General features: G+C 50.0%; 8 protein-coding genes and 2 long non-coding RNA genes across 22 annotated transcripts; 2 read left to right on the top strand and 8 right to left on the bottom strand.

Moving 5' to 3' along the window:
• Positions 1-10821: 10821 nt before the first annotated feature.
• Positions 10822-18126, bottom strand: Susd2 (sushi domain containing 2). Its single transcript, NM_001414913.1, has 15 exons — positions 18020-18126; positions 16626-16833; positions 16275-16426; positions 15577-15744; positions 14918-15092; positions 14592-14793; positions 14324-14409; positions 13965-14233; positions 13714-13872; positions 13452-13610; positions 12527-12775; positions 12151-12423; positions 11870-12046; positions 11648-11753; positions 10822-11500 (listed from the first exon to the last, which is right to left on the bottom strand). The coding sequence occupies exons 1-15, from the start codon at positions 18087-18089 to the stop codon at positions 11476-11478; spliced, it is 2478 nt and encodes an 825-aa protein (NP_001401842.1). The 5' UTR covers positions 18090-18126; the 3' UTR covers positions 10822-11475.
• A 2158-nt stretch (positions 18127-20284) lies between these two features.
• Cabin1 (calcineurin binding protein 1) lies at positions 20285-142336 on the bottom strand. 5 transcript variants are annotated; one of them, NM_053575.2, is made up of 37 exons: positions 142040-142293; positions 132054-132127; positions 131512-131604; positions 130974-131087; positions 130055-130189; positions 127961-128141; positions 126787-126916; positions 125077-125226; positions 123608-123894; positions 122319-122487; positions 120410-120546; positions 119469-119686; positions 117247-117325; positions 116548-116735; positions 115467-115619; positions 114266-114460; positions 111723-111965; positions 110335-110491; positions 108061-108176; positions 101077-101238; positions 98628-98834; positions 98375-98520; positions 94724-94985; positions 91153-91413; positions 89342-89493; positions 87343-87521; positions 73290-73472; positions 67765-68096; positions 58671-58784; positions 32754-32917; positions 31942-32038; positions 30906-31580; positions 29648-29722; positions 27089-27344; positions 22030-22194; positions 20996-21222; positions 20285-20814 (listed from the first exon to the last, which is right to left on the bottom strand). In NM_053575.2, exons 2-37 carry the CDS (start codon positions 132054-132056, stop codon positions 20671-20673), a joined length of 6549 nt encoding a protein of 2182 aa, NP_446027.2. In that variant the 5' UTR covers positions 132057-132127; positions 142040-142293; the 3' UTR covers positions 20285-20670. The 5 variants fall into 5 exon arrangements, 4 of the variants coding, with proteins under 4 accessions (NP_446027.2, XP_038955058.1, XP_063135650.1 ...); XM_039099130.2 differs by having other exon boundaries at positions 20286-20814; positions 87430-87521; positions 142040-142331; XM_063279580.1 differs by lacking the exons at positions 20285-20814; positions 20996-21222; positions 22030-22194; ... (4 more) ...; positions 32754-32917; positions 58671-58784 and having other exon boundaries at positions 68014-68096; positions 87430-87535; positions 142040-142335.
• LOC102556116 (uncharacterized) lies at positions 40999-44905 on the top strand. The gene is made up of 2 exons (XR_362109.3): positions 40999-42542; positions 42993-44905. It is a non-coding gene; the product is annotated as an uncharacterized LOC102556116 (long non-coding RNA).
• Positions 142337-148964: 6628 nt separating the features above from the next.
• Ddt (D-dopachrome tautomerase) lies at positions 148965-152061 on the bottom strand. Of its 2 annotated transcripts, NM_024131.2 has the most exons (3): positions 151257-151436; positions 150777-150952; positions 148965-149218 (listed from the first exon to the last, which is right to left on the bottom strand). In NM_024131.2, exons 1-3 carry the CDS (start codon positions 151362-151364, stop codon positions 149146-149148), a joined length of 357 nt encoding a protein of 118 aa, NP_077045.1. In that variant the 5' UTR covers positions 151365-151436; the 3' UTR covers positions 148965-149145. The 2 variants fall into 2 exon arrangements, with proteins under 2 accessions (NP_077045.1, XP_063135059.1); XM_063278989.1 differs by having other exon boundaries at positions 148965-150952; positions 151257-152061.
• Positions 152062-153111: 1050 nt separating this feature from the next.
• Gstt3 (glutathione S-transferase, theta 3) lies at positions 153112-161468 on the bottom strand. Of its 3 annotated transcripts, XM_063279467.1 has the most exons (6): positions 160231-161468; positions 156869-156956; positions 155761-155911; positions 154871-155047; positions 154530-154537; positions 153112-154087 (listed from the first exon to the last, which is right to left on the bottom strand). In XM_063279467.1, exons 1-6 carry the CDS (start codon positions 160511-160513, stop codon positions 153970-153972), a joined length of 825 nt encoding a protein of 274 aa, XP_063135537.1. In that variant the 5' UTR covers positions 160514-161468; the 3' UTR covers positions 153112-153969. The 3 variants fall into 3 exon arrangements, with proteins under 3 accessions (XP_063135537.1, NP_001385971.1, XP_063135536.1); NM_001399042.1 differs by lacking the exon at positions 154530-154537 and having other exon boundaries at positions 160231-160468; XM_063279466.1 differs by lacking the exons at positions 154530-154537; positions 160231-161468 and adding an exon at positions 157038-158954.
• Positions 155043-157347, top strand: LOC134483890 (uncharacterized). Its single transcript, XR_010061054.1, has 2 exons — positions 155043-155431; positions 155543-157347. It is a non-coding gene; the product is annotated as an uncharacterized LOC134483890 (long non-coding RNA).
• A 597-nt stretch (positions 161469-162065) lies between the features above and the next one.
• Positions 162066-179018, bottom strand: Gstt1 (glutathione S-transferase theta 1). 6 transcript variants are annotated; one of them, NM_053293.2, is made up of 5 exons: positions 178828-178969; positions 177251-177338; positions 172320-172470; positions 164339-164515; positions 162066-162456 (listed from the first exon to the last, which is right to left on the bottom strand). In NM_053293.2, exons 1-5 carry the CDS (start codon positions 178937-178939, stop codon positions 162262-162264), a joined length of 723 nt encoding a protein of 240 aa, NP_445745.1. In that variant the 5' UTR covers positions 178940-178969; the 3' UTR covers positions 162066-162261. The 6 variants fall into 6 exon arrangements, with proteins under 6 accessions (NP_445745.1, XP_038954370.1, XP_038954369.1 ...); XM_039098442.2 differs by adding an exon at positions 164807-164898 and having other exon boundaries at positions 162072-164515; positions 178828-179018; XM_039098441.2 differs by lacking the exon at positions 177251-177338 and adding an exon at positions 177339-177455 and having other exon boundaries at positions 162072-162456; positions 178828-178991.
• Positions 179019-193355: 14337 nt separating this feature from the next.
• On the bottom strand, positions 193356-200473 carry Gstt4 (glutathione S-transferase, theta 4). Its single transcript, NM_001109675.1, has 5 exons — positions 200262-200473; positions 199075-199162; positions 196187-196337; positions 194956-195132; positions 193356-193652 (listed from the first exon to the last, which is right to left on the bottom strand). Exons 1-5 carry the CDS (start codon positions 200371-200373, stop codon positions 193458-193460), a joined length of 723 nt encoding a protein of 240 aa, NP_001103145.1. The 5' UTR covers positions 200374-200473; the 3' UTR covers positions 193356-193457.
• Positions 200474-209752: 9279 nt separating this feature from the next.
• On the bottom strand, positions 209753-210092 carry Rps28-ps4 (ribosomal protein S28, pseudogene 4). The gene has a single exon (XM_039099259.2). It carries the CDS (start codon positions 210042-210044, stop codon positions 209835-209837), a length of 210 nt encoding a protein of 69 aa, XP_038955187.1. The 5' UTR covers positions 210045-210092; the 3' UTR covers positions 209753-209834.
• A 2269-nt stretch (positions 210093-212361) lies between these two features.
• Gstt2 (glutathione S-transferase theta 2) lies at positions 212362-216033 on the bottom strand. The gene is made up of 5 exons (NM_012796.2): positions 215788-216033; positions 215406-215493; positions 213642-213792; positions 213380-213553; positions 212362-213083 (listed from the first exon to the last, which is right to left on the bottom strand). The coding sequence occupies exons 1-5, from the start codon at positions 215897-215899 to the stop codon at positions 212874-212876; spliced, it is 735 nt and encodes a 244-aa protein (NP_036928.1). The 5' UTR covers positions 215900-216033; the 3' UTR covers positions 212362-212873.
• Positions 216034-229530: the final 13497 nt, after the last annotated feature.

The raw sequence follows: 229530 nt of genomic DNA, 5'->3' as shown, positions 1-229530 counted from the left end.
GTCTGGGTTGCTCTTAACTCCAATTAGCCAGTCCACGTTGCCATTAAGATTCTTACCCACAGCAGCTTCTCTATTCACCACCTCCTCTCTCTCCCTCATGGTTTTGCTCTGACCTCAAACTCTCGAAACCCTAAACCCAGTCTATGTCTCTTGTGTCCAGCTATTGGCTGTTGGTATCTCATTCGCCAGTCAGGGATAACTCGGGAGGCAAGGTCACATAGCATCACCTGGTCTATGTGCAAATTGTCTCAACTCTGGGGCAACCAGGTCTTGGGGGCCTGCACTGAGCGTTACAATACATAGCAACAGACCAACACAACAGCCTACACAACCAGTACCAGGTTAGCTAGGCTTTAGAGTAAGACCTTTCTCAAAAAGCCAAGAAATAAAAAAGAAATAAAATACGAAGGCCAGGGGTGCAGTTCTTGCCCAGTGCAGTAAGACTTGGGTTCTATTTCCAGTACAGAGACAAAAATAAATTTAAATTATTTGTAATTATTATCTATTATCAATAATTTATTATTAGAAACAATTACATTACTAATATTTTTATTATTTTACTGTCTTATTATTTAATTGTGTATTGTCAATAATTTGCTAATTTTTATAAACAACTACCTTATTAATATTTATATTTTTTAATTATTTGATTATTTTGTTATTATTTAATTATTATTTTAGAATTAGGACCAGTGAGACAGCTCAGACAGCAACCAAGCCTGACAAACCAATTTCAGTCCCCAGGATTCATAGGACAGAAGGAGAGAGCTGGTTCCCACAAGTTGTCCTCTGACCACCCCCACCCCTCCATCTACACATCATTCCACACAAGTGCCTCCATCCCGGAATAAGTAAATGTAACAAAAAAAAATTTTCAAAAACTAAACATCCCAACTAAACCCTTTATTTTATATAATTGATATATGCTACCACAAAGGATGCCCTAGTTTAAGAAGTAAACACACACACACACACAAAGAATAAAATAAATGGAAAAATGAAATTATTGCCAACCATCGTTACACACCTCTAATCCCAGCACTCAGCCCTGGGGCAGGCAGAGAGCTCTCTGTGTTGGAGGCCAGTCAGTGCTACATAGTAGGATCTTGTCTCAAAAAAACAACTAACATTTTTTAAAACTTCTTTTTTTTTTTTTTTTGGCTCTTTTTTTCGGAGCTGGGGACCAAACCCAGGGCCTTGCGCTTCCTAGGTAAGCGCTCTACCACTGAGCTAAATCCCCAGCCCCTTAAAACTTCTTTATATATGCGATTACATTGTTGCTATCTTCATGCACACCAGAAGAGGGCATCAGATCCCATTACAGATGGTTGTGAGCCACCATGTGGTTGCTGGGATTTGAACTCAGGACCTCTGAAGAGCAGTCAGTGCTCTTAACCGCTGAGCCATCCTTCCAGCCTTGTAAACTTTAAAAAAAAAATCTTAAGTATAACTGTGCATTTAGTAAGAAAACTGATAAACTCAAAGTTAAAATTTTTAATGTAGGTGGCACACACCTTTGATCCCTTTAAGCACTCATGAGGAAGAGGCAGGGGGATGTCTTTGAGTTCAAAGCCAGTCTGGTTTATGGAGGGAGTTCCAGAGCATCCAGGGCTACACCCAGAGACTGTGTCTGAAAAAAATAAAAGTTAAAAAAAATTGTTTAATTTTAAAAGATACTATGGGAAAAAAATCTTACATGACCAGTGGAAAACTAAAAAAAAAAAAAAAAATTCAATACATAACATGATGTGGGAGCGATTTCTTTAATATTTAAATATTTATAACTAAAGGGTAAGGTCCACTAGAAATCCTCACAGGGACTTAACTCGCTAGCGTGTTAAAAATATTCCCAGGGATGTGACTCACTTGTCCACAGTAAGAGTCCTTCAAATGGCCTGTTGAAAAAACTCTCAAAGTTACTCAACCGAACCCATTAATAACACCACCCACCAAACCGATGCTGAGATCCGGGAAGGATAAAGTAAACAATTCAGGGGGAAAAGGCTTCCTAGGTGACCTCTTGTAAACAAAGAGTGGGGATTCTGCAGCAGCCGCCTCTCACAGGCTCTTGTGGAAACTAGAGGAAACGTTTCCTCCACCCCTATGGTCAGGCTAGCACAAACTTTGAGAAGAAAACCTGACAAAACTCTTAGAAGGCAGCTGAGGAGTGGGTCTAAGGCAGCTGAGGAGCGGGTCTAAGGCAGCCGAGGAGTGGGTCTCAGCTAAACCCAAGGACTCAGAGCAGAGACACCCACAAGCCCCCATCGCCAAGAGCACAGAAAGTTTTTACAAGCAGTTGTGAGTCAGCACAAAAACAGACCCGCGGCCTCAGTGTGGAAAAGCTCTTGATAAAACTTGGCAGCATTCACTCACGATAAAAATCTGGAAAGAGGAAACTCCGTCAGTTTCATAGAATGTGGCTTTTAAAAAACCCGCAGTACAGAGAAGTTGACACATCAATGTCTAGTAAACATCTTGTAATAAAAGTTAATGCATCAGTGCTTGTAAAAAAAAAAAAAAAAAAGATCTGTAGTGGGGCTGGAAAGGTGGCTCAGTGAAGAGCACTGGCTGATCTTCCAGAGGTCCTGAGTTCGAATCCCATACGGGGGCTCACAGCCATCTGTAATTAGATCCCATTCCTCCTTCTGGTGTGCATGAAAACAGCATACTCATATACATTACATAAATAAATCTTTATAAAAAAATCTATAGTAGGCACCATACTTGGAGACAAGACCAAAAAAAGTTGTCCCTTTTGATATCAGGACAAAGATAAAAGTCATTTTTATCTCTTCCTTTCAGTAGTAGGGTAAGGGAAGCCCTGCTCTGTCTGTCTGTCTGTCTGCCTGCCTGCCTTGCGCGCGCGCGCGCACACACACACACACACACACACACACACACACACACACACACACACACGGAGGCCTATAGATCAAAAGGGAGAAATATGGAGCTGGGGTATGTTTAGTGGTAGAACGAGAGTTCCTGAATCCCATGTCCCAGTACTGGGAAAAAGCAAGGAAAACCAAAAGGGACGGGACAGTGTTATCTGAATACCATGCGTGAGGACTGCACATCCATCAAGCCAGTGTAGTGTTGGTACGAAAGAAACAGACTGACCAACAAAGCAAACAGGGATGGACGCCAGACCTCTGACAGAGGGGACCCACCGTGCAGGGGAGAAGGAGGTCCTTCAATAGTGCTATGGAGTCATTTGGAGTCATTTGGACAGGCACCGTTGCCGTTGGATCCCCCCCACCCCCACCTGAACAATCTATTCCAGATGGCTCGCAAATCTAATTACGAAATTTTAAGCCATCCCGTGACTTTCAAATAGTGAAATGTTTCAGAAAGGGGCTGCGGAAATGCCAAGTTTATGAGAAGAAAAATTTCGTAAATCAGACTGCCTTAACGGCATGAGCTGGGAGAAAAGTCAGGAATTAAATGCCAGCCTGGGATTCAGAGCAAAGTCCCTGGAAGAGGAAACAGAAAGAGGAAGGGAGGAGGGGGGGGGGAAGAAGGGAGGAGAGAGGGAGGGAGGGAAGGAGGGAGGGAGGGAGGGAGGGAGGGAGGGAGGGAGGAAGCGGTGTGCAAGCCTGTTTCCCCAGCCTTGGGAGTAGCACCAACTGGCTCATTTCAAGGTCATCTTCAGCTACATAGTTGAGGGCCAGCAGTAGCTACATGGGAGCCCTTCTAAAAGATGTACTTGGAAGGTTTCAGGTCGTGATGCTTTGGGCTGTAGTGGCGAGCATAGTTAAAATGCTAGGGGAAGCCCGTGCTTTCTCAAGGCCGGGTGCAGAAGCAAACAAACAAACAAACAAAAAAACAGCACAAAGGATTAGATGGAATCTAATTAACTAATTATATAATTGCAATCTTTGATTCTTCAAATCTTACTTTTTTTTTTTTTTTTTTTTTTTTGGTTCTTCTTTTCGGAGCTGGGGACCGAACCCAGGGCCTTGCGCTTCCTAGGCAAGCGCTCTACCACTGAGCTAAATCCCCAACCCCCAAATCTTAATTTTAATAAGGGTTCTTAAGGGCTGGAGAGATAGCTCAGCGGTTGAGAGCACTGACTGCTCTTCCAGAGGTCCTGAGTTCAATTCCCAGCAACCACATGGTGGCTCACAACCATCTGTAATGGGATCCGATGCCCTCTTCTGGTGTGCCTGAAAACAGCTACAGTGTACTCTAAATATAATAATAATAATAATAATAATAATAATAATAATAATAATAATAATAGTTCTTAAGTGCTTTAACCTCCCTTTTAGCCCACTATCCAGAAGTAGTGGAAAAGAAAGGTTATTAAGGGGCTGGGGATTTAGCTCAGTGGTAGAGCGCTTGCCTAGCAAGCGCAAGGCCCTGGGTTCGGTCCCCAGCTCCGAAAAAAAAGAAAAAAAAAAAAAAAAAAGAAAGGTTATTAAGCTATGGAGAGTGAACTTGTTTAAAAACAGTTTTTTGGAGCAAATCCAATCTGTGTTGTCAGACTGTGTACCAGCAGTCCGGCTCGGTCCAGGATCAGGGTAGCAAACATGAGTCAGCGACCTTGGCGTGACCCAGCAGAAAGAACCCGGGTCTCAGCAGAGTCAGCACAAATCGGCAGGAGCAACCAGGACCAGCAGGGACAGCGGGAGAAGTTCCCCCGCCATGCCTGCCTCTCGCAACGACGTGAAGATCAGCGAAGACAGAGACCACCAAGTATAGAAAAGCTGGCTAAGCAAGACGCTGTTGCTGTCTGTTGAGTCCTATTTATAGCCTTCCAAACATCACGTGTCAAATGACACGTGTCAGTCATCACGTGTCAAATGTCACGTGTCAATCATCACATGTCCTCCCATGGGTCTTGGCCTCAGGAAAGCACCATATAAATCTCTCTTAGCAAAGTCTGAATCAGCTGAAGTCACTCTGCCCATCAGCCAACTCTGTAGAAGCCATGTGTGTTGGTTAGGAGACAATAACAGGAAAACAGTTCGTTTTTTTTTTTTTTTTTCTTTTTTTTTCGGAGCTGGGGACCGAACCCAGGGCCTTGTGCTTGCTAGGCAAGTGCTCTACCACTGAGCTAAATCCCCAACCCCTCTTTTTTTTTTTTTAACCATATATTCTGGAGTCAAACTTGGCTTATTGGTAAGTGACCCCACCTATTGCTCCTTCTCGCTGCCCCCTAGGTTTTTTGGTTTTGTGTTTTTTGTTTGTTTGTTTAAGATGTATTTATTTTATGTATATGAGCACACTGTAGCTGTCTTCAGACACACCAGACCCCATTACAGAAGGTTGCAAGCCACCATGTGGTTGCTGAGAGTTGAACACAGGACCTCTTGAAGAGCAGTTGGTGCTCTTAACCGCTGAGCCATCTTGCCGGTTGTTTTGGTTTTTAGCATGTGTGTGTGCTTATGTGTTTAGGTCAGAGGATAACATGCAGGAATTGGTTCTCTTTTGTATCACCTAGGTCCTGGAAATCAAACTCAGGTTTTAACTTCCTTTACCCACTGAACTATTAGCCTTTAAGGTGTCTTTTTAAAGACACATTAGGGGGTTGGAGATTTAGCACAGTGGTAGATAGAGCACTTGCCTAGCAAGCACAAGGCCCTGGGTTCGGACCCCAGCTCCGAAAAAAAGAAAAAAAAAAATAAAGACACATTAGGCCAGGTGTGATTCCAAACACCCTATATTCCCAACCACTACAGAAACTGACACAGGAGAAAAACTTGACCTTGACAGTCCCAGGCAATGTGACCAGACCTGATCTCAAAAATAAGTAAAGGGGAAAAAAAAAATGAAGGGGCCAGGGGTGTGTCTCTGAGTGCTTGCCTGGCTTGTCAAAGGCTCTGGATTTGATCTCTGGCATAGCAAAAGAGAGACAGAAAGGAAGAGGAGAGAGGAAGAAGGAGAAAAGGGAGGGAGGAAGCCTGGCTTGGTGGCTCGCACTAGCCAGGTAGGACAACGTAGGCTAATACAGGAGGATCCAGAGTTCAAAGCCAACCTTGGCTACAGAGAACTTGTCTCAGAAATAAACAAGCCCATAAACGACAGGCCCCCATAAGCTGGGCATGGTGGTGAGTGCCTATAATTGTAGCCCTTGGTGGTCTGAGGTAGAAGGACCCCTGAGTTTGAAGCTAGTTTGGTTAGTAAATTCAAGGCCAGACGGGGGTACATAGTTTCTAAAACATGAACCAAAAGGGAAGGAAAAGAGAGAGAGAGAGAGAGAGAGAGAGAGAGAGAGAGAGAGAGAGAGAGAGAGGAGAGAGACAGAACAGGGGGAAGGAGGGAAAGTTAGGAAGCCAGGAGCTATTCCAGTGGTGAACCCCAAAACTCCATCCACACTTAGTTATTGGAGAAGCAGATCCTGCAGTCGAGTGACGGGAGCTCCAGCTGTCTCTAAATCTGTCTCCTGCTTCCATTTTGGCGCTTGAGATCTGAGTAGCTGGAAGTGGGAAAGGAAAGAATGTGACATAGGGCAGGGACTCCAGAGCTGGCTGGAACACCCTGTGCAGACTGGATCCGGGAAGGATGCACTGAATCCGGCATCTGCTCTTGTTGCCATGGTGATGACGGTTTCCTTCAGGACCGGTCCTAGAATACCGCACCTCAAGTTTCTACAGAGTTAAAGGCCAAGGCAGGGGAATGTGGGGCACTTGCAGGCAGAGGCTATGCTAACCCCAATAAGCTGGTCCCACAGATCAGCAGGGAGCAGGAGTCCCAAGTGACCCTCTTTTTAAGAGGTTCTCTTGGGCTCACCCCAATCAAAGGCAGAGGAAACAACAGGCAGCCTAGGTGGCTGGGGAATTTTTTGTTTTGTTTTGTTTCTGTTTTCATTTGGCAAAGAGCAAAACCAATGATAGGGTTGGTGGTCTCAGGTGTGTTCGTGCATTTGCGTGCATGCGTGCGTGAGTGCATGTGTGTTTGTGTGTGTCTATGTGTGTCCATGCATGTGCGTGTGTGTGTGTGCAACATTAGAATAGGACCTCAGCTAGGCTCTGCAGCTGCCGCTGTGTTCAGTAAAAAACTTCCCAACTGGAGGCTGCTTTAGCCTCGGCATTTAGTTTCAAAGCGAAAAAAAAAAAATGCAAGGTCGAGTTTTCATGGCTCTCTTTCTGGTGTCTAGTACATTTTTAAAGCCTGGTGTGGCTGTGGACAGCTTTAATTTCACAACCTAGGAAGTGGAGGCAAGTGGATCTCTATGAGTTCGAGGCCCAGCATAGTTTGCATAGCAAGCTTTAGGCTAGCTGAGGCTACGTACATAGTTAGAGCACCTCAAAAATATTTATTTTTCAGTCTCACTATGTCGTTCAGGACAGAAATCAACTTCCCAAGTGTTGGGACTAGAGGCAGGGACCACTACATTCTAACTTATCTTCAGAGGGATCCTCTGATGCTATAAATATCTGCTCCAGGGCTGGAGAGATGGCTCAGTGGTTAAGAGCCCCGACTGTTCTTCCAGAGGTCCTGAGTTCAATTCCCAGCAACCACATGGTGGCTCACAACCATCTGTAAAGAGATCTGATGCCCTTTTCTGGTGTGTCTGAAGACAGCTACAGTGTACTTATATATAATAAATGAATAAATTTTTTTTGGGGGTTCTTTTTTTTCGGAGCTGGGGACCGAACCCAGGGCCTTGCCCTTCCTAGGTAAGCGCTCTGCCACGGAGCTAAATCCCCAGCCCCTGAATAAATCTTTTAAAAAAAAAATCTGGGGGTTGGGGATTTAGCTCAGTGGTAGAGTGCTTGCCTAGCAAGCGCAAGGCCCTGGGTTCGGTCCCCAGCTCCGAAAAAAAAGAAAAAAAAAATCTGCTCCAAATGCTAATTATGGCTGGATCACAAAAAAGTTTATTTCTTGTTTTTGGAGTTCTACAGGGTGGCTGAACAGGTTAGAATGAGAGTAGTGTCCTTGTTCGGACCTGGTTGGGACACAGGTTGGCAAGGCTTCCAAAGTTATCCTTGGGGTGACAAGAACAGGAGAAAGAACAATGGTGCCAATGGATTTCATGGGCTTGGACAGGAAGTGATCACCCCAGCTGCAAGGGAGGCTGGGAAATGTAGTCCAGTACATGGGTCTGTGAGTGTGGGCTGCTGAGACAGGAACATGCATGGCTTAGCCTCCTGATCCTACCTGATGCTCGTTCTCAAAAACCCAGAAGGAGCCAGGCACCTCCTGCCTCCTCCTGACTTCCCAGTGCCACGTATGCCACACAAGCCACCCTTTTGCCCTTGTGGCACTGAACATGAGGACAGCGCCTCTCATGCCTCTCGAGCAAACCCAGTAGAAGCCCTACTCCCCACTCTTGGCCATTGATGGAACTTTTCAGCGAGAACCATTTCGATAGCTTCGGAAGGATCCCACACTCTCCCGTTCTGTTTGCTCCCAATTGAACTTAGCCAGTGAGAGGCCCTGGTTCATCAAGTTCCCAGGTCTGGGAGAGAGAAGACAGGTACTTTCCTCCCGTGGCCAGAGTCGACTGTCACACCGTTACTTCTGTGACTCTCGCTGGGTATAGCCACATGGCCTTACCGTTCTGGCTTCTGTTGGTTCCTGGTCCCAAGAGCACACATCTGTCTGTCTGTCTAGCATTGATGCTAGACCTGCAAGTGCTTCACTGTCTCCTATTTCCTCTCCCTGGGTCTCCCAACACCGGTTTCCAAGCCTGTGCATTACTGTCTAACCCTGGTACAAGAACTAGAGGGCAAGCCACTGGGTTCTGATATTTGGATATTCCATCACTCCAACCAGAGGTCCACAAATTCCCAGCGTAGCCTCCTGCAAACCTGCCCTAGAGAGGTACCCCTCTAAGGTTAAGGCTTTTTGATGTCTCTGAGGGACTTGGCTTGCTCTGGTACCTTCTACCTTCATACTGGTGGGGTAGCACCTGGCTTTTCTGGACTCCTAGGAAAATCCCCTCAGGTGGTGTCCAGCCTGTCCTTGGCACTAAAAATAGCAGCCATTCAGGGCTAGGCTCACAGCCAGAGCACCCATTTCTGTACTTTAGATGGGAAGGGTAGGAACAGGTCTAGGGCACATCCTGGATTGTAGTAGGAACAACTGCAGGTCAAAAGAGGCCATGCCTTCACAATGAAGTCTGGATGCCCCAGCCCCGGCAAGCACGTTGTCTTGAGTCTCCCCCATTCCCCGCCCTATACCCGCACCCTCACTGCTCCCCAGAAAGACCTACAGGTTCTCAGGCTGTTCCTTTAACTGAATCGACCCTGAGCAACCTGTCCTCTTGCTTAAGAGACAAGGGCCTCACCGTGGGGCATAGGTTAGCCCCAAACTTATAAGCTAGAGCAACCCTCCTACTTCAGTCTTCTGAGTAGCTGAAACTAGAGGCCTTCGGCCACGCTCCGCTTGGAACTCCTGTGGTCCTGGTCTATAGACTCCCTGGGCTATCCTGACAGACCTGCAGCTGCTCGACCAGGCCCTGTCTAAGAAGCTAGCTTTCCACTCACTGCCAAGCATCTGGTCTGGCTTAACTCTGCTCAGGGACACTCTGGGGACTCAAGCAGTGAGAGACAAACCCTGCTTTACCTCATTTGAGAGGAAAGTATCAGACAAACAGCCAAGACAGAAACCCTCAACCCTCCTCAGCTGCAAACCCTCAGCTCTCCTGAGCTGCAAACCTACAGAAAAAGAAGAAACGGGGAAGCTATGGGAGATGGGGAAGTCGGAAGCTATGAGGCCTTCCCCTCCTTTAGAGTTCTGGGTGGCTCCATCCTTCAAGCCCCTAGTTCCCAGTGGTTTACACATAATGTGCCCCATCATGCAGTTCTTTCTGGAAACCCCCAGAGGGGTCTGTCCCTGCCGTTCAGCTCCTCTACTTCTTGCTAAGACTCTGTCCAAGGGTAAAGTTAAGTAAGAGAAGTTTGGATTCATTCAGCTGGACAAACCCTTTCTGAGACTTGAGTCTAGGAGATTTGAGGTGTGGGGTACGCAATCCCCACCACTAGGATCTGCTGCCACCAGGATTCACTGTTCCGCCCCCGTGTGGCTGCTCCTGGAATTGCAGAACACAATAAGTCCCCCAGAAACTTCCCTATCGGATTCAGTAGGTGGAGCCCTGCCACACGTTCTGTCTGAGATACAAGGTGCAATTCTGACCCTACCTCTGCCCAGGCCCTTTCCTTCACAGCCCTCATCCTGAGGACTTTTCACAAAGGAGAACTTTGGGGCCCCGCTTGTCTTTCTGCTGTTAAAAGAGTCTAAGTCCCTAGCTCCGAAAAAAAGAACCAAAAAAAAAAAAAAAAAAAAAAAAAAGAGAGTCTAAGTGAGGTTGGGGATTTAGCTCAGTGGTAGAGCGCTTGCCTAGGAAGCACAAGGCCCTGGGTTCGGTCCCCAGCTCCGAAAAAAAAAAAAAAAAAAAAGAGAGAGTCTAAGTGAGCAAATTAATCAATGAGGCTTAGTTCGGTGCCAATCTGAGAAGTGGCGGCATCTGGGCAGGGTTTGGAGCCCAAGCCGGGCTTGTACAAGGTATCTTTTTCTCAGGGAAGACCAGAGTGGGATATTGCCTTTCCTACAGCAGCACAGCAGTTCATAAACAACCAGTGTCACAGGGTCTGGGAGGGAGGAGGGACTAGCCAGACGGCATTGGTCTCTTTCATCTTGTGAGCTGCCAACACGTGACGGGCCCCAACCTGCTGAGCTTTTTGAAGACAGGAATCAGCCTTCTCATTGGGCCCCACCATTCTCCTTAATCCGTGAAAAATCACGGGAAAGACTATGCCCTGTGAGGCAGGAGTAGAGGAAGCAGGCGCGGCTCAGACTCTGGTGCTATCAGTGAGTGACCTCCCAGACAGTTATGGAACAGTGGGGAAACACAAACAGACAGGAACCAGGAAAGGTGTAACACGAGCTTGTTTCCTGGTACAGGCATGGAAGGGTGTTCCTGAGTACACTAGAGAAGAGGTAAGAGTAGAAGCCTGGTCTACAACGGATGTCTCTTCTCTGCTGGACAGTTCTCTTTCTCCCTGCTCAAGCCCTAAGGCCACTTCTCCGCTGTGCGACTGGGCCAACCGGAGCTCTCAAGTTGGGCCATGGGGCCCGGAATCAAGGCAGCTTAGCTCTGGGGACCCCCGACAGGAGGACAGGCACCAGGTTTCCATTTATCTGGCTCTGGGGAGTGAGCGATTGAAATGTGAGCTTCCAACGCAGGAACTTCTTTCTTCTGGGCTTGGGACATAGGTACTCCAGTTCTAGGACGGGACAAGGAGGCCATCCCTCAAGTCAGAGGAATTAGAGCCATCACCACTAGATGAATAAAGTGCAGCTTACTGAGAGAGGAGTGTTGGGGGCGGGGTTCAGGAGTTAAGACTATCTGGTATCGAGTCTCAGTCAGAAGGACAGGCTAGGCACAGGTATTGGGTCCGTAGTGTTAAAGGCACAGATATTAGATGTGGCATTCATAGGACTAGGGTACTTTGCGCTTCTCCCGGGAGGCTGGGTCTTGGCGAGCGACGTAGCCCGATGCTGTCGGTCAAGGGTGCTGTGGTGTCAGGGCTGCGAGCTCCACAAGTTCCTACAACAGAGATAGGTTTAAAGTGGCACAGGAGTCCCGCCAACCGCTTCTGGGTCCTAAGAAAGCGAAGGAGGGGCAGAGGTGTGTGTCGGGACGGGGGCGGGGGGGGGGGAGTTGGGTGATGTCCTCACACAAGTAGGGTCTTACCTGTTGCTTTTCCTGCGACGATGCAGCAACATAAAGACGATGGAGATCAGCGCCACTATGGCCAGGCCTCCGAAGATGATACTCAGCAGTACGGTGTAGTTCCGCCCTGACAGAGACGAGAGTAGAGCGGTGACAGAGGCGGGGGAGGACACAGGTGCGCAGAGGCAAGGTGGGGGTGGGGGGACCGTGGGCGGAGCGGTGGGCAGGGGCGGGGCGGCTCACCTGGCTGACACTCCGGGGTAGGCGAAGACCATGTGCCATCAGCGCGGCAGGTGCTACTCTCTGGCCCTGCCAAGCTGTAGCCACTGTTGCAGCCGAATCGGACGGTGGATCCTTCCAGGTACTTCAAGCCTTCCTTGTGCCCATTCACAGGCGGGGGTAGCCAGCCACAGGATACCACTGGGATACCGGCAGAGCACAGAGCACAGGCCTGAACTGCTGGCCACTGAACGAGGCTAGACCATCTGAGAGGTTTGCCCTTTAAGCCCCTTCCCAGCCCCTACCTGGCTGCAGGCTCTTCAGGCGATGCTGGTGCAGCTGGTGGGCAATCCTGGTGGCATTGCCCACACTTGGGTCCCCTGTGCTTATCACGTCAAGAACGCAGAAGTGGTCGCTCTCACAGAGTCTGGCCAAGTCTTCTGCCTGGCTGGGACTGAGTGTGGTCTCATCGGGGAAGAGTGGTTTGAAGTTGGGGTCATGCTTGGGTCCGTTCAGGAACTGGTTGACCAGAGGCCGAGAGTCATAGGTAAACAGGGAAGAGGCGTTGGAAATAGCCCCTGAGGAGACAGGTGTCAGTCTTGTGTGGGCACAGTTCCCTGCCACAGCCAAGTTTCTCTCCTTGATCCACTGTCACCCTGGGCAAACCCTTCTGTCACTCACAGTTGGCTCCAAACTGGAATAACTGCTGAGCAGTGGCATTCGGGGGCAGGACATGCCCATTGCGCAGGGTGAAGTCATCCTCAGGGTTATCGTTGAGTGTTCCCAGGAGACCACGGGTATGGCTCAGAAACTTCTCAGGAAGCAGGATGCTCACACTCAGGAAAGGACCTTGTACGCCAACCTCGAGGCCAGCCCCCGATGACAACATGATTGATACCTTATCCTGAGAGGCCACTGACAGAAACATGCCTGACCACAAGTAAAGACGGCTTAGGGTTACTCTCTTGGGCCCTGTGTTCCGCCCCCCTCAACCCTTGACACAGCCCTGAGGTAGGGTAGAGGGTACACGTAAGGAACTAGGAGGATGCACCTGTCTGCTGACTGAGATGTGTTAGCACTCCCAACTCACGTCTACAGTCTATATGCACCCAGACTCTCCGTCTCCTCCATGCTGAGTTAATCCCTGACGAGGTTCCAGCAGCCTGGCCCTTCCTGAAGGTCTTTGTATACGATACTCTCACTCATCCCCTCCAGGAGCCATTTTTTTTTTCTCAGCTCTGAAGCAACACAGCCCAGTGCCGACGGAGTTTGGAAGCTGTGCTGTGGCTCCTGGCTGCCACTTTCCATCACTGTGGTCTTTGGGTTTCTGTGGGCTCTGTGGAGGACTAGCTGCTAGCTCTTGGCCTTTCAGGACTCTGTGTAGGCCTTATGGTCCCGCGGATATGAGACCAGACCTCAGGCTGAGCAACCACCCTCGCTGGCCTAAAACAGTCACAAACAGGGTACAGATTCCCCAACCTGGCCACGTGGGTCTTGGCTTTGCCTTTGTGTTTGAGCCAGATGCTACCACAGCCTACGGCCAGAACTAGGGACAGCGTGAAAGTCACAGGGAACCTGCTGACCATACCTGGCTGTACCCACTTACCCTTCAGGTCCATCCAATTTTGTTCAGTGAAACTGAGGAGTTTTTGATTCAGCAATACTTCCAAGACCTGGGAGCCGTCAGCTACCCTCACCTCTATCACATCGGACTTATCTTCTTGGACAGCCACTGCGGTCAGCCCTGTGCCACGGGCCTGGGTGCCTAGGTGGTGGGTTCAGCATGGGGTTCTTTTGGCTCTCGCCTACTGCCCTGGATGACCTAACAGTTCCACCCCCAAAGTAGAGGCCGTGGGGTTCTGCCTCACCATTGGGCATTCTCCCAGGCTGGGCCCGTCCCTGCACTCTCAGATCTTTCACGGCGGCGGCCGTCTCCAACGTCTCCAACAACACATACTCGCCGTTCCCGCTGAACGAGAAGCTGGTGCCATCGAAGGTGACAAAATGGGGGTCCCCGAAGGCGGAGGCTGAGGCGAAAGCCAAGGATCATCAGGTAGATTCCTTTGGCTTTTCCCACCCAGGCATGACTCTGTGGTCAGAAACCCAAGCCAGCACCTACCCAGGCGTGGGGGTCTGTAGCTGCGGCAGTCACTGGAGGGCCGTCGTTTCATATACCGGGGACACTCAGGAGCCCAGAGGCAGCAGTAATAGAAGCTGATGACGTCATAGAGCCAGTGAGACATGCCGGGCACACGGGGAGGAGAGCGGTATGGGGGCGCGCCCCAGTCATGGCCTCGGTCAGGGGTACTGCCACTGGTGGAGTCTGAGGTCAGGAGCTGCGTACCTGAAGCTGTGTAGCAGCATTGCTGTCCTGAGCCGTACATGGGGCTAGGGGAGAAGTAGGACAGGCCAGGGACGCTGTTGGCTGCAGCTGCCCCCAAGCCCTGCCCACCTCTTATCCCTGGTCGGGTAGCTCACCTCGCTTGCACGGAACGCACACAATGCACAGCCCCTGGGTGGTAGGTGCACACGCTGCCATGTTCAATGTCACAACCATAGTCAGTCTGCAGAACATCCAGGGGGCTGTCACCTGGGCTCTGCATTCCCTCCCTCCCCAGGAACCAACCCCAAGGAGATCTTTCAACCCCCCCATCCCGGGGTGGCCTTGTCTAACTCAGTCAGGGAGGCTGGCCCCCCTCCTGTCCCCCTCCCGCTCTCTGGGGCCCTAATGGGTCCAGGGGCTTACGAAGAATCGGCCAGAGTCAGCCCTGGCCTGAGCCAGTGTGCACGGGCAGTCTGGCAGTTCTGTCAGGAAGTTGGGTAGTTGGTCTTCTAACGCCTCCCAGGTCAGGCATTGTTCACGGGCCCAGGCTACAGAGTCTGCCCGGAAGTCATCACCCAGATGCCAAGCCAGGGCATGATCATTGGTCCAGAGGGCCAGCACATCCCTGCAGCAGAAATGGTGCCAGCTAAGGGGCGGGCTGCTAAGCACCCGACCCTCACCCCGAGGGGCTGCTTCAACAAGCTCTGTAGTTTGCAGGCAGATGGTGCATCCTCTGCTGGGGCCCTTACTGTTCTCCTGCGTAGTTCTTGCTGCCAATGATCCTCAGAGCACCCACTCTCCACCTCTGGTACTGAGGTGGTGCAGGTTTGGGGGTGAAAGTAAAGAAGCCAGTATTGGGGATGTTTGTAGCCAAAGGGTATAGATAGGACCACTTCGCAGTCCAGTTCCCAGTGTAGGGCGTCCCTAGAGGAAGAGAAGACCGCGGTCAGCCCTTCAAGGACCCCCTTCCTTCCCTCAGCCTCTCACTGATAGCCTGAGGGGAATGAACGCTATCCATGTTCCCTGTGGGCTGCCAGGTTCTGATGCTTCAGCAGGGTGCCTGGCTTGCGTGGCCAGTGGAGACACGCTTGAATCACTCACTGGCCCTGGTCTGTGTCCAGCTCAGAGGAGATGGGGGTTGAGGTAGCTGCTTCTGTCTTCTCTACATACCATCTACTCAAAGGTCACAGCATCCAGCACTCCCGCTGTCTGTGGGGCCCACCATGCATGCTGGAAGTCATTGCTGTTTTCGTCTAGCTGCAAAACCCACCTTGATCTACACCACCAGCCTTAAGTCCCTTCTTCCTTCCCACGCCCCTCCCTCCCTCCCCACCTGAGACGCCTCTTCTCATCTCTGAGCGCCCGGACGTTCACAAACGCCTCCGTCAAGCCCCTTGGCAGGCCCCACCTGTCTCCTCATAGCCCCACAGCTCAATGGTGACGGTCCGCGTGGGCAGCGCTGAGGTATTCCAGGTGAGGCTGAGGTTTCCCCCGGTGTCTGAAGTACCATAGTATTGCCAATGGGTCTCGTTTACTAGCTGGCTCTTCTCAGACTCAGAGACTTTGTAGGGGTGAGCTGCAGAGAGGGGAGCCCATAAGGGATGAGTGAAGGCTTAATGGTACACAAGAGACCCGGAGGGTTCTGAAGAGCCTCCAAGAGATAAACACTAACAGCAGCTAGGTGATGGTCTTCCTCACGATCTCCTGGCAGGAAGATACCATAACCAGGAGAGATGAGGCTTGCAGAACTGAGGACCCAGGCTAGATCACGTCTCTCATCTGGCCCTTCCCCAGGCCCTTGCTAAGGGACCATCAGGGGGCTGGGTTTGGACCAGCCTTCTGAGGACCCTCCATGGCTCCAACTCCTCATGGGCTGGGGCTCTGTTCTAGATGCCAGAGAGTGGAGAGATGGGTGACAGCAACCCTTGCCCAAGGGACTGGTTCAGCCAGAGGGACGGGTAGGCAGACTGGGTCTAGTATCAGTGTGCATGGATTAGTGTTGGGGAAAGTCCCGTGGCCTTGGGTTGCGGATGGGAACCAGGGCCCAGGGAGGGCGGAGTCTACGAACTTAACAGCCTAGACTGGCTTGACAGAGCGAGGGCTCACCAGCTAGCCAAGTGCCTGCGTGGGGAAAGGAGAGGCCATTGTCCATTGAGATGGTGAAGGGAATATGGCCGCTTTCGTAGAGCAAGGGTGATATACAGTGCACTTGCTTCAAGTCGTCCACATAGCCAAGGGTCTGGATACTCTCCTTAAACCTGAGGGAGAGAGATAGTAGAGGCAGCCTGGGGCAAAAGCTAGGGAGACCTACACTGCTCCTCAGGAAACGAGTTAGGCTAGGTGCGCCCGGATTCTCCTGCCTGCCCTCAGCCCCAGGGCTCTACCTCCAGCTCCCACTCCATGCATGAGACTGAGCGTGTAGGAGCCCTAATGACCCAGCGGCTCAGGTGTCCCCACCTGCAAATGACACTGGTAATAGAATCAGTCCACTTTAAATGTTGCACCACGAAGTCTTTACCGCCCATCATGGAGCCCGAGGAGGGTGAAATCTCTAGACAGTAGTTCAGAAAGTCTTTACAACAGGTGCCAAGGCCTGAGCAGGTTGGATGACAGGAACAGATTTCATCCTGTACCCCACAGCGCAGGGAGCAGCTCCCCGGGGTACCTGGAAAAGAAAGCCCGGTGTACTGGGGTCAGCTGCCCTACAAAAAGGACCCCTTTCCCCAGGAGAAGCATCCATGGCGCTGACCAGGAATTGCTCTGGCTACCAAATGACACATGGGCTGGGCTCCGTTTTAGCACAGGTAATGGAGTCCTCCCAGCTACAAAAAGGGTCCTTTTGCTTTCTGAGGCCAGAGCACATAGTCACCAAGAGTCCTACTGAAAGGCCCAGGAGGGAATGGTTTCTGGGTTGAACTTGTCCATCTCTTCCTGGGGGTGGGTCAAGCTGAATCCCAGAGAGCCCCACCCTCTGAGAAGGCAGCCAGGACACTCCCTTTTTAGGGGGCAGGAGGGACATTCCAATGAGAATTCTGGTGCAGAGTAGTGCACCATACGGAGCTGTGGATATCCTGCCTAGGCCCAGCTGATCAGCCCACTTCCTCTGTGGGCGGTGGAGACCTGTGGCAGGGCTGTATTTCAGCCCCAGAACTGAACGGTCGAGACCTGGGTGGGGTACAAGTCTCCAGGCCAGACCACAACTCCAATTGGTCCCTTCCTCAGATCTTTGATAGATATGCTACAGGAGACAGGCTGCGGACCAAGCTACTAGGCCACTTCTCTAAGCTTCTACTCCAGGAGCAGCAATAACTATTTATCTATCGGCTAAGGTTTAATGACTACAAGGGGTGTGGGAAGAGGCTTCAAGATGCTGTGAGATAAAATACCAGAAGGGTGGTGGCACTTCCCTGCAAGGGATGATAGGTCGAAGCAGGAGACTATAGGCTGGTTGACTCCCAGCTCAGCTCAGTCAAAGACCATAGCTCTGAGCTCATCCTTCTTGCTAGACTTTCTTGGTTGAGCTGATAGGGACCAGCGCAGGTACAGATGAGAGGCAGAGGTCCTCTGTGTGATTGCACCCTTCACCGAGGTTTGGGGCGCATGCTCTTTGGTCTTCCCGGATTCCCTCCCAGGCCATTATGTGAGTGCACGATGAGTTTGATTCAGGCCTCCCATCTCTCCCAGAAGTGTCTAGATCCAGGAGCCTCCCAATTTCTTCCCAGTACCCCCCAGTACAGTCACAGATGGACTACCAGATGGGCAGACGCTGAGCCCGGAGAGGTATCTGCTTAGGGCCTGGCTGATCAGGCAAATGAACAGGGGAGGGGTCAGAAGAGCAAAGTGAGGCATACCTGCTGTAAGCCCGGGGCCTGGGATTGTCGAGAGCAGCATCAAAATCCAGGGCAGCACAGCCAGCTTCATGATGTGCCCTGCGTTTGCAACCAGCGGGCAGCACAGTGGCTCAGAGATTGCCGGACAGGCTTTCTCCCTGCGGGCCAGGCCCCGCCTCCTGGCCCCGCCCAGCGTTCTGCGGCACCGCTCCTCCCCTCCCCTCCCCTCCCCTCCCCACCCCCTCTCAAAGTCCACAGGTGCCCATAGAGCCCAGCCGAGCCTGATGTGCCTACTTAGCACATTCTTGTCCCATCATCACAGCCTTGGGACCCTGTGTGAGAACGAGGGGCTGGAGCATCCAGATGCTAAGACCTTTGGCACATGACACGCCGGATGGCAAGACAGCTCAGACCCCGGGGTCATAGTCCAGTCTTGTGTAGGAGGTTTCTGCTGGGTGGGTGACGCAGTCCTGGTCCCCTCAGGACAGACCTGGACCTCTGCTTCTCCTAGGGAGGTGTTGCTAATACATACTCAGCCTGACAGACGGAGGTGGAGCAAGAGTTAATCTGTTTGGAGTGTAAGTGTGGACTTGAGACCGGGGCATTTCTGATTAGTAGCCAGCTTCTACCTAGACAGAGGAGCCCAGAGCTGAGGCCAGCCTAGCTCCAGTGTTGTCAGTCCGGGAGCTAACGAATCCTGATGAGGGTTCCCTCTCCGAGCTTCTGCACAGGAGAAAGGAGACTGGTGGAGACCAACTAGTGGTGGCTTCCAGGTGACCTTGATACCAGGGTGGCTCATGAAGGCCCCAAACCTGGGACTCCTACTCAGGGCTTGTCACCTGGGCTAGACACCAGGACAGGGAAGCTGTAGTTTTTCAGTGTAGACACACTGGCTAGCCTCACGGGGGGCGGGGGGGTGTGTTGAGGAGCTCGGGAGATTGGCTTGTGAACTGAAGCCATCTGATCTGTGATCCTCCCCTGGCCCTGGGTCTCAGCCAGCCCATTGTTCGATGGGCCTAGTCCCCTCTAGCTTAGTGTGATTACCAAGAACTAGTCAGGGGTGGAGGTCACCGTGTCTCCCATGAGTGTCTGAGGAAATCTGAGGCGTAGGAATGGGAACCAAGCCACTCCCTGTCCCTATACCTGCCACCCCATAGGCATATTTGGTTACCACCTTCCAGAAGAGAACCTGCTAACCTAAGCCACAAGGGGCTCTGGATGAGTGCTTTTTGTGTACACTGAGGTTCTGTGGTGGGAGAAGCCTATGCTAACATCCCAGGCCCAGGATTGAGGGCACTCCCTAACCTGACAGGAAGGGGTAAGCAGAGGTGTATGGCTAAGTGACTGCTATCCTGTGTCTTGGCTGTCCAGATGGCTGGCCTGGTGAGGACTCATCGTGGGTAGCCATGTTTCTCATCCATGGCCCTATATTAGGTTAATACTTTCTTCTCGATTGAGGGCTGTGCCCAGTCCATGAAGGCACAAAGGGGTATGGGCTTAAGGCTTGTCTCCATTCTGGTTTAGAGTTTGCAAGGAGAGACAGATGGTTGACAGTCACGGTATGGGGTGCTGGAACTTAAGTATCTCCAAGATAAGTGGTGTGGAGCCCAGGGAAGGCTTCTTCTGTTGTGACTAGGTTTTAGTCAAGGGTTGTGGCACGTGCCTGCAACCTCACTCAGGATGCTGAGGGCGGGGCTACATAGCAAGATCTTCTAGGTTTCCCCTGAGAGCTCACGTTTTTGTTTTGCTGCATGTGTGCGGCACCAGCGAAAGCTCTCCTGGAGCTGGAGTTAGGAACTGCACAGGTGGGCTGCCGCTTATGTGCTGGGGATTGGATTCAGGTCCTCTGGCAGAGCATGGAGAGCTCTTCAGGACTGGGCCATCTCTCCAGCCTCCAAAGCTTGCCTTAAAGCCAGCGGCCCGCCTGTGTTCTGCCCTGGACACCACACTTGGATAGCTGGTCCTGTCAGGGGGGAACTGTGATGAAGTAAAGCCTCCCTCCTGGGCTGCTCTTTCCCATGGTGTTCTTGGCTAATTCCTTGGTGTCTCAGGCTCTGCCTTCTCTGTGACTTCCCACTTAAGAGTATGGGAGCTCTAGGAGGCCCAATGTCTTCTCAGACACAGGTCCATCCTTACCCAGTGGAGCCCAGGGGATTCTGAAGAATGCCCCGGGGCAGGGGCAGGGGCAGGGGCAGGGGCAGGGGCAGGGGCAGGGGCAGGGGCAGGGGCAGGGGCAGGGGCCCCTTGCATCAGTGCATGTCCCCCAGGATAAGCAAAGAGACAGAGACCATTTTCCATCTTTATTAGAAAAAGAAGCAACAATGACAAAAAAGGGTGTGGGGAGAGCTAGGCTCCTGATGTCTCCTCGGCACTGGACTGTGGGCCTGGTCAGTACACACGGGCTTGTAGAGAAAGTCAGTATCTCATTAAAAAAAGAAGCGGCGGCGGCGGCAGCATCCCGGCTGTGCAGACCACAGCAGTGCATGTGCCTAAGACAGGCCGTACCGTCCTCTGGACCAGCACGCTCTGGACAGCCTGAGCCAGGGCAGGGTGCTGCAAAGAGGGGGCTGGGCAGGCTTAGGAGACCACAGGGAACCATACCTCAATAGGCTTCTGGCCTTGCCCAGGGTCTGGACCAAAGGGACCCCAGGCCCTGCCTCTGGGTGAACCCGTCATACGTCCATAAAGTCATCGTCCTCGTCTGTCTCACTCTCCAATGAGGACTCCTGGCTGGATGTCTCCAGAACCTCCAGGGCTGGCTGGCACAGGCTCTCCTTCCTCACATTGGCGGCAGATTGGGCAGACAGGATGGCAGACTGCACACAGAGCAGGACACGGTCAGGAGTGACTGGCTTTACTCTGAACCTCTTGACATTAACCCAAACTCTCTCCCAGGGCCCATAGTAACTTGGGCCCTTCTCCCAGTAACTCAAGCCCCTTTCCAGACCCCCATCATGAGCCCCTACACCAGGCCCCCCGCCTGGTGCCCACGGTCACCTTCAGCTTCTGCTTGGTCTCCTCTGAGATGCTGCCTTTGGGGGAGAGCAGGGTGGGGGTAGGTGGTGTGACGGTGATCTCAGGGGGGAACTTGGTGGTGGCCGAGGGGATCACCAGCTTTGGCATGTTGGGCAGGAGGCGGGACTTGGCTCTGCTGGACTCAGTTTTGCCTTGATGGCTCTCAGGTGTCTGGGTACTTCCACTGCTGGGGACCTTGGTGCTGGTGGCTGTTGAGAGACCTCAGAGCCTGAGTTTCCTTACTTAGCCTCCTTAGTCTGCCTCTCTTTGCTAAGGACTCAGTTCTTCTATAGGAAGTCGAAGGGCCCACATCACGGGTGCCTTTCTGGCCTTCTACCTGTGTAGACAGTCAGGGCCCTAGGCTCGCCTCTGGTGCAGACCCTGGAATGCTAGGCTTGTACTTGCAGCTAGGAGCAGCCTAGGCTCACAGAGGCATCGGCCGACTCTAGTGGCTCTTGTGGGATTCCTCAGGGTCCCCAGCACCAAGACAACACAACTGCTATATCCTCTGAAGTATTCCAGTCCACTTCCACTCCAGGAGGAGTAAGGGCCTGTGTCTCTTGGAGCCTGGAGGCAGTCAGGGCCAAGGCAGACTGCAGATCTGGAACCTGGCAGCCTCCAGGGAGCTGCGTGAACTGGGAGCAGCCCAGCTGTCCTGGCATGGCTCCACATTCTTCTAGCCTCATCTCTTTAAAAGGAGCGGGAGCTTACCCAGAACCCTGACTGGTCTCTGGGCTGGCGCCATGTCCTTCCACCTTGATGGTCTGTGGGAGACCTGGCCAAGAGGTCTGAAGGGCCTCACTGGCAGGGCGGAGAGGGAATAAAGGAGGGCACGTCTGTGTTCTTGTCTCAGTGCCCACAGGGACACCTCAGTGACAGGGCCCGGGGTTGTCCTTATTTTCCCATGTGCTGCTCTATACGTCCCTGTCCATCCTCTGTGGGGAAGTCCACCCATGGCTGCCATCTGTGTACGGCCTAGTGGGAGCTGGCGCTGGGCTGCTCCTGGCTGGCCTTACCTTGGCTGAAGGTGGGCTCGGCACCTGTCTGGCAAGCAGCCTCCACTGGCCAGCAGTGCTGCTCGGCCAGGGGACCAGTGGCAGCCATTTTCATCTGGTGACTGTGCCGTGGTTCTTGGGATAGAAAGCTGGGACCCTCTGTCACTCCTGACACCTCTTCTCCATCTATAGAGACACAGCCAATTATAGGTAACATTCCCATTCCATGGAGCAAGTCCCCCTTCCCCATGTTTCTGTGCCAGGCCTTGTAGGCCCTGACTATGCCCTAGGACCTGTGACAGGGGAATGTGGCCGACAATGGGACAAGGTGGTACTCTATCTCCACAGGAGTCAGGCACCAGCAAAGCACTGGCAGGTAATTTCAAGAAACGTGCCATACCTTGGGGTGTGTGTGTGTGTGTGTGTGTGTGTGTGTGTGTGTGGTGTGTGTGTGTGTGGTGTGTGTGTGGTGTGTGTGTGTGTGTGTGTGCGCGTGTGCATGCGTGTGCACAGGGGCCTGACATAGTCAGGGCCACAATCGGAGCCCTCCTTGGTCTCCATGGGTTGGTGCCATGTCCTTCTGTCCTGAATGACAATCTGTGGGAAACCCGGCTAAGAGGCCTTGAGGGGTCTGACTGGCAGAGCACCTGGTAGAATAAGCCTGAGAGTAAGAAAGACGATGTCTGTTCTAAGCTGCTCGCAGAGACACAGCTCTTGAACTTAGGTAAGATACTTCGGCTGTCAGAAGAGGGCTTATGTGCAAGGGTACCCATCCTGCATCTGGGTCATAGGAGTGGAGATCACAACCAGAGTAAAAGCCACCAAAGCAGGCAGAGAACACGAGGGAACCATATCTTCCTGCTGGGCACAGGCAGGGGCGTGGAACTGGTCAGGCCTGGTTGGATGGAACTGAGGACAACAGCTGGCCCCGCCTTACCAGTTAGGATCTCTCTCCCAGCTCCCTCAGTTCACGGTGGTCTTGCCAACTCTTTCCTGCTCATTCATGGACACAGCCTGAGCAGCTCTCACCCTTCCTCAGGGGAAAGGGAGGGCCTGGGGGCCACGGAAATGCCCCACCTAAGCCTCTGCAGAGTCAAGGTCTCCTCTTTTCTGTCTCTTTATCTAAAGAGAGTTCTTGGTATGTATCTCAGGGTAAAAATCCACGGGCTTGTCCAGTTCCAGCCTCCGGAGGAAGGTATGTCCCACCACACCCAACTTGGAGAAGTCCATACCTCACCTGACCTGAGCCACTCCCTCTCTTGTCTTCACTGCCTGGCTGTCTGGGTCATAGACAAACACTGGCTAGCAGCATGGAGCACCTCAGGACTGTCCTGCCGCATTCCTGGCACTACCTCCTGACTGCAGGGTAGAAACCTAGGTATACGCTAACCGTGCTGCCTTCCCTGGGTCCTGACTACGGCCGTTCCCATCCACGGTGGGAGCACTTCACCTCATGTAGCTGGCTGGACAGGGGTTCCCTGAGCAGCAGAGGTGGGGTTAGGACATACAGGTCGGGGGACAGACGTCTGGCTTTCAGTTGGGGGTGGACACAAGCATGGCTGTGACTAGCCAGAGGCTAGCCTAGACTTGAGACCCTACTTAAAAAGCCAAAATCATGGGGCTGGGGATTTAGCTCAGTGGTAGAGCGCTTACCTAGGAAGCGCAAGGCCCTGGGTTCGGTCCCCAGCTCCAAAAAAAAAAAAAAAAAAAAAAAAAAAAAAGCCAAAATCAAACTAACCTTCCCAAAGGCGCCATCTTTCTAGATGGCACAGATCAGCAGGGCCGACTTCCCTGAGGTGGGCCGAGGTGCACTGTGGGTAGGATGGGTGCGGGCTGCCCTCAGTGTCCCCGTCCAACCCTGGAGCAGCAGCCCAGGTGGCTGAAGACCCCTTGTTTGCCATTCAGTCTTCAACTGTAGCAGCAAACACTGCTGGGAATTTAGTTCTATTTCCAGATACCCAAAGTGGAGAAAGATATTTTAAAAAACAAAACTGGCCAGATGATGGTGGCCTTTAATCCCACCACTTGGGAGGCAGAGGCAGGCAGAAGTGAGTTCAGGATAGCCAGGGCTACCACTCCACTGAGAAACCTCATCTCAGAACCAAAACAACAAAAACTGGTCATGGGCTCACACAGGCCTGCTTCAGGACCACACGGAGCCCAGGCTTTCCTCCTAGACGCTACCAGGAGGAAGGACACTACTGAGAGTCCTGCCAAGACTCCAACATAGGGGAAGGCACTAAGTAGGCCACCTCTTCCCCTCACTAGGGCTGTGCTGGCCACTCAGGATGCCATTAGGAAAACGGTCCTGCTCTCTGGCACCAGGTCTGTGTGGGTTGTCCCGGGAGCCTGGGCGCTTGGCTCAGACTTCCTCTGGACTCTCAGAACCTGGACCAAGCTGTCATTATGGCCCCTCCATACTGTTTGGGGCAACTCCTTTCTACCTGTTGTGCTATTTTTCTTCACATGACAGCTTCAGGAGAAAGTGACTCTCCTTCATTAAGGTGATGAGGACTGGGCACAGGCTGGGGCTACACGGGGAGACAGCAGCAGGCAGGCTAAGCCGGGGTGAGATCAGTCCTCTGGGGCAGCATGGGTGGGGCAGCAGCTTCCCTCTGGCTCTCCCACATGCACCCTGGGAGGGTGTCGTGCAGGCACCTGTGCTCCCAGGCGGCTTAGCCTTCGCCTACCCCCACGACCTAACTTTTTGCTATTAAAGTCCTCCACATATGCCCGTCAAGGGTTCTGTAAGCAGGCTGTACCATCAACAGAACAGCCAACCTAGCCACACCGCTACACTAGCCTACCACAGCTGGGCGATCTCGGAACTGGTGAGGCATTCTTTCCATGAGGGTTCGACTAGTTCCAGAGATGCAGGATATGGGCCCTACAGACCTGGCTGTTCCAAATTGGTCCCAACATCACCTCGGAAAACTCTGGTGATCATGGAAAATCCCCATAAACGTGCTGATATGAGTGGAAGGCAGGCTGGTCAGGGGATGAGTGTGCCTGGGCCTCCCTGTCAGGTCCAAGTTCTTGCTAAGGGCTGTCCCTATCCATAATCATTAGAGTACTACTGGGGGATAGACACAAAGAAGTAGGTACTCTTCCCCAGAGCTAATCTCCAAAAAATAGGATGTGAATTGTAGGCTTTTGCTTGCTTGGAGGCAGCCGGCCAGCCAGCTTTCAAAAGTGGTTTAGCTGCTTACCTGTTGTGCCCACTCAAATAACTGACATCAACAGAACCAAGGGAAGAGGCTCCACTATGAAAGAGAGGTTGTTACCCACTCGGGTGATCAGCTAAGGACTTTATTCAACTGCACAGGAGACCATGAACTAGGAACATCCTCATAACACTGGGCCTGGAATCCCAGTCCTCAAGATTCAAAAGGTCATGGGGCACAAGGTATGGCCTTGGGTCAGGACCCAGGGTAGGCAACTTGGTGGGTGTCATGGCACTGTGGGTATGACAAGTTGAAGGCAGAACCCGGTCAATGGATTTGTTTAGAAAATGCAGAAAGGGATGGAGGTGCAGGTTGGCTCAATCAGGTGGGAACCTCATTCCTTTCTACCCTGCAAATGGGAGGAGGTGTTGGGAACGCTGCGGGAGAACCCGGACATGCTCGCTCTATGCTGCCAGCCATTGTTAGTCTATGACCTAGATAAGCAGAGGGTAGGATAACCTGAGGCAGGGGCCTGTGACCCACACCACTAATAGCCATTAACAGGGCTCCCTGACCCCTGTGCTCTGAGCATGTCCACTAACATGAGCCCAAGCCCTATGGTGTGAGCAGACGTGATCAGGACAGCGGGGGGTCAGGGGTGGGAGACGGGGGGGGGGGGGGGTGGCACCTTGAGCTTTGTGCATGCTCACCTGAGCCCAAACTGCTTTAGCTGCCCTGTCCTGTGGCCTTCAGAGGTCCCTCACCATTCCCTGCTACAATCCTCAAGGTAACCTGAGGGGATCATCTGATAAAAAACCCCAAGCTTGTCACTGAGCTTCTGGAAGGAGCTGAGAGGGGCTCTCCCACCCCAGCCTCCAGCATGGCGAGGGGCTAGCTGTCCTACTGTGCAGATGAAATGGGAGATGGCATAGTCAAGGTCCCATGACTGAAGGTGGCAGTTCCCAATGTGACTGGGAGGACAGGCAAGCCCTAATGGACAGACGGCTCCGGTTTGGGCAGGTGATCATACAACTATGGAGTATAGGACACAGACCAGGACCTGACCCAGGGTGAGAGAAATAAGGGTGGGAAGACTGGTCTTTGCTGGAGGAGTGAGTTGGTTAGGGAACACCTTTGCTAGTTCAGTCTCTGCAGCCTGACCACGGTACCACGGCCCTAAGAGTCAACAGGGAGCAGGCCTGGGGGTGGGCAGAGCCGGGCACAGTCAACCACAAAGTCGGAGAAGTAGCTGCAGCAGTGAGGAGCACAGAGCCTCACCCACATCCTCCCCTGTGTGCTGGCCTGATGCCTTTTTCCTCCTGCCTGCCATGACGGCCACCCTGGTGACTGGTGGCTCCTGATTTCCAGAAGGAATGAGGGTTCCCACCTGACTGAGCTAGCCTGTGCAACTCCATCCTATCCTGCATTTTTTTCACAAATCCACTGACCTGGTTCTGCCTTCAACTTGCCATGCCCGCAGTAGGAACGTGTCTGGTCCTGGGCGCTCACTACCTGGGGACTCGAAGACTGCCCAGGTCAGAGCCTTCCACCGCAGCCTGGCCTACACTAGCTAGCTTCCTCCCTACCACGGATAAAGCCAACCTTCCTATTTGGGGTACTGTTGGGGCAGAAGCTAGGACAACAGCAAACCCTTCAGTGGTGGTACATGTTCCCTCTCCTCACAATTCCAAGTGCGGGCAGGACAGACACTGGGGGCAAGAACCACCAATGCTGCTAGTAACTGTGACCTGGACTAGCAGCCAATAGCCCTAGAGTTACTCTGGGGCTGCTGGAGGACACCCCACATGCTTCTTTGCCAATTCTGCAGGGGAAGGATTTGTGGTAGAGGGGCCTTGGCTCTGGGGAATCTGACAGTCAAGATCCCAGGTTTCCAGGCAGAGGGAGATGGTACTTACCAGGACTCAGAGGGGCCCTGCTGGGCACAGCCTCTGGCCTGTGTGGCTGGGGAATTCCAGGGTCTGGGGTAGAGGCTGATGCTGAGGGAGGGCAGGTGATGGCAGCAGCCAACCCAGGCTTGAGGTGGGAGTCACTGGGCCGCTGGAGAGCGTCAGGTGCTGTGGTGTCAGGTGCTGAGGGGGCCACTGTTGCAGGGAAGAAATTCTCTCGGCTGTCCTTGGGGTGCTTGGGGGTAGTGGGTGCATCTCCTGAGGCCTGTGAAGACAAAGGCAAAGTGAGGAAGGTCAATGAGGTACTGCACTGCCCCATGCCAGTCCAGTTCAGCCCTGTAGGACACTTCATCTGGACTCTGGCCGCCGACATCCTGTCTTACATCATTCCGAGCTCTCGGGCACAGCCAACAAGAAGCACACACATTTTACCTGAACACAACTGACACACAGCCGACAGTCCAGCTCCTCCCTCTCTTGGAGACATCCACCCATACTAGCAGGGCCTCAATGAAGACCTCTGGCTTGTTTCTGTCCCCTCCCCAGTGCCAGCCTGGGAGGAACCTATTCGCTTATGTCTCTATATATGATGTAGGGCCCAACCCTGGGGCTGTAGGAATGGTGAACCTGGGACAGGGACTTTCTATTCCCCAAACCTGAGACTTTCAGTGAGGAAGAACACGAAACCCACCTTGATACTTGAGGGAGCCTAAAGGTACCTTGTCCTAGAAGAGGTGAAGCATGTGGGACGATGCAGTAAGTAGCTGTCTGAGATGCCCCAAGGGAGGAAAAGTGGAGCTGTATGTGGTGGTGAGAGGACCCAGGGTAAGGAACCCCAGGGGCACACCATCCCAGTGCGGCCTGGGGAGGGAGTGGCAGGCTGAGGACCACTTGGCTTTGTATCCCAGGTGACCAGGGACCAGGCCTGACACTGCCTAGCACCAGGCAGCCTGAAATGTAGGGATCCTAGTCTAGCTTTGTCTCCTCCACTTCCTTGCCGGGTTCTTTAAAGGGCCACTGGCAGCAGCCTCTGCCCACTGACCCCAGTGTACTGACATGTACAGGTCTTGGCTGCAAGCAGTTCTCTTGAGACTCTCTCCTGTCCTCAATTCCTTGCTAACACAGCACCAGTAAAGGCATGGTGCTTGCTATTTCCTGTATGGGTTTGTCACTTAAGTCCCTTCAAAGTCTGATGTCAGCTGTACCCAGAGGTACACACTTATAATCCCAGCATTCAGGAAGCTGAGGCAGGAGGCTTGCCATAAGTTACAGGCCAGCCTGAACTACGTAGTAGTAGTCTGTCTAGCTATATACAAGAAGTCTGGGGCAATAATCAAGTGATGATGTCTGCTGGCTGCTTGATCCATCTTACCAAGGACTCTGATCCTCCTATAGGAGGCTGCCCACAGCCCACATGCTCAAAGGTGAATCCCTGGACTTCCTTTGATCAGTGTCTAGGCAGTGTTGATGACCTCATGCTCTATTCCACCAAGAGGAAGCCTGTCTGGACCCCTAAGACAGACACCTGCCAGCTGCTGGTGCTCCTAGGACAAGTACCCCAAAACACTTGGGCTACCCCTAGCATGAGAAGCCAGACCAGCAATGACATGGACAATGACTCATGACCACTAACAAAAAGGCTGTTTTGGGGCTGGGGATTTAGCTCAGTGGTAGAGCACTTACCTAGGAAGCACAAGGCCCTGGGTTCGGTCCCCAGCTCCAAAAAAAAAAAAAAAAAAAAAAAAAAAAAAAAAAAAAAAAAAAAAAAAGGCTGTTTTGCCTTTTCTGAGCAGGCTCAGGGAGAGTATGGCTTTTCATCCTGCTGCCTGCTGGGCCCGCCTCCCTCTGCCCAACTCTTGGCATGATAAAACATAGGAAACCCCTTCTTCCCGTGGTTTTTTTTTTTTTTTTTTATTTTTGAGAAGACCTCTCTATGTAGACCAGGCTGGCCTCAAACTAACAGAGATCCACTTGCCTTTGCCTTCTGAGTACCAGGCGTAAAGGAGGTGTGCACCGCCTCATCTGATCATCAGCTCTACCTTATGGGGGCTTCTCTTAGCCTACCCCAGCAAGGCCTGGCTCTTACAGCTACCCAACATGGCAGCCTTTCCCACCATCTTGGAATTCTGACATCTTCACCTATCAGCACCTGGATACCCTGGCTTGGAATGAGCCCTGGTCCCCATCATATTCAGTGACCCCATGTCACTGCCTGCCTCCACCCCGTGTTCCTGGCTGTTTGATACTACTTAGATCAGTTCTCTACGAGCCACGAAGGTGAGGCCCCTTCCTAGCTGAAACCAGATGACTAAATGCTGTCCTTCCTACCTATGAAGGTCCCACATGTATGTCTTGAGTCCTGTCAGGGTACTGACCCGTTTTCCAGAAGCCTAGGTACTTCCCGCTCCTCCGCCCTGGGCCCACGATGACCACAGCATCTGGGCAGACTTTCAGGGCAGACTTGCTTCTGGGACAGCAACCCAAGCCTTGGTGTGGGACAGGATCAGCATGAGCAGCTGGCGGACACTGGGGAGCCGCTGGGGTGTGTGGGTGTGCAGGACAGCTTACCTGTCTCTGGGCAGCAGCCCCGAGGTGGACCTGACAGAACTTCACAGCCTGCTCCAGTGCAGTCTCCTCGTCCACCTGAACAGAGAGATGGCCAAATTAGGGAAACTGGGCCACAGTACCTGACCTGCTCTGTATTACCAGCCTAAGAAGGTCACTCCTATGTGGACTGTCCTCAGTGAGGACCACACCTAGCACCCGAGACTGTCATCCAGGTGGGGATGCAGGCCAAAGGTCCAGGTACCAACTGCTTGTGTCAGGACTGGTCCCAGTCAACCCTCAGGCTACTTCAAGTTATTTTTTTCCATGGTCAGTTATTTATGTCCTTAAGGGCTGAGAACAGAGGCCTTGGGCTCCAGTGAAACTTTCCAATTCATCTAAGAGCTGGGCTTGGTGGTCCATGCTTTTAATGTCGGCACTAGGGACTCAGAGGCAGACTAAGTGTCTCAGGCCAGCCTGAGCCACACGGCAAGACCCTATCGGCTCAGCTGCTTAAGTGGCTGTCATAGGCTGGGTTCTGATCTATCTTTTGGGGGAGTTGTTGATAACAGGGGGAGGTGCCTTCTGAAACGCCAGGTAGGATGGCACACTAAGTGTTCAGCACGGACTGAGAGCCTAACACATGTGGCAGTCACAGGGTAATCCTGAACGAGCAGGTGTGACTTAAAGGAGAGATGGGAACAGGCAATGTGGGAAACGACTTGGGCCCCCTACAAGAAAAGCAGCAGCACCACACTGTTCTAGGAAGTCAGAGGAGTCATAATGCTCATCTCAGAGGTGCTAGGAAGAACTGACCACGCTGGACAGTCACTCCATTTGTACTGCTCACAAGTTCTGCAGATTCTTCCTATGGAGAAAAGTGCATCTGTCTGTGGGGTGGGGATCAGACTTTCGGGCTGCCATGATCAGACTCCTGGCTCTGCTCCTTAGGCTGGGTACCACAGCCCCCCACTTCAGGAAGCAGCCCCTCACAGTGCTCCGACGAGGGCTTCCACACTCCTGTGCTGGACCCTAGTTTCATCTTTCTTAGAGGATAAATTCATTGTACACCTCATTATTTTCTGTGTCTAAACTTATTGCCTGTTCATCAGAGAAAATCTCAAAAATAAAAAACACAACCTCAATCTTCCCTCCAAAAAAGAAAAATCAAAAGAGCAGAAAACCACCCCCCAAAGTGCCAGCGTTAAAGCAGTGGGCGCAACCCTAGCGCCCACACCTCAGGGTGGGGCTGCAGCCCAGGATCCGTGCGCGAGCCGCCCACCTGCTTGATGAGCATGTAAGTCTCCGACATGATCTTCTCGATGCGGCTCAGGTCATAGGCCATGGCCTTCTGGCCCTGCTGCCACACACGGTAGGCGTCCAAAAGGAGCGTCTTGCCAGACTCTGTGTCCTGCAGGAGTTTCCTCTTTCGATTAGGCCTTGGCGGTGCCTCCTCGGGGTGCCCCGCTGCCCTGGCCCCCATGGTAGTGGGAGCAGCTGTGGTGGGGGTTACTGGGGATGGTACAAGTGGGGCAGGCTGCTGCCGGGTGCTGATGCTCAGCTCCTCCAGGGAAAGCTCAGCAGAGCGGCTCTCGGGACCCCGGTCCCTTGGGGGGCGGCCTGGCAACAGACGTGGCGTCGGTTCCAAGTCTGGGTGGCGAGCAGCAGTCTCGCCGGTGTCCATGGGTTCTGTGGGCCCCACCGGGGGACGCTCTTTGTCTTTCGGCTCCCCACCCTGCTCTGTGTTGTCCCTTGTGTCTGTGGCCACTGGCAATTGGTGGAGAGGGCCCACTTTGCCCCCTGGCTCAGGCCCTGGTCCTGAGCCATCAGCTAGAGGTAGCTTCTTGGGGTGTGGGAGGCTTTCCTGGCCATCCTCGGGACTGGCTTTGTGTGAGACATCGGTGGTCATCCTGGCTCCAGAGAGGCCACAGGCCTTGGATCCTGGGTGCTCTAACCCCTACAAGGGAAGCAGACAAGTTACTGTGCTCTGCCTGTGTCAGAGCCTCGGTGGGTCCCTCTACCCAATGCCACTCTAGCCATGCCACATAGCAGCCGACAAGCAGGGCTACGGTCACGTTCCTCTGGCAGCTCCACTCCCTCACACACAAGCAGGTGGGGGCAGGCTGGGCAATGGAACTCATGCACACTGCTTCTGGGATGGTACAGCCTGGCTTTCCAGGAGCATTGTGATGTGAACCTTCTGGGGAGCTGACGTGGAGAGGACTTGTGCAGGCCATTACTTGTGGCTGCCGCAGAGACCTGACACCCTGGCCCTTGTGCACGAGGCCTGGGGTGAGGGCTGTGACAGGCTAACGTACCTCTGCAAGCTCACTCAGTGTGTCCTCCAGCACCTTCACAGTGAGGATGAAGGCGCGCTGTGCCAGCACCTGGCGGTCAGCATCTCGCAGATATTTCCTGCGGTCATACAGAGGGACAGAAATGGTGGGACAGTGTCAGAAGCCATACTGTGCAGCCGAGTGAGGAGTCAGCACCTTACTTCCACCCAAAGCCCCGTGACTATGTGCCCACCTAGTTAGGTCTGTTCCCCTAAAGTGCTTTCTGGACCACATACTTCATATTTAGTGAGTCTCTGACTGTGGTCCCAGTGGCTGCCCTGAGCCCTCTGAAGTACAGGTCAGACAGAGGTCAGGGCTATGGTGGGCTAAGTGATGGCTCAGGGGAGGCTTGGGGGCTAAGTTCCTCTCCCTCAGGCTGGGATGCTTACGCTTCACAGCCAGGCCAGGCTAGCCCTGTGTCAGCTGCATCTCCAGGTATAGCATCCCCAACCTCTACACTTGACAGTTGTAGCAGACACTCTGTTCGGTGTCCCAGCCTTCTGGCCAAGAAACTATGCTGCCTGTAGAGGCCCACGGCCTCTGCTGCCTGCCTCCTGCTTCCCTGGGGCCAGGGCTACTTTCAGACTTTCAGGATGTCTACTCCCTACACCCACGCTAGTTAGTGCCTCTGAGCGTCCAGGCTGGGCAGGAGGGATGGCGGGCTTGTGTTCCAGATGCCAGGATAAAAGATGCCCCTCAGGAGAGACAGAAGGCTGGGGCTTCTGGACCAACAGACCTCCGAGCCAGGGGCGAGCAATGGGGACAGGCCTGGCTGTGTGTGGTGGCTCACTCACTTGCCCTGGTCTGGTGTCCGCTGCAGCATGGAGGACACCTTCAACAGGGTGCTGTGGTCCCGGAGCTGGGCTAGAACCTTGAGTAGCAGCACGATGGAGCGGTTCATGTGCCAGGCGAAGCTGCCGGGCCGGTCAATCTCATCCACGGGGATCCGCCAGATGCCCTGTGGGATGGCGGTCAAGGACAGGCTAAGGGAGGCGGCCGCCTCTGGAGCCTTAGGACACCCTGCCTCAAGTCCCCTCAAGCCTGCCACTGTGCACAGGGCCTAGCCAGGGCTTCTCAGCCTCTTCGTGTCAGCCGGAGGAGGACAGGTGCAGCAGCCTCTGCTGTTCCCTTTTCATCCATGGCAGAGGACAGGCCATGTAAGGTTCTAACCATTTTCCACAGACAGAGTCACACCAGCCCCTTCTTTTCATGTGGATGTATCCTTTCCTGGACCTGTTTCCTATGGTGGCTTTCACAGTGGCTCTGCGCAGCCACCGTGCAGAGATGCAGGAAAGACTCCCAGGGGAGGCAATAGGGAACCAGAGGACTGGCCACTCTAGCAGCTGCTGCTGGAGGACCAGCCCCTGCAGACCCACTTCCCTCAACTCCTGTCCCAGATGATCCAGGAAATCAACTGCAGCCCCCAAGATACCCAGGCCCCCAACACCTGTTATATCAGTTTGCTTTGGTAGTCTCTCCTCCCCTCTCCCTTCGTCCGTATCTAACCACAAGGCATTGCCCCTTACCCTGCCCCCACTCACCACCAGTGCCCTGGTAGGACCCTGTGTCAAGCCTGGCACTGACGCCCACTGGCATGTTGAGGTTTGGTCTTTTGCTATGCTAAATACTGGTTGCTCCCAGACACCACACACAGACCCAGGTGACCCTGCTCCCCAAGTTATCCCTGATTGGCGAATAAAGATGCAGACAGCCAAGCTGGGCAGAAGAGACATAGGTGAGGTTTAGGGTTCCCAGGCTTGGGGGTCATCGAGGTGGGAAAAAGGGAGGAGAGAGAAGCCTCCATTGGGTAAGATTCTTAAAATAATGGCCACATGGGCTGACTATGGGGTTAAGAGCAATCCAGACAAAACACGGCAAATTATCTAATGGGATTACTGGCTGGGAAATGGACACAACAGTAGAGAGGATAGACAGACACCTGCCCAGCTCTCGTGCTGATTAAGGCTTATTATGAAGGTTATGTGTATTAAAGACGGAGCAGAAACCCTGGATTGGGATTAAATATTTTCAACAACATTGGGGCCCATCAGGATGTAGGGGTAACAAGGATGCTGGAGGGAAGGAGTGGTGTGTGAACACTCAGGGGACTTGTCTGACACAGGACCTTGGTGGCCTGGGAGAAGCTGGCAAATAACAGTGGGGCCCTGTAGTCAACCCCTTGAGAAGCTCCAGCTAGCACAGGCCGGATCTTGACAGGCGGGGTTTCTGGGTGTCGAATGCCAGTCACAGGGATTACAGTAGCCTCCACAGGGGCCCTCTCTTCATGGCTTCTCGCTGTCTATTAGTGGTCTATGTACAGCAGTATAAACCCATGCTCTAGAGGGTCAGAGGGATGGGGCAGGACGGAGGCAGGGCATCTTTAACCTTGAGCTGATAAGGGAGGCCTTGAGAAGCTTAACACCCTTAGGCCTTGGCCCCATAGCCTCCACCCTGGCCTTCAGGGAGGGGCCACCTAACAGGCTAGAGGGTAAAAACACCCATACCCAGGAGAACAAACACGATTATATATAATATATATATATTCCTCACATGTATGTCTATAACAGCTTTATAAAAAGCCACTCTGTGTGTGTGTGTGTGTGTGTGTGTGTGTGTGTGTGTGTGTGTGTGTGTGTAGGACCCCAGGGTACCTCTCTGCTCCTAGGACTAAGGATAGCCTAACATAGACTACAGTGGCCATGAACATATTCATGGCCCAGCACTGAGGCTAGGGAAGGGTTCTGTTTCTTGAGGAGGCATAGTCCAGACATTATACATGGAGTTCTCCCACAACTGTGAGGAAAAGACCCCTGTGGGTCTTCTGAGGGAAGCCTCCACACCTGTCCCAACCCCCACAGCTGGCTGCAGCAGCTCTTCCGTATGGATGGACGGTAGGGAGAGATGCCTTGGCTCACCCCGAGACCTGGGCGTGCCCAGATGCTCTCCTTGATCTCCAGACCGCACCCCCCACCCCTTGGAGAGGCCTAGAATCAACTTAGCTTCAGAGATGTCTCCGCACTTTGAGTGCAGAGCCCTAGATGACCCAGGTTAGTCAGAGGATACTTTTCTCCAGACCTGAGAATGGTACAAGGGCTGCCCAGCTTCTCAGACATGAATTCAGAGTCAGGAGTGGTGGCTCACACCCTCAGTCCCAGTGCTCAGGAGGCAAAGGCAGGCAGAGTTTTGTGAGTCGGAGGCCAGCCTGGTCAGCAGAGCAATCAGAGCTACACAGAGAAATCGTCTCAGAAAACCAACTCCTTTCAGCCCCACCATTTACATTTGCTCTTCTGAACTGCACTGAGTGGTGCTATGATTAGAATGGGGAGGACTCTCCTCTAGGAGCAGACAGAGGCGGGGAAGGGGCACTGCTCCCCAGTGTTCACTACAGCCTCTAAGCCAGTAAGTAGTCCTGGAGTGCAGACACAGGCAGGCTGAGGAAGAACAGAGAAAGGGTCCTCAGCTAAAGGTAGTTGGGTTCCAATGCCCATCTACTCTGGATACTAGCATGCCAGCTCTCATATCAGTTAGACAAACTGGAGTTAACCAACACTGGTGATGGCTAGTGTCAACTCTGGTTACAATTCGTAGAACGATATTTTCTACATGGCACAGGGCTGCCCGCCAGGAACTGAACCAACATCAACTGGTACCAGGGCCTTGGGTGTGCTACACAAGTGTTGTTAAACCACTGAGGTATATGCCTAGCCCTTGTATGAGACAGGTGGCCACACGCACGCGCGCGCGCGCACACACACACACACACATACACACACACACACACACCACACACACACACCACATACACACACACCACACACACACCACACACACACCACACACACACACACACACACACACACACACACACACACACACACACACGGGTTTTGAACTCTTGATCAACCTGGATTAATTATTTAGGTGTGTACCAAGCCAGGCACTGTTGGTGTGTTTTAAATTTCTACCTTACCTGACTGCTCTCTAACTTCTGGAGTCCTTTGGATTCTATGCACGTGGGCCTGTTTGTCCTTTCGCATCCTCTGCCCAGCCAACTTTCCCAGTGTTTTCCAGGCCCAAGTGTGACATATGGTCCCTCTCCTCTGAGGCTCCCTGGCTTGCCGCTCTGTGACTCGATAGAGACAACTTGAGGCTAGCCTTACAGACGATGGCTTTGGAGCTGGCAGGGGTCCTGGCCAGGGTCGGTCTGCTTTAGCTCTAGCTCTGAGGGGCCTGACACAAACTTGGCAAAGTAGGTGGGGCATCCATCTTGAAAGCTTTCCGCCTCCCATTTCACTGGGTACAGGTTCTTTGTGCCAAGGAATCCTAACTGCCCTGCCTCCTGAAATCTCCATGTTCTACTGTGTGGGGCAGGTAAGAGACAACTGCATTCACAGCAAACGAAGCTCTTCCAAGCTCCAAGCATGCATGATGCCCCACGGGAGCTGGGAGCTTTCTGAGATAAACGGACTCTGCCTAAAAAGTCACCAGTGCCAGGGCAATGTGGTGATTCTGACCAGTTGCACAGCCCACCTAGCCACGAGAAGGCTGTCACACCATGAAAAACTGAGCTGAGGAGGTGCTCCCTGCAATAACTGGTGTCTGGCCACATGTAGGGTGGGTTGGGGAGGCAGAAGGTACTTGGCGGATGTTAAGGCACAGGAGGCCAGGGCTCCCGTGAAGGGTCACACTCCCTAAGCTAAGAATTGATGGTATGTAGCATGCAGTCACCTCCCCAGGCAAGGGGAGGAGGAGGAGGAGGAGGAAGAAGAGGAGGAGGAAGAAGAGGAGGAGGAAGAGAGGAAGAGGAGGAGGCAGCCCCTCTGGGGGCTATCAAAGGCCCGGCAGGCAGGGTAAGGCACATGACTGCAGTGGAATCACCTTTAGTACCAGGGGAAGGAGAAAACAACACAGGCCATAAGTTCTTAAACACACCTACTTCCCTACAGGAAAGCTCTGTTAGCAGAGGTCTCTGTTCTCAGCATCTGGGTCTCATTCCCCTGCACTGTGCATCTCACCCCCTTTTATAACGGTACTCATTTCACAACGAATGAGGCAGGGTCCAGGGAAAGCAGAAGGAAGTGCGGGCACCCTGACAAGTATTCCAATGAGCCCTTAGGGCCCTGCTCCAGCTTCGTCCGGCCTTCTCCGGAGACAGCCGTGCTGCCCCACACACTTGCTGGGCAAGTTCTGCTTCCTTCACCCCTCATGCGCATTCCCACGTCCCACAGGACTCTTGAACTTACTGGGTACCATCTCCTCTCTGTTTCCTGAACGGAGTCCTTCCCTTCCAAGGGCATGCAGCTAGCAGGTAAACTCCTAGCAGGAGCCCTTGGGAATAGTGCTTTGCCGCTCAGCACGGGGCTGTATGCAGATGGAGAGAAACCTGGGTAGGAGGCAGGGGTAGGGGTGTCCTGTGGCCACCAAGCTGGCCTTTGGAGATAGCAGTACTGAGAAAGGACATTCACGAGCCAGCAGGGCAGAAAACAAGCCAACTGTGCCTTCTGTCTGAGCTGAGCAGAATCTGGCTTCCGTGTTTACAGCTCCAGGATGGACTGGGCACAGTCCTCTCCAAAGGAGGCAAACTAGAACTCGTCCTTCTGACTGCCCCCACCAAGCCCACCTCCAGAGAAGGAGTCAGGCGCTTTCTCAGGATGAACCAGGCAGACTTCTGTTCTGTTCTGTCTCCTTCACCACAGCCCGCAGGGGAGAAGGTGTGGGCTGGGCAGAGGCTGCACAGCACCCGACCCCAAACCTAGACGAGAAAGGCATGGACCTCCGGCAGGTGACAGGGAGAAGCCAGAGTGTGGAGTGAGCTAGGGATAGCATGGAAGGCATGAGCGGCAGGCTCCTTTATGAAGGGAGGCAGACGGGGTGAGCCTGCAGGGGAGCCATGTCCTGGGCTGAGGGACAGCCCGGAGCAGAAGCTCACGTCTGAGAGCGTCTGAGAGCAGGCAGCCGAGTGGGAGTTAGAGCATCAGGAGCTACAGGAGTTCCCTGAGAACTGTGCTTTCACATCCCTGCAGGCACACACAGCCTTTAATCAGCCTCACGGTTCCTGGGTTGTGGCACTCTGGTGGTCAGTGTGGCTGGGGATAGTGCATGGCCAGAGGACTGTGCTGTAGGCATTCGGGCCTTCCCAGCAGCCTCAGCGTACTTCCAAATACCACACTGTACTCAGGTTTCTCCTACATGCCAAGCACTTCCCTGCCAGCCTCTCAGCCCATCTCCGCTCCTCAGAGTGGTTCTGGGCTCCTTAAGGACAGATGAAGTCACTGAAACACACACTAACAACTGAATGATTTATGGGGTCCCAGGCTGTGGGCTGAAGGCTGGACACAAGTCCCAACCCTGCCCACAGCTGCTGAGTCCTCTGACTGCTATGGGGCAGCAGGGACGGATTCTTTCAGGAGCAACACCTCACAGGAGCATGGGTCTGGGTACATGGGACTGGGGCACGGTCGCTGCTCTGAGGGTTTCCGAAGCCTTTCTCGGGAGTAGAGAGAGCGTACGTAAGTGGAGGTAGTGTGTAAGCCTGTGGTAGCACTCACAGATGCTCATCTACTCACAATGGACTGGAGAGCAGTGTGGGAGGGGAGGCTTGGCCTGGAGGCTGCTGAGGCTTGGCCTTCCACTCATGGCAATCTTGGTGTGTGGAACCACAGAGGGAGCAAGCAGCAGTGGCTCCTGTTGGCATGGAGCACTCTGCCTGGGTAAGGCTATGCCTGTGCTCCCACCTCCTAACGTCCCCACCATTCTGTGGTTAGGGGGAGTGGTTCCTGAGGAGACCCAGACTCCTCTTTTCCCTTCTTCTCATAGCCTGTATATACCGGCTGTGGGCCTTAGTGTACATGGAGGAGCTCATCCACGTGTTCTCCTGGACCTCAGTACCTGACCTGATGTCTGTGGGACAGTCTCTTTACTCAGCCCAGAGCCAACTGCCCCTGTGGCTATCCTGAGATTTCTATCTTTCTGTCACAGATCCTCCTAGAACCCCTTCCTTCTCTAAGGCACGGACGGAGTGCCTAGAAGGCCTGGAAAAGCCAGAAAGGAAAGAAGTTGGGGGAAGGAACTGGCTTAGACAAGAGCTATGAGTGGTGGTGGTGGGGTGCTCAGAGTTTCATTCTGTTGGTACGCTGGCAGAGATACCCCAAGATACCCAGTTCTTTTTTCCCAGAGTGCAACCGAGTGTAGATGACCCGCTCAGGATGTCCAGTGAGAGTGGACTAGGAAGCAGGGTCTTAGCCTCCTCCCCTGAAAGCCTCTCCTCATGGCCTCACCTCTAACACTCCCAAAGGACGGAGCTGGCAGGGTTCTGAACCACATGCTTCCTATTCAGCTGAGAACCGGCACAGTCCTGGCACACAGCACGCATGGCCTGCATGACTGGTGTCTCTCCATTAGCAGCACAGGCATCTCCCAGAGTTAAAGTGCTGCAGGCCTACTGCAGGAGACGGCCTTCAGCCTTGGTCCTGCCAGGCTCAGCTGCCCTCTCCAGCTGCTCCACACACAGGTCTGAGATGTGACACTTGTTCTGATTTGCCATTCTCAGGCTCACACCCAGGAGGGCTCCAGGCCAGGCACGAGGGCAGAGGAGCGAAGATCTCATCTGGGGCACCAAGAAAGGTTGTAAGGGAGCCACCTGGGTGGGTACCACACAAAGGTACTGATAAGGAAAAAGCAATTGAGGAGACGGCAGTGTAGACAGCACTTGAGGAGACCAGGGACACTCGGCCTGAGGGAGCAGTTGGGCTACTAGGCAGATGGTAGGGAAATTTCCCCTCTCCACCTTCCCAGGCTCCCCAGTCAAGGGGTCTGAGTTTGCCTGGGGCCTTCAGGGGCTCTACCTGGCCAGCCGAGGCACTCAGACTGCCTCTAGCTCCTGACCTCAGACAAGGGCTGCAGCCTTGGACACAACCGTTGTCCTGGCACTGCCCCGACACTGAGCTGTCATAGGTGGGAGGGCGAAGGGCAGGCAGGGCGCCACTTCTGAGGAGCCTATGATGTGTGAGGTAAAGTCTAGCAGGTGGAGGCTCCTAAAGCCCGGGCAGCATCCCATCGATCATGGGCCCTACCTGCAAACTCAGCAGAAGATGAATGTTCTGCCTCAGAAGTCAAGAACGCTGACTCCAACCCTCTTAAAGAAGGGATGTGGGGTAGCATCCCAGCCATCCAGGTACAAGTGTTAAAAGGAGGCTGGTGTGTGAAATAAGAGGCCAGAGACTTTGAGGCCATGGTACCTTGGCAAAGCCAGAGGAGGCTGTGCCTCCGCTGAGAAGACAGAAATGAGAGAGAGGGAGCCGCGGAGGGAGGCGGGGCAGCTTATTTGGAGCCAGCTCTACAACCTGGGGTGTCCTGAGCCCGAAGGCGCTTTCCCATGTCATCAGGAACATCTCCTTGACAACAGCCACAGAATCCTTTGCCCCACAGCACATGGGCTACAGGTTGACATCTGAGCTAAAGTTTTCAGGGTCATTATTTAGAATGTTGGATTGGAAAAAGTAACAGGCGGGAGGAGAAAGCAGGTGGATCCTGGGGTGGGGCCTGGGGCCTCCTCAGCTGGGGGATGGCCATGAAACAGTGGGTGAGCCAGGCTTTCTAGAATAGCATGCTTTTAACCCTGTTCACTGAAAACAGTACTATCAGTGAGAGAGAGAGAGAGAGAGACAGACAGACAGACAGAGACAGAGAGACAGACAGACAGGCAGGCAGACAGACAGACAGACAGACAGACAGACAGACAGAGACAGAGAGCGCCTATCCCTCTCCTTGTGGCCCTTCTGGGTATGGGCACAATGGTGAACAGGGGAGAGTAAGACTCTTATCACACAGGCAGAAGACACACGGTGTAGGAACAGGCTGCTGCTAAGAGTGAGCTGCTAATAGGGCCTCAGCAGGGTAGAGCTCAGCAACTCCCCTCCTTCTACCCCAGAAAAGCACAAAAGCTGTACAGACTCCAACCCAGAAGCAAAATTCACAACAAACTCACTCCAAGCGGGGGGGGGGGGGTCCATGCAAGGGACAAGCACAGTGGGAGTGGGGGTGTCACAGCATCCTCCAGTCTTGGGGTGACACCTATCGCCCACTAACACACAAAGCACTCACACAAGACTACCTGGAGATGCTCCCAATGTCACACAGCTCCTGGGGCTGACTACATCTCTCAGGGCAAACAAATTGTAGGTGGCTGCCTAGCTTCTCCCACATCAGATTTCACGCTCTTGTTCTGAAGAGACTAGCTCCTTTGTGAGCCTGCAAGCAGCAGGAAGCTGAGGCTACAGCCCAACTCTTCACCAGCTCTGTACCTATTCCACCCCGCCTGACCCCAGGCCGAGAGCATCAAGGATGCTGCCAGTCAGGTGGGTAGCGCCCATGGCCTCATGTACAACAGCTCCCTCTGGCACCTCCTCCTGCTCAGGAGATTTGGTGCTGGAATCCAGGACTGCTTTCTAGGTAGGTAGCTACTCCTCCTTTTGATGCCCTGAGGAGAGAGGGGCCTGCACGCAGCACTTCTGCTCCATGCTAAAGATGGAGGGGAGCTGGGAGCCCTTCCCTCTCCTGCAAGCCCCAAACCACCATACACCGAAGTTTCTTCGGTGAGCACCTCAGAACCATATGGAAGGCAATCTGTGGTCTCAGGACAGTGCAGCGGCTATCAGGAACACCCCCCGGTTCTCCCTCACAAGGTCCTGGCTGTCCAAGCAGAGCTACAGAGGGCAAGGGATTCCCCCTGCCATTACAGGTAATGAGTCCTCAGCAGACTCAGGCAGGGGCTGGGGAAGCCTGCAATTTGCCTGCAGCTGGCGTCTGCTGTTTCCAGTCTTTTCTGCCAAATGAGACATATCATGCACTAGGTCCCCTCCCCTCCCCCCTCCTGGGAAAAGCAGAACCGACAAACAACTGAGCTTGGGGGAGCCTGGGAGCCAGCCCTGCCCCCATGTGCGTGAGGAACTAGCAGTGCCCCACGCCCAGCCCATACGACCCTTACCCCAAACCCTACCCCTCCTCCTACTCTTGAGTGCCCAGTGGCTAGGACCCCGGGCCCCATGTTCCAAGCCGGACCGCACTTGCAAAGCGCTGGCACCATCTTCCCGCCCCCGCACAACAGCTATTTTTAGCTAGGGAAGCACCGCGCCCGGGCGCCGCTGCCCATCCCGCCCGGCAGCCCGCTCACCATCCCCGAGAGCGAGAGCGGCACCGCGCAGCTTTTCGTCAGCGCCTTCTGCCGCGAAGTTGTTGCAGCTTTCGTTTTCGCAGGCGCACACCCACGCCTGGGCTCCGGCCCGGGGCTTGGTCGGGCTGGGCTGTCCTGGGTTTGCTGGGCGGGCGCAGTACAGACTTCACCAGCGCCAGCCGCCCCCGCGTGCCACTACCTAGGCCGGTCTGGCCTCCCACCTGAGGTTCGGTAGAAAGCCAGCCCAGTCCCGGCACGGGGGGCACCGCACCCACCGTCGGCGACTTCCTCTGTAGAGGCGCTGGGGAAACCGCGGCCCTCGGGCTTCCTGCTGCGCCCGGGGCGGGGGCAGCTGCCCGAGCCCACCCGGGGGGAACTTAGTGCAGAAAAGCAGAGAGCCAGGCAGGCAGAGGTGAGGTGGTCGTGCAGCCCTGGTCCCAATCCCTACCCTCGGCCGCGGGCAAGTTCCTACCCGCCGGCTCCCCGGTGGCATCTGTGCAGGAGAGCTAGTGCGGGCGCCAGGCCATGGCCGCGGAGGCTTGCTCCTCACTCGCGGCGGGCCGGGGCGGGGCAGGCAAGAGCCGGACGGTCCCCCGGCAGTCGCTTGGCAGCATAACTGACTTTTGCCGGCCAATCCTGGCGGGGTCCTCGGCCTAGCCACCAGGGGTTCAGTGACGCCAGGCTGCCCACCCGCTAAGGGGTATCTAGTACACAGCCCTTGCTTGGCACAGGAAACTGTGGGACGGGGAGGTGAGTTTGGGAGGCAGGATGGCAGTGGCCAACGGCAGCATGCGTGGGCAATCTTCCATCTGCAGCGGGTCTCCAATGTGAACAACACCCTTCCCCCCTCTGTGCCACACAGTGCCTTGTGGAGGGAAGAATCATGAGTTGTAGGAGGGCCACACTAGAGCTGTCAGTCGGGACTAGAACGAAGACTTCTGGAGTAACATTCTCAAAGAAAACACAACAAAGAAGCATGGGCTCCAGTGAGTGCTCCGGAGGGAAGCCATCTATTTCCTCACAAGGTGTGCAGCGAGGCCAGGTAAATGAAGACCCTCCCAACCTCTGCATTTAAAGAACAGGTATCCACTCCTGTGAGCAGCTTTGCAGAGTCCAGGGAAAGGTAGTAAGTGTTCTACAGAGGAAGGCTCAGAAGGCAAACAGTGCTCTGGGCACAGAACGGCATCCACAGCATTGTTCTACCTAGGGCATCTTCCACCTCAGGAGGCGCACTCTACAGGAGCCAGCTACCCTCCCGTTCCTGACTGCTCTTCCTGCCCAGGTGGACGAGAACACTGAGGAAGGGACAGAAGAAGCTGCCTCCACACATTTCCTGTCCCACGCCAGGGCTCTGAGCCCTCCCCACACTCCTGAAGGCCTCATCCATCCAGTCAGTCACGACACTTAGCCTACTCCTTGAGCTGCCTTCGTGTCCTTTGCCTTTCTCTAGCTTCAACCCACCAGCATCCCAAACAAGCATGGGTCCAGCCCTCTTCCTCTCAACCTAGAGAATAAACCAGTTTTCTACCCTTGCAAGATGACTTTCCTGCTCAGCTATGGGCTTACTGCTGGGGACATGGAAGAAACGACCTGGGCTCCCAGAAGTTCACTTGCAGGCACGCACGCACACGCACGCACACACACACACACCCCTTCTTCAGACTCTGAGAAGGACAGAGGCTTCAAATGCATGCTTCCCACGACAGCATCTCAACTTACTATATCCTCCCCGCATCCCCACTGCGACTGCTCTTTGACAGACAACACAGTGGGCACAGGGTCAGGGAGTTAGAGCACTGGTAACCCTGGGACCTAGCACACAGACCTGGCCAGCCCAATTCAGATCATTCCTTGAAGTTGTCTCCAATTACTGCAGCAGACATCATAGCCAGGTGCCAAAATGCTACTTGTATCTCATATAATCATGACGTCACTTCATACCTTTGCCACTTCCTGAAAGATCAAGTCAGACCAAAGGAGGATGAGAACATGCGCTCATCACCTTCAACCGGGCCAGGAAGAAGCTGTGTTACCAGTGTTGTGCACCACTGTCTGGAAGGCAGTATCCAGGAGGCCTGCAGGCTCACCAGCAACACCTACTCTCCAGAGCATGCCTACCCTGCCTCAGACTGGGCTCCTGGGGAAGGCCCGGTACCGACTGTCACAGCACCAGAGAAGCCTACCTACCATACATAAGAACTTGCAGAGTCAGGGTATAGGGTATGAGTTGCTAAGTCCTGAACAAGCAAATTTTCAAGAAGGACGTCCCTGGGAGAGCATCTATTCCCAGCTGGGCTCTAGAGGTCTCGGCATACACACCCAACCTTGTTAGGTAGGGTCTCACTATAGTCCAGGCTGGCCCTGGACTCACGGCGACCTGTCTGCTTCAGCCCCTGACTGACTGCTGGGATTATAGACGTGAGCTGCTACCTATCTTGCACTGGCCTCTTAAACCGTTTTTACACCATGTGATGTCCTGCACTCCAACCCCTGGCTCGTACCAACCAACTCTCTCCAGAGGCATCGTCAACTCTAGCTGACCAGCAACAGCAAAGACCCAGCGCGACATTTCTCACAGGGTGAGAATCACCCTTGTTCCCTCACCAGATGGATGCTTCTGAGTACATGCTGGAGCGTCAACCCCACTGACAGAGGTTGGCGGGCCTTGAGAATGCTCTGGGCTTCAGAGCTTTGAGCTTCCTGGTACCTGTTAATAGCCTAAGCAGTAGAAGCCTGTGGGTCCCAGTCGCTCATAAAGCACATGAATGTTGAAAAGTGTGGACCTCTATCACTACTCTGGAGACAGAGCCACTCATCCACCTCAGGGCATCCTGAACGCCTGGAGTTGGGGCTCTGGCGGCTCTCTGGCAGCCATCTTGACCCATCTCTACAGGTCTCCTGGGGAGTGCAGACTTAGCCTCTAGCACACCTGGCTGATGGCCCAGGTAGACATTCCTGGCTCAAGTGGGGGTGGGCCTGCGGTCTTGTGAAGCTGGGCTGTGCCTGAGGCACCCAGGGGACCATGTGGCTCCAGTGGTCTCTCACAGCTCTTCCTCTCAGGGGCTGAGCCCTTGTAGACTTTCAAGTCTTTGTTGGTTCCTTCTTGCCAAGGCTCTTACTTCAGTTCCAAAGTGGAAACTCTGTCTCCCCCTGAGCTGGACTGGAACAAGAATGCCCCGTAAGAGTCCTGACTTCCAACCTTGTGACCACTCACCTGCCTCACTATTGTGGGCAGTGGCTCTGTGTAACACTGCATCTGGCAACTTTCCTACTACACACGTGGCAGCCAGTTTTCTTCAAGGTCCAGACAAAGTGAAGTAGGCCTCCCTTCACCAGGTAGAGCCCCTAGGTTCCCCCAAAGCATGAAGTCTCTTGAGCTAGAACTTCTGGTCCTGAGAAGCTGATCCTGTGTTGTACATCACTATCAACACTGCTGAGGGAGCACAGAGGTGAAGAAGCCTGAAAAGACAGGAGCTTCTGCAGGCTGCTGTGTGAGGGCTCTGCTCAGAGACTCCTATCCCTGGAACTGGAACCGCGTGCACCTCAGTGGACAGCTACTCAAGTCCACTCAAGTGTGCGTGTCCTGGTGTGTGTGAGTGTGTGTGTGTGTGTGTGTGTGTGCGTGCGTGCGTGTGTGCGTGCACCTCCTGTGCACAGGGCCACTATTCCCACCAGCACTTTTGTTTCTTAAATGGAAAAGACAATCCTCTACCTCAGGAGAGAAAAGATTGAAACTGAGCCAGTCCCCAGGGCTCCTATGAACCATGGAATGGGTCATGTCAGCTTAGCTTCACTGGCATCTTCAGCCAGAATACATAAAGATAATGACAAGGATGGGGTAGGAACATGGTTGCAGTGGGGAAGAGGCAGACAGGTCTACTAGGGGGGGTAGTAGGCACTGGAGATTTCTCTACACAACAGGACCACAAAGAGGCAGTGAAGATGGCTGGTGTCTCTGAGGGCAAGTGTAGTTACCGTGGCAGGCCACATGTGGCAGAGGGCATCACAGCTGCGTAGTGGGTAATCTTCGTAGAAAGGAAGGGTTGCTGGAGGTCAGAGGAATAAACCAGGCAGTGCAGACCAGCAGCCCCTGCAGTAGCCTGGGTGAGCCCCCTGCCTAGGAACCTGGGGTTAGCCTACTATCTGGTCTGACCACAATGGCAGCATCCGGGTCAGATGGGCCCATTTTGCTTTACCCTTGCCTCTCCTGCCCTACGAGTGATCCTCACTCCCACAATGCTGTCCTTTCTCAACAGGATGTGGACTACTTAGAGTCCCTGAGAGCCTACACTTACAATGGGCTCCTCCATGTCCCCACGTCAGGCTGGACAGGAGCCCACTACAATAACCCTCTCTTTGGAGGACTAAGCTGCTTCCATTTCATTTCAGGAGGGGAGACCAGATCCTAGGAAGCTTTCTCTGGAAGGCACACTGGAAAAACAAACAAAAAACCAGGATAATCTATACATCTACTGGTCCCTGGTCCCCGAGGAATGGCTTTTATATAGCTTGAGGATTCTAGCTGACCTAAGGGGGTGTTTGTGGGAGGGAGTCATGAAGAAACAAGAGTGAAGGGCAGTCTCTGAGATCAGATGGCAGCTCAGGCTTTATGTGGTGGTCTGTCAGGCAGCTACAAACATCTGGTGCTCTGGTACACAGACAGATGGGAACAGCTAGGCTTTAGGCTTGATCACAAGATAGGGCTGAGAGAGAACTGGCACCTTCGTGGGAATTCTAGCTGCCAAGAAGGCTTATACCCACTGTTTCTTCCGACTCCATGACGGACATAGAAAGGAACCCTTTGCATCCTGGGAAATGTAAGAAACACCCCATAGAGCTCCATATACACAGAGTCATCCCCTAAACCAGAATGTTGATAAATCCAGATGCAGATCCTAGACCTAGTTCTCCTCTCTGACAGCCCTGGGCCTCTCACCCATGGTATGAAAAAACCCGATAAGGTTTTCTACCCACCAGGAATGGGGCCCCCTATGCAGAGCAGAGGCCCTCTGATGGCAAAATACGACCTATGTCTAACCTTGAACCAGCACTGTGGTGGTCTACTGCTCTCTTTATTGGTGCCTCCTATGTGAGGGACTCACACCACACTATTTTCCTTTGGTCTTTTGTTTGTTTCCCCCATGAAATGCTTCTTTCAAGTTCAAGTTCAGTTCAGACTTCCAGACGTGCTCCTCATCACCTGGTGGATTCAGACTGGTGGACAGTCGTCTCTAAGACCCACACCACCACACGAGTGCCACACTTGGGCACCGTGGCGGTCTGAATATGCTTGGCCCACCAAGTGGCACTATTAAGAGGTGTGGCCTTGCTGGAGAAAGTGCATCACTGTAGAGGTGGGCTTGGAGATCCTATGTTTACACTCTGACCTGGGTGGAAAGGAAACATCAAACTGGCAGCCTTCAGATCAAGATGTAGAACTCTCAGCTCCTCCAGCACCATGCCTGCCTGGATGCTGCAGTGCTTCCTGCCATGATGATAGTGGACTGAACCTCTGAACCTGTGAGCCAGCCCCAATTAAGGGTTGTCCTTTATAAGAGTTGCCTTGGTCATGGAGTCTCTTCACAGCAGTGGAAACACTGAGACAGGCAGGAGTAGGGGAGTGGGTGGGAGAGCACCCTCACAGAGGCAAAGGGGAGAGGGGGTAGGATGGGGGGTTTGTGGAGGGGTAATCGGGAAGGGGTGAAATTAATAAAATGATTTTAAAAAAGAAAGAAAGAAAAAAGGACAGGCATGGGCTCAAATGTAAGGAATATAACAGTGGCCTCCGTGCCGAGGGGAGCATGCTCAGACTGCATACCACACACAGGAATCCTGTCTTTTATAAAGGGCTCCTCACTCATGGCCACTGGAAGCCAACCTTGTCTTCCTAAGGTACCCAAGCACTTTGTACTGGTTGCCCAAGGCAGTTACTGCCTGTTATTGCTGAAGCATGGCCTGCAGTGGAAGATCCTCTCTGGCTAGGAAGATTCTACTTCAGAAATTCAGCCCCATGCCAACCCTAACGGCTGGTCTTTCCTGGAGCCCAGAACTGGCCTTCATTTGCTTCAGAATTTCAAGAGCCTCGATCTGAGTCACAATGATTAGGTGTGCCTATTCAGAGAGTGACTAGTGTTCCTTGCCAGTGACACACTGGGTCTATCAAAGGTCCATGAGGTCCCATCTTTGTTGAACCAATATAAGATGTTTATACTTAGCACTTTAAAAAAGGGCTGTCATTTTGTTTTGCTTTTTTAAACAGGGTTTTGCTAAGTAGCTTGCTGGCTGGCTTCAAACTCATGATCCTTTGACCCAACCTCCCGGATACTGAAATTACAAGCAGGCACTAGTATTCCAGGCTCAGTCAGAATCTGTTTCTGGATTGATAAGATAGCACAGTTGGTCGAGACAATTGCTGCTACGCCTGACAAGTTAACTTGAGTTCAATCCCCAGGAACCATATGGTAGAAGGGACCTGCAAGTTATCCTTGACTTCCTGGGGCACATGCACTTAGTACCTATGTTGACACATACATACATGTGCTCAATCACACGTGTGCACCCCCTCACTTTGAATCAAGCAAACTTTCCTGATCTGTTCTAACCTCTCTCACTCATTCCACTATCAGTTATCCTTGTCACCCTGTCCCTTCCCCACCATGCCCTCCTGAACACAATGCCGTTGTTACTCAGCAGTTTCCTGCTCTGTGTGCTTTACCCTCACCCTGATGTAATGGTGCTCCACCGTGCAGAGGAAGAAACTGAGCCCACGGGCACTAACTGGCTTGCTCACAGCTACGCAGACCCCAGTGTGGGAAGGAGCCAGGTATGGAGAGGGGCGTCCTCTTGAGAGCAGAGGGGGTAAGACATACACCACTAAGACCTGTGTGTGTGAGAGTCTTTGGCCTACCCCTCTCAGGCAGCTCTTGGCCCCAAGCACCTGTCACCATGATAATCCATAGTGTTAAAAGTCAAACTTTCCAAATAGGAAAGGTGGGTGTGAGGGTTGGGAAAGGAAGGGGAGGGAGAAAAGAAAGGGGAGAGATTAAAACCACCCGAGGAAGGAGGCTTGGCCCTGAGCTCAGAAGGGACTCTGGGCAGTGAGTGCTGGGTGCATGGTGTATGTGAAGTTTACAGCCCTTTGGGCTCTGCTGAGACGCTGGTAGGGCACAGCTGAGCAGGTGGAGCGTGGCCCTTCCTGCTGTGCTGGAGAAGTGGCCACCGCATCTGTTTTTCATTGGCTATGTGAAATAGGTTTCTTTTGGAAAAGGAGATGGAAAACCACTGACCTTATCCAATTGGTCCACCTTTGGAGATGGAAAAACAGAGGTCAAAGGGGCTGGAGACAGCAAGTCTGAAGTGGGGCAAGCAGAGTCCTTCCCAGTGTGCACACACTGAGGCCACTTGGTTTAGGTGCTTGCCTTTCCAGCCCATCTGGTTATGTGTAAGGCCACCAACACAGGCTCTTGGCTGGAAACTGGAGCACAGCAAAGGAGAGAAGCCCTGAAAGAGCTCAGGGCTACCTTAGGTTCTCCGCTGCCATGGGCATTGGTCACAAGCTCACTGTGGCAGCCTGTAACTCGCTGTAGGACATCCTCTTCCATGGGAACAGTAGCAACAGGTGGGACTGCGGTCCCCTCGGCAAGCCACAGCATGCCCAATTCCCTGAGGCTGAATAAGAGAGGCTAGCACCGACACATCTTTTACTCTCGAAAGGGCAAATTCTTAAAGTGACTTCCCCTTCTTTTCTGCAGAACCTGAGTTCCCAGTTCCTGCTTCTCAACAACCGTGGAGCTCTCCAAGTTTCTTTTCTTGCCGAGGCCATCGACTCTGCCTTGCTCTACTCCAGTTTGAGAGCTTTGCTCAGGAGCTATGGACACACCTAGAAGTAGATCTCTCCTGCTACTGCCCTTGGCTGGCCCACTGCTGCCCAGCACATTGGGGCTTAAGCCAATGTCCTGATGGTACAGCCTAAGTGGACACCATCATGCACAGGCAGAGAGACATGGCAGGGCCAATTACTCAAAGAACAAGTCTTTGGAAAATCATCTACAGCAGGAAAGGAAGTCTGTGCTGGAATGTTCTCTGGGAAAATGTCAACCAGTATGCTCTTGACTGAACACTCATTCCCAGCGGAGTGTTGGGGAGCGGAGGGGATCTGGACCGAGCTGACTGGACGTACCCATCTCGGGAGAAGACAGCAGTGGTCCTGAGCAGCTGAACAGAAACTGGCATGGAGGCTAGCCCACAGGAGCAGCCCTGGGCTTGACCCCTTGCCCCTCTGCTCACTGGCTGTAGGACCTTAGACAATGCTGCAGCGTCTGCAGGGACTTTGCATCCTCTCTCAGGCCTGCCCCGAGACCCAGGACATGAACTGACAGTTCACCCCCTCTTCTGCCCATGCATTCTGGCCTTGGCGCAATACTCAGTACCTCTAGGCAGCAACTGCCTCTGGTGGTCAGAAAAGAACGCATAGGAAGACATCCTCGAAGCTGCTTACACTTGATTTCTGTTGCCTTAAATTAGATCCATGACTGCAGCAGCCTGGCTTGACAAGACGTAACCTCACAACCTGGGCCTGAGCGCTCTGTGTAATGGCCCTGCCACTGTCTAATCCCGGCTTCCCCACAGTGTGCTTCCCCTTGCAGGCTAGGAGACTCACAGCTCCTCTTCACTTGGTGCCCAAGAAGAGGTCCAGCCTGACCCTGGGCTAACCCAGTCAGCAGCCCCGGGTATGAGAAGGACAGGGAGGTTGGTACAGGCTCTGGGTCCAGGATAACCCTTTAAGATTCTCAAGAACAGGACCTCTTCTCCCTGGAGAACTTCAAGTGTTCCTTTTGTTTACTCTGCTTGAGCAATTGGCCCATGGATCATCTCGGCAATGCTAAAAATAGCAGGATTGCAGCAATCCCAACTACAGCCAAGAAACTCACATTTCCTCAATCGAAATGTTCCCTGCTCTCCTCAGATTCCCACTGTGATGTGACTGGCTGCTCTTCTGCCCCGATGGCAGTGAAGTTCCTGCTATACACCTTGGGCCCAGCTCATGATGAAGCAGCAGCTGAATCAGGCTAAGTGACCTGTAGGAGTGACAGCCGCCGGGAAAGGGGTGAGGAATAGAGAAGCCCGCCAGTGGGTTTTCTCACCAGCCAGAGATTATGCCGACTGTCTTCAGTGACAAGCTGTCACGGGGAGGAGAAGAAGCCACAACCAATGTCAGACAATGTCTTTTGAGAACCAGAGATTCTTGTTTCGGATGAGGTAACTCTGGGTTGGTGTAACAGACAGCATTCTCCTAGTCATGGACTCCCACGGCCATCTTCCCTGAGGACTGCTTTTGCCTCCTCAGTGGGGTCCTGACATCTGTCCTCTGGAGCAAGCCTGCTGTGCCCTAGAGCCCACTCTTTTGCCTTCCTGTATTCTCTCTCTCTCTTTATTTCCCTGCCCCTTATCCTATCAGTCTGTGTCTGGAACCATCCACTGACTTCTATAGAAAATCTAAATCCCAGATTTGGGTATGAATACGCCCTCCCTGTCTGTGACAAGGGGCTGTGGAGACTCCATGGGCTGTTGAAAGCAAAGGCCCGAGGAGTGGCAAGTGGTGCCCGGGTCCAGTGTGTTCCACCTCACCTTCTATCGAGGAAGCACTGCTTTGGTGGCTTCCAGTGCAGCTAGGCCAACTGGGGAGTGGCCTGTGGCAAACCAAAACTAAGGTCCTGAGCTCTATCTTCCACAGGAGAAGCCAGGCTTCTATAAGCCCTGTGGGCAGATGAGAGAAAGGGGCTCCTGTTGTCACAGCCTGCAGCACGTTACAGGTGCCCACCATTTCCTAGCAGTGGGTATCGGGTCCACAGAGGGTAAGTGCCCTCAGGGACACCACCCTGTACTAAGGCCCAGCCAGCACAATAACTAGTAGGGTGTGAGTAACAGTTACAGTCTGGGCTCTAACTAGCAGTCTGGAGCAGCCTCCTCCTCTTCTTCCCTAGCCTTGGGAGTGCTGGCCCTAGATGAGCCTAGATGGAAATGCTACCACAAAGCCCTGCCACAGCTCAACAGCCAGGTCCTTGGGACAAAGCCAGATTCAGAGCAACTCAATGCTAGCCTAGTTGCGGGCCCTGACTAGCCTTACTTCCTACAGTCAGATAGCCTATGTCCTTCTGCATTCCTGCTCGAAGCAGCTGGGCCAAGCCCAGTGAAGGTACAAGCAGCTCACTGGCTCTCTTCACTTGGGTGAGGCTACCAATCTCTCTAACCATGGGATAGTGTTGGATAAACCAAGGCTCAGAGCCCCCCTTCTACACAGACCGGCCGTGGGACCTGGGCCAAGCCACATTGCCTATCGGCATCCCTGGAAACGTGTAGATTGTCTAGTGATCTGAACCCTGGCTGACTAGGTGGCAGGCTTGGGATCTGGCACATGGCATGTTTACAGCAGGTCGACGTGCTTCTTGAAGTGGGGGCATAGTAACTAGCAGAGTGTGAGTAACAGTTACAGTTGTTTCTGGAGGGAAGAGGATACTGTGGGACTGTCCGGAGGAAGCTCTCAGCTATTACACACCAGGGAGTCCCTGCCTGTCCTGACCTTCCCTGGCTCTGAGCAGTATACACGGTAAAGGAATCTCACTGCTGAAGCTTTCAGGGCTTCTTTACATTGGGCTTCACTGTTGGCTACCCAAACCAGCCTGGCCCTGAGTCTGCTGTTGCGAATAAGGGTTATGCTTAGCCTCAGCAAAGATGATGCCTCTTTGAAAGCCAAGGAGCAATGAGTATACATGGCAACACTGGACCTGGAGCTATCAACAGGAAATGCAGCCGGGCACAGCTGGACTCCTGGGCACCTGGGTCTCGGGCTACTCCCCAGCTACTCATCTCAAGGAATTCTCAAAGACAGGGGACCGCTGAGATCACACGTAGTCACTAGGCAGTGAGCCAGGGGGAGATGCAACCGTACTCTAGGAGTGTGACAGTAATGTTCTTTTAGGTTTGCTGGGCTCCAGACTGTTCCCTGCCTGGCTCTGCTGCCATCTACCCAGTGAGCAGCTCTGTGGAAGGAGAGCACTGCCTGAAGAGTGGCACCTATTCTATGGATGGGGAAGAGGGCTCCCCAAGGCCACAGACCATCTGGTGGAAGTCTGAGTAGACCAGGTACAAGTGATCCCTGCCAAGAATGGTCAGGCGGGGTTCTTAGAGAGGCCCTTTTTTCCCTCTCAACCACAGCAGGGCCTTTGAGGCACTAGGCACTAAGGTTAGGGAAAACACACAACACTGACACTATCGAAACAAAGCCGGCTCACAATGCCCATCCCTTCCATTGGCTTAAGCCTCAGGACAAAAGACCCACCTGGGCCTCTATGGTGGCCGGCTAGGAGGAGTGAGTGAGTGAGCCCAGAGCCTCAGCAGATAAAAGGAACTAGCCTTGGGTGTGGGAAGGGGCTCAGCTTCCCCAGTCGCCTACAAGCAGATGGAAACAATATGTTTGTCACCACACCCTATAGATGGGCCCATCTATGACAGCTGGGAAGGGCAAGTAATTCTGTGGGAAAGAATCTGACCCAGTGCTGGGCCATTTGGCAGTACAGGAAAGTATCAGATGTAAAGGGATCGCTCCCGGGCCTCCAGGCACTTGTCCTGGAGATGCTTGCACAGGTGCACAGGTTAGGGTGCAAAGCTGCGTGATGTACAATGGTACACAGCGTGCCTCTGCGACAGCTTACGCCACACAGTGGAGCATGGGGTAGCTGCAGCCAGGAGAGAGAGCAAGAGCTGCGGCTATGGGTGGCAACTCTCAGTCCAGGCCACACAGCAAGGAACTGGTGTGCACGGGCCAGTTACAAGTATGTTTTAGTCTGGTCTTCTGGAGCCAAAGTGGGCCTTAAGCTGCTAGAAGACCTCAGGCACGTGGGAGTCAGAGTGTCCACTGTCCCCACTTCACTCTTGTCCTGCGTGTAAAGTTCTAACTGTTGGGGACACTCACGAATGTACCTGTGGGGTCATCCTGTTCCAGGGACGCCTGGGGCCTGTGTGAAGCCACAGGGTAGAATGGCCAGGAGTTGAGCTTACGTGTACCCGAAATCTAAGTTTTTTTCTCATTGCCTTGGGCGGGAACATGTCTGCTGCCCACCTGCAGTACCCTTTGCTTCTTTCAGATAGGCTAGAAACTGGGTTAAAACAGTGGGGAAAAACCCAGTCTGCTAAAATAAGCAAACATTTTTGGGGATGATGAAAGAACCATCCCTGCCTCTGTTACTATGGGAACACTTCAGAATGAGCTACAAGATAGGGAGGGATGCTCGCCCTGGACAGAACAGCTTGGTTTCAGCCCACGCAAGGCCTGCCTGCCTGCCCGCTCGCCCGCCCAGAGGTGAACATGCTTGTACAGAAAGTGCAGGGAGCATCTGGGCACCCAAAACTAACACCCTAGCTCCTGTGGTATGGGCAAGCACCGAGCACCACTATTACCTGATCTGGCATGTGCTTTCCAGAACCCCTTTCCAGGCAAAGACAGCCCCTGTGCCACCTCTACTTAGACAGACTAGAGTGTTCTTCTGGATATAAAAGGGCAGGGCAACAAGGGGCTTCAGCTAGGCATTGGCCTCCTGCTGCAGAAGCTCCAACCCAGGAGCTCCAATCTGTTCCCGCCTCAGCCTCGTGGAAGAGACTCCCTCTCCCTATTAAAAATATTGTGGGAGTAGGTACACGAGAGTGTGCGCGTGTGTGTGCATGTGTGCGTGTGTATAGGTGTGCACATGCTCTAAAGCACATGTGGAGGTCAGGGCACAATTTTCAGGAACTGGTTCTCTCTTTTGCTTTACTGAGAAAACCAAGGCTGGTTAGCTGGGGCTGAAGAGTGATTAAAAAGAGACCAGAATCACTGAGGCGACATCTTCTGGGAAATACCCCTCAAGGTCAGAAGCTGCAGTTTACAGCCAGCTGAACCGAATGATACTGGCTTTTGTAGCATGAGACCTGCAGGGTTAAGGAGTCATGGAAAGCAGCTGAGGTTTGGCACTGCGAGATGCCAGCCAAGGACACGGTTTGAGACAAAGTATCCCTACGTAGCCCCAGCGCAGGCAATGCGAATGCGTCAGTCTTCCAAGTGCGGGTCACTGGCACGCATCACGCCTGGGATCCTACTTACTTTCAAGTCAGGTAACAGAGCTCCACTTTATGAATGAGTAACCAGAGAGCTCAAAACACTACATACCTTGCTTGCTTCTAACTCAACTGCAGAAAAATAGGTTTGTAAAAGGGCCTACTAATTAATATTACAGTGTTCTTCTAGATCAATACAGAAGAACTGGTAGTCCAGTAGAACAATGAACATTGAACAGAAACTATTAAAAGTTAAAACTGTCAGACCAGAGACAAAGATGGGTGGTCAGTGAGGATGTGTGAGGTCCGAGGTTCAATGCCCAGCACTACAGAGAAAACAACCTGGACAAATAAAGAATCCCACTCACAGGGAATGAGGCGGGGAGAGGGTCCCCCAATCCCACTCCCTGTACTAAAATGCACACATTCACTCAGGAAGCTGAAGTGAGAGAATCATGAGTTTGAGGCCAGACTAAATATGTATCAACCCTGCTCCCCAACCTGCACCCCAAACTTAGAACCATTAGGATGGCTACGAAGACAGCACTGGCTGTGTAAGCCTAGCAAACCTGAGCTTGGTTCCTAGGACCCAACACAATGGCAGAAACAAAGAACTGGCTCCACAGTCTGTCCTGACTCACAGTCACAGCTATGGCACATGTCCCCACACGTGTCCCCACCCACACGTGTCCCCACACACCCACAAATACTTTAAAACTAAAAGGTCCAAAATGTTAACAACATTGATGAACTGATGAAGTCTTGAGAAAAAAAGCATGTGTGTAAAGGTGTGGGTGTGGGCAGATCTCAGAGTGTGTAAAGGTGTGGGTGTAGGCAGAGCTCAGAGTGTGTAAAGGTGTGAGTGTGGGCAGATCTCAGAGTGTGTAAGTGTGGGGTGTGGGCAGATCTCAGAGTGTGTAAAGGTGTGGGTGTGGGCAGATCTCAGAGTGTGTAAAGGTGTGGGTGAGGGCAGAGCTCAGAGTGTGTAAGTGTGGGGTGTGGGCAGAGCTCAGAATGTGTAAGTGTGGGGTGTGGGCAGAGCTCAGAGTGTGTAAAGGTGTGGGTGTGGGCAGAGCTCAGAGTGTGTAAGTGTGGGGTGTGGGCAGAGCTCAGAGTGTGTAAGTGTGGGGTGTGGGCAGATTTCAGAGTGTGTAAAAGTGTGGGTGTGGGCAGAGCTCAGAGTGTGTAAGTGTGGGGTGTGGGCAGAGCTCAGAGTGTGTAAGTGTGGGGTGTGGGCAGATCTCAGAGTGTGTAAGTGTGGGATGTGGGCAGATCTCAGAGTGTGTAAAGGTGTGGGTGTGGGCACAGAGCTCAGAGTGTGTAAGGGTGGGTGTGGGCAGAGCTCAGAGTGTGTAAGTGTGGGGTGTGGGCAGAGCTCAGAGTGTGTAAGTGTGGGGTGTGGGCAGAGCTCGGAGTGTGTAAGTGTGGGGTGTGGGCAGAGCTCAGAGTGTGTAAAAGTGTGGGTGTGGGCAGAGCTCAGAGTGTGTAAAGGTGTGGGTGTGGGCAGAGCTTGGAGTGTGTAAGTGTGGGGTGTGGGCAGAGCTTGGAGTGTGTAAGTGTGGGGTGTGGGCAGAGCTCAGAGTGTGTAAAGGTGTGGGTGTGGGCAGAGCTCAGAGTGTGAAAGTGTGGGGTGTGGGCAGAGCTCAGAGTGTGTAAGTGTGGGGTGTGGGCAGAGCTCAGAGTGTGTAAGTGTGGGGTGTGGGCAGATCTCAGAGTGTGTAAGTGTGGGGTGTGGGCAGATCTCAGAGTGTGTAAAGGTGTGGGGTGTGGGCAGAGCTCGGAGTGTGTAAAGGTGTGGGTGTGGGCAGAGCTCAGAGTGTGTAAGTGTGGGGTGTGGGCAGAGCTCAGAGTGTGTAAGTGTGGGGTGTGGGCAGAGCTTGGAGTGTGTAAGTGTGGGGTGTGGGCAGAGCTTGGAGTGTGTAAGTGTGGGGTGTGGGCAGAGCTCGGAGTGTGTAAGTGTGTGGTGTGGGCAGAGCTCAGAGTGCGTAAGTGTGGGGTGTGGGCAGAGCTCAGAGTGCGTAAGTGTGGGGTGTGGGCAGAGCTCAGAGTGTGTAAGTGTGGGGTGTGGGCAGAGCTCAGAGTGTGTAAGTGTGGGGTGTGGGCAGAGCTCAGAGTGTGTAAGTGTGGGGGTGTGGGCAGAGCTCAGAGTGTGTAAGTGTGGGGTGTGGGCAGAGCTCGGAGTGTGTAAGTGTGCCTAGGCAAGGCCCTGGTTGTCGTCATCATTACCACAGTGAATGGTAAATAGGAAGAACGCTCTATAATACAGAGATGCTACTGGGGAGAAAACAGATTAGCACTAGAGAGCAAACCTCAGGGCGGCACTGTAGGGCTGTATGTGCTTCTATTCCTGTGTACAGCAGGCACACTGGCTTATGAAAGTCTTCTGGAAGGACATACACAGAGCAGAGAAGCACCCTGGTGTGGAGCAGTATGGGCTATGTGGGCTCCCTCTTCACAGTTAGTCCCATGTAGCCTGACTTCCAGTGACACCTACTACCTACCTATAAACAATACAGAGCTCCAAGTATGTACAGTGTCCTAGACTCCAGTGCCCAGGCAGGAATTTTAGTTGGGGTACACACCCCAAACTTACAGCCTGGGAGAAAGGATGAGCCATGGGACTGGCCCTCATACACTTGGCTAGCTCTCAGTGAGGGCCCCGGCAGGTTTGCACCTTAAAGAGATGGCTCTGCCACGATCCTCCTGCCAGTCAGTATCTTTGTAGGCAAACCCTGTCCTTACATTTCTCTTGGAGTAGCAAGAAATCAGGGTAAATAAAAAGGAAACCAAAGCTAGGAGGGTCATGTGACATGCCAAGGCCACCCAGGTGGGAGCCAGCCAGGTTCAGGGGTGCGACAGACAGAGAAGAACTAGACTGAGGTGGAGAGGAGAGATGGCCCACTGTCCCTGGGTAGGGCAGAACGAACACATGTGGAAAGGGAGAGCTGGCAGCTGCTGAGGAAGGCAAATGCTTTTAGGAGGCAGACAAGAGCAGCCCTTGAAGGTGGATGATGTCTCAACCATGAAGGCTCTCTCCCCTCACACCGAATGGCAAGGATAGGTGGAAGGCTCTGAAGACCCAGCCTTGGAAAAACTTAGTTTTCAAGCAGGAGAGTTAGCCTTAGTGAGAAGCTTCTTGGTGCACAAGATCATCTGAGGAGATGGGCCTGTTCCAGAGTTCAAAGCCTGAAGCCCTCTGGTTGCCCATATGGGCCCTGAACACCCAGGGCTCTAGAGGACACACAGCGCTCAGCCATGCCTCTCCCCAGTGCCACAGGAAGTACTGACTTGCTATTAGTCACTCAGTAGTCACAGCCCCTTATCGGTTTTGAATTCTTGTCAGTATGCCCGTCTGCCCTCTGAGGGTGATGCAAACACCTGACCAGGGTGCGTCTCTAGTGAGACGCAGTGGCAGCCAGCAGCCTCAGAAATCAACAAGGCAAGTACTCACGTTGAAGAAATTGGTCTTGTTCCTCTCGCAGAAGAGCCCCTGTGCCGGCATGTGCTGCAGTTGTTGCCATGGGATACTGCTGCCTAGCAACACATCACGGGCCCACTGGAGGTTCTGGGGAAACAAGAAGTAGGTTGGAAGTGAGTGTGTGGGCTGCGCAGGGTGCCCATGGGAAGGCAGGTGGTCCCTTCTTCATGGCTGCACTGGCAAAAATTGTGATGAACAGTAGCCCTGCAGACATTGATCCTACTGCTCCAGGAGGCAGGCTCTGGACGAGAGCTCTGAGTACTGCGCTTTGCAAGTGATTTTTCTTGTTGTTGTTGATCACAGCTGACTTAGGGATGGGGCATCAGATTACATAAGGCAGTGGGCATAGAGACCCCTCACCTTGCCCAACCCTGAAAATGTGCCATGTAGACTCAGTGCCCACATTTCCTGGAAACCCCTATTAGCCCTGAATGCAAACCATACTCATTTACCAGGAATCCTTCTTACTATACACTGTGGTAGAGCGGCCTCAGTGGCCTGGGCTTCAGTCACAGTGCTTGGGCCCATGCTCTCTTGGCAATGGTCTTGTTGCTACCTGTTGCAGCCTCCTGAAAGGTAGAGGTAGGTGAAGGTGCCTTCAGGCCCGTGGCTCCTTCACCCTTCCTTCCCTTGCATAGCTCATACTGTCCCCCATTCCCCAGGGCCCCCACTGCCATTACCTCTGCTTAACAGAGGCAGGACAGGCCCAGCACGTTTAAAGGGAAAGAATAAACCCCAACAGCAGCCTAGCTCGCCCATCAAAACTGTCAGGGGATACAGGAGCCTAGGAATGAAGCTCGAGGCACACACAGCAATGCTCAGTCATGAAGCTGGGTCCTAGTGACAGCTCAGTCAGGTTCTTCTCAGGGCAATGCTTAGGCTGGATGGTTAGTCCCTACGCCTGGTCCAACTAGTCACAGTTAGACATTCACAGAGAACGATATGGAGCACAGGACAGGAAAGCACTTGTGGAGTCTCAGGGGAATTTTGTTTCTGGGCAGTACTGGGGATTGAACACAGGGCTTACACACAGCAGGTAAGCACTCTACCCCTAAGGTGTAGCCCAGCCCTTTCTCTACCCCTGCCCTTTCTCTACCCCTGAGGTGTAGCCCAGCCCTTTCTCTACAAGAGCTATAGCTCAGACCCTTTCCCCTCCTGCCCTAACTTTGAGATGCTCATTAAGCTATCCAGGCTGGCTTAAACTCTTGGTCCTCTTGCTGATACCGGCCAAGCAGGCCCTGTTATTACAAGCATGGGTTACCATTCCTGCCTCTTTTTATTTTTTTTATTTTTTTAATCAGTAATGTATTTTTGCAGGGCTGGGAGTCAAACCCAGGACCATGGTCATAAAGGCTGGCATTCTAATCCTGAACCATATCCACCACTACCCCTGCCCCCACCCCACCACCTGTAATTCTATTCTCCTGTACTCTACCTGACTTACAGGAGCTGGGCACAAAGGAGACCTGTGAGCTAGTTTGAGGTCAGTGAAGTGGGTGAAGCCTGGGCTATGGCTTGCAGCAGACTGATTGTTCTAGGCCTGGGGATGAACTATCTATGGCAGGAGCCCAGCTTGACCCCCTGGGAAGCAGAGAAGCACTCTGTACACAGCCTGTGGAGACTCCCCCTGAGGTGAGTTAACCCCAGGGGATCCAGGACGTGGACAGCTCTGTGCTGCACAGGCTTGGAAAAGGTTACCACAGCACCGTGACGTTGAGGGACTTGTTGGCAGGGTCCTGATGGCCTGAGGAAGTAGTGACAGTCTGGGGTGGGAAGGACACAGACCGCGGCTCAGGAAGTGTCTTCACAGCAGCCACCATCTCCTTAGGAAGACCAAGGTGAGAAGAAGACATACTTGTGGCTGGGGATGGAAGAGAGCAGTGCTGGGACAGGGAGGGGAGGAGGTGGCTGCCTTGCTAGGGCTGCTTGCCTGTGGCTGTCAGATGAGGATCCACACTCCTTCCTGACTCATAAAGGGGCAGCAAGAGACATTTCCCAATGCCCGCAAAGAATGCAAAAAACACTGGCTGCCAAACCTAACTTGGACTGGGCTCCGTGCTCGGTGGAAAGCACATTCTCCAGTTGTTGAGGTTGCCAAAGACAGGCATGAACTCAGACTGATGGCTAAGCACAAAATGTGCAGAGGCTCCTGGGAGCTCTCGGCTAATCTACACCTGAGGCCCAGATGGGAGCGCAAAGGGCTGTCAGGGGATTTGGCTGGTGCCACCCCAGTGTGTGGGACAAGGGCTGGAGACTGGTGGACTCTTGTTGGGCCTCTTTCTTTCCTGCAGTTCTAGTGTGGTACTCTCAAGGTGAGAGTGGGTGGTAATGTCAGTAGGGTGAGTGCAGCATCCTAACTCCTCCTGAGGTACAGAATTCCCACTTGACACCAAGAAAACCGAGGCCAAGGAAGTTTGCAAGCTTGCCCAAGCTCCCAGACCCAGGAAGAGGCAGCTGTCTGTGAGAAGAACGAAAGGCAGGTAAGTGGGTTCTGGGCTTTCAGAAAACGGAGGGCACTGGGCCTCAGTCAACTCAACAGTCTGAGATGCAAAGGCAGAAGAAACAGAAACGAGGGAGGGAGGCTCCTCACGTGCCCAGAACAAAGAACTGGGAGGCTCTGGTACAGTCTGAAATAAGAAGGAGCTGAGGTGGCTGCCTCAGCTACTCCCAAGACCAGTGCTAGTCAAGTCAGACAGTCTTATACTCGTGGACTGACCTCAACTGCCGAGTTTGTCTGCTAGCTCGTTCCAAACTCCTATCACTCCAATACTATACACAGCAGGCTGGCTGCCTCCGTTACCAGAACTCTTAGACTCCCCCTCTTGCACAGGAGGGGTGGGCAGCCTACACCCCTACCTGTACCTTCTAACCTGCACACACAGTGGGAGCTCAGTAGTCCTTGATGACTGGAGAAGGAAGCAGAGTCACCTGCAGGGCTCAGATGGCCAAGGCTGTAAGGGAGCCCTGGCCTCAGACACCACACACCACTGCTGTGTGGACGACCTAGATGATGTCCCGTGTCTCTGTCTCTTTCACTGGTCCCACAGAAAAAGTCTGGCTCATAGAGGCCAATGCCCATGATATTAGCCTATAGGTAAAGAGAGGCGGCAGAGCTGTGGAAGTCACACTTGAACTGTACATAGTGTCCTGCCGTCAGCCTGTGTGACAGTTCCCAGGAGGGCAGCGATGACCCTCAGCTGGGCTCAACCCTCACCTGACTGTACCTTAGGTGTTGGCTTAGAAGTAACTCATGAGTTACAGGACACACGATAAAGTCAGCTGGTAGAGATCTCACTGGAGAACGCCCTCTGCAGCCTGAGGTAAACCTGCTCGGCCTCCTCGGCATCGGACCACTAGCGGAGTCCTTGAAGGACCAGGCTCCATGGGTAGGGGAGGCGCCAGAGCTGGAATGGCGGCCTCCAGCTGGTGAGGGATGCTGGAGGTAGGGACAGTCACGAAGCTAGGGCACATCTGTCTGGAGTCACCCAGTAATAAAGGATCTCTCCCTCTAGATCAGTGGAGCGCAACCTTCCTAACGCTGTGACCCTTTAATACAGTTCCTCATGTCGCGGTGACTGCCAACCATAAAATTATTCCCTGCTACTTCATAACCATAATTTTGCTCCTTTGTTATGAATTGTAAGGCAAATATCTGACGTGTGACTCCCAAAGGGGTCACAACCCACAGGCTGAGAATCCCGGCTCTATTTCCACCAAGAACTTCCCAGGACTGAGGTTGCAAGACAAGAATGCAGCCAAATCCTAGACCTGGCAGACTTAAAACGAATTTTGACCTTTTTAATCATTATAAAAGTGATAATCATCTCCATGTTTAGAAAAAGAATTGGTGAAATAAAGTGTGCCCCATTCACCCGAGAAAACGTGGTATGGTCATTAAAGTTGTGGTAATTAAGGCACCTGTGTGCATGAGCGCAGAAGCAGAACTGAAACAATGCTATGTGCAAAGGCAACAGGCATCACCCACGTCAGAGGACGGCAGGGGAGACACAATCCTCCCACTACTCCTGGGGAAATTCTTCAATGGAGGAGATGTTCTCCTGGACTCAGTGCCCTGTGGGGTCACCAAGCAAAGCCCCTTAGAGGCTGAGCCCAGGTCAGAGGTCACCAGCCTCTCGGGAATGATATGGACAGCACTGCCTGACTCCTCCTTCATGGTCTGTTCTTACTTTCCATTCAGGCCCCTTCAAGGAGTCGAACTTGGATCCTAAGTCCCCAAAGGGCAACTGCTACTGCCTGTCTCTCCCAACCTAAGGCCGCACAATGCCCCCCTCTCCCACACCCCATTACAATGGCTTTAACCTCACTTGCAACAATGCCCCGAAAACTTCTGTTGCCTGACTGGGCCTAGGGCTCCCAGCCAGCCTGTGATTATATCCTCTTCAGCTCTCCTCCCTGCCATCAACTTCTGCCAGGCCCAGTCTGACCTCAGTAGGGTGTGCAACTGTACCACCCACCTGGAAGCCTTTACTGTTGGCTTCCTCAGGGGTCTCAGGGCTCCAGGGCTTGATTCACACCTTTGGCTGAAAGGTTTTCTTTCTCTGACCTTTCTGTCTAAATAGTCATGCTACCCTTTCCACTCCTGCATCCAGTTGATTTCCTCCCTGACTTCACTAGCTGCTACAGTGTTCTATTTTCCAAGCTTTCAGAATCTTGTTTGTAACAGATGCTGTTGTTCAAAGCCCTTTAGACTTGCATGCCTCTATCCCTTTGAGCGAGTAAGAACTGGAAAAACAGCAGCCTTCCCCTGGCAATGTCTCTCACCTCCTCTGGCCCCAAAGGTTCAAAGGACCCTTCCAAGCAGAAGGGAGGCAGCCTTCAGTGCACAATCAGGAGTCCAACATTGAGCATGGAGGGTTGAAATCTCTGCACTAGGGAGGCTGAGGCAGAAGGCTGCTCACAAGTTTGAGGCTAGCCTGAGCTACAGGCTTTTTATCTATTAAGAACTTATGTAATAAATTCTAGGCCATACTGAGCTAAAGGGTGAGACCCTGTTCTCCAGTCCAAATTACCCCAAAAGATTTCCATGTCGAAAAAACAATCAATCTGTGCCCTCCCTCCTCCCTCCTCCCCAATGAACACAAGCTAATGTTATTTAGGAAGAAAACCCACAGTTGAGAAAATGCCTTCATTAATTGCCTGTAAGTATGTCTGTGGGGACATTTCCTAATCTGCTGCTGTGGGAGGGCCCAGCTCACTGTGCAGTGTTATCACTAGGCACAGGGTCCTCCATGGCTTCGTCAGTTCCTGTTCTGACTTGGCTCAGAGATGGATTGTGGCCTGAGAGTTGTAGGCCGAAATAAACCCCAGTAAGACAGAAATTAATACCAGAGATAGAGTTGCTGTGGCAGACCTGGCCATGTTTCGGGGAGGATTAAGGAAGAGTCTGAACTTAGGGCTAGAAAAGTTGTGTGCTCGGAGCTCTGTGGGCTGCACTGTGGGCTTTTGGAACACGATGCTGAGATACAACCCAGGCTTGTGAAGGTTTTCAAGGAAGCAAAGACTCACAGCTACACTCTGTGTGACGTTTCTGTATTAAGGGTATGTGTTTCTGATCAGTGGAGCTGATAACCTGGCTATAGTTAACAGGAGACAGGACCACTAAAGAGAAACCCTTGCTGTGCTGGAACAATTGATACTGGTTGGCTAGGGCTGAAGAACCAGCTGTGATCCAGAACAGACCAGTAGCACTGAGGTAAAGATTTTTGGAAAACATGTCCTTAGGCGCAAACAATTCCTTATGGTCAAGCACACAGAAGCTATAGTTCAGAGGGGAGCCATGGCTGCACTGTTAATGCTTATGATTCCTAGGCGGTTCTGGTTCTGAAGTCATGATGGAATTCATGAAGAGAGGCTGGGAGAAGCCATTGGTGAGGGTGCACCCCAGCCGCAGTGTGGACCCCAGTGAGCCCTTGTGGCTGTCTGCACAAGCTCCCTAGCTGAGGTCTGAGGGTGTGTGTGTAAGGCAGAAGGACTTGGGCTCTCTGCCCACCATGGAGCTCAACATATGCTTACCCTCATCTTCCCCTTTTAGCAAAATCAGTCTTGGGTGGGAGGACAGCCGCACATAGGCATCAGGGATGCCTCAGGGGAAGACCTATCCCTTGGCAACTCAGTTGCAGGGTGTGGCCACATGGGCAGGAGGTACAGAAATGCAAATAAGAGAGAAGGGTCTGGCTAACAAGAAAGGACAGCCATTGTCCACCCACCCCCATTATCACAATAATTCTGTGTATCCCCACCATCTCCTTCAACAAAACAGCCCTGAGCCTCCAAGAGTGCCTGGGCCTGTACCTCCTTCAGAACACACAGTGAGATAAGGACTGCACCCGGTGGGACAGGAGAAAGACCAAAGGGGTCAGCAGCAGTTAACCACCCAACCCAGGGAAGCTCTGCCAGTTGGATCCCAAAAGAGACAGACACCTGACAGTCCAGTAGGCCACCAAGCCACAAAACAGCAGCAGGAAAAAAGTCACTGCTAAGCCTATAAGTAAGATTTGAAAAAAAAAAAGCGTCGCTGTCAAATACACACATTGGAGAAGTGTTTGTCACCAAACAGCTATGTGTGGAAAGAGGTCAGTGCTTGCCAGCCAATGTCTCTGACAGTCAGCTACAGTGAGTTGCAGTCCGTCAGAGGAACTGGCAGGGCTGGCACCTAAGACTCACCCTCTGATAGAGGCTAAGCCCTCAGCAAAGGGAGGTATTAATTCAAACACTCGGTAGGGCCTGGTGCTAATCTGTCACTCAGATTGCAGATGGCAACTGGGTTTAGCAAAGGCCTTCGAGGACAGCCTAGGAAAGGCAGCCCAGGTGCCTGGTCAGGGCTCAGAGCTTACCTGGCCTCCCAGAAACACTCACTGGCTTCCTACAGTGCTGTCTCTACAGGAAGTCAACACCGAGAACAGTGTCCACCCACAAGAGATCTCTTAGAGTCATGGCTAGCATTCCGCTTCCACAAACCAAGAAACCCAATCTAGAACTGGCTAAGAAAAGAGCCAGCGGACACTCATGGGCATGGCTGGGTTTGCTGGGTCCATCTGCATGATCCACCACAGAGACCAAACGACCCAGGGACAGTCATGGGAAAAGTACAAGTGGGAAGATCACACAGAGCAGGACACACTTAGCAGTGGAGAACAATGGAGCTAACTGCGTGCGTCCTGGGCAAACCACGGGCCTCACGCATACTTCGTTCCAACACTCAGCCCTGGTAAACTGAAGCCCAGGTCCCCAGACACAAAGTAATAAGGCCACAGCCACAGCCCCCAATTACATCATCGGTGCACAGAGTCAGTAGCAGTGTCAGGCCTGAGAAGGTTGTTGAGTTTAGAGTGTGGAATTAGGGTTTTCTCCTCCACTCTTCTATGTCTTTTCTCCTCCCTTATCCCTCTGGTTCTCTCTGACTTCACACTCAAACTCTGTGACTAAGGATAGTCTTGATCTTATAACACTTCCGCAACTACCTCTCCATGGTGGGGAGGGCAGGAGTGCAACCCTGCTTGCATTTACTTAATTCTGACATTAACACAACTCTGAAATATCTATTTAACAACTCTCATCCAACGAAGGGGGCAACTTTATTCAACAATGTCTGGGCATGCTAAACACCCTGCACGCCAGCACCCTTGGGATGCAGAGAAAGCCTTTAGCAGGGCATAAATGCTTGCTGGGCCTGTGTAACGACTTACAATCTCCTCCTCCCACCTGCACCTCTTCCTCCCTGCTTCCCCGGGTAACAATCCATACCGACCATTTGCACCCACATCTGCCTCAGCCTTTGCTGGGAAGGCATGAGAACAAGAGCCATCTGAGCTGAGCACGGCTGGCCGGACTGAACACTGACGATCCCTCACAGGGACTTGACAGGCTCTGTCCCCAAGCTCTGAAGCTCTCCAGAGGAAAGGGTTAGCAGGAGTGACTAAAGCAGTGAAGATGTGCAGCTCACTTCTTGAGCAGTGAAGACATGTGCTGGTTGGAATTTAAGAACCCCTAGAACCCTGTGTACAGAAGTCTGGTGCACAGGGGTGAGGTCCACTGCTCAAAGTAGGCCAGGCCGTGAGTGAGCCCAGCTTTTCTGAATAGGGGTCAGCAGCAATGGCCAAGGGCAGCCAGGCAAGCCAGTCTACTGTTGTTTGATTTACAGAGACTGACAATGCTGAACTTCTCCCTCCCCCAGGGCTGCTGAGGCTAATTTCACCCACTGAGCTCTTAGAAAATTGTCTAAGCTACATGAACACGTGAGTCACTGCAGGGACGAGGAATAACCAGTGCCAAGCCAGGGTCTGTTTCTCCAGACAACTACCCTACTTGGTTCTTCAAACATCTAGAGTGTGGTGGGGCCCAGAACAGGGGCGGCAGTGAATCAGGAGTCACAGAAAGGCAGGCCTCACAGCTAGGTCTTATAAACCACCCTGCTCGAAAGGTCCTGCTAGCTCTTCCTGGCCCTCACCACCCAGCCCTCTCCTGGGCTGCTGGCACTGGCTGGCCACTGCTCTGCAACCTGCTAGCCTCTCTGTCATGCTGGTCACAACAGAGCTGCTCTGCTTGCTCATGTGTGCATTTTTAACCTGCCACCCCCTTGGAGGAACAGGCACCAGGGGCAGGGGACCTCGCCCTGCCACCTCTTGAATGAGAAATGACTTAGGGAAAAGAAGGTCACTCTGATCCTTCCACCAATGCTAAAAGCCAGAAGAAAGGGTCTGACTGGAAAGCCCCTGGGAGCAGTGACAACTAGGGCACAGCTGTTGCTTTCCAAAAGGGCTGAGGGAGGCTGCAGCACCCAACATCTGGGAAGCAGGGGCTTCAAAGACGGATCCGGCAACTGTAGCCATGAGTCCAGAGCGGGTGACAGCAAAGAGGGAAAGCTGGACCACAGTTTGGAGTGGCTCTGGCTTTGAGGCTCTGCTCCCCATCCCTCCCAAATGAGTTACCCAAGCCCTGACCCCAAAGTTCCAAGCTGTTTTGGTTCTGCTTGTCAGCCTTTCAGTACACCTGTCTGGATGAAGTGGCCATCATCATACCCAACATCCCTCTTCAGGGCCCTTCTCACCCGGTGAGTCTTGCTGTAGGTGTAGAGAAAGGCCAGCCGGTAGAGACTCTTGTAGTGCTGTGGGAAGCGACTCAAGCACAGGCAGAAGGAGGCGATGCACTGCTCTGTGAGGAACTGGCGCTGTTCCTCAGCACCTGCTGGCAGCCCCTGAGGGAAAGCCACTGGCTCCCCTAGGGGGTCACTCCTCTTCTTCCCATCCCACGGAGGGGGCGTGGACACTGCGGGCTTGCTGGGGATGTAAGCAGAGGCCGAGGAATCTGCCACAGGCTTCTGGACGCTTGGTTCTACAACCCGGAAGGCCTCTGTGCTCTCCAAAGACTCCTCCGTTTTTCCTACAATTGAGAGGAGGAAGAGAAGCTACTTGGTTTTGAGCTCTTTTTATGCAACCGTCTATCACAAATAATGGAAGAGCTCAGTAAGGTGACAGGGGACAGCTAGGCTGATACCCATGCTTGATGGGCAATGAACCCAGCGATGGGAGACACAGAGCCCCATAGCTCTGGCTCTACCCCTACTGGCTGTGGCCACACAGGCTCCTGCCCCAAGAAACAGGAGGTGCTGCTGGCTTCCAGCAGGGGTCCCAGAGGTGACAGAGAGAAGGAGCTCCAAGCTGGGCTCTGGCTCTGACCCAGTGAGTGGTGACACAGGTGCTATTAGGCATGGTCTAGGTACACGAGAAAGCAGCCCACACAGGGGAGGAGACATCACCACTGCTAGTCAAGCAGCCAGGAAAAGGCTTGGCAAGTGAAATACCTGTTCTACTGGCAGCAAGCTCCTCGGCCTACGGTCTACCCAACACTCCTCTCTGAGCTGCTGCAGGTGTGCTGTGTGGTAGGTACGGTCCCTGCTTGACAAGTCCAACACCTGAGGTCAATCCTGCCCCTCTGTTAGCATGGCAGACCCAGGATCAGCCTCAAGATGGCAGAGCTGAATGGCCTCACACCACCCCTTCTGAGGTACAGCCTAGTTGGCTGCCCGTGGAGGAGGCTCTCTGGCCCAGGGCGCAGAGATCGGTGGCTTCTGGCCCACTGCCTTGAGGTATCCTGACTTTGGCATATCCTGCACAGCCTGTCTGAAGGCGTCAGTCTGACCTATTCTGAAGACAGTCTCAGCAGCCCTCCTGCTAACACGAGGAAGGCCTGGCAAGAACTGAAACCTAATATGGCAGAATCAAGAGGACAAGGACCAAGGCTCCAGGTTATCTCCATACAAGTACCAGCAGACCTAGGCAGACCTCAGGTATGTGGCAGGGCTGGCCGCTGTTGTTCTTTTGTGTCAAGGAATGAAGTGAGCAGCCAGCTCCCTGCTATCCCAGCTCCCAGAACACCTCCTCTCCACTGCCACTTCAGTTGGACACACACACACACACACACACACACACACACACACACACACACACTGACCTCTGCTTCCCCCCCCCGCACCCCCCACTCACTCACTCGCCCGCCCACAGACCTCAGCACGCCACTCAGTGTTTCTTCTCTTGGGTCTCCCTACCTCAGGTAGAGGAATGGCACAAACTGTTTCCCTCCCTGGAGCCCAGAGCTTAATAGGGCCCATTCTAGAACTTAGTAGGGCTGTTCTAGCTCCTACTGTACCCTGTTTTGCTCTGCAGTGCTAGGGATAAGGCCAGGGTATCACCCCAGCTCCCCCAGTATCTGCAGTGGACTGGGTGACTGTCAGAAGTCCTGAGGGTCTCTGCTGCCATGATACCGTGCTGTCAGCTCCTCTCTGTGGGCTTAGGATGCTATCTGGACCCCTAATTTAGAGCTGGCACCCACCTTGCAGGATTACCATCGTCTTGCCCATGAGCACGTGAGGTCTCTGTGTTCCGAACAAGGCTCAACACAAGCAGTGGGACAATGGCTATGGTCCCAGCTGGGGCTCCGGGAATCGGATGATGATCCAGCCCTTGGCCTGGGTCAGGGGTCAGGGGTCAGGGGGCAGAGATGACACTCAATGCTCAGACATACAGCCTCAGGAACACAGTTTTCATGGAAAGCAGGCAGAGTGAAGGATTTAGTCCAGTTCAGTATACACAGCGGAAGGACCAAAGAAAATGGCAATCTCTGGCAGTTACAATTCAGTTGCTCAGAGTTCTGAGTGGCCCAAGAGTCTAGGAAAGATGAGTTGAGCTGCCTCACCCAAACATCCACTCCCTCTGCTAGCTGGGCCTCACAGACCATGCAATTTTCCACTTTCTTGTAGAAGAAAAGGGGTCAGAAATGGCTGTAAGTCCACATGATGCTTCCGGCCAGGATGTCAAGGAATAGCCCAGTACCAGACGCATGAAGATGGTATGATACGGTACTCCCACCCAAAGGTGAGAGAAACATACACTGCCAGGCAGCCCAAACTGGGTCTTTATGGCAAGAACTGGTTTAGAATGCTGCCAGTGCACGTACCAAGGCTAGCAAAGCCTGAGTGTTCTAAGAAGCATGTCAGCCCGCCATGGTGAACTGGCTCTGTCTAGTGGTTTCCTGGGAAGGGTGGAAGGGACACTGCTGAACACCAGCACAGACCTGTCAACCACAGACAATGTCACTAGTGACCAGAAAGTACAGGTCATGTGTGGCCATGGTGCAGCAGGTCTTAGTGTTCACTGTGTGGGCTACACTTTGGGTTTTACATACTACAGAGGGAGTTTGTGTTTAAGTACTGTCTCCCCGCCCCCTCTCATTTTACTATTTCTGCCTACATAATATGAGCATATACTTTGAAGATCTGACTCGTGCAGAGGAGAGCTCCAGAAACATGAAACAGCCCGAGTGTAAATGTCTCTTGAACACCGGACCATCTGCACTTGGGTGACATTGTAGGGAGGAAGGTTCGGGGCTAGGCAGGATCGGGAAAGCAGACCCTGCTCCCTTCAGTATCCACCGCCTGCAGTGGACCTGGACCTATCATAGTCTGCTCTTCAGTGGGCACCCAATGCATGAACAAGGGCCCGGAGTCCGTGGTACGTATGGATGGGAGGGAGCAGCAGGTTGGTGGTAGGGCTGCCCAGAAGAATGCAAGGTCAAGAGATGCGTTAGATTTCAGTGGGCGCTGGCCTGCGGCTCTGGCTGTCTCAGGGAGGCTGAGAGCTAGTTGTGGGCTAAGAGGACAGCACAGAGGCCGAGAACACACCTAAGGCAGGCTGGGAGTGAGGAGAGACAGGGACAGAACATGCCACTTCAAGCCCGCCAACCACTTAACAGCCTCTGGCTCTGACCTACCATTCCTTACCGTGGCCAGCAATGCACCGTATGTCCCTTTCCCCCAGATCAGTTCTGAGTAAAAGAGACAGGATGGTAGCACACTCCTTAGTAGGTCCTACCGCGCACAGGATGCAAAGAGGCCGGATGGGAAATGTACCCCCTAAGTCGTTTGAACGCTTGCTTCACAGCCACTTCAGGAAGGTGTGTGCCCAGAGGGAGGACGCTGGGTAGACCGAGCTTTTGAAGTGATAGCTGGGTCCCTGTTCTGGCTTTAGTTTACACCTTCTTGACTATCTGCTAAGACATACCAAGTCTCGCTCGCCACAGCTTCCGCTGCAGAGCCCACCCCCTCAAACTGTGTGAACCAAAATAAATTCTTCTTCCCTTAAGTTACACCTGTCAGGCTCCTGTGCCACCGCAAGGAGGGAGTCACTGACACGGAAGTCTACAGGGACATGCTAACAGCACAGAGGGCCACAGAACATCAGCAGAGTCTCCGTGTCTAAGAGTAAAACTAGCAGTGCTGTGCTAGAGTGTGCGAGGCACGTTACGTGCTCCTCTCTATTCTAAGTTTCCTAACGTGCATTTATTTCCATTACAGAATACAGCCAACAGGAAGGGGGACAGCACAATGACTGCCAAGAAAGTGGGGCAGGGCTGCACTTCTTCTTCTTTCTGGTTCTCAGAGACAAAATGTGCTCTGTGTTCATTCTGCTATCAAACCTGTGACCCTCCCGCCTCAGCCTGCTGAGCTCCAGTTAGAGATGCATCACCACATTGCGGCTTTAGCCTTACCCCCACCCCCTTGCTACTTTTTAAGACAGAGTCCTACTGTGTAGTCCTGGCTGCCTCCCAAGTGTGGGGATTAAAGCCATGCACTATCACACCCAGCTTTAACCTGTCTCTTGATGGTGACCAGGCACAGGTAAATCTATCTGATAAGAGTCCTATAAGGACAGCCAGGGACAAAGAACTAGAAGAGTCCTATCCTCCTCTAATGGCCTTGGCCCACCACCACAGTTACAAGTGAGCCTCTAACTTGCATAGAAACCTGCTGAGGTTAGGGCCCAGGCCCCAGAGGATGCAGGCTACCGGCCACCCAGCCCACCCAGAAAGCAACAGAGAGCAGTGACTAAGGCTGACCTCCTCACCCTTTCTCAGCCTCAGAAAAGGCCTCAAGGCTTTCCTTCTCAGGTGTCTTAGAAGGCAGTGTCTGGTCTGGGACATCTGAATATGGGACTGGGTTTTCTGGCAAATACATGGCATTACCAAGAACGGGAAAGCTCTTGGGAAGACTAATGAGGAAGGGACTTGCTGTACAAGCATGAGGGCCTGAATCCAGATTGCCTAAAGCCATGTAACGCTGGACACAGTAGCGCACACACGTGTATCCCAGAGCTCCTGTGGCAAGATAGGAGGTGGACACAGGAGAATCCATGAAACTCACAGGCCAGCCAGCCTGAGGCACAGCAGCAAACAACAAACAAGGTTGAAGGTGCAGACCTGGCTGTGCTCTGACCTCCACGTGTGTGCCAAGCACATGCACACCAGCGCACACACACACACACACACACACACACACACACCAGAAAAGGTGCAGACCTGGCTGTGCTCTGACCTCCACGTGTGTGCCAAGCACATGCACACCAGCACACACACACACACACACACACACACACACACACACACACCAGAAAAGGAAGCTTTGAGAATCTATGGCTAAGTAGCCACAGTTTAGGAGTGGCAGCAGGGACACCGCAGCCCGCCTATAATCATACTGCTAACTTAGAAGCAAGGCTCTGTAGATTGCCACACAGGAGAGCCAAGGGATCCCAAGGGAGCTGGGCATATCCCAGGCTTAGATCAGTGCTCTCTGCCCAAAAAAGGCAGATTTCCCAAGAAGTCTGATATGATTCAGACTAAAAAGAAAACATACTTGTGACATTCAGAATCCCATGACTTTTTCTGAAAACCATTCATTCACCAAGGCAGGGCAGGCGTACTACACTGACATTGTGAACATGGCCTTCCCAACAGGGAAATGTGTCATCACTGTATGACAAGTGTCGCAGAGCATCTTCAAAAGCTGCCTTATTTAATCCTCACAATTCCTGGGGTTTGGCGCTGGGACACTCCTATCCTCCAGTGTGAACAGAGGCCTAGAGGGGTGAGTGACTTTCCCACTCGCATGCTGGGTGAAGAAGCAGAGGCCATGAAGATGGAGGCCAGGCTGGGCCTGAGCTTTTCCAGAACTCAGAGCTCAGTTCTTCCTGGACTGCCCCAGGTGATCAAAGCAGGCCCAATTTAGCAAGTTAGGCGTCTTACCTCTTTCCTCTGTGGGCCCTGGAAGGTCTTTACCACTTGGTCCTGCTTGAGCACTGAGCCCAGAGATCCTCTTCTCTGGAAGGAGCTTTCGAGAACCGTCCAGCAAACTTGTGGGCTCATTAAAGAAGTCCTGTGTTGAGCTGGAGTCTGACAGTGCCACAGCTGTGCTGTCCTGGCTTCGGTCTGAAGGAAGGAGGAGGAAAAGGCAGGAGCATGAACTCACACCACTTCTAGCATAGAGATCTACTAGGGCTAGATTCCCACAGAGCCCAGGACTGCCCTGCAGCCGAGCATCCTCTGCGTATCACTCTAACTCTGCTGAGCCCAACCGTCTGAGAGGCCCTGAGCCCCTCACAAAAGGCACCAAACTCTACGGCCAACCTTCCTGAGTTTCTCCAAACAGTAGTCTGGCAAACTCAGCAACTGGCTCCTGTGGGAAAAGCCCGATGTCCTTTGTATACTGTAGGGATAGTCCTACTATGGCTAATTTCAGCTACCAATATGCTTCTGGGAGGTATGGAGTTGAGAAGAGACAGACTGGTCACCACTGTGTAGTGCTGCCATAGAGACTTAAGAGAAGGCCCAGAGGCCAAAAAACAAAACAAAAAAACCAGCAAATATTTTCAAGCAGATGTATGTTCTAGAACAAAGAGTCTAGATTCCTTTGAGTCTTGGACACAAGGCAGTTTGTATCACTCCCTGGCTGTTCCTCTCAGGTCTCCACAGGCACTCTAGGAGAACGACCAGAGGCAGGGCTGGGAGGAAGCTCAAAGAACACAGGCCTAGGGAGGAGGTGCAGCTTAAAGGACATGAAGCTCATCTGGAGCCTCATTCCTAAGGGACAAAACCTCCAGTTTCAGGGCACAGGCAGCAAATCGTGCTGCCTCCAGGATACAGGGTAAGGAAAAGGGGAGAGTTTTTGATATAAGAAAAAGCAGGGAACCCACCACTAGGGAGGGACAGGGTCACTAAGAAAGCTGTACCCCTGAGATGCAGGGACATAGATTAAGTCTGAGGCTTAATCAACAGAGGGAAGCCTCTGCCCCAGGACAGCCAGCAATTACCCACTAGCAAAACAAGCAGAGCAGAATCTGCTGCAGGAGAGAGGAGTGAGCAGGGAGAGCCTGCAGACGCCTAAAGCAGAGAAGAGAACTAGAGAGCTGAGCAAAGTGTCATCTGGAGAAAACATGGAGCCATCATAGCAACCGCAGACCGTAACCGAGCTCAGAGCCCCAAAGGCAGCACACGTGTATCTCTTCCAGGAACAAATATTATTCACTTCAGTCAGTTTCTTTGGTCCTACATGTGATATCTGGTATTCACTATAAAATTATAAGAAATATATACATGTGTTAAGAAACTAAGGGGCTGGAGAGATGGCTCATCGTTCAGAACACTGACTGTTCTGCCAGAGGACCCCGGTTCAAAATCCCAGCAACCACGTGGTGGTTGAAAACCATCTGTAATGGGATCTGATGCCCTCTTCTGCTGTGTGTGAAGACAGCTACAGTATACTCATGTATAATAAATAAATCTAAAAAAAAGAAAAAAGAAAAAAAAGAAAAAGAAGAAACAAACAAAAACCCATACTGTAAAGAGGCAAAATAACAGAACTAGAATTGGAGGTGTTCATTGACTATTTAAAATAGTAACAATTAATTAATGCGATGTACAGCTATAATTAGGATGTTACAGCTATAGTGGAAAACTTGCATACTACCCACGAACAGATGGCAAATTTAAGAGTGAGCTGGAAATTATACAGAAGAGTCAAATGCAGTTTCTAGAAATAAAAAAACAATAACCAGAAATGAGATAATGCTTTTGGCCAGGCTTCCCAGCAGACTTGACACAACTAGGTTGAAGGATCAAAACTTAAACTAGAGGGCTGAGAAGATGGCTCAGGGGTTAAGAAAGAGCACTGGTTGTTCTTATATAGGACCTGAGTTTGGTTCCTGTCACCCACACAGTGGCTCAAAACCACTAGATCCAGGAGATCTAGCACCCTTTCTGGTCTCTGGGCATCAGCCACTCACATACTGTACATATTTATACATGCAAGCAAAATACACATACGGAAAAAAAATAAACTTAATTCCTGGCATCACAAACAAAACTTAAAACTGATGGAATATAAACAATCCAAATTAGAGGGGTGGGGTGGCAAAGCAGAAGAGAGCACATACATAAGCGCTCTAACCCCTCACCCAGAGTCACAGAAATGAAAGAGTAGCATTTGTCCAGCATATGCAAAGCCCTGGGTTTGCCCCCAGCACTACAAAATTTAAAACACAGACTTTTCCAAAAATAATGAAGCACACTGAGTCACCGAGAACCTCAGAGAGCACAGAGGAAGGATTGTTTACACACGACAGAGGGATCACACATGAACAGACTGTAGCCGGGGATTCAGAAAAAGGAAGACCCACGGGGCTGGAGGGACGAGCAGAGGTTAAGGGCACTTGCTGCTCTAGCAGAGCCTCTGGACCCGATCACCAACACTTGCATGGTGTCTCACAACAATCTACAACTCTAGGGCCACGGGCCCAACACCGAAGGCCAGGCAGAACACTCACACACATTAAATAAACAAATCTTTTAAAAGGTTAAGAAAGTAAAGCAACAACAGACTTCTGACCAGAAAGCATGTACGCATGTACCAGATAATATCTTTGTGTCAGGGCAGGGGGAAAAATCCAGACTTTTGAATCAGTAACGATAATTTCCTACAAGGTAGGAAGTAAACAAAGACCTTTCTGAGATACAGAGAATCCGAGTAAATTTATTATCAATATATGAGTCAGGAGATGTTAAAATAGAACAAATACGAACCCAGAGAGAAAGCTGGACCCGTATAATAGAAATGTCTCTAGAAATGTCGAACGTGATGATGAACAAACAAGGCCGTCTACAGGCGTGCTGTTGCTAGCACTCATGCTAGTGTAAGGCCAGCACCGATGACTTAGAGACTTGATGTCAAAAACCTGAAGGGACAGCAGAGCACGTAGCCTTGTAAAACACGCAAAGGTAAAATGAACAGACACCAAGGACACCGGGAGGCCCCCAGTGCCGTGAAGAAGTGCAGTGTCTTCATAAGGTTGGTGATGATTAATGATGTCATTGCTAGCCCGGACGCGATCAGTGAGCAAGTGAGAATGTAGTGTGGGCATCTGAGGGTGAAACAGGGATCTAGAGAGCCAAGTTCAAACTCTCCCTGCGTCACTGACCAGGGCAGACACAGCCTACTGTGGCCCTCCCAGTCTTCCTTCAGAACCTTAGGAATCAAACACTGGTGACCAGATCAGCAGGTAATCAGGGGCTTGTATGAGCTGCTTAGTGGGCAAATGAAAAACAAGGTGGAATTATTTCCACAAAGTGGAAAGCCCAGAGTCTGGCAGGCAGGCAGACCGTCAGTGCTGGAGTCCTGCTCCTCCGCTCCCAAGCCTGGAAAGTCTAAAGACTGCGCCACATTTATTTGCACTTTGGTTCCCCTGTGTGTAAAACTAAGGAACAGTGTTTCCTTCCCCAAACTGTCATTATGACTGCATAGGCCATTAAACACACGGTGTCGGTGCAGTACCTGGTGCACATAAAAATGTCAACCCAATTATCCATACAGAACCCATACAGAAGACTAGGTGTGATTTACCAATCATGCCTCACATTAGCCATCAGAAATTTGATTCTGAATGGAGTTTGCTGAGTTACACCGCAGTGGGTACAGATGTCCATTCTTAACCAGTGCACGAACACCCACCCCGAGCCGAGAGGCATGCATAGGACATTGAGAATCAGCTCTGACTTCCAGCAGCTGTTCTGCTGCTCTGACGAGACAGAGGTGTCAACATGCAGCACAGGGCAGACGGCTGTCAAGCCCACAGCCCAGTAAGTCCTAAGCGTGGCTAGCCAGATGTAATAAGATCAGAGGATTTGGGTCACAGATCAGATCCAAGCTGGAACTGTCTTACTTGACAAAGGGCTCTTCCCTTACTCTCAGGGTCAGGCTGTAAGACTTCCCAAGTCCTGAATGAGGGGTGAAGGCCAGGCCTATACTCAGAAGAAACTCCAAACCTGAGTCTCCACCATAACGGAATCACTGCTCCCTCTGCAAGCCCATTGCTGTCTCTGTAGAAAGAGAATACTGACAGATGGTGACCACGGCACTTCTAGTAATTATAAAGAAAGGAGTTCCACGCATATACAGGAAGCCAGAGGACAGCTCTGTGCTCGGCTATCTCTTTCCGTCTTGACAGGGCTCCAGACGGCACTCCGGTAAAGGGCTTTATCCTGTTAGCCCTTGTTGAAGAACTTTGAACTTACAGGTCTCAGGCCCACATTCCAATCTCACGGCTGCCACTGCCATGCTAGACAAACATGGCTGATAGGTCTACTGCTTTAGGCTCCCATTTCACGTTTTTAACACGTTTTAGTGTCCTTATTCCTGAGCCTGGGATCTCCACAGGCTCTATCACATATCACAAGCTAATGACTGCACATAGCTAATGGCCTATCCCATCCTACAGCATTCACTCCGGCCCAGACAGGAACGTGATTAGCTTGGGCAACACCAGGGAGGCCTGAAAGCCCCTAGAAGATGCAGGCCATGCCCTTGCTGTTACCATCCCCACGAGATCCAGGCCAGGGCCAGCTCATCTCAGGCAACAGGAAACATGCTGAGGTGACTGCAACCCGGGGAGCATTTCCAACACTGAGCTTCAGGAAGCCAGCCTTACCAGGATGACCTCACCCACTGGCAGGCTGCCCCACTCGCTCACTGGCTCTCAAGCTGCTAGGCTCTGGGCCTAAAAGAATTACCAGTTTGGTGGAATCCCAGCTGTGATCATTATAAAAACAGAGGATTGACTTGAACAAATGGGTATTTACTCCTAATGAGTTAATACCCTCGCAATGCTTCAACATGAGGGGACCTTGGTTCCACCAGCAACACAGGGAAGATAGCCAGACTATAACGGGAATGCTGTGGGCAAGAAGAGATGATAGAATGGAGGGTTGTGCTCCACTGAAAAGCAACACCCAGCAGAGAGAACATTCTCTTCAGCCTCTTACAATAACAAGACAGCCAACAGCAGCCATAGGGGAGGGACCGAGGCTGGACAGGCCTGTGGATGCACTCGAGGGCTCCTCCCCAACCTCTCACTTGCATGAGAAGCTCTATGAAGCTGGCAGAGCAGAGGCTGCCACTGGTCCTGAGGATGCTGTGGTAGCTCCAGTTCTCTCCTCAGGGAGGACCACAGTCCTGTGGCGACACCTAAAGGTCACAGTGCTAGGAGGAGGTTAGAGGTTGTACACAACAAAGACTGGGAGGCTGGGGCAGCTGGGGGCAGCAGGGCGCTCTGGCAAGGCTGCTGCCTACTCTGTGATTGGAGGGTCTCACAGGCATTAGAAACAGAAGACGACAAGGGCCGGGTTGTAGGTCAGTCAGCAGGACTTTGCTGGCATGCATAAAGCCCTAGGCTCAATTCTCAGCAGCACATAAGCCAGGTGTACACCTCTAACTCCCACACCCACTAGGAGAGGCAGGAGGATCATGAGCTTGAGTCGTGCTTGGCTAGAGAGAGGGTAAGCATCTTCTCCCGTCCTGCTTCTTTCAAGACTAACAGAATGGAAGAGTGTTGCTGTTTTTAATTATGTGTAGCTGTGCCTGTGCACCTGGGTATAGGTGCCCTCAGAGGCCAGAGGGGTTGAATCCTGAGGCTGGAGTTACAGGAGCTTGTGAGTCACGGGACATGGGTGCTGAGCACTGAACTAAGTCCTCTGGAAGAAAGGCATCTTCTCCAGCCCAAGACTAGACACTTTAAGCTACATGTCTTTCTTTTCTTTTTTTTTTTTTTTTTTTTTTTTTTTTTTCGGAGCTGGGGACCGAACCCAGGGCCTTGCGCTTCCTAGGTAAGCGCTCTACCACTGAGCTAAATCCCCAGCCCCCATGTCTTTCTTTTCATTGTGTATATATGAACTCATGCATGCATGCATGCACACACACACACACACACACACACACACACACACACACACACACCACAGTGTGTACATGGAAGTCCGAGAGATAACTAGTTCTGTCACGAAGGTCCCTCGGGTGTGGTGTATGTGTCTTTTCCTGATGAGCCATCCGTCTTGCTGCCCCTCCCTCCTCTCTTTCTCTTCCTTGAGGAAAGAGAACGTTACTTCACAGCCCTGAAACTTGGGGTCTTCCTACTTCAGGCTCTTGATTTCTGGGACCACACCTAGCAGAGGTGAATTTCTTCAAATAAGATATGTTAATAGGATGCAGCAAAGTTCAGGATTCCATTTTTCTCTGTCCCTTCAGGTCTGGTGAGTATGAAACAATGGTGAGTGATTTAAGATAACCCTGATTATAAACTTCGAGAAGACACATATGGTTCCAAATCAAGAACCCAACTGGTGGTTGGGGATTTGGCTCAGTGGTAGAGCGCTTGCATAGCAACCGCAAGGCCCTGGGTTCGGTCCCCAGCTCCGAAAAAAAAGAAAAAAAAAAAAAAAGAAAAAGAAAGAACCCAACTGGTCAGAAGGAAGCCAAGTTTCACTTCTTTCTCAGTAAAGGGGTAAAGATGAATGAAAAGCTCTTAGTAGGTGTCTGGAAGCCTAGCACAGTGGTACACACCCATAACCCCAGCCAGCACTCAGGAGGCTGAGGCAGGGGCCAGCCTAAACCACCTGTCAGGATCGGATTTTAACATAAAAAAGTAGGCTGCTGTAGCGTGCACACACGCAGAGCCCTCCCATCTCCTCTCCCAGGGAGCCACATCTGCCAGGTACAGCTGGCTGAGGACCTTGGGGAGGCAAACAGACAAAGGTAAGAGGGAAAGTCTGCCAGGAGCATTACAGCATGTGTTAAGAGTATCCCAGCTAATAAGGAGATGGCTCAGGGGCCATCAGGTGAAATCAGACAAACAACGGAGCCTGGCTACTCTCCCACAGCATAAGGCCAGCCTGAGGCTCTTAGAGTAACGAGCAAAAATGAGTGAAGCCTGGGGCAGCCTCTCCTCCTCCTCCTCCTCCTCCTCCCCCCCTCCTCTTCTTCCTCTTCCTCCTCTTCTTCCTCCTCTTCCTCCCCCTCCTCCCCCTCCCCCTCCTCCTCTTCTTCCTCCTCCTCTTCCTCCCCCTCCCCCTCCCCCTCTTCCTCCTCCCCCTCCTCCTCTTCCTCCTTCTCCTCTCCCTCCTCCTCCTCCTCCTCCTCTTCCTCCTCAGGAAGCCTTGCCCTTGAGGCTCACCAGTGGGGCTGAAGGAAAAAGGATGACCACACTGTTTCCTCCTGATTCCCAGAAGGCCCTCTGCAGAGAAGTCTTCTTAGCTCGCCAGGCATATAGCCAAGCAAGGGCCAGTGTACTGAGGAAGGCCAGAATTTGAGGAGACTTCTGGGAGAGCAGGGCCATCAGATTCCTTTAGGGCGGTGCTCCCATGCATCACTCTGTAACTTGGGGAGGACTCACCTTCCCTGGACAGAACTACACCTGCTTCATGGAGAGCTGAACTCAGCTTTATCCCCACTCACACAGCATCCAGCCTGGCACACTGATAAAAGTAGGGAGTGTGTGGCAGACACATGGGGCTAGGGCATTGGCGAGAGCACAGAGCTAAGAACTGAGCTTCAGTCCTACCTCTTCCACACAGCTGCCACGGGGTACTGCAGACCTTACCTGGGATCCTGTAGCTGAGGGTCCAAAGAGGCCGACACTGACACTCCAGAGGGCCTCGGCAGGACGAGGGTGGGTGTTTGGCTAATGTTACTAAAGCAAAGACTACTCTCCTGGTTGCTTGCAGAGAGCCACAAAGAGAGAGGCAAAGGCAGGTAGTGTTCAGCCATCTGCTCTATCTCTGAGGGGGTCCTGGGACAGAAACTGCAGGTTGCCCTAGACAGAGCAAGAAATCTACAGAAATCCTTTATGATCAACTTAGCAAGAGACTGACACGTGAATGGGACCCCTAAGGACAGGACACACATCCCACATTAGCCCTGAGTCTCAGAAGCTAGGAGTGTGTGTATTTTCCTGGCGGTCAGCAGGAAAGAGGATCAGCACAACAAGCAGGCAGCAGCCTGGGCCTGACTTTTCATTTCAATGTTCTTTTAAAATCTTGCGTACATGGCAACTTTTCATAGTAACGAGTACTTGGGGCAAGACTACAAAGATCTGGTTCTCCAGCCTGCCTGCTCTGAGCACCAAGTGGGGACAAAGAGCAGCTGCCAGTCACCTGTGGCTGGCACCTCTACCTCTCTACCTCCAGGGTAGGAGTCAAAGGACTAAGAGCCCACTACAGAGTGGGAAGGGGCTGGCTTGGTGACAGAATGGCAGCCTGTCCCAACCGCTCTGAAAGGAGGTTCTCTTTTGAGTCTTTCTTCACCCAGGATTAATTGTGCTCAACACGACAGGATGCCCGGTCTGACAGAGCTTCCTCCTGAGATGCGGGCTTCCAGGATCTCCCTCAATGTGTCTGTGACACTTGCTCCAGCAGATAACTTACAACAGCTCCTGTTTACTCGCTCAGGTTAGCCAATGAAGATGCAGAAAAAGACTGGCCATCACCTCACTGATTGCAGGGGCTCTCACTAGTCACCCTAAAGAGATCAGAATGTCTGCCAACCAGAAAACTAGTTTCTAAAACCACCAACTCAAGTAGAACAAATGTTCTGAGAAGTTTCCAAGAAGGCAAAAATCCTCTCCAGCTGGTCTTTGTCAGCTAGCTACCAGGAAATGATGGGTCCACCAGGAATGGGACTCATGGGTCCACCAGGAATGGGGCTGGCCACGGGAAACACAGGTGCCAGTGGCAGGCTGAAGAGACTGCAGAGGCACCGATGGTAGACACCAGAAGCACAGACACCTTGAGACAGAAGAAAGCAGCAGGGGGGAGCAGGGCATCACACTATGGGGACACAGGCTGCGTTCCCACCCTGTCAGCCAGCTTTCCTGAGTCAGTGAAGCAATGCCAGACACTTCAAGCTCCACCTTGCTCAGAGGGTGGTGGTGCTGTGAGTCTGAGGGTCACTGGGAGTCAGTCCCTTTCACCCTGTAGCTCAGGTCAGGAGATATACTGGCCAGAGAGAATTCAACCTGCTCTGAACTCAATCGCCAAGAACAGATGACACCAGGACGGCTGGCAGCCAACAGCTATCCAATGCATTTTCCGGGAAGGCTCCTCCAATAAAGGCCAAGGAGAATCTGTGTCTGGAGCCAAGCAGAGTATCTGTGGCCCTGTCACTCTGCTGCTCTCCTGAGCTCTCCTCCCACAGCAGCCCTTTGGGCCCACTCCAACACACTGCAGAGCTCTCCAACTCTTTGCCCCCCCCCCCCAAAATCCCTTCGGCATTCTGTAGGCTGATAGCAGTCATCCCACCCACAAACCCAAAGAACCACCCAGCATCTCAAGACACCACCCGGGGGCATGCAGGTCCAACCACAGCAGGGTCAGGACACTCTCAGCTGGACTTTCCCATGGTGCCCTCCTCCATGCCTAGCACACAGCAGGAGCTGTTTAACTGCCGCCATCAGCACTGGCCTGAGAGAGGGTCTCGGAGAGGTTAAGAGTAAGAGTGGAGCAGGAAGATGTCAGCTGACTACCCGGAACAGCAAGGGCTCCCCTGGCAGTCCCTCCCACTTTGGGCAGGTCTATCTACAGGAATACGGAGATCCCACGAAAACCGACCTGCCCGTCTCCCTGGGAGAGCAGGGTGAAGACCAGGCTCAGGAAGGACCAACTGAAGAGTCACTTGCAACCCCTGGCCCTCAGTAGTCAGGGCAGTGTGAAGTACATAGAGCCACTCAGAGTTTTGGCTATCATGACAATCTGCAGTTTTCACACTTGTCCTCACAAGGGGAATTTGGTGTCTTTAGAGTCTGTTGCCTTTCTGTTGCTGTTCTAAGAACAAATGAACAAAGCAAAGGGGGTACAGGCCTGAACTGCCTGCCAGGCAGGGAGGCAGGAGGACAGGGGAGAGGCTACCACTGCCTCTGCGTCAGGCCAGAACTGGGAAACGGGCAGTTGGCAGAAGCCAAGCACAGCACATCAAACACACATTTTTGAAATCACAGGACCAGCAGACATGAAGGTGCTCCTGGTCACAGGGGAAGCAGGGAGCCGGACTGAGGGCTGAGCATGCGTCTGCACTGTTCCCTGAAGCGAGCCGTGACAGGTGCAAGCAGAGAGACAAAGCCTGGAGAACAGAGTGTGGTCAGGGTTAGGGGCAGCACGGGCAATATTGGTGGAGGCCGTGTAGGGTGGGCAGGTGAGCATGGAGACGAGCAGCACACAACAGTGACAGGATGGTGGGTGAGGATGGATGGCCGTGGAGAGGGCATGCTACCCTAGCTTCCCTTCAATGTACCCCTCGACAGCCAGGGCCTGAGTTCCCTGGTAGCTCTGTCCATGCTGGTAATGGGGCAGAGTGGGCATCCCTTGCAGCCACCAATACCAGCGCCCAAGGCTCCAGCTGTTTTTGTCCTGTCTGCCAACACGGACCACAGAACTTGGCTAAACGTGGCCTTTTACCCCTAACCAGGCCAAGCCTCTAGGACATGCACTCTCACACCTCCAGTGCTGACCCTTGGTTCACCCACTCCTCAGCTATGCAACTGACTTGGGGCTCCCTCCTCTAAACTGACAGGGCTGGTGTGTGCACCTGGCACAGCACCGCCAGCAGACCTGGATAGATCTGTCAGAGTCCCAGACAGCCCGCAGGGCAAGCCCTCCGGCTTCTGAGGCCCTTCCTGACTTTGACACTCTCAAGTGACATGGAGCGAGACAGGTGGACAAACAGTGGGGCTCTCCATCCAATAAATAATGCTATAGACACATCCTGAAAGTCAATTAACCAGATCAAATGAGGGCAAAAGCCACTTAGGAAGGGCCCTATACCACGCACCTGTCATTGAGGAGCCTCCAACCAGGACAACACAGAACTATCATCTGTCCTGGGAGAGACTTTGATCTCTCTCTCTCTCTCTCTCTCTCTCTCTCTCTCTCTCTCTCTCTCTCTCTCTCTCTCTCTCTGCTCCACCCCAACAAGCAGGAAGCCTGACTGCTCTCGGCTTCGTTTTCTTTAGGGAATAAGCCCACTGCCAAGCCTGACGGCTGTGAAGATGGAGACATACTGCCGTCCTGCAGGCACCTGCTGGACCCGGCCTGGCACAGCATACAGTGCTGTGTGGAGAAGCCTGATGGCTCACACATGTACACATATGCACACACCTGTACCAACTAGCACGGAGGGCAGAACAAGAGCATCTGCCATTTGATGTGCACACACAACAATGACTAGGAGCCCCTGAAGGTGACAGAATACATGACATGTACTTCTCATGCCATTTTGCCCAGAGACAGGGAGTGTCAATACGAAGTATATGGGCCAATTCCAGGAGATACACTGGAAGGAGCTGATTGAGTTGGGACAACAGCGCCTCTGCTGGATACTGCACCTCAACTCCCCCTCCCTTCCCATCTGTTTGGTCAGTCTAAGGTGGCCTTGTGACTTGGGTAAGAAGAGCTGGATATGATGACTGGCTCCTGCGGCCTCAAAGCTTTCACCAAGTGTGATAGGTAGCCTGCAGGAAGTGTTCACCCTCAGTGCATGCAGCATGTTGCAAGACGGGACAGGTCAGGCAGTGGAGCTGGGTCTCACCTTAGGAGGAACGATTGTCAAATGGCTATCAAATGGCAAGCTGCCTATAGCCACATGGCGATGCACATCGTTTGTGGCCATATTCTGGCCAGAAAGTTGGGGTAAAACCCAAGAATAATGACATCCCCCAGGACCTGGCCGTCCACTCTATGGGGTTCTAGTTCACGGATGACCTGCAGAACTGCATCTAGAAGTGGCCAGGCAGTGCAAAATCAATCAAGGCCCTTGTCTGAGGGCTAAGCATGTAATGGGTGCAGTTGGTTTGGAATTCCGTCTCTCCACCACAGGGCCTGTACTGCCCCTGCCCTTCCATCTGACCTCCACTCCCTAGTCCAAGTGTTATCAGGCTAGAAGCACCCTAGCTGCACTGGGAGGGTGCCTCTGACTTAAGAGGAGGTATTAATCCCCCGTCTTGGGTCGGCTCGTGAAGCAGGAGTAGCAAGAAGTAGCGTGGCTTCAGACTCCTGGCAAATGCCTTACCTTGCAACCTGCTTGTTTCTGCCTAAAGTGTGGCCCTTTCCTAGGAACCAGAAACGGATGAAAAGGTTACCACATCTGAAGAGTACAACTAATGTTAGGGCTCTTTTCATTTTCTGTTACAGATATGTCTTTAGGGCCGCAGAGGGTGAAGAGGCTAGGGGATTTTAAAGTGCTATGCTTTCCATGTATTGGGGCTGGACAACAGTGAGGTGTGGAAGCCCAGGGGCTCCACAGATAACAGGAGTCATTTTGGAACTGCTGAAAGCATATCTGAACTTTCTCGCTCTGCGAACTTCAGAACAACCATTAGGTTAGCACCGTACACTTGCCATGCCCAGCACCCAGTTCCTGAACCAGCAGCAGTTCCCTAATCGCTCTAGGGTCACATGTGCTGCGTGGCTTAGCAAGTCCATCAGTGCCGAGTGATGCCATGGGCTCCTCTGAGGCACTCCTGCCTCCCTCCGTCCTGCTTCTAAAAGCATAATCAATCCTGTGGGCGGACAGCCAAGCCCATGGTACCTGCAGTCTAAGCTGGCTGGGCTGCTGGTTCAGGTCCTCCCCAGTCCAAGAGCATGGCAGACAGATGCAACATGGTGTGGGGCTGAATCAGCACCAAGGGAATCTAGCAGAAACTGGCAGAGCAAGGGTCTACTTCTACTGTGCTTTCCTAGTTCTTCAAAAGCCAGTGGCTGGCACAGGGTGGTTCTTGCGAATATGAGTTAATTAAGATGGGGAAGAGACTCTTACATAGAGGGATCTGCTGAGCTGCAGATGGAGGAGCAGGGGTCAGCTCCTCTCTGGAGAGCCATAAACACATCACAGACACAGCCCACTGGGAGGTGGTGAGGCACAGGACATGCACAGATCCTCAGTCTCTTTTCCAACATGTATGCTGTAGGCCCAAACCAAACCTAGATGGATGGATGCTCAAGTGTTCTGTTCTCTCAGGAGATCACCAGCCCCAGAGGAGCAGAGGAAGCCCTAGCCACTGTGTCATCCTTTGCGAAGCTTTTCTGAAATGGATCTCAACACAGCAAGCTTAGGACAGACACCCATGCTCGCCAGGAAACTGTACAGCAGGCAGACCTCCATGGAGCCAAGGCGGCACAAGCCCTGCCCCTCAGCTCTCTACCAGACCTCAGAGTGAGAGCTACCATGGCACCTAGAGAATGCATCCTTCCCTAAGAACCACCTGACATGGGAACAGCCCTGGTGCCAATCCTAGAGCACCCAGGAGTGTCCCATCACCATCCTTGAAGGCGGAGCAGCAGCTCAGATGAGATGAGTGACGTGGAGTGACGGTGCCTTTTGCCTTCCAGCATGACCACCACCTCTCTAGGGTTCCTGCTCAACAGCCCTGGATCCATCAGGCTGCTTATCCTGAGTGCCCTGTCCCCGAGCCCTCAGCTTGTTACTGCACAGGTGGGAACATGGAGAGATCACGCTACAGGCCAGCATGCAAGCCTCCTGATGTAATAATGTTAGTAAGGAATGTGACTGAAGAGTCGCCACCTGCCTCCTCCCACATGAAACAGCCTCTGGAGGCCCAAGAGCAACAGAGCCATGACAGTGCGCTGCCGACAGACAGCCCACATGGAGCGGACAGTGACAAGAATCACTCCAGGCAGCCTGTGGGCACACCCATTTTGCAGGTAGGAAAATGCAAGCTCAAAAGGAAGCTGCCTCCACCAGACCTGCCCTTTCCCTGCCTCCCAAGTGGGCGAGTAGGCAGATGGCGACCTGAGCATGTCTTGGAAGCACAAGCACTGTGAATCCATGAGGTAAATGAACAGCCGCAACATTGCCCGTGTCACCCCAGACCCAGCACCCCCCTCGCAAAACAGAGCGACGAATGAAGTCGCTCAAGCACCCCCCACGCTGGTGCCGCCCTTGGCACAGTAGGGAGAACAGGGACTATACCGTCCGGCGTCGCCTGCTGACGGGGTTTTTTACATTTGACGTAATCGTGGTCAATCGGAGTGGCTGTGTAAGGTGGGGATGTCAGACCTGGGCCAGAGGAGGAGGGAAGGGAGGCTCCGGGGCCCGGCAGTGTCCCAGCTGAAGAGTGGGAGTCCTCATCCACCAGGCAGGCCTTCTCCCTGTGGGGACAGAGCTACACATCAATGTTCACACTATGAGGAAGCAAATGTTCCTATGGGTCAGCACCCTTCCCAGGGCTGCTGTCCACACACCTTGAGTGGTCCCTGACTCATGTGGCTAATGCACTAGGGAGGAAGGGCTTCCCCCATATCACCCTCATAGCCTCCAGCCTCTAAATGGATGCTGCCCAACCTTTCTGGCCAGGGCTAACAGCATCTGGTTCAGGCCCAGGAAACCCTGCAGGGGAGGTAGCAAGCATGTCTTCAGCATGCACACCAAGTCAGAGTCTTTCTGCAAGACAGCTCAACACAGGCGATCCTTGACACATGGGCATCCACATAAAACTCAGGCTACCCATACTATGCAGCAAAAGGTATGGGGCAGGGACAAGGCGCTAACTAAACAGGTCAGCACAGTCGGTGTCACTGCCAAAGAGTAAGCAACTAAAAACACCTTCACTGCTTCTTTGGTGAAGTTTGAGAGAGGAAACACAAACACAAAACGGGAAAGTCACCCTGCCAACCCCCACAACTACCAGGAGAGACAGAGCAGAGACAGCCCTGCTACTTGAGTTAGGGGCTGAGAAAGCAGGGAAGTTGGGCAAGGAAGCATGCTTGCACTCTGGCCCGTCAGCATTTGAAATGAAAAGGGACACTGAGCTACACTTTGCTCAGTTCAAACCCACAAAGGCAAGCGCCCTGCACCGAGGGCCCCTCCAGAGCAGCTGTGCCTTGCTTGGGTTCTGTTTTGTTTGTTTTTAGTTAAGGAACCTGGAGGGGTAGCACAGCGGCAAAACCCTTGCCTAGCATGCACGGGCTCCTGAGCTCAATCTTTTAGTACCACAAAAGCAAAATAAACCTGCAATTGCATGTGTGCAAATAACTACACACACACACACACACACACACACACACACACACACACACACACACACACACACAAACCTATTTGAGAAATTAAACTAAATGAAGACCAATTCTGGTGAGGTCTGTCACAATGTAAGTCTCAGTATGACTGTCTGATGTCCTTATTACAATGTGTTCAGATATTATTTATATGTCACATATTTCAGAGCAAAACGATGATCAGGAAACTTCCCTGTACCCTGGAAAGCGGCTGAGCACACTGTACCAACCTAAGTCACCTCTCACACAGCAGAGACTACACTGTGTGTGCAGAGTTGAGCACTGCTTGTTGGAGGCACGGTTTACATGACTAGCTTCAGCCATGAACAGACAGTTCTCAGGGACAGGGCCTGGGAACAGCTTTCTCTGCTGGGTTCCCCATAATCCTCAGCCAGGTGGGGCCTCGGAGATGGGAGGGGCTTAATCCAGCATCAGGGCAGAAAGAACAAAAAAAAAGTATCTGGGACCCAAAGACAGCTATGTCAGGAGAAAAGTAATCAGTCCCCAAGCAACTGAGGAGATCCTGAGGACAGAGGCCAGTTCTCCCTGGCATTGAAGGAGGAGCCTCGTTGGTACTCCAGAGCAGTGTCACTGGGCCTCAGAAGTCATCCAGTTGAGTCTTGGGTAAGAGGAAACAGGACAACTTAATCTGTCGGGATGTTCTGCACAGGACAAGGCTTTGTCCCACTGGAGCAGGAGGGCGAGGCTGGCTTCTCGCCAGGACTCACCCCTGAAGGTAGGCAGCTGCACCAGCCAATGCCAGAGTCGAGGGTGGTAGCAGACACCCTCCCACAAACCCAGTACAAGTAGCTCAGCTCCACAGAGTTCTGAGTTCCCCTTCATCCAGTGGCCCTCCTCCAAACACTATCTAACAGTGAAATGAGCCACCCGGGTCCCTGCAAGCCGGTACTCACTTTTCTGAAGCTTTAGGTGTATTCTTCTCCTCGCCCCTGGCAAAAGGTCCTTCTGCTGCTTCCTTCATAAAGCTGACCAGGACCTCTGCGCTAACCCCAGAGTCAGGTTTGCCCAGGAGCTTCAGGATGGACGCATGGAGCCGGAAGTACACCTAGAACAACACCTCTGGCATAATAAAACAGCCTTCTCCAATCTAAGGCCTGTTTCTCAGGTGAAGCAGCCATACTGGAAGCAGGCTGCTGCCCTGGGAGACAAGCTACCACACACTGCCTGTCCTTTTTAGCTTTAATACCCCCAGCACAAATCAGCACTGAAAATTAAAGTGGATACTGTCAGCATCCTAAGTGAGCACATGATGGTGGGATAATGAGAGTGACAGGCAGTGGGCACCGCTCAAGGTCTGCTGTAGCCCAGACTAGACTTGATCTGCTATTTAGCTGAGGGTGTCTGGACCTTTTGACCCATCTCGACTTCCCAAGTGCAGTGTTTTTTGTTTGCTCACAAGATGGGCAAGTCTTAAAAGGAGGGCTTTAGAATGGCCAGAGAAGCAACGGCTCACCGTGCCATTCTCTAGAGTAACTGGGTGCCGCCCGCGGTCAAACTGGAGACGGTCTACAAGGCCACCTTTACACGTCAGCCGCCGAAGCACTCCTGAGAGAGCTCCCTGATGTGAGACTAGGGTGCACGCTTCCTCACACCACAGGCCAAGCCCACAAGAGGCTTCTCAGGTAAGCAAGTGCTCTGAGCAACCGGGAAGAACGGAGCCAGCAGCCAAGTTTACCACACTTTCTGCTACACTGTGCCCAAGGAAAGTGCGAGCTACGGAGCCTACAACTGTGTTCCTACCAACACAGTGACAGGAAGAACACCTAGACCTTCACGAATGCAGCTGGACTCTTAGTCCAGATTACGAAGTAGGAGACACCAGGGTCACTGGGGACTTGCATGTCTTATATTCTTGGGAATTTTATGACTCTCTTAAAACAAACAAATACATTTGGGGGGGGGACCCAAAACTTGTGCCCTAGAAGCAGGAAAATAACAAGAAACAGATTCTGCCTAAATTCAAGCGCTTACTAGCCATATGGGACGGCTGAGGGTCAGTGCTTGAGGCCTCTGAAAAGATAAAGCGATCATGCTCAGGGTCTTGGGAAGCTGTGAACTCTGGGCTGAGCCAAGCAGCCCTGGGTTTCCACGCCTGTTCCTTGTTTGCTCACTTCTAAGAGTGCTGATCAGGACTGCTATGCACAACAGTACATTCTTCATCAACCCTATTCTAGAAATCATAAACGTGAATCCTGCAATAAATAAAACACTGCTCTAGTGAACAGCAGAGGAAAAACCAGAACAGAACACAACATTCGCTATCAAGAGAAGCCCGCTTTTGCCCTGGCCTAACCCACTAAGCTGGGAGACCCAGGCCCAGGCTGAGGCCTCACTCAGCCTTAGATACCTATCTGCACCTAGGTACAAGAGTGACCACCCTTCTACTGACAGGCAACAGGTCTGAATGGCTGTGCAGCTCCGGATGCTGCACTCTAGTATCAGTGAGAACAGGTAGGCTGCAGGAGGAAGGCTGCTCCCTCGGAGAAATGAAAACAGAATGCCCATTCTCTCCAGAAAGACAAGGCACTCTTAGAAAGGGAGGCCAGGCTGCTTTCACCGAGGTGAGCAGGAAGCCGCTGAGCAGACGTGTTACCAGCGGGGCTACAGGGGTCCCTGGGACTGTGAGCTCTAGCCTAGGGAGACAGCACGGCTGGGCAGACCCTCCAACCGACCCCCACATCCTACCCTGGACCTGCGGGGTTACCTCCAGGGCTTCCATGGCCAGCTCGGGCGGGTTGTGGTAGTGAATCTTCTTAGGGTAGCGGGCGGCCTCCTCGTGTAAGTAGTGGCCCGCCTGGCGGTAGTGCAGCAGGTACACGGTCGGCGGCTGCTGCTGCTTCTCGGCCACTTTGCCCAGCATGTAGTGAATGAGCCACTCCTCCTCATCGCCATCACCCTCGCAGTGGGCTGCAGACGTGAAACAGTGCCTGGCTGTCTCCAGCATGCTGTCTCGCCGATCCTCCATCTACAACAAGATCACAAGCCCGCAGACCGGCCTTAGGTGCAATGTCTGCACCTACCTAGGGATCATGGTTTCCTTGGGTGAAGCAGCTGACTTGTCCACAGACTTACATTCCTCTCAGTGACCCTGAGGCCCAGAACTGTTGTCACCACTTCACAGTTGCAGACGAGATGCAGAGCTTGGGAGTCCCTTAGAGGCACACAAGGTATGAAGCCTGACTTAGATTCCAGCCATTTCTCATTAATGCAAAGGTCCTTTCTTTTAGCTTCCTTCTGTAGCACCACCCTCACAGATGAGTTTATGAGGTGCCTACTGATCTCTTTCTAGGGTTCCCAACTATAACCTGCGCAGCTGTGGTAAGAACTGGTGTCCCTCAGCCACAGGTTACAGCTGGAAGGAGGTTAAGGAGGAAGAAGGCTGATACACTATGCCTCATTGGTCTCCGGCGTCCATTACCATAGAATGCTCCACAGCAGGGCGGGAGCCCCTTGCTCCCACGCTCTCAGTGGGGTGTGCAAGCAGAGGGATTCCATCACACTGCATCTAAAATGAGGCTCTGCGGCCAGTGTTTCCGGGAAGGGCAGCTGGTTATGTGTAGTTCTGCTTGCACTGCTTAATAGCTGTGGCCCTGCCAATGACCCCAGTTTTGTTAAGTTCGGCAGGAACAATATGCCACTCAGGAAGAGGAGAGACCGCGTGTCCAGAAGCTTGGCTATGTAACTCCATTCTGGCTTGTCATCTTCTGAACAGAATGGAGTCCCTTACTCATGGCTCTTCAGTCTGTATACAGGGTGCCTGCTGGGGCTGGCATCGACTGACAACTCCCAGGGCTGCGTGGGAGAAGGCATTGGTCGTTCTCATTGGTCTGTGCATGAAGCACAGAACGAATGTCAAGGCACTTGGTTAGGAAGTTCTGGTCCCCAGTTCTTTCCCTGTGCCTTAAACCCAACACCATAGGGGATATTTCTACTCCCGCACGCCACCTCTGGCGAGGGCAAAAGCTAAGACCACGGCAGCTCAGATACAGAAATCAGGTGCATCAGCCTGGTCCTCAGACGTGCTAAGTAAACACTGCTCACGCAGCCAGGGGACTGCATCCTAGGACGCCGCCTCCCGGAGGTGGGAAGGGCCCAGGGCACACAGTGCAGCCATGCAGAGCACTGTGCACACCAGATATTGAGACCAAACCTCTCCCTTCCTCCAGGACGGGACATCAAGACTGCCCTCTACCTGCAGGAACTGGACAAAGTTCTGCAGAAGGTGCAGAGGCGGTTCCTCTTGGCTCTCAGAACAAGTACGCTCTGGAAGGTACAAGTGAGAAATCTCACAGGGAGGGACACTAGGGAGGGATCACCTCACATCACTGTGTCGACCTGGAGCATCACTGCATCCATAATGTTACGAGGCCACCTAAAGGGTCGAGTTCTACAGCACTAAGGAGTTTCTGTATGCTCGGCTACAGCAGAGTTGAGTTCATATATAAAAGGATTGTATTTGAGCCGTAGAGCCTGACTGAGTAGAGACCAACAGCACAGGCTGAGGGAAAAGGGAAGCCAGACATTGCATTTAGTACAACAGTATCTAGGATAAAAGAAATAGACTAATAGGCAAGTCCTCCTAGATTTCTCTAAATGTACAGTCTAGAAAGATATAAACAGAATAACAACTTCTTAGAGAGGCATGCAGGTGGTTCTCCACTCTGTTCTTGTCAGGGTGAGGCCCTGTGCAACACTTGATGTCTGCTTCTCTTAGCAGTGGGCTGGGACCTCTAAGGCCATTTCTCACATATATCCTCTGCTTCTGGTGTCAAATGCATCCCTATGATGTCACATCTAAACTACTGGAGGAAAAAAAATAGATTTAAAAACTGATAAAGGAAAACATAATGACCACCCAGGAGCTTGCAAGAGCACGGCTTCTGTCTGCAGGCCGATGGTTTGTCCTTTAACAAGCTCCACACCCACACGAGAGATCCAGCCAGATATGGGAGCCACTATTCTCACGTATCTGTGGTGTTCACACGGTCTGCACACCGAAGGAAGGAAAACGTTGGGACCAAATTGCTGAGAGTCTGGAAGCCAGAGACGAGCTCCTAAACTGAGGGCCATGCTGCCCAAGCACAGAGGAGAAAGCAACAGTACTATGTGGGAGGGTGCCCAGGGGACAGGCGGGACCTCCTCATAGCTCTGGGAAAGCAGCTCACTAAACTTAATGCTACAGGTGGAACTCACACAACTCAGGAAGCTGAGCTCTCCACGAGTCAACTCGAGCTCTGTTCACCAAACAACGGTCAAATTCTCCTTACACAAGAGTCAGGAGGCATTTTCACTACTAATATTTCCATAAGGCCCAATGACATCTTTTATTCACTATTTATTACAGTAACTCAGTCCTCATTAAGTAGGTTCATCCATGACTCTCTCGGGGCTGAGGTCCTCGAACGGTAGCCTTGTGCTCATGGTAGTGTTAGGGCTGTGACTCAGACTATAAGACTGGCAACCTCTGGTGAAGGCTATGCTGCACTCTTCAGCATCCTTTCCAGCATCATCTGAGGAGTTCAGAGGGCCAGAGCCAGTGTCTTACTCTGCAGGCTCCTGGAGGCAGCGTCATCTCCCCCTGGAGGAGACAGTGCTTTCAGAGGAGGGCGGAGCCTCAACGGTGTTGGCAGTGCCGTCACCTTGCCTGGGGTCTTCATCTCAGATGACCGATCAGCGCAGAACCTGAAACCACGGACTGTCTACCTTCAACACCGTCTTCCTCAGAGGCCTTTCTGAGCTACAGCACCTTACTGACCTGCTGGCCTGAGTGGCACGGGGATTAGCTCTGCAGCAGTCTGTGCTCACCAGGCCAGACACTGACTGGGTCTGATCTCCAGCACCCTTCCCTCCCTGCTAAGACATCCGCAAACATGTCAGCGTGACTCCTTCACCCACTGCTGCAGGTCAGACCTGTACCCTGCTCTAGAGGAATGCCACACACAGCGACTGAAAACCCTAACGCCAGGGGTTACATGGCCCTCAAGTCCTTCTTTGGAAACAGGGAAGAGGTGCCTGCCTCAGATGGCCTACATCCCTTCTCTACTACTCAACGCCATTCAAACTGATGACCAGTCAGTCAGGTCAGAGGTGTAGACTGAAATAATTGTCAATGGACTAGGTGCCCAAAGACCAAGAAACAAAGATATTAATTACCGCAGGAAACAGCTCGCACGTACCAGAGAGCTGGGGGGGGGGGGTAAGAAGGAAGACAGGCAGGGACCTTGGACAGCCCACCCCGACAGAGAATGGCAGGCCCTCTGCGGCACCCTCCTTACCTGCTGCACAACCTCAGGAGGCAGCTCGGCTCGCCACTGCTTCAGCTGACGGGACGCGAATGAGTGCAAGGCATAGGACATGGTGCCATACTCAATCCACAAGGACAAGTTAGAGCTGTCAATCTCAAGGGCCCTCCGGAAGCAGTTCAGAACAGGTGTGGCATGTCTCCAGATGGGTCCATCACTCTTCAGCTCATTTGAGTTCAGCTTGTCCTGAATTCGGCTGGCCCGGGCCAGAGCCATGCCTGCCCAGGAATCAAACCTAGGGCAGTGAAAGAGCGCCAGCTGCAAACACCACGGTCCCGGAGGGAGGCAGACACTGCAGCCGGACGGTCAGGCGGTCAGTGCTGCAGAAGCTCTGCTTCCACAGAATGACTCAAAACCCAGGGTGGCTATGGCGCACAGCCAGGACCATGACTTAGAACAGCACTGTCGCAGCCTTGATCCCGCATCACTACATACATGAGGACGAGGTCTATGTGCTAAGAGACAAAATGTTTCTTCTATGTCCTTAGCATTTTTCAAGCATTCAGTGACTGCTCTAACAGACAGGCTTTGGAGTTTATTCCCCGCATTAAAAGGTCGCCCATGGCATTGCTCTGGTATGAAGGATCAGGACACTCCACGAGGCTTTACAACGGGGACCCAGCTAAGGCAACAAAGAGACTTCAATGTCCTTTCTGTCTCTTGAGTCTCTTTGCTCACCAAGCAAGAGCTCAGGAACAGAGAACTGTGGGGCCCTAGGTACCCCGTTTATTCCTATTGTTTCTGGGACCCTCATCTCTCAACTCAGAGCCCAGTGACAAAATCATGAACAAGATGGCAGGTGACGACTGGGCCCTGATGGTTCTGAGACCACCTGAAAGAAGCTGAGGCAGAAACACAAGATTCCAGGAAATGTTAAGGAGCTATGGAGACAGCACACCAGGACCAAGAGCTCCCAGAGCTCCTGGAGAGCTCTTTTCTCAGTGTGCGTCAGAAAAGAGAAAACGCGGCCCCTCCTACCCACCCTCAGTCAGCTAGTGTGCGGAACTGTCTGACCACCCCAGGAGACGGCAGGCAGAAGAGGCCGGGGAAGCCCAGGGCTGCTTTCCCTGCCCTCCAATGAGCACGGATGACACTGTAAGAGAGGAGCAGGAGAGACACCAAACATGCCATGGTGCAGAGGACAGCAGGCACGGGAGAGGTTTCCCAGAGCAGCCTTTCTCCTCAGGGGCCTGGGGCCTGAAGCCACCAGTTCTTCCCAGCCCTGCTCAGGTTGCTCTGGAGAGGGGAACTGGGGAAGAAGGGCTTAAGGGGAAGATTCTTCTTTATCAAGGTCAATTCACAACAGGGACTTCTTTTCAACATCCAACAATTCTGGGAGGAGCTGCCCTCACCTCAAGGAAAGGAAACGTGACTGTGCCTATGTGGCGGGTGGCTGAGACCACGTCCTCCACACGGAGTAGCCAGAGAGAAAATCATCACTGTGAGCGCTAAGCAGGCTGCAGATACTCAGGATTGAGGAGCACTAGCTGCTCTCCCAAGAGCCTGGCCTTGGTTCCCAGCACCCACACAGCAACCCAGAGCCACCGGGAACTCCACTTCCAGGGATCTCATTCTCTCTCTCTTTTGGCCTCCAGGTGTACCAGGCACACACAAGACGCACAGACATACGTAAGGCAAAGCACCCATATACATTAAAAACAAACAAAAACCCACAGGGGAAAACCTACTGAGAGTGACCCCTCCTGAGCTAAGTGTCTCATCCAGGTACATCACCACACAACCCATATCCTAGGAGTGTAGGCCTGCAGGCTGCCTCTGGCTCAGTAACAATGTGACCCCAGGAGGAAGAGGTACCCACAGTCCACATTCTGGGCTCTTACTTGTGCAGAGCAGGTTCAGGCCTGGTACTGGGCTCAGAGCTGTTTGCTGAGCAGAACTAGGTCTTAGCCCACCTCCACCCCAATGCCTATCTAACCTGGTCCACTTGTAGTCCAGCAAAAGCAGGAAAGCTCAGCGAGATGCTCACAGGGACCTCTAACAGTGCAGTCAGACCCTACTGCCACCAGCCATCTATTATGGGCTTCACCCCTTCAAAAGGCTTCAAGGAGAAGAAGAAAGAAGGAGAGAAAAACAAACCTTAGATTTTAGCTAGTACCAAGGACCAGATGGAGCCCAAGCCTCCACTGGTATCTGCCTGTGAAGCTCAGAATAAAGAAGGCTCTGGAATGAGACCTAGCACCAAGGTGACAAAACCCTTTCTATGTTAGGGCCCGTCCTCAGAGAAGAGATCTCCGCAACCAGTGGGATGGATCTAATAGGCTAACATCCTCTAAGAGGTGACAGCAGTTCTTCTCAACAGTAACAAAATTATAGTTATGAAATAGTAATAAAATAAATGGTTGGGGGTCACCACATTAGGAACTGGATTAAAGGGTCCCAGCATTAGGAAGTTGAGAACCCCTGGACTAGATGGAGATCTCGTTGAGCCTTCAGGACTCTTACTCCACTGGCTGTGGACCAGGCGCCTACCATGCCACAGTGGCAGGTTTCAGAACTCCCCCTTTCCTAATGGGGAAGCAGGTGATCAATCCATAATGTCATACAGCACAAGCTCAGCCAGGTAAGTGTTGGTCTGTGCTAGCCAACTCATGGAGCGACCCCAAAGACAACCAGGGCTTTGAGCACGGCCCCCTCCCAGGAGGAAAACAAGCTGAACAAAAGGGGGCCTCCGAGGACCTTTCACACGGGTGACATCTTACAAACTGGATCTGTATTCGGAGGCCAGCCCCTCTTCCCTTGACTCAGGTAGGATTGTAGAAAAGTTAGTTCTGCCGTTTCCTGAGGCAGGACAGTTCTGCGTTCACCCCTGGAAGGACAGCACCACGGCAGCCCTGAGTAGTTCTGGAGCGTTTGCCTGTAGTTAAACCTTCAGACACGGGCTGGCCACAGGGGCGACCTTATCCTGACCACACTCAAAGGCTACTTTCCCAAACCGCCCCTTTAGTCAAGTGTGCCGAGTTTTGGAAGCACAGCAGAGCTGTGTGATGAGACATCACAGCAAGGGACATAACCTCTGGCTCTAGCTTTTCTAGGACGCCTCTTCCGATATGCACTTTACTTTACGTGGTTTGCAGATATGTATGTATGTATGTATGTATGCATGCATGTATGTATGTGTGTGTATGTATGTATGTATGCATGTATGCATGTATGTATGTATGTGCAGCATGTATGTGCCTGGGGCCCATGTTAGATCCTACGAAGGAAATTACAGTGGCCATGTGAGGTCTCTTAACCACTGAGCCACAAGTACTCCCTCTTAACTCCCAAAGCAATTAAAGAGCCTATGGTATTTACCCAAAACACACATTGGTTGCCCTGGTGCCTGCTACCAGAAAAAGAAACAACACAAACCCAACAATATGGTCCTTGCGCTGTACATCAGAGCCCAAAAGGTCATCTTCTACTTTTACTGACACCAACACGCCTCCCTGTGGACTTCGGAAGAAGCCTTCTCCCTCACTCAAGAATGCTAAACCATTTTGTCATTTTCCCCTCATCTTGCTACAGACACGGAGACTGAAACTGGCTCACTGGAGAACTGACTGGCTAGCTGGGCTCAGGAGGCCTCCTGCAGCAGCATGGCTCCCAGCACACACCCACCTGTTAGGGCAGATGCAAATGTCATGCATGTAGAACTTGATGGCTTTGGACTGCTCTTTGTTTTTGAAGTGATAGTCAGCCAGGAGGTAGTAGAGCTCATTCAGCACTGGAGGGGCGGGGTCTGCCCCGTCAGGAAGGCAGGGCACCTGGCACGAGAGAGGCAAGCTTAGGAGAAGAGGTGGAGTCAAGGGTGCCAGCTCGTCAGACAGCAGTGCGTGAGGGGAGCCACCATCCCATGTTCCCTGAGGCCCACCTCCGCTGAGGTTCCCTCAATGTAGGCAGAGACTTTGTCCATGCTCAGGGCGGGCTTCTCTGTGCGCGGCACAATGGTGGCGATTCTTTTCAACAGGTTTGCCAAGTCCGCGGAGACGGTGCTGGTCTTGTAGCTGTCAAACTCAGGGAGGGTCTTGGGCTTGAAGTACTCAAACATGAACAGGGCGTCCTCCCAGGTGAGGTCCACCTTGAAAACAGACAGGGGCAGACTCAGAGCACATGCCGGGTTAAGAAACAAGGAAACGGTCCTCTACAGTGCGATGAGGTCACAGTGTGCTGGAGAAGACAAAGCACCTTCCCTAGTCTGCTTCTTAAACCTGCACAGAGGGCAAGGGCCTCCATTCCAGCTGCCTGAAATGACAGTCTTTTGGTTTTGGGTTGGCATAACATAATCTATCTTAGAATTAATTTCCAGAGGCTCAAAGCTCCCTGAAAGACATCACATTATTAATGCTAAGGCTATAACTCTAATCATGTATTATGTACACGACACATACAGAAATATTTAACTTTCTTAATGAAGGAGAGTAAATGATAAAGGCAAGTCTATGCTAAATAGTTTTTAATATTGACTGTTAGTCAAGAATTTTTTTTTCCTTTTTTTTTCCGGAGCTGGGGACCGAACCCAGGGCCTTGGCTTGCTAGGCAAGCGCTCTACCACTGAGCTAAATCCCCAACCCCAAGAATTTATTTCTTTAAATCTAGTTTACTTGTTATTGGTGTGTTGTATGTATATAGCACGCGTGTGCAGGTGTCACACAGGCCAGAGAGGGCACCGGATCCCTGGAAGGGTCACAGGGAGCAGACACCTGTCATGAATGCTGGAGACAAACTCAGGTCCCCTGCGAGCAGCAAGTGCTCTGAACTGTTAGGCCATCCAATACCTCAACACATGGATCTCCTGCAGTCCAGGCTGACTGAACTCATGCTGAAGTTCTACTGATTCCATGTCCACCTCCTGAGGGTGCACTCTACAGCACCTGACTCTGTGAGTCACTAGTACAGAACCTAGGGCTTCATCAATGCTGGCCAGGCAATCTACACGACGAACGACACTGCTAGCCTAAGAAATGACTGTTAGGATCCTGCCTGGCTGGACCTCGTCTCTAGAAAAGCAAATGTTGGAAACTGAAGGTTATAATCTGTGGAACTATGCAACTTGGTCAGGTGTGGGGGGGGCAGGAAGGGGGGTTTGGGTGGTGTGTGCGTGTATGTGTGTATGTGTGTGTATGTGTGTGTGTGTGGTGTGTATGTGTGTGTGTGTGTTGTGTGTAGTGTGTATGTGTGTGTATGTTTGTGTGTGTGTGTGGTGTGTATGTGTGTATGTATGTGTGGTGTGCGTGGATGATGTGGGGGGGTGGGTGGTGTGTGTGTGTGTGGTATGGGTGGGTGGTATGTGTGTATTGTATGTGTGTTGTGTCTGTGTGGTATGTGTGTGTGTGTGTGAATATGTGTGTGTGTGGTGTGCATGTGTGTGTGTGGTGTGTGTGTAGTGTCTATGTGTGTGTGTGTGTGTGTGTGGTGTGCGTGGATGATGTGGGGGTGTGGGGGGGTATGGGTAGGTGGTATGTGTGTATTGTATGTGTGTTGTGTGTGTGTGGTATGTATGTGTGTGTGCATGTGTGTGTGTGAATATGTGTGTGTGTGGTGTGCATGTGTGTGTGTGTGGTGTGTGTGTAGTGTCTATGTGTATGTGTGTGTGTGTGTGTGGTGTGCGTGGATGATGTGGGGGGGTGTGTGGGGGGTATGGGTAGGTGGTATGTGTGTACTGTATGTGTGTTGTGTCAGTGTGGTTATGTATATGTGTGTGTGTGCGTGTGCGTGTGGTGTGTGTATGTGTGTATGGGTGGTATGGGCGGTGTGTATTTTGTGTGTTGTGTGTGTGTGGTATGTATGTGTGTGTGAGTGGTATGTGTGGGGTGGTGTGAACAGTGTGGGGTGTGCGTGTGGGGTGTGTGTGGTGTGTGGGTGGTTTGGGTGGTGTGCATATATGTGGTAGTGTGTCCATCATAACTGGGAAGCTGAGGCTGGCCCCACACCCTGAGGCCACAGTGCCTGTGCCACCCTAAGAGCCTACACTTTAGAGTATAGAATAGCTAAGACTGGAGAACTGCTCATGATATTAGTCATGACATAATATACCCGATGGGACTCTGCAAAAAAACAACTCAAGAAGAAAAGTATCTATGGAATTATGCAAGTAATCCAAACTACAAAAAAAACGTAGGAACAACTGTCATGCCATGCTACATTTTGAATCAATTCTGGATTACAACTTCTAAGAAAAGCCCTTTCCTCTGTTCAACCTTCAGACCTTATCTGCTCCAGGCTGAGGTGGGACTGTACAGTGCAACAGATCTGATGTCCTCTCAGAAGCTCCTGCTTCCCAAAGCTGCCCCTGCCCGGCCTGGGCACAGGCTCACCCTCACCTGCTGGGCTGAGTGCTCCTCCAGGTACCTGGCCTTGCTCTTCTTGCTGGGGAAGCTGTAGAGGCAGTAGAAACACTGCTCCAAGGCGGTCTCCAGCTCCTCCTTGTAGGGGTGAGTGTCCTCAGAGGCAGACGCAGCAAGCTCCTTTTGGAGAACGTGCACCTATGACAAGTGGAACGAGATGCCTGAGAAAACACATACACAGGCTCAGCCTGCCTGTCACGGCAGGACCCTGGGGAGACGCCACTTCATCCACTCTTTTACCCTGAGGAGGCAACGTCTGAGGTCCTGGTGTGGCTAGATTTCACAAGACCCACTTCCTAGAAAGGACATGATATCCCTGCAGAACTGCTCTGGCTGGATCTGGCGGTAGGATCCTTTGAAGCGTGTGACCCGCCGGACTTTGGCGCCTCTAGCCAGCGTTTGCACCACCACACGATGCTTCAGGTAACATCTTCATCCATTTACTAAGTGTGCATTCACTGAGAAGCAGCTTTTCTTAGGCACGGTTTGACACAGAACTTACTTTAGGAAAGTTCAGGTTCCAATGGAGGAAATGGTGCTAAATACTTACAAACAAACCACTCTAAGTCCCACTGGGGCTGAGGAAAATCTCCCGACAAACCATTACTGAGAACCAGAGGAGATATGAACAATATAGCAAACGAGTTATATCTCTGGATATGAAACATCATGCCTATTTTATACCCAGTGTATATTAATAAATATACACTCTTCTCAAGCATTCGTGGTTTTGACAAAACTAATGAAAAGTAAATCTATTTACTTATTTATACACTGCTTACCTTATTTACACACTTGCTTGCTTACTTATGTACACACTTGTTTACTTATTTACATACCTACTTACTTGCTTATTTACACACTTGTTTACTTGTTTACACACTTGCTTACACACTTGTTTACTTGTTTATATACTTGTTTACATACTTGTTTACTTGCTTGTTTACACACTTGTTTACACACATGTTTGCTTACTTATTTACACACTCATTTATTTACCTATTTATGTACTTACTTACGTTTGTAGCAAGCACTTTACCTACTGAGCTACTTCCCAAGCTCTGAGCTCTCCATCCCCTCTCCCCTCCCCAAGTCTCTGTGTGCCCTGGAACTAGCTCTGGAGACCAGGCTGGCCTCTACCTCACGGAGACCTGCTTGTCTCTGCCTCCCGAGTGGTAGGATTTAAAGTGTACATTTTTTTTTTAATTTCAAAGGAGGGAAAAAGCATAAACAAGCTTAGCAATGAAAAATGGAGAAATTACTAGACACTTAACAACAGAACACCTTTATTCTAAAATGTATGACTTGAGGGGAAAAATCCATAATCAATAAATAATCAGAGTTAGCAATAGCTAAAATGTACAGATAGAAAGACCAGATTTGGTGTCAGAGGCGGGAAATGACAAACTACTGCCCGTGGGTCAAGTCTAGAGTGTGTCCGTCTTTGTAGGAATTAAGAATGGTGCACTGCAAGTTAGGGGGAGAGGGAAGAGTGGGCTGGACAGGGGTAAGAGTTGAACATGACCATCTTCAACGAACTAATAAAAATGTTATAATAGGAGAACAGCATTTATACTTTAAATCCCTAAAGTAAATCAAGAGAAGGAAAACTATTTTGTAGTTAGACACATACCTGAAGCTACCTTCCTGGGAAACTTGAAAAAGAGAGAGCAAAGCTCACAGTCTACCTATGTTAGTTCAAGTTACCGTAAGTCCAGACAACTCAGAGAAACCCTGATTCAAATAAAACTTTCGGTCCCCAGCTCCGAAAAAAAAGAACCAAAAAAAAAAAAAAAAAAAAAAAAAAAAACTACAAGGCTGGTCATCCCTCAGGACAGTGCTTGCCTAATATGTTCATCTCTAATATCATTACAAAATCAAAACTATCTCATAATACCAAAAAAGAAAGAAAGGGAAATTCAACTTTAAGCTCCACAAATCCTGCTGACTGTGCACTATTTCGAGTCTGAGGAGTTGCCCACAAACTCTCTCTTCTTTCCAGAATCCTGTGACCAGGTGCTGCCGAGAGAGAGAGAGAGAGAGAGAGAGAGAGAGAGAGAGAGAGAGAGAGAGAGAGAGAGAGAAACACGAACACACTAAGTCCACAACTCATTACAATTAAATCAAGTAGTAAGTTGAGAGGCTATGTCTGACAGAAATTTCTTTTTAAAATGTTACAATATGTCTGCAAAACAAGATAGAAAAATTAATTTAAGTATCTACTTGCAATAGAAAGTTGTTTAAAGATCCCCAGGGCTGGAAGTGTAGGACATCAGCAGACTACATGCTTGGCACATAGAAGGCCTTCTTGGGTCCCCAGAACAAAAACATCGTCTTCAAACAAAATGCACAGAACTGAAATAAGAGGTGGAAACATATAAGACTGAGATAAATGGAGAGATAGACTATTCTTGACTAAAGGATTCAATGTGGCCACTTCTCTCCCACATTAATCAATAAGACCACTGATTCCAATCAAAATTCCAAGGAGGGTGCAATTTCTCAAAATTTTATCTTACAATGTTATGAAAGGAGAAGCTAAGAACATCCAAAAGAATAGGATGGGAAAGGTAAGGACGTGAATGCTAACAGTTAGCAGACGTCTGTGGCACCGGCAAAGGCACAGACAAGCTGCTTACGTCAGTGAAGACAGTGCCTAGGGATATCCTGTGGACCCACGGGAGGGGAAGGAGCCTCGGGTTCAGTAGGAGAATTCTTTAATGAAGAGCTCAAACCATAGAGAATGTGAGACTGGACCTGCCGTTTCTTATAAACAAACTAACTTCCAAATGGAATGAAGAATGTGTGTAACAAGAAGCCAGGAGAAATGTTACAATCGTGAATCGTGTGTGTGAGTGTGTGTGTGTGTGTGTTGTGTGCGAGTGTCTGTGTGTGTGTGTGTGTTGTGTGCGAGTGTCTGTGTGTGTGTGAAGGTAGGTGAAGGTGTGTGTGAGTATGTGTATCTGTGAGTGTGAATGTGTTTGAGTGTGTCTGTGTGTGTGTGTCTATGTGTGTATCTATGTGTGTGTATCTGTGTGAGTATGTATCTGTGAGTGTGTGTGTGTGAGTGTGTGTATCTGTGAGTGTGAGTGTGTGTGAGTGTGTGTATCTGTGTGAGTGTGTGTCTGTGTGTATCTGTGAGTGTGAGTGTGTGTCTGTGTGTGTGTATCTATGTGTGTGTATGTGAATGTGTGTATCTGTGTGTGTATGTTTGCATGTGTGTGTGTATCTGTGTGTGTGAGTGTATGTGTGAGTGTGTGTGTAAGTGTGAGTGTATATGTATCTGTGTGTGTGTATATCTGTGTGTGTGTGTGTTGTTTATCGACAGGCTCTCATGTGTCTGAGGTGACTGAACTCCTGATCATCCTGCCTCACCAACCACTACCCAAGTGCTGGGATTCTAGGTATGTGCTTTGATTTCTCTTTGTTTTTCCTTCACAACTTCCTTTTCTTCCTTCCTTCCTTCCTCCCTCTGTTGTTTACATTTATTTATTTGCTTTATGGAGGAGCAGGCACTTGCATACCATGACACACGTGTAGAGGAATTCAGTTCTCTCCTTCCATCATGCAGGTTCTAGGGAGCAAACTCAGGCCATAGGGTTTGACAGCAAGTGCCTCCCCCCAGGTCCCTGGAAAGACTGCTTAAATGGGGACATGAGAGCAATAAAGGAAAAGTGTGGTGACTGGATATTACAATGTTTACATTCTGGCTGGATGTACAGGTCATGCCTATACTCCTAGGACTCAGACGGTTGAATCAGGGGAGTCAGGGGTTTAATGTAGGCTACATAGTGAGACCCTGTCCCAAAAGACAAAACAAGAACATCAAAATCCAGCAGATGAGGCATCACACTAAGTTAAAACAGAAACAAACAGCTGCACAGGAATGGGGTGCTTGGTACATGTACCCAAATACACCTGTCCCCAAAGGACTGAAAATCTGTAAAGAACCAACGTGGGGGGATGGTGCAGAGAATGTAAGTTAATTCACAGGAAAACTTACAAATTTTATGAGCGGCCAAATTATGAAAGAAGAAACCAAGGATCAAGGAACATAAAAAGAGTTAAAAGCAGTCCCGAGAAGAGGAAAAGCCCCAGTGAAGGTGTACTTTAACATGGGCATGGCCTGTTGAAGGTGCCAAGGCCAACTGACCCATGGGACATTGACAAAGCCATTACCCACATGGGCCAGGCTCGAGAGTAATAGCAAAGCTTTCTCTTGCGCATCCTCGTCCCAGGTGCTCAGCCTGAGACTGATGGCCTACAGAGGCCTACTACTGGCTAATCCCACGGCCGAGGTGCTGCGCTAATGAACAGGCTGAAGTTCCAGGCTGGTGGCAGGTGGTAGAGGGAACGGTTAAGAGAATTCTAATCTGATCCCACTTCACTTGACTTTCTCTATTTCCTCATGGTCCCTCTCCAGAATTCCAGAACCTGAGCTGCACAGGATGTGGTGAATAAAGCACTCCACCTCGATAATAACTGTGAAGCATTACAAAGAGCTAAGATCCACAGAAGCCCTCTTGGATCGCCACCACTGTTTAAGTCTGTAAAGTATAAGGGCTGACAAATGGCTGGGGATAGCACAGCACAGAAAGTGCTCACTGTACAGGCATGAAGAGGACTCCAGGGCTGGAGAGATGGCTCAGCGGTTAAGAGCACCCGACTGCTCTTCTAGAGGTCATGAGTTCAATTCCCAGCAACCGCATGGTGGCTCACAACCATCTATAAAGAGATCCGATGCCCTCTTCTGGTGTATCTGAAGACAGCTACAGTGTACTTATATATAATAAATAAATGAATCTTTAAAAAAAAAAAAAAAAAAAGAAGAGGACTCCAGTTTGACCCCCAGAACTCACATTTAACAGGCAGGGTGTAGTGGGGTGGGTGCTTGTTAATCCCAGCACTGAGGAGACAGGAAGAGGTGGATCCCGGAGCTCAATCCTCCAGCGTAAAGAGGCGGTGCATGAGGAAGGACACGCCTGATGCACTTACACAGTATGCTGGCTAGTTTTGTGTCTCCTTGACACATGCTAGAGTCATCACAAAGGAAGGAGGCTCAATTAACAAGATGTCTCCATAAAATCCAGGTGTAGGACATTTTCTTAGTGATTAATGTAGGAGGGCTCAGCCCATTGTGGAAGAGGCCAACCCTGGGCAGGTAGTTCTGGGCTCTATAAAAAAGCAGGTTGAGCAAGCCATGAGGAGCAAGCCAGTAAGCAGCGCCCCTCCATGGCCTCTGCATCAGCTCCTGCCTCCAGGTTCCTGCCCTGACTCCCTTTAGTGATGAAAGTATAAGCCTTTATTTACATAAACCCTTGCCTTTTTGACTTGCTTTTTGGTCATGGTGTTATCACAGCACTGGTAACTCTAAGACACGTGGGCTCTGGGGATCTCAACTCTGGTCCTCACCCTTCTACAGCAACCACTGAGCTGTCTTGCCAGCTTCTCTTCATGAGAGAGCTTCCTGCAGACTTCCTAGAAGCAGACAATGGCTGCATGCTGGCAGAACAATGAAAGCAGACTGACTCCTGGATACAGGCTTGGCCGACTATCAACCCTGTGCACAGCAAAGCAGTGTACACACTCAGTCGCCTTCAACTGTGAGGGCTGAGCTAGGTTGTCAACCTGACTAGATCTAGAATCAACCAAAACCCAAACTTATGGGCAGGCCTGTGATGAATATTCTTTTTTTTTTTTTAATTATTTCTTTTTTTTTTTTTTAAGGATTTATTTATTATATAAGTACACTGTAGCTGTCTTCAGACACACCAGAAGAGGGCGTCAGATCTCATTACAGATGGTTGTGAGCCACCATGTGGTTGCTGGGATTTGAAATCAGGACCTCTGGAAGAGCAGTCAGTGCTCTTAACCGCTGAGCCATCTCTCCAGCCCCTGAATATTCTTGATTATCTGAGGTGGACACACCCTAAATCTAAGCTGTATGTTCTGGAGGCAGCCCATAGAAAAGGACGTGGAAGAAGGAAGCTTTGCCCTCACTCTAGCTGGCAAGTTTATCTGTCCTGTTGGAGCAGCTGGTAGTAAAAGTCTAATTTCTGGGTCTGAAGAGATGGCTCAGTGGTTAGAGCACTGACTGCTCTTCCAGAGGTCCTGAGTTCAACTCCCAGCAACCACATGGTGGCTCACAGCCATCTGTAATGGGATCTGACGCCCTCTTCTGGTGTGTCTGACGACAGCTACAGTGTACTAATATACATAAAATAAATAATTTTTTTTTTTTAAAAAAAGCAGACTTTTCAGGATTCCAACACAAACTGAAACAAGCAGCCCTCCAGGACTCCTCCTGGACTCTACCCCATTTTGGGACTGCAAAGACATCCAACGTCATGGACTAAACAACTACTGGATTCTCAGCCTCTCTGCTGTGAGACAGATGGACTACCCAAACTATGTTCTGTAAGTCAGTCTAATAAACCTTCTTTAATATCAGTTCCATCAGATCTGCTCCCCTAGAGAGCCCTGACTCACAGAAACCTGTATTTATTTTGTGTCAGGTGCTACATTCATCAGCGATGAACCAAGTGAACAAAAATACCCACGCTCTAAACTTCACACCAGTGGAGAAAAGTCAAGTAACAAACACAGGGCCCCGAGAAAGTAGGAAAAACTGGGTAAAGATGAGGCAAACTAGAGAATTGCTAGGAATTGAACTCAGGACCTCTGGAAGAGCAGTCAGTGCTCTTAACCGCTGAGCCATCTCTCCAGCCCACCTTTCTTCCTTTAAAGACGATTCTCTGGTATTTTCACAGTAACAGAAAGAAAAAAGGTCACAGGAACCTAGTCCAGATTGTCTGCCGTAAGTTTCAGTAATTACAGCTGTGCATTAGTCAAAGACTCAGTGTGGGAACCCCTTCAGGCAGACACACACAAAGCCAAAGGAGTCCCTGGCTTTTCCAGCCCCCCCCCCCCCTTATGCTGGCAGGCCCAGGGCTCACTCACATAGAATCGCAGCAGCGCTCCATCTGAATTGCAGCACCAGGACCTCCTGCCCAGGTACTCATGTGCTGTGTTGAGCAGCATGAGGGAAGATGGGAGCATGGGCATCTCCGAGATCCCTGGGGAAAGGCAAGAGTTAGTGCACGGCAGCCGGAGGAGGGCGGCGACATCGCTTCTTCAGGGACCCTTCTGTCTCTCGTATATGACCACAGAATTTTTTTTCTCTTTCCTTTTTCTGTCTTCTAAGTAATTACCTAGCTGGCTTTCATCAGCAATCTAAATGTATCAAAAATCAACTGAAATCGTACATTTTTCTAAATGTAAATGAAAACTTCACTGAAAATAATGAAACAATCCTGAGAGCCAATACTGGCTTCCAGTGCACATTTCTCAAAACACCTCCTGTGCTTTTCAACGAGGGAGTTACAGTCACACTCCTCTCACAACTCTGAAAGACTCCTCACTCAGGCTCCCCTGACTACTGCATTATTACTAGTTCCCCAAGAGTCTCAGGGTCCTTGGAACTCTGGGCGAGTAGAGACCATTAGCACTTTATTTGGGTGCTCTTTTTGGGGGGAAGGGCAGAACATATTTAAACAGACGACACCAGAAGGCATTACACACAGCTATACACAGCTTAAATCTCTTACCAGACCGTCCCAAACAAGAAAGCAAGTCCCTCCCCTGCCAAACCCCTTCAACGAATAAAGGCTGAAGCCTCTCTAGCCTTTGTGCCCTCTTCAGTCTCCATTTGTCTTTTCTTCTTTAAACAGGTTTTGTTTTTATTTTTGTGTGTGTGTTTGTGTCTGCAGTGTGTGTTGGTCCCTGTGACAGTCAAATGGTCTGCATCTAGAGTTATAGGCGGCTGTGAATTACCTGACACTCTTACAAGTCATGAATTTTGTCCTATATAAAACTTTCCTAACTCTTCCTTAAAACTAGATTTAACACCCCCACCCCCATGTCTACAGAGGTCAAAGAGGCAGCTGAGCTGCCCACCACCACCGAGCTTTCCCTTAAGGCGAGACTTGCTGTATCCAGTGGTCAGTTCCTTCAGTGTCTAAGTCAGCTGCAGGACTTCCTTTCTCTGGGGCCAATACTCCCATGAGCGACATCCAGTAAGGTGACACGGCAGGACAGCTCTAAAGAACCACAGTCACTCCAGAGCGCCCGCCGGCCTAGCCAGGGCCTGTTGGGCTAACATCACAGGTTACCGGCTTCTTCTCCTGATCCTGCTGCTTTTCATGTCCGTCAGTGTCCACTTGGAGTAACTCAGCTCTTACGGTACCTCACTACTCAGGCAGGAGTGAACTCAATCCTGTGCCAAGTCCTGGGAGTTAAGGGTGGTCATGGAAGGGTGGAGGTACCCCCCTTACCCCGTCTTCCTCTGAGGAGGTTTTGGAGGGGCTTCTCCAGTAGCCAGCTCTCTATAAACGACAGGATATTGGGGTTTTGTCCAGAACCTGGTCAGCTGCCATCCCTGTCTTCTCAGGACAGGAAACGGTAGAGAGGCACAGCACCATGCCTGCCTGTCTCGTCCTGGGCGTAGTGCTCCAGCTGAGGGCTCTAACTAGCTCTTCTTGCTTACTTACTTGCCCACAGCTTGCCTGCTTCTCCTCTTGAGAGAGGCTCTCTTTATGTAGCATCACCTGCCCTGGTGCTAACTAGACTAGGCTGGCCTTGAACTCCTCACAGAGATCCACCTGCCTCTACCTCCCCAGAGCCAAGAGTAGGTATATACACCACCATTTCCAGCACTCGTGGCTTTTAGAAACCTCTTTGGTATGGGTAATTTTCATTTTTATAAGAAAAATAACAAATATTTATGGTTATATATATTTTACTACTCAAGTCTTTTGTGAAAACAACTAAGTACAAATATGTCAAGAGTTCTACAATTTAGCACAAATATGTCCAGAGTTCTACAGACATTCATTACTAGACATTTATTTTATTTTATTTTTTTTTGGAGCTGGGGACCGAACCCAGGGCCTTGCGCTTCCTAGGTAAGCGCTCTACCACTGAGCTAAATCCCCAGCCCCATTACTAGACATTTATACTTAAACAAAAATCACTGAGTAACACAAAGGGTCTTCATGAGGAATGGGTACCCCGAGGCATGCCTGTAGCATGACGTCTAAGAAGTAAATACCGCAGTGCTCCAGGCTGAACAAGCCAGGTGGCCCCTAGCATACACCTATTCACACTGCCCTGTGTGGGGCCACAGCCCCACAGGGGATAGGAAATGCCATCCCTCCAAGCCTACAGCCAGCGCACCTTCTTCCGTTGGGTTCTGGAGCTGCTGCTGGTGGCACAGAGACCGGAAAGTGTCTTCCTCCTGCCAGATGATCCTGTGGAGGATGATCCAGGGCAGCACGGAGGAGACATAGGGCTCCTTGGGCTCCTCCTGCACAGCCATGCTGCAGTCGATGACCTGGCAAAGGGCACCGGCATATCACAATATGGCAGCCTCCCAGGCCTCTTGAGATGACCTACACTGCAGTGCCTTCTGGGGGAGGTGGGACATGCTGTCTGCCTACCCCTACAGCTCTAACATGGGAACACTGACCTACAGTATCCCAGTTTGTTATCAGACGAACTCCCAGAATGACCAGTGGCAATCCATGCCACATGCAGCTACTGACCGTGGCGAGGGGAACTAACACCCTGGGGAAAGCAGGCATGGAGAAGCTACTGAGCTGTGTGGGTATAGACAGACGCTAAAAGCAGAAGTGGCAACAGGGTTTCATGCACAAGGTGATCAGACAGAAGCCCTTAAGGCTTCCAGGTAAATGACTGTGTGTGCCCGATACCCAGAGAGGACAGGGCATAAGGGCACAGGACACACTCACAGGCAAGGATCCCAGAGGTGGCCCAGAAAGGCTTCAGCTAAGAAAACAGAAGAGGAAAAGCTGGAGATCAGTGCACCTTGGCACACTACCCAGACAGTATATGCAGGGTTTAGGTAAGGGAGGAGACATTCGTATAAGTTGCTTCTGTGGCAGGATGGTGACTGGGCTAAAAAAGTAGAAGGTACAGGAAGGGCCACTATAGCACTTCCACAGGTCATCAAGGAAACGGCAGGAACCTAGACTAGGGCAGAACAAAATGGAGGGGTAAAACCTAGAGTAGGGAAGATGTGGTTCGGTAGGACTTAGTCATGGCCAGAGTGTGGGTTTAGAAGACAGCAGAGGGCACTCGATGAAGATTACGTGCCTCGAAACTGGCCTGGGAAACATGGGCACTGTGGCTGACCTCAGGACTGAAGTACTACCCCTGAACCCCACGCTCCAGGGTAGCGTGTGGAGTAGGAAGCCTGGCAGGGAAGCAGACCTGGACTCCAGTGCTCACTCTGCCTCTTGGCACAGTAAATGCAGACAGAACCTTCGCCCTAAGCCTACTTTGCCCCTCTGGGACAGGATGTCTGGGGATCCTGTTGTACCAGCTGTGACATCAACTCTAACCTCTACGCAAAGCAGCCCCAGGTCTGCATCTGTGGACAGCTGCTGCCTCCTCAAACTCCACAGTCCAGGCCAGAGGAGCCACATGTCCCTCTATGTCCCTCTAGGGTACACAGCTCAGTGGGTGTCTGTGAACCTCAGAAGGGTGTCAGAGACACACCCGCTGAGACAGCACAGGACAAAGAGGAACCAGCAGGAAGTTACCTGAATGAGGTTGTTGGTGAGCCGGACAAGGCCCGTGGGAGAGGAGGACTCCTTCAGGATGCTGCCCCTGCTGTCTGATGACAGTGCCTGCTCCATGCCTAGCAGCAGCTGCGTCACTGTGGCCGCCCACTCCTCCTTGGCCGCAGAGTCACTCGAGTTCAGCATCTGCTGGACAGCTTCATTGAGGGCCACGTCAGAGCATTCAAAGCACTGCCTGTGCTCCTCCAGCCGGAGCAGAGAGTCCTGCGCACAAGAAGCAAAACGAAAGGTGTGCTGTCCACTTCACACAGCGCACGGGGCCTCGGGGCTGAGGCTGGGAGGAGCAAAGAGTGGGGAGCAGCGGCCACATCAGCAGCTTCCACACAGCCTTGAGGCACCTGCAAGAGCACACTCTGACTTGGGTACAGTGGCAATGACAGGCCACCCGCCAGGGAGCTGTCAGAAAATTCTTTTACTCTTGTGCCAAATTTTCCCATCTTTAAACCTGGGCCTCTGAGACCTGACCTCTCAATTAGGGCTGAGACCGAGTGACTAATTCCCTCTGCTCCCAACCTGACCCTGACCCCAAATCATAAATTACTTTATTGCTACTTCCTAACGGTGAAGGTCTGATATGCAGAGTATCTGACATGCAACCCGTGAGAAAGGGTCTCTGACCTCCAAAGGCATCTTGAGGGTTGAGAACCACCGCTCTAACAGAACATAAGGCTCGGGGCCAGAAAGAACGAAAAGGACACGGCTAGCTGCCAACGAGTGTTGAAGTCAAATTACCACTCGGTGGGCAATGCTACCATATGCCTAAACAAATAAAACACCATAAAAAAGAGATGAGAAGTACATCAAGAAACTGGGTGCAAAATAGACAGGCAAAGATCAGCAGGGCTCTTACAAACCAACACTGCACAGTTGAAAAGTACAACTAACAACTCAAAGTAGTAACATCCGAAACGAACTGACCGAGAGGGACTATCTGCTATACTGAGGAATATAAAATTTGCTAAATTGGGATCTCATTCTGGTATCCCATCCCCTCACCATGAGAAGGATTCCAAATTTGATCCCCACCCTAGCAATGTCAAAACAGCCAGTAAAACTATGCACCCATACAACATGGCCGCTGCTGTGGGTGAGTTAGGGTGAGAATCCCTTCATCCCTGTGGGGCACATCATGGATTCCTCCTCCCCTCCAGAGCCTTCCTGACCACTGCCAGGCATTCCAAGAAGGCCCTCCTCTGTGTGGAGAACCTGAGCCGATGAGCACTGCTCCAGCCTAGGAAAGGTCTAAGCACAAGACACAAACGCACAGTGAGGAAAACCACATTTATCTGCAAGTGTGAACAGATCCTGACAACGGAAAAACTGAGAGCACTGAATATAAAAACAAAACAAAAATAAAGCCACAATTTAATAACAGCAAATGACATATTGAAAAAAAATCCAATGAGAAAAAAATATCTTTAATTATTAAAAAAAATCTTTCCAGGGTTGGGGATTTGGCTCAGTGGTAGAGCACTTGCCTAGCAAGCACAAGGCCCTGGGTTCGGTCCCCAGCTCCGAAAAAAAGAAAAGGAAAAAAAATCTTTCCACTCAGTAAGAAAGCAGGCAGCAATAACTGGAAATCACTTACTCCTAGAAGCAGAAGCTCCACAGGGTATGGCCCAGTCCTCGGAACATCCCGTAACACAGGGCAACACTCCTCCCAAGAAAACCCCTCTGGCCATATCTACTGACAGGAACAAGGTAGCAGGAACAAGCTAACATCTGAGCATGAGGGCCATCCTACAAAGTACAGAGGGCCAGCGCCTAGGCGCCAAAGCTCCCTCCTACTCCTCTCCACTCTGCTTAAACCATCTCTCTCCTCCCCTCCTAGGGCTGAGAAGAAACATTTGTTCTCACAGCTACACCTCTTAGGCAGTTCCCGGTTCAAGAAAGCTAATGATTAAAACACCAGAAAAGGCTGGGATATTACTGTGCTCCTTCCCACCCAAAAGGAGAAAGACCCATAGATTAATTTATAGGCTGTGTTAGCATAACCTATAAAAGTCCAGGCTGGCCATGTCTGTGTCTATCGGACTCAGGACAGGGGAGTAGTTACAATGACAGAGCACTCCACAGTGGCAGCAGCAGCAGCAACAGGAGGGCACACATGGCTGCACACGCAACGCTTGTGTTCTTCGGCATGCAGTAAGGGTGCACATTTTTCTTGACTCTACACTGTATGCGATCAATTTATACATACTCACAATTAATCTAAAATGCAATAAAGCAGAGAGGAACAAACAAATAGACAGATGGAGGATATCTTAGCCATTCTTTCCTCCTCTGTCTGCCAAAAGTTCAGTCAAGTGTGGGCTCCCCTTGACCACACACCTTATAAAATCCAAACTCTCAGGCTCTAACATTAGCCCGATCTTGACCATCTCTTTGGTCTGGCATCATTTTAGAGGGTTGGCTAAGCTCCCACTTTTCCCTTTGGGGTTCGTGTTTTCCTACACAAGTAAAGGCAATATAAACATGGACGGGACCCAAGCGTAAGCACGTACCTGCAGCAGAAGCAGCTGGGCCGGCCTCTCGGGAATGGAAGTCATAAACTCCAGGTGTTTGGCTCGGTCAAAGCCACTGGTGCACAGAGTGGGCCGGAGCAGCTGCACCACAGCCTTGTAGTCGCCCGCCTCAAACAGCCGCTGAATCTCCTCCAGGGACTGGCACCTTTCCAGAGACTTCAGGTTCTTATCAATCTGGACAGGGTCCAAAAGTGCTGTCTGATGGCAAATCTCCCACCTCCTCCCTGAACTTAGCCAAGGTCTGAGTCATCCCATCCAAGCAGGAAAGACAAGCTAATACTCCAGCACTCCATTTCATCCAGACTACAGTAGGCTCCCTCACTTAAAACACATCAGTGTCCACACAATGCACATATGCCTTCAAAAATAGCTACATGAATGCCAAGGTCTATAAGGTCTTTAAAAGCACACACTGCCACTACAGAAGCAGAAGGGTTCTCTGACAGTGCTGAAAGCCTCCTGGTCAGTTCAGCAAACCAGACTTGAGCAACCACAGACTGCCAGGGCACCAGAGGGTTGGCATGCATTACTGACCCTCAGGGCCCTTTCCCCACAAGAGGCCCAATGCACCCTGGCACACAGGCAGCGGAGAACCTGGTCTTTCCCCAGAACAATGGTAGAGGAATCTAACAGCGACTTTGAGCCATGTGAACACATCACAGATGAGGAGCTGCAGCAGGGGGGGAAACACGGTGAGAAGAGCAAGCACAGGGAGAAGGGGACCATCAGAAGCTGCCGGGCACACACTGTGGACTGTTCCTCCACAGCCAGGTCAGCACAGGGGAGAAGGAGGAGGAGGAGGAGGAGGGGGAGGGGGAGGAAGAGGAAGAAGAGGAAGAGGAGGAGGAGGAGGAGGAGGGGGAGGGGGAGGAAGAGGAAGAAGAGGAAGAGGAGGAGGAGGAGGAGGAGGAGGAGGAGGGAGACAGAGACAGAGACAGAGACAGAGAGAGAGACAGAGAGAGAGAGAGAGAGAGAGAGAGGGAGAGAGGGAAAGGAACAAGGACTTCTACACCCTGCTTGCTCGAAGCTCCCACACTTGGTGGTGGACACATCCCTTCCAGGACCTTCTGCTCAGCACCTGGGCATTTCTTATTCCACAGGAGCAGATCAGGTCCGGTCTGATAGATCAACTCAGAGTAAGTCTTCCACCAAGAAAACACCATTATAAGCTTCCACTCACTTCCTCCAGAGAAACAATGGAGTCATTGTGCAGGTTGGGCAGCCGGATGACAATGTCCCTTTGCTCAGCCCCTGCCTGGGCTTGGAGAGCCGTGGAGCTCTGGAGTATCTCTGTGCAGATATCATAGTTCTCCAAAGCTTGCTCCATATCGCCCTGGTCAGAAGGAACAAGAAACGGGGCCTAGAGTAGAGAACTAATAGTGTTACGCCAGGTCCCATACATTCCTGATCTCACTCGATGCACACACCCTTAAGCTGGTTTTTGGTGTTTGCTTAAAGACAGGGTCTCATAGTCCAGGTTGATCTGATACTAACTAGTACAGGCTGGCCTTGAACTCCATCCCTCTAACTGCTGGGATTACAGACATATGCCACAAAGCTAGGTTTTTAACTCAGTATTGCTATCCTCTTACCCCGCCCCAAAAAAGGGCTTTAAAGAAAAGTGGGGCTAAACAATATTTGTTGAGTGATCTATACCTCAATTCTGTGAAACACAGAATCACCAACCCATGTCACAGGTGAAGACACCAATGCCAGCTCAGCACAGGTGTCATACAGACCCAGACTTAAAACCAAGGCCTGTCCTAAGTGTAGACCCGAAATCCTTCACATAAGTGTGTTGCTTCCCTCAGACTGAGCTGCTGCGCTGCTGAGCTCTGGCTGCCTTTGACACAGTCTACCAGTGCACCAATCGCTGGCACTGAGGGCTACTAGGGAACTGCCAAGCCACTCTGGCCTTCCCAGCTAGGCTAAGGAGAGGCCTCCTCGAACCCTCAAAAACAGATGCTCCTTTTGGAGAGCTCTGTCCCATTCCTGATACTTGCCTGAGCTTTTTTGGGAAAACAGGAAGGGGCAATCGAGGCAATCATGAGTAGGGGTTGCTAGGGAACAAAGAACCCCTCCCAAAGCCCTGTGGTAGGCACTGAGGTGCTTTCCAGAGTGGCAGTGACGTTTGGGCTGCTGACATGCTGGCAGTTCCCCTCCATACCTCATGGTCTCAGTCCAAGCCCACTAGAGCTATGGATGTATATTTCCTCAATATGGCCAATTCTCTGCCCTCCCTGTCACTGCATGGGACTAACCTGTAGTGCCAAGAAACGTGCCTTCAGCCAGTAAACACGGACCACAAACTCCAGCCAGCCGTCCTCAAACAGATCCCGCTGAGATGACGCAAATGACAGCTGCAGGAGGTCACCCAGGCAGTGGGTTCCTGGGAAGTCTGGCCCAAACCTGCCTGTCACCACACCAGCAGGGCAGTTCCGGGGAGACACTGAAAACCACCAGAGCAATGTGAGGCCCCGTGTACATCAATCATCCCATACCCTCCTGCCCCAGAAGGCACCTCAGCCCTCCCTGAAGGGTCCATGACTAGGCACTCTGAGTCGTCAGAGACTTAGAGCCGGTGAGCAGCAAGACAGAGAGTAGCCAGTTGGGTAGAGGTACAGAGACCACAAGCGCTGCGACTGAGTTCCCTGACTGAGCTCTGAGCTTATCTGCGCTCTGCAAGTTGGAATGCACAAGGAGGTCTGAGAGGACTGCGGAGACACACAGCACTGAGCAGTCACTCCCAAGGCGGCACACTACCTCCTCACGTCCCAGCTAACAGCTCCAGCAGATGCGTGTGACACCTGCCTCTGCTGTCACCTCACAAGCACTGGGAGATGTACCAGAGACACTTGAAAGCCACCTGAGGTGCCCGCACTGCATGACTGAGCACCCCCACTTCCCTCAGCCTTCTGGGGTTCACAAAATCACCACACCAAGATCCAGATGCCTCTTACCCGTGGAGCTTCTGCCTTTGGTCAGAAGCCACTGGTCCAGTTGGAGCTCCATGCAGGAAAGAGACATCAGCATCATGTCCTGTAGGACAAGAAGCACAGGTAGGGATAAACTCACAAAGATTTGCCAAATGATGAGGTAACCATCTAAATGTCACTTTTCTTTTAGGACAGGGTCTCATGTATCCCAGGTCTGGCCTTTGAATGACTCTGCTGCCGTGGCTGACCTTGAGCTTTAGTATCTCTTGTTTTTACCTCCTGAGCCCCGAGGTTACAGGTGTGGGCCACGATATTCACCCATCTCCTCCAGGGCTGAGGGGTGAACCCAGAGCTTTGTGCAGGCTTCGCAAACTTTCTACTCACTAAGCTACACCATCAGCTCTAATATTTACTTCTTACAAACCTGTTTAAAATGTACTTACGTATTTTTCCTTTTTTAAAAAAGATTATTAGTTTATTTTATGTGAGTACACTGTAGCTGTCTTCAGACACACCAGAAGAGGGCATCAGATCTCATTACAGATGGTTGTGAGCCACCATGTGGGTGCTGGGATTTGAACTCAGGACCTCTGGAAGAGCAGTCAGTGCTCTTAACCACTGAGCCATCTCTCCAGTTGTTTGTGCTAGACTGTGTGTATGTGCATGTGTGTGGTGTGTGTACGTGTTCGTAGTACAAGTGGAGGGGATCAGAGGACTCTGTAGAGTTCCCCCACCTCTACGTGGGTTCCAGGTAGGCAGGGAGTACAGCAAGCTCTTGCACCCACTGAGCCGTCTTCTGCCACTCCTGAAGTTACTTTCGGTGAAAACACAATCCTTCCTTCCACCTGTGTGTTAGTTATAAACAACAAGCAATGGGCACTTGCCAGGATGTCTAGATAAAACAAGGGATGGCTCTACCTAGCAAGGAAGCAACCTGTCACCTCACTTCTGCACCACCCCAGACACAGGATATCCACCTTTAAACACTAAAAGTACCAGCCATGTGATGTGCCATCCCCAGAGCGCTAAGGAAGCTAAGACTGGGGGACAGCGCCCTGCCAGCAAGGCATAGCTAGGAAAAGGTCCGCTATTTCAGGATTCCAAATGCTGGCTCCCACTGATTCACATTGTTCCCGGAGGGAACAAGGCCGGGGAAGGCCACTTGGTGCTACTTGAGGTCTGCTCAGCGAGGCAGCAACGGCTCTACAGGCATCAACTCCAGCCGGACTCTCAGCCAGAAGATGACCTGGACTGGGCCCTGTGGCAGTCTGGATGAGACTACCACAGGCTCACAAGTTTGAATACTTGATCCCCAACTGGTCAAACTGTGAAGAATCAGAATGTACGGCCTTATGGGGGAAGGTGTGTCACTGGGGCAGGCCCGAGTTCCCGGCTATTTGTGGAGATGTAAGTTCTTAGTTGCTGTTTCAGTACCTTGCCTGCCTGCCCGTTGCCACACTTCCTACCACGATGGTGATGTCCTCCTGTCCCTCTGCAATTGCAGACCCCAAAGAAACCTCCTTCCTATTGACTTGCCTTGGTCATGGTGTCTTATCACAGCAACAATAAACACCTAAAGCAGACCTGACGGCTCTCGTTTTCCCACCTCAGCATCTGGCACTCTACCTTCACGATAAGAAATGGGTCTGATAGCCTACGTTTGTTTGAGCTCTAAAACACCACAGCAGCAGCCTGGGATATAGCGTGCAATGGACAGGGCTGAGTAAGGCTCCATTACTCCCCTAAATGCCCAGCTTAGCTTTTCCTGTTTTCTCAGCTGACAGATATGTGAACAGGGCTGGAGATACAGTTCAGGGGTGCACAGTCCCCCCAATACCATGCATGCACACAAATTAGCAATAGATCCTAGCTTTTCAAATATAGTCAAAGGTTCCTTTTCTTTTCCCTACAAGCTCCCCCAACGCTAGAAGTCCGCCCCATGGCTGCTGCTTCCTCCTCATGTCCAAACGTCTTGTCAGCTGTGTTCAAGACTCTCAACCTCGTTGCACTGCTAGTAATAGAACCCATGACCACCATGGCCCAGCTGGCAACAGCCTCCTCCAATCCGCTCTACTCACTATAATCCCCAGAATATTCCACTCAGTCATCAGGGCTCTGTGGGGCACAAGATAGGCCCTGTGGTTCCCTGCCTCCAACTATACAATGGCCTGGGTTCTAAGCTCGTCCCTGGGCCAGTGGGAGCTCCCTGTCACTGGCTCCCGTACACTGGCCTTGCGAGGCCCCACCTTGATGTGCTTGTTGCTGCAGTCCCTCAGCAATGGGTTGGGCAGGCTGGTACTGTGCCTCCTCCAGCTGTGGTAGACGCTAAGTACGACCTCCGCCAGGCCTGGGGGCCACTTCAGCAGGAACTTGTGGCCCATGCTCTTCAGGTAGCGCATCATGAGCTCCAGGACGCCCCCATTGGTCAGGTTCTCCATCAGGAACGCATGCACATCCTGCTTCTCTGTCCACACAAGGAAAACAACCTCACCAAGCGAACAGGCCCTCCCATGTCCTGTTCCTCTTCTCTTCGGAAGAGGACAGCGTGTGTCCTGCCTCCCTACTCAATCTAGGTGAAGAGAAGGCCATACAGAAGTGTTGATACCAGGCTACCAGGGTTCAATGCCGGCTCCAACACTTGTCAGTGCTGAGCAAGCCTCTCAAAGCTCGCATGTGTAAGATCAACAGCGAAAGGGCTGGCCAGGGCTGCATGTGCAGTGAATGAGATCGTACGCACGAACAGTTGTTGGGACACGGAATAAACAGAACCCATGTTAACACATTAAATTTACAAAGGCCAGCCTCTCAATCCAGTGTTCACAGCAGCACAGCACCTGGATCCCTCAGCTCACCACAGGCAGTTCCTTCACCAATTTTTTAAAATGATTGATTGATTGATTGATGATTTAATGTATGTGAGTACACTGTTGCTTTCTTCAGACACTCCAGAAGAGGGCATCAGATCCCATGACAGATGGTTGTGAGCCACCATGTGGTTGCTGGGATTTGAACTCAGGACCTCTGGGAGAGCAGTCAGTGCTCTAACCACTGACCCATCCCTCCAGCCCCCTCCGCTTTATTTTTAAAGACTTCCACCATCTGGGGTTATGAAACACCCCAGAACCAATTTGCAGACTGACAGAAGGAAGACTGTCCAGCAGTGACTGACCACACTGTCCATTCCTACCAGATTCCATGAATGTGGCTGAATCGAAGGACAGTCGATGAGGTCCCACGTTCGAGAAGCTCTCCAGTTTGGCTTCTGACTGAACTTCATAGTTGTTAAATGGATCATCTTCCTCCTCAGGGTCCAGTTTTCTTAACCTACATGAAACAAGCATGCTAAAATCACGAAAGCCATACCATACCGCTCACTGTGACAGAGCATCCCAGCTCCTCCTAGGAGAGCAACCACATCAAGCCAAGATAACTGAAACAGATGGGTGAGAGCATCCACAGCCAGAACCCCCAAGAGCTGCTCTTCTCTCCAGATTTCTGTGACTGATCGGTACCCACACCTGTTCATTTACAGCACCAACAGACGGCTGCGGGGCCAGACAGACAGACAGCATAAAGACAGGGAGTGGGCAGACCATAAGCAGGCACTCAGACACAAACGACCAAACAGGGATCACCACCGACAGAGTCACGGGGACTCTGCGCTGGAGAGCAGACTCAGAGGGAATGCTCTTCAGGCTGACAACAGGGAAGGGCTCACACGAGCAGACGCTCGAGACCAGGTCCTAAGGAGAACACAGATGTGCTGTGGGGACTCAGGGCTGCAGTGCGGGCACACACCACACCCATCCATCTAAGCTCCTCACATTGCAGCCACCACCCTACAGAGTCTTCTAAGGACCATGTTTTGGCCACCCCTGTAGCTTCCTCAGCTAGTACCTCTCTAGTATAACATTCAGGGCACCTATTTACTGCACATACACTCCGGCAAGACTCCAGAAAGCAAGCTATTATATTGTTATAGGAACACCCAAAGTAACGAACACTCAAACTTCACAGGAACTGACTCAAATAAAGCAAACACAGCTCCACATATACAAGGCAGGAGACGAGAGCCAGAGTATGAGAGCTGGGCTAAGAGGAAGACAGGATCACTCGGCTACATCACACTCTTTCCCTCTTCCAAAAACCAACTTTCCTGTACTGCACCTCAGGTGAAACTGGCAGACAGCACCACCTCTCTACCTTGGTCCTGCCTTAGCTGTGCACCACAAACAGCCCTGGCTCTAAGAGCTGTACCCTCATGGGAGGGAGGCTGGGAAGGAAACGACAAGTGGCGAAGTGCATTGCTATTAAATGGATGTGTACTTCTGCTACAGCTTGCACTGTACAGCTGCTCCTCTTGCACTGTCAGAGTCCCTACTGATATAAACTGTCACTGGTCAAAATGACAACCAAGACTTGAGATCTCTGGACGGAGTACTGATGAAACCCTCCTCAGGTAACAATGGAGGAAGACACAGGGGTGAGAGAGGAAGTCCTGGCAAGCCACGAGCATGCCCCCAGATGCTGTGAGGGGATGATGGACCAGAGCACATTACTTGCCCCTTCACTCTACCGGGAATGAAATGCGGAGCACCAGGAAGCAGGCCCGCTGGCACAGTAAGTCCTAGAAAGGCTCAGGATAGAGCGAGCGCCCGGGGCTTCTGAAGAAAAGCAAGGCCAAAGCAGGAGTGATAAAAACCTGGGATTCTTTGAGGAACATGGAGAACTGATCAAATGAAGGGGCAGGCTCTCCCTCCATCTTCTCAGAGTGCCATGGAGCCATGGCAACGTAAAGCCAGGCAGGCACAGGCCCACTGAAAGGCAGGTGGCTTCCTTCCAGGGGCTTCCACGAGCATCCCAGCGGCCCTGGATACCCCGAGAACACGTGGGTGTCCTGACTACGCTGCCCCAGCCCCTCTCTTTCATCCTGGGAGGACTCAGGAAGCAGCCAGTCAGTCACCAGGGGATAAACAGGCAGCTCCTGTACTCAGGAGCCGGGAAACCCACTCTGTATTCAAGCAAAGGTCCAGGGGAAGAAGGGGGCACCCGAGGGCAGGGGCAAACAGGCTGAAAAGTCACCAAGTGCCCAGTACCTGGACGGCAGGAACTTTACCAGAAGCCCCTGGAAATCCACCTTCTCTTCTTTTTTGCACTTGGTGTTGCGGACACGGGCAGACCTCCGCTTTGCTGTCTCCCCACTTTCCTCTAAAGTCTTCTTACGCTTCACCCCTTTTTTAGATTTATCTCCTCCGGAAACATCACCTTCACAAAGAATGACAAACTATTACACAATGGCGGGAGAGGACCCACTGGTCCCCTCTTTTACGATCCACCAACACCAGCATCTTCTCTAACAGTTCAACAACACGAAGTCCTGAGTCCCTAATGGTCGGTCATGCTCTTCCTGAGCCCAAAAGACCGCAGGTCAGGGCTCAGAACACTCGTACTAACAAGCTGTGAGAGCCTGCGGCCTGCAGGCAGTCTCCTGGGATGGGTGAATGAGTGGCACTACCCCCCCAATGCCCAATGAGGGGATTAGCTCGAGACCCATGAATTACACAGAGAACAAAGGAATGTCATGCAGCTGAGAGGACCAGCCAACCACGCTGCAGTCACTCTCTCCTGCCAGTGTTCTTTTGTACAGCGGCAGAAAAATCAGAAAACTGCATGGGAACTCCTGGAAAAAAAAAACTTTACAATTCCAGTGCTAATTAAAATGCACTACTGCACATGGTAATAATTTATGTTAATGTTTTCTATGGTCCAAGAACTAGGAATGCATCCACCTAGCAAGAAAGCAGGACCAACACCAAGGACAGCAAGGGGACGAGGTACCTTTTTTCTTTTGAGACAGGGTTTCTCTGTGTAGCCTATCCTAGAACTCACTCTATAGACAGGTTGGCCTAGAACTCGCTGAGATCTGAGTGCCTCTGCCTCCTGAGTGCTGATTAAAGGTGTGTGGCAGCACCACCAACACATGGCTGGGGGAGAGGCAGGTCCATGTCCTGGGGCCAGGATACAGTTTTTTACAAGGCTGGAGCTCTCATTTCCACTCAGACCATGCTCCACTTTATTTCTTAGACAGTCTTTCCCTGGCCCTGTAATACTAGTGAGCTCCTAAGATCCTCCTATCCCCACCTCCCCAGCAGTAAGACTCTAGGCCTCTGTCACTGCACTCAGCTCTTCATATAGCTGCTCGGGATTTGAACTCTGGTCCTCACACTCATAAAGCGAGTGCTTTACCAACTGAGCTCGTTCTCACTCAGGCCACAAAGACCAGCATGATATATCTCCCCGGAGATGCCAAGGCCTCCTGCTCTTACTCCTGCTGGGCTCCCCGTACATGGGCTCTTAAGAATGTGAGTCCACAAGGCCTGCTCACCCATAGGAGTGCCCGTGTCCAGCAGGCCAGGACTGTGCAGTGGGAAGCTGGTTGTGGTCACAGAGGTGTAGGAGAGCACAGGCTCGGCCACAGCAACAGTTGGATTGGTGCAAACAGGACTTGGCTGGACCACACTGACAGGAGTAACCACGACGGAGGGGGCTAGCAGCTGGCTGGGATCCTGGTAGTCAGACAGGTCAATCCTCTTGCCCAGGCTGGGCCTGGGAGGCTCACACGTGGTGAGGTGATTGTACATGGCAAGCAAGCTCTCTCCAAGGCACTTCCACCTGCAAAGACAGGTCCGCCATACCGGTCAGCACCTGCAGGGATTCAGCAGAGCTCCCAGGATCTTCACAGATCAGGGGACAGGCAGTCAGCGTTTATACTACTATAACGACAAAATACTGGATCCAACATGTGCTAAATGGAGAAGGCCAAGCCAGAGCAGGTGCAGAGACCAAGATCTTCCTGCTCCTCACCTCAGCCGAGACTCCTTGATGTTCTATGTCATTACACCATCCCCTATGAAGCAGGCAGGCAGTTACCAGCTTTTAAGAAACAACATGTAATCAGCATCAGGACTGCTCTGGAGAGGCCAGGAGAGGAGCTCTATACCAGTGGCAACGACTCTGAGTAAGGAGCCTACTGAGGGACAAGGGGTTTGGATTGCGACACTGATGGCAGACCATGCTAACTTTAGACTCAATAGCGTCACGGCAGAACCTGGACGCACAGTACGTATGCTTGAGACAGTCTCACTGCGGAGCCCCAGCTGGCTTCAAACTCACCGTGCAGTGCAATCCGGTCTGGAAACCAGAGAACTGGGCTTCAGCCTCCCCAGTTCTGGGATTTCAGGCGTGAGTTTGTCCATAATGCCAGAATTTTTAAAGCATTTTTTTTTTTTTTTTGGTTCTTTTTTTCGGAGCTGGGGACCGAACCCAGGGCCTTGCGCTTCCTAGGTAAGCGCTCTACCACTGAGCTAAATCCCTAGCCCCTTAAAGCATTTTTAATGCCAGAATGCAAAGCTTCCTACCCCAACTCCAGTGTACCACCAAACCAGCTCTCTGTCCAGGAAGGAGCTCTGTTATACATAACAGAGCTCACAAAGGCTATGCTGGGACCCATCTTAAAGAGGAACATCTATCTCATCTGGCCCTGGTATGAGCAGACTCAACAGCCATGAGCGTCCACCCTGTGACAAACGCTAGAGTCCCAGGTCCAAATGTTAATGTTCTTTCCCCTTCTCACAGAGAAGACTAGAAGGGACATTCCTGGTGTCAGGGTGAGCAGCTTACGCACTGGGCATGCTTAAAGAGCTAAGCGGCTTTTAGTAGTCTGCAAGCAGGTACAGGACTCCAGCTCTCTAGGCTCTGTGCACTCCCCTACCCTCCCATTGGCCCCAGGTCTAGCCTGGGGTTTCTCCCTCCTGGGCTGCCAACCTGACATCCCCGGAGAAACCAGACACTTACGTGAAGAAAGGGATGGGCTGCACTAGTTTCAGGTCTGGCTCCTTTTCCCGCACGATCAACGCCTGCCTCTTCTTCCGCAGCCCCAGAGCCTCGTCTACAATGGCCTGTGTCTCTGCTGCATTCACTGACACCTCGTGAACTGACATGTCACTGCAAGTGTGTAAGGTGGGGGATTAGAGTGTTAAAGCTAGAGCCAATGCTAACATTTTATAGACAGTGATACCCTTTAATCAGTAATTTGGTATTTCCTGAACAGAAATTACAACCGGACTGACCTCAAATGGACGGTTATCAGCCTTCGTACACCTACATACACTGGAAATCACACAGTTTGTTCCTTCCACAGTTTACATGGGGCAAAGAGTTTTCAGGTGTGTTAAAAGTTAGCACCTTTGTGTCTGAAGAGCCACAGGAAAGAAAAGATCGCCTGTTCCAACAAAGTTATTAAATAAATATGTTCATCAAAATCAATGGTGTCCCCAAATACAGAAAGATGGGGGTCTCAGGGTCTCAGGTGACCACTCGCAGCCTGAGATAAGACCAGAGCAGACGGTCGTGGTGGCTCCAGCAGGACTGTGTCATACAGCCACCACTCAAGAGACTTAAGGATCTCACCGAAACAGTAGTTCATTAAAGACATCATGAACACAGCGTAGGCTTATAGAGAACGACCTGAGAGGGGCCAGGGAACGCCTGACCAACAAGAAGGCTTTTCTGGCTAGAGAGACTGTGAAGGGGCACAGAGCTCAGAACGCTGCAGAGGAAACATCAGAGAACTGCAGTGCTAAGGAGAAACGTGCAAACATGGCCGAGGAGGTATCTGAGGATTTTCTACTCCTGTGATAAAATATGACTGCAAGTCAACTTGGGGAAGAAAGCGTTTACTTCCCTTATACAACCAGGTCTTCACTTATACATCCACAGGCCATGACTGAGGGACTCAGACACAGCAGGAAGCTGGAGGCAGGAGCTGATGCAGAGGCCATGGAAGGGTGCTGCTTACTCACTTGCTCCTCATGGCTTGCTCAGCTTGCTTTCTCAAAGAACCCAGGACCACCAGCCCACGGGTGGCACCACCAACAGTGAACTGGGCCCTCCCCCATCAATCACTAATTAAGAAAATGGCCTCCAGCCTCCCCTATAGCCTAATCTTAGGAAGGCATTTTCTCCATTGAGGTTCCCTTCTCTCAGATGAGACACAGAAGTAGACATAAGTAGACATAAAACCAGCAGCAAAGGAGGTTAATCTGTCAGAGACAGACTGAAGACACAGGATGCTCACACAAGGGCCAGGAGGAATCCCAGGGATCAGAAGCAGCTCTGACAAAAGGAGGCTGAGAGGGAAAAGCAAGAGGCAAAGGGAGAGAGGGAGGGCCCAGACTGCAGGGGCCTCTGGATGGTACAGGTAGGAGGGAGCTTTGCTCTGGGCATGGCAGGGGCTGGCATACAATCAGGGTGTGTTTGGGATACTGAATTTGAGCAGTACTGATAAAAAAATCTTGGCAGGATCTATGACCCTGAGTTCAATCCCTATCACCTAACTCCACCGAACAAAAAGCAAGCAGGTTAAAGCAAGCTAGTTGATGAGGACGGCCAGGTGATGAAGCCCTGGCGCTCAGGGTCTCCAATCACTCATACATCAGGGCAGTGAAGGGGATGACGGTTGCTCCTGATGCTTCCTAACCACACATGATGTGATGTAGGCTTTACCATTTGAGGAACATTCGGAGTGAGTCCTTTCGGAGACAAGGTTGCTCTTCAAAAATCTTCTCCTTGAGAACCAGGCCTTTGCTGTAGCGGCAGTCTTTCTCCAGTGCTTTGCAGATGAAGTAAAGACATGCTAGCAGGAAAACAAAACAAAACCAAACGAAACAGTTCAGGAGCTAAGACTGCCTTCAGAGCTCTAGCCTTGCTGGTCAACACTAGGACAAAGTTCCCACACTGGAATCAAAGAATGCACAACAGTGATGGTGGGACAGACCGTAAAGACTGCTGGGTCTAGAACAGACCAGAACAGCTGAGAACACCCAGTGCCAGAGGCAAACAGACTGTGTGACCTTCCTGTACAGCCCTGACCCCGAGATTCGAGATTGAATAACCACTGCAAAGAATGTCTAAGCTCCCACCATGGGCGCGCACTGACTAATGGGAAAACAGCCTTGACATCGGGACACCTCGGCTATGAGACTGACATTGCCACCCAGTGAGCCTAGGGGGCAGAGCATCAAATTACCCCTGAAGCTACTCACAATGAGATCTGCCTTCTCAAGTTCTGGGCTTATCTGGAACTTTTCACTCCCTTTCCTATGTCTCACTTTTGGGATAGACAAGGAAATGCTTATCCTACAAATGTCCACCTCTGTATTTTAGAGCACATAAACTCTCTGGCTTAACAGGCCCACGGGTAGAGAAGAATTCTGCTTCAGGATGAATTATACCTCTAGTGTCACATACGTGTGAGGTATTCCCACCTTCCCTCTTCTCTTCCAACCCCATCCCCATCAAGCAAGGAGGAGGCAGACCCAGGCACGATCTACTAGCACCCTGATCTTAAGGCTTAGACTTAACCTTAGCCTCCAAAGCTATGAGAAATAAATGTCTCCCGTAAGCTGCTCGATGTGGCAGGCATTGTGAGTTCAAGACCAGCCTGGATGACAGGAGACTTTTTCTCGGGGGTGGGGGGGGACAGCAGCCCAAAAAGACGGTACACAAAGGGAACAGGAGGAGTCCCTTAGAGATGTAACAGCTCGTCACAAACTGGTAACTTAAATGAGGACTGGGAAAGAGAATGAGTCAGGCATGCAAGGACCTCTCCACTCTCCCTTGGTTTGACAGAACGTCTACTAGCGTACCCAAGTCAACCTCCCTCCTCTGCCCGACTCACTTGTGTAATCGCTGAGGGTGTACAAAACAGTGATGAGGTTGTCCAAGCAGGGCCAGTGGTCAGGATTACACCGGAGCCCTTCCTCAAAAGCATGGCGAGCCAGGGGAAGTCGGATGAGCCTCAGGGCCACATGTCCAATCTTGTACCAAAGGTTGACGTCTGTGGAATCCAGCATCACGGCCTAAAAGCAGTGTAAGCAGAGGTTCATGTATGCACTGCATTAGATTTTACATTGAACACACAAGGTGGGGAGAAAAGGAACACGGCACTGGTCCAGCTGTTTAAATCACCTAGGAAAATGGCAAGGCAGTGTCCCTACTTACAACTAACAAAGCTGGCTCACTTTCCTAGAGTCACGTTTCCAAGACCCAGAGAAATGACACTTAAAGAGCCACATGATGGGCTGGAGAGATGGCTCAGTGGTTAAGAGCACTGATTGTTCTTCCAGAGGTCCTGAGTTCAAATCCCAGCAACCACATGGTGGCTCACAACCATCTGTAATGAGATCTGGTGCCCCCTTCTGGCGTGTCTGAAGACAGCTACAGTGTACTTATAATAAATAAGTAAATAAATCTTTAAAAAAAAAAAAAAAAAAGAGCCACATGAAACAGAGCTTGATGACTCATACCTGTGGTCCCAACACTCTGGAGGCTGAGGCAGGAGGACAGTAAGTTCAAGGCCAACGTGAGCTACAAAGTCTGTTTCAGGACAGCATAGGCTACATAATGAAATCCTCAAGACATACAAACTACATAATAAACCTGGCTGGATGCCCCTGTCTGCAATCCCACACTCGGGAAGAGGAGGGGGATCAGCCCTGGAATACAGGTCAACTACCTCACGAAACTTGTTTTTTTTTAAATGTTACAGGAGCTAATTTATTTAGCTTAGAACATTTTCTCAACATACTGTGCTAATGGAAACATCTGTGTGTCCCTTACATATTAATAAGTCAAGAAGCAAAAGAGGGCCTTGGGGGAAACTCCCCTGGTAAAGTGCTTGCCTAACAAACACAAGAACCCAAGTTTGATCCTCAAAACCCATGAACATGCTGACCATGCTTGTCCCTAGGGCTGGAGCGGCAGACACAGGTGACTCTCTGAGACCTACTGGCCAATCAGACGAGTTCTAAGTGTTGAGCTCATGGTCAGTAAGAGACCCTGAACTAAAATAGCTGGACGTGTTCCTGAGGCTGGCATTGACCTCTGGCATGTGCACACGCATACTCAAGGGGTGGAATTCCGGAGCTGCTGAAAGGGTGGCTCACAGGTCAGGAGTCCTATCTGCTCTTGCAGAGGACGGGATTCTGGTCCTCAGCCAGCTCACGACCACGGGTAACTCCAGCTCTGGGAGGCTCTGAAGCCAAAGCATTAGCAAATGCCCACACTCATACTCTCCCACACACACACACACACACATAATGAAACGACATACTAAACCTTTAAAGGATATCAAAAGAAGTAAAAGGAATAGAATTCAAAGAATAATACAGGCATCTAACAGAATTCCTGAAGAGCCAGAGAAGACCTTAGTCCTCATCACTGTTCCAACACTCATTAGCAGAATAAGCCTGGGTCCTCATCACTGAAATGAGGCTAGGTTCACCCTTCTCTCAAGATGGCAGAAGACTGATCTTGGCACACTATGGGACACACAACAGAGATGACAACAGAAATATCACCAGCGTCGTTATGACTAGAGTCCACCAGATACGGCTGTCAGGCTCCGGTCTTCACCCTAGATCACCACCTTGTTACCTGCTATGTGAGCCTCCAGCCTCAGCCCTGCCCGGCTTGGCCTACAGACAGGTCCCAAGGCCCAGGGTTAGCTCTGTCTCCTCTCACTAGCGAGATAATCAAGTGCACTGGAATAAGCCACATGATGGCAGAGGACTTGACACTCGTCCTCTGCACTGCAGCCCGTCTCAGTCTCTAACCCTGCCTGCCTTCCAGGCCTTTCTGTGGTCAATGCCTCGGGTTCAGGAGCCTGGCTGGGGGGACACCGCTACAAAGTCTCTTCAGGTAACAGGACCGCTTCATGTCCCTTCTTCATCAATTTCCTAAACAGGAAGTTTGAATACTACCATCTCCATACCTCCAAATAAAACTCCATGGCTGTCTCCAGGTCCTCCCGCTGGGCTGCCAGCTGGGCCAGGTTCTTATACGTAGAATATTTCAGTATCAGTCCAGGGTGCTTCAGCCCTTCCTTCTCATCTCCGGATGAAACTGCCTGAGAGGAGACAGAGGCAAAAGTGACACCACGGCCCTACAGCCGCAGCAAGCGACCGATAGGATGCTGGCTTCCTGCTTGAGACAGCTAGATCCGCTTCACCTGGAAATGAAGGTGCTACATATTGGGTCTAAGCAGACCCAATAGCTCTTTCACATAAAGAGAGGCCAAACCACCATGAAGCACTCTGCAGAAGGTTGGTGACAAAGAAAGACAGGGACCCCTCTCTACCACTGCTGCCATATCTGAATGCTCAGTTTAGCTGCTAACATTTATTGGTTCTGAAAACCCAGCCCAGCCAGTTCCCCCTATTCAGGGACAAGTGTTTTAAAAACAGAAACAGCAGCCAGGCATGGCAGTATGCACTTTTAATCACAACACTCAGGAGGCAGACACAGGCGGAACTCTGATAGTTACAGGCCTGTCTGTCCACAGAGAGTTCCAGGATAGCCAGCACTCATCACGCAGGAGGTAGGGGTAGGACAATCAGTCACTTCAAGGCTAGCTGTGGCTAGCTGTGGCTACATAGGCAGTTCAAGGCTAGCATGGACCACATGAAGCCCTGTCTCAAGAAAAAAACTAAAACCAAACAAACGTATGTTTTACACACGTTACACATATGTCCACATGTGTAAAACAGAGAGACAGACACTGAAAAGCACTGGGAAGGGTGGTGCATGCCTGTAATCCAAGCATCTAGGAGAACCCTGAGTTTCAAGCTAGTCTGGACTTCAAAGTGAGACTTTGTCTCAAAAAAACAAAGCCCAGACAACTAGTGCCTCACCTCTCGCAGCAGGCGAGCCTCCAGGAGTTCATGGTAGGCCTTGGCAGACTCCTCAAACCTGTCATGTTTCTGTAGATCCAGGGCCTTGTGGTATAGGGCAAAGGCTTCTGCTTCCTGAAAACCAAGATGGAGATGTTTTCACAATACACAAAACTTGATCCTTTTAAATCAAAAAAAAAAAAAAAAATGTATGTAAAGGGAAGGCTATGAGTGACTGCTAAATTAATTGTCAGCTACAGCCTCTACAGTCAAAGAAAATCTACTACTCAGTGTTCAGACCTCATTACTGGAAAGAGTCCTGCACACACACACATGCACCAGGGGTGGGAGTCGGGGGTGGACAAGGGACAACAACACAAAGAGCAGGGCACACAGTTCTCAGTGTGGCTGTCTCCTGCATGAAACAAGTTCAACGCAAGGTAGAGAGCCAGCCATCTTCACCATGCCATCCCCACTTACAACTCCACTAAGGACACAGTGGAATTCATTTAAAATAAGCATCGAGAGCTTCCTCGGAAGAAGATCTCACACTGCATACCTGAGCCTCCTTTGTCTGGATTTTGTGACTTTTAAAGCTTCCTTCATGGTCATCTTCAATTGTGGAGCTGGCATTTAAGGCTGCAATTCGAATCTAGAAATGAATTCAGAGGAATAGCAGCACAGTGCTCAGATGAATACAATCTATGCTTCAGAATATACACTCAGCTATGAAAAACTGTGGAGAAAGAACCACCAACAATCACCCCGAGGAAAACTCCAGGATGAGAATTTGTCTCTGGGACACCAACCAAGAGTGGAAAGTATATCCTGGACACTGTCCCCCACAAAGAGAACACAGGCTGGGAGCCTCAATTTCTACTCAACACAGAAGACCAGGATATTATAGTAACAACTCCAATAAAACACATCAATTTCGTGTCTTTGCATCAGTGTGACTGATGACTTACAAGCAGCAGCCAGACAAGCATCCTCACCCACAGGTGCACCAACAGCCTTCCAGGAAGAAAGGCTGCACGGGACAAATGCCCCTAACCCCAGGAGCAGAGTGACAAACACTGTCACCAACAACATAGGCCTTACCATATTCAGAGATTCAGCGCCACCACGGAGGATCACTTCCCATCACTGGTGGGGGATGTGCCAGTTGACAGTCCCTAAAGAGGATACAGGACAAAGGGGTTCAGAAGAGCCAGGAATGGCACAGTACTCGGGCCCACCTCTGTCTCAGAAATATTAGGAAAAAAACAAACAAACAAACAAACAAACAAACAAGAAGACAAACCAGTTTGAAGGCTATAAAAGATGATGGGATTGGTAAGACAGTAGAGAAATTAAAACTTCCTATGTTGCTCCTGGAAATATAAAACAGTCCCTATGGAAAACACATTGGCAGGTTCTCAAAATCCCAGACAGAATTAGCCTATGATCTGGAACCCTACTCCTATGCACCCACTCAGAGGAAAAGAAAACATGTCCACAACAAAACCTGCTTATAAACGGGCACAGCATTATTCTAAGAGCTAAAAGGTGGGGCCACAGGACATCCATAATGAATAAACTGTGGAAAGTCTTTGAGGAACAGCCTCCATTCACAGAGAGTAACACCCTGGAGCACGCACGTGAAGAACCTGTAACACTAAGCCAAACGATCGATGTCGTATGCAAAGTAGTCAACAGTGTCTGCAACCAGGTGTGCGGCATCTCTGGAATAGACGAAATCGATCAGCAGGGAAGGAGAATGCCGACATCAGGCTGTGCCCTGCCCTAAGGCTATACTGTGTAAAATACAGGTTTTTTATAGGCTGTGCCTTGCCCTCAGAAACTCCATTTTACAAGCAGCTTTGACTCCCATTTTGAGAATGGAGAATGGCTATTCATGGTGAACATGTGAACTGCACATCTGTCTAACACAAGCCACACAACACAGACAGATAAATGACTTATTTCTGGGAGTAGAAAGGTTGCCACCTTATAAATGTATGAGGTGACCTAGGACTGTAGGAGCACATGAGCATAGTAAAGTGTTACCAGGAAAACTAGGCCCAAGAATGTACCAGACACACCAAACTAAGGAAAAAGGTTGACACCCACCTAGCACAGCACTGGCAAGAGCCCCCTTCCAACCTATCATCTGACCATCTGCCGTGTCAGGCAGGGCACTCCCAACTTTCCCAGGAGCTTCAGTTCAGAACTGTGACCTGCTCTCCAGTTTTTCTGGACTACTGTCCATGTGTCCATTTGATCACACAAACCCAGTACTGCCCCTTCCCCTCTCCCCTCTGCAGCTTCGCTTCTCAAACCCAGGTCCAGCAGCAGTCTGACCCACAACAGCTTTCACGGAGGTGACTCTGTTTCTATCAACTTCCTTACTTCTCAGGAAATCTCTTAAACTGTGCTGTGGTCTCTTAACCCTTGAGAGCAGCCCTGGAACGTGTGTGTGTGTGTGTGTGTGTGTGTGTGTGTGTGTGTGTGTGTGTGTCCCCTAGGAGTGTTTCCTTGGTTCCCTGGGATGTTTTCCCACTCAGCTGGATTCAGGGTACTTTGAGCTCGGTCTCCTCCAGGAGGAGCATTCTCCTGGAAGCCTTGCTTTCTGCCTCCAGGCTGAGAGAGGGCAGTGAAGCAGTCAACACCCCAAGCCGCACATGGTTAAAATCACGGTGATTCCCTAACCTGGACATGTCACGTGCATGAAGTAGAACTGGGGCTCGGCACCAGGTGTTTGCTGCACTTCTCCTGTGGAGAGGAGTGAAGGCATCCTTTGCCAGAGGCATGCTCTTGTATGGAGACAGTCCCCATAGCAAAAGGTTGCTGTGTAATTCGTAATGTGTACCCTAAAGTTAATATTAGTAACTAGCATGAGAGAAAAGAATCTGTGTTCACCTCAGCCACAGTTATCAAGGAAAGTGGCCATGTGTGTACCTGGTACCTGAGGTGTTGTTGTAAAAATATAAAAATAAAAGAGTAGTAGTCTTTCACCCTGCTAGGTCCTGCACCTCGGTGCCCCAAAATATCTGCTAGATATCTTGGCGGAAACACATCCCAGCCTCGAACTTTCCTACACTCAAACCCTCCTTAAAAGAGCACACAACACAGTAATCTTAGATCCAATTGATAAGATATAATTGCCCACTTAAACATACAAAGCCCGGTACCATCCATCCCTTAGGAACATTGATAACAACCTGTAAATACACAGAGCAGAATATCTTACTATGAGTGCACTGTCGCTGTCTTCAGACACACCAGAAGAGGCATCTGATCCCATTACAGGTGGTTGTGAGCCACCATGTGGTTGCTGGGAATTGAACTCAGAACCTTGGGAAGAGCAGTCAGTGCTCTTAACCACTGAGCCATCTCTCCAGCCACAGAGCAGAATCTTAACATCACCTGCCATGGCTTCTCCCTTCTCTCTCTCTCCTCTGTCTCCTCCTTTCTCTCCTAGTCTCTTCCTCTTCCTTCAAACTTCTCTCCCACCCATCCTTCCTTCTCCTCCAATGACAGGCCTCCTTCTATCCTGTACCTGCCTCACCTGTACTTTACAAATTCAATGGAGAGGTGGTTCTGGTGAAGTCACCTGAGTTCTGAGTCCGAGACTAGGCAGCTGTCCTTGGGGCAGTGGAATTAGCATCAAAATACAGAAAACTCCAGGGCAAACCACAACACGGAGGAAGTAAGAAACCATCAGATTCCCCTGACCTGAGTTACAGACGGTTGTGAGCTACCATGTGGGCTCTGGGAAGCAAACCCAGAAAACTGAAAAGTAATAAGTGCTCTTCACTGGTGAGCCATCACCACAACCTACAAGTTTACTCTTTAAAGTTATTTTCTTTATTTATTAAAGAAAGTCTTTTTGAAACTTAAAAAAAAAAAGAAAAAAGAAAAGTGGGAGCACCTGGCAAACTGGTGCCATTGAAACAGCCACACCTTGTGACTTTATTATCACCACTATTTTATTATTGTTGTCTTTGGCATTACGAACGAAAAGCATTTGTTGTTCACACTGTGAACGCAGAGATTCTGCTATTCACTGGGAAAACCTATTTCTAGTTATGGGGTGGCTCAGCCCTAGAACACACTCCTAATCCAAGAGCTTTCTGGTTTTTATAAACAGGATTAAATAAAGTCAACCATAGGTCAAGAGGAGGAGCAAGCAACCAGTGGACAGGGAAGAACATAGAGAAAAACCATAGAGAGGAAGTCAGGAGGACAGATAGTGAGGCACACAGGAAGTAGAAGGGAGGGACATTCAATTTGAGGGATTTTGAGACAAAGTGGAGAAAGAGAACTTATTTTTCTCTTCGGGACATTGACTGAGGGGGAAGGTCAGCTGAGCGCTCTCTCTGCCTCTCTGAGCGAGCAGGCTTTCCCCCTAGCACATGGCTACCAAGACTTTATTGGCAAAATCTAACATTTGACATTTTATTAAGACAACAACAAATTTTCATGTATGTTTTTTACACAGTGTGCTCAGAACAAAGAAGGGGTGACTGGAGAATACTGTGGCTTGAGTATTATTATACCCTCCAAAACTAACACTGAAATCTGGTTCCTAATGTAACAGTGCGGCAAGATAATGGGGCTGGGACCAAGAGAGAGTTCAGTGCTAAGGAGTACTCAGCTCCAGTAGAGGACACAGGCTCAGTCCCCCTGTCAGGCAACTCACAACCACCTGTAACTCCAAGTCCAGAAGATGTGACACCCTCTTCTAGCCCCGTGGGGCACCTGCACCATTTGCATATACACATATACCCATACACATACTAAAAATCAGAAATCTCATGTCTGACCCCAGTGCTCCTGTAGCAAGACAGGAGATACCCTGGAAGCTCACAGGCCCCGGCTGGCCAGCCTGATAAACACAACAGCAAACAAGAGAGACCTTGATTTCAAAACAAGGTGAAGGGCTAGAGAGATGACTCAGCCTGAAAAGGCACAAGCTTTAACAACCCGAGTTCAATCCCCAGAACCCACATAAATATGGAAAAGAAACCAACCTCCACCCAGCTGTCCCCTGACCCCTGCATGTATACTGTGGCAAGTGTATGCCCACCTGCCTTAGTTTGGGTTTCATTACTATGAAGAGGTACCACAACCACAGGAACTCTTATAAGGAACAACATTTAATTGGGGCTGGCTAACAGTTTCAGAGGTTCAGTCCACTGTCACTGTGGGAAGCATGGGAGGGCAGGCAGACATGGTGCTGGAGAAGGAGCCAAGAATTCATTTTGATCCACAGGCAGAAGGGGACTGTGTTAGTGGATATAGCTTGAGTACTGAAGATACCAAAGCCCACCCCCACAGTGACACACTTCCTCCAACAAGGCCATGCCCTCTAACAGTGTCACTCCCCATGGCCAAGCATTCAAACACAAGAGTCTATGGGGGCCATTCCTATTCAAACCACCACACCATCCAACACACACACACACACACACACACACCTTTCCATATACGTTATTAAAACCAAGAGAGTTCTGATCAAAGCCTAAGGGCTGAGACTCCAATGATAAAGTTTGCTGTGCAAATATGAGGTCCTGAGTTCAGAGCTCCAGCATCATCTGTAAGCCTAGAACTAGGGAGCAGAGACAAGAAGACCCCTGGAGCTCTCAGGCCACCTAGTCTAGCTACTGATAAGTCAAGGTTCAGTGAGAGATCCTGTCTTTTTTTTTAATATTTATTTATTTATTTTATGTATACAAGCACAGTGTAGCTAGCTGTCTTCAGACACACCAGAAGAGGGCATCAGATCTCATTACAGATGGTTGTGAGCCACCATGTGGTTGCTGGGAATTGAACTCAGGACCTCTGGAAGAGCAGTCGGAGCTCTTAACCGCTGAGCCATCTCTCCAGCCCGAGAGATCCTGTCTTAAAAAATGAAGCGGGGTTGGGGATTTAGCTCAGTGGTAGAGCACTTGCCTAGCAAGCGCAAGGCCCTGGGTTCGGTCCCCAGCTCCGAAAAAAAGAAAAAAAAAATGGAGCATGACTTCCAATACTCATCAATGACCTACACACACACACACACACACACACACAGAGAGAGAGAGAGAGAGAGAGAGAGAGAGAGAGAAATATACACACAAACCTGTATACACATGCAAGCAATACACACATATGCTTATATAAATACATATGTATGTGTGTACGTGGGCCATTATTCACTACTGTCAACAACAAGGAGGAAGAGCCATCTATTTAAAATTGTTTAAGTATAATGGACAACACTGCAGGTGTCATGGCCAGCAAGCAGGAAGATTAAGCTCACGTATAGCCTGAGCTATATATAAAGTGAGACCCTGTCTACATTAACAAAAGCAAATCAATCTAAAATAAAAGAAACATAACAATATAAAAATGAAAACGATTACGTCATCTAAGTGGAAAGAGTCATCAGTTATTTCCATACAGACACAGCATAGCATTTAAAAGCGCTGGCTGTGCTGGCTGCTCCAGCCGAGGACCAAGGTTTAGCTCACATATCAGGTGGCTCACAACCTCCTGTAACCCAGTTCCGTGGGATCCAGTGCCCTCTTCTGGCCTCTGCAGGTACTGTATGCTCATGGTGCGCATATAGTCAAGCAGGTACACAATAAGGTAATTTAAAATGAATTTATTCTTCAGATTAAAAAATGATCAAATTCAATAGCGATAAGCAAGAACAACCAAAAATCTTTTGAAAAAGATGCAAAAAGAAGAATAACTTCTTATCATGATAAAATAGAAATGTATACCTTGGTTCTGAAGCCAGAAGAGTATTTAATGGAAAGCACTTCACACATTTCCATTGCTATCAGGGATAAAGTCAGATGACCACTACCTCTGCTATTATCCACTACGGCACTAGGGCGATCGGCCAATGCAGTGCGGACAAGAAAAGCAAACTGAGGTTTAAGCATGGGTATAAAGGTTACATTTACTCTCACCACTGTAACCCCAGCAATGGAAGGCTGAGGCAGTAGACTGTGGGCTCACAGCTGGCCTGGGCTATATGGTGAGATTCTATGTTAAAAAAAAAGAGTTGACTAAGAAGTAAAAGTGTTACTAATTAGGTGACAGTGACATATGCCTTTAATTCCAGCACTCTAGAGGTTGAGGCAGGTGGGTCTTTCTGAGTTCAAGGCCAGCCAGCCTGGTCTACAGAGTGAGTTCCAAGACAGGGGACACAAAGAAATCCTGTCTTGAAACAACGACAAGACCAAAATAAAGCAAAACAAAACAAAGAAACAAAAAGAAACCCAAGAAAAGTGGTACTAATTGCCAATAATAAAACAGAATACCTTTTTAAAAAATCCACTAACCCATACACTAATAAAAGAACTCAGTAACAGAGCACAACACACCATTAGTACATACACAGTAAGCCATTAGTACACACACAGTAAGCCATTAGTACACACACAGTAAGCCATTAGTACACACACAGTAAGCCATTAGTACACACACAGTAAGCCATTAGTACACACACAGTAAGCCATTAGTACACACACAGTAAGCCATTAGTACACACACAGTAAGCCATTAGTACACACACAGTAAGCCATTAGTACACACACAGTAAGCCATTATTAGTACATACAGAGTAAGCCATTAGTACATACACAGTAAGCCATTAGTACACACACAGTAAGCCATTAGTACACACACAGTAAGCCATTAGTACACACACAGTAAGCCATTAGTACACACACAGTATACCATTAGTACACACACAGTAGCCATTAGTACACACACAGTAAGCCATTAGTACACACACAGTATACCATTAGTACATACACAGTAGCCATTAGTACACACACAGTAAGCCATTAGTACATACAGAGTAAGCCATTAGTACATACACAGTAAGCCATTAGTACATACACAGTAAGCCATTAGTACATACAGAGTAAGCCATTAGTACACACACAGTAAGCCATTAGTACACACAGTAAGCCATTAGCTAATGAGTACAGAGTTGGAGCCTGGCTCAGCAGAGAAGAGCATCGAGTACTCTAGCAGAGGACACAGTTTGGTTCCCAGCACCAACATCGGGTAGGTCCAGCCATCTGTAACTCCAGCTCCTGAAGAGCTGGTGCACTCTCCAGGCTTCCCTGGACATCTACATCCCGTGAACATACACGCACACAGACCTACACACACACACAGACCTACACACATACGTAATTTTAAAATTAAAATAATTTACAGATTAATATAAAAATCGATGTATACATATAAGCAAATATCCCATTCACAGGAGCAACAAGATGAAGTCCTCAGTAAGAGATCCGCATCGTATGCAGGGAAAATTGTAAAGCACAACTCAAAGTGTGAACATGAATGCAATGGACTTCTCCTCAGGTAGGGCTCAGCTATGCGAAGGTGTCCCAATAGAAACACCAAGACAAGATGGCACTAAGCACCATTCAGAAAAACCTAGGAACAAAGTATAAAAAAAAACCTTCTAAGAAGGGTATAAGCTTTAACCAATATTATAAACACAAAATATACACACACAGTAAGCCATTAGTACACACACAGTAAGCCATTAGTACGCACAGTATATTAGCACAGGCTACATAAAGCCTTAATGGCTGAAACTAGAGGTACCAACCAGTACATGCAGCAACAAAGAGATTAGGTCCAGAACTGTGTTCAAGTGTGTATGTGCTACGGTTTAGGGTCAATTTCAGCCTGCTCCCCAAAAGGTTCCTGGACCTCAGTGGGGCAACGCTGGCACACAGTGTGACCTTGAAGAGGTGGTGCTTATGGTAACTCGGGCTTGGCAGGCAGCAAACACCGTCACCAGCTTCGAGGTGGCTAAGATGGTAAAGGAACCTGAGTTCTATCCCTGGAATATGCACAAAGCTGTCCTCTGACCTCCAGTTGCTGCTGTGGCACTCACGCCCCACACACCCCTCAGACAGAAGAGAACCTATCAATCAAATACTTTTTTTTTTAAAGCTGGGCTTGCTGTCCCATCATCCCAGCATTCAGGAGAAAGAGGCACTGGGAGACGGTGCAAGTTCAAGGGCATCCTTCTCACAAAATTTACTTCATCATATACTTTAGCCACATAGCCTGAAGATAATTTTACATAAAATGTTTAATAACTTGTACAAGAGTCAAAGTTTCATGATGCAGAATTTCCACAGTCATCTCTGCACTCAAAGAGTTTTGGACTTGGGTGAAATTCAGATTTTCAAATTGGGGTGTTTAATCTATAATCATTTATCAATTCCCAGCCTAGCTGTTGCAGTTTTCTAAGAATAACACATTAATCATTTTAAATTATCAAGACAACCCCCACCTCTTTCTTTTTTCTCTTTTTTTTTTTTTTTTTTTGGTTCTTTTTTTCGGAGCTGGGGACCGAACCCAGGGCCTTGCGCTTCCTAGGCAAGCGCTCTACCACTGAGCTAAATCCCCAACCCCCTTCTTTTTTAAAACACAGAATTTACGTAGCACCAGCTGACTGGGCCTGGACTTGCTATATAGACCAGGCTGCCTGGAATTTACAGAACCACATGCCTCTTCCTCCTAAGGTCCGAGACTAAAAGCATGCACCGACATAGAGGGTCTGTTTCCAAACTCTTTGAAGAACAGTTTCCATTGCTCAAGATCATAATAAAGAAAAGCACTTTAAGCCCCTCAGAACTGTCATCCAGTTAATGATAAGCAACAAAGGGGCCTCCTAGGGTCTAGGAGCCTGGGGATCTTTTTTGGGGGGAGGGGGGAGGATAAGGGAGTTTTCAAGATAGGGTCTCGCTATGACTGTCCTGGAACTTGCTCTGTAAACCAGGTTGGCCTTGAACTCAGAGATCTGCCTGTCTCTGCCTCCAGAGAGCTTGGGATTAAAGACACAAGCCACTACACCTGGTGTGATGGTTTGCATATGCTTAGCCCAAGGAGTAGCACTATTTGGAAGTGTGGCCCTGTTGGAGGTGTGTCACTGTGGGCATAGGCTTCAAGACCCTAGTCCTAGCATCTTGGAAGTCAGTATTATGCTAGCAGCCTTCAAATGACAATGTAGGACTCTTAGCTCCTCCTGCACGAGGCCTGCCTGGATGCTGCCACAGTCCCACCTTGATGGTAATGGACTGAACCTCTGAAACTGTAAGCCAGCCCCAATTAAATGTTGTTCTTATGAATTGCCTTGGTCATGGTGTCTGTTCACAGCAGGAAAATGCTAACTAAGACACCCATCTTCTGGCAGTCTCAAGTTTAGGGTAGAACTGTGTGTGCGAAACTGACTTAGCCCACATGCCCCTCTCCACGTCCATTCCCTCTATGATGTGAAGTTCTGAACTAGACATGGCCTGTAGGTTCTCCATCCACTGCTACTGTACAGCCCGAGAGAGAAGGATGGCTTTTGTTTTGTTTTGTTTTGTTTTTACATTTATAATGAGGAAAGGGGCTGGGGATTTAGCTCAGTGGTAGAGCGCTTACCTAGGAAGCGCAAGGCCCTGGGTTCGGTCCCCAGCTCCGAAAAAAAAAAAAAAAATGAGGAAAACAACCAACTGACCAAACCCTTGGTTCATGAAAATTACACGAAAAATATTTCCATTCAAGTTTCAGTATCTATAAATAAAATTATAGCGACACACTGTCTGATATATTGTCTTTGGCCTTCTTCATGAAACATAATTGAGCAACAGTCATCCCAAATCTAAAACACTTACCATTAAAAGTATTGGTTATTTTTTTTTTTAGTATTGGTTATTTTTAATTAACTCTACAACATATTATAAAATATATCTACAAGAGTTTGTCAACCCCCGAAGGAGACCATTCTAAATTCTATGTCTAAGCACAGTAATCAATCACATAGAAGGAACTTTACCCACATGAGGTTCAATAGGCCACACTGCTGACCTCTAAGAAGTCACATCTTGAAGAGTTAAGCAGCCCCCAAATCCACAAGTGCAGAAACGTGAGAGCGCCAGGTAAAGTCGTTTTACCTGCCTCCTCCATAGAGGGTGTTCAGAAGAATGGCTGCAGTCAGAGTAAGCCGCACCGGAACTTTAAGTCGTTTAAAACCTTCCCTCAGCCTCAGTTTCCACTCCTATAAATGGCATTAACACCACACTCACCTCTCTGGGCTGCTGTGAAGGTGAATGAAAGGACGCACAGAAAGGGATGGCTTCGAGCTGCGGTCCCAGTGACCCACCCTGGGCGCCTCCGGGCGCAGCGGCGGGGCGCGCGGAGGAGCAGGCGTGGCCAGAAGGTCCTTGTCAGCGCCTTCGGGTCTCGAGCCAGGCTTCGGCCCACCGCGCCCGTAATGGAGAGCGGGCGTCGCGTGTTCCCACCTCCTCGCGCTCACCGGAGCCCTGCACGGACCTCCGAGCCCTCACTCCCCGGAACTCTTCCGGCGTCTCCAGGGCAACGGCCGGAGCACCGGACTCCTGAGCGCGACGGACCAACAAGGAACGCTCTCATTGGCTGGAGTGTGGCCTTGTCAGCCAATCGGAGCGGGTGCCTGAGCCACTTACTGTCTGGGCCGACCAGCAGGTTCATTGAAGGCTGTGTGTGTCTGGCGCGCACATCGGGAAGCTGGCTGGCTGCTTCTGCACTCTGCTACCTACAGGACTTAACAGTTTTGTTTTATTTGCTTTGGTTTTTGTTGTTTGTTTTAAGCAGTGTCTCACTAGTGCAGCCCGAACTAGCTTCGAACTTGTGGCTATCCTCCTGCCTCGGTCTCTGGGTTGCCAAGGTGGACCCCACCCACCCATCACACACTACTACTTGCACGCGTGCTTTATGAACTCGTGTTTGCAAACTGGGCCCCCCGCAGTCACCAAAACAAGGGTATTGCTGCCAAAGACCTGGAGCAGGTGTTCTGAAGATAATGAAAACCTAAGTGACACGCTGGCGGGACTACATAGGGCCCAGGCCAAACCTCTTCCGCCTGGTCTGGAACTCGGTATTTATGGTTTATCCTCGAACTCACAGAGATAAGCCTGCCTGTCTCCCAAAGGCAGGTATTAAATGTATGAACTAGAGTCGGACTGAAAGAATTAGAAACTCAAATGGCTTTAATACAAAAGAGCATGGGAGCAGACTCGCTTAAGAAAAGTGTCAGAGAAGATTGCCAGGTTTTGAGTTGAAAAATCTCCCAATAAGGAGAATTAATGAAGCTCTTTGGGGAGGAGCTCCTTGCTACTGGAATTTAAAGTGGCTAGTGACTCCAAGGATGATTTAGATAACCATAGTGGGCTGGAGAGACGGCTCACTGTTAAGAGCACTGACTGCTCTTCCAGAGGTCCTGAGTTCAATCCCCAGCAACCACATGGTGGCTCACAACCATCTGTAATGGGATCTGATGCCCTCTTCTGGTGTGTCTGAAGACAGCTACAATGTATTCATGAAAGAATAAATATGGGGGGAAGAAGCTGGGAGCTGGCTCAGCAGTTGAGAGCACTGGCTTCTCTTCCAGAAGGCCCTAGTTGAATCCCAGCACTCACACAACCGCTCACAACCAGCCTCTTCTGGCTTCTTCTAGCACTGCACAATGTGGTGCACAAGCCATACTTGCAGGCAAAACACTCGTACACATAAAATGTGTTCAAAGGATTCATTTTATGTAAGTGTATGGTAGCTGTCTTCAGCCACACCAGAAGAGGGCATCTTTAACAATGAATGTTACAGCTTTTTTTTTTTTTTTACCATATTTTAAGAGTTTGAAAACTTGTTTAAAGCGAGGCATGGCGGCACACACCGGTCGGTGATCAGGTGTTCTCTATGAGTTCAAGATCAGCCTGGTATACAGAGTTCCAGGACACCTAGGACAACACAAAGAAACTCTGTATAGAAAAACAAAAACCAACCAAACAACAACAAAATGTGGGGAAAAACTTGTTTACAAAAAAAACAAAAACAAAAACCAATAGCTGCATGATTCAATCCATCCAGTACGAAGAAAACAGCTTTATTAATATGCCAGGAGGTTAAAAAATATATTACCAACTTTGACTTCAGAAAAGTATACACTGAAAGAGGGGAAGGAGGAACAGAAAGAACAAAAAAATATTGTAGCATTAAAATTGTGTAAATAGGGGTTGGGGATTTAGCTCAGTGGTAGAGCGCTTGCCTAGGAAGCGCAAGGCCCTGCGTTCGGTCCCCAGCTCCGAAAAAAAAGAACCAAAAAAAAAAAAAAATTGTGTAAGGGGGCTGGAGAGATGGCTCAGTGGTTAAGAGCACTGACTGCTCTTCCAGAGGTCCTGAGTTCAAATCCCAGCAACCACATGGTGGCTCACAACCATCTGTGATGAGATCTGATGCCCTCTTCTGGTGTGTCTGAACAGCTACAGTGTACTCATATACAATAAATAAATAAATCTTTTAAAAAAAAATTGTGTAAATAGTGAGTCTTGGTGGTGAGACCTCTGCCTGTGCACACTAGGGATGCTGGGGCAAGAGGAACACTGCCAGTCTGTTTTATACAGCAAGTTCAGGCCAGTCAGGGTCACACAGACCCATTTTCAAAACTGGAGTGGCCTGTTTATTGGAACCAATTTCCATCACTCAGTTCTTGAAAACTTGGTTTAAGTGAAAGTATGATATCCATGTGGGGATCTAAAGAGCAAGGGTTCAAAGGTGATAGAATATTGATCATGCCAGAGCCTCAAACAAAACAGAATTGGCAGACAGCCAAGCTCAGAGCCACCTTGGGGTGGGGAGAACATTCGAGAAGTGAGAGGCTCTTCTATGCAGACCAACATGCAATATCAGTGTGTGCGGTAGGGTTGACAGACCATTTGCCTCTCAGTCCAGATGAGAGTTCGTCAGTGCTGTCCTTGGGTGTTGTGTACCTGTCCTCAAAATTCAAACATCCCCTGTTAGAGAGAGGAGCTTGGATCATAAGTCTCGGAAACTAAATGAGCCCCAGTCAGCCTCCGAAACTTAGAAGATGCGCAGCTCTCCTTCTGCCCAGCTTAGCTATTTTGTTAGCTTGATACAAACTAGAGTTATCTGGGAAGAGGAGCCTCAGTTGAGACAATGCCTCCATCAGACTAGCCTGTAGGCAAATGTGTAGGGTGTTTTCTTGATTAGTAATTAGTGTGGGAGGACCCAGCTCTGTGGGCAGTGCTACCACTCGTCAGATGGTCCTGGGTTGTGTATGAAAGCAGGCTGAGGAAGCCATGAAAAGAAAACCAGTGTCTTCTGCCAGGACTAGATGTCCCAGGGTGGGGTGGTACCCAAGGGGGAGGGTAAGGGGGAGGAGCAATGGGAAGAAGGATTTGTGGTGGAACTGGGAGAAGAGGGTGGCGGGACTGTGAAGTGAATTTTTAAAACTATTATTGGGGAAAAGAGGAAGCCAGTGTCTTAGGGTTTTATTGCTGTGAAGTGACGTCATGACCACAGTAAGTCTTATAAAGAATAAGGTATAATTGCGGCTGGCCTACAGTTTCTTTAGGCATGGTGGGAAGCATGGCAGCCTGCAGGCAGCCGTGGTGCTGGAGAAGCAGCTGAGAGTTCTACATCTCGGTCCACAGCCAGCAGGAAACTGTGTACCACACTGGCCGTAGCTTGAACATAGGAGACCTCCAAGCTCACCCCCAACAGTGGCACACTTTCTCCAACAAGGCCACACTTCCTTTTTTTTTTTCTTTTCCTTTTCTTTTTTTTCAGAGCTGGGGACCTAACCCAGGGCCTTGCACTTGCTAGGCAAGCGCTCTACCACTGAGCTAAATCCCCAACCCAAGGCCACACTTCCTAATAGTGCCACTCCCTATGGCCAAGCATTCCAACACAGGAGGCCATGGGGGCCATTCCTATTCAAACCGCCACAGCCAGTAAACATCATCTATTGCCTACCCTACAATTCCTGCCTCCAGATTCCGCCGACTTTATCGCACGATGGATTACAACCTTAAAGTATAAAGCAAACGAAGTCCCTTCCAAGTTGCTTCTTGCCGTGGATTTTTTTTTTTTTTAAATCACGGAAATAGAAAAGGGAATCGAGCCACTTTCCCAAGGTTATGTGAGGGTTAACAGTGGCTAGAGAGAGTAGAATTTCGTGTCAGCCAAGCCACCTGCAAGTCGTTCAGGGAGCTGTGGGCATGCAGCTTTCTGAGTGGTCACCCACACTGAGGTGGGCCTTCCGGCACTGCAGCTGCATTGGAGCCGGTCCTGTTCGGTAAGTAACCCCACCCACCCATTCACCCTCACCTAAGTAACTGCCTTTGGTCTGTTATTAGTGCAGGATGAATAGACATCTGTTAACATCTCTTAAGTTAAACTCATGAGACACCAGGTCTCTCGATACTAACATGCAACCCACAAACAACCCTTGAGCTACTGTAGGAATCGGGACACCTTGGCTGAAGTACTGAGTCCAGGAACAACGGGAACGGTAAGCCAGAAGGAGGGACTCTGCATCTATGTTTTGTAAAAGGCTTCAGCAGAGCTGATGAGAACACGAAGCAGAAACCAGGGAAAGTCTATTGATAACTGACTTTAGTCACTATGTGTACCCTACGGAACAAGATTCCCAACTGGACATTTCATTGGCACACAATAAGAATACAAATGATGGGCTAGAGAGATGGCTCAGTGGTTAAGAGCACTGAAAACTACTCTTTTAATAAAACAAAGTGTGGATTTAAAATTTAGATACGCTGTCTTGGGGTTTCGTTGCTGTGAACAGACACCATGACCAATGCAAGTTTTGTAAAGGACAACATTTAATTGAAGGACAACATTTAATTGGGGCTGGCTTACAGGTTCAGAGGTTCAGTCCATCATCATCAAGGCAGGAACATGGCAGCATCCAGGCAGGCCTGGTGCAGGAGGAGCTGAGAGTTCTACATCTTCATCTGAAGGAAGCCAGGGACAGACTGAGCATCCCCAGGAGGGTCTCCAAGCCCATCCCCACAGTGACACACTTCCTCTAACAAGGCCACATCTTCTAGTAGTGCCACTCCCGGGGCCACGCATATGCAAACCATCACACTTGGGATATCAGGGTGTTCATAAAGTTCCAAACAAGATGGATTAATACCAGCCTGGGAATGACAAGCACCGTCCAGGCTGAGTTGAAATCTCACCTCCACATAGAGTCAAAGCCATGAAAACAGGGAACATCCCATTTCCATGATCAGCCAAGTCCCATTTTTCAGAAGCCAAATCCAATGCCCATGATGCCGTAGAAGGCCAAGGACGGTAGGAATGAGGTAAAAACTCACGTTCAAATAAATGAGTTGTCTTTGACACGGGAATGAGGAACGACCATTGTGAGAACGGAGAACCTGGAATCTACCGGTCTGACTCTGCAAGGAGGGGTGTTTGGGATGAGCATCCAGCTCGCCCTCCGCCATTCAGGCCTCGTAGAGCAACTCTGAAGACATCCAAAGGGCTTAGGATGGTAGGTCTTGGGGTCTTAGTGATCGGGGCCTTCCTTGTTCCTGTAGCTTAGCTATAGCAGGATGTCAACGCTGGGGAGATGCAGGCAAGAGAACACGCCCCGGTTATTCTCCAGCCGTTAGGGGAGAGATTTTTCGCTCTCCATATGGTACAGAGGAGGAGTGAGGTTGAAAGGTCAGGTGACCGCCGGGGATCAGACAGCAGTGCGCTGGACCATACCATCATCTGATCTCAGTGTCTCACAAAAGAAACACCACCTCGTGAGTTTCAGGAGGCACAAGCTGAGGAAAGGCTTCCAAAGGATCCCTTGGGTAATGAATCCATCCCCCTCTTCTCCAGGACAGGGGCCACCAACCCCCTCAACTTTGCTGGGGTGAGATCACCCCCTCAGTAACATAAGGGCACTACTACCGATCCTCAGGGAGCTTCTAGATCCTCTCATCCCTCAAAGAGGCTCACGCCTCATACCTGGGCAATGCAGTCCATTCCACAGTATCTCACCCACATAGTTAGAATGTTCTGTGTGAATCTGACTCTGCCAGAGGCACTGTGCGGTCTCAGTGAGGGATACTGTTGCCATCAGTCACAGACCTAGAGGCCAACTTTGCCTCCCATCACCTCCCACATCCATGGGCACTCCGCCTACAAACCCTACTATACCTAGCGCCATGTTCAATATCGCTCAGCCGGCTGCCCTCACCTCGTACCCTACATTAATAACCACCTCACCCCAGCCTTTGAATTATGTTAAAATTCAAGGGAGATCGAAGGGTCTCCAAGGTAAAGCTTTTAATGTGAGACCCCAGCAGGATCACTCACGAACAGGAGGCCTAGGCCAGTGTCACGGGAAACTAACCTTATTAGCTTGTAGACTATACAGAATATAAGGGAAAAAAATTAATTTGACATTTCATAGACATCCTAAACACGAGGAAGGACAACCATCTAACTGTGCAGGGAAACAGTACCAACCAGTATCTGTGGGTTTCCTGCTGTAAATGCTGCATAGAACATCTGGAAAGGGAGGAGGAGACTTCCTTTGGGCTCCTCACCCAACCCGAAGGGTCTGAAATGCAAACCCACGTAGATGGGGGATGGGAATATCGGCAGTTCAGTTTGCAGTAGAAGGAATGGCATGCTAGCAGATATCACATCCTCCTCCACGGTTGGCATGGTTTCTGCCATGTGCACAGGTCCAGTGAGGAAACAAGAGTCGCAGTGCACAGTGAAGCCCCAGAGATGGGACAGTCCCTAAAATGCAGCCTGCCTTATTCTCCAGGCCAAGCTCAGCGGTCAATACCAATAACCCAGGCCAAAGTGAGGATTCTCTTTACACTAGGCTAGACCAGTTGCTCTCATGTCCCCAGTGGTCTGCTCATGGATGCAAAAAGCTGGACTTGCAGGCTGAACCCTCCGCCGCAGACATCAGTAAACATCAAACCACAGCCCCGAGAACAGGAAACATCCCATCCCTTTGCCCTCATGAGCAAGTCCCACCTCTAGAGTGTCAAGGATGCCAGAGAGGGGATTACAGAAGCAAAGAAGTCCTGTTGGTGTTTGCCCGGATACCGGGAAAGGGAATAACACTCGAAATGTATATAAGAAATACTCAAGTTAATAAAAAAAAAAAAAAAAAAAAAAAAAAAAGTCCTGTTGGGATTATGCTCTCTTCTTTATTTGCTCTCCTCGTTCACGAGGCTGGGGGAGAGGAAAACAGGTCAGTGAGATCACAGACACTTATGCAAAAGAGGGATCTGGTATCGTATCTGCCAGGAGGCCTCTCTGGAAGGGCTCTGGACAGGCTCAAGCAAACGCCCTGCGTTCCTTGTCTCCATCACAGAAACGTCATAACAGTTCCTTTCTTTCCGATCTGCCAGGGCTCCAAGGGGAAGAATCGGATAATGATCCTTTAGGAAGTAGAGAAAGAAATGTCAGCTCCTTGACACACTCCTCCTAGGTCAAGGTACCTGCCGGACATCCCAGGATAAGCTCTCAGGCCAGCCCAGAGGATATCTTGCCAATCTGCCCACTCCAGCTGATGATCTTTGCACCCAGACAGTCAGGCGAAAGGCGATGGTTATACCGGGCCCAGGGCAGGCTTAACCAATGGCTTCAGTAAGTGTGCTCAGGGCTCAGGTACACGTGTCAAGCTAACACTCCCCCTGCTTCTAACCGCAGGCTCCTACGGGCATGCCCAGTGTACCAGCCATTTGGTGTCGAACCAAAACCTGGCTCTAAGCGAGGCACGGGTTCAAATCTGGTTCAAATCTGTGGAGTAAGTGATTGCTCAATCACAGAGCTCAGAGGAAGTGCCTGGTGATAGTCTCGCACCAGGGCGGCTGTGCACAGGGCTGACACCCTCAGGGTCTAATACAGTAAGGTTGGTCTAATACAGTTATCCACCTCATGAAGTTACTAAATCTGCCCTGAGGGCCCTGGAAAGCGCCTGCAAGGATCAAATGGAATACTGGGTGCAGGGACCCTGACACAGGCTACGCACGAGTGTTATTGTTAAGAAGCATTGTCTCGGGCTGGAGAGATGGCTCAGTGGTTAAGAGCACCCGACTGCTCTTCCAGAGGTCCTGAGTTCAAATCCCAGCAACCACATGGTGGCTCACAACCATCTGTAATGGGATCTGATGCCCTCTTCTGGTGTAGTGTATTTATATAAAAATAAATAAATTAAAAAAAAAAAAAAAGAAGCATTGTCTCCTCAACCTAAGGACAGAGTCTGAGCATCCAACCAACACAAGCAGCCATTACCAACTTTCCTGAGCCTACAAGGACTCCATTTTGGAAAGCTCTTTCGAACTTATCTCTTCACAGGCATGCTCCAGACTCAGGAATAGGAGACTCTAACTCCACCTCAGACTGTAAGGATTTTGGGGAGGGGGACATCTTCTTGTGGGAAGTCATTTAGCCTGACCTACTTCCTCTATGGAAGAGAGGGCTACAAACTGGAGATAGTTTATTTCCAGGTTCATCTGGGATCTCTGGGCTGAGGTAGTCCTCAAACCAAGGAATATCTAGGCCAATGGTCTTTTCATTACCCGGTGACTCTCCAGGAGCCTTATCTAGTCCAAAGGTTATCTGCCTCAGGCCATAACCAGATTCCCTCTGACCAGGCTGGAAAACCAAACACCCTGGTTCTGAGACCGTGCGGAGGCCATCATCATAGTGGTTCTGAGTGCCTGAGCATAATCTCAGCACACACCAGGAAGCATTGGGGTTTCCCAAGCCATCCTTTCTCAGGACTTGCAGGGATGGCTGCAGAGCGTTGGAGGAATCGAAATCTTGCAATAACTCTGATCACAGACCCACAGTACCTAAGGAGCAGATACACTGCACTTCCTTGGACTAAGACATGGAGTGCTTGCTGGAACCAGCAAATGGTCCCCCACCCCCCACCCCAACCTCATACAGAGGACAGAGTCACAAATACGTTCCCTCACTAGCTCTACATACCTGTCCTGGTCCAGGGACAGCTCCTCGGTGAGGAACTTGAAGAAGCTGGAGCTGTGGCTGCGGTTCTGCTCCGCGGTGCCCACAACACCGATGGAAGAGATCAGGAGGTGGGCGCAGGGCTCTGTGGATTTGTTCATCAACAAGGTCATGCCCGGTCGTATCGTCACGCTCACGCGCTGCAAGAAACACAAAAGTGAATAAAACCCTTGGGCAGGGCAAGGCTGGTGTCCAGAAGCAGGCGCGGCAAAATTCTTAACGTGGGGGTCCGAGGGAACAGGGTTTGGGGCACTGTCTAGGAAGCTTGGAAGTCAGTCACGTCAGGGTCACGCCTGGGAAAGGTGACTAGGAAGGGTCCTGGAAAGGGAGGATGGGACACGGAAGGTCAGAGGTTAGCAGGCGGGTGGGGTCCCTGGGGGTAAGAGAAAGAATCATTGGGAAGTCCAACCCCTATCCCACAAGTTCTCGCCGATCCTCGCTCACGTCTTCGGGTTTGTCCAGGATGGTGGCTGTGGCCGCACACAACCGGTTCTCCAGCCCTGCGGGTATGCGGCTAGCCGGCAAGTTTGTTTCCAACTCAACGAACGGCATGTTAGCAGGAGAGGGATCGCCAAACGGTAACTGCACCGAGAGAGCAGTGGGAGCCAGTTGAGGTTCCAGAAAAGGAACACGGGGAGGGAAATGGAGGAGGCGAAGGCCAGGAGGCGGCGGGAGCAGGGAGGGTGAGCACAGCTAAGTTCCTCATTGGCCAGGCAGAGTCGGCCCTTCTAGATTGGCTATCAGAGCTACTCCTCTTCCGCTGTCACTTGTACCGGCTCCAAATTACCGAAGTCCCAGCTTCAGTGTCATTGGCCCTCTCAGTCGGCAGGGGGCTCTGTTTCCCTCCGAGCGTCTCAGCTAATCGCCCGCAAGACATACGTTTCTTTAGGAGACTTCACACCGCCAGACAGGCTTAACATTTCTTGAATGATAATGATTACTTCAAATTCAATACGGGAACCGCACGTGAGGTGTGCCTGGGCAAGACCCTAGGGCAAGGGCATTTTCATCTGGTCCCTAAGGTGATTTTGTAACCTCTTCTGTCTGGGCTAAATCATTGTCCACCAGAGAGTGGCAGAGCTACTTAAAACAAGGCAATGCGGCCGGGCGCTTGTGGCACAAGCCTTTAAGGGCAGCACTCTGGAGGCAGAGGTAGGCAGAGCTCTTGAGTTTCCAGGCTGGTCTACAGACTGAAATCCAGGACAGCCAGAGCTACACGGAGAAACTATCTGAGAGAGAGAGAGAGAGAGAGAGAGAGAGAGAGAGAGAGAGAGAGAGAGAGAGCTCCAGAGAGGGAAGAGAGAGACAGAGAAGAGAGAGACAGAAACCCAATTTGGCAATCTGTCCAATTGCACAAGGAAAGTGTGCATACTTGTTGAGGTTTGCCCTGGAGTTATCTGTATTTTGATGCTAATTCCACTGCCCCTAGGACAGCCGCCTAGGTACTCAGGAATCAGGTAACTTCACCAGAACCTTCTCCCCATGGAATTTGTAAAGTACAGGTGAGGGGCAGGTACAGGATAGAAGGAGGCCTGTCATTGGAAGAAGGAAGGATGGGAGGGAGAGAAGTTTGAAGGAAGAGAAGGAGACTAGGACAGAAAGGAGGAGACAGGAGAAGAAACTGAGGAGAGGGTGAGAAGCCATGGCAGGTGATGTTAAGATCTGCTGTGTATTTACAGGTTGTTATTAATGTTCCTAAGGGATGGATGGTACCGGGCTTTGTATGTTTAAGTGGGCAATTATATCTTATTATATTTATTTATTTATTTATTTATTTATTTATATGTAAGTACATTGTAGCTGTCTTCAGACACACCAGAAGAGGGCATCTGATCTCATTACAGATGGTTGTGAGCCACCATGTGGTTGCTGGGAATTGAACTCAGGACCTCTGGAAGAGCAGTCAGTGCTCTTAACACTGAGTCATCTCTCCAGCCCGTTGTGTGTTCTTTTTTTTTTTTTTTTTTTTGGTTCTTTTTTTTCGGAGCTGGGAACCGAACCCAGGGCCTTGCGCTTCCTAGGCAAGCACTCTACCACTGAGCTAAATCCCCAACCCCGTTGTGTGTTCTTTTATGTGAGGGTTTGAGTGTAGGAAAGTGTGTGGTGGCAAGAGACACTGGGCCGCCTCGGAGTTGAGATGTGTTTCTGCCAAGATATCTAGCAGATATCTTGGAATACCACAGTGCTGGACCTAGCCAGTTAAAAGACAACTATATATTTTTTTATTTTTTTATATTTTTACAACAACACATACTAAAGGAGCCAGAGGCAAACGGTCTGAAAGACTCAGCTATCACTATGCTGTTAATGATGTCTTTATTAGGTAAGGCGCATAAGAGATGTCCAATGGCACCAGACATCCTGTGACAGTTTGGAGCTGGAGACAGGCAGAAGGCAACAGTCAGAGTTAGAAGGCTTAGAGCAAGAATTTGGAAAGTCAGAACATCAGGAAACTTCCACTCCTGCAAGGGCAGTCACGAACCAGCCCTGCACCCCACCTATACCAGGGAGCGAAGACCCTGAGGACAAAGGCCTTTCACTAGTCAGTCAATCCCCATCTCTGATATGTATTCAACTCAAAAATCATAGAGTCTCCCTGTCAAAACTAAGGAAGGGAGGCGCTGGGGTTGAGGAGCACAGAGGTCCACGTGGTGCCAGATATCAAATTGTGTGTGTGTGTGTGTGTGTGGGTGTGGGTGTGTATGTATGTGTGTGCACATACATATACGAAGGGCACGGGGGTCAGTGTGAGGTCAGAAAAGGAACCAGGGAACCAGAAAGGTATGACTTGGAGGTTGGGGAAAGGTTGCTTTGTAAAGTTTCAAAGAAAAGGAATATGGCCAGGTAAGTTTCTCCCAAGTATTTTCCTGCAGCTCTCTCCAGAAGTCAGATAAGAGCTGACGTCACAGCACAAACCGAGTGGGGACACAGAGGAAGCACCGGGGATGCCGAGAGGAAACTGGACCAGAGACTCTGTGTCCTAGTGACTGCCAAAGACACAGCCTCACCTCTTCACTTGCGTGTACACACACACACACACGCACACACCAAGTTTCCCTTGACTTCAGGCTGTTCCCTCAGTGCAGCAGGCATTGAACAGAGAGCTTCAGTTTCTCCTTCAAGGTCGGGTCCATCAAGGGAGGCATATCTTTGGCCTTCAGGACGACTTCATGGGCCTCCTGGAAGAGGCTCTCCCCCACTGCGGCTTCCACCCGCTGACGCCACGCAGCCAGTTTGGGTCGGCTCTCGAAGATTTTGCAGCCAGCACTGACAGGCTGTGGGGCGAAGTTAGCCAGGTAAGTTCCACAATCTGCAAGGCCTGTCAGTATCCCCCCCCCCACTACATTGTCCCTCCTCCACCATGTGTGAGGTGCCTCTCGATACCCTCCACAGAAAGGATTGATAAGAATGCACTTTGTAATGATATAAGTGACTATTCAAAGCTCAGTCATACATCAGGCACTTCATGTCACCCCCCTCCCAAGGCTTAGGGAATACTGGGGAAGACAGAGAAAGAATATACAAGCCTGAAGAAAAAGGAAGGGAGACATGTGGGAACACTGGCTTCCAGGTGTGGGGAAGCATGGCGTTTGCATATTATTGGGCCCATTAGCATCCTGTCATGGAAGGATGAAGGACACTTGGGGATAGTGGTTAGGAGAAGGGTACAATTTCTTCATTGGTAAGGTGTCCATGCTCCTGAGAACAAACCCTCACCCTTCATCCTGTAAGCAGCCCTGGTGAAATTCTTTGGAAAACACACACACACACACACACACACACACACACACACACACACCCCAGAATGGAAGCTAGTGGGAAATCAGTAGGACCAAAATATACTATGTAAACGTATAAAAGTATCATAATAACACCCACTATTATGTGCAATTAACATGATAATCAAACAGGATTAGAGATGAGGAAGACTAAGGCACCGAGGGAGGGGTGACTTATCCAGGGCCCCACAGCCAGAAAAGGCAGCAAGAGCAAGGCTTATCGGCTCCCTCCCAGGGCTCTCCATCATTGAGCAGGCCACCCAACTCCACGATACTCACATGCATCAGTTCTGTGATGGCCACCAAGTCAGCCACGGAGATATGGGGTCCTGTTAGGAAGGCCTTGTTCTGCAGGAACTTGTCCTCCAGCATCTGCAGGCATCCATCCAGTTCGGCCAAGGTGGATGCCAACCTCTCAGGAGGAACCGGCTGTCCCAGGAACACAGGGAACATCATCTGATGGACCAGCAAGAAGAAAGATTTGGCTCTGTCCAATACTCACCTTTTGTCCCACTTTTATCCCTCTGTTGTCTTTCCACCTGTCCATCCACCCATCTCGGTTCTTAAGATCTTTCCTTTTCCTTTCCCCATATAAAATCATGCATGGCTCTCCAATTGTCCTTAAGGCCAAGACCTCAACACAAAACCCTCCCTGATGTAGTGCCTGCCATCCTATCCCCATTCTGCATCCCCTTTGATTACAAGTAGGACTTCTCAGGAGAGACATGGTAGCTGATACCCCATGGAAGGAATTGCTGAGCTTTTAAAGCCAGTACTCAGGAGGGACACCAGCATGAAATGCTGACTGACAGTCTGCGCTGGAATTCTAAAATCCCTAAGGTAAAACATTGGAACAGAACTTTTAATTAAATATTTATTTACTTATCTATTTGTGTGAATGAGTGCACATATGCTCTCATACACGCATGCGCATGCCCTCCATCACTACAGGATGCTTATGGAGATCAGAAGACAACTTGCAGGAACTGGTTCTCTCCTACTACTGCATTGGATCACAGGGACTGAACTCAGGCTGTCGGGCTTGGTGACCAGTGCCTTTACACCCTGAGGCTTGTCACTGGCCCAAGGACTTTTCTTTGGAACAGGGTACATACACCCTCTCTGATGCACTCTGCGAGCTAACCCTGTCCTTCGTCCCCACAGCTCACCTTCTGCCACATGGCCCTGCTGCAACAGCTCCGCAGGGCTGTGTGCTGCCAAGCCAGGTACTCATCCACACGAGCTCGGGTCTGTAGGTCCTGAGGGTACCAGTGGTCAGGTGCCTTGTACTTTCTACTCAAATACAGCAAGATGGCCACACTGGAGGAATGCAGAGGGATAGAGAACGTTCCCTGGTCACTCTTAAGCCACCTAGGTCTCGGACTAGGGAGTGGTGTACCTGAATTTCTGCAACCATTTCTTACCCAGCCTGGGGAGTCTTTCAAATGCAACAGAGATGGGAGCTCTCCTCTCCTCAGATTCCCCCCCCCCCAAGGGTGGGGGGGGTCCTGCCTTCCTGCAGGGAAGGTCAGAGCCTTTCGCTATTCTCTACCACCTCCCCTCACCCCTGCGCTTGCCTGCATCACCCCAGCAGTGCTGGCCTTAGCTCTTCAGCCTGTACCTGCGAACGGTCTAATGTCACAGCCAGAACACAGCTCCCACATCCCTGGGACATCAGTACAGGAAGGTCCCTGCTTGCTTACCGCCACCTCAGCAGCCAGCTTCTCTTTCATGTCTCACTGGGAATCGCTAACCCTGACCCCACTACGACCTATCTTGTCTCCGCTGTACTCTCAGCCTGTCACGTTACTGGTTACTGTCGCTCCCCACTCCGAAATCCGAGCCCAGTGGGGGCCCAGATTATGATGTGCGCAAGCTCCAGGATTAGACAGCGACCTGGTGCTGATGCTGCTCAACAGTTGGCAGCTGAGCTCAGTGGGCGAGCCTTGGCTTCTAGGGAAGTAGTTCCTCCCTCCTGGTGCAGCGCCACTCTCTCTCTCTCTGGCACTATCTTTCCTCCTGAGGGCTGGGCTATCAGGGAAGCGGCCCAGAAGCAGACTGGGCTCCCCCATCTCCCAGCCTCCGTTTCCTCACCCGCAAGGCACAAGGGGGATAGATGAGGCATACCATGTGTTCAAAAGTCCCATCTCAACCCCAGGTACCTGTTTGGGTTTTTACCCCGGGGCAGGCACAGAAGCCATCATCCAAGTAGGCAGCAGCAGGCCCAGACAGGTGGCCTGCCCCACACAGCTTGGCGGCAAGCAGGGAACCCATTACCTCTCTGCCAAGACGAAGTCCCCATCCTTCAAAGCCGGCACCTTCCTCAAAGGGTTCACCTGGGCAAAGGCATCAGTGTAATGCTGACCTGCGGAGAGACCAGAGCACAGGGCTTGAGGACTCGGGGGCTTTTAAAGGCCTGCCTGTCTCCTTCGCTACATTCAGGCACCGGTTTTCCGCGAGAAGCCTCAGTGAAGAGGAAGCCACCACGCTGTCCGGTGGATCCTCTCACGGATCCATTCGCCTCCACTCCCGTGAAGCCTGGGTCTGAGTGCCTACTCGGGTCTGAGAAAGATTCTGCACCTGATTCCGTGCAGATATGGCCCACAGTCATCCTAATTCAGGTGTCCAGTCCCATTTCTGAGCCCTGATCGCTATATCAGGTGAGAACTGGGTGGATGTAATGAGAATTTTGGTTTCTTTCTTTTCTTTTCTTTTTTTTTTTTTTTTTTTTTTTTTTGTCGGAGCTGAGGACCGAACCCAGGGCCTTGTGCTTGCTAGGCAAGCTCTCTACCACTGACCTAAATCCCCAATTCCCCCCCCCCCTTTTTTTTAAAGCGCAGAAATATTATGGGAATGTGTTTTTGTTTTAATCCCTGGTGCGGGGACGTGGGGCTGCTTTCCCGCAGGTGACTGTGATTTGCCTCGTGCTCTAGCAAGAGCGTGGTCTTGCCAGCTGTACAGAGTTGTTGCAATTGTATGCCATTTTGGAACTCTGGGGACTTTTCAGAGGATATATAAATGCTCGAGCCCCGATGGAAAGGACAGGTTGGCAACTGGGTGCTGTTGGGCTGTGCTTTGTCAAGTAGTCCTGTGTGAAGAGACAGAAAAAAAGAAATCCAATATCCTGACACCAAAGATCAAACTTGCCCCAAGGAACTCAACACCTCTTAGTCAGCAGGAAGTAGGCTAATGGTTCGTAGTTCCTCTCTTCCCCCTCAATCCTTTTGTTCCCTCCTACCTAGCGTTAGGGGGTTGAAAGGGTGGAAGAAGAGGGGTGGAGAAGGGCAAAAGAAAAAGGAACCTGAAAAGTAGCCAAAAGTCCGTTTACAGATGGCTTCTTCTGACCGGACTGGGTGGCTTGTGTATACCCCAGAGCTACAGACCACCTTTTTCTCAGTTCTCAGCTCAACATAGCTCTTGCCAGAACAATTGTCCCATTCAGCCACTATGTCTCCCAGCAGCTCAACGTGTCTTTCTTTTCTGTGCCAAACCCTCAGAGGCCCACCACCCCCGACCTGGGATTCCCAGATGCGGAACTCACTGTCTCTCTCCCAAACCCCACGCCTAAGCCAGATCTGATGAGTTCAAGTTAGGTTGCCCCTGAAAGGAAATTTATACAGATTTAAGGTTTAAAAATATGAAGTTAAAAGAGTATGTTTCAAAATTCACAACCTCAGGACTAAACACTGTGAAAAGCAAGTCCAGGCAGCCCCTCCCTGCCGCTAGAACTAACAGACCATAAAAGAAAAGGAATGTAGAACAGACCAGGAGTACCAGATCTGACTCACAGGCCACCTGGCAGGAAGAGATAAGTCCCCAGCCCCCGACATTCAGGACGCCCCAAACCTGCCAATGTGTGTAGCTATACCTTATTACCTCATCATGTGAAATAGCCAATCATATGTGAACATGTCTATGTGCCTCGTTTGAATCCACCAATCCCCGTAACTATGCATCTGCTTCTGTACGCCCGCTTCTGCTTCCCCAAACCCTATAAAAGCCCCATGCTGGAGCTGCTGGGCGCACAAGTCCTCTGAAGAGACTGTGTGCCCGCAGGTACCTGTGTTTTCCAATAAACCCTCTTGCTGATTGCATCCGAGTAGACTCGGCTCGGTCATTGGGCGCTTGGGATTCCTCCTGAGGGAAAGGTCCTCTCCGGAGGTCTTTCAGCTCCGTCAGTGTGAGTGGAGTCAAAGGACATTTGATGAACTCAGGTTCTAGATACATCATCTGTGGATCCGTCCTTCCTTCCACCGAATGGACTCTACTCTCCTTCCACAAACTATCTATGTGCAGCCCGTCCTGCAGCCCAAGCTGTTAATACCCAAGAGGTGCTTGAGCTAAATAGGACTCAGCTAAATAAGAAGTTCAAGATTTTCTGCTTGCCCCACCCCTACCCAACCCCCGACCCCAACCTGACTCCCATGCTCCAGCTCAGTTGTAACTCTGTCTCTATTGAAATCAGTAGCTGGGGTTTTGCACCACCCCCATCACGCCCCCAAGGCTAATCTGAGCAACTACACGAACGCCATTCTGTGGCTATTGAAGAACGCCATTCTGTGGCTATTGAAATCTGCTTCGGTAGCGGGAGTTTTGCCCCACCCCCACCCCCCACCCCGCCCACAAGGCTAATCGGAGCAACCCCATTCCAGCTCAAGTCAGAGTAGCCTCTCCCACCGTCCTTTCACAGAGCCCTCTGGCTGACCAGCAACTTCCACAGAACAAACATCTAGAAGGGGGCATGTATGTGTGTGATCTGGGGAGGGACGGGGGGGGGGGGGAGGTGGTGAAGCAGGCCTGACAAGCCTGTAATTCCAGCTCCCTGGGGAACTAAGAAGGATCACCAGCTCAATGTTTTCACTGGGCTAAGAAAGAGTGCAACATCTGGACTCAGTTGCACCCCTCCCTTGACCGTGCGGGTGCAGAGGTGCACGGTACAGCAGGCTGCAGACTTCCCAGCCTGGCAACAAAGCCCACCTTTAAGCAGCTCCGTGGTATGAAGCTTTGTGCCGTTATTCTTGCTGCGACTCTGTCTCAAAATGACAAGTAGAAAGCACTTTGGGAGTATGGCTCAGTGGTGGGTTGCATGTATAATAGATATCCTGGTTTGGTCCCCAGTAAAACACGCACATGCACACACACACACACACACACACACACACACACGAATGGCAAGCAATGGACACTGGAGGGGACTTGCTCTGGTGGGTAGAAGAGACACAAGAATCCTGAGTGGAAGATCACACACCCAAGTAAAACAACCCTTTTCTAGTCCAGAATGTAGAAAGGCAAGATGAGGATCCCTCCCTTAGGAAAGGAGTTTGTCTAACTTTTTTTTTTCTCTCCAAAGCCTTTAAGAAGGTTCCCCATTCTTAAATCTCCAAAGGTGAGATTTTCAAGCCAGGCTCCCCTCCTCTCACCGGAGCTTCGAGGGCGCCTTTGCATCTGGTATTTGGACGGATGCTATTCATCAGGCAAAGGTTCTTTAAAAGTTCACAGCTGATAACCGATACAACTGCTTTCTCACCGGAGCGGCTTTTGCACAACTAGCCTGACCGGTCGGTCACCCACCGGCTGCAGAGGTCGGAGGTGCACGATACAGAAGGCTGCAGACTTCCCAGCCTGCCCACTGGGCCCACCTTTAAGCAGCTCGATGGTACGCAGCTGGAAGGGGATGCCGTTCTTCTTGGCGAAGATGTAGACGGCACGGCAGGGCTGGGACATCAGGTCCAGGTAGAGCTCCAGACCCATGGCGGAGGCTGTGGGAAGTAGCCGCTGGCAGACCTCGGAGATCGGCCTCGGGTGAACTGCCTCGGTGGACAGAGGCAGAAGCAGCTGCAACGGCGAGCAGGAACGGCTGGGTCTTAGTCCTTCAGTGCTTCTTAGCCTCGATCGGAGCTCGATCCCAGTCTTCCCTCCCATTGGATGTTCAGGAGAACTTTGGGCCAATCAGCGGAGGACTGCAAGTTTAACCCTTGAACAGATGAACCTGAACTATGAACCCCGGTCTGGGCTGGGGGCCAAACTGTCTCCCGTACTTCCGTACTTCGGCCAAATGAGGAGCTGAACCTCGTAAAGGGAAAGGTGACACGAGGGGCGTCTCTGTTGGTGAATTTAGGGGCAAAATAGCCGTGCTGTCTGCCCTCTGTTCACTTTCCCTCCACTCACAGAAAAGGCTAAGGGAGGAGTGGCTCTCGGAGACCCTTGACACAGAAAAGGAAGAAGTGGGGTGCTACTATCAACCCCATCCAGTTCCCTGGGCCCAGGATTCAGGTTGGATATGATAATTGGCCAAGTGTGCAAATGCTAGGTCCACACCCCCCTTTGAGGGAAATGATCCCGCCCTGCTCGTTCTTATTTATTTCACCCCAGTTAATCCCTCTAGCAGGTGGGAGGATTGCAGACAGGCCTAGGATTGGATAAAACTTCTCCACCCAATGCAAATTAAAAAAAAACAAAAACCTTCAGGGGCAGTCAGGGGTGTCCGAGGCCCATATGATGTCATCCTTTCCCAAGATGACCTCCGCAATTCCCCAAATGATGAATTTAAAACAAACAGACAAAGCAACGACGACAACAAACCAGGTGCCTTGTCACAATAGGTCATTGGGAAACTTGAGAATGGCTTTGTCTTCCTGGTCCCAGACTTTCTCTTTAAGGAAAACCTATCCCCCTAGTTTAGTGTCTGTTTGCCATAGTGGAAGATAACCTCTCTAGACTGGAAGAGAGAGGTCCCTTCATTCCCCCACCTCTCCCTTTTGGTGCGTAATAGTTCTCCACAAGTCACCTTTGCCTACCTCTCCCCCATCCCCACTCCCAACAACGGCAACACCCCATCCGTAGGCTTCCTTCCTGGCTGCCTTCCAGTCTGCTCCCCCATCCCACCCCCAACAGCTAGAATCCTATCCTAGAACACAATCTGAACCCTTCATTCCTAACTACAGTTTGTACCCAAGAGTTGTGAGCATGACCTCTGACCAAGATTGCGGCTGGAGGTATTTTCTCCTCTTGACCAATTCTGTAGGTCAGGAAGGTTTGATGGCCCTGTGAAGGGACCATGTCCAAGAGGCTGGTCTGACCGAGTAGTGGATTCTCATACCCGAAACTGAGGCATCGGCTGATTCCATCCTCCCAGAACCAGAAGTCTGAAAGGCATTTGTGACTTAGCTCCCTGTTTGTTTTTGCCATTTTGTTTTATTGAGATACGATATCACACTGTATCCCAGGCTAGCATGGATCTCAACATGTAGCCCAGGCTGGCCCTGAATTCTCAGTGATTCTCCTTCTCCTCCTTTGTTTCATCCTTCTGAGTGCTGGATCCCATGCAAGGGCTACCATGCCTAGCCATGGTTTCATCCTCGGTGGCAACCCTCAGAGGGAAAGTGATCCCCAGAGCCTGGGAAATGGAGCTGTTTTCGGAAAGACAATTGAATGAGACTAGAGGTAGAGGGTTAAAGAAACCACACGGAGAAACTAAAGCTCGAATCGAGCCTCGGTTTATTGCCCAAACTCAAAGGGAAAAGTAGTGGTTGTAGTTGTGACCATGGGTGGCTAGCATGGGAAAAGGGTGAAGAGGGACCCTCGCCCAGAAACCATCATGCCGTGAGGGCTGGGGCGCACAGTCGTGTAATGCGAGTGGCCTGGCTGGTGCAGGGATGAAGCTTCTGACGTCACTGGATCATGGTCAGCACTCTGGGCATCAGCTTTTGCTTTATGACGGGGTCAGCAGGTGGACAGTCTCTCACCTTCAGGATGACCTCATGGGCCTCCAGGAAGAGGTCCTTCCCCACAGCTGCCTCCACTCTCCTGTACCATGCAGCCAGCCTGGGACGCCCTTCAAAGACTGGGCAGCCACCACCTACAGGCTATGTCAAGAAGGGAACAGAACGGGGGTGGGTGTATTGGTGGCTAATTTTGCTTTTTTAACTTGACACACATAGAAAGAGAGAACTCAACTGAGGGATTCCCTCCATTGGATTGGCTTGTAGGAATATCTATATGGAATCTTTTTGGGTTGTTGTTGATGGTTGTGAGAGGGCCTACTCCACTGTGGTGGTGCTAACTATGGAAACATGGGCTTGGGCTATATAAGAAAGATAGCTGAGGGGGCTGGGGATTTAGCTCAGTGGTAGAGCGCTTACCTAGGAAGCGCAAGGCCCTGGGTTCAGTCCCCAGCTCCGAAAAAAAGAACCAAAAAAAAAAAAAAAGAAAAGAAAAAAGAAAGATAGGTGAGGGCTGGAGAGGTGGCTCAGCGATTACTATAGTGCCATCCCTGGTGGTGGGCCTGAACTGTGTAGGAAAGGTTGTTGGGTGGGGCTGGAGGGATGGCCCAGTGGTTAGAGCACTGACTGCTCTTCCAGAGGTCCTGAGTTCAAATCCCAGCAACCACATGGTGGCTCACAGCCATCTGTTATGGGATCTGATGCCCTCTTCTGGTGTGTCTGAATGACAGCTACAGTGTACTCATATATATACAATAAATAATGTTTTTAAAAAGGTTGTTAGGGAAACCAGGAAGCCAGGAAGCAACACTCCCCCATGATTTCTACTTCAAGCCCCTGCCTTGGCTTCCTTCCCTCTGATGGAATGTGACCTGTAAGCCAATGAACCTTTTCCACACTAAGGTGTGTTTGCGTTAGTGTCTTAACACACTAATAGAAAAGCAAACTAGGGCCTGGAGAGATGGCTCAGTGGTTAGAGCACTGACTGCTCTTCCAGAGGTCCTGAGTTCAATTCCCGGCAACCACATGGTGGCTCACAACCATCTGTCCTGAATCTGATTCCCTCTTCTGGTGTGTGTCTGAAGACAGCTACAGTCCACTCATATACATTAAATAAATACATTTAAAAAAAAAAAGAAAAGAAAAGCAAACTAGAACGACCAAGGAGAGCAAGGACAGACATTATAAATCTGGAAGGAGTCTCCACACATGCACACAGATCTACAACTAGTGGGGTAGCAAAACTGGGACTTCTCTAATGAGCCAGAACTCCCTGTATCTGATGGACCCGTTTGCTGAAGTTGGCCATTTACTATATGCTAATAGTGGCCTTCAAGGGCTGGAGAGATGGCTCAGAGGTTAAGAGCACTGACTGCTCTTCCAGAGGTCCTGAGTTCAAATCCCAGCAACCACATGGTGGCTCACCACCATCTGTAATGATATCTGATGCCCTCTTCTGGTGTGTCTGAAGACAGCTACAGTGTATTCATATACATTAAATAAATAAATAAATCTTTAAAAACAATAGTGACCTTTAAAATCTGGTCGCCCCAGGGATAAGAGAATCCACACATACGCCAAATGATGCTATGTGACCTTGCTCCTTAATTTAAATCTATTGGCTAAATCAAGATGCCAACATTCTTTAGCTGGGCAGAAGAGAGACAGGCGGAGTTTCAGTTCCCAGCCTTGGGGTCTGAGGCAGGAGACCACTAGAGGAGAGAAGGTGGAAAGAGGAGAAGAAGCCATGGGGTAGGTGAGTCATGAAAACATGGCCATGAAGGCTGGCCACTGGCCCAGGTGGAAAATGGCAAGTTATATATAATTCGGGGCTACTTATGGGGTAGTAGACTTTAATAGCTTAGACGGTAGCTATCTGCCCAGCTCTAGTGCATTAAAGGCTAGTGTATTATAAATATAACAGTTGTGTGTCTTTTATTTGGAAATGGAATGGTCAAGGTGACGTAGAAACCCCTGATTGGAACTGAACAATTACTACAGCATCCACTATTCTTAGAGCACTCACATGCATCAGCTCTGTGATAGCTACCACGTCAGCCAGGGAGATGTGCGGTCCGACAAGGAAGTCTTTGTCCTGGAGGAACTGGTCTTCCAGCACCTGTACGTTAACATCCAGATCTGCCAATGTGGCTGCCAGCATCTCCGGGCGTATCTGCTCACCCAGGAAAACGGGGAACATCACCTAGAAGGGAGGGAGGGAAAACAAGGAATGGGAGCCAGATGAGCTTCGGAGGGATGGGGGAGGAAGTCATACCTCCCAACTTTGGGGCTGCCTTCTAGTTCCCAAATGACGTTTTTGTCTACAAATTAATAGTCCTCCTTTCACCATCTCTGGTTGGCCTGGGTCTCAGAAGGAATGATTCTTTATTAATGACTTAAATGGGCACCAGAAGAATAAATATATCTAATATTTTTGAGAAGAGAAGTTAGGATAGGGGGCGGGAGAGATGGCTCAGAGGTTAAGAGCACTGACCGATCTTCCAGAAGTACTGAGTTCAGTTCCCAGCAACCACTCGGTGGCTCACAACCATCTGTAATGGGATCTGATGCCCTCTTCTGGCGCATCTGAAGACAGCAACAGATAAATAGATAGTTCAGATAAATAAGATAAGTAAATCTTTTAAAAGAAAAAATTAAAAAAAAAAAAGATTAGCTCTAGGTTCAGTAAGGCACACTGTCTCAGGAAGTAGGCAGAACACCCAATACCCACCTTCTGCTCCACAAAAGGGAACCCCCACATGCAACACACACACACACACACACACACACACACACACACACACACACACAAAATGAAATAAAACAAACAAATGCCGAATGGCCCTAAATGCTGAGGAGGGCGTAGGGGAAGGACTCTCATACGATGCTAGAGGGGACTTAACCTCCTACAGCCGGTTCAGAAGCAGCAATGAAGCGCCTCAGAAAACTAAACATGGGCCATCAGAGGACCCAGTGACACCACTCCTGGGAAACTTGGTCGCTGTAAGGAAATGAAATAATGTTAGACAGAAAAGCGATGCTAAAAGAAAACGCAAACTAGAAAACTAAGCAAAATGAGCCCAACTCAGAAACACCCATGCATGTTGCTCATAAAGCTAGAAAGAGGGCTGTGATAGGAGACGAGATCTTACGAAAATGGGAGCGAAAGAGTAAGGGGGGGGCGGGATGGACAGAGTAATGGAATATATGTGTCCTGAAACCAGAAAAGGTGAGGAGGAGAACCAAGATGCCTCAGGTGAAGGCACTTGCTGCCAAGTGTCTGTCTTAATGGTAGGAGAAAGTCAACTCCCAAAAGTTGTCCTCTGACCTCTGTACAAGCACCACAACATGCACCACCCTCCCAACCACGCACGCACGCACGCAGGACGCACGCATGCACGCACAGCATGCACCACCCTCCCAACCATGCACGTATGCACGCACACACTCACGCGCACCAACAAAAGCACACAATAAATCAATTAAAATGTAAGTCTAAAGAGAGGGGGGGGCAGAGGACCAGCAAGAGCTGACTAGGAAGATAGGGGAGAGCGGTGGGGGAGGGGATGAGTAAGACCAAGCAGGTATGAAAAAACACCACAACAAAGTCCATTACTCGGTGCATAGGTGAAAAACCACCAGGTTGATTGCATTAAGTCCCAGGCCTGAACTCTGGACGGTTGGAACAGGCTAGGTAAGAAATTTAGTGGCCTTATTGACATCGTCCCACTAGGATTAATCTATAAAATTGATATTTCCCCCGATAGCCTAATGGCCCAGGTCACATGCGGTAGCTAGCAGCTGAAATTCCACGGGGTCTTGTGGGGCATATTTTATTGGACGCAAACCAGAGGTTTGGTTTGGTTTCTGTTTTGAGACAGACCTTCCTATGGCCCAGGCTATGTATACATCATACAGCTTTCTGCCTGCATGTATGCAACTACAGGCCAGAAGAGGGCACCAGACCTGATTATAGGTGGTTGTGAGCCACCATGTGGTTGCTGGGAATTGAACTCAGGACCTCTGGAAGAGGAGACAGTGCTCTTAACCTCTGAGCCATCTCTCCAGCCCCCCTCCCCATTCTTTTTAAGAGAGGGCCATACTCTGTAATCCAGGCTATATCCAACTGACAATCTTCCTGCCTCCACCTCCCAAGTGCTGAGATTACAAGCAGGCACCATGACTGAACTCAGCTAAAATCATCTTTTGAATGTATATCCAACTGGGCCGTGACAAAGTCTTGATCCCTGGGTCTGTAAGGACAGTATTCTCAGTAGTATTGCTAACAACGTGGTTTTCTCCGGCCTCCGTGCTATCTAATTTCAAACAAGCCAAAATCTTCATTGTTGAGTATTATCGACGTTGGTCCTAGATGCTGCAGTAGAGAGAGAAACTCGCCAAGCCATTAAGCCTTCATTTCCCAAAAGAGCAGAGGGGTTCAAACTTCCCAGAAAGACTGACACCCAGCTGGCTCAGTCCCGTTACTCTATTCAAGCATAACATCAGGTTCACTGGGCCTGAGAAGGGTTCCAACTACCAAAGTTATCTTGCTCTACTGCCCAAGAGAGCAGACGATCCCCACACACAGCCATAATCAAAAGTAAGAACTCCAGGTTTGCCAGAGGCGTCCCAGGACCAAGATTTGTGCAGCTGCAAGCTTTCGCGGAGCACCAAATGTTGGTACCAGGAGCCTCTCGCCTCCAGCAATGACATCAACTGGTCGCCCGGCGGCGCGCATCTGTTGCCATGGCAACGACCACACATTCCCAGCATACATTTGGGTCAGCTCCCACCTTCACCTGGGAGCAGTTCCTTCCCAGTTCAAATAAAAGGCGGGCTCTTTCTGCCCCTTCTCTCTTCTCTTTCTCTCTCTTCTCTTTTTCTCTCTTCTCCATCTCTTTCCGGTCTTGTCTCCATTGTCCCAATAAACCTCTTCCACGTGGGACGGTTATTGGCCTGAAGTGGTTTGTCTGGACAGGAGCAGCGATTTCTATCCCAACACCAAGAGCAGACTTTCCGGGAGGGGGTGGGGGTGGGGGTGGGGGGTGGGGAGGACTTCTTCAAGTTCAAAGAGTCTCAGAACAATTTCTCAGCCTCTCCAGATTAACCCAAATGGAGCCAAGACTTCGCTGAAACTTTGTACTCAACGCCAGACACAGTGGTTTTACTACACATTTCACTTAAAGCCAGACAGAAAGGCTTTCCTTTGTGAATCCCTACAGTTGAGATCTGGATCGATCCCGTTCAGAGGCCCCACGGAAAGGCCAAAAGGAGCCTGAAAGACCCCCGCTTGACGTCAGTGCAGCCATTTCTTAAAAATGAAAAATTTCAAGTTGCCCTCTGCTTAGCCCCTAGACGCGAGACCAGAAAGTACAGGAAGTACAGTGCCACCCACTCTCCAGGAAGCTACCCGGGCACAAGAACAGATGATATCGCTGTGGCCTCGCCCTGGGAACCCCAGGACGGGAAAACATTTGTCAAGTCAGACGTCCTTGGCCCTGGAATAGCTGCACTGATATGGTTGGGGCCTTGTCCCAGGAACTCCAGGATGAGAAACATCTGCCTAGTCAGATATCCTTGGCACCGAAATAGCTGAGCTAATGAAGCTGTGTGACCTTGTGGGGACTATATAGACTGTGTGTTCCTGCTGTTCCGGGCTCTTCTCATCCCTCCTGCGTGAGGACCGTGTCGAGCCCCAGTGCACTGGTATCCCGAGTAAACCTCTTGTTTGTACATCAAGACTGAGTCCCGTGTGTTCGTGGGGTGGTGGGTGTCCTCAGGACTGGAGCGAGAGTCTCCTCCATCTGCGGGTCTTTCAGGCCTAGTTTTGTGGTTTCTTGCCCAGGAGCAAACTTGGCAAGGTCAGTTTGGAGCTGCGGATAAGACCTCGAAAGAGTCAAGGACTCTGTTCCTGGGAGCTCGGCTTTTCTCCCTGAAGAGACTGAATTTCCCAGTCCCAAGGCCACTATGGACTCAGTGTGTCACACTCTCGAGACTGTCACACGTGTTGAGCACCATGGCTTGATTAGCCTTCAGCTGCCTTTGTTCCACCGTATGACAGTTTCTGCTTGACTCTGTCCCATTCCACCCCAGGAAATGGTAGATAAGACGCTGTCCTTCTCTATAAGCTTGCTTGACACGGATGTGGCTCAGACAGTACTGGTGACCCCACCTTTCCTACCTTCTTTACCTTCTGATGGATACCCCCTGCTGTGTCACTGATGGCTACCCCCCACTTAGAACTGCTGTGTCACCGAAGAAAGGCCAGTCCCGGTCACTTACCCACTGGTCCAAGTTACTCAATAACCAAAACCACAGGCAGCTAAATGGCATCCAGCTGGCTTTTCTGTGATAGTTCACACTCTAGCAAAGCAACTGAAGGGAGCAAGGCTCACAGGCCCAAGGTTAGCTGCTGCTGTGTCCACACTGAAAGTAACGAACGCACTTCGGATCATTTTCTCTCTCCTGCCCTTTACTTCTTTTTTTTTTTTTTTTTTGAGCTTTAATTTTTATTTTATGTGTGTGAGTGTTTTGTCATATGTATGTCTGTGCACCACGTATATATGTATAGGGCCCACAGAGGCTACAAGAGGAAGTCAGATTCTTTCGAACCACAATGGCTGTGTGGGAGCTGGGAACCCAACTCAGGGCTTCTGGAAGAGGAGCCAGTGCTCTTAACTGCTGAACCATCACTCCAGGCTCCGTTTTTTTGTTTTTTAGAAATATAATCCCGGGGCTGGAGGATGGCTCAGTGGTTAAGAACTCTGATTGCCCTTCCACAGGTCCTGAGTTCAATTCCCAGCAACCACATGGTGGCTCACAACCATCTGTAATGAGATCTGATGCCCTCTTCTGGTGTGTCTGAAGACAGCTACGGTGTACTAATATACATAAAATAAATAAATCTTTAATATTATGTATATATATATATATATATATATATATATATATATATATATATATATATACTACAGATACATAATACATACACACATATATAATCCCAGCCCAGGAAAGAGTGCTGCCCACAGTGGGAAGTCTTTTCAACACAGTTAACCTAATCAAGATAAGTCCTTCCCATACCAGAAAGTTGACAACTGAGATCAGGCATCATAGCACCTACCTCTACCAAAACTTTTACACAAGGGTCATTCAAATAATTTTTTTTCCTTTCCCTTCTTTCTTGTCTCCACTGAAATGAGAAAATCACTCACAAACACCTCCAGACTTCCCTTTAGATCATACACTCTTTTTTTTTTATTTTAAAGATTTATTTATTTTATGTATCTGAGCACTCTGTAGTGTGTATGTAGTATACACCAGAAGAGGGCATCAGATCCCATTACAGATGGTTGTGAGCCACCATGTGGTTGCTGGGAATTGAACTCAAGACCCCTGGAAGAGCAGTCAGTGCTCTTAACCGCTGAGGCATCTAACCAGCCCTAATGTTTCCCCTAGCTTGCCAGGCTAAGAAGGAAACCCCCATTGCCTCTCAGGTTTGGATTGCTAAAGCGAAGAGAGAAGAAACTGCGCTAAAGTCTGAAAGACGCATGCGCTATACAGTGCCGCCTACAAGATTGATCAGCACTGGCTTCCGGTTAGTCCTGCAGAGAATCAAAAGTCACTGGTTAAACTCAGACCATTTGGCATCCTGTCCTCTCTAAGGGAAGAGGAAAGAGGGCGTCAAGCTCCAGGCAGTGACAAGAGAGGACAATGTGGGTACCAGGCAGGGTTGAGATACATCAGTCCCAGCACCGGGGAAGCAAGAGGCTTCCTGGGCTCTTGCTTTTCTGCTCTTGTTTAAGGGTCATACTTTGTTGGGTAGCCAGAGCTACATAGAGTTCACAGTAAAAATCAGTCTTCCGATGCTGAGCGCTGAGGATACTATAGCTCAGGGCGAGACCATGAATAAGGAAAGAGCGGTAAGGAGAAGGGGGAGGCGAAGAAGAGGGAAGAGGACGACGATGAGGATGACACGAGGATGCTGGCGGCTGTGGAGGCACCAGCGGCCGGCGGTGATAATGGTGATGATGGTGGTGAGGAAGAGGAAGAAGAGGAACAACAAAAACAACAACAACAACAACTACTACTACTACTACTATCTGGGGCCCAGGCTGACCTCAAGCTCACAACCATCCTCCTGCCTCAGTTCTCAATGCTGAGATTACAGGCTTCCGCCACTGTACCCAGCTCTCAAAGGCTCCTCTTTCACCGCCTCTCCCAACCCCAACTTGCTTGACTTTGAGATCAGCAACTCCATGTTTCACAGCATAAATTTCAAAGTACGCAGCTTCGTGCACGGAAGCTGAGTATCATCACGCTGCTGTTCAGCTACCGTCCATCTCCAGCCTGTCTCCATCACACACTAACTCCCCGCTCCTACTTAGCAGGGGGACCTAACCTTCCTGCTCAGGCTCTCACTGAGATATCTGTTGATGCCCCCAGAGAGGGGTTTAGATTTGGGGGTTAAATACATGGAATTTCTAAAAGTGAAAAATAAAAAGTCTCAAGAAAAAGAGAATTATTAACTATGATTAATAATAACCTGGACGCAATCAAAGAGCCATAAAGTCAAAGCTAAGGCCATGGGAAAGGGCAACATTGAAGAGAAGAAGATTCCAAAGACCCGCTGGTGAGAGGTGGTGAGCCAATCTTACCTTCAAGAAGGTAGGGTTAACTCTTTGATGTTAAAAAAGATTCCTTTGTATTATTTTTAGCTGTGCTAGCCTGCCTTATATATCGAACAATAAATAACTCAGAAAACATGAGGAAGGAGGAAAGCCTGACCCACAATAAAGAGCAGGAAAAACATATAATAGAAACAGATCCATAGGGGCTGGAGAGATGGCTCAGCGGTTAAGAACACCAACTGCTCTTCTAGAGGTCCTGAGTTCAATTCCCAGCAACCACATGGTGGCTCACAACCATCTGTAATGGAATCTGATGCCCTCTTCTGGTGTGTCTGAAGACAGCTACATTGTACTCATGTAAAAAAAAAATCTTTAAAAAAAAGAAACAGATCCAGGGAGGGCCAGGGTGAGCAGACAAAGGTCTCACACACTCAGACACACCCACATATCCACATAAACACATTCAGACACGTCACACACACACTCAGACACACACACCCAGCCACACAGAAACCAGACACACAGAAACATATACATTCAGACACATACACACCCAGACATACACATTCAGAGACACACACACTCAAAAACACAGACACACACACTCAGAAACATATACACTCAGACACATATATACCCAGACATCCACACAAACACATTCAGATACACATTCAGACACAACACACACACACACACACACACACACTCATAAACACACACACACTCAGACACATATATTCAGACAGACATACACTCAGACACAAACACTCAAACACACAAAACACATGCATACACAGACACACACTCAGACGCACACACATAGAGATACACACGAACACAGACACAAACATCCGCACTCACACATGGGCACTCACAGGAACACATGCACACACAGACACACAGGCCAGTGCTGAGACTTGAACAACTAGGATGCTGGGCTTGTTACACAAGTGTTCTCACTCAGCTACATTACCAGCCAAGCTGAAGAGGACATTTAAGTAACGGTAAGAACCTGGAAGATGGCTCAGAAAGCGAAAGTCCTAGCTGGGAGCTCAAAGGTCAGACAGCCTGTAGGACACAGCACAGCTGGGGAAACAGATTTCCCGAAGTTGTCCTCCTACTTTCATGGATATGCACACAGTTAACAATTGTGTAACAGTAACAAATGTATTGCAGACTTAAAATACAAGAGGACCAAAGTAAATTTAGATGGTAAATTTTGGCTGAGCTGGTAGGTCTCAAATACACCCTGTTTTGAACAGCAATCTGGATTAAGTTAAAGGCAAGACATTGGACAATACGGGACTGAAAATAAGTTGCTGTGGCCTGAGTCTCTTTGAGGTGACACCTTCCCTTCCCCCACACTTCCGGTCTTACCTTATGCCACAGGGTCCGGAGACAGCTTCTCCGAAGGGTCGTATGCTGCCATGCCAGGTACTCATCCACACGAGCACGGGCCTGCAGGTCTTGGGGGTACCAGTGGTCAGGAACCTTATACTTGTGCGCCAGGTAGAGCAGGATGGCCACACTGTGTACGCAGGAGAGCAAGGCAAGCAGTCAGATACCACTGGGTTGACACGATGCCCAGCACCACCGTTTCCTTTCTCTTTACAGATTTATCTATTCACGTATTTTATGTATATGAGTGCTCTGTCTGCGTGTATGCCCGAGAGGGCATCAGATCTCATTATAGATAGTTGCCGTAGGATTTGCTGGGAACTGAACTCAGGACGAACAGTCAGTGTTCTTAACCACTGAGCCACCTCTCTAGTCCCTGATCTTTCTGACAATGAGTCAGTCTCAGCCTCTTCTTCAAGACATGAAATGCAGGCTCATTAAAGGGAAAAGCCTTGCCGACCCCAGGGGCACAGAGCTCTCTCTTGGAATCAGAATTTGGTCTTGTTTTCCTAAGGTCACACGGAGGCTATCCTGCCCCTGGGCAAAATCTTGCTACTCCGCGTCCGGTCAAGGGCCAGAAAGCTTCCTGGAGGAGGGGCATTTAAGCAGAGCTTTAACGAAGCTTGTTTTTTTCCATCTTTATCCGCTCTCATCCTTTGACCTTGGGCCTCGGGTGGCCCGATAGTTCAAAGAGGGTTTTCCACCCCTCCCTTTGTTCTTTGAGACAGCCTGGGCTAGCCTCAAATCCATCATCCTCTTGCTTCTGCCTCTGGAACTCTCGGGTTGCAGGCACGAACATTATACTCCTGCTAAGGATCAGCTTGGATCGTTAAAATCTTACTCAGACACTTGGGGCGCTGTTGAGCGGCTCTAGCAGGTCCGAGCATGACAAACAGGGCTCTGGCTGGCCTTGCCCTTCTCCCATTCCCCTCTGCCTTGCTAAACCATTAGATTACATTCCTAAAGCTAGCGGCCAAGGTCCGTTCCCTTACTTGGCCACTTCCTCCTCCTGAGGCTGACCACCAAGGTCCAGCCATCAAAGTTTTGAAGTGCAAGCAACCGAAAGCCAGCCTTTGGCTGCCCTGATTAACGCGCCCAATCATAACGAATCAACTCGTCCTAACTCCAAACACGGGAGTGGGGGCGGGGTGGGGTTAAACCGCCGTTGCCACAGCTACTGTTCTCTCCCTTCTCCCTCATCCTCGGTCTCCTGTCCTTGACTCTTAGTAACATTTCTTTTTTTTTTTTTTTCGGAACTGGGGACCGAACCCAGGGCCTTGCGCTTGCTAGGCAAGCGCTCTACCACTGAGCTAAATCCCCAACCCCCTGTCCTTGACTCTTAATCCCCTGCCTGTTTTCCCTCTGGGACAAATATATCTTTCTGCTGGGAACTTAGTCTTGGGGTGTCCTGACACCAGTGTTTCCATTCTGTCTAAGCTCCACCCCCATAGTTACCTGGCAACAGCCAGGTATGTCTGACTCACTATAAAAAGGGCTGCTTGACCCCTCATCTCTCTCTCTTGCCCTCCTGCTCTCCCTCTCTCAGTCCCTTGCTCTTACCCTCTTCCCCCTTTGTCTCTTCTCTCCCCATTCCCTCCCCCGACCTCTCCCAGCCTCTCTTCATGCGCTCATGGCTGGTCTCTACTCCTCTACTCCTCCCCCGCCCTTAACTCTCCTCCCCATGTCCTGAATAAATTCTATTCTATACTATACCCTGTGGCTGGTTCCTCTGGGGAAAGGACGACTCAGTATGAGGCACCACCTTCCCCCACACCTCCATAGAACATATCCCCCCTCTCCTTATTTATATATATATATATATATATATATATATATATATATATATATATTTTTTTTTTTTTTTTTGGTTCTTTTTTTTTTCCGGAGCTGGGGACCGAACCCAGGGCCTTGCGCTTCCTAGGCAAGCGCTCTACCGCTGAGCTAAATCCCCAGCCTTATTTTTTTTTTTTTTTTTTTTATAAACACATCAACCAGTCCTTCCTGCTGTAAAATCCTGGAACCACAAAACAGACAATGCTCCGTGGAACTCTCTGCCTGCCTTGGATTATGTTACGTCCCCTACTGGAGAAGTGGAGACAGACCCTATAGACACAGGATACACCAGTTGTGGTTACATGAAAACTTGCAGTCAAGAACTTGGAGCACTGTGGGACTGGTTTACAGTGAGGAGGAAGGGTGGGATGTACAAGTTTTCTCCTCTGAGTTTAAAACATCCATCCTACAGGGAAGCTCATTAAATATTAAAGTAAACAACTCAAAATTGTTAAGGTTTGGGCTTTTGCTGGGTACTGTAATGCTAAGCGCTGGCCCCCAAGACCTGGTTGCCCCAGAGTCTGTGTGTAGACCCAAGTGAAGCTATGTGACCTTGCCCCAAGTTATTTCTGATTGGTAAATAATTATGCCAAGAGCCAGTAAGTAGCTGGGCAGAAGAGACATAGGCAGGTTTTAGGGTTCCTGGGCCCAAGGCGGGGGGGGGGGGGGTTGGCAGCGCAGGGTCAAGGTAGAACTACCTAGGGGAGAAGAAAGTGAGGAGGAAGGAGAAGCCTCCATGGGTTAGGAGAGTTCAGGAAAACATGGCCCCGAGGGCTGGTCAACTGGAGTTAAGAGCAGCCCAGATAAAACAAGTAAGTGCTAACAGGATTATTAATAGATAATATCATAGAAGGTAGATATCTTCCCAGATCTTGTGCTGTTTAAGACTTATTATAAATATATAAATTGTGTATCTTTTATCTAGGAACTGAATGATCAAAAGTGGGCTAGAAATCCCAGATTGGGATTAAAATTTTCTACAACACGGGGGCTGGAGAGGTGGCTCAGTGGAAAACAACACTGACTGCTCTTCCAGAGGTCCTGAGTTCAATTCCCAGCACCCACATGGTGGTTCACAGCCATCTGTAATGGGATCCAATACCCTCTTCTGATGTGTCTAAAGACAACTACAGTGTACTCATGTAAATAAAATAAAAAGTGAATCTTTAAAAAAGAGAGAGGGGCTGGAGAGATAGCTCAGTGGTTAAGAGCACTGACTGCTCTTCCAGAGGTCCTGAGTTCAAATCCCAGCAACCACATGGTGGCTCACAACCATCTGTAATGGGATCTGATGCCCTCTTCTGGTGTGTCTGAAGACAGCTACAGTGTGCTCACATACATAAAATAAATAAATCTTAAAAAAAAAAAAAAAAGAGAGAGAGAGAGAATATAGCCTCCCCCCCCCCAAGCATAATTTTAAAAAAAGTACAACACAAAATAGCCCCAGGAAGTCCCTGAAATTGAGCAGATTCACTAGGCCTCTCCTTCTCTGAGTAAACAACAAAGATTACTCAGGAAAAGTTTTGTCTGACAACAACTTAAAATCACAGCACCCAAGAGGAAGAGTCAGGCAGGCAGAAGCTTACTAGGCTAAGCTATCTAGTAAGGCCTTGTCTACAACGGATAGGCCTATACCCACAGCCTAACTGAATACCTCAGCTTTCCATGGAGGACAAACTCTTTGTACTGTAGCTAAGTGTCCAAGACATAATTTAAGAGAGTTGCAGATTCTTGGGGTTGGGGATTTAGCTCAGTGGTAGAGCACTTGCCCCTGGGTTCGGTCCCCAGCTCCGAAAAAAAGAAAAAAGAAAAAAAAAGAGAGAGAGAGAGAGAGTTGCAGATTCTTAAGAGCCACAAACCTCCCTAGGGTGAAGATGGCAACAGAGGTTGGAAGATGCTCCTGGCTATACTTGTTAAGGTACGACTCTCTGCAAATTAAAGAACCCAGGATAGCATGAACTCATGAAGACACGCACATAAATGAACTAGGAACCTAAACTCCTTGGAAGGTCTTCAACTTTCCTAGAGCTACAACCCTTTAATACAATTTGTATGGTCATGTTGTGGTGACCTCCCCAACCATAAAATTAGCTTCTTTGCTACTTCATAACTGACATTGCTACTGTTATGAACCATGATGTAAATATCTGACATCTCCAAAAGTCTTAGGCAATCTCTGTAAAAGAGTTGTTCTAACCACAAAGGGGTCACGACCTCTGCCTGTTGAGAACCTTTGCCCTAGAGGCAAAGGGTTGCCTTGTCCCATAGCCCACAGAGCTGTGGCTGGAACCCACTGTCTACCCACTGTCCAAGTTTATTAGTCTGGTTTTGGGAAGATACTATCTACGTGATAGCAGGAGCTAACAGGAAGGGAGAATGGTAATGTCTCTTGTTGGGCTATATCCATCGTGAGCTATCAGAGATGACTTCAAAAGCATATACCCTAGGTTCCCCTGGCTATGGGATAGGTAACTCATGCGACAGAAGAGGCAGACTTGAGCAAAAGAGTTGGCTTCCTTGAAGAGGGACCTTTCACCATCTTGAGAACAGCTGGGAAATAAAACATCTTCATTTCATAGGAAAGACTCACCCAAGGGAGGCCCAGTAACCCTGGAAATGGAGACAATGGGAGGCCCAGGTGCCACAGGGCCCTTTCTGACACCAGCTGGGCTAGAGGGTGGTGGCCATGATGAGAGAAGATTCCCACCCTCCCTGGCCCAGGGGTGTTTTAATCAACAACCACACCCTGGTACACAAATCAAGCAGCATGAGGAAGGGTGAGAACCACTGCTTTAGGGCATTTAAGTCCCTAGATATATATGTATACCGATATGACTTCCTGTGCCCAAGATGCTAGAGGGCAATGGATCTCTAGAATTGGAGTTATAAGTGTTTGGGAGCCATCTTGTCTGGTTGCTGGGACCAAATCCAAGTCCTCTACAAGAGCAATAAGTGCTCTTAACCACCGAACCACGCCCCCTCCCCTCCTCCCAGTGCCAGCTTCCTAGTGTATAACACAGAGGGTTAGAACAGGCTGGATTCCAGGAAAACTTTACAAACACCCCAGGCCCTGTTACCTCTCACACAAGGTGAAGCCACCATCCTTCATGGCTGGTACCTTCTTCATGGGGTTCACCTGGGCAAAGGCATCGCTGAGGTGCTCACCTGCAGAGAGGCCAGCGTGAGGGAGGATAGCCTGAGCCACAAGGTCCCAGGAGGCTGAACTTTAAATTCATGGTTCTTCTTGGGCTACTCCCTAAATGGGGAGTACAGGCAGGGCTCCTGTGAGAGAAAAGAAGGCTGCCCCTTGCTCCTGACACAAAATAGACTCTTGACAGGTCGTCATGGGGCAGCCCTTGAAAGTGTCCCTGGGACCCTGTCTTCTGCTTGAACTGGTCTGTATTGTTTTTCTTCCTGCTGGTGAACTCCGGGTAAGTTTCTAAGTCTGTCTCCTTGCACTCTGCCCCATAGTCCTCAGTGGCCCCCAATAGCCTCGGCTCTAATGGAGGATTCTCACCCTCCCTTCGTTTCCTGGTGGGAACCTATCTCCCTTGACAAGCTTTTTTTTTTCTTTTTCTTTTTTTTTTTTCCGGAGCTGGGGACCGAACCCAGGGCCTTGCATTTGCTAGGCAAGCGCTCTACCACTGAGCTAAATCCCCAACCCCGACAAGCTTTTTTTTTTTTTTTTTTTTTTTTTTTTGGAGCTGGGGACCGAACCCAGGGCCTTGCGCTTCCTAGGTAAGCGCTCTACCACTGAGCTAAATCCCCAGCCCCGACAAGCTTATTTTTAACAGACAACTTGAATACCTTTTGATCAGACAGACCCCTGCATTTCCCCCCTACACCACTTTCGACTTACACCATACTCTGCAAGGGCAGGACCTGTGGCAGTTAAGTGCACTCTACCCAGAGGTGACCGTGAAGAAAGAGGTGAGGTTTCAGACAGAGACGGACAAGCAGTGAGACAGTATGGGGATGGCCACAGCCCCTTAAGCAACACTTTCATTTTGCCACAACCGTGTCTGGCCAGAGTGCAGGGCTCCCTCAGGGGCTGGCCAGCAGGGAGGAGGCTCCATGTGACCGGGATACTCCAACGCAGCAGCCTCTCTTCCCAACAGAGAGAGGCAGAGAGCGGTGAAGAAAGGTAAAACAGAAAGTCAGGAAAAGGAACGACAAAAAGGAATTCCAACAGCCCAGGATGAGCAGGCGGAGAGAACCAGTTGGAAAGGCAGTGATTTGCAATGGAGGAGGCTCTGTGTAACACTGCCAATCTCAGCACGGGGAGAAATGATCTGAGGTGTGACTGTCATTTGTTCTTTTAGCCCCGCCCCCTCTTCTGGAGCTCCCTGTAACCAGGCCCAAACTGCGTGCCCATTTCTGTTGCCAGGTCTGCTCGCTATTCGGTCTCAGCAGGTCCTGGCCGAAGTCTATTCCACCGGACAGCCGAGTTGGCAGGGTTCCTGAACCGTGGTTCTCCCTGATGGCGAGAGAGAGAGAGAGAGAGAGAGAGAGAGAGAGAGAGAGAGAGAGAGAGAGAGGAGAGAGAGAGAGAGAGAGAGAGAGAGAGAGAGAGAGAGAGACTGACTAGGAAGGGGACTATATACAGAGAGAGATCCCCTAAATTCGTCTCAGCTCTCCAAAGGGTCCTGCCCACCCTTGCGCAGCTCCACAGTATGCATCTGGAACGGGATATTGTTCTTCTTGGCGAAGATATAAATAGCGCGACAGGGCTGCGACAGCAGATCCAGGTACAGTTCCAGGACCATGGCATAAGCAGCGGGAACTACTTCCGTAACTGGCCAGACTCAAAAAACCAAGGCTGGATGCGCCTGGGATCCTTACCAAGCCAAGTGTGGCCACGCCCCCACTGGGCGGATACCGCAGCCCGGCCTTCTTTCTTTTCTTTTCTTTTTTTTTTTTTTTTTTTTTGGTTCTTTTTTTTTTCAGAGCTGGGGACCGAACCCAGGGCCTTGCGCTTCCTAGGTAAGCGCTCTACCACTGAGCTAAATCCCCAGCCCCCCGGCCTTCTTTCAAATTGGGAATTGATCCAAAAGCCCATGCAACTGGAATCTACTAGCAAGGAATGAGCCAGAGAAAACGGCTGGCCTCCCGACTGGGCAGAGAAGGTGTAAGAAGACCTGACTCCTACTCCCCTTGTGGCGTGTTTAGTTGAACGCAAAATGTTTTCAAAGGTATGCCCGCCCTTCCTGATGTGTTGGAATTTCCAATCGTCCCCATTTCCCAGATGGGAAAACTAAGGTATTCCCTCCTGGACCTACAAGCCAAAGATATGGACCAGCACCAGCAAGCAGCAAAGGTGCTGTGCTCAGCATGCTGTGGCCCCCTGGTGTCACGCCAGTCGCAGCTCTGCCATTTGACAAACTTCCGCCTTCCTGTAGCTGGAGCACTAGCTTCTCTGTTTCTCAGACACTTTAGCCCCCTTTGGACTGTGCTAGAGAAATATCTTAGATGTAATTTTTGACAGGAAATGTATACTGTTAGTCTGAGGTCAAGGCTCCTGCAGACTCCATATCTAGTAGAAGGTTAACTCTTTGGGAGGTGGGAAATTCCTCAGAAGAAACATATAGATCCCTTTCATGAGGGGTAGGAGTCCGCGTGATTTAATCCCTTCCCCCGAAGCTCCACCTCTTCATACTAGTCCCAGTCAATGAATTTAGAGTTATCCTCAACATGTGAACCATCATACCAAGTTTGTGTCTTCCTAGTTTCTCCGTCTTTAAAACGCTTGCGAGGCTGGAGTCCTTGGAAAAGCCAGCCCTCTGGGTTCGTCTGCTGAGGCATAAGCCCACGGTCCACACCTTGTCATTAAAGGACCCTCAGTGCCTACCACCCACGCGGGCAAGTGATATCAATGCTACCCACTATCTTAAAACACAAGCAGCTGAACGTGTCCGCAGGAGCACAACCTTTTCCACAGCATGAGGAAGCTTTCTCCTGGGCTGGGGCGGGGGATGGCTCAGCTTTTTAAAATGTTTATTGCTGTTGGAGAGGATCAGAGTTCACATCCCAGCTACCGTATGGGGTGCCTGGTGACCCCCTAAATCACCAGCTCCAAGGGGTCCAATGTCTTCTGGCCTCTTGCAGATACCAGCATGCCCATGAGTAAACACGCATATACACATGTGCATGAATAATAGTTTTAAATACTAAAAAATAATATTTTGCAAAGAGAGTGGAAATTAGTAATAACTATTTGTTTTGTATGCTCCTTAACTCCCTAACTAGTACTCTGGGCTCTTCCTGGAGCCTTTTCTAAAGTTCCCCTCTCTAACCTGTGGCTCCCTGCTGCCAAGTGGATGGCCTCCATGCTCTCTCAACTCAATCACTACTGTATTTGTTTCTTCATTCTCCTCCTTCCTTCCAGGCAGCTTCGAGACTTAGAGCATGCCTGCCCTGAGGGTTTCTTTTAACCTCTAATCATATGGTCCTCAGAGCAGAAGTAATAGATTAAAGGTTAAGAGTACTGTCTGGGGGGGGCTGGAGAGATGGCTCAGCGGTTAAGAGCACCCGACTGCTCTTCCAGAGGTCCTGAGTTCAATTCCCAGCAACCACATGGTGGCTCCCAACCATCTGTAAAGAGATTCAATGCCCTCTTCTGGTGTATCTGAAGACAGCTACAGTGTACTTATATATAATAAATGAATAAATAAATCTTTAAAAAAAAAAAAAAAAGAGTACTGTCTGGGGGCCGGAGAGATGGCTCAGTGGTTAAGAGCCCTGACTGCTCTTCCAAAGGTTCTGAGTTCAAATCCCAGCAACCACATGGTGGCTCACAACCATCTGTAATGGGACCTGATGCCCTCTCCTGGTGTGAGACAGTCACAATGTGCTCATATACATAGAATAAATAAATCTTTTAAAAAATTGTCCTTATGGTTCTGAGTCTGTTCTTTGTCCCTAAGCTTAGCAACGAAACTGAAGACTCCAAGAGGGAGCCCCGATTTTTCTAGATATCATGTCTCTGCAGGGAGTCTGCCACCCTTCCTGCTATTAAGGTCCACCATGTCTGTCCTTGGGTCTGTGAACAACTCAGAGATCCACCTGTCTCTGCCTCCCAAGTGCTGAAACTAAAGGCATGTACCATCATGCCCGGTACCTTTTAATTATTTTTTTAGCAGGGAAAATGAACCTATTTCTGTGCTCCTTTCAAGAGTAAGTTATCAGGAGGCCTAGAGAAGGACTCTGATCTTGACTTACTGCCTTGCTGTTACCATACTGAAGTTGTTCTTTGGGGAAGGAGAGGGTCTGAGTATATGGGCCAGGCTGGTCTCAAAGCCAGGGTTACCTCTTGGCTTGCTCTCCCAGGTGTTGGGACTACAAGCATAAGGCACTGTGGTGGTTTGAATATGCTTGGCCCAGGGAGCAGCACTGTTAGGGGTGTGGCCTTGTTGAAGTAAATGTGGCCTTGTTGGAGGAAGTGTGTCACTGTGAGGGTGGCCTTGAGTCTCTCCTCCTGAACGCCTGGGAGACAGTCTTCTCCTGCTACCTTCCAATCAAGATGCGGAACTCTCAGCCCCTTTTCCAGCACCATGTCTGCCTGGATGTTGCCATGCTTCCCGCCTTGATGATAATGGACTTCACCTTCGAACCTGTAAGCCAGCCCCAATTAAATGCTGTCCTTATAAGACAAAAAGAACCAATGCCACAGCATTAGTATTGTCAGAGAAGACCAGTGTCAGTAAAGCCCAACGAAGACCAGCAAAGAGTGGCAAGGTGTACAAATGCCAGAGTGGGGGTTGGGGATTTAGCTCAGCGGTAGAGCACTTGCCTAGCAAGCGCAAGGCCCTGGGTTTGGTCCCCAGCTCTGAAAAAAAAAAAAAATGCCAGAGTGTCATCCACTGTCTATTGGATTAGAACTATACCCTTTCTAAGTATCTTGTGTCCTCTACTTTTTTAATTATATTTAATTATATATAATATATTGGTTTTATTTTATTTATATTTAATTATATTTATATAATTATATTTAATATCTTTATATTTAATTATATTTAATACTTTATTATATTTATATTTATTTATTATATATAAGTACACTGCCACTGTCTTCAGACACATGAGAAAAGGGTATCAGATCTCATTACAGATGGTTGTGAGCCACCATGCAGTTGCTGGGATTTGAACTCAGGACCTCTAGAAGAGCAGTCAGTGCTCTTAACCACTGAGCCATCTCTCCAGCCCCACCTTGTGTCTTCTCAAGCGTCTGCTCCAGCAAAACATCACATCCCCCTTTTCCACACAACTTCCAGAAAAACACCACATGTCTGTTCTCAGCAAAACATCTTCTCACACATTTGCTTTAGCAAAAAAACATCCTCTCATAAGACAGTTTCCAGAAAAACATCACATGACATAGCTGAGTCTCCAAAGAAACTAGAAATCTCCACTTTACTAAAAAGTGTCTAGAATATACCACTGAGCCTCGTGAAGAAAATAGATGTTGGGGTTGGGGATTTAGCTCAGCGGTAGAGTGTTTACCTAGGAAGCGCAAGGCCCTGGGTTCGGTCCCCAGCTCCGAAAAAAAGAAAAGAAAAAAAAAAAGAAAAAAAAAGAAAATAGATGTTAACAGGCAACTCTAAATTCCTCACTAATGTGTCCCGCCTCTAGCACTGATATAATTATCATCTTGCCTTTTTTTGTTAATTTATTTATTTTATGTATATGAGTACACTCAGATTCCGTTACAGATGGTTGTGACCTACCATGTGGTTGCTGGGATTTGAACTCAGGACCTCTGGAAGAGCAGTCAGTGCTCTTAACCGCTGAGCCATCTCTCCAGGCCCTCATTTTGTCTTTAAAAACACTGTACCTCTGAGCTTGAATCCAAGAGGCTTTCCAGAGTTTCGAGGCTATTATTAAGAACTTGAAACTCTTAATTTGATTAATCAGTATGGGTGTCACTAAGGGTCTCAGGTGCACCATTCCAACATACCTCCCCCAATAAGATCATAGCTTTCCTAATCTCTCTAAACAATCCACTAACTGGGACCAAACATTCAGATATATGAGCATATGGGGACCACTCTCATACAAACCACCACTGCCATCCATGAGCTGTGTTTAAAGGTCCTTTCTTCTCAATGATTTGTTATTGTCAGGGGACCAGTGGGTACCTGCTGGGATTTCCAGGTTTCTGTATCCTTGAATAAGAATTCAGACAGAAACACAAAGACAGCAAGAAGAGGGAGCTTATCAAGGGAAAAAGAGGCATTTCTGTCCTGACCCCCTCCTAAGGATTTATAAGCAGGTAACAGTTGATGGGAAAGATGTTTCTTTAGTAGTGTACCCACTGGAAAGGTGTTTGTGGTAATTTGAATAAAAATGCCCCCTATAGGCTTCAATAACTGATGCTTAGTTACCAGTGGCACTATCTGAGAAGGATTAGGAGGTGTGGCCTTGCCAGAGTGGGTGTGGCCTTCTTGGAGTGGGTGTGGCCTTGTTGTAGGAAGTGTGTCACCAGAGGACCGCTTTGAGATTTCTTTTTTTTTTTTTCAGTTACTACTGTACTTTATTGTGTTCAACCAAATCACCATGTTACAAAAATAGCAAGCTGCCATTATAAAAAATAAGGCTCCTCTATCCAGCACCAGATAGCATCATTTTATTTTCAAGCCTAGAAATTGCACACTTGTATATAAACCAACCAAAGATGAGGATTGAGAGTTCATCTTGGTGGATTTTTTCTTTGATGAATATGAAGTGTCCTTCCTTATCTTTTTTGATGACTTTTAATTGAAAATTGATTTTATTTGATATTAGAATGGCTATCTCCAGCTTGCTTCTTCTGACCATTTGCTTGGAAAGATGTTTTCCAGCCTTTCACTCTGAGGTAGTGTCTGTCTTTGTCTCTGAGGTGTGTTTCCTGTAGGCAGCAGAATGCAGGGTCCTCATTGCGTATCCAGTTTGTTAATCTATGTCTTTTTATTGGGGAGTTGAGGCCATTGATGTTGAGAGATATTAAGGAATAGTGATTATTGCTTCCTGTTATATTCATATTTGGATGTGAGGTTATGTTTGTGTGCTTTTCTTCTCTTTGTTTTGTTGCCAGGACGATTAGTTTCTTGCTTCTTCTAGGGTATAGCTTGCCTCCTTATGTTGGGCTTTACCCTTTATTATCCTTTGTAGTGCTGGATTTGTAGAAAGATATTGTGTAAATTTGGTTTTGTCATGGAATATCTTGGTTTCTCCATCTATGTTAATTGAGAGTTTTGCAGGATACAGTAACCTGGGCTGGCATTTGTGTTCTCTTAGGGTCTGTATGACATCTGTCCAGGATCTTCTGGCCTTCATAGTTTCTGGCGAAAAGTCTGGTGTGATTCTGATAGGTATGCCTTTATATGTTACTTGACCTTTTTCCCTTACTGCTTTTAATATTCTTTCTTTATTTTGTGCGTTTGGTGTTTTGACTATTATGTGACGGGAGGTCTTTCTTTTCTGGTCCAATCTATTTGGAGTTCTGTAGGCTTCTTGTATGCCTATGGGTATCTCTTTTTTTAGGTTAGGGAAGTTTTCTTCTATGATTTTGTTGAAGATATTTACTGGTCCTTTGAGCTGGGAGTCTTCACTCTCTTCTATACCTATTATCCTTAGGTATGATCTTCTCATTGAGTCCTGGATTTCCTGTATGTTTTGGACCAGTAGCTTTTTCTGCTTTACATTATCTTTGACAGTTGAGTCAATGATTTCTATGGAATCTTCTGCTCCCGAGATTCTCTCTTCCATCTCTTGTATTCTGTTGGTGAAGCTTGTATCTACAGCTCCTTGTCTTTTCTTTTGATTTTCTATGTCCAGGGTTGTTTCCATGTGTTCTTTCTTGATTGCTTCTATTTCCATTTTTAATTCCTTCAACTGTTTGATTGTGTTTTGTGGAATTCTTTCAGGGATTTTTGTGTCTCCTCTCTATGGATTTCTACTTGTTTATTTATGTTTTCCTGGAATTCTTTCAGGAATTTTTGCGATTCCTCTCTGTAGGCTTCTACTTGTTCTCTAAGGGAGTTCTCCACGTCTTTCTTGAAGTCCTCCAGCATCATGATCAAATACGATTTTGAAACTAGATCTTGCTTTTCTGGTGTGTTTGGATATTCCATGTTTATTTTGGTGGGAAAATTGGGCTCCGATGATGCCATGTAGTCTTGTTTTCTGTTGCTTGGGTTCCTGTGCTTGCCTCTCGCTATCAGATTATCTCTAGTGTTACTTTGTTCTGCTATTTCTGACAGTGGCTAGACTGTCCTATAAGCCTGTGTGTCAGGAGTGGTGTAGACCTGTTTTCCTGTTTTCTTTCAGCCAGTTATGGGGACAGAGTGTTCTGCTTTCGGGCCTGTAGTTTTTCCTCTCTACAGGTCTTCAGCTGTTCCTGTGGGCCTGTGTCTTGAGTTCACCAGGCAGGTTTCTTGCAGGGGAAAAGTTGGTCCTACCTGTGGTTCCAAGGCTCAAGTTTGCTCGTGGGGTACTGCCTAAGTCCTCTCCGCGGCGGCAGCAACTGGGAAGATCTGCGCTGCTCTTTCCAGGAGCCTCTGTGCACCAGGGTTCCAGATGGCGTTTGGTGTTTTCCTCTGGCGTCTGGACGTGCGCAGAGTGCAGTCTCTTCTCGCCTCCCAGGCGCGCTCGCCTCTCTGAAGGTTCAGCTCTCCCTCCCACGGGATTTGGGTGCAGAGAACTGTTTATCCGGTCTGTTTCCTTCAGGTTCCTGCGGTGTCTCAGGCAGGGGTCCTGCCGCTCCTGGGCCCTCCCCTATGGGAACCCAGAGGCCTTATACAGTTGCCTCTTGGGCCAGGGATGTGGGCAGGGGTGGGCAGTGTTGGTGGTCTCTTCTGCTCTGCAGCCTCAGGAGTGCCCACCTGACCAGGCGGTGAGGTCTCTCTCCCACGGGGTTTGGGAGCAGAGAGCTGCTGCGGGCCGGGATCCGCGGGTGTGGGACTTCCGGTAAAAGCTTAATTAAGCCAGGCTCAGTCTCTCTCCCTGTTGCCTGTGGATCTAGATGTAGAACTCTCAGCTCCTCTCCAACACTATGTCTGCCTGAATACTGTGTGCTCCCTGCCATGATGATAATGGACTGAACCTCTGAAATTGCAAGCCAATCCCAATGAAATGTTTCCCTTTATGAGAGTTGCCACAGTCATGGTGTCTCCTCACAGCAGTAAAATACTGACCAAGACAGTGGCCTGTACCTGTATACAAACCCTTACCCATGTCTCTGTAAACAACCTGAAGGCAGTACACAATCACCTATGACTCCAGGTCTAATGCTCTCTTCCAGCCCCTGTGGGCACCTGCATACACATGGTACACACTCAGACAGATGAAGAGAAATACATCTTAGGAAGAAAGAAAGGAAGGAAGGAAGAAAGAAAGAAAGAAAGAAAGAAGGAAAGAAAGAGAGAAAGAAAGAGAAAGAAGGAAAGAAAGAAAGAAAGAGAAAGGAGGAAGGAAGGAAGGAAGGAAGAAAGAAAGAAAGAAACAAAGAAAGAAAGTGAGACGGGGGGGGGGGGGTCAAGGCACCATCCTAGTAAGGCTGAATCCTTGGCTAGAGGCAAGGATTCCCTCATGGCAAAGCAAGATGAGGTCCCTTGGATACCATATTTCTTTATGTACAGAACACCTGAGATCCAGATTAAGTTCCACACCTGTGGGAACCTGGAGAGTTGAGATCTGGAGTCCAATGCGTGTGCACGGGTACACACACACACACACACACACACACACACACACACACACACACACAGGACTTTAGGGGGTGGGGAAAGGCAGACTTCTTGAAGGCCTGGCAGGAGTTAAAAGGCCAATGTCTAAAAGAGCTGAGAAACTCACCTAGCAAGATTAGTAGCAGGCCTGGCTACCGGGAGAGGCTCCATGGAGAGGCCCGCAACAAGCGAGCTGAGACCTGGGACCTGGAGCAGATGTTGAGTTTTATCTGTTCGCCCTTGGGGAAAGGAATGTCTTTGCGCTGCCCTGTTGCTCAGTGGGAGAAAAGGCAGATGACGCCTAAGGGAAGTCTTGTTCAGTTTGCTACAGAAGCCTTCAAGGGACTGTCAGGGCAAGAGACTCATTAGAAAAACATCTGTGAGGGGCACCAACCCAGAGCAGGCAGCGAGCACTTGGACATGTGCACACGTGCGTGCACACACACAATTGTGCGCACACACATATACACACTCATGCACACACATGCATGTGTACACACATACACTAGCATGCACACACATGCACTCACGCCCACGCATGCACACAATCATGCATTCACATACACACGCATGCACACACGCATGCACATGTGCGCACACACAAGCACACACACGCATGTACACACACGGAGTTGTATATAAAGCACCTTTTCATCAAAACCAAAAGAAACAGAGTGAACAAAGCTGGAAAGAAGCTGTTTAGGAGAAACCGACTCACTGACTGACTGACTGACTGACTGACTGACTGACTGACTAGAATTTCAGCACCATGGAAGATCAGAATGTTGGAGTCCCTAGGCTGTTCCTTGTGATGTCTTCAGCCTCCAGAACACCCATTCCTTGCCAACCTCTGCGTCTGAACTAGCTTCTAATACTAAAAGAGCTTTTTGAAATCTATTAACCTAGGCAACCCCTAGCTTCTACCAACTAAAAGCTAAGATTGTTATCAGATAGCACGCCAGGCCCATAGAAAAGCTTCCCCTGTCTCACGGGAGCCTCCTCTCTCATGTACCCACCAATACATTTTTAACTTGCTTGATTTTCATGACTGTCTTTATTATGTGAAATTATGAAACTGATTTCATGTTGGAACATGGAATTTGGGGTCCTAGATCTGTATTTCTGGACCATGTTTACTCAGAATGGCTCCAGAGTAAACTTTTTCTTGTTGGTGTAAAGACAAGACCTGTAGTTTTTATATCAACAGCACAGAATGAACAAACAAACAAACAAACAAACAAACAAATAAAAACAGCTTTAACTCCATTACTCAGAGGTAACTTTTTGGAGTCTGCCAGATATTAGTGTGTGTGTGTGTGTGTGTGTGTGTGTGTGTGTGTGTGTGTGTGTGGTGTGTGTATGTGTGGTATTTGTGCATGTGTGTTTACATGTATATATGTGTGTATATATGTGTGTGGTGTATGTATGTGTGGTATGTATATGTGTGTATATATATGTGTGTATGTGTATGTGGGTATGTATATATGTGTGTGCATGTGTGTGCATGTGTATATATGTATGAGCATGTATTTGTGTATGTGTGTATATGTATGTTAGTGTGTATATATGTATGTGTGTATGTACGTGTGTGTATGTGTGTGTTTTCTGTGTTTTGTGTGTTTAAATGTGTGGTGGCAGAGGGTACATTTCTGCAATCTTCTTTTCCCTGTGCTATCTGAACATGTTTTCCTGTTTTAAAATACATTTATATCACATGGTTTTGAGAACTGTCATAGCTTCACCCATCTTACCTGATACAGGCATAGGTTCACCTGGAAAGAGGGAGCCCTCAAACTGAAGAATTGCCTCAGTCAGATTGGCTGGTGGCCATGTCCGTGGGGCAATTTCTTAGTGGTTAACTGACACAGGAGGGCCTAGTCGTCTGCGGGCAGTGTCACCCTAGGCCGGCAGGCCTGGGTTACACATGATGCTAACTGAGCAGTAAGCAGAGCTACTCCGCACTTTCTGCTTTGGTTCCTACCTCCAGGTTCCTGACTTGAGTACTCGCCTTCATTCTCATCAAATAGGGGCCATGACCTGTAGGATAAAATAAACCCTCACCTCCCCAAGATGCTTCTTCGTCATAGCATTTGTCACAATGGCAGAATGTAAGTCAGAACCCTGCTTTACTAGTCTGTCTTATAGGCACGCATTAAATAATTTTTGCAAGTTTTCTTTGTTGATTATTTCCTCTCCTTCACATCAGAAATAAAAGTTTGATGGGCAAATATATGCAGGGAAGGAGGGGAGAAAGGTGTAAAAGAAGAAAAGGGAAGAAAAGAAAAGCAAAACAAAACAAAGCCCCAAGCCCTATACCACTGAATTGGAACCTTAATTGTCAGGAAACTGACTCATCTGGTTAAATTCACCTCAAAGTCTGAGAGCCTAGCTTGTCCCTGAAAGCCCCAGAGTCCCCCAGTGTTTCCTTCTCTGTGTGTCTGCCCCTGGGGTATCCATGACAATAGTCACAGCTAAAGGCCTGCTGCAAATTTCTGTGACAATCACTAACTCAGCTGCTCTTAAAGTGGCCAGTCAAATTGAATGGTAAAAGATCACCAGAGGGGCTGGGGATTTAGCTCAGTGGTAGAGCGCTTACCTAGGAAGCGCAAGGCCCTGGGTTCGGTCCCCAGCTCCGAAAAAAAAGAACCAAAAAAAAAAAAAAAAATTACCAAATACAAAACAGCCATTCCCAAAGCCCAAGATGTGGGAAGGGCTTTAGACTGCTACAATGTATTCTAGTCCATGAACCTGGGTCTTCCTGTGCCCGGGTATGTATTACAGACCATGGCTTAACAAAGAAAGTTTTCCTCTGGTATTGGGTTCTCTGTAAGAACAGGACAGATCAAATATATGTGTATATTAAAAGAATCTCTTAAATTGGCTTATGTTGAAACAGTAACCACAGTTGGCTCCCATCCAACAGGCTGAAACCTGATAGTCGCTTGGAGCCTTGTGACTGGATATGTCAGCAACAGCAGTATTCCCACAGTGGCTCTCTGTCTATGGAGAGGCTGACCCAGTGCTGCTCGGTCAGGTCAGTCCACCTGTCCCAATATGTTAGCTAAAGTTTGAAGGGTTCCTGGAGTGGTGCTGGTCCCCGGTCAGCAATGGAAGGCTGCAAATGCTGACTATAATAATCATCGTCGAAGGAATCAGCATCATCCATCATTGGTAACCGGGGCGGGGGGGGGGGGGGCGGGAGGATCAACTCAGCAGGGAAGGAAAATGCTAACACGCCCGCCCTTTTAATCTGGGCTGCTTCCAGAAGGTGCAGTCCACAATTAGGGTCTTCCCACAGTTATTGAGACAATTAGGACAGCCCTTCAGCTGCGACTTCTTATTCAGGTGACTCTAATTTGTGGCTAATTGAAATGAAAACCAACAGTCATGACTCTCTTCTCAATTGTACAATAGGGTACAATTAAGGGTAACTCATAATATTTTGTTTCTTTCTTTCATTGTTGTCTTTGAGACGGGATCTCACTAAGTAGCTTTGACTGTTCTGGAGCTCTGTAGACCAGGCTGACCTGGAACTCAAGGAGATTCCCCACCTCTGCCTCCCAAGTGCTGAGAATTAAAGCATTAGCCACTATGTCTGGTTCACTTGTACCTTTTATATATGTTTCTCTTTATTTTGCTTGATTGTGACCAGAACATTTAGCATGGAATTAATGTGTTTTGGTGTATCCCAATGTTATGTGACAGATCGCTACAGATTCTACAGAATGGAAACATTACACTCACTAAACACTGATCCTCAGGGCTGTAGATGTGGCTCAGTGGTTAGGGAAAGGAAGTGCTCTTTTGGGGACTGGAGTTGGCTTCCCAGCACCCATACCAAGTAGCTCAGAACTGCTACCTAGGGATCTGATTCTCTTCTGGACTCCATAAGGTACCCACAAAGGACATGCACATATGAACACATATGAACACAGAGAGAAATATAATTAAAAATAATTAACTTTTTTCATCCCCCAAACCATCAATATATTCTGTCAATGTGATCGTTTCAGGTAGAAGTGGAGTCTCGCAATATCACTGACTGATTTCACAAGAGCCTTTTCCGCAGGCCCAGATCATGCCTTTTTTTTTTTTTTAATAAATAATTGAGCATGGCGGTGGTGGTACATGCCTTTAATCCCGGCACTTGGGATATGAGTTTGAGTCTAGCCTGGTCTACAAAGCAAGTTCCAGGACAGCCAAGGCTACACAGAGAAACCTTGCCTTGAGAAAATCAAGAAATAAAAAATAGAGATACTTTATTTGTTGATATTTTTTCTTTCTTTCTTTCTTTTTTTCCGGAGCTGGGGACCGAACCCAGGGTCTTGCGCTTGCTAGGCAAGCGCTCTACCACTGAGCTAAATCCCCAGCCCCCCTGTTGATACTATTGATTGGGGTTTTTGCCTGCATCTATGTCTGTGGGAAGGTATCAGACAGCCTGGGAACTGGAACTACAAGCAGTTGTAAGCTGCCATGTGGGTGCTGGAAATTGCTGGAATTGGCAGCCAATGTTCTTAACCTCTAAACCATCTTTCCAGCCCCCAAATCATGCCACATATATACGTGTGTGTGTGTGTGTATGTGTGTGTGTGTGTGTGTGTACAGCTATACATTTTCTGCTTAGCATTGCTTATTCTGTGTCTCATAAGTTTTTGGGGTTTCCTTTCATTTTATTTTTCCAAGACACTAATTTCCCTGTGATTTTTCTTTGATCAGTTTGTGTAGATGTGTTGTTTAAATTCTATAGAATTGTGAACATTCTCTCTCTCTCTCTCTCTCCCCCCCCTCACTCCCTCCCTCCTTCCCTCCCTCCCTCTCCCTCCTCCTGTCTCTCTCTGTCAGTCTATCTGTGTGTGTCTGAGGTGATGTGTGTGTATGCATGTGTGTGTTCATGTGTGCATATGCATGTCACGTATGTGAAGGTTCACATCTGGTGTCTTTTTCAACCACTTCATCTTTTTTGTTTGTTTGTTTGTTTGAGACAGGCTTCTCACTGAACCAAAAGTTATTCAATTCAACCAGACTAGCTGGCCTGTGAGCCCATCCATCCTCCTGCCTCTGGCATACAGCACAGCACTGACACACCCAGCTTCTATTTTGGATGCTGGGGATCTGAACTGGGATTCTCGTGTCTATACGATGATCTCCCTAGACCCCCCAACACACCCAGTCTTCTTCCTTCTGTTGCCGATTCCTTTTTGGAGTTTTTTTTTAATGTTTACTTTGTGTGTGTGTGTGTTCCTCTGTGTGTGTGTGTGTGTGTGTGTGTGTACATGTAGTTATGCACGGTCAGAGGACAACTTTTGAAAATTTGTTCTCTTCTTCAACCCTAGGGGTCTCAGGGATTGAATTTAGGTCACTGGGCTTGGCTGCAGGCTCCTTTATCTGCTGTGCCGTTTTATTGGCCCTGCCAATGATGCCTGATTTCAATATATTATATTCAGAGGAAATAGTTTCATTATTTCAATCTTCCTATTTATAACCAAAAACAGTGTCCTCTGATGGCTATTCCATATGAATCTGAGAAAACTATTAAGTCCACTCTATCTCTTGTCATTCTATTATTCTGTCTCGTTATTCTATTCTGTTTTTGAAAGGAGGTATTGAAGTTGCCGACCATTAACAAAAATGTAATCATATACACTCTTTGACTTTTGCAGTCTTTTGTGTATGTGTTGTATGTGTGCATGCGTGTCTGTGCATATGTATGTGTGAGAGTATGGGTTAGTGTGTGTATGAGTGTGTCGTGTGAATGTGTATGTGTGCGAGAGTGTGTCCTTTGTGTATGTGTGTGTGAGGGTGTGTATGTGTGTGCATGTGTATGTGTGAGAGAGTATGTGTATGAGTGTGTTTTGTGAAGGTATGCATGTGTGAGAGTATGTGCGTGAGTATGTGTGTGGGGGAGTGTGTGTGGATGTGTGAGAGTGTGTGCGGGTGTGTGTGCATGTGGATGTGTGAGAGTGTGTGTGTATGCATGTGTGCATGTGTATATGTGAGTGTGTATGTGTGAGTGTGTGTGTGCATAAGTATGTTGTATAGGTGTGTATGTGAGTGTGTGGAAGTGTGTGCATGTGTGTGAGTTATGTGAATGTGTGTGTGTGTATGTGTGTGTGTGTGTGTGTGTGTGTTGTGTGTGCACATATAGAGCCCAGAAGTTGATGTCGATTGTTTTACTTTTTCATGGTTCAACTTGTTTTTGAGCTAGCATTTCTCTTGATAAGTCTGAGGCTTCCCACTTCAGCTGGGCTGGCTGTTTAGTGAGCTCTGGGGATTGTTCCTGCACCAGTGGTCCTGGCTCGTGTGTGGGTAGCAGAGATCTGAACTCAGGAGGCAAGTACGTTTACCCACTGAGCCATCTCCGAGACCCCTTAGATTCTTTTGGAAACTAAGGTGACTCGTGACTACCTCCTGCTCCCACACCAGGCTCTTTGCTGACACCAACTGTCCCAATAATGGCCACGGCTGTCCCAGTTCTTTTTGTTTTATTAGGTAAAGGAACAGTATGTTTCTTAGTGCCTTCCCTAGGAGAAAAGGCTCAAAAGGCGGAGACAGCTGGCCTCTGCAGAACAAATGCCCTCTGGTATCACTTATACTTCTGCAGAAACTCACAGATCTTCATCTTGATCGAAGGGTCCAGTGTCGAACAGTCCCAGCTTGGCAACTTCACCAGTCTGTCATGAGCCTCCCAGAAGAGGCCAGAACCGATGGCTAACTCCACCCGCATTCTCCATTCTGCAAGCTTGGAGCTGATGAAGACATTGTGGTTAGTTCCCATTGGCTGTGGATAAACAAAAAACGAAAGATGTGGTCACCATAGCAACCAGCTGGCCTACCAGCCTCTGCAAAGAGTCACATGCTGCCCCCTTCTTGGCAAGTTGTCTAAGCTATGCAGTCTAGGTGAAGCAGGCATAGAAAAGTCTGCTCCAGGATAAGAACTCCTGACCCAGGTAGCTAGCGCTACTCTGTGTGTCTGGCCTTCTTCCAGAGAAAGCCCTTATTTCCACAGGAATGGAGCTCAACTTCCCAACACACACCATGTCGCTCTTTCTGTTAATAGGCACAAGGGCAATAAGAGGAGGCTTGCTTAGCAGTTTAACTGCCTCATTAAGAACTGGGGCTGGGGGCTGGAGAGACGGCTCAGCGGTTAAGAGCACTGACTGCTCTTCCAGAGGTCATGAGTTCAAATCCCAGCAACCACATGGTGGCTCACAACCATCTGTAAAGAGATCCGATGCCCTCTTCTGGTGTGTCTGAAGACAGTGACTGTGTACTTACATATAATAATTAATTAGTCTTTTTTTTTTTAAAGGGGCTGTTTGCCCACGCCTCACTCTCTTTTTTTTTCTTTCTTTCTCTTTTTTTTTGGTTCTTTTTTTTCGGAGCTGGGGACCGAACCCAGGGCCTTGCGCTTCCTAGGCAAGCGCTCTACCACTGAGCTAAATCCCCAACCCCTTAATTTTTAGTCTTTTAAAAAAAAATGCAGGGGGCTGGGGATTTAGCTCAGTGGTAGAGCGCTTACCTAGGAAGCGCAAGGCCCTGGGTTCGGTCCCCAGCTCCGAAAAAAAGAACCAAAAAAAAAAAAAAAAAAAAAAAATGCAAGCTTATAAAAAAAGAAAAAGAAAAAGAAAAGGACATTCAAAAGTGTCTAGATCAGCTCTCCTGAACACACCAGGTAGCTCAGAATTGAAGCTAGCACTCTCCTAGGTTTGCCTCCAGTGCACAGTGGCGTCCTCGGCTCAGACTCAGGGTTGGGAGAGACACCTTATGATACTGTTTTTGGAGCTCCAGAAAAGAGTAAACTGGGGAATACATAACCCAAGCACACTTCTGGGAAGAGACCAGAAGGAGAAGCGGCATCTGGGATCTTACCTAGGGTGCCATGTTTTCCTCTGTAACCCTCATGTTCCTCCCCATACCATGGAATCCTTATTAAAATTCCACGATCACGATACTCCCTGATTCGAAACCTATGGTTTGTTTTTTTTTCCCCCCTGTCACTTCCAAGTGAGCCCAGGATCGCCTACTCTACTCCTGTTCCCATAAACACTTCCCCTCTTCCCAGACTTGCCCCTCCCCCATACCTGCATCATCTCCACCAGTGCCACCAAGTCGGCCAGTGAGATATGGTCCCCAGTGATGAACAACTTGTCCTGCAGAAACTTCTCCTCAAATTGTTTTATGTTCTTGTTCACCTCATCCAGTGTCTTGTCTAACCTCTCGGTAGGAACCTCCTCACCCGTGATCATTGGAATTATCAACTGGCCAGGAAGAGAAGAGGACAGGCATAGAGGCGGTACCTGCCCCCTGCGAGGCTTCTGTAGCCCCATCTGCTAGGCAGAGCTTGCGCAGTTCCAAGGATGTAAACTGATTCGGGCCATTTGCAAGCGGCAATTACCAAGGGGCCACGTGTTCAAAAGGGTGTGGAGGGTAACAAGGAGTCCCGCGGTTTGAGTGTGTCTCGCTTGCGTCGGGCGTCCAGTCCTCCCGGTGATGTGAGACTGGAGGGAATCTTTTAAGCATGGAGTCTACCTGGGGGGTGCTGCCCTCAGAACGGACTGAGGTGGACACGGATAATACTTAGAAGCGCAAGCTATTATTAGAGTAAGACCGGTGCCCTGCCCCAGTTCTGCCTTCCTGTCTTAGCGCTCGCTTCCACTGTGATAGCAGCTGTTAGGAGGCCCTCTCTAGAGCTGGTGACATGCTGTTTGGACTGCCTGTTTCCGGAACTATGAGCTAGATAAACCTCTCTTCTTCATACGTTACCCGGCCTGCGGCATCTTATTATAGCAGTGGAAAATGGCCTTAAAAAACAAAAACACACAAGGAGAAAATGAAAACTAGGGATAGACGTGTGTTGGTTGCCTGCCACCTATCAATTGACTGAGATTCGCTAATTCAAGGACAGAGTTTTGGAGCTGGAGAGATGGCTCAGCGGTTAAGAGCACTAGCTGCTTTTCCAGAGGTCCTGAGTTCAATTCCCAGCACCCACATGGTGGCTCACAGCCATCTTTAAGGGGATCTGATGCCCTCTTCTGGTCGGTCTGAAGATAGCAACAGTGTCTTCATACATAAAATAAATGTTTTTTGTTTTGTTTTGTTTTTAAACGAAATTTTCTGAATGCTGTCTTGGCCCTTCCTGGTTACCCTTCTCCTTTGGTATAATATTTTCTCCTATTTAACAGTTAATTCCACACTCTCAGCGCTGTAAGGTAGGTAGGTATGGGATTAGGAAAAACGAGGCTTATTCGGCAGGACCAGGACTGGACTTGAGGTTTTCCCCTGTTCCTGAGCCCCAGGCTTGGCCCTGCTCACCTTGATCCACAGTATCTTACTCATGGGCACCTGAATAGCTGTATGCTGCCACGCCATGAACTCGTCCACACGGGCACGCATGTGCAGGTCTGGCGGATACCAGTGAGAAGGCGCGCTGTACTTTCGGCATAGGTAGCAGAGGATAGCCACGCTAGAGAAAGGGCAAGTCAGTGAGAGGCACTGTTTGGACCTTCTGAGAGCCCGGACACCACCCCCCAGCGTGGCCGGATTCACTAGGGAAAGGAGGGACCGGAAAGGAGGAACCGGAAGGGTTCTAAAATGTCTGCCCCTAGCTATCAGGTTAGTCAGATAGCAAGACTGGGAGGAAGACCTGAAGGGGGGAGAGGGATTGATGAATGTCGAGGTTCCAGCGGGAGCAAGGAACACCTGGAGAGTGGGAACATGTGGCTGGAGAGACAATCTGGGTCGTAGGGAGTGCAGAAGGACTGCCAGAGATGCTTCAGGAGTTTAGACTTAAATATCTTTTAATTTTTAGTTATTGTGTATGAGTTGTTTTCCCCCTGTGTACGTCTGGACATCGCTTGTGTGTCTGATGCCCATACCGGGAGATGGGAGTTTGATCCCCAGGTGGAGCAGCCAGTGCTCTTAGCTGCAGAGCTATCTCTCCAGCCCCTAAACTTAATCTTTAAGATCATGAGGGCTGAGAGGGTCCATCCCTCCAGTTAGAAGAGATAGAATAAACCCCAGGAAGCCTAGGTGTTAGCTGGAGCAATGACAGGACAAGAGGTATTGGTCTCTCAGGGATGGGTGAGGGATGAGGTAGAAGGGGAGAAAAGGCTACAGGAGAAGGCTTCAGAGGGAGGGATGGCCCAAGCTCGCTCACTTGACAATGTAGGAGACACCACAGGACAGAAAAGCCAGTGCCCATCATTAACAACAAACGCACAAAGAGGCCAGTGAAAAGCAAAACCAAGCGGTTTGCTTGTTTGTTTAGTTTTTATTACATTGGGGGTTAGCACCAACTGAAGAACATACACGGGCTGGACCTAGGCCTCCCTCCACATGCGTGACAGATGTGCAGCTTGGTCTTCATGTGGGTCTGGAACAAGTGTAGCAGGGACTATCCCGCAAGCTGTTGCCTGTACATGGGATATGTTCTACTAGCTGGGCCTTGTCTGGCCTCAGTGGGAGGGGAAGTATCTAGCCTAGCAGAGACTTGAAGTGCCAGGACCAGGGAGGAAGAGGCTCCCATGTGCTCAGAGAAGGGGAGGGGGAATGGGAAAAGGATTGTGTGTGTGTGGGGGGGTGACTGGAAGGGGGCAGTGAGTGGGATGTAAAGTGAATAAATAAATAAATAATAAGTATATTTAAAAATCAACAGGGTCTGAGAGGGTTTGAATGTCCTCACTAAAACTCAGACAGACATTGGCTTCCCACAAGGGCAGATTGACTCACGTGTGGCTAAGATAATTATTAGGTTATCAGCTTGTCACAGGTGGCTTTGTTATACAACAAACACACTCTGGCTCCCTTGATTGCTCACCGTGTTGTCCTCTCTGTGTTGCTAGGACCCAAAGGGAAGGCCCTTAGTAGATGCTAAGCTGGTACCAGTTCCACTTTCTTGGGCTTTTCAGCCTCGAGGGCCAAAGTCAGCCTCCTGCTCTGCCCAATCCACCCACACCACCATATTCAGTCACAGCAACCCAAAACAGACTAAGACTGGGAACAGTTAAAGAGGGACTTAAGACAGACTGGAGCGGTTGCTCAACGGTTAAGGGCTGTCACAGAGGACCCTGGTATGGTTCCTAGCACCCACGTGGTGGCTCGCACCATTCGTAACTCCAGTTCCAGGAGATCTGATGAGCTCTTCTGACTAGGCATGCACGGGGCACACATACGCATGCAGGAAAAATACTCATACTCATAAAATAAATGTGTGTGTGTGTGTGTGCGCGCATGGGGCAAGAAGAGAGAGAGAGAGAGAGAGAGAGAGAGAGAGAGAGAGAGAGAGAGGGGAGGGAGGAGGAAAGGGGGAGGGGGGAAGGAAGGACCAGGAAAATATTTATGATGCAATCAATCAGACGAACGTGAGCTGAGTATGGATGAAATCTGGAAAGGGCTGATAAGTCGATTTGCTGTCATAACGGTATGTGGGTGATGTATGTTCTAGACTCTTCATTGCTTCACAGGATGTTCATAAGCTTTCATAGGTAAAGTGCTGGGGTGTTTGAAAGGAAGAGGAGCAAAGTGGAGAGGTGAGAATGGGGTAGAGTGGATTAGCTGCAGAAGCTGGGAGGTGGAGGTGCTGTGTGTGTGTGTGTGTGTGTATAAATGTATGTGCTCTGTGTGTGTATGTGTGTGTATACATAAATGGATGTGCTGTGTGTGTGTAAATGGATTGCTCTGTGTATGTGTGTGTGCATAAATGTATGTGCTCTGTATGTGTGTATGTGTGTGTATACGTAAATGGATGTGCTGTGTGTATGTGTGTACATAAATGGATGTGATGTGTGTATGTATAAATGGATTACTCTGTGTGTGTGTGTACATAAATGGATGTGATGTGTGTGTATGTGTAAATGGATTGTTCTCTGTGTGTGTGTGTATAAATGGATTGCTCTGAGTGTGTGTGTGTGTGTGTGTTTAAATGAATGTGCTGTGTGTGTACACAAATTTTTCTATATCTTAAAAATAAATGAACAGGCCAGGCCTGCTGCTGCACATCTTTAATCCCAAAACACAGGATATGGAGAACAGATAGATATCTTGAGTCTGAGGCCAGTTTTGTCTACATAGTGAATTCCACGCCAACCAGGACTACGTAGAGAGACCTTGCCTCATCTCAGTAAATAAAGAAATACACAAATAAATAAATATGCTCCCAATGAGTCTCCCCGAAGGAGCAGAAATGGTGGCAGGGCCCTTACCTTTCAGATAAGATGAACTTGCCATCTCTGAGGCTGGGAACCTTCCTCAAGGGGTTGATTTCGATGTATTCCTTGCTATGATGGTGACCTGAGGGGGCAGGGAGGGTCTGGGGCTTTGGAGACCCCAGAAAAAAAAGAGAGAACTTGGGCTTCTAGAGACAAAGGGGAGAGACCTCGGCCCCAAAGACCACATGGCTCACCCCAGGTCACAGGAGAAAGCAGAGGTATCACAGGGACCAGGATTAAAATTCCTCCTCCCAGATTCTCGAACCCCAGACCTTGTGACCTCCCCTCCCCAGGGATCAGGACAATCCCTTGGCTTCCAGAAGGTTCAGCCTTCACTCCATGTCTGAGCCACAACTGGAGTATCAACCTCAGGTAGGAACATTAACTGTTCCTGGCCAACTGTTTGTATGAGGAAACCCTGGAGGGAGGGGGGCACCACATCTCTTCCATTTCTACAGCTCCCAGATCTCTTTAGTCTAGAGTCTGTGTCTCTACAAGCTGAGCTTTTAGAGAACCCTCAGTGTTTGAGATCCCAATCCACTGATCCTTCCATGGGGTACGCGGGTCTGTGGAACCCTTAGTATATACTTTTTTCGTACTTCTTTCTCCTCCTCCCTTTCTTCCCCTTTTGAATCTGTGCATGTGTGTGTGCACACTCATGAGCTGGTGATCAAACCCAGGATCTTGCGTGTGGCATGCTAGGCAAGTGCTTGATCACTGAGCCACAATCCTAGTCCCAGAGCAAGTCTGAACACTGGGAATGGGTGAGAACAGGCCGCAAGAGGGTGGACACAGACTGAGGGCAGGCACAGGCTGAGGGAGGGCGCACAGGCTGAGTAACATACACACTGTTGCGTGTAGACCTGTGGATCGGTGTCCTTCACCAGCCTAGTTGGTGGGCGCTACAGATAAACAAGATTTGAGATCTCCAGAGATGATGGCAAAAACTCTAGCCTGAGAATCTTAGTCTCTGCTAGCATCCCTCCTTCCTTTACCCCCAAAGGTCCTGTTCATCCCAACAGGGAGATATTCATTCTTGGTGACTAGCAAACGTAGACTAGAAGGCCTGATCACCTTGGTATCTGTTTCACTTCTGCTTGCCTCTCTAACCTTTGATCCTCAGAAACACTTTCACTGGGTACCCTGGCAGTGCCAAGCTTCCCGGCAATGCTGGAACTGACCTTTTAATAGATCCACAAACTGGAAGTCAAAGGGGATGCCATTCTTCCTGGCAAAGATGTAGACGGCGCGGCAAGGTGCTGACAGCAAGTCCATGTAGAGCTCCAGGCCCATGTTGAAATGATTTTGGGGGGCCCACACTTACAGCAGGTGTCCCACAGACCCAGCCTGTGGCTAACTTGAGCACCTGGCTCTAGACCCTCTCCCACCTGACTGAGGACACTGCGTTCTGGAACTCCCTTACCTGGGTGTTCTTATGAGGCCAGCCACCTGGAATTCTTAAAATAGCCAAGATTCTAAGGAGAGCTGGAGGGTGGCACAGGGCTGGGATAGCCCTGTGTGTGCTCTATGGCTCAGCCTCGCTGACATCTATCTGAGAAGGGCCCATGCTTGAGCACTCCCAGGGCCAGCCCCTCTCTGCAGAATTGGACAAGAGAGGTTTTGCAGGTCCGGAATGAGAAAAAGACAATTCTTCCTGATCATGAGGTCAACAGTTCTCTTTGCTACACATACTTCCCATCGCTGCTATCCCTGCCACCAGCAGCTTGGAAGCAATGGACCCGCCCACTCAAGCATGACCCTAGCCCTTTAAATTTTTAAGCCATAATGATCTTTTTTTTTCCCTTTAAAAAAGTTTAGGGGCTGGAGAGGGCCCAGTGGTTAAAAGCACTGGCTGCTCTTCCAGAGGTCCAGGGTTCTAACCTCAGTACCCACATGGCAGCTCACAATCATCTGTAACACCAATCCCAGAATATCTGATGCCCTCTTCTGGCCTCTGTGGTCACCAGGCATGCATGGGTGCATGGACAGACATGCAGGCAAAATACCTATGTGTATATTTTTTTATTTAGACATCTATTTTTATTTTAAAATTACGTATATGTGGAGGAGTACACGCGTAAGTGGAGTAGAACCATTTTAAGCTTAACCCCAACTGTCTTACAAATAAATGAGATGCAGGCTATGGTTATTTTATTTGGCTTTGACAATTAAGGGGGTGGGGAAAGGTAACCTCTAATCTACACTTCTTTTTTTTTTTTTTTTTTTTTTTTTTTTGGAGCTGGGGACCGAACCCAGGGCCGTGCACTTCCTAGGCAAGCGCTCTACCACTGAGCTAAATCCCCAACCCTCTAATCTACACTTCTTCCAGCCTGGCTACCTCCCCATTGGTGTATTCTTAGATACTTGCTGTTTCTCCTGGACCTGTGCTCACCTTCCATGCCCCCAACTCCCCCCCCCCATGGTGGCTTCCTCTTTCCTCCTTTCCCCTTGGTCTCTCTCCTCCAACCAGGTCACTCCAAATCCACCTACCTCTAATCTCTCCAGTGATTGGCTGTGGCCAGTTTTATGTAACCCATGGTTTTAAATCAAGGGACAAGGTTTGCACCGCAAATGCTTGTAAGCATGAGAAGTCACTCGTCAGTCTAGACCTTCCCGTAGAGGATTTAGCTTTACAATACACAGCGACAGACCAAACCTCGACAGATGAGCGGAGATGCCTACAGAATCCAGAAGACGGAATAGGATCCCTAGAGCTGGAGTTTCAGGGGGTTGTGAGCTAGTCAATAGAAACTGAACTCTGCTCCCCTACGGAAAGCAATACACATCGCCAAGTGTTGAGCCGTCTCTTCAGCTCCCCTTTCTTCTCTATAAGTTAACTGTTTAGGGTATTTGGTTACAGTGATGGAAGCTAAAACACTGGGGGAGTTGGGGAACAAAGGGGAAACATCTAGGATGCTCAGAGTGTAGCCCACCAGGCTGTACCATGCAGAAGCCCAAACATGTCCTGGCCTCAAGTAAAGCAACATAGATCACACTGTGCACCTTGGTAGCCGTGGAGGAAGGCCAATAGAGATCCATGGTGAGGCCGCCACGTGGCTTCAGACTATATGGTTATATTAGTTAATTTCCTCTTTGCTGCAATAAATGCTTGGCCAAACAAGGTAGGGAAGAAGGGAAGGTTAATTTAGTCTCATAGCCCATGGAGATCGATGGGGGGCAGTGTCTTGAGGCACCTGGTTTTATTGCTCCTGGCGTCCGAAACAAGAGAGTTGTAAATGCTACTGCTCAAGTCACATTTATTTTCATTCAGTCCGGAACCCAAGCCCAAAGCACGACTACCCACTTCCAAGTGGGTCTTCCCGCTTCAGTGAACTCAATTAAGATAATCCCTCACAGGCACGGCCTGAGACATGTCTCCTAGGTAACTCTACATCTTGTCAAGTTGACAAGGACAACTTGGAAGAAGCCATAATGGTTTGTATATGCTCAGCCCAGGGAGTGGCACTATTAGAAGGTGTGGCCTTGTTGGAGTGCGTAGGTGTGGCCTTGTTGGAGTAGGTGTGGCCTTGTTGGAGTGGGTGTGGCTTTGTTGGAGCAGGTGTATCACTGTGGGTGTGGACTCTCATCCTAACTTCCTGGAAGCCAGTCTTCTCCTAGCAGCCTTCAGAGGAAGATGTAGAACTCTTGGCTCCTCCTGCACCATGCCTTCCTGGTTGCTGCCATGTTCCCGCCGTGATGATAACAGACTGAACCTCTGAACCTGTAAGCCAGCCCCAACTAAATGTTGTCTTTATAAGAGTTGCCTTGGTGGGCTGGAGAGATGGCTCAGTGACTAAGAGCACTGGCTGCTCTTCCAGAGGTCCTGAGTTCAATTCCCAGCAACCACATGGGGGCTCACAACCATCTGTACTGGGATCAGATGCCCTCTTCTGGTGTGTCTGAAGACAGCTACAGTGGACTTATATAAATAAAATAAATAAATTGACAAGAAGAAGGTGAGGCTTATTCTGGTTTGCATGTTGAGAGTGAAGTTGGAGACTACATAGAGGCCAGTTGGTAGAAACATGGACAACTGGTTTCATTGTTTCTACAGCCAGAGCAGAAAAAGATAGTTATTTGTGTTCTTCTTTTCTCACTGTCTTGGAGCCTATCCGATGAGACCAAGCCATTCATATTTAGGAAATCCCTTTACAGACTCTCCAAGAACCTGTTTCCTAGATATTTCTAAATCCAGTCAAACTGACAAGATTAACTGGCAAACAGAAAGGGAATTAGTGGGGTTGGGGATTTAGCTCAGCGGTAGAGCGCTTGCCTAGCAAGCGCAAGGCCCTGGGTTCAGTCCCCAGCTCCGAAAAAAAAAAGAAAGAAAGAAAGGGAATTAGTTTCCCAACACTACCAGGGCTGAACTCATACCCAAACATTTTTTTAAAAGATTTATTTATTATATATGAGTACACTGTAGCTGTCTTCAGGCACACCAGAAGAGGGCATCGGATCTCATGACAGATGGTTGTGAGCCACCATGTGGGTGCTGGGAACTGAACTCAGGACCTCTGGAAGAGCAGTCAGTGCTCTAACCACTGAGCCACCTCTCCATTTAACCAGTGTGCTGCTCACGGTCACATCCCTTGGCCTATTTTTGCCTGGTCACTTCTGTTGTGGTGTGGAAGGCTGGGCTGTGGGCAGCAGAGTCACTGTGGACACTGGAGGACAGCTCCTGTGTGCAAAGGGAGCCAGGGCTTGGCTTCCGTACTAGAAGATGCTGATTGAGTAGGGTGTGGGACTGGCTGCAAGCCAGAGTCACCCAGGCCTTCCTGGGCTCCTAGCCCAGACCTCCTGGGAAGCTGGCAGGACCCCATTCTGAAACCTGAGGAAGGGAGAGTCATTCTCTGGCCCACACACACAGTTTGGCCACGCTTTTCACAGACTCTGAAGCTCACCAGTAGTTAAGACTTTGGGAGATGGACAATTGAAGCATGTACATATGCACACCCCACACACACGCCACACACACACACACACACACACACACACACACACCCCACACACACCCCCCACACACATACACCACACACACACATACCACACACACCACACCACACCACACACACAGCACACACACACCACACACACCACCCACACACACCCCGCACACACCACACACACACATACCACACACACCACACCACACACACACACCCCGCACACACCACACACACATACACCACACACACATATACCATACACACATACACCACACCACGCACACGCACACGCACACGCGCACACACACACCACACCACACACACATACCACACCACACACACACACACACCACACACACACCCCACACACACACCACACACACACACAACACCACACACACACCACACCACACACACATACCATACCACACACACACACACACACACTCCCCGCACACACCACACACACATACACCACACACACACACAACACCACACACACACCACACCACACACACACCACACACACATACACACACATACACACACACACCCCACACCACACACATATACCACACCACACACACACACACACACACCCCACACACACACACAACACCACACACACACCACACACACGCACACGCGCACACACACACACACACCACACCACACACACATACCACACCACCCACACACACACACACACACACTCATGCTGTATGTGGATGACATCTTCCATGGTTTCAAGAATAGCTTATGGCTCAACCTGGTGATTGAAGACCCCCCCCACCCCCATCCTTTTGTCACTCTGACTGTGTCAAGCAAGATCACTGTGTTGGCTACTTTTGTGCCAATTTGACAAGCTAGAGTCATCAGAGAGGAAATGAGATGATGCCTCCGGAAGATCAGTCAGGCTGTAGGCAAGCCTAAAGCACATTTCCTTAATGCGTGATTGATGGGGGAAGGCCCAGCCCACTATGGGCGCTGCCATCCCTGAGCTGGGGGTCCTGGGTTCTATAAGGAAGCAGGCTGAGCAGACCAGTGAGCTGCACTCACTCCACCGTGGCCTTGGCTCCTGCCTCCAGGTCCCTACTCTGTGTGAGTTCTTGTCCTGACTTCCTGTGATAATGAACAGTGTTGTGGAAGTGTAAGCTGAATAAACGTTCCCTCTCCTACCTTGCTTTTTGGCCATGGTGTTTCATCACAGCAATTGAAATCCTAAGACAGGCACTGTGACCAAGTAACATGTTTGTGGCTACTGTCCCTGGAATGAGGAACCAGGACACAGGTGCAGGGCTGAAACTTGGCTAGGCCCTAGGTTCTTTCTGAAGATAGGCACTGATCTGGAAACCATGGGGAACACAATCAACTAGCTGTTCCAAAGTGGAGGAGGAGGGCCTGGGCTAGGAGCCAGAGTTGGCCCAGAGCCCAGGCAAACAGAATCTGACTCATGAAAGCATGTAGGCAGGTCCAACAGAACAAGGGGTCACCCACTGAAGCCTGGGAGTAGGAATCTGGGCCCTGGTCTGGCATGGTCAGATGTGCCAGAAGCTCCTGGCCCATATTGCACTTGGGCACAGCAGCCCCATGTCATGCTGATGGCCCTTAATCCAAAGTTTGAGACCTTGGATTTGCACTACTCCTACACAAAGAGGGGACTGGAACAAAGTCAAGAAGGAGGAGGAGGAGGGGGGGGAGGAGGAGGGGGAGGAAGAGGAGGAGGAGGAGGAGGAGGAGGAGGGGGAGGAAGAGGAGGAGGAAGAGGAGGAGGAGGAAGAGGAGGAGGAGGGGGGGAAGAGGAGGAGGAGGAGGAAGAGGAGGAGGAGGAGGGAGAGGAGGAGGAGGAAGAGGAGGAGGGGGGGGGAAGAGGAGGAGGAGGAGGAAGAGGAGGAGGAGGAAGAGGAGGAGGAGGAAAAAAGGGGCTGGGGATTTAGCTCAGTGGTAGAGCGCTTACCTAGGAAGCACAAGGCCCTGGGTTCGGTTCCCAGCTCCGAAAAAAAGAACCAAAAAAAAAAAAAAAAAAAGAAGAAGAAGAAGAAGAACAAGAACAAGAACAAGAAGAACAAGAACAAGAAGAACAAAAAGAAGAACAAGAACAAGAATAACTGAAAATAAGAAAATGGGGCTGGAGAGATGGCTCAGAGGTTGGGAGAACTGACTGCTCTTCCAGAGGTCCTGAGTTCAATTCCCAGTAACCACATGGTGGCTCACAACCATCTGTAATGGGATCCGATGCCCTCTTCTGGTGTGTCTGAAGACAGCGACAGTGTACTCATATATATTAAATAAATAAAATCTTTTTTAAAAAAAGAAAGAAAATAAGAAAATGACCCTCAGACTTACTTCTGTCCAGGCCTATCTAATGGAGGCATTGTTTCTGCTGAGGTGCCCTCTTCCCAGATGACTCTAGCTTGGGTCAAGTTGACAAGTATCCCTTCACCCTCTCAGAGGCCCCGAGGACAAGGCTGGAGTACCTCCCAAGACAATTCTGCACAATAGAGATCTCTGCTTACTCATACCTCGCCTATATGATAAATAAAAATGTCCCAGAGCTTGTGGGAAAGATGCCAAGATGAAATTGCACTTCAGATATTGCAGGTTGGAAGGGGGTGGGGGAGCCCCACTGGAGGAAGAACTTCATTAGGAGAGACGTAGGTAGCATGCCAGAGTTCCTTAAGAGAGAGACCCAGACAAGTCAGTTCCCAGAGTATTAGGAGACTTACACCTTTCTATTGTAAGCCTCATGATGAGCCTTTGATGGGAGAGGGAGTCTTCAATCTCAGTATCAGAGAGGAGCTTCTTGCTTTTACGGGCTTCCCAGATGGGGTAGGTTCTACCTCAGATGGTCTGGGTCACATGGAAGGAAGAGAGGTACTAGATAAAAGTCAGATTTCTTTTACATCAGCCTATCAGAGAACTGTAGTTGCAAGGGGGAGGGAAAACACTCAGCTCTGTGGAAAAAGATCTGTAAAACGGTTAGGGTTTTGTTTTTTTGTTTTGGTTGGTTTGAGGATTTGGGGGAAGGGGTGTCAACTTGACATACACTAAAGTCATCTGGATAGAGGGCACCTCAACTGAGAAAATGCTTCAGTCAGATTGGCCTGTATGAAAGTAAGTCTGTGGGTCATTTTCTTGATGATCGATGTGGGAGAGCACAGCCCACCATGGGCGGTTGCACACCTAGGCAAGTGGTCCAGGTACTGTAAGAAATCAAACCGAGCAAGCCGTGAGGGCAAACCTGTAAGCCGTGTTCTTCCATGGCCTGTGCTGTTCAAGTCTTGCCTCCAGATTCCTGTTTTTGAGTTCCTGCCCTGACTTCCCTGGATGGTGGACTACAAGGCAGAGGAAATCAACCCTTTTCTCCCCAAACTTCTTTTGATCATGGTATCTCTCACAGCAACGAAAAGCAAACTAAGACTGGCTGCCAAGGTCACAGCTTGTGTCATTAGTCAATTCTCTTGAAGCAAGCGCTCAGAGGGTGTGACCGGATTTCTGGAGGAGAGAGTTAACCTGAAGGAGCTGAGATCTAAAACCCACCTGCACAGCTGTCCTTCCACCATACCATAGCTGCCTTTCCATTCTTCAGACACTAGTAAGGGGAGTGGGGGGGGGGGTGTCATACCACTGACCTGCCCTGAGGCCCTGAGCCGGGAGGGAACAGTTGCAAAATCTGAGAGAACCTATAAGGGGCCGCTATTACTGACAGCCAGGGACAGGAAAGGAAGCTTGTATGGTTGCTCTGAGCTCAGGTGAGGTTACCTGGTGGCCTGCAAGGGGATTCAGCCGTACCTCAGCTTGTGATCATGGTGGCCTGCCTGCCTAGCTCTCCTTGGAGACAGCCTGCACTAGCCCTCATACAGGATCCGACCCAACATATCGCTCCCTGGTATTTATTATTCAGAATGGACAGGGACATAGCAACGGCCTTGAGGACCCTCAGATGCTAGCCTCTCTCCTCCTCTGAGGAGCTATAAGCCATGATAGTTCATCGATTGCTCAGTCCTGTCCTGTCCCTATCCCCTACAACCTTGAACCATCTGATTCCTAAACCCAGGCAAGCTCCCCATAGCTTGGGAACCAATGCCCACTCCACGGTCCGTATGTTCACTGACTTCCTGAGGAGAGGAGAACAAGCATCTGTTCAATCCAGATAGGTCAGTGATGCAGACCAAAGAAATGATTCTACCTGAGTCTAGCTTGGTGGGAAATGGGTTTTCTGGGGTTATGTACAGGAGCATAGATAACACAACATTCCCAGTCTTACTGAAAGACCCATCAGTCTTAGGGTTTCTATTGTTGCAATGAAACACCCTGACCAAAAACAAGTTGGGGAGAGGGGGAGGGTTTATTTGGCTTACACTTCCATATCTCTGTTCATCACCAAAGGAAGTTGGGACAAGGACGCAGGAGAAGCAAGAGCTGAAGCAGAAGCCATGGAGGGACGCTGCTTACTTGCTTGCTCCTCATGGTTTGCTTGGCCTGCTTTCTTATACAACCCAGGACCACCAGCCCAGGGATGGCACCACTCACCATGGTCTGGGCCTTCCCATTAATTGAGATAATGCCTTACACTTGCATCTCATGGAGGCATCTACTCAACTGAAGCTCCTTCCTCTCTGGTGACTCTAGCATCTGTTGGGCTGACACAAAACCAGCCAGTACAACTGACCCCTTGTCAACTTGACATACAAACATATCACTATTAAGCCACAATCCTTCCTTTCTTATTCATCTCTAAGATCTCACCTGAAAAAAAAAGAGCTTTAAAAGTCCCACAGTCTTGACAAATTCACATTAAGTTTTCAGTCCCTTTAAAATAATAAGCAATTTCTTTTAAAATTCCAAAGTCTTTTAAAATTCCAAATCTTTCAATTGTGGGCCCCAGTAAAAATTGAAAACAAATCAAATGCTTTCTTACTTCGAGGGGGATAAATCAGGGCACAGTCATAAATCAATGCAAATTCACACGCCAACCACCCAAAGGTCTGGGATCCACTCACAGTCTTCTGGACTCCTAAGAATGTCACTGAGGTTGGGCTTATTTCCCTCCTCTGATATGCAAATGTGTTACCAATGAGTCCAAAGTGGATGCTCCCCCATGCTCGCTTGGTCCAATCAGCATAATGTCATCAATATAGCGAACCAATGGGGTATTTTTGTGGAAGAGACAGATGATCAATATACCTTCTAAGTTATGACACAAGGCAGGAGAGTTCATTTATCCTTAAGGCAAAACCGTAAAGGCCAAAGGCAAATACCAGTGGCCTTGCCAACTGAAAGCAAATTGCTTCTGGAGGTCCTTATGGACAGGTACCAAGAAAAAGGCATTTGCTAGGTCAATAGCTGCGTACCAGGTAACGGGAGAGGTAGTAACTTGCTCAGGTAAGGACACTACATCTGGTATAGCCGCTGCGGTCGAAGTTACTAGCTGATTTAGTTAACTGTCATTCTCCACGATCCACCTGTCTTCTGCACTGAGTCCTTGATGGTGGCGCTGTTTCCTGCAGTTCCTCCAAGGCATGCGCTATTGTTTCTGATTCACTCCTTCCATCTAGTCTTTCTAGACAGCGTAGCCCTCATTCCACAGGTCAGATCTGTCACAGCAACACCCCACATTCCCGGTGCCAACTTGTCTTAGGGTTTCTATGGCTGCAACAAAACACCAAGTTGGGGAGGAAAGGGTTTATTCAGCTTACACTTCCATTTTCCTGTTCATTTTTTTTTTTTTGAATACAAATGCTTTATTTAACAGTTGCAGGTCATTCCATGGGCTAAGGAGTGGATATCCAGAACCCAGCAGCAAGGTCAGCACAACCTCCGAGCTTCTCTTTCTGACTCCAACAGGGTGAGCACATCACTCTCTAGAACAGGGCCTTTGACGTTTCGGATGATAGAGCGGCTGGTGTCATCCATAAATTCCACTCGCACCTGCGTGCACTGTCCCTGCGATCCGGTCCCGCCCAGCGCTTTAGTTACCCTAGCCAGCTTGATGGGCTGCACGCGACTCGTGTCCATGATGGCGGAGATCTAGCGGAGAGTTGCTGTTCATTCTTGAAGGACAGGAACTCAAACAGAGCAGGATCCCGAAGGCAGGAGCTGATACAGAAGCCATGGACTGTTGCTTACTGGCTTGCTTCCCCTGTCTTGCTCAGCATGCTCTCTTACAGAATCCAGGACCACCAGCCCAGGGATGGCACCGTCCACCACAGTCTGGGTCCTCCTCCCTTGATCACTAAATGAAAAAATGCCCTACAGTTGGATCTCAGGTAGGCATTTCCTCAACTGAGGCTCCTTCTTTTCCTCTCTGATGGTTGTAGCCTGTGTCAAATTGACCCCAAACCAGCCAGTACGCCATTCCAGCATGGATGACCACACACAAAAGCTGCGTCATGGGGCTGGGGATTTAGCTCAGTGGTAGAGCGCTTACCTAGGAAGCGCAAGGCCCTGGGTTCGGTCCCCAGCTCCGAAAAAAAGAACCAAAAAAAAAAAAAAAAAAAAAGCTGCGTCATGCAGGGGCTCTCTGTACCTCTGCAGACTGACCCTCTGGCTGAAACAGTTTGCTATCATTTTAGCCTGGGGGTGGGGTTAACTTTTTATTTGGTAAGTTTCATGTATTTCCTGAGCCCTACAGGTCTCCTTCAAACTTGCAGCATGGAGTGATTCTTTTGATTCGGAGGAAAGACTTAGATAATAATGGCCCCAAAGCCAGTCCTCGCCTGGCTTCAACTCCTGCCCAGTGCCAATTCCACCATCCTGTCTTTTTTTCTTTTTCTTTTTTTGTGAAAGTGTAGAGCATCAGTATACTTAGCATGCTGTCACATGTTCAGATGACTATGGTAATGATCAATATTGACCATAATGAAAGTCAAGTCCTAGAAATAACATAAGATTTTTTTTTAATTTGGCCTTAGATCAGTAGTTATGGCAAAGTAAGCAGCCAGATGGAAGCCAAGGAGAGAAATTAGGAGATCTTACTGTTCTCTCTCTCTCTCTCTCTCTCTCTCTCTCTCTCTCTCTCTTGCTTATATTCTTTTTTTACTGCATTTTTTATTTACATTTTAAATGTTATCCCATTTCCTGGTTTCCCCTCCAGAAACCCGCTATTCCACCCCACCCCTATGAGGGTGCTCCCTCACCCACCAATTTCCTCCCACCTCCCCACCCTGACATTCCCCTGTAAGGGCATGGAGCCTTTACAGGACCAAGGACCTCTCCTCCTATTGATGTGCGACAAGACCATCCTCTGCTACATATGCAGATAGAACCATAGGTCCATTCCTGTGTGCTCTTGGGATGGTGGTTTCATCCCTAGGAGCTCTAGGTGGTCTGGTTGGTTGATTTCGTGTTCTTCTTATGGGGTTGCAAGCCCCTTTGGCTCCTTCAGTCCTTCCCCTAACTCTCCACTGGGGACCCTGTTCTAAGTTCAGTGTTTGGCTATTGCTCTGGGGCTGTAGTTCCTGGAAATGAGGGGGTTGCAGGAGACCAGCTGTGCATCCCTTCAGCATCACAAAGCCTTTCCCCTGCTTAGGGCGCCAGCAGAATTTGAGATCACTTTGGAGAGTCTTTTCTACATTCTTCTTGTTGGGCAGCCTGGGATCCCATGGACCTAAGGGTGGTCTCAGAGAGGAAGAGAAGGTATCTAAGAGGGTGGTCACACACCACACATCCTGGCCTGAAGGCACAGAAAAAGCACCAGAGCCTCAAGCTCACTGAAATGGGCAGGTTGTTAGGGTCCCTGTTTTTTGTTTTTGTTTTTGTTTTTCCTTCAGAGCTGGGGACCGAACCCAGGGCCTTGTGCTTGCTAGGCAAGTGCTCTACCACTGAGCTAAATCCCCAACCCCATTAGGGTCCCTGTTATGTCAAAGAGATACCTGCCGTCATACTCAAAAATTGTATCCAATGCCAGCTGTGAGCCCCCCCGTGAAGAACTTTCTAGTTTCTAGGACAAGCTGATTTCTAAGGGCCCTTCCTTTAGCACCTATGTGTCTTTCTATAGTTCTCAAGTCCTAGGAATACTGTTGAAGTTTGATCTCTTGATCTGTATTGGAAGGATAAATATTGGCCCCCATGGCCTGGTTGCTCCTAGGAACAAGAGATTCCAAATGTACAATTTGACCTTGTTCCTTAAAACCATTTTAAGTTTAAGGGCTGGTGAGACAGCTCAGCTATTAACAGCAACTAACTGCTCTTCCAGAGGTCCTGAGTTCAGTTCCCAGCAACCACATGGTGGCTCACAACCATCTGTAATGGGATCTGATGCCCTCTTCTGGTGTGTCTGAAGACAGCTACAGTGTACTTGTATAAAGTAAATAAATAAACAAGCAAGCCATAATGTTTTACAAAGTCATAATTTTATTCCATACAGATTAGAGGGCAATGTAATAAAACAATAACTCTTTATTCCTTAAAATATTCAGAATCTATATTATAATAAAAAACAGATGTTCACCAACTTTTGGTTGATTTCTTCGTGTGTGTTACTGTTTGCTTTTTTTTTTTTTTTAAGCACCTTTTATATATTATTGACTTGGGTCTCCTATTGGTTGTGCATACTGTACCTCAAGAGAAGCATGCTAAGGATAGGTGGTGTCCCTTTTGAGCAAAGCTCCTCCCAGAGCCAGAAAAGGAGCCAGAAAAAAAAAAAGGGGGGGGTTGGGGATTTAGCTCAGTGGTAGAGCGCTTGCCTAGGAAGCGCAAGGCCCTGGGTTCGGTCCCCAGCTCCGAAAAAAAAAAAAAAAAAAAAAAAAGGTTGGGACAAGAAGAAACAAAAACAAAACAAAACAAAGAGGCAAAATACAAAATGAGTCTTTATAGCAATAAAAATACTCAGGGAAAAAAAACCACTCAGGGAATCCTGGCAATTCGAAGCATCATGCTGGCATGGGCCTCCGGAGGGGGTACTGGTAATGTTTTCTTGGCTGCCTGTCCCAGGACGCTCATGATGGGGTTGTGCGCCTCCTGACATAGCTCAGCACCCAAGAACGCCTCCACCCTCTCTCGCCACGCTGTCAGTTGAGGCCGCCCCTCAAACAGATTACAGCCAAGAGCCACCGGCTGAAGGAACAAAGATGTGAAGTTTGAGAGATACTGAGGGTCCCGTTGTAGGCAATTCCGTACAAGCATCATAGACACAGCCCCTTGGGAGGTCCGGGGCACTGTGATCAGATCCAAGACCTGACAGCAGCCAGAAGCTGCCCCCGGCCCTGCCCCACACCTAGATAGAAAACAAGTCACACAAAGTTCTCCTCTGGATTTCTGGTTTTTTCCAGATCACAGTGCTCACGACTTCCTAAGTGGCAAGAAATAGTCCCCGCCCTTAGCTACTACTACTCCACCCGTTGGTCTCATACCTGTATCAACTCCTCTAGAGACATGAGATCCGCTAGCGTCACCTGCTGGCCAGCAATGAAGGCCCTGTCCCTGAGGAACTTGTCCTCCAGACGTTGCAGAGCCAAGACCATACTATTTCTGTTCCGTTCCACCTTTTCCTCGGGAACCTGGACCCCAATGAGTGGCCCCAACACCTGGCAGGACAACAGACGTGCTCGGTGTATAAGCCTGACTCTAACCAGGTGCCCGAGGTCCCGCCCCTCCCCAGAGGCCCCAGGATACCTTGGTCCACAGGAGTACTCCAAAGGTGCCACGGATGTTGTCGGCATGCCAACCCAGGTATTCGTGGACTTGGGCACGGGCCTGTAGGTCGGCCGGGTACCAGTGGTCTGCCACCTGGTACTTGGAACTCAGGTAAATCAAGATGGCAGTGCTGGGGACCATAGGAAGAAGGGCGATAAAGACCATGGGAAGAAGGGATCTGAGGACCTTGGCTCTTCCCCCTTCCTCAGCGGGTCCTGGAGAAGTCCCATATTTGAAGGACTGTCTCTGGTCTCACCACCTATCATTCCTATCTCTCGATGACTCTTGCCTGTCCCCAGAGCCTTTCTTCTCTGCAGTGCTGTGCATGGAACCCAGGTCAAAACACACACACACACACACACACACACACACACACACACACACACTGGGCAAGAGCTCTGCCCATCTAGGTCTCCCCTTCTTTTGATGTTGTGGACACTGATTCCTGGCCAGACCTTCTCTCTGCTTGTCTCTTTTTGGTTTTTTGTTCTTGTTGTTGCTTGTGGGTTTTCTGTGTTTGGTTTTGGTTTGGTTTGGTTTTGAGCTCTCTGCTTTTTTTTTTTTTTTTTAAGATTCTTTTATTTATGTATTTTTTTTTCTTTTTCTTTTTTTCGGAGCTGGGAACCAAACCCAGGGCCTTGTGCTTGCTAGGCAAGCGCTCTACCACTGAGCTAAATCCCCAACCCCTATCTATCTATTTATTTATTTATTTTTTTTTTATTCTCTTTTTCGGAGCTGGGGACCGAACCCAGGGCCTTGCGCTTGCTAGGCAAGAGCTCTACCACTCTACCACTGAGCTAAATCCCCAACCCCAAAACAGACCTTCACCTTTTTTTTTTCTTTTTCTTTTTTTTTTTTTTTGAGCTGGGGACCGAACCCAGGGCCTTGCGCTTCCTAGGCAAGCGCTCTACCGCTGAGCTAAATCCCCAACCTAAATCCCCAACCCCTATTTATTTATTTTTATACTACAGATTTTACCCCCCCCCCCACGAGGGTTCCACCGAGCTCTCTGCCTTTTAAGACTTCATCTGTATCACACCCTTGCAGCCACCATCAGGCTACCCTTCTTTGCACGTGAAGAAACTCAAGCTCACAATAGTTATGTGACTTGTGCACAGCTTTAGAAAAAGCCTACTGGCGCCTTGAAACCTGTCTTAGATGGGCACACATCTATGGAGTGCCAAAGGGCATGTTCCAATGTCCCGTTTCTGCCAACAAGTTCACCAGCCATCTCTTCTACAGCCGCCTGACAGACCTCTGGTCCAGTCTCTGTCTAGTCACCAGACTCTAATGGGAGAGCCGGACAGTCTCTGAGCCCTGACCCTTTCACTGGTCTCCGGGGCCAAGCTTTAGCAGATTAAATAGGACACCTGGGAAGGTAGAAGATGCTCTTTCTAGTCCTTTGTTGAATCTACGTTTCTTTCCCTAGCCCTCGACAATCGTCTCCTTGTCGCCTTCCAATACTCTTCAATCAGAGTAGAGAGGCCTGGAGATGGGATAGAGGTGGCTACAGCTGAAACAGGACAGGGGCAAGGGACGAGCTGGATCAGGTCCCTAGTCTTCTGGCTTTCCCAAACGGTCTGCTCTAGCCACGCCTCCTCGTGGCCTAGGGTGGGAGTCAGTCAGGGCCCCGCCCCCAACCTCATCCCCGCCCATCAACCCCATCCCCACCCGACCGAAGCGGGGCGTCCAAAGGAAGCTGAGGGGAGGTAGTGAGGGCTCTGGGTTTATTTACAGCTGCACCTTTCGGTCAACACGAAGCTTCCGTCTTTGAGGACAGGCACTTTCTTTAAGCAGTTCACCTGGGAGAATTGCTCGCTCAAGTGCTGCCCTGGGAAAGAAGAAGCCAGAAAATGTATGCAAGGGCTCAGGCAGCATTCCTAGAGTCAACTCTCGCTTTCCAGCACACACTGCGTGCCTTCAAAGCAGGAACGGTGGGGATCCTTCACTTTTTTCTCCCCCACATCTCAGGACTGAAAGTCTCTCTTGTTAGAGTACAAGTTAAGTTTAAAGAGGGCTCTGAACGCAGAGCATTCCTATGGGGGGAGGGGGTGTCAGATGATAGGGGGATTGTACCCAGGCAGAATGTGAAGAACTAACATGGTCTAGGGGTAAATGGGCCAACCTTTGAGTAAATCCACGGTACGCAACTGAAAGGGGATGCCATTCTTCTTGGCGAAGATGTAGACCGCGCGGCTGGGCTGCGACAGCAGGTCCAGGTAGAGCTCCAAACCCATGGTGGTAGGTAGTGACACAAGGTGGTGTAGACGGATTGCGTTCGACAACTGTAGGAAGTGTCCGCGATTCCACAATAGGGGTCCAGCCCAGCCTCAGTTGGCCAAGTCTGACGCGTTCCCCCTTCTGGACAGCTGACACCCGGTGATCTTGGAGAGGGGGCCGCTTTTGAGGACTTTGTATCAAAAAGCAGGGCTGAGGTGCGCGCGCACTCAGACGGACAGACGTGATTTGTCCGGGGAGCAGTCGAGCCAGGAATCCAGTCCAGGACCTTAGTCTCACCCGGACCCGGAAATGACCTAATTCTGCTTTCCTGGACCGAACCCAAAGAGCTCGTTTGCAGGAAACTGGACCGCTCAGCTCCCAGCTCTCACAATTACTGCTTGAGGGGATCTTGGAGGCTGATCGCTGGGGTATCCTCCTTGAATGGGTGAAGCTTTTCGCAGGCTGCTAGGAACTTTGCCTTAAGGAAGAACTGTTGGTGGCCTAGCTGTCCCTTGCGGAACGGAACGGGTCGCCTAAAGCACTGCATCTCCCCTGGGACCTGGGAGGCTGGGCCGTAGTAACTTGAGGGAGTAGTAACAGGACCTCCTTCCTCTTCCCCTCCTCTCCTCTTCCCTCCCCTCCCACCGCCCCGAGACACACACACACACACACACACACACACACACACACACACACACACACACACTCCTTGATATCCCTGACTCCATTTCCCAGATGCTTAGAACTACAGGCATTTGCTACAGCACCAGGCTTACTATAGTTCTGAGTTGCAACTCCCTGATAGCTAGGCGCTGTAGTAGCCTGCAAGCTCAAACCGAGCTCTCTCTAGTGGCGCCTCCCCTTTCCCCTCCCACCGCCATTCCGGTCCGAAGCCGAATTCCCCCTTTGCCTAAATAAGTTGGTGTTGTTTTTTGAGGAAAAGGATTCTGGAAAAAACACAAAGCGGTTTCCAGAGGAGCTTCTTCTGAAGCCCTGCACGGCACACGGCCCTGCTCACGCAAATTCGGTGGGGACTGCAGGTGGTCCAAGATGTCTGTACCCACGCAAGGAGATGTGATTGGATCTTAGAAATCTCCTGGTTTTGTTTATTTCACGTTTCGACGAGCATACTTCCCCTAGGCCAGACATTTCCTCTCACTTACGGGGTCAGATATGGCTCATGGATAGATGGATCCCTGAGTTTACCCGTCTTTCACTCAGCAGACTCAGGTACCTGCTTCGCTACTATCCGGGAGAATCCCTTCCCACCCTGACTGGCAAGGAACTGGTTTGGCTGCCTCACTCCCCTCTTCGATCTCTTCCTCTCTTCTGGCTTCTCCCCCCCCCCCCCAATGCTTTCTTGAATCCTGACAAAAATACCCATTTTGCCACCCTCCCTCCTTGACCGTTAACCAGTTTTCATCTTGATTGTCAGATACCTAAAGGCAGAGTGGCGGTTTGATTGAGAAGTGCCCCTCCCCCACGTCCCATCTTCCCACCGCCCATAGTTGCCTGTATTTGAACACTTGGTCCCCAGTTGGTGGTACGTTTCGAGGAGGTAATATAACTAGGTTTTAGACTGTGTCATCTTGCCACAGGAAGTACCTAGTGAGAACCTATCTGACACACAAGACAAAAGAAAAATCAGTAGCTGGACCGAGGCTCCTTGACGAGGCATTGGCTTAGCCTCAATGAACCTAGCCCTGGATTCAACCCTCCACACCACAAAACAAACAAAAGATCAAAAACCCCAACCGAACTGGAAAGAAGCCAAGGTCCACAAATCGGACCCTGACGCTTGCTGAAGTGGTGGGAATAAAAGTTGGAATGACTGAGTCCCAGAGAGCACAGTCCTCAAGTATATCTACACCGTTCTGTGGAAACAGCATGCTGGCAAAGAGCCTTTGAGAATGAGTGTGCAGAATCAGGAGTGAAAACAGCGGGGGTTGGGGATTTAGCTCAGCGGTAGAGCGTTGACTAGCGAGCTCAAGGCCCTGGCTTCGGTCCCCAGCTCTGAAAAAAGAAAAAAGAAAAAAGAAAACAGCTGACCTCCGGGGGGGGGAGGAGGATTTGGGGGGGCGGGGGAACACCAGGGGCATAGTACAGCAACACCGCTATTGGGTCGGGGGCAGGGAGTGGGGCTCAGAGGCCGCCCCGGTTTAGGTTGGAAAAGGCACTGGATTCAAATCACAGCGCAGGCGTGTTGAAGCAAGCACCTAAGAGAACAAACGGAGAGCATCTCTTTCTGGGAACCGTAGCAGTACCAGAGAGAGATCTCAGGTTTCTGGGGAGCATTGGGTTGCAGGGGGCGGCGGGGAGTGGGGGGAGGGGATCTACCGTTAGATGAGGACAAACTCAGGAACAGAGACGAAAGCTCAAGATCTGGCAAATGAGGCAAAATTACAAGGAACCTGGAAGTAACACACACCGTAAGCTCTCTGCCCGTGATGAAATGTTGGTCCGGGGTAAAAGAAAATACCTCAAAGGGGTTGGAGATTTAGCTCAGTGGTAGAGCGCTTGACTAGCAAGCGCAAGGCCCTGGGTTCGACCCTCAGCTCCGGGGGGAAAAAAAAAAAAAGAAAAAGAAAAAGAACCTCAGTATGCCAGCGGGCTCTCCCCTACTCTTCAAACTGGAGAGGGGTGGGGCATGTGGCTCAGCTGGAGAGTACTGTGACAAGGGAAGCCCAAAGCCATACAAGTCTGGAAGACTACACTATGAGCAATAGCATGAAGTTATCTCCGCTCACCCTGCCACACCCACGTTCTAAGCATATGAAGATGTACATGAACTGGAGAAAAGCGGGCAGGGGAGAGAGGAGAGGGAAGGCGTGGGGGAGGGCAGGGCAGGCCTTCTTTCCGCCCTGAAAGCTTTCAGAAGCTCTAATATAATAGCAGCCTGGGCAGAGCAGTTTCGCTTGAGTGAGCGCTTTGGAGATGGCTCTGTGAGAGTGGCTCAAACTAGGTTTTAATATTTGAGGACTTGGGCTGGAGAGATGGCTCAGAGGTTAAAAGTGCTGCCTGCTCCCCCAGAAGTCCTGGGTTCAGTTCCCAACAACCACGTGGTGGCTCACGACCATCTGTGATAAGATCTGGTGCCCTCTTCTGGTGTTGAGGCATATGTGTAAGCATCGTACATAAAGGTTTTTATTATTCTTTATTTCTGAGATGAGTTCCAGGGACTGAACTCAGGTTGTCAGACTTGAACATGGGCACAGGGAACACTTTGACCACTGAGCTATTTGCCAGTCTGGTTTTAGGTCCTTTGATGTTACTGTTGTTATTGTATGACAGGAGTGTTCTGCATACGTAGCCTACGGTTGGCCGCAAACTTCCACCATGTACGTTCTAGAGATCAAAGTCAGGCCATCAGGCCTTGGTGGGCATTGCCTTTGCCTGCTCAGTTCTTGCCGGCCCTGACTGAACCTGGGACTCACTGACTGGGTAGAAATGGTTACCCATGAAAACCCAGGGATTCGCCTGACTCATCCCGAAACCCAGGGCCTCACAGTTTGACAGTAAATATTTACCAGCTAGGCCACCTCCTCACTTCTGTTTTTCCTTTATATTTTGAGGCTTATTGGAATAAAGTGTTAGCAAAGAAGGTTCAAAGACAACCTCTAGCTGGCAGTGGCGGCGCTCGCCTTTAATCCCAGCGCTCAAGAGACAGAGGCAGGCCAATCTGAGTCCAAGGAAGGTCTGCCTGTTCAACGAAGTGAGTTCCAGGACAGCCAGGGCTATACAGAGCAACCTCAAAACAAAAAAACAAAACCAAAACAAAACCCAAACAACACCAACAAAAACCCCACATTAATTAATGTTGAAGCACAATCTCTCTTTGTGGTCCTGACTGTCCTGTCCTGGAACTCACTCTGCAGAACAGGCTGGCCTTGAACTCACAGAGACCTTCCTGTTTCTGCCTCCTGAATGTGGGATGATGTCACAGGTGAGGCAGGTACAAGATAGAAGGAGGCCTGTCATTGGATGAGAAGGAAGGATGGACGGGAGAAAAGTTTGAAGGAAGGGGAGGAGACAGGAGGGAGAGGGAGAGAAGCGGTGGCAGGACAATGGAGGCTGACCTTAAGATTCCGCTCTGTGTATTTACAGGTTGTTATTAATGTTCTGAAGGGATGGATGGTACTGGACTTGGTATCCAGCAGATATCTTGGGGCACTGCGGTGTTGGACCTAGAGCGGGATAAAAGACAACTGTACTTTTTTTATTTTTTTATATTTTTACAACACCTGAGTGCTGGGATTAAAGACATGTGTCCCCGTGCCAGGGACAAAAACATTTCTTCATAGGAGTTACGGCTTTAATAAGCATAATACAGAAAAACCTAATAAATTCTCATAAATATGAGGCAAAAGAATTGAAGCACGCTGCTGGAGCAACAGCCCCCCATGTTGTGGTGACCCCACCCCCACCCGGAAAGCATTAAATCATTTTTATTGCTACTTCCTGTGATTCTGCTACCGTTATGAATCGTGATGTAAATGTGTATGTGATTCACGATGGTCTTCGGTGACCCCTGTAGTCATTTGGCAACCCCAGTGGGTCGCGACCCACAGGTTGAGAACCATCCCGCTAGAGTTTCGCGTTCTATGAAGGGAACAAGTGTCAATACGCAAACTGCACGTGTAGGCTGTTTGCTGTTCACCGTCCACATCGCGTCTTCCTCAGAGAAGATGGGCAGGTGCATCCTAGCATCTATTACCCATGATCGAGGTCTTATTCCGAGAAGTGGATTAAAATTGCAACTTTAACCAGCAAGGTTCAAACCTTGTCACTGTCCAACCACATAAGCGGCTGCTCCTTCTTGACAATGTCAAGATGATAACAAAGGCGATAATTGCGGGTGATGTTAGGCTGGAACCCCGGCTTATTCTTTGTTATGTTCTGGGAAACCCGGTCCTCACAGAGAAAACTCTGGGCTAACAGGGCCAACTCTTTGTCTCGGTGTTTCCCGCAACCTATCCAAGAGTACCTGCCCAGAGGCTCAGTCTTTAATCCCGTTTAGACACAATCCCAGCTCCTAGCTGCAACACCTAAACTCAATAAAGCCCCCTTGGCTTTAGCCTGGCTGTGAGGTTTTACTGACATTCCCCCACCTGTGAGATTGGTGAGCCCACCCGAGAGAGTTGCCTCTTAATAAACCTGCCTTTATCTCCTTTCAATATCAGAAGAGCACAGCTGTCTGAAAGGTCCTTCAAAAGACCTTGGGCCTAACCGGAGTGTCGTCACAGCCAACATGACCTGTGGGGGTGGGCAAGGGTGTCCCCATTGCACACAAAATTCTGAACATTCAAAAAAAAAACTTCAAACAGATCCTTAAAGAATGACTTTATAATTTTAAAAACTTAGGGGGTTGGGGATTTAGCTCAGTGGTAGAGCGCTGGGTTCGGTACTCAGCTCCGAAAAAAAGAAAGAAAAAAAAAAAAAAACCCAACAGAACAAAACAAAAAAACAAAAAAACCCACAACAGCACGGTACGAATTTCCTTTCTTTGATTCTGGTATACCAAACAAGTCTAGGCTGTCACTTCAACCATACATAGTATAGTTGTGTTTTGAGAGCTAAGTTTAATCTGGTTTTGTTTGTTCTTTTGGGACTGGAAGGGAAGGGAAAGGAAAGGTTTTAGTTGTTTTGTTTTGTTTTGGGTTTTTTTGTTGTGTTTTTGTTTTTGTTTTGTTTGTGGTGCTAGGGACTGAAGGAAAGGGAAGGAAGGAAGGAAGGAAGGAAAGAAGAGAGGAGGGGAGGGAAGGGGAGGAGAGGAGAGGAGAGGAGAGGAGAGGAGAGGTGAGGAGAGGAGAGGAGAGGAGAGGAGAGGAGAGGAGCTGGGTAGTGGTGGCTCACAGCTTTAATCCCAGCACTTGGGAGGCAGAGGCAGGCAGACCTGAGTTCAGAGCCAATCTGGTCTTCATAGTGAGTTCCAGGACAGCCAGGGCTACACAAGAGAAATTTTTGTCAAATAAATAATAAATAAATACCCCCTCCCCAGTGACACTGACAAGCATATTGTCAGAGAAACAATAGGAAGATGGCGGTCAGAACTCCAAGCCCAAAAGGATAAATGCTGCATGCTCTCCCTCATATGTGGGGCATAGCTTTGAAATTTTAGATGTGTGACAGGAAGGCAAGAGGTCTTATGGGATAAGAAGGTTGTGAATTAGATATGACAACCAGGAGAGAGGGAATAGCAGAGGTTAAAGGTTTAAGCAGGAACGGGGTAAGGGGGAAAGGCGAGGAATTCGGATAGATGGGTTAACCAAAACCAAGGCTATATGGAAACCCCACATGGGAACCCACTGCTCTGTAAGGTAATTCGTTTGAGGGATTTTTGTTGTTCTTTGGGACCAGGTCTGTTTATATAGCCTGGCTGTCCTGGAACTATGTAGAACAGGCTAACTCTGAACTCACAGAGATTCTCCTGCTTCTGCCTCCTGAAGTCCTGGGATTAAAAGTGGGCACCTCCACCCTGGCCTCTGGCTAGGTTTTCTTAGTTCTTCTCATCCTTTCAACTATTATTGTTACATACACATGTGTGTGCACAAATTATATAAACCCGCTAGCTCTGTTTTGTTTGTGCGTATAAACTCTCAAGGATGACAATTCTGAATTGGAGAACCGGTAATTCTTCTCTATTAGTTGTCTAGGGGTGGGACCCCGAGACTTCTCCCTTCAACATTAACGTGTCCATTGATATTGCCGTTGTTCCAGTCTTGTTTGTACAGCCATTTCTAGAGACTGATTCATAGCAGACTTTCTGGTATTCTGGCTCGTAAGCTTTTCTGTCATGTTCCCTGAGCCATAGATTCAGGAGCTACGATGCAGATTAGCTGACTGGCATGCTCAATATAATCTTACAATCATCGCAGCATCAAAACATTAGATATACTCTAAATGTTCATTATAACAAAGCAAAATGGTTAGTGTGACCACTGAGCCATCTTCCTCGTCTCTCATCTCATGGCTGTACCGCAGTAAACAGCTCCAATGCAAACCACGAAACCAGCCAGCTACAAGAATTGTGAACACACAGGGTTGGGGATTTAGCTCAGTGGTAGAGCGCAAGCGCAAGCGCAAGGCCCTGGGTTCGGTCCCCAGCTCCGAAAAAAAAAAAGAAAAGAAAAAAAAATAAAAAAGAATTGTGAACACACGCTCCACTCTAAACGCTAACTCCCAAACCTGACACCCAGGGTGGGTGTCCGAGAGGGAACCAATGCTCCTCACTTCAGAGGACTACCCCACGAAGGGGATTCTGGGAAATGCAGCATTTCCACCCCTCACCCCTCCCCCGCCCTCCTCCTAGAATCCGCCGCGCAAAGCATGCTGGGGACCCTACACTGCAGGGAGAAGGGTATGCCTGTTGGTTGCCTTGGCAACTGCTCACGCGGACAACGGGCGTGCGTGAGCTGGTCGGTTAGGGACAGTAGACTACCTGCCACAATCTCTAGCGGCCACTGCCTCCCGGGGTTGGGAGGGTTGATTGTGGAAAAATACTCCGCCATGCGGGCAGAGGGAGGGAGGGAAGCTGGCCAATCGCGGAAGACTGGGAATGGAGGCTCCAGCACTTCACATCGGCACCCCCTTACACGGCACACTTTTCCTGGAAAACTGGCCCAGGCTGGGTCCTTTGGAAGGAACTATGCAAGATCCCTGGGGATGAGAAGCGGGATTAAGGGTGTGGGGGGTGTGTGTGTGGGACCTTTGGCAAAGCTTAAAACAGTGCTCACCCACACTCTCCCACTCCCAAGTTTTTGGTAACGCCATTTTTTTTTTTTTTTTTTTTTTTAATGTGCACGGGAAAGAGCAGGAGAGGAGGTCGGGGAAGAAAACTGGCAAAGAAAGCTCTTAGGATTGAAATCAAGGGCCCAGCTCTGAAGCATGAGGAAATTAGGGAGGCTGTTTTCTCTTGTGGCTGGAAGTTTTGACCACAGCTCTTTCTGATCTCTGAATCTCCCTTCATTCACACTGGAATGTACATCTAGCTGTGAGATTTACCTCTGGAAAGGAGGGGAAAGATGGCCAGATGCCAATGCGAGATAGAAAGATTACCCCTCTGAGGTCCAGTCTAGAAGTACGCAGGGCTTTTTAGACAAGTGTGTTCTTGGCTTTATCAGAACCACTGCCGTCCCACTACAGGGCTTTAACACCCTCCCCATCTTGATGTTCATGCTTTGTACATCTTTTATCAAGGCACCTTGGCGAACCAGCCACACTGATGGCCCCAGCAGGGGACATCCTAACAGGGAAGTCACAGAGCTCCTAACGTTTTTTTTCTTAGGTTGTTCTGCTGCACCCTAAATAATCACATATTTCCTTCCCGGGTGGGGGCGGGTTGTTTCAGAGACCTAGTGACATACTGAGAGCAGTTTAGTCTCCAATTTAGAGAGAAATTCCTACTCACAGGGCTTGGAGAACCAGTGAGGTGAGAACTATAGTTGGATGCAATTTGTGGTTGCAGCCGGCCGCTACCGTATTGTCCTCACTTCCACATTTGCCAAGAGAGATTCATCAGTTTGAGGGGGGTGCCAGTCTCTATGCCCTCTCTCTCTCTGCACAAGTGCCCTTAGTCCATGCTCCTAGATTTGAAGCAAGGGTCCCGTCAGTTACTAGCTGAGCAACCTTAACCAAGGCGTCTCCAGTCCTTTGAATAAAACTACACAAACCAAGGTATTTCTGGCCCTTCTCGGAGGCAGGCAGCTGATGTCGGGGATAGGGAAGAAAATGGGACCTGAGAGCTAGTGCTCTTTTTGTCACCAACTGGAGGTGGCCTCAGTCAAAAGTAAAAAGGTCATCTCATGTCATGCTGCCTCACCTTCAATCCTGTCAACACCAGCACCGGCCTCGGTTTCCTCATGCGTGACCGGGGCGGGGCGGGGCGGGACGGGGTGGGGTGGGGTGGGAGGGACTGTGATACAGTAAACTTCATGGGAGTTAACGCCATTTTGATGGTGCAAATGCAGTATTGTAGAGACTGTCCTAGAGATTGTCTTAGAAAGAGGCGTTACCTCATGGCCTAAGAGCCATCAAGGCTGGGGGCTGAGCATTGAACCTATGGGAACAATGAGCAAAAGAGTCTTTTGCAGTAGATGCATCCCTGAAACCATTTATGCTCGCCCGCAACCGCAGTAATCTAGGATGACAAGATGACTTCAAAGTACACAGATGTCACGCTGTCTCTCACCTTCAATCCTGTCGCTTCGGCATCAGCCCACGGCCCCAGATACCTCATGCAACCTGGGGGATCCTGAGTATAAGGGTTACCCCCAGAGTACATGGCCATCCCACTGAGCCCACACACAAATGGGTGCTCAGTTGTACCTTCTCGCACTGCCAATCTTAACAGGACAAGAGGCCCCGCCGTGGCGGGGAACCTACAGCAGGAAGAGACAGCCACAAACAACTTTTTGTCAAAAATATACCCGCAGCTTCTCAGACATACCAAGAGTGTTTCTCAGAACTCCTCCTGAGGCAAAAAGGCGTCGTGGGGTGGGGGTGGGGGGTGGTCGAGCTGGAAAGTTCATCTCTAGTCGTTTTGGCTGCAGGTCTGCCTTTCTTGTGGGTAACTGCACCAATGGAGGATTTTATGCAGAATGCACAAGCTTCTGTTTCTACACAAAACTCTCTTACCTCTGCACCCGACCTCCCTGGCACCCACCCAGAGAGCTTCTAAGATACGAGTAACCCCTCTGCCTTCCAAAACCTCTTCTCAGGATGGGTCACACATCCCTGACGTGAGGGCGTCTAACCCTCCCTCTCGTGAACATAATAGAGCTGGTCAACTGAACTTGGGGCCAATGGAAGTCAGAAATACCTTTGAGCACCCCCATGCAAGCTACTAATGGTCCCCAAATCTCAAGACACGCCTTTGTGTAGGATTGTTTCAAAAGATGGACCGGTAAACGTTGAAAGCTTACAAAAAGGGGTCACCAGGAGGAAAACAAAGGCATGAGAATAGAGTCCGGAGAAGGGAGGAGAGCAGCGTGGGAGTTAAACCCTTTTGTTTCATCCATGTTCCCGTAACTGCTTTGTGCATGCTACTACAGTGAAAAGCTGGCTCTGCCCTTCCCTTGACAGAAGAGGCCTCAGTTTCACCTTTTAAAAGTAGGGCGGCTGTCCTACCTCACGGGGTCGTCATGACACGCGTTGCAAGCCGTGACTCGATGCTGGCCCTAAAGTAAATGGAGGATCGTGGCCCACGCTACCTCCACGCAGCTTCCTCCGCGTATGTGGAGACCCGTTTAGGAGTCACACGTGCTCAATCATTAAAAATACCTGGACGGCCTAGGCTGCTTTTTCTCTCCCAGCCTGCCTTTTCCGAGGATCATTGGGCAGAGAGAGCCAGCAGAAGGGGACGCAGAAGTCACCCCCATCCCCGCGCGCGCCCACACACCCCACCCCCCACCCCCACCCCCAGTAAATACAGTAAAAACCTGACAGGGAAGTGGGCAGGGATGAGCAAAGAGTCCTACTCCACAGAGAACTTCGTTCTCTGGGCTGGCTCTGCTAATCGGCTTCCAGCAGCACTGGTGGCTGGGTTACCGGTGCACTGGTGGCTGGGTTACCGGTTCACAGAGAGCTGTAGGAGAGAGACCCAGACGGGTGGTGCAGCCTCTTCTGCATCCCTTCTTGTTGTTTTCCACTGCCTTCACTCTCAGCGTATTCTTCTTCTTCCGGCATGGACAGGAGTGGATGCTCTAGAAAGATTTCCCTGGTGTGGAGTTTAGGGTTTGTATCCAGAAGAGAAAATGGGTATCAGGGAATCCAGGTTTGGGCCTGCAGAAGTCGGGGAGAGAAACCTCAGCCTGAGCGCACACGCAGCACTGGGGAATGACAGAAGTGGATGGGGGTGAGGGGGACAGTCGGGGAGCACTGCTAGGAAGCTAAACAGGGTGCCAGGCAGTAACCTCAGTGCTCCCCAGGAGATGCGGCCCAGCAATAGTCTGCTAAGAATTCGTGAGAGGCTTAGGGTGACAGAGACCTTCACGAGCTGGCGGGCTTGCTCTGCCTCAGTTCAAGAGTGGAAAAAGGTGGGCCAGGTTTCCCAAGACAAGACCCAGAAGAGCTAAACTGACACGGTTCAAGTGAAATTCGAGTGTCACCCACATTGCTAGTCGCCGGGCAGCGTTGAAGCCATTGAAAACTGGGGTTGGGGGTGGGGGGATTTGGAAAGTTTTCTGGGTAGTCTCGACTGTTCCCCCACGTAGACTAGGTGGCTGCCGCCCCACCCCCTACCCCGTGCAATAATGGACTCCTGTTTTGACGGATCCCTAACAAGTCTTCCCACCTAGGCCTTGGAATAGGTTAGAATTCCACGTTGTTTAAGAATACGCTGAGCCACAAACTAAAGTCTCCTCCCGCACCCCCCCCCAACATACCCCTGGTCCATGTCCCCAAATTCTAAAGTCTAACCTCAAAGTCTAAATTTAGCTCAGAGTTCTACAAAGATATTTAAAAAAAAATCACAATGACTGCTACAATGAAAACCCAGTCAATATAGAAATATCCTCTCTTATTACAAATTTCTTAGAGTGAAATTTGCGTCCCGACCCTGCCCCCCCAAAATAAATTTCCTTCCCCTTATAGGTTAAAGTCCAAAGAGATGAAAAGAAGTTTTCCAAAGAAAAAAAGTTTTTTTTTATTAGCAAAGTATGAATTATAGGAAGTGATGGGTCTTGTTGTGACATTTTCATACATGTATCTAACGTATTTGCTTATTCACCCGCCGTCTTTTCCTGCCCCGACTCAATGTTGGTCTGTTCCTCTCTCCAGATACTCCACCCCCTCTGACCACTGTCATGTCCTTAAAATCTAGACTTCACATATGAAACAAAGTTTTGAAAGTGGAAGGATTAAACCTTAAAACATTCGCAAAGAGCCCAGAGGTCTGTTAAAAAAAACAGCTTACTGCTCCAACCCTACCCTGGACAGTGGAAAAGGCTTAAAAGGTCATTCCTGAGATGTGGGGCTTCTACCTACTCTCAACATTTCAAATAAGCTATCCTGTGCTCTCCAGACGTCCCAGAGCGATCCAGACAGACAGACTCAGTCTCCTCCCACTGACCACAGGGAAATCCCTCAAATAGCCTGCAGCTGCTGATGTCTCCAGAATATCATTCTCAGACAACTTTTTCTGAGGTCCCAAGACCCCAGCAGGAGTGCTCTGGTCATTTTAGCTGATGGAGGAGAGTCCCCAGGGGGACAGCTGGATCCACTGTAACCAAAGTGGTTGAGGTCTCTTCCTTTGCATCCCTCCAGCCCTCTCTGCCCCTCTCACCTATGTATCAGGTTGTCTTCAACCCTGAGAAATTCTCCTCCAACCTAAAAGGACCCTGGCCTTTGGGGTCGCTGTTGCTACAGCATAGTTCTCAACACCTGAGAAAACATCTTCACTCATGAGTCCTCAAGACTCCTCGGGGCTGGAGCAATGTTGCTCCAAGTTGAGCAGGCTCTGCTCTGCTTCTCTGGATTACTGTTTGCCCCCTGGCCCCTTTCCCACGGGAAGGCACACTGTAATTGCTGGCCATGATATTGTTCCCTGTTGTCACCTCCTCCTTGCTTGCTAACCCAAGCACTTGCCTTTTATGACATGTTTTTCTAGATGCCGTGTCTTGGCCTCTCCCCTGGTGACAGACAGCAAACCAATCAACCATTGCTTGGTCTCGGGCTCTGGCCTTTTCCCCAAGGAGGTGGTAGCCATTGGTCACCCAATACCAGCCTCTCTCCCCTCAATGGGTCTGCTGTCCTTCCAAGAGGCCTTTCTCAAGACATAATCTACAAATTAAAACAAACAAACAGACACAGTGATCTTACCATCTCAAGCAATTCCCTGCCACCCAACACTCCCCAAGTCTCCTGAAGGTTTAATGGTGTTTTTCTGTTCTCAGATTTCCTCAGTCCCCACAATCTCAGGAGTCAGGCTCATGGGATAACTTCCAGTTCTCACTGGGTGGGTACTGGGTCCCTGTCTGTTGTCTTGACTGGCCACCACCTCAAGTGTATCCTAGCACAGTTTCAGCCTCTTCTCTGCTCTTCCTGCCTCCTGACCCCCTCGTGTCTAAAAGATCTTCTCGGGGTTGGGGATTTAGCTCAGTGGTAGAGCGCTTGCCTAGGAAGCGCAAGGCCCTGGGTTCGGTCCCCAGCTCCGGAAAAAAAGAACCAAAAAAAAAAAGATCTTCTCCATAGCTGGCCGTCTTTTCTCAGTATTCCCCACAACCTTGTTTCTGAGGGCAAGACCGTGGCATGTTTTTTTTCAACCATACCCAGCGCTTTCTGGGTCTCCCAAGTGAACGATCTCCGGATATGACACCCCCTCCCCCTCATAAACCGTTAAAAAATGGCCTCTCGGTGCTGGAGAGATGGCTCAGCGGTTAAGAGCACTGACTGTTCTTCTTGAGGTCCTGAGTTCAAATCCCAGCAACCGCATTGTGGCTCACAACCATCTGTAATGAGTCTGATGCCCTCTTCTGGTGTGTCTGAAGACAGTGTACTCATAAATAAATAAATAAATAAATAAATAAATAAATAGGCCTCTCTGCAAACTTTAGGGTATATATTGATGTCATTGAGTTATTTCTCTATCCCAACCCAAGAAAATAGCATATTCTCTGAAGGGCCCCGATTCCTTTTGATGCCCTTTCCATCG

This window comes from Rattus norvegicus, chromosome 20 (assembly GCF_036323735.1).
Source record: "Rattus norvegicus strain BN/NHsdMcwi chromosome 20, GRCr8, whole genome shotgun sequence".
Classification (NCBI taxonomy): Eukaryota; Metazoa; Chordata; class Mammalia; order Rodentia; family Muridae; genus Rattus; species Rattus norvegicus.
This window is presented reverse-complemented; position numbering and strand designations above follow the sequence as displayed.

What these genes read in the sequence shown, in the direction of transcription:
- Cabin1 (NM_053575.2), bottom strand. An exon ending in TCAGCAGGCGACGCCGGACG is followed by an intron (nt 73,473 to 87,342) that starts GTATAGTCCCTG and finishes TCCTTCCTTCAG; the next exon opens with ACCGAAGCCAGGACAGCACA. An exon ending in CAGGGCCCCTCTGAGTCCTG is followed by an intron (nt 22,195 to 27,088) that starts GTAAGTACCATC and finishes GTGTCTCTATAG; the next exon opens with ATGGAGAAGAGGTGTCAGGA.
- Ddt (XM_063278989.1), bottom strand. Translation starts at nt 151,364, where the DNA reads ATGCCGTTCGTTGAGTTGGAAACAAACTTGCCGGCTAGCCGCATACCC. An exon ending in TCCTGGACAAACCCGAAGAC is followed by an intron (nt 150,953 to 151,256) that starts GTGAGCGAGGAT and finishes TGTTTCTTGCAG; the next exon opens with CGCGTGAGCGTGACGATACG.
- Rps28-ps4 (XM_039099259.2), bottom strand. Translation starts at nt 210,044, where the DNA reads ATGGACACGAGTCGCGTGCAGCCCATCAAGCTGGCTAGGGTAACTAAA.
- Gstt2 (NM_012796.2), bottom strand. Translation starts at nt 215,899, where the DNA reads ATGGGTTTGGAGCTCTACCTGGACCTGCTGTCGCAGCCCAGCCGCGCG. An exon ending in AGCTTCGTGTTGACCGAAAG is followed by an intron (nt 213,793 to 215,405) that starts GTGCAGCTGTAA and finishes TATGGTCCCCAG; the next exon opens with CACTGCCATCTTGATTTACC. An exon ending in GAGTACTCCTGTGGACCAAG is followed by an intron (nt 213,554 to 213,641) that starts GTATCCTGGGGC and finishes TTGTCCTGCCAG; the next exon opens with GTGTTGGGGCCACTCATTGG.
- Susd2 (NM_001414913.1), bottom strand. Translation starts at nt 18,089, where the DNA reads ATGAAGCTGGCTGTGCTGCCCTGGATTTTGATGCTGCTCTCGACAATC. An exon ending in GTGCGTTCCGTGCAAGCGAG is followed by an intron (nt 14,234 to 14,323) that starts GTGAGCTACCCG and finishes CTTCTCCCCTAG; the next exon opens with CCCCATGTACGGCTCAGGAC. An exon ending in CCTGAAGAGCCTGCAGCCAG is followed by an intron (nt 12,047 to 12,150) that starts GTAGGGGCTGGG and finishes CCGGTATCCCAG; the next exon opens with TGGTATCCTGTGGCTGGCTA.
- Gstt1 (NM_053293.2), bottom strand. Translation starts at nt 178,939, where the DNA reads ATGGTCCTGGAACTGTACCTGGATCTGCTGTCGCAGCCCTGTCGCGCT. An exon ending in GGCTTCACCTTGTGTGAGAG is followed by an intron (nt 172,471 to 177,250) that starts GTAACAGGGCCT and finishes CTGCGTACACAG; the next exon opens with TGTGGCCATCCTGCTCTACC. An exon ending in CTATCACAGAGCTGATGCAT is followed by an intron (nt 162,457 to 164,338) that starts GTGAGTGCTCTA and finishes TTCTTGACATAG; the next exon opens with CCTGTAGGTGGTGGCTGCCC.
- Gstt4 (NM_001109675.1), bottom strand. Translation starts at nt 200,373, where the DNA reads ATGGGCCTGGAGCTCTACATGGACTTGCTGTCAGCACCTTGCCGCGCC. An exon ending in GTTTGTGGATCTATTAAAAG is followed by an intron (nt 199,163 to 200,261) that starts GTCAGTTCCAGC and finishes CTGCCCCCTCAG; the next exon opens with GTCACCATCATAGCAAGGAA. An exon ending in CACTGGTGGAGATGATGCAG is followed by an intron (nt 193,653 to 194,955) that starts GTATGGGGGAGG and finishes GTTTATCCACAG; the next exon opens with CCAATGGGAACTAACCACAA.
- Gstt3 (XM_063279467.1), bottom strand. Translation starts at nt 160,513, where the DNA reads ATGGGAGGGAAGACTGGGATCGAGCTCCGATCGAGGCTAAGAAGCACT. An exon ending in GACTTCGTCTTGGCAGAGAG is followed by an intron (nt 155,912 to 156,868) that starts GTAATGGGTTCC and finishes GCATTCCTCCAG; the next exon opens with TGTGGCCATCTTGCTGTATT. An exon ending in GCAGGGCCATGTGGCAGAAG is followed by an intron (nt 155,048 to 155,760) that starts GTGAGCTGTGGG and finishes CTGGTCCATCAG; the next exon opens with ATGATGTTCCCTGTGTTCCT.